Genomic DNA, 288,358 nt, shown 5'->3' on the forward strand with positions numbered 1-288,358 from the left:
TGCTTATCTCTTTCCTCTGTTTTCACTTCTTCCATGAGTAATCCGGAAATTCAAACAGGAAGGATGGACGCTCCTGTTGATAGCTCCCGCGTGGCCCAGATGGCACTGGTTCTCAGACCTTCAGGGTCTGTCCGTGGACATTCCTCTGCGGTTGCCGCTATGACCGGACCTACTGTCACAGGGTCCTTGTCTTCACCCGGACCTGACTCTGCTGTCTTTGACGGCGTGGCTGTTGAGACGGCCATGTTAAGGTCCAGGGGGTTTTCCATCTCTGTAGTACGCACTATACTGAGAGCTCGGAAATCGTCTTCGGCAAGAATATACCATTGTGTATGGCATACGTTCTTCCAATGGTGTCGACCGAGAGGTTATGCACCTCAGGAGTTCCGTCTGTCTAGAGTGCTGGCCTTCCTACAGCTGGGACTAGACCATGGGCTTCGCCTTGCTTCTTTGAAGGTGCAGGTATCTGCCCTGTCGGTCTGGTTCCATCGTAGGATTGCTACAATCCCTGATGTGCGCACCTTTATGCAGCCGCCATTTGTTCCACCGGTGGTGCCTTGGGATTTAGCTGTGGTTCTGAGGGCTCTCCAGGGACCGCCGTTTGAACCACTGGGCTCAGTGTATCTTAAATGGCTGACAGCTAAAACAATTTTCCTTCTGGCCATCGCTTCGGCCAGACGTGTTTCTGATTTAGGGGCTCTCTCTTGTAGACCCCCTTTCTTGATTTTTCATGGGAACAGGGCGGTGCTGCGCACTCATCCTGATTTTCTTCCCAAAGTTGTTTCCCGTTTTCATATCAACGAGGAAATCGTTGTGCTGGCTTTTAACTCACCTGACCTTTCAGTGGGTGAGGTCACTTTGGACTTTGTGGGGGCCTTAAGGATTTATATTGACCGCACTTCTTCGTTTAGGACGTCGGACGCCTTGTTTGCCCTCTATGGCTTCCGTAAAAAGGGTTGGCCTGCTTCAAAGCAAACTTTGGCAGGTTGGATCCGTATGGCAATTTCAGAAGCTTATCTTCATGAAGGCCTGCCGGTTCCATCCTCTGTGAGAGCTCATTCCACTAGGTCTGTGGGTCCTTCGTGGGCAGCTTGACGTGGTGTCTCTGCAGTCCAGATCTGCAAGGCTGCCACGTAGTCCTCTGTCCATACCTTTGTGAGGTATTATGCGTTTGACTCCTTTGCCTCTCAGGATGCTCCCTTCAGGCGGCGGATTCTCCTTTCAGCACAGGAGCGTCCCCACCCTTGAAGGATACTGCTTTGGGACATCCCCAAGGTATCCTGTGGATACCCTATGGACCCTGAAGTAGAAAATATGAGATATGGTAAGAACTTACCTTTGTTATCTCTATTTCTACGAAGTCCATAGGGTTCCATAGGACTCCCGCCCTGTCGCACCTGTGCTGCAGATGGGCTTTGCTCTGGTCACCGGTTTTTCCGTCTCCCTCTGGTGAGAATGTGATTCTTGTGTGTCCAGATCTTTTTTCTCTCTCTTCCTTCTCCTCCTCCGGCCTATGGCTTGGTACGTAACTGAGATGCCTTGGCTCAGGGGCGGGGTGTAGGAGGGGGACCTTAGTGCATCCTGGGAGGCTGAAAGCTTAACTCTATGGTGCCCAATGCCTGACGTCATCACCTATACCCCAAGGTATCCTGTGGAACCCTATGGACTTCGTAGAAATAGAGATAACAAAGGTAAGTTCTTACCATATCTCATATTATTTTGCTCTCTTTATATGTCTGAGGGTCAAACAATTTGATAGCTAAGTCCCTTATCTAGGCCATGTACATATATTTTTATGATATATTATGTTATTATTTTGTATACAGTGTGTATTTTCACACTATGTATATGGTGGCGGGAGACCGTACTCCTTGCCGCGTACTACCCACTGTGCTGCCATAGTCTGGCAGCCCCTTTTGGCTTCAAGTGAGGTAATTTCAGTTTTTTTTATGTATGTACTGTTTTTTTTCTTCTTCCCTTTCTTTATTGTTGTATGGGTGTCACATGTATATTGCAACAATTTTCTGTATAATGTATTTTATGTGCAGCATATGATAGGTAAGCGAATACATGCTCTTTATATTAAAAAATGGAAAATATAGTATCCATAAATGCCAAGGGTCTCAATATCCCTCATAAGAGGAGACTTGCTTTGAATTCTTTTCATAATTTGAAGGCCCATATTATTGCAGTACAAGAAACGCATTTTCATAAGTCTGCTTCCCCTGTCTTCTCTAATGATAAATTTCCTCATTGCTATACTGCTAGAGGTCCTGCTAAAAAAGCTGGTGTTGCCATCCTTATTTCTAGACAGTGCCATTTTGAACTTTTAGAGCAGCATTCAGATACCAGTGGTAGGTACCTAATTTTAGTGGGCCGTTTGGATGGGGTGGTTGCAACTTTAGTTTCTCTTTATGCTCCAAACACCCAACAATGGTCCTTTTGTAGGAAATTTTGTTCAGTTCTCCAGAAACACAGTAAGGAGCTGTGATGTTTATGGGTGATTTCAATATGGTTCCCGACCCTTTGACAGGTCTTGAGTTGCCCCTCCTCGTCTACGACAACCTGATGAGATTGCTAGAGGCTTTCGCCAACTTCTTGCAGAATACAAAATTTATGATGTGTGGAGAGTTAAACACCCTAATGAAAGAGATTATTCTTTCTTCTCACATGTGCCTAATTCATACTCCTGGAATCGATTTAGTTCATTTTGTTGTCTATTGGTAAAATCGATATTCTACCCATGTCCGACCACTCCCCTATTTTTTTTTACTTGGAATGTCGCAAATAGACGTGTGACTCCTGGCCACTTGGTAGATATGTTTTCTCAGCTGGAGGCTCGTCAGCATATTCAGCAGTCCATCTCAGGTTTTTTAAAGGACAATAGGCCTAAAGAGACTTCTGTATTTAATTTTTGGTGCTCTTTGAAGGCTGTGGCTCGAGGTTCAGCAATACAGGTAGCTGATATTCTTAAAAGGGCATATAGACTAAAATGGGGGGAATTGGAAGAAGCTGTAAACAAATTTGAAGCAGCTCACAAATCTGATCCAACTAGTAAGGCTCTATTTAAAGAATTACTTTTAGTTCGTGAAAAGTTAAATGTACTCTCTATGCAGGAAGTCCACCGTAATATAGCCTGCCTTAATCAAAAGTTTTATGTATATGGGAATCGTGTCTCTAGTTTATTAGCTCACAAATTGAGAGGAAGGAGGGCACGGGAATGTGTACAGAATATTTATAATACTAAAGGGGTTAAACCCCCGGACCCATATGACATTGCAAATACATTTGCAGACTATTACGCTATTACGCAAAACTATAAAACTTGGGGGCAGACCCATATACTTCACAACCTACAGTTGGGAGTATTAATGAATTTTTGAAGGATATGAATCTACCTTCACTTGACTCCGATAATTGTTTGGCCTTGGGTGCTCCATGGTCAGTTGAAGAGGTTGAAAAAGCTATTGATGCTATGCCAGCTGATAAGGCTCTGAGGCCTGATGGCTACCCATCCAACTTCTTTAAAGCTTTCAATGCTGATCTTGCACCGCTATTGGTGTCAGTGTTCAACGAAGCTACTGAGAAGGGAATATTTACTAATGAAATGCTGGAGGCTCAAATCAAAGTCCTTCCCAAACCAGGCATATCCACTATTGAAGTCCAGAATTATCGGCCTATCGCATTACTGAACACTGATGTCAAGTTGTTTGCCAAATTGGTTGGCTTTAGGGTTGGTCCTTTACTACCTACTCTGATTAATTCAGACCAGGTTGGGTTTGTCATGGGCCGATTAAGCACCGGATAATACCCGTCAAGTTCTTAACATCATGGAGCGATGTGAACGTACTAAGGACCTTTACTAATTCTCTCCTTAGATGTGGAGAAGGCCTTTGACAGGCTACACTGGGGCTACCTTCAGGCTGTTCTTAGTCGTTTCGGGTTTGGTGGTAAGATTTTGAATTATATTTTAGCTTTGTAGCTTAGCTCCGTCTGCCAGATTATTTGTTGACGGATGCCTTTCCTCATGTTTCAATATTACCAACTGTATGAGGCAGGGGTGTCCCCTTTCCCCATTCATTTTTGCATTGGCGATTGAGTCTCAAGCTGAGAAGATTAGGGCTATGGAGAATATACGGGGTCCTACAGTGGGTAGGATTACCCATATAATATGTTTGTTTGCGGGTGATATTTTGTTTGTTTAAACCGCTAGATTCTCTTCCTGCTCTTCAGTGCATTCTAGAGGTCTACTCCAAGGTTTCCTTTTATAAACTCAACATCAATAAAACTGAAGCCCTTCCATTAAATATTCCTAGTGATGTTTTTGAGTCGCTTAAGGTGTCTTATAAATATGCTTGGCAATCTTGTTCACCTAAATATTTGGGGGTCCATTTAGCCAGGGAAAAAGATTTAATTGAATGTAATTATCCTATCCTTAAAACGTTCATCAGTTTCACAAAGGACTGGATGTCCCACAAAGTCTCTTTGCTGGGTAGGACAGCTGCCTTTAAAATAGTACTATTGCCAAAGCTTCTATATTTATTCCAGACAATCCCCAGGCTGATACCGAAGTCGTTGCTAATTATGTTTGGAAGGGAGGCAAACCAAGGATTGCAAAGGGTACTTTGTCACTACCTAAAGTAGTTGGTGGGGTAGCCTTCCATGATTTGGAGAAATATCAATTTCCTTGTCTTTTGAGCCAAGCAAGAGATTGGTTTGAGGAGGATATTCCTAAACCGTGGGTATCATTGGAGAATGACATGGTGAAACCATTTGCCCTCTCTGATTTATTATGGTTACCTGTCTCCGTACAACCTCTAGATAACACACTGCCTCGATCAGCCCAATCCACTATTTAAGTGTAGCATACATTTGTGTCATCTGATAAGGACATGACTTTGCCAGCACCAACCCTGTCGCTATTATGTATTGCCACATTAAATGTTGTGTCTGATACTGGAGTTGTTGCCTTTTCTGACCTTCAGTGTAAGTACAATATCCCCAGGAAGGACTTTTACGTATACTGTAATTATTTACAGGTACGTCACGCAATTCAAAGTTTCTTCCCCTCCTCGACATCACATCAGACTCTGCCTGCATATATTTTAGGGCGGTTTCAGTCTCCTAACCATAAAGGTAGCATTACATGGTGGTATACTAATTATCTATCTATGGCTATCTATTTATGATTGCAGCATGGTGGATCTGATAGTTATCCACTGCGGGTCTCACACTGCCCGCTGCTGGTGTGAGACCCACAGTGTATAACTATCAGATCCATGAGGCTGCATTCATAGACGACAATAACAGCCGTAGATAGGAAGGGGCGTCAGACCCGCAGCTGAACTCTCACACTGCACATGGTAGTAAATAATAGGAAAGGGGGATTTATATACCAGTGGAGCATTTAATTACATATATATGCTACACAGTTAATGTGGAAAACGCTCAGAGGGACAAAATATAAGGGACAATATATATATATATATATATATATATATATATATATATATATATATGATATTATCCCCATAGTGTCAGAGACGCATGAATAAACAAACACAAAGAAATGTTATAAATACCTTTTATTTGTGCCACATTATTATCAATCACTTATCCACCCCTCCTTTCTAATTAACACCTTTTTAAAAACTAACCTATAAAGGCAATAGTAACACCAATATTAATTGTGGACCTCAGAAACATTGAAACAATAATTAGTTTACAATGTTACAATTGCTCTGTCACTGTATTAACAAATAAAGTAACTTGTGTTTAGAGGAGACAGTACTACATGACTATACTGATGAATTGCAATAATATACTGACAATTTCAGATGAATATCTGAGTACTAAATACCAGATGGCTCTGTAGATTGCCCTAATCAAGTGACGTACAGAAACATTAAATAATACAGAGCAATTATTATCAATAAGACTGTGTCTGTCTCAGCGGAAAGGATTTTTAATCCTAATATTAACAAACACTTTCTATTCTTTCAGCACTTTCTTTATTATCTATATTTTAATAATTGCATGTGATCTTAATTGAACATTTAATAAAGATTATATTTTAAAATACTGAATCCAAGGGTAACTATTTCCCTAAAGGCCCCGGAGTGCACCTTTGTAGCCTCACACTATTTTTCTCTCTTTTGATTTTGTTAATAATCAGTGAGCAAGGTAGCACCATTCCCATTATATTGGTCTTAAACATATCACGAAATGCATAACAAGCTTTAAAAACAATGTAATTTAAAATATTATGGGTAAAGGGGGACAATAATAATTTTGAAAATCTAAGGAAATCTGTGCGGGACTCCCACAAATCTTACAAATTCATTAGTGCAGGTTCAAGCCCAAAACTGATGACCGACAACCTTACACTGCACGTTCCAGCAGCCCACCGCACCGAGTACACACCTTACACTCTCCACCTGAAAACACCCCAGACACTGGTCTCCACGTCAAGAGTACCGACCTCATTATTTACAACAGTAATAAATAAAAAGACAATGTCATCAAAATAAAAATTGACACTGGCGCCAAGTGTAACGTCATCTCACGTGGTATTCCGTGCACAAACTACAAAACACCTACTGACTGCCATCACACTGAATCTAATTGCTTATGGTGGCCAAGTAATCAAGACCATGATCCTAATTTTGCCTGGCAGCATAAAACTGGGGTTAATAACTTTAATTGCTGTGTGTATAAATTTTGCTTTTAGTCATTTGTATTGAGCAACTCAGTCAACGAACATATTTAAAACACATTTTATTTGTAATCCTTCTGCAATAGTGGCAGATCAGTGCTATTATGTCTCCGTTGTGGTTTTAGCATGACATACAACTAATGATCTTTGCACTGCCCTGTTCAAACACTCGCTTGGTAATTTAGAGGAAAATAGACGGAGGTTGCAGTCAATGCAAACCAAAAAACCTTGTTTAACCATAAAATGAAAGTCTGACCAATATTTATTGTACATTTGAAAAAAAAAAAGAACTTTATAGTGATTATCTTACCGCGTGTTGCTGTTATTCCTCATATGTAATTTTGTATATAACCCTTGTCACTTATTAGTTTGGGCAATATTACAAAAATGTTTGACTTCTGAATTCAATTCCTATCTATGGAGAGTAACTAACTGTGACTGTAGAGCAGAGGTGGGCACCTGGGATGTGTAGGTCGCTTATTGCCCTCCCCTGCTGTAGCGGATTTAGGCCCTGATTCAGAGCCGGTCGCTCTGGCAGAGCGCTCGCTCTGGCAGAGCGCTCGCTCTGAATCAGGGCTGGTCTTTTTTTTTTGTTTTTAGAAAGGCCTCCTGGCCGCTCGCACCCACAGCTATAGTGAGCAGCCAGGAAGATGGTCGTGATGGTCAAGACCATCGCGACCATCGGGCTTGCGATGAGACCCTTGTGGGAGGGTCTCGTTGCCGCAAGCCCCAGAGAGCTTTCGGCTCAAACAGAGCCGAAAGCTCTCCCACTGACATCACTCGTGATGTCAGTGGGGCCGCCCCCAAATGGAGGCCTTCACATGGGAACGTCTTCGTTTGGGCAGCCACTCCCCCGGCCCGCCCACCAAAGGGGGCGAGCTGTCACTAAACATCAACAGCTCACCTCCTTTGTTGCAAGACCCGGAGCGACGGAGTGCCCGTCGCTGTCCGGGTCTCGCGCATGCGCACAGCGGAGCCGGCTCTGTCATGCGCATGCACACTGGCCCACCATCGACCCGGTTGCGAGCGCACAGTGCTTGCGACCGGGTCTGAATCAGGCCCTTAGACCAGAGAGTAACCAGGAGTATGGCTTTGCATTTACACATTTCAAATGTTTTAATAAACAAATGTGTTCAAATTAACAGCCTGAATTGCAAAGAAGGTTAAAAATGGCAAATCTAAGAATACTTTATTATGTACTATAGGCCTAATTCAGACCCGCTCGTGAGCGCACATTGCTCTCAAGCAGGTCGATGTTCCCCCACTGCGCATGCGCCACCTTCGGCGTGCACATGCGCGAGCCCCAGCCAGCGATGACAGCTCCGTCGCTCCAGAGCTCACTACAAGACAGGGCGGCTGTCGATATTGAGTGACAGCTCACCCCATTTTGTAGGCGGGGAGGGGGGGGTGGCTGCACAAACGCAGGCGTTCCCTTAGGAACGCCTGCCGTTTGTGGGCGGCCCTACTGACATCACTCGTGATGTCAGTAGTGGACTTCCTGCTCTATTAGAGCAGGAAGTCCACTCAGGCTTGCGGGAGTCGAGACCCTACGGCAGGGTCTCGCCGCAAGCCCGATTGTCGCGATAATCGCGACCATCGCCAGGCCGCTCGCACAACCTGTGAATGGTCACCTACAGCTGTGCGAGCAGCCTGGAGGCGGAAGAAAAAAAAAATAACGCCCTGATTCAGAGCTAGCGCTCTCAAACAGCGAGTGCCTCTGAATCAGGCCCTATGTGTATTATAGCCACACTTGGCAACCCTCCATAAATCATTGTGAAGTAGTGCAGTCTCGTTGTGTTATGCTTTCTAATTGCCTGGGCATATCCAGTCCTGGATTTTGTGTCTGGAGCTTTTCACCTATTGTACAAATATACAGTCAATTTCCAGATCATGTTTACTGTACTGAATCATACACAAAAGATCTGTGAATGTATCAGTAGCTATACAGTCATTTATGTTGAAAGTTCAAAGTCTGATACACTATGGAATATTTTTTATTAAAAAAAACCCAGTGTACTATGAATGAACCTATTTAATGTGGCTGCTGCTTTAGCTTCGGTCATGTATCTGGCATAAATTGTTTTCCATAGCTGAACAACTGTGTTGAGCAGCTGGTGCCCCTGGATGTCCATTTGCTCAATATTATACTGCAGCAGTAGCATCCAGATCTGTTGATATTTAAATGCCAGATTTCTTGGTTGGTTACTCCTCATGTTTATCTTTTGTTTGGTCTTGCTGCTGTCCTGATTGGTGCAGGCTGCCTGTACATTTGCCAATATTCTGTCTTAGGACTCCAAACATTTACTTTCAGGCAAAGTATTGCAGATGTTGCTTTTCTAGTATAATTCAGAACAGATTCACATACACTATAATGAGAGCTACTGTACACACACAATGTAAAGGTTTATATCAGGGATAAGCAAACTGCAGTTCTCTGACTGCTGTAGAACTACAAATCCTATAATGGGGCTAAATTCTCAAAGGGTCTTCACAGTTTACGATTGTTGGTGGCTTTCCTGCAGGATTAAAAATGGCAATAATATGAAATACTTTTTGCTTGGTTTACCCCCCAAAAATACTAAAGTCATTAGGAAAGTTAAATAATTTTAACTATTACAGCAAAATGTTCCCTGGCTGTTGCTCTGATGACCTCTGCACATTTTCTAGTCTCTTTTATGAAGTGTGGAAGTGGCACTTTAAGGAAAATAATACCACATGCTCTCAAATTGAGAATACAATTTTAATTGGTCATTACAGTTGGAGGGAAAGATTAAGGATATTATCAACTTACTTTCTTTTGGTACAATGGTTAAAGTTCCCATTCAATATAAAGCGAGACTAAAGGTGCATACACACACACAACGATGTTTTGAACGATTATCGATAACTATATAGTTTATCGTTCAGTCGTTGAAAAAATTGTTCACTTTCTGAGTTAAAATGATGAACGCTTATCGTTCATGCTCTTTCACGTTTGTAGTTCAGTCAGACTGGCCAACTGAACGATTTTCTATAGAAGTTGCAACATTTTTCCTTCAACACACAGAAAATCGTTTATTAAGTAAAGTAAAACCAACTACTTTGTAAAACGATTTTCGTTCACTTTTTCAAGGCAAAAACTGAACGAAAATCTACCAACAAAAATCGTTCATTACTTACATTGTTGTGTGTTTACGCGCCTTAAGGTTTGATTCCTTGATAAAGGAGGGGGGGACAATTTGTATTTATTTTTACTTTACATACTAAGGGCCTAATTCAGACCCACTCGCGAGCGGCTGTCCGCTCGCAAGTGGGTCGATGGTCTGCGCATGCGCACGACGGAGGGAGCTCCGTCGTGCGCATGCGTGAGACGCGACGAGCGAAGGACTTTCCTTCGCTCGTTGTGTCTGATCAAAGGGGGCGTGCTGTCGATGTTGATTGACAGCACGCCCCCTTTGGTGGGCGTGCCGGGGGCGTTCCCAAGGGAACGCCTACCGTCAGAAGCCGGCCCCACTGACATCACTAGTGATGTCAGTGGGAGTGATTTTGGCTCTGATAGAGCCAAAATCACTCTGGGCCTTGCGGTTGAGAAACTCAACCGCAAGCTTCGGCTCGCAGTGGCGATGGTCGCGATGGTCAAGACCATCGCGACCATCATCCTGCACGCTCGTATATGCTGTGGGTGGTGACCCACAGCTATACGAGCGTCCAGGAGGACGCTCCATAATTATGGAGGTGGGCCATGATTCAGAGCGAGCGCTCTGGTCAGAGCGTCCGGCTCTGAATCAGGGCCTGAGTTATTATTTGATAATGAAGACACGTTACTAAATAAAACACAATTGCATTTACCTTTCAAATGCAGATATATGTGTATTGGCTATTTATTGAATAGGATGTCATATGCTTTTTTTAAACAGTCGGTAGCAATCCAAATTAAGAAAACTGGAGTCAGCATTGCTAACAGCCAGTGAGTCTCGGTCGGCGATGTTTGGTAGTATTTGGGGTGGCAGTTGGCGTGGCTCCCCTATTTTGGACTGCACTGCAGCCCTATCTCTGGAGCCGCCACTGTTGTCACACACTTAGCACACGGTCATTGCAGAGAGAATTTCTGAACTCCATATATATTTGTATACTTCACTTGCTTAATATTTAGATTTTTCATTTTCTCGAAAATTGCAATTGAGCTTTTGAATGTTAAAGTAGAGATGTTGCCTCACACCATTGTCCCCATCACAGGAGACAGAGCCATCTTGTTTCGATCCCTCTCCTATCTCATGTATGACACTCAGCTAATGGCTAGGGTGGTTCGTGAACTAATTGTGAGGCACGTGGTGAACAACTGGGAGGAGTTCTCCATCATGTCCCACGACAACGAGGGGGACAACTACACTAACTCTGCTAAGTAGCTCCTTGACATGTCCCTATCCTATACTTATGGTGGTTTATGTGAAATGGTGGCCGCTGAGCAACTGTTTGAGTTTGTCTTCGAGGTTTACCGCAATGGTGAGCTGTATGAGAATTTTGGTGCAAAACATCACCCCGTGAGAAGGCTACGCTTTATGCAGGACATCTCTGGGGGTCATTGTGATGCATACCTGCCACGTGAACCTCAAAAAGTGTGCACCACAACACCCCTCCTCCAGCCCGACTCACACCTTTCACAGGCATCACCTCTTCCTGTCCCCAAAAAGGCTCCTGTCAAAAATTGTGACAGATACACCAACGCTAAAAGAAGGAATCAACTACAGGATGCGACAAGGAAATATGCACAGATTAATCCTACGGTGAACCGTGCTGCTGTGTCTAAGTACCATCAAAATATTCCCAAGGGGAATATATCAGCGGTGGCCAGGTACCAGTAAGATAAACACGTCTTTGTACAAATGTGTTTTTGTTTTATTTTGCTCTTAATGCCAATAAAAATTGTTTTATTGATCGGCCAATATATCTGTCAGTGTGTACCCAGCATTAATCAAATCATTAATTGGTGTGATAACCCTTTGCCTTCAAAACAGCATCAATTTTGCTCCGAGTTCCTTCAAAAACTTGCACACAGTTGCACACAAGGAACTTGGCAGGGAGGTTGTTACAACCATCTTGGAGAACTAACCTTAGATCTTCTGTGGATGTAGGCTTGCTCAAATCCTTTTGTCGCTTCATGTAATCCCAGACAGACTCGATGATGTTGAGATCAGGGTTCCGTGGGGGCCATATCATCACTTCCAGGACTCCTTGTTCTTTTTTACGCTGAAGATATTTCTTAATGAACTGTATGTTTGGGGTCGTTGTCCTACTGCAGAATAACTTTGAAGCCCATCAGATGCCTACCTAAAGATATTGCATGATGGATAAGTACCTGCCTGTATTTCTCAGCATTGAGTATTCCATTAATCCTGACCAAATCCCCAACTCCATTTGCTGAAATGCAGCCCCAAACTTGCAAGGAACTTCCACCATGCTTCACTTTTGCCTGTAGACACTGATTATTATACCTTGTTTCAGCCCTTCGGCTAACAAAACTGCCTTCTGTTACAGCTAAATATTTAAAATTTTGACTCATCAGTCCAGAGCACCTGCTGCCATTTTTCTACACACCTGTTCCTATGTTTTCGTGCATAGTTGAGTCACTTGGCCTTGTTTCCACGTTGAAGATATGGCTTTTGACTGCAATTCTTACATGAAGACCACTTCTGGCCAGACTTCTCTGAACAGTAGATGGGTGCACCTGGTTTCTGCCAGTTCTCAGCTGTTGGCACTGCTGTACATTTTCCGATTTCAAAGAGAATTAAGCATGATGTGTCTTTCATGCTTGGCCGACCACTGTGTCTATGGTCCTCAATGTTGCTTGTTTCTTTGTGCTACTTCACAAGAGTTTGAATAAGCACATCTTAAAACAACAGTCTGCTTTGAAATCTTTGCCTGGCAGAGACCTTGCTGATGCAGTATAACTACCTTATGTCTTGTTGCTGTGCTCAGTCTTGCCATGGTGTATGACCTGTGACATGAAACTGTCTTCCACAACCTCACCTTTGTAGCAGAGTTTGGCTGTTCCTCACCCAGTTTTAAGTATCCTACACAACTGTTTCTGTTTTAGTTTGTGACTGTTTCAACCTACATATGAAAATGATGATCATTATCACCTATTTGGTATGATTGGTTAATCATACACCTGACTATAATCCTACAAAATCCCTGACTTTGTGCCTGAAAGAATTGATGCTGTTTTGAAGGCAAAGGGTGGTAAATAATTTGATTTGATTTGACTTCTCTTCTGTTCATTCAGTTTGCATTTTGTTAATTGATAAAAATAAACATCAAAACATACTTTGCAGCATTTTTGTCACACCTGCTTAAAATCTTTGCACAGTATTGTATTATATATATATAAATTATTATTATATGTATATATATATATTTATTTATTATAAGGGCACGGTCATGCCCATGTATTAAGGCTGAATCGAACAAACCACATTCCACAATGTTAATCTTGGGAGATGGGGGGAATGGTCCCTTCCATCCTTCAGTGTCCTCCCCTCTTTCCCTTAGCACCCCTCCTTATCTCTCCCTCAGTGTCTCCCACTCAGCATCCCCCGTCCTCTGTCGCTCAGTGTCCCCCCTTCTATCTCTCAATGTCTCCTCTCTCCTACTCAGTATCCCCCCTCCTCTCTCCCTTAGTATCCACCTTCTGTCTGTGTCTCCACTCTCCCCCTCAGCATCCCCCTTCTCTCTCCTGCAGTGTCCCCCCTTCTATCCCTCAGTATCCGCCCTCTCCCCTTCAGCATCCCCCTCCTCTCTCCCTCAGTGTCCCCCCTTCTATCCCTCAGTGTCTCCCCTCTCCTACTCAGCATCTCCCTCCTCTATCCCTCAGTGTCCCCCCTCTCCTACTCAGCATCCCCCTTCTCTCTCCCTCAGTGTCCACCCTTCTATCCCTCAGTGTCTCCCCTCTCCTACTCAGCATCCCCCTTCTCTCTCCCTCAGTGTCCACCCTTATTTTAACTTTAAAAAGCTATGAAATTGCATAGACAAGCACTTTGTGGTTTAACATGCCCTACTAAGTCTTCTTACACATGAGCTGAAATGTCAGAAAACTACTGAATCTCTACCAAACTCAAAAAAAGTAATGAAATTCCCCTTAATGGACGTGTTCCTTGTGCTTACAGATATGGTATGCCATCACACCCTGGGGTTAACTGCAGATTCACCACTCTTATGGAGTGAGATTTCTGTCACTCACAAAATGATGGAGCTGCTAATTCACAGATTTGTGTGCTCACTGGAATACACACAAGTGCAGCCAAGGTAAGACTTCTTTTTTGTGGCTTTTTATTTTTGACTTTATACTCATTTCAATCCCGATAAGGACAGGGGACCCATAGGGCTCCGTCCACTACCTGACACACTGGCTGAATCAGCATTGTACTCTGTGATCCCACACGTCTACAGTTATGTGCTATTTAATAGTAAAATTAATAGCATTTATTATTTAATATTAGTGATGTTATAATAGTATAAGTTACATCACTATAGAGACATAAAAATTAGCTGATTTGCACACACGTTTAAGCTTGGAACAAAGTTCTTGAAGTTGATGTAGTGGAAGCAGGAAAAATGGGCAAGTGTGAGGATCTGAGTGACTTTGACAAGAGCCAAACTATGATGGCTAGAACACTGGGTATGCATGAAAAGACCGGCCATCCTGAGTAACCGGAGGGTTACTCAGATGGCCGATGTTCATGCAAGAAGCCACAGGAGGTGTTTATTTACATAAGACACCTCCTGCAGCTTTAGCATATTAAAAGCATTAATGCAGTGTCCAAAGAGTCTGCAACAATGCTAAAAGTGTACAACTTTATATCAGGCCCATGTTCCTTTTAATAACATACTATGGTACTCTATTGAAGAAAAAAACTTTATGGTTGCAACTTGGATTATTACCATTGCTTAATACCACATAACGGTATTATTATTTCAATTTAAATACAGGAACAGCAGCCACATTTGTGAACCTGATATATTCTTGCTTCTGGTGCTATTGTGCACTGTAATCATTGTCATATGCAGGGGCTGATGCAAGATGGTTGCAAAATAAGCATGAATAAAAGTACATATTAAAAATAGAGTATTTCCGCTCCTATGCAAGCATTTCACATATTTTGGGATGCGTACACCCCCATATTGGCAGGATATGTGCCTAGTTTACAACAAGTCATCACCAGTGTGTAATGTAATTTATCGCTATTGCAAAAGATTTGACTCCTATCATAATTGCTGATGTGCACAAGCTGCATTTGCATGAACATATTTTCTTTGTACTGTACATTCCCCCTCTCCAGCGAGTATTGATTTGTGCAAAATGCTTGCTGACCATAACAGTGACGTACCACAGAATATGCTATGTACACCAGAGTAGTACCTGCATCAGTCCCATAGTGTGTATTAAATGGTCTTGTGACGTTCTAAACAGTTCTTTTTAATATATAAAGTGTTCTTTAAACTCTATGGAAATTATTCATGTTAAGAATCCCCGATTTGCTGATCACTATCATATTTTAGTCTTAGGGTAGCTTGATGTGGATAAACATTAAGGGCCTAATTCAGACCCTCGATGTTGGCCCAGTGCACATGCGCACGACGGAGGCGGCTCCATCATGCGCATGCGCGAGCCCCAGATAGCGACGGCCAAGCCGTCGCTATGGGTCTCGTACCAAAGGGGGCGTGCTGTCGATGGTGAGTGACTGCACGCACCCTTTGGTGGGCGTGCCGGGGGCGTGGCTGCCCAAAAGGAGGCGTTCCTATGGGAACGCCTACCGTCTGGGGCTGGCCCCACTGACATCACAAGTGATGTCAGTGGGAGTGCCTTCGGCTCTGATAGAGCCGAAAGCACTCCAGGGCTTGCGGCAACGAGACCCTACCACAAGGGTCTTGTCGCAAGCCCGATGGTCGCGATGGTCTTGACCATCGCGACCATCTTTTTGGCCGCTCGCTATAGCTGTGGGTGGACACCCACAGCTATGCGAGCGGCCAGGAGGCCGCTCAAAAAAGACAGAGGGACCACCCTGATTCAGAGCGAGCGCTCTGTCAGAGCGTCCGGCTCTGAATCAGGGCCTAAGTGTGGTTAAAATCAAGTGTGCTTTCTGAACAGTTAAATAACAGTTGAAAAACATTGAACAACATCTAATACTAGGTAATTACAAACCCATTACTTTAAAAAAAATAATTTTTTTTTTCAAATACAAAAAAGACAATGTATCAAAAACTTATTTTTATAATCTCACTCCATGGAATCATCTCTAAGGCTACTACATCCTTTACTCTCCCTGCAGCTCACCCTTCTGTACATATTGCTACCTCATTAATCTACTCTCCACTTATAAACACACATGAGCTTTTAACTTATCTATACACATTGACAATAACATCTACAACCTGTCGCCATAAAAATCTTTCAGACAAATCCAACAATTATATTTATATCTCTCACCTGCTGCTTCTATTAGCTGGTGACATATCACCAAATCCAGGCCCGACCCACACCCACAACAAACTCTAAATCCAGCTAACCTCATAAACATTGCGTGCCTCCCTTCACCATCCAAGTCAGTAAAATGTGCCTTATGGAATGCGCGCTCTGTCTGCAATAAGCTAACATCCATCCATGACCTCTTTATTTCAACTAACCTCAACCTTCTGGCAATAACATAAACATGGCTTACACAATCAGACACTGTCTCCCCTGCTGCACTTTCACATGGTAACCTACACTTCTCACACACCTCCAGGCCTGGTAATTGTAAAGGAGGTGGGGTAGGAATATTACTGTCCCACTCTTTCACATACACAGTTCTTCCACAGGTACCTTCACTCACATTTACATCATTTGATGTACATTCTATCAGGACTTTCACCCCTTTCTCTCTGCGAGTTGCTGTTATCTATCACCCACCTGAGCCACCTCAACAATTTCTGGAACACTTTTCTGCCTGGCTCCATCAATTTCTATCCTCAGACATCTACACCATCATTATGGGTGATTTCAATATCCCCATTGACGGTCCACAATCTCCTCGTGCCTCCAAACTACTCTCTTTAACCTCCTCTCTTGGCCTCTCCCAATGGACTGACTCCAGACTATGCTCAGTTTCTGATTTCACTAATGCTCCTTTCCCTCTCTCAGGTCACAACCTTATCACCTGCACACTCTCCTCCATTATATCAACGTCATTGAAATCAACCAACCTAAACCTAAAACCCGCAGAAATATTAATGCTATTAACCTTCAACAACTATCTACCTCTCTACAACAACAACTTTCACCAATTTCTACATTCACTTCTCCTGAGACTGCTGCATCGCACCTAAACCAGATTCTAGAAAAAGCTCTCGATGAAGTAGCTCCAGCTACCCATCACACACACCACGTATATTTAGATGTCAACCGTGGAATTCTACCTTAACGAGGCATCTACAAAAACTCTCACGTAAAGTTGAACGTCAGTGGCGAATGTCTCATACTCCAAGTGACTTCCTCACATATAAGACTATCTACAACTCTTATCGTACTGCTCTGGACACTGCCAAACAAACATATTTCCAATCTCTGCTCAAGCCTCTAACCCCAAGCAACTTTTTAATACATTTAAACTGCTTCTTACCCCTCCATCACCCAAACCATCTGCTACTATCTGTGCGCAAGATCTTGCTTCCTATTTTAGGGCCAAGATTGAGAAGATCCGAAATGAAATGATAGGCTCTTCCTCAGCTAGTGACCTGTTCAATTCTCTACCTGAACCCTCTGGTACATTCTCTTCATTTGATCTTACAAACGAAGATGAAGTATCTACACTCTTCTTATCCTCCTACTCTATTAACTCTTCTGTAGATCCTATACCCTCACAAATCAGTAAATCTCTGTCTCCTGTGCTTATCCCAACCCTAACTAAAATCTGTAATCTCTCTCTCTACTGGCAACTTTCCATCACTGTTCAAGCATGCAGTGATTACAAAATTCTGACCCTAACACTCTCTCAAATTACTGTCCTATCTCCCAGCTCCCATGCCCCTCCAAGTTCCTCGAGAGACTTGTCTACACCAGCCTCACACACTTTCTTAACTCACACAACTTATTGGACCCATTTCAGTCCGGCTTTCGTTCCCAACACTCCACAGAGACTAAGGTAGTAAATGATCTTGTCGCTGCCAAGGCTAAAGGCCATTACTCACTCCTAATTCTTATAGATCTCTCTGCTGCTTTTGACACTATTGACCACCCTCTTCTAATACAAACTCTGCAATCACCAGGTCTTAAGGACACAGCTCTTTCTTGGTTCTCTTCCTACCTATCTGATCGCTCTTTTACTGTCCATTTTTCTGATTCTGCCTCCTCTTCGCTACCTCTATCAGTTGGAGTACCGCAAGGCTCTGTCTTAGGTCCTCTGCTATTCTAAATCTATACCACCTCTCTTTGCAAACTAATCCGCTCTTTTGGATTTCAGTACCATCTGTATGCAGATGATACTCAAATCTACCTATCTTCCCCAGATTTATCACCATCTGTATTGGTCCATGTCACTGAATGTCTTTCTGCCATTTCATCTTGGATGTCATCTCGCCACCTGAAACTTAATATTTCTAAAACAGAATTAATTATATTTCCACCAGCCAAAAACAGTTACCAACCTGATCTCTCTATCACTGTTAATAACTCGACCATTCACCCTGCCCCACAAGCTCGCTGCCTTGGTGTCATCCTTGACTCTGAACTGTCCTTTGTTTCCCAAATTCAGGGGGTCATTCAGACCCGGTCGTTAGCGCCGATGCGCTTGGACTGGGTCGATGGCCCCCACAGAGCATGCGCACAATGGCGCCGGCAACGTCGTGTGCATGCGTGAGACCCGCTACGACCGACAGCGCCGGTCGTAGTGGGTCTCGATCCAAAGGGGGCGAGCTGTAGATGTTGATTGACAGCTCGCCCCATTTGGAAGGCGGGCCGGGGGGGGTGGCAGCCCAAACGGAGGCGTTCCTATGGGAACGCCTGCCATTTGGGGGAGGCCCCACTGACATCACTAGTGATTTCAGTGGAGAGCTTCCGGCTGAGACAGAGCCAGAAGCTCTCCGGGGCTCACGACAAGGGAGACCCTACCCTAGGGTCTCGTCGTAAGCCCCGATGGTCGCGATGGTCTCCAGAGCGGTCGTTAGAGCTGTGGGTGTTAACCCACAGCCTAACGACCGCAACAGAGGCGGGCGGTCAGGATGCAAGTGGCCACCCAGTTTCTTAGCAACTGCTTGCATTCTCCGTCCGCCTCTGAATGAGGCCCTCAATCTGTCTCCAAATCCTGTTACATACATCTAAAAAACATATTCAAAATTTGACCATATCTCACACAAGACACTGCAAAAACTCTAATCCATGCACTTATTATTTCCCACATTGACTATTGCAATAGCCTCCTTACTGGTCTTCCCAAAAACAGGTTATCGCCATTACAGTCCATTATGAATGCAGCTGCGAGGCTTATCTTCCTTGTGAAATGTTCATCATCTGCTGCCCTGCTCTGTCAGTCCCTACATTAGTTGCCGGTTTTCTACTGTATTCAATACAAAATACTTTCACTTACACATAAGGCTATTAACCAAACCACACCAACATACATCTCTTCACTCATCTCAAAATATCTCCCAAACTGACCTTTCCGCTCAGCACAAGATCTGCGTCTCTCATCCCCATGCATTACTTGCTCCCATTCACGATTACAGGACTTTCTTCTGGCTGCACCTACTCTATGGAATGCCCTACCTCGCACAATAAGACTTTCCTCTAGTCTCCAATTATTCAAGCGTTCCCTGATAACTCACTTCCTCAGGCAAGCTTATCAGATTCAAGAACCTCCAACATAACCTTCATAGCTTCCATATCTAATTACATCCCCTTTTACATTTGTCGAAGCTGGATAATTGGCTGAGACAGAATCAGTTTAAAATTAGATTGGAACGACGCCATCTTGCGAATGGCCACAAAACACCATCTTAGAAATGTGATCTGCATGATACCATTTTGCGGATGGCCGCCCAGCGCCATTTTAGGGAAACTCACACTTAAGTACATACGGCGATGCTATTATTAGCATCATGCGATCGCATATTTCACCATACCCCATACACACATTAAATACACACAGTTGCGCTGTTAACATGATGCACATTAGCGAATGCATAATATCCTGCCTGCGAACACTGTTTATTAGCTTCATACTAATAACACTGCGAACACTGTTTATTACCTGCCCCAAGTTAACTAGCATCTTTTCCCAAACCCCTCATACTTACACACTGCACACTCACATAAAAGGTTCCATAGTGCTGATTGAGAATCCAGGGACGGGGGAGGAAAAGTTTGTTTTCCTTCATCGATAGGTCTTTTTCCATTTTAATTTTGTGTGTGTTAAAAAGGGGGAAGTCGCATTATTGCGTATGCAGTTGAGTTGTATTATTGCATACGCAATGAAGTCACATTTTTGCGTACGCAGCTAAGTTGTAATATAACAAGTCATAATACGGTTGTGTAGTAGTCGCATTACTGTGTATGCGACTAGTCGCACAATAGCGTATGCGTACTTCCGGTCTTGCTGCCACGTGTTTTAAACAAAGCCGTTGAGATTACATTATCAATTGTTGCCAATAACTGGGTAACGTGTATTTTTCTGCGCAGGAAAAAAGTGTGTAGCTGTGAGTATTTGTTTAGGGTGTAACATGGGACCTAAATGTTAAGGGTATCGTAGGACCCTTATGTGCTAGACGTAACAAACAGCCTAGTGACTCGGTAGCAGCTTACCGTTTACTTTACACAAGGCAGGTGTATGGGTTGTTATTTTTGTTAGGGTTCGGCTCCCAGTGTGATTATAGAATTCAGTAATCGGTTAGGCTTATTTGAGCACTATAATTGAACCGCATAGTTTTGGGCTAAACTATGATTGTGAACTGGTGAGAGGGTGGACGAAATCAACTGGAAAACAAAGGGTATATATTGCCCCCTAGCGGTTGAAACGTAGTCAAAAAGGGATTTCTGAGTGGAAGCGGCATTTCTTCCATAGGTGATTGGAGGCGTCTAGATGTCCTCCATAGAGTTCGTGGATACACCCTTTTTCCAAGACGTCCGCAGGTAAGTGAAAGTATCATGACTGTCTTTCACCAGTTTAAATCTTTATTGAAAAACGTAGGGTTCTCCCAGGATGGGAGCCACGCAAACTGTAGAGATGTTAGACAATGATGTGCTGCCAAGTGAGGCGCCACTTGGATCGGCACGCCGGATTATGCATACTAAGTACGGTGTTTATGGTAGCAGGTACTGTGATGTATGGTGTAAAATGACGACGAAGAGTGTTAGACCGTTTCCCAGAATTGGTAGCTTTGATAAGGAGGTATTGAACAATGTCCGAGATCACATCTGCCTGGTGCGTTCTTGAGTGAAAAATGTAAAATATAACGAATGTTTAAAATTGTGGCAGCATGAAAGGGATGCGTGGCTTAAAGGTGTGCAAGCAACGCCAACTAGCGTTTCGAATGCATTACCAGAGAGTACACCCGCAGTGCTAAATTGCAATACGTGCAAGCCGCGAAATGGCGCGCACATGCAGCAAGGTAGCATTGTGGAAGGTATTGCCAGTGGTTCACGTGCACCACCACCGCCCTAAGTGGTGCCGCCATCTCCATCAGTGAAAGTACAGGAAGTGTTAACATCCACTGCACCAACTGTGGAATTTGTTAACCCTATACGTTGCAGCAACAGACTAAACCCCCAGCCAGGTAATAAGGTCAAAAGTAGCAGTGCGGCCGGTCTGCATCCCATCCGGACAATAATTGTTCCGAATGGGAATGCGGATGCGAACGGAGTAGTGCCCACAAGGGAAGTAGTAATGCATTGTCCTTGGACAAGAGCAGAGCTAAATTCCATAATAAATGATTTCCCCGATCCCAAAAAGGAATTAGCCAAATGTCAAAGATTTTTGAGAAATTTGGGTACTTCTCACGAGCCAACCAATAAAGATTGGCGAGTGGTGTTAAGGGCCTGTCGACCACGCAATATCGTCGGGACAAAATTTATCACGGTTTGTGTATTGGATGGAGATGTTCCCTTAACAGACAAAATTAATCAAGGTAACATTTCCCGCATTGTAACTCAATTGGGTGTATATTTTCCAGTAGTAGTTAACTGGAACAAAATCTTCACCATAAAACAAAAAGAAAGTGAATCTGCTGCAGTTTATTGTGACTGGGCTTTGCAGGCTATCACCCAGTACACTGGGTTAGAAGATATTAAAGATAGCACTCACCACAGGGGAATGATTGTCACTGTACTCATGGATGGTCTTAAAGAGAACCTAAAGACCCGGGTTCAGACCTCACAGCCTGGCTGGAGGGGAGTCACAATAGACACCCTCATAGAATCCGCAATTGAACATGAGAAGAACATCTCTAAAAAGAGAGAGACCCAGAGAGAGAAACCAATGGCTGTCAGTATTCAAGCTCTAGAAGGAATGACGGTAACATCACAGGCAGCAGACACACCTGCATCCACACCTGCACCTGAACAGTTACACGTCCTCACTAATCCTACACCACTGCAAACACAGCCCTACCCCACTTATCACACACAGCCACAAGTCCCATACTATCCACAAACCCCATATCTCCCACAATATACCCTCCCTCAATATCCTTACCCATACCCACCACCTTTCCCTCCTGCTCAACCCACACAACAATCCTTTCATCCACTTCACCCATGAAAGTGTTTTAATTGCAACCAGCCAGGACATGTGAGTAAGAACTGTACGGCAAAGAGGGTAGGACCCCCTAACCAGGGAAGTACATGGATATACCCATAAAGGATCTAGGGGTCAGGTCATACCTGTGGTCTACAGATAGACAGGTTGACGGGAAGTACTAGGGAAAAACCGGTAATGGTAATTGATGTAACTGATACCCAATCTCTGTTCTGCTTTCTTCCCTGTGTCCTAACACCCTGACTGTCAGTATCTCTTTGCTTTCACATAGGGGGAGGTGTACACCACACATGGGTACGGGTGTCCCATGGGTTTATAGACAAGCCCAGTATCTTTTCCCAGGCCTTATATGACTGTTTATAATCTTTTTCAACCTGCCAATGGATCTGTTCTGATACAATATGTGGATGATTTATTGTTGTGCCCTGTTTCATTTATGCCATGTTTAAATGATACTAAACTGTTGTGCTTCATCTCTCACACACAGGACACAAGGTTGCTAAGGACAAATTGCAGCCATGCCAGGCTATGGTCAAGTACTTGGGAAACTGTCCAAATCCAGGGGCTAAGACACTACCTAGAGCAGTAGCTATTAATAACAGGGTTTAAATTGTACAGAAGGTTGTATGCAGATACGGTATAGGGATACTCATTTCACAGGTGATGTCTTTAAAAACAAACATGTGTAATTTGGTGGGTATTAATAATATCAAGATCACCCCAGACCGTCGTTTTCTTTTTTTTTATCTGTCCCCCTTTGAGATACTGTTTGACAGGCAGTCTCATGTGAAAATATGATAATGAGGTTACTGTGCAGTGTCTCATGTTTGATGCAAACTGTCATGATGTCAAACCTGGAGAATTTGTTATGATCCAATTTTTTTACACTCAGGTTGTTTGATCGTTGGGAGGGTCCGTATCAGGTGTTGCTGATGAGTACCACATCTTTGAAGGTGGCCGAGAGAGATACCTGTGTCCATTCCACTCTCTGCAAAAAGGTCAACCAACCGGTAGAGAAACAAGGCGGAGACAAGGCTGATAACGTGGACCTGTCGATCGCAAGCTTGTTCCAGGAGGATTAAAAGGTTGTAGTGAGATACTTGAGCTAAAGAAATTTGCAGGTCCTTGCTGAGGCAATTGGACTGGTCTGCTGTGTTCATTTTCATATTCTCTTCCAGAGTTTCCATCATCCTGGTTTGTTCGGGGATATCTGGTTTCTGTGACGGGGGACCGATAGAGGAGATGGGAGCTGATGGCAGTGCTGATGGAGTGGAGTCAAGAGAAGGAGGGCTATTCCAATCAGGGGAGTGTCTGACCAATCTTAGTACTGTAATTGTTAAGAGGTTATGACCCTCACACATGTTGAAATGCTTGGTATTCATAAAAACACACCGTCACCATATCTTCACATGCTGTATGAACACAGAGGCAAAAGAAATATGATACCTGGTGATGTGCATAAAGCCACACAGTTAATTAGTAAGACAACTGGCTTTCAAGTTTTAGTAGCATTGGATCCCACCAGGATCGATCGGGGTACACAAAATTTTAGATATATCCAAGATCTTGCTAAATTGATAGATAATATCACCGAGATGTATGATGACACCTTCAGGTATACAGGTAGGGAATTGCAAGCATACAAGAAAGAACTGGTGCAACACAGATTAGTATTAAATTATTTAACAGCTGTTACTGGGGGGTACTGCGTAACTTTGGCCACCCAATATGGAGTGAAGTGTTGAACTTATGTCACGAATGATACCAGCGACCCCAAGGAGGTGATAGGCCTGATGATGGATGAAATTCTGCAGCTAAAATGGGAATTTCGAAAGAACCATAATGCTTCAGTGGCTGAAGTAGAGGAGAAGGTAGAGGAATGGGTTTCATGGTTGAACCCAGCAAAATGATTCTCAGGTCTAGGAGAGTGGGTCCAGGAAATGATCGCAAGCATAGGTAAACTCCTGATCCTCATACTGGTTGTCATCATAGTAATTGGAATATGTGTCAGGTTTGTTTCTACTCTGTTGAAGTGTGGAAAATGTAAAGATAAGGTAAACCGGAAGAACGAAATTATGATGGTGGTTAGTAATGACAATATGAATACTGAGGTAAATGTAGAACTGCATTACAACCCTGAACTAGGAAATGCCATCGTATAATGTATTATATTTAGACATGCACAAAATGTATTATTAAAATGTTATTTTAAAACACCTCAAATAATGTAAGTCCCTAATCCCCCTCATGACTTCCTTTATAGGATAGGTGCATCCCCACACCTTTCCCATGATCTTCCAAGATCCGCGGTGTGCGTATAATGGTAGTTTTATGTTACCTCTTAGAGACCCATTATTGATGGATTAGGAACCACCTTGTGCCATCCCGTAATAACATTAAATAATATGTTAAAATGTAAGCCTAAAAATTAATGTAAGACCAGTGTATGATAGCATGTTGGTTGCTATCAAAGGGTGGACTGTCGAAGCTGGATAATTGGCTGAGTCAGAATCCGTTTAAAATTAGATTGGAACGATGCCATCTTGCGAATGGCCACAAGACACCATCTTAAAAATGTGATCTGCATGACGCCATTTTGCGAATGGCCGCCCAGCGCCATTTTAGGAAAACTCACACTTAAGTACATATGGCAATGCTATTATTAGCATCATGCGATCGCATATTTCACCATACCCCATACACACATTAAATACACACAGTTGCGCTGTTAACATGATGCACATTAGCGAATGCATAATATCCTGCATGCGAACGCTGTTTATTAGCTTCATGCATACGCACCTGCCCCAAGTTAACAAGCATCTTTTCTCAAACCCCTCATACTTACACACTGCACACTCACATAAAAGGTTCCATAGCTTCAACGTGTAATATCCAAGGTTTATTCATTTCTTACTAATGTTGTGAAATAAAGACTATTTGATATCAACAGCTTTCCGGTGTCATTGGTGAGAAGATCACAACATGCATTCTCAACTTATGGACTGTAGAGAGTTAAAACACTGAAATTTACTTTGTAATGTTAGCAGCTTAGATTTGCATGCGGCGAAAAAAAGGAGACAAAAGGCTGTCGGAGGCTGACCTATGTCCATTTGAATCAACCTGTTAAATGTCCTGTAACAGAAGCACCGTGACTGGGAACCAATGGAATCATGCTAAACTTGCCTATTGTGTTTCTTATCGCTGTAAGGGTATAAATGTGCGTACAGACTCCAATCTGGAGTCTTCTTGCTGATGCTGTTGACGGAGGTTTCTTGTTGATGCTGGTAACTGGTCCCAGTGCGCGTGCATATGTATAACTGTACCTTGGGTCTGTATGATTTCTTTGCGCTAAATTGTCTTTAGATCACATCGTGTAACCTACTGTTTTTATGTTGAATAATAACCTTTGTGCGTTGGAAACACATTTCTCAAAGTCTGAAGGCATTTATTTACTGTATGACTGCGTACGCAAATAGCGTAAATTCTAAGAGGTATAGGCAGGATTTAGAAGGTATAGGAAGGATTTAGAAGGTATAGGCAGGAGCGTATAGAGGTTTAAATCCAGTATCCTTACAGTCCACACACAATCTCACATATCGTCTTTCTCTCACATCCTCATGACATTTGGTCAACATTCCTGTGTGACTGGATCATGCAGCCAACTAAGAAACTGTGCATTCTGGCTGGACCAAAATGCAATATATAGCACCTATCCTTGTGTATCAATGCCTATTTCCCTATAGATTGTAAGCTTGCGAGCAGGGCCTTCTTACCTATATATCTGTCTGTTATTACCCAGTTTTGTTCTATTAATGTTTACAATTGCAAAGCACAATGGAATATGCTGCGCTATATAATAAATAAATAAATAATATTGTGGTCAGAATCTGCAAATCAGGGAAAAACAACATGTTGGATTTCACCGATTTCCCAACCCCGGCAACTAGGGATCGGAGAATTGTGACAGTTCATCGCTAATATATGGGGGCCTTAAAGCAAATTAATTAACTATGTAGGGTATTCTATGTTTTTTTTTAAACTTGTTTTTATTCAGAAAGGAGCAAATAGAAATAATACAGAAATCGTACCATAACAAATATAATGTGTATAGGGGGTACAATAGTTGGCAATTACACAAAATCATAAAATATATATATAAAAAAATAAAAACAAATAATAGAGAACCTGGCATTTGGGTATTCTATGTTTTAACCAGTTAATGTGTGTTTACCTTGGTTAGATGAAGGCGGCATACGTGTATATGTTCACTGGGGTTTGGTACACGATCCTGGCGCACACAATACCGGTGGTTGGATCCCATAACCAGAATCCTGTAGGTAAGTAATTCAACCCTTCCCCTACAATAACCCTAACCCTCCTCTCACACAACCTTACACTAACCCTCCCCCTAGTGCTTAACCCCTAAACCTAATACTTACCGTCGGGATCGCAGCCGCCAAGATCTCGAGCTGGGATTGTGAACACCAGCAATCTGTGAGCCGGGATTCCAACTACATCCCATTTACTGTGGTTATTATAAAATTATGGGACATATTCAATTGGGGGCGAGAAAAGCAAAAATACTGCACCTGCAAGGTTTTCCTGCAGGTGCGAGATTTTTGCTATTCAATTAGGTGCAGATTTTTTTCTTTTTTTGTACTCCGGGAGATTTTTATTCTTGCACCTCCAGAGCAAGTATGATTTTTTCCTAAAATCGTTAATTTTAGGCAAAATCAGCAGGACTTGCTCTGGGACCTCGGCGGCACCAAATCCCCAAACCCCAAGGACTAATTAAGCAATTGGAAAATTCTAATTAGCTTAATTAGTCCATAATTACTTACTTTCTGCAGCGCTGTCTTCTGCATCCAGCATCGGAAGCCGGGTCTTCTGCAGCAGGGTAAGTATGTCAGTGTGTGTGAGTGTTTGTAAGTGTGTATGAGTAAGTGTGTGTGTGTGTGTGTGTGTGTATGAGTGTTGTGTGTGTGTGACCCCCGGTGTGTGGAACCCCCCCAGTGTCTATGTGCCCCCCGGAATTGGCACTGAGAGAACTACATCTCCCACCAGCCCCTGAGCCTCCCAGCAACCCCCGGGACTCCCATCAGCCCCCTCTTCAGTGAGAGGATAGAGGGGAGGCCACCGGGAGCCGCAGAGACCACCAAAGACCCCCGGGCAAGTAAGTGCAGAATTTATTTTGTATTTTTTTACGCGGAGCGGGGTTTTCAGAGCTGAAAATCCCACAACCACTTTTTTTTAATTGGATACTGCGGGTATCTGGAGCGCACATACCCATGGTAATCCAAAATTGTACACGAGAGGCGCAAGGTTTTTCCTTGCTAAACATTTGTTTTTCTAAATTAATTTCTACATCTGTACTGTATTCATTTCTACTTAACAGATGTCAATTTACTAAGGAAATGTTAGAAAAGTTGAGATGCCCATCTCCTTATAAGAACCTCTTGAACACAAAGTGGGCTAAATTAATATTCAGGAGAGCTGGACTCTATAAATTTTGCTCCCGAAAAACTTCAGCGATATCATTAGTTCCTAAAGATTGGAAAAGCATCATTAATGTTTGCTTTCAATATTAATATGGTCATTGTTTAATGAAAAAGGTTATCTTAAAACTGTAAATGCCTAAAACAAGTTTTAAAGTAAAGACATACATAACTAACATTATACTGTATTTATATTATATATATTTTAATTATTGTATTTTAATTTAGTTATGGGCCAGTATAGTACCGTGACACTATTATAAAATGTAGGCTTTTTAGTGAAATCTGTAAAGTTTCCACAATATACATTTTCTGAATAATCCCTAGGCAAACGATCTAAAATGCACGAATGGAAGAAACCAGATTAATACAAGTCTTACATTTCCTTAAACAACTGTTGTGCATAATACCAAACATGTGACAGTGTATGTAAATGAAATCCAGCAAACCCAATGCACTGTCAGCATCATAGATAAACCAATATGATAAACAATATTAATTCAGTGATTGAACAATGAAAGCAGTTTGAAACAAAAGAGATTATAAAACATTGTACATATTCTGCTAAGCCGCAAATTGACTATATTGTTTATCTCCCAGGAACATGCTGCAAAGAGATTTAACTCAGGTTTTGAACTATTAACAAGGACATGGTTGTATAAATAGTAGTTGATGATAATATTTAAATTTTGTTTCAGAACATGGGAACTTGTCCAAGTATTCTGTTCCTACTAAAATTTACAGGAGTACAGTAACATCTTTAATTGGAAAATGTAATTAAAGTGTGGGATGAAGTCATACTGCCATTTTCGTATCCTTTCTTTATTAATTAGCATATGAGAATGCAGTTTGGCCAGTAGGGGAATGGCAGGGTATAGGGGTTAAACCATTCCTTCCGTGGCCGCCATTGTGATCTGCAATATACAATTACTGTTATTCTATTTTCCCACTTTATTCTGGGTACACACTGTACAATATAGATCGTTTTTACATAGTATATATGGACTTTTCTTTAGACTATTTTTTAGACATATTTATTTGAATTTATTTGTAGGAACTATAGAGGAGTCACTTATCTTGAGAAAGGCGTCGCAGAGCACCGAAACATGTTGAATAGTGTTTCATCACTTTTTTTCTCACCTATATCTGTGTGGCTTCCCTGCCATCTATGCTACTCCTGTGCCTTTTTGCAAACCCTGGCTCTATCTTTATGAGGACAGAGAGTTGAGCATTAGTCCATTTTGATGGTAGGGTTATACATTTTTTTAAAAATGTATTTATTTTTAATTATTTTTTTTATGCTATATCAATAAACATCCCATTGTGTGGGTTATATATGAAACTGGGTGACTCCTTTGTTTTCGTTTCTATGTTTGCACTTGTTGGCGAGCCCTATTCCTATGTGAGGAACCCACGCCAGGGATAATCAAAGATACCTTTATATGCAAGTACCACGTTAGCAGAAGTAAGCATACGTGTAAGGAATTCACTATATCGCCTTTCCCCTCACTGATGGGTGAGATTTCATCAAGGGAGTAGGAACTGAAGCTGGGAGTGGATCCGCGTTCACCTTTCTTCTTTTTGTGTTGCACTACCTTGCGGTGGAGTGTGCCCAGGAAGTGACTGTATTACCCTACTGTATTTTTCTTATCCTTTTCATGTACTGTGGATTACCTACTGTACATTGGAACATTTTGGACACATGTGACATGAACTCCTGTAGGAACAACTCATAAGCGCAAGTGAGGTTGTTGTTTTTTTTGTATACATTGTTTCCAGTTGGTAACTCTGTTGCAACCTTTGCTGCTTTGAGGTGCAGCGCCACTATGTTGTTAATTATTATTTTTACCCAACAATATCGTCAGTGCATCGGTTTGTGTGTACACACGATATATATGTATATATCTGTCAACAGCGTTGTTCACCGATATATCGTTTCAGCCTTGCAGCATGGCAGTTGCGATATATCTTGCAGATATATCACACACATCTGCTGGTGTGTTCGAGCGACCAACCCGTTATGCCGGCCGTAGGAATTACATCACAACACGGTGGGCAAATTTAAATGCCCACCCAGCTGTAATGTACATTATTAAACATTGCTGTAGAGCATTACATCTGTTGTCTTGCATTGTAAAATATATGATTAGGTAAACAAAAAAGTTGAACATTGTCATAGGTGTGAGGTATCTGGATTTGAACTTAAGTGCATTTTTATTCTATTGTTGTTAAATAGGCATAACTTCTATCTCCAGACTGTTGACTTAGTGAAGGCATGTTTTTTTTTTTTTTTATGTCATAGATGCTTGGTATGCCTTGTTTGTTTGTATAACCCATCTTTATTGCAAGGCTTCGCAGAGGGCGGACTATCATTTATACAGCACACATGCCTTACATCACAATCCTTATGCTGGAGGTGCTTATTTCGAAATGCATTTTCAAAGTGTCAAAAGATATTAAGCATAATTTTGGCTTTACACCAGCGTTAATCCGACTGAAACCAGAAGGAGAACAATCCATCAGCCATCTCTACCCCCCCCCCCTGTAGAACAGCTTTGAAGCAACAAGTGTGAGTTAACTGACTCTACAAATAAAAAACTACATATGTGTGCATAACTTGGTCACTCCACACTGAACTTCCAGCTTGGACACTGCAAGAATTTACCACCTTGCTTGAAATGATTTGATCTGGATATTTGCTTTCATATATATCAGACTTTGGGGTCTGATAAAGGTAAAGGGCCTGATTCAGCTTAGACGGAATTGCAAAGTTGCACGCAAGCAGTTTTGCAATTGCATCCTTGCAATTATGGTAATGTAGCAGGAAGCATCACGCCCCCTGCATGCATTACTTATCCAGGCTGCGTTGTACAACGCAGCATCGGATAATCTGCGAGAACATCGGTCGGCTAAGTGACTCATGGGGTCACGCAAGCTGGTCGCCACAGATGAGAGAAAGAGGCTTGGAAATCTCCGTCAGCCGTCGGAGATCCCGGCCTCTTCCCTCCACCCCAACGGCGCCCCCCTCCCACCCCCAAATGGCAGTAGACTGTCAATTACATGCGCAGTATGGATCAGGCACTGCTGAATCAGGCTCAAAGTCCCAACCAATCAGCTCATAACTGCCATGTCACAGGCTGTGTTTGAAAAATGACAGGAGCTGGTTGGCTGATACTTTATCTCCGTCCACTTTATCTCCATCCAAGGCTTAGCAAATAGACCCCTGTATATCTGTTACAATGCCGATTTGCCTTAATACCCCTGTTAGCCCTGTCTAAATTACCACTGCCTTTCAGTCTTGACTCACATTCTTTCTCTTCTAACAGTCGTCTTTAGTAGCTATTTTCTGCACCCATAAAATCTCCATAATTATCCTGCTTAATAATAATATATTTGTTGTTGTGCACACACATTCACCATCACTTTACATTTCTGCATTTACTGCACTGTCTGCCACACAAGGACCATCTTATCTTCTTATGCCCCCTCACTTTTTATTAACATTATCCTTTATTCTACTCCCTGTTTCCACCTCTATCCTACCCCCCTAGTCTCCTCCTCCTCTGTCCTGCTCTGTCTCTCTTCCACCCCCCTGCCCACCACCTGTAGTTTCCCTTTCTAACTCAGGAGCCCGCACCATCACTACACTCTCTGCATTTTTAAATTAATCTCACATCCATACTACAGCAACCCTGATAACCTCATTCACATCTCTCCCACAAACTCGGTCCCCCTCTCCTGTGCCCTCTGGAATGCCAGATCTGTCTGTAACAATTTGGTCTCCCCCTCTCCTGTGCCCTCTGGATGCCAGATCTTTCTCTAAATAACTGCCCCCCCCCAATGATCTTTTCATATCAAACTACCGCAAGCTCCTAGCCATCACAACCTGGATTTCCCCCTCTGACACCACTTCTTCTCTGGAGGCCTCACATTCTCTCACACACGCCGAACTGGAGGTTGCAATGGTGTTGGTGTTGGGGTCCTTCTGTTCTCCGGATACTCCTTCCAGCTCATACCCTCTGAACTATCCCTCTCATTCTCTACATTCGAGGTTGATGTATTTGCCTCCTCCAACCTGTTCACCTTCGAGTAGCTGTCATTGATTTTCTCAGCCCTACCCCTAAATGTTTTTACAACTTTGCTTTCTGGCTCCACCACTTCCTCTCCTCAGATCTTCCCACCCTCATTTTAGGTGACTTCAATATCCCTATCGATGCCCCCACAGAATCCTCTGCCTCTAAACTCCTTACCCTCATATCATCATTTGGTCTCTACCAATGGACCTCCTCACCCTCCCATGTGAGTGGACACTCACTTGATCTGGTCTTCACTCACCTGTGTGAATTTAGGATTACACCAATTCCCCATTCCCCCTATCTGAAAATCAACTTCTTTCTTTTAGCTTATCCTTTTCTCCTTCTCCACCTCTAAGTGTAACATTGAGACTATCAACACCTTATCCTTATCCTCCCTGCTCAACTCACTTCTCTCCCCTATTATTTCTCTCTCCTGCCCTGAGCAAGCCACTTCCCTACACAATGCCTCCCTTACTTCTGCTCTTGACTCTGTTATTCCAGCAATCACTACTCACCCTCGCAGATCTGCACCTCAACCCTGGCATTCCATATGCACCAGATACCTGCAAAAGTGTTCATGAACCGCTGATCGACAGTGGACGAAATTATGCTCAAAGGCAGACTTCCTCTATTTCAAATTTATGCTCTCATCTTACAGTGCTGCCCTTTACCTCTCTAAACAATCATATTTCAAGAACCTTATCACCTCCCAGTCCTCAACCCTCCTCTGCCCACCCCCTCCTCACTCTCTGCCCTTGACTTTGCCACATACATTACATCTAAAATTGACTCCATATGTCAGGAAATTGCATCCCACCAGACCCTCAGCACTCCACTTTCTTACCAACCCTGACATCTTTCTCCACTGTATCTGGAGAGGAATTCATGGCCCTCATCCAGTCCTCACCCCCCTTCCACTCTCCCTTTACCCTATCCCAAACCACCTGCTATGCTACCTCTCTCCTTCTGCCTGTCCCCATCCTTCCCACCTCCTCAATCTCTCCCTGTCATCTGGCACTGTCCCTTCTGATTTAAGCATGCACTTGTCTCCCCCATTCTTAAAAAACCTACCCATAATCCTAACACTCTCTCCAACTACTGACCCATATCTCTCCTACCTTTTGCCTCCAAACTCCTGGGTCATAATGTTTACAACCACCTTACCACCTTTCTTTCTTCCCAGTCCCTGCTTGACCCATTCCAGTGTGGATTCCGTCCTCTTCACTTCAATGAAACTGCCCTCAAAAAAGGGAGCAATGACCTCCTTGCTGCCAAAGCCAAGGGCCACTGAACTATGCTCATTCTCCTCTACCTCTCTGCTGCTTTTGACACTGTGGACCACCCTCTCCTCATGAAAATCCTTCACTCACTTGGTCTACGTGATACTGCCCTCTCCTGGCTGTCCTCCTACCTCTCTGATCATTCCTTCCCTGTCTCCTCTTCTCCCCTACTTCCATTAATGGTAGTTGTCCCCCAATATTCTGTTCTTGGACCTCTCCTATATATGTCATTTTTAGGTGAACGCATCAGCTCTTTTGGCCTCTAATATCACCTCTAAGCTGATGACACTTCTCACTCATATCTCCTACTGTCTCTCTGCTATCTTTTTCTGGATGTCCCAGTGCTTTTTTAAACTTAACATATCTAAGACTGAGCTGATCAGTTCCCCACCCTTGTCGCAATTGTATCTATCGATGGCACAACCATCTTTTCTAGCCCCCACGTGTGCTTTCTCGGAGTTATCCATGACTCCTACCTCTCCTTCAAACAACAAATTACCTTTCACAGTCCTGCCAATTTCATCTCAAAAATATTTCCAGGATCAGATCCTCGCTCACCCAGGATGCTACTGAGACCCTCATCCACTCAATTGTCATCTCCAGATTGAACTACTGTAACCTCCTTCTATCTGGCCTCCCTGACTCCTACCTCTCTCCACTCCAAGCTGTCCTCAGTGCTGCTCCTCTGCTCATCTTCCTCACCTTTCCGACAAGCCCTACACTTGCTCCCCCTCCACTTTAAAACCCAATTCGAGTTTCTCACACTCACTTACAAAGCCCTCACCCAATCCTTTCGCATTTACATCTCTGACCTCATCTCCCTCTACACATCTGTCCACCCACTTTGTTTCACAAATGCATGTCACCTCTCCTGCCAATTGATTATTTCCTCCCACGACTGCCTCCAAGATTTTGCACGTGCTGCTCCCTACCTCCTGGAATACTCTGCCTCTCCCTGTGAGATTCTCCACCTCTATATTAATCTTCCAACTGGCTCTCAAGACCCTCTTCTCTTCTTCATCAAAACTTTTCAGCTCCTGTCTACCGCTTCTGTGTCACCCTTGCCTATCTGCCCTTCCCATTTAAAATGTAAGCTCTCACGAGTAGGGCCCTCTTCCTTCATGTACTTTTCCTTCCCTTATTTATACTATCATTTACTCCTAACTCCCACAACAGAACCTAACACTTGGTTGCTAGCACCCTGCTGCTTATCTAAGTGTTATGATCACTAATACAGCAATGTCCTTGTCCTGCATTGTTTTGTACTGTTGAAAACAAAACAAATTTGTTTATGTTAGGTACTACGGAACCCTTGTGGCACCATAAAAATAAAGGATAATAATAATGTATGGCCAGACATATCGAGCGGCCGATTGGTAAGTGTGTCTGCTTACCAAATTGGTCGCTTGGTCTGTGGACAGTCAGCCGGCCGCTGGGTAGGTCAGATGTGTACCCCACATTAGGCACATGCCTTGTAATTACAGTATATCTCCATTACAGCAAGATAACTGTAATTAAGCTGTGTGTGACGCAAAACAATGAACACAAAGCACAAGGTGAATCTGCACCTCTCTGTTTTAGATCAACCCATTTATATTTTAACTAAAAAAATAGCACATAAAAATAGCAATAAAACTTTAACTTTTCACAAAAATGGAACCAAAGAAAAATGTTGGTCCAGCTAATAGAACATTAACCGCATATCATGTATGGACAAAAAGCTTCCAAAGTATTTGGATCACTTAGTAGTTCATTTGAGCTTTGTTGGCAGTCAGTAATGCTTGTAATCTTATGCTGCAGCTGTCAGGAGCCAGGAAGTTATATAATGTTACTCAGGAGATAATGGTAAAAAATTGATCTACTACGCTTTTTATTACTTTCTGAAGGAAATACAGTATATATATGACACAGGACATGTCTCTGGATAATTTCTATTGTGTGCCCAAAACAAAATTAATAACAGGCTTAATATGAATTCCAGGATCATGTCAGGATTTCAACATGTCTTTCAATCTGCACTTAGAATAAATGTATTATGATTTCAAAGTCCCACCACAACTCACACAACTCCATGATGTGCAACCCTTCAAATCCCTAACTGTTGTTAAAAACGAGCGCTGTGTGTGTGTTAACTATAGCAATAACATGTTAGCTTGTGGCAACATGCAATAAATCAATAAAACAATAAAATTAGCATTAATAGCGAATAAAAGCAATAAAATCAGTTGTTAATTAACAGTAATGTTATTGCACTTTTCTGTGCCTCTAAAAAGCCAGGTACGGTAAGTGCGGTAATAGGTAATTTATGGCTAGAAAGCCTCCATACAACAAATTAAAAAACAAATAGAAGTGCTAGTCAGTTGATCATTTTTATTCTAAAAATCATTAAAACATCACACATCAATTAATACATAACATTGCACCAATATATATACAAATATATATATGTAGGAAAACGTCCGGCACTCCACATCCTTAGAACAACAGCCAGGGTGCTAGCTCCATTATGGCAGGCAGAGGCGGTCAAAGCATGGATGTGTTGGTTTACTGTTTGTTATTACCAACACTTACCATTTTATATGTTTTGTTTTTCTATCTAAAACCTGTCTTTGATGTTCTCAAATAGTTTGCATGGACTCTCAATACTGCTGTGTTTTTAGTGGGCAAGTTTTCCTGGAGGATTTGTAACTTATTGGGCTGTGCTGGGCTGTTTGTTATTATGGTGCTTTATGACATTTGCTGGGACTTATTACATCCATTGCTAAAAAAAATATTTTTATGTTCTAATGCCATTGAACAGTCTAGAAGCACTTCAGCTAAATATAATAGAGGATTACTCTGTGCTAGAGGACAATATTTTCTTTTACCATCTATCTCCTGAGGCCAGTTCTGGTATATTTCACTGCTGCTGGGGTATAATTGTTTCAACAATAAAGGGATGATTGTTGGGTATCCCGCTGGATTATAATGTCTCAAAATACCATCAAGCAAGATGTGGGGGGATTTTCCCGCATTACACTACCATTGGGAGAAATCCTGAGCTTTTTGGATTCAGATGCCGATTTACTGCTGATCAAGGATACTTTCAAAGAAGCAGCAGGTGTAGACACACCGGAAGATGTCTATCACTCTCTCTTGAAATTAAAAAGGAGAGAGTTGGATTTCTACCTACATGCCATAACCCTCTCAGACTTTCATACGGATCAAAAAATCCCAAGGGGGTTCTGTATAAAGAATGCCCCCACAATAGGTCGGGGCAAGGTTGAGTTCTGCCGCCGGTGGGTGGCAGTGCTCTACAAATGCTCGTTTGACCTTATATTGTTGGTGGTGGAGGAGGTTATACTTTTAGGAAGCCTGCGGACGGAATGCTGACCTCCGGCTTCCAGACAATTTAATCCCGACGAGGAATGAATGACAGGCGTCTGTCATTTTTCTGACGCTGGGAGACCGGCACCCGGCATCCCGACCGAGTGCGGACAGCCGCGGGGGGCAAGGGTTAGGTTTAGGGCTCCCGGGGGGAACTTAGGGTCATGCACCCCCCTGGGAGGTTAGGGTTAGGCTAGGGGAAGGGAGGGTTATGGTTAGGCACCCCTGGGGGAGGTTAGGGTTAGGCACACCCCCGGGGGACTTAGGTTTAGGCGGCGGGGAAGGGGGGGTTAGGTTTAGGCACTTAGAGGGGGGATTAGAGTTAGGCACAGGGGGGGAGGTTAGGGTTAGGCACCCTAAAGGAGGGTTAGGGGGAAAAATAGTTTAGTTGATACTTACCTAGGGATGATCGGGATTTCCTCCTCTGTCAGCCAGCTGCTGTCGGGATTTGAACCGCCGGCCAGGGGTCCAGCGGTAATTCATACCGATTCCTGGAGGAGTCCTCAAGGGAATTGGCAGAAACTAGAAAGAAAATCTCTGATTTAGAATCTTCAGCTGAAACCATCCTGTCTAAAAACAGTTCCACAAAATGCTTGGATAAACTGAATACGAATATTGATAATTATCGCAAGGAACTCATTTCCTTTAAGAAAAGCAAACTAATGACCATGAACCAAGACTACCAAGAGCTGATGGTATATGCCTGGGCTACTGGCCGAAAACCATTAAGCAATCCCAGAGCATTTAGATACAGTAGAAACAAAGATATGTTTGCTTCATCTGATAACTCCTCTACTTATAACAGTCAGGCAGCAAGTGACAGCGACTGCACTTCTAGTTCTTCTGCACGAAAACCCCCTTTAGGGGTTGTTACCCACGCACACGGCATGGGAGGAGTAGAACGCAGACAAGGTGAGGTGGCCAGGGGCAGAGGCAGAGGCAAGTGAACATACAAACGCAGAACCTAGTGGTCAATCTTATGTCCTAACGGACATTGAAGAGAAAGTTCTTAATAAAGAACTATCATTTGTGCCATTCCACAATTTTAACAACTTTAATTGGAAGAAAGATTTGTGGAAACACAATAAAAACTTGAGACTGAAAGATTTTTTTTATAATAATCAAATGGTTGAAATTAGTACTCCAATAAATCATCCGTTTAAAGCACCATCCACGTTTGACCCACCTTTATCTATTATTGCAATTGAAAATTATACCAGAATTTTGGATTGCCAAGTATCAAGTGCAATAAAGAATATTAAACGACCTCACTATAATCTTACTACGGAAGAGAATGCTGCACTCAATAATTTAAGTAAATGTGATACGTATTATAGTCATCCGTGAAGCAGATAAGGGAGGAGCCATTGTCCTGCATGATAAAACAAAGTAAAAGGCAGAACTATATAACCAATTGGGTGACACTTCTGTCTATATGAAATTATCTGGCGAATCAACACCTCAATATAAGGCTGAGATTGAAGATATCCTGCTGAGAGCCCTTGAGGAATCAATTATAGATCGCCCCACTATGAAAGCACTATTAGCTGACCACCCCTTGGTACCAATGCTTTATTCCCTGCCTAAAATATACAAGGACTTATGCAATCTACCAGGGCATCAGATAATTTTCCGCTAGGAACTCCATCTATTCTATGATTGCTAAGTATCTGGATTTCTTTTTACAGCCCATTATTCAATCGCAGGAGACATTCCTGAAGGTCACCATGGATTTTTTACTTAAATTACAGGGTTTAACTAATTTACCTGCTTTGCTGTATAGACGTAACTAGTCTTTACACTAATATACTGCATAAACAGGCTCTGGGTGCAGTTTGTTCCTTATTGTCTAACAACAGTGACTTCAAGGGCCCTGATCTGTCATTCTTTCTGTGTTTATTGGAGAAAACTCTAACATGTAACTTTTTCTTCTTCGATGGGGCATTTTATTTGCAATTGCAGGGGTGCGCAATGGACTCTAATGTGGCCCCTGCTTTTGCAAATGCCTATATGTTCCAGGTTGAACAGAGGTTGTTATTTTCTGAGAAATTGGTTTTCTATACCCGCTACATTGATGACATTTTGGTCATGTGGGCTGGTGATAAGAACCAATTTCAGATAGCTATGCATGATATCAACCAGATGGATGAAACTATCAAATTTACCTATAGTTGTGACAATGTGTCAATCAACTATTTAGATGTGAACATCCGCAGAGATGAGTCGGGTTTGACCACTAGCCTTTTTACCAAAACTTCAGACAGGAATACTCTGTTACATGCCAGTAGCTACCACCCTTAGCTATGAAAAAGGGCCGCCCCTTTTCACAGTTTCTCCGCATAAGACATATAGCTAGTAATGATGATGATGCCAGGTCACAGATGGACCTAAAGCTCAATAAATTTTTGTCTAGAGGTTATTCTTACAAGTTGCTAAATCTAGGGCTCTAAATATTACACAAGAGGAGAGCTTGAAAAAGAAAGATAAATTCAGGCAAGATATCTTTCCTCTGATTACTGATTACACCAATATCCGTGCAATTGTGAAGAACACTTCAAAAAAATGTTGGCCTCTTATTCAGTCTGATAAAAACATTCCTTCTATAAAGAATACCCGTTTACTACCCTGTTTTAAAAGGGGGACCGTGTGGTCAAAAATTATGTAACTGATAAACCTGAATATTTCTAACATTTCCTTTCTAAAAAACCTGGCTCCTATTGCTGTACTGGGTGTATGACGTGCCGCTACCTAGAAGTTGGAGATTTCTTTACTCATCCCCATCTAGGCACTAAAATTCCCATCAAGCACGTATTAACTTGCTCTAGCAAATATGTAATTTATTTGATCAAATGCCATTGTGGTCTTGCCTATGTGGGCAAGACGATCTGCCCCTTTAAGGAAAGAGCAGCCCAACATAGGTCCTCAATCAACCTAGCGCTGGAGGGGAGAACTAGTGACCAACCTGTCGCCAGACACTTTGTAGTGGCAAGACATAGTCTGGCGACACGTAAATATAAGCTTATAGATCATGTACCACAATCTTTTAGAGGTGGGGATAGAGCTAAAAGTTTATTGTGGTTGGAATAATTTTGGATCCACCGGCTAAATACTGTATCTCCAGGGGGCCTAAATGAGCAATTAAACTTGGCCTGTTTCCTATAAATCCAGAGTATTGGAATTTCCTCTATATCTCTTTATTTAAACTACGATTGTCTCTCACATATACCTCTTCATGGTCTGCCATAATATGTGCCATATGTAGCTATTTAGATCCTATTTTTCCATTTTAAATTGTTGTCGTTGGTACTCGTTGCCATGGTGATGGGCTAATACACCCATATGTTTCTGTAGTGGACAGATATACTCTGGTGACACGTAAATATAAGTCTTAAGATTATGTACTACCACCTGCTAGAGGTGGACTTAGAACCAAAAGCTTTTTGCGGTTGGAATTGTTCTGGATCCACCGGCTAAAAACCATATTTCTAGGGGGCTTTAATGAGCTTCTAAGCTTGCCTTGTTTCTTAAATATATATGGACTATAGTGTAATCCTATTTATGTCCCTCTAGTTAAACTATGTCTGCCTTTTATATAAACTTATGTCTTTATGACTTGCTACAGTATGTGCTATGCATTGCTACCTTTCTTACAGCTGCGATTGAGATTCTGTCTGTCCATTTTTAATTCAAGTTGTTGTTATTTGCTGCTATGGTGACGGATTTATTCACTTACATGCTTTGCAGCGTGCGGTCACCTGATCCGACGAGCGTCGTGTGACGTATACAAATAGTACCAGCAATCCTTGGGGTATATTTACTAAAGTGCGGGTTTTTAGAAGTGGAGATGTTGCCCATAGCAGCCAATCAGATTCTACTTAACATTTATCTAGCACCTTCTAGAAGATAATAGCTAGAATCTTATTGGTTGCTATGGGCAACATCTCCACTTAAAAACCTGCACTTTAGTAAATATACCCCTTGGAGTTAATTATCTTGGTTAGTTGCAGCTTAGTAATGAAGACATATAAAGCAGTTTAAGCTTCAGTTGTCAGTAAGTTTTTGCAGGCAAAATAATACGTAGAGCTAGTATATATTATTTGCTGTTGTATTTAGTAGCAGGATAGAGGGAGAGTTTAGGCAAGTTATAATATATAAGGCATTTATATCCAGTGCATAAAGTGGCCCTAGAGAGGTGGTGCACCGGCCCTTACAGCCCCCCTCCCCCCCGTAGGGGCATAACATATATGAAGGGACAGAGCCAGCAAGGTGATCAAGTACAGTTGGAGAAGGGAGATCATATACAGGGGTGGGGGGTACAGTGGTCAATGGGTGTTCACATATAAGGGGATAGAGAGCAGGGAATTCACATACAGAGAGGGTGGAGCATATTTTGATGGTATTTTTGATGGTATATTTTCTTCTTTACCTCAGTGACTGTCTCAAAATACCATCAAATATATATATATTTTGAGGATACAGTGAAGGGGAGCATGGTAACCTTATCACCTAGGTGTGTAGTGGGGTCAGTCACCCCTTCTACATTATGCTACACAGTAATACTAATGTCCCTTATACATTATGCCTCCCTCCCCTCCCAAGCAGCCTCTTACCTAGTTCGCCGCTCTGTCAGGTCGGGCCCCCCCACACCTGCATCAGCAGGCAGCCGCTGCAGCAGTGGCACTTCATCCTAGAGCCGCTGTCATTGAAATGTGTCGGTCGCAAGCCAATCCGAGGTTGCGGACCAGCAGCCTCTGCTGATTGGCTGCCAGTCCGCAAACTCTGATTGGCTCACGACCAGTGCCTATTTCAATGAAAGGAGCGCTGGGGACCTGGACTCTTCCTAAAGGTGAGTCCCGATCACTAAATATGTGACTGGGCAAGGTGGGCGGGCAGAGGCAGGGCAGCCAGAGAGAAGCCTGAAGTGTCCTTCTTGATCCTTAATCAGGCAGCCGCAGCTGCCTGTACTTAGCTGCTGTGGCCGGGCAAGGTGGGTGTAATTGGAGGTTCCGCCTCCAATTACAAGTAACAGAACGCAGTTGCGCACCATACCGGCCCACTTTAACCCCTGTTTATAGCCAATAATATATTCCAATCCCTTGCACAATGCTTCTTTAAAGTGCATTTAAATCTCAAGGTAGGATAATGATGGCCAATGGTATGTATCACCATACAGCAGCTATGCAAGAGCTGTTTAGCCAAGTTGTTTGTCAAAGTCTGTTTACCTCATATACTGTGTATCAGTCCAGCACAAAACCAACAGGGCACTTTCCAGCTCTTCTCAGCCCCTTAATAGCCCTTCTGAGGTTTCCTTAGGAGATAGATGATAAAACAACTTGGCTAGGCAGTCCCTGCATAGCTGCTGTATGGTGATATATAAAACTGGCCATGATTGTCTTGCCCTGAGATATATGCACACTTTAAGGGAGCATTGTGAAAGGGATTGAGTGTTGGAATGGACTATTGGATATATACAAAGTGTGGTTATTAAATAACAAGACTGATGCTATAATTTATGTTTAGTTATATTAAGTACATTTTTACTTTGTTCCCCTCCTATGTACCCCCTTCTGCATCCACATACAGCTGCATTCTTATTTTCCATTGGTAAAAGCCGTGCTGTAGCTCATTATCTGTCAGCTGTCTTAACAACTCCATCATTTTCTTCTTTACCTCAGTAACTGATGCAAAATGGGTTCCCTTGAGTACAGATTTGACTTTAGGGAAAAGAAAGAAGTCACACGGTGCTAGGTAGGCGAGTATGGAGGGTGTTCTAGCACTGCAATCTGTTTCTTGGCCAAAAACTGCGTCACAGAGAGAGCTGTGTGGGCTGGTGCATTGTCCTGATGGAGGATGAAGCCATTTTTCCACAACTCTGGTCTCTTTCTTCTGATTCTTTCCTGAAAAGTTGCCAGAACATTTTTGTAGTAATGTTGAGTCACAGTTGTGCCTTCTGGTACCCAGTCTTCCAAAATAACATCCTTGATATAAAAAAAAACAATTAACATGGCTTTGAATTTGGATTTGCTTTGACCTGCTTTCTTCATTCTCGATGATGATGGTGTTTTCCAGTGCATGGACTAGTGTTTTGTGTCAGTATCATACTGGAAGATCCATGTTTAATAACTTATCTAAAAATGCAAATCTGTTGAATTTGTTCCAAAATGTCTGTACAAATTCGCTTTTGATTTTCTTACTGCTTGGCAGTGAGAAGCCTTGGAACCATCTTAGCACAAACTTTTGTCATGTTAAGATCTTCATGAAAAACTTGCCTAACAGTTTCTTTGTCGATTTCTGCTATCATTCGAATGTTGAGACGATGGTCAATTCGAACAATGGGCCTGATTCAGAGACGCTCGTAAGCGGCCGCTCGTTCGTTCCGAGCGATGTTTGCACAACTGTTCATGCGCACGGATCGTAATACACATGCGCGAACCAGTCAGTGCGGCCGAAAATCGTTTGTTCGCTAAATAGCGAATGCCTGCTATTTTGAGTGACAGGAGGAGGCGTATGTGGGTGGTAACAGGGGAAGGTGCTTGAAAACGGGGAGTGGAGATCAGAACGCAGGCGTGCTTAAAGGTCAAAACGGGCGTTTTATGGGTGTGCATAATTAATACAGCAGCGTCATTGACCACGTCACTGGGTTATTTTATAGTCAGAACTGCTCGCAAGATTGCGGTAGGAAAAACCAACCACAAGAATAGCGAGCAGTTCATACGCTGGTCGATGTACTCGATTAACCTTATAAATAGCGGACATGACGTAGGATGCGAGCGGCCAGGGGGCGTAGTTTTCCAAAAAATGACCGCAAGTTTTGTTCGCTCGTTCAGACCAAGAGGCGTGAACAGACCGCAAAGAGCGAACGGTTCATTTGAATAGCCACCCCTTTTTTCTGAACGAGCGAGCGCAAATAGCATCCGGCTCTGAATCAGGCCCAATATTCTAAATTTTTTCCACATTTTCATTTGTTTTTGATTTACAAGGCCTTCATCATCTTTGACATCCTCATGACCATCACTAAATCTTTTGTGACACTCAAACACACGTGTGCACGTGAAGCACAAGCTGCCCTGTAAGCCTCAGTTAACATACGGAAAGCTTTGGTGGGCATTTTATTCAATTTAAATAAAGTTTTTAAGTTAACACATTGCTCTTCTTTTAAACCAGTGGCCTAACGAGGGTGCTATGACAGGCCCGGCAGAGAGGGGGGCGCCACTGGCCAGGGCAATCAACAGTGTGGAGATGTGCTCCACTGTAGCAGCCAGTGCTGGGATAATGTGTGTGATCCCAGTGCCAGAAGTCCTGCAGCTCAGTGAGTTGTATCGCCTGTTTCCACGTCAAGGAGCAGCTCGCAGACCGGCAGCCAATAAACAGCAGACATGGGGATCCAATCGTGGCTCGCCATGTTGTTGATGGCCCCACCAACAGCATCTGACGTCAGACACCGCTGGGCAGAGGAACCAGTTTGATAGAAGCGGGCATAGAAGAAGGACATCGCCTGAAGAGCTCCAGCACCCACTGAAAAGGCCAGAAGACGCCGGGCTCAATAGAGAAGATTGGAGGCGCCAGAATGAGTCTGAGGACCGGAGAGTGCTGCAGTGGTGGGAAAGTAAAAAAAATCTAACAAAGCTTCCCACTGCAGCCTCTCCCACCAGACAGGTAGGATCTCTGAGGCCTTCCCATCATTCACCCCTCCCTAGACCACCAGGTTGTCGGGCACTAGGCCCATGGAGGTAATCAAGTCTTAGGTCTGTGTCACTGATAAGCAGGCATTAGATCCGTGCTCCTATAAGTGACCCTGAGCAATAGGCCTAGGTCACATAAATTGTAGGGGGATCGTTTTTCAATTTGCCCTGGGCGCCAAAAACCCTAGTTACGCCCGGTTTTGAACAAAGCATTTTTATGTCACACAGGAGAAATACAACTTCTTTGAATGCTGTGTAACAGCAAACTATCTGTGCAAGAGGGGTGAAACTTGCAAAACCCTTTTAACTCATGCAGTATGGTTTAATATAAGTACAGTCTCGTTTTTTAATAGTCACACCTCGTATGCCTTAAAATTACTTGCCTAAACTCTCTCTCCATCCTGCTACTAATTACAACAGCAAATAATATATACTACATGTTCAAATACTAACTCTACATCTATGTCTTTTTTTTGCCTGAAAAAGCTTACTAACAACTGAAGCTTAAACTGCTTCATAACATCTGCTAAAGCAAGGTAATTCACTGCAAGTGTTGCTGCTACTCTTTGTGCTAGTGCAGTGGTACTTTTACATAGACCAACACACAAAACCCTTATTTACTATAATTCGATTTGCAATCGAACACAAAATCGAACTTCAAATCCCCGAATGAATAGACCTGCTTCATGCTTTCGATTTAACACAGATACATGCAGACATCAGTGAGATGTCTGCATGTATCTGACTGCAAAAATCTAACAAATAGTTAAATGTAAAAAAAAAATGACGTGAGGTACCCCCCAAAACACAACCAGCCCCGGACTTTGCAAAAGCCAGTCCTGGTTGTTAAAGTACAGTGAAATAAATATGTAGGGTTCCACTGTACTTAATACAACCAGCACTGGGCTCTGGGAACCAGTCCTGGTTCTGGAATTACAGGAAGAAAATTGTGTAGGGTCTCCCTGTAATACCCAGAACCAGCACTGGACCCTTTCTAACGGGGAACTGATGCCACAGCCAGGGGAGCCCTATCACCGGGCCCCCCAGCTGCAGCATCAGCCCTGACCGCTAGTCAGCCCAGGGCAGGGATCCCTAGGGAGTTGGGGACCTCCTCAATAAAGGGGTCCCCTCTCCAGGGCACCCCTAGCCTAGGCTGAAAGCCCAGGGGGCTGACCACTCTCAACCAATGAATGCTCAGACACGGACCTTCATCCTTGTTAAGGATGGTTATATTACTTAGTTTGTGGTTCGCGTTTTTCATTTTTTTATTTTAAGAAGACCATGGATGCCTACTTTGGACCGAAGAGGACCGAACCATGCATAGGATATGGTGAGTATGTTTTTTTTTATCCACAGGTACCCTATGGAATTTCTACTGGAGAAGGGGACCGATGCTACAGGGATACATAGGTGAGTATGTGTACATGTGTGTGTACATGTGTACATGTGCGAGTTCATGTATGTATGTGTGTGTGTCTTGTGTTTTTTTATTCAACATTTCTTTACAGGTGAACTACAGGTCCCAATGGGCCCTTAATGCCCCACATTCTGATACTTGAGGTTCTCCAAGTACTAGCATGTGGGGGAGGCTTTCTGGGACCTGCAGTTCTACTGTAAAGACAATGTTTTACACATTCTATTATTACACTACACCTACACTAACAACCCACCACCCAGGGGTGGCGGGGATAGCCCCAGGCTATTAGCCTAGGCTAGGGGTGCCCTGGAGAGAGGGACTCCTTTATTGGAGGGGTCTCCAACTCCTCAGGGATCCCTGGCTTGGGCTGACTAGCGGTCAGGGCTGATGCTGGGGCTGGGGGGCCCAGTGATAGAGCTTCCCTGGCTGTGGCATCAGTCCCCCGCTAGATAGGGTCCAGTGCTGGTTCTGGGAATTACAGGGAGACCCTACGCAATTTTTTCCCTGTACTTAGTCAACCAGGACTGGCTATGAAAAGTTGGCAGCTGGTTCTGTTTTGGGGGGCCACCACACGTCATTTTGTTCTTAACTTTAACTATTTATAAGCTATTTGCAATCAGATACATGCAGGTATCTAACTGATGCAGGGGCAGAACTTTGGGAGACAATGGAGGCGCCTGCCACCGGGCTCCAGCTCTGAAGGGGCACCTCCTACATTGTCCACAACGTATTCACCCCACTTAGGGCTGTAACTATGTACCCGGAGTGTACCTTCATGGCCGCCCTATACATGGCTCCCATTCCTGGCACCTGAGAAGCCAATATACACTAGCGGAGAGCTCCATATCAGACCATCAGCTGCTGCCTTCGTCTATCTATAGCCTGTCTGCACGCAAATTGCTACATTTCAGTGTCAGCGGCTGTTACGGGGAGGGGGGGCACCAAATTATAACTTGCCTCCTGCATCTGAGATTAATTTACGCCACTGCACTGATATCTGCATGTATCTGTGTGAGAACGAACTGCTTATGCTGAAAGTGAAAGCATGTAGCAGTTCATGTTCAGACGGGGATTTGCAGTTCGGTTTGAAGTGTAATTTGCTGCACGATTTGTACATGAACATGTTAAATCGAACAGCAAATCACTGTTCCAAACCGAACCAAATCAAATTCGATTTAAGAAATGCTTCTCAAATCGAATCTTCGCAAATGAGAGGATTTCAGAGGGATTTCAATTTTCGATTTGAGTCGGTTTGAGGTGAGCTAAATCAAACTTCAAAACGAAAGTCAAATCGACCTTTGATAAATTTACCCCTTAGTCTTTTATAGCTAACATTGTAGCTATTTTATATATTGGTGCAATTTTCTGTATTTTTTGATATGTGATGTATTAATGTTTTTTAGAGAATAAAAATTATCAACTGATTAGCGCCTCTAGTTGGTTTTTAGCTATGTTTTGTTGAAGGGCAGGGACTGGCTGGCAACTTTTAGCCTGGGGGGCAAATGCATGCAGGCGGCCCTGGCAGAGGAGTAGCGTGTAGCCAGGGTGCCCGAAGAACGTGCGTGCCTCGGTGCCCCCCCCTCAAATGTTTCAGGGAGGAGGCGGGTCCATATGGGATTAATGTAAGGTAAAAATAAAGATTAGGGGCAGCCCCCTGTCATAGTGTCCATATGCAGTGCCCCCGTGTGCCACAGGAGAGAACACCCTTATGCAGGCCTCCAGTAGTGCCCCAGTAGTGATCCCCCCCTATGCAGTGCCCCTTGTGCCCCCAGTAGTAAGCCCCTTATATAGTGCCCCCAGTAGTGGTCCCCCCTGTGCAGTGCCCCCAGTAGTAAGCCCCTTATATAGTGCCCCCAATAGTGGTACCCCCTATGCAGTGCCTCTTATATAGTGCCCCCAGTAGCAGTCCACCCCCCATGCAGTGCCCCCAATAGTGGTAACACTTATGCAATGCCCCTTAAATAGTGGCCCCAGTTGTAGTCTCCCCCCTATGCAGTACCCCCAGTATTGCCCTTTATAAAGTCCCCCCTTGTAGTTCCCCCAGTAGTAGTAGTCCCCCCCTGGAAGTGCCCCCAGTAGTAATCCACCCCCCTGGAAGTGCCCCCAGTAGTAATCCCCCCCTGGTAGTGCCCCCATAGTAATCCCCCCTGGTAGTGCCCCCAGTAGTCCCCCCCCCCCACCCAGTAGAGAGAGACTTAATAAAAATAAAAAAAAATCACTTACCTGAAACTCCCGCTCCTGGTCCCGCCGCTAACAGCTCCTCCGGCCGCTTTGCATGGGAGAGACGTCATTACTCATGACGTCTCTCCCATTACCCACTGCGGGAGCCGGAAGATGGTTCCCGCAGTGGGAGCAGCAGCAGCCGATGAGAGTCTGACAGACTCTCAGCGGCTGCTGATTACAGCAAACACACAGCTGCCGGCTCCGGCGGCTGTGTGTTTGTGCTGTGTAGCGCTGACCAAACTCCGTCCGTTCAGCGCTACACACGCGGTGCAGTCTGTGTCACAGTGACGCAGACTGCCCGCGGCCCGTATGATGCTGCGGCCAGGGGGGCACATGGCACCCTGCCCCCTGGCCCAGCCCGCCACTGTTGAAGGGGTATCCCAGTTTCCCCTTATGTTATTAGCGACAGCTATCAGTTAATGATATAGGGCCTGATTCACTACGGATCACTATTGCAATCACAGCTGCGCTTACGCACACAGGTCTGCTGCGAAAATATGCTAATGAATGCAATCGCAAAGCCAGCATAGAGACACCATTACCACTATCTCACATCTGTAATACCTTGCAGTCCTGCAAATACATCGGGAGCATCAGCCCCTCATGCAGAATTACAGTCTGACCTTACTCAGAGATTACTAACCTCGTCGCACGCAGTGAGTACATAAGCTATGTATGCCATTGCAATGGCTAATTTATACATGCTCAAGTAACAGTGTTCAAACGGACAGGCACGCCTGTCCACTCTCCGACCACTCCCCCGTCACTAGCCCCAAATGGTGAGGTCCCATCCCTCCATCTGCGATGGCTTAGTGTCTGTGTAGGTGATCGCAGTGTGATTGCAATGCTGACTCACGCACCATCGGCCAATCTGCGTACACTGGGCCTGATTCAGACCCGGTCGCAAGCGATGAGCGCTCGCGACCGGGTCGATGGTGGCCCAGAGTGCATGCACACGACGGAGCCAGCTCCGTCGTGCGCATGCACGAGACCCAGATAGCGACGGGCAATACGTCGCTCCGGGTCTCGTACCAAAGGGGGCGTGCTGTCGATGTTGAGTGACAGTACGCCCCCTTTGGTGGGCGGGCCGGGGGAGTGGCTGCCCAAACAGAGGCGTTCCCATGTGAACGCCTCCGTTTGGGGGCAGCCCCACTGACATCACGAGTGATGTCAGTGGGAGAGATTTCGGCTCTGTTAGAGCCGAAATCTAACTGGGGCTTGCGGCAACGAGACCCTACCACAAGGGTCTCGTCACAAGCCCGCCATCGCGACCATCTTCCTGGCCACTCGCTATAGCTGTGGGTGGCCGTTCTAAAAAAAAAATAGCCCGGCCCTGATTCAGAGCGAGCGATCTGTCAGAGCGACCAGCTCTGAATCAGGGCCACTGTTTCAGTTGCGATCCGTAATGAATCAGGCCCATAGTACACATTTGTGATGAATTTGGATCAGTGTGTATATATAACCTACCCAGATGGTTAGCGCCTTATTATTTTCATTTATTATTTAAACTAAACTTGCCCTGTCACTTCTCTCCAGTTCTTATCTAGTGCCACACTTGGCAGGTATTGGGGGTATTAATTCTGCAACGCTGGTCCTTGATAAAGTACACCAAGTACGAAATGCATTGGAAATTACCACCACCACTGATTCGCCAAGCGTGGAGCATAGAGACTTGAAACATCAGCAGCGAAAAAAGACTGCTGGTGCTATAGAAGTGTCAGGGCAAGTATATCTGCACTCACCTGGATTCTTTAGAGGTGAAGAAAATTTTGGATAAGAACAAAAACATTACCGTTAGTCACCAACTAATTTTATTGCTTTCATTCACTTTTAATTACATTTTTATTGTTTTATTGCTGTATTGCTTGTTGACACAAGCTTACATGTTATTGCCTCAGGTAACAGACACATAGCTCTCATTTTTCACAACAGTTCCATTCAAAACATAGCTCTAGCACACACTATCACAATTCTTCAATACAATTTATAAATCCCTATCTGTGTTAACCAGAAGAAAGGCTCACGGACCACACAATGAGTCAGCTGCCTTTATCTCATAGGCAGGAAAAATCCATCTTGTCCCTATGCATAGCCAAGAAATCAATCCCATGGAAAAATCATCCTTTTTATGTCATGCTGATGTCACATAAGCGGTTTAGAATGCCGAAGCAAACATTCTGACACTCCCACAGCCACACACAGCAGTAAATGGGAAATGTAGATTCCCTTTTGCACAAGAAACACTTTTGAATATGTCAGTTGTCAGAGGTGCTGGGGGAATGAATTATGTTACATTTTGCAGAGTTCAACCAGCGTATTCCAGTAGCTGGAAGAAATGCCCAATCTTTAGTGCGCAAGATATGTTCTCCTCATAGGAAAGTGGGACTCAGTGGATTGCCAGGGGATAAGAATCAGCATTGCAGTTATCCATAGAGGTCCTGAGTGGGAGATGGGATGGGGACAAAGAATTGTTGTATTCCCAGGAGTGCAAGCGAGGTGTAAACATGCCCCCAACATGGTGCAACCATGCTCCCTTGGGGTGGGCCACCAAGTTAGACCAGCATGCTGCTTTTACATAAGGCCCCTGATGGGGCAGAGCCACACCGACATGAGTGGTCACACCCCACCCTAGCTCTGGAGCGCCTTACAGCTCTTCATGGTTCTGGTCATCCAGAACAAAGATAGTTAAGACCCAGAAGGGTAGTCATACAATTCCAAATGGTGAAAACACAGGTCTTAGTTCAATAGGGTTCAAAGAGATTAGTTCAATAAACTGGCAATGTGTGTTTCTCAGTGTACATAAATAGGCCTGAAACAAGCCATGTCAGAGGAGGAGATGTATCAAGCCTTAGAGAGAGAGATAAAGCAAAGCAACCTATCGGCCTCTAAAGGGGCATACACACGAGAATATATATTTGAACGATATGAACGATAACGATATCGTTCAATGATATATCATTCATATCGTTCCGTGTGTATGCAATGAACGACCAACGATGCGCGCTTCCACTGCATGATAACGATATCTTTGGTCGTCCGTACATGCAGGCCAATTTGGACAATATCATCAAGAATTGCTTGTTCAGAGATGTGGCGGGATAACTTTGCTGTAAGATATCTTGTGTGTACATCTAATATAGTTTGTCCTGCACTACAGGAAGTTCAAGGGAAATCTTTCACCAATATCGTTCATACAGCACATCGTCCCGTGTGTATGAGCCTTTACTGTCATTTATCTATCAGCCTTGAAATGACATGGTCTGATTGTTGCTTAGGGCAACTCCTTCACTTTATCTCTCTCCAAGGTGTGATACATCTCCCCCAGAGTCACTGAAGGGAAGAAGGAGAAAATTACAAAGAGCACTTGTGATAAAGCAAAGGAAGAACATGAGAGAAGAGGGCCCTGTCTGAGAGCTTACAGGACATTGTACAGGAACGGTATACAGTTGGAAGTTGACCCAGAATTGTAACAATGTAGATAGGAGTATGGAGTGAGAGAGGAGTTAAGAGGTGGGCTGGTAGGTTATAGTAAAAAGGTGTGGCTTATGTAAAAGTTTAAAGCTAAGGAGAGTGTTAGAAAGTCAGACTTGGTGAGGGAGAGCATTCCAGAGGAGGGAATAGAGCAGGAAAAATCTTGGAGGTAGGCATGGGAGGACGTGAGCAGAGTACAGGTGAGATGTCAGTTCAGAGGAGGAGGGAGGGAATGTGGGCACATAGGTGTAAGTTGTAGCTGAGGGAAGACTCATAAAGGCCTTTATAAGTAAGGTTGAATAGCTTGAACTAGATTCTGAGGTAACCAGTAGAGGTGTTGGCAGAGGGGGAGGCAGATGCTGTTTAGCAAGAGAGGAATATGAAACAATCATCAGTGTTAAGGATAGATTGTAGATTGAAGAGGTGGCATATAGGTAAGCCAGAAAGGAGAAGGTTACAATAAGCGAGGAGGGAGATAATGAGTGTATGGGTAAGGGTTATAGTTGCACCTGGGGTAAGGAAATGCAAAATCCTAGAAAAGTGGCAGTACTGAGAAATTACCTGAATGTGGAGATAGAAGGAGAGGGACAAATTGTGGATGACATTGAGACAGTAGACATGGGGGAAAGAAGAGAGGTGATGTCACAATGCCTTAATGTCTCAGTACTTAGGGGCTTATGGTATTAAACTTTGGAGTATAATAAGTTAAGTACAACAATAACTGGACTCCTACAAACAATGCCTCTCCCACCAGGTCCATGGAGATACATATATATATGGATTTCATATTGGAGTTAGATTCACCAAGCCGACTCACTTGGTTCCTCTAAAATGGCTTTATGCAGCTCAGGGCCTAATTCAGATCCGCTCGCGAGCGCTGAGCACTCGCAAGCGGGTCGATGTTGGGGCAGTGGGCATGCACGAGACCCGGATAGCGACGGGCAAGCTGTCGCTCCGGGTCTCACTACAAAGGGGGCATGCTGTCGATGGTGAGTGACAGCACGCCCCCTTTGTTGGTGAGCATGCCGGTGGCGTGGCTGCCCAGACGGAGGCGTTCCCATGGGAACGCCTAGCATCTGGGGCCAGCCCCACTGACTTTACAAGTGATGTCAGTGGGAGTGCTCTCGGCTCTGATAGAGCCGAAAGCACTACAGGGCTTGCGGCCACGATACCCTACCACAAGGGTCTCGTCGCAAGCCCGATGGTCGCGATGGTCTTGACCATCGCGACCATCTTTTTGGCCACTCACTATAGCTGTGGGTGGTCACCCACAGCTATGCGAGCGTCCAGGAGGCCGCTGTAAAAAAAGAGAAGGACGGCCCTGATTCAGAGCGAGCGCTCTGTCAGAGCGTCCGGCTCTGAATCAGGGCCTCTGTCCAGATCTACATTAAAAAACAGGAAGCTATTATGTCAGATAAGAGTGCACTGGACATTTTTGGGAGGCTTTCTTTGATATGCTCCAAATAAAGATGCATCTCTTCACTACTTATCAGTCATACTCAAATGGACAGACCAAACAAGCAAATTATACTATGGAAAAATATCTATGAACATATAAATTTTCAACAAAACAACTGGTCTCACTTATGGTGTGTACACACGGTAAGACGGTTGGATGATCAGATAATGATAATGATCGATATCTGATCATCCTGCATGTGTTGGATGATTGTTATCGAACATCCAACACATGCTGCAAGCCCCTTACAACTATATCGACACGCGATTAACGATTGCGGGTCCCTATAGTAAACAGGCTAACCTGGTCAATATCGACCAGGTATGCCTGCTTGCATGGACTACCGATGATGGTCGATAACGACCATATGTGGCCGCGCATCGACCATCGTTTGGTCATTTGCAGGGGCCAGAAGCTGTCAGATTTAAACGATAACAATAGGCTCATTATCATACAAATCTGACAGCTTATCTGACCGTGTGTACGCACCATAAGATCAGTTCACCAATCAAACATCATTATTCTTCAACTATGGTTTCCATCAACCGACATCCATTGTATTGAATCCAGTCCTGCAGATGCTGACCCCCATTTTTTCCCTTATTTCATTGTTCACAGACATATCAGGTCAGCCCTGCAGCACAGCCGATGCTGATATATCTGAAAGATATATCAGTGCACGTGTGTAAGGGGCGACTCGCCGACCAACCATACACTTTCGGCAGGGGCCGCCAACATTGACATCTCAATTGGACAGGCACATTTAAATGCCTGCCCAGTTGTGAGGTCAGCCTAGACATATCAAGTGTGTATAGCTTACCAATCGGCCGCTCTGACAGCAGTGCTGTCCACTCAACGATTCCTCATGTAAATGTGTACCCAGCCTAAGGCACCACACTCCTCATATAAACATTGCAGACTACACTGGAAATTCAAGTTTTGTTTTGGATCTTAAGGATCTAGTATTGTTGCTAGAAACTCGTGACATTTACTTTTGCAAACATAATATTACAGACTTGCCAGCATTTAAAGAAAAAACTATGAGGTATATGGGTGACAGTGAAATATTATGGAAAAACTTGTTCAGACCCTGCATTTGTACAGGCGCCAAATACATCAAGATTCAGTATGCAAAACATGATTTATTTTAATAAACAATGCTTTGTGCACTGTTTAATTATATATATGTTTCACAAGATTGATTTTTAGGGTGAAGGGATCATAGTTTTTGGAAAGTGTAGATGAGTCCAGATTTACCTTAAAAAGGGTCATTTATTGGTAACGTTACTAAATAAAATTCTATGACAAATTGTCCATCTGTGTTTTCAATCTAAATGAATGTTGTGTCTTGTATAGAAAACTGGACCTTTGACATTTACATGTTCAATGCTCTTTCTTTTACAGAAATCTTCTACTGAGATTTGCTGATTACAGGGAGGCCTCTATAAATGTTACTCAACCCAAGGTACATGTTTTGAATTTTGAATTTTTTGATAGCTCCTATATTCTGTAGTTTTCAGCACAGGATCCTGGGGGACTCGAGATTTATTGTTTCTTGGGCGTAACTAGGTATTTGAAGGCCCCATAACAAAAGATTGTAAGAGCCCCTATGTTCTACCCAATGGTGAAAAATATATATAACACATGTAACTTTGACAAGGAAGATGCCCTCCCCCCCCCCCCCTCAGCTGTGGGCCCAATAGCAGCTGCACCCCTTGCACCTATGGTAGTTACGCCACTGTTTGGTACATTGAAACAGCATTACTGCTATTAATTGTTGGCATGAAAGTGAAAGTAGTACTGCTGAGATAGGTAATGTGGTTTTGAGAGATTGCTATATCAGGACATACCTGAATCTTTCTCTTTTTTCGATATTGTTGATGTCTATTATATATACCTCAGCCCTCACACGCTCAGCCCCCACATGGACCCACTTACCCCAGCCTCGACTGTCTTCTCTCCCCACACATCGCCATGGAAGCTGCTAGTGCACGGGAAGGACACCCTTGTTCAGTTCAGAATGTGCATTTTCATTTCAGGACATGCCATTTTGTGTTATATATGAGGTGTGGCTATTAAATAAAGAGATTGATGGTATAATTTATGTTTGATTATATTAAGTACATTTTAACTCTGTTCCCCTTCTATGTACCCCCCTTCTGCATCTACACACTGCTGTATTCTTATTTTCTCATTATGTCCTTTGCTTATCTAACTTAGTAACTGATGCAAAACGGGTTCCCTTGAGTACAACTTTGACTTTAGGGAAAAGAAAGAAGTCACATGTTACTAGGTCTGGTGAGTATGGAGGCTGTTTCTAGCACTACAATCTGTTTCTCGCCAAAAAACTGCTTCACAGAGAGAGCTGTGTGGGCTGGTGCATTGTCCTGATGTAGGATGAAACCATTTTTCCACAAATCTGGCCTCTTCTGATTCTTTACCACAAACTTGCTAGAACATTTTTGTAGTAATGTTGAGTCACTTTTGCGCCTTCTGGTATCTAGTCTTCCAAAATAACACCCTTGATATCAAAGAAAACAAATAACATGACTTTGAATTTGGATTTGCTTTGACCTGCTTTCTTCATTCTTGATGATGTATCTGTGTCAGTATCATACTGGAAGATCCATATTTCATCACAGGTAATAACTATATCTGAAAAACGTGAATCTGCTTGAATTTGTTACAAAATGTCTGTACAAATTCCCTTTTGATTTTCTTTCTACTCGGCAGTGAGAAGCCTTGGAACCATCTTAGCACAATCTTTTGTCATGTTAAGACCTTGCCTAACAGTTTTCTTTGTCGATGTTTACCATTTCTGCTATCATGTAGATGGTGAGTCGATGGTCAATTTGAACAATTTGAACAATTTGTTCCACATTTTAATTTGTTTTTGATGTGCAAGGTCTTCCATGGCGTTCATCATCTTCAATATCCTCACAACCAATGCTAAATCTTTTGTGCCACTCAAACACACGTGCACATGACATGTCTCTGTAAGCCTCGGTTACTCAAAATTTTAAGTTAACACATTGCTCTACTTTTGAATTAAGCAATTTTACAAAGCACGGGAAAGAGACAACTTCTTTGAACACTGTGTGACAGCAAAATATCTATGCGAGAGGTTTGAAATTGCAAAACCATTTTGGGATAGTCCAAGATCAATTTTCCTTCACTCCCTTTTAACTAACTCAGTATTTAAGTACAGTCTCGACATTTAATAACCACACCTTGTAGATCTCCACTGTGGATGTTTACTACTGTAGCATTTTGAGTATTTTGGTATTTAATGATTGAAAAGATCGGAGATTGATTTTAAACAAAATGTTACAAGAAAAATGTTGTTCTGTTGGTGTCTTTCCATACAGGGCTTCAGTGACACCTCAAAAACATATCAGTCAATGCTCCTTTTTGTCTTTCCAGTACACTTCAAGGTGGATTTCCATGGATGAAGATAGGGATGCTGTTCATAGTTTGAGATTAAAGATAGTAAAAATAGTATATTATTTAGAGGAATATCATAGTCAGGTTATTGGGATTATAAACAACATATATCAACCTCTTTTCTTAGAAATGGTAAAAATGTCCCAGAGACAGTTTAAAGGTAAAAAAGTAGGAAGATTTGTGTTGTTTTTTTGCGTGAAAAATGCATTTGAAGTGCAGATAATTTTAATTTGTCTAGTAATCAATTAACTACTGCCCAATTTTCTGAATAAATGTCCCTACATTACATTTGCAACAACTGCTAAATATATTCTTCAGCTAAACACATGAGAAGAACAAAAGAAACCATTGCAGTTATGCTTGATAATAAAGACAAAGTGCAATAAGGCTCTAAACATTATGAGACAAGTAGTCTCACCAATAACGTGGATGGGGAAATACCTCACGTTTGATATTAATGAGGAATGCATGCCCTGTCAGAAAGACAATAATCGTATTTGAATGTACTGTAAATCACAGTTTTCACAAGCATTTTAAAATACTAATTAGATTGTTTTTAGAAAAAAAACTGGATGATCTGTAAATAAAATGACAGAAGCATTATACTAGTCTTTGTATGATTAAAGCAAGCTTTGGTAGACCTCAAATCCTTCCATCACTATTAAATTAACAGATAAATGAGGAAGTTAGTAACTCAGGACACAACAGATTGTCAAAAATGTTTTACAGCTTCATATTTGTAATCAAAATTCTATAATAATTAAATGTTAACTTACTACTGATGTTTTTTTTAATTGGTGCCCATACTGACAAGTTCATCTCCAAAAATTAGGTGGTTCTACTTTCACTCACATCCTATCTATTTTTTTAAGTTGATACTCTTTTACAGTATGGTTGCCTCTTTGAAATCTTTCCTTCATGATTCTTCTAATCTTCTAAATTTGGTCCAGAATATAATCTGGCAAGGAAAGTATAGTTTTCTCACTTTTGATGTACAGTCCCTATATACCAACAACCCACATAATGAAAGTATAAGGTCATTAGTGTTTCTTTGGGTCACGAGAAGTATTGTCTTTGATTCTATCTATATAATTTTCTAGGGAGAATAAATAATTTACAGGTGTTGGGAACAGCCATGGGGACCTGTTTTTTCTCTAGTTAACTAACATATACATTGGAGATTTTGAATACGAATACTGGGGGGCAAACCTGGTTCTCTATGGCCATTACATTGATGATTTATTTTTAATTTGGGACAAAGAAGCTAGACATGGTTTTGTTTCTTTCTTGAACACTAATAACTATAACCTTACATTTTCACACAGCTATAGTAAAATGTCTACCACCTTTCTGGATTTGTCCATGCCAGTTCAGATCTCTATGATTACTACCTCCACTTATCAAAGAAAGTGGATGCTAACAAATATTTGCACTATAAAGTGCTAAGAACAAAACCTTGGAAAAATTCTGTCCTTAAGAAATGTGCTGAATGTCAAAAACATTTATTCTTCTGTAGAGTTCTGTGAATTGCAAGATGTTTTTGATTATGGATATGGGAGAATTATTGATAAAAGCTCATGGGGAGGTATAGAATCACTGCTAACATTAAATTAGAATAAATACATTATATTAAAAGCACATTCAAATATTGCATTTATTTCCAAATATATTAGATCTTCATATGCAAAAAGTGACAGGACTTTTCGATACTTATCTTTCTGCCGGGTCCCGTTTTTGCTGATTCCTCATTGAATATGGGGAAACGCAGGCACGTGCTCGATACTTTATCCACAGGAAAAACGGCAATGACGGTGAAATGTCCGACCTCAGACTTTTCGCCTCTAATTGAATATGGCCCTTAATTTGAAGTATTTACTGCCCCACAATTTATTTCAAGCCAAACAGAAATAACTCTAATAAAATGTGAGAGAGTTTGGGTTTCCAATACAATACAATGCAGGTTGTAATAAATGTAGCAAAACAGTTTGTTTGACATTTGGGCCTATTCAAATCGGAACGACTGAAGTAATATCAGCTATTACGAAGTAAAAAAAAAGATAATTTATTCATTGCAATGCTAGTTATGTTATCTTCCTTTTACAATGTAGCTATAATCTTCAGTACATTTGAAAAACAGCTAGATAACTTAAGACTAACTAAGACTAACCTAGGCAAATAAAGTTAAAACTGGTATAGAGCAATTACATTTAAAATTAATCAGAATTATAGTTTTGTTTGGGGACCTATTTAAACATCTTTGTAAACAGGTAGGCTGCTGGATATTTAGTATCTGATGTGTTCTAGCAGAGGGTGGACTCGAGGGGACTTGATAGTTATGGTATAATTTAATATAGATTGCATGCTTCAGTCCACAATGTTATGTCATTTATGTCACTGATATCATAATCACTTTATTTGCATGGTTGCTCAATTTTATTTTTTGCAAAATATGAATTGTAATCTTTGAACATTCATAAAGTTGGATGTATATATCCTTTGACAGTAATGTAAGACCAAATTGTTGTTCGTTATATTCAGTAGTGTATTCATAGATATTCATCTTACAAACTGACAAGATGTATCTTAGTTTCTAGCAACAACTGTATACATTCAGGAGCAGTGGCGTCACAAGGAGGGTGCAGGGGGTGGGGTCCGCACCTGGGTGTTACCTCCCGAGGAGTGACACCAAGGTGCAGACTGACACTCCCCCACAGTGACAGGAGCCAGGTGCTGCACTGTAGTATAAGTGCAGCACCCGGCTCCTGACACTGTGAGGGAGCCGGCACTGCAACTCAAGCAGTGAGCACCCCCTGCACCCCCTCAAAATGCTCAAAATGTCCCTCCCCACACCGGGTGACACCACGGGGAGCGACGCCACTATTCAGGAGTCACTCAAACGTGCAAGTGCACACTCATGATGATGACTAGTAGCAAACCAAGTGTATATGCTACACATGCCGATGTGGTCACATTTCAATTAGAGATGTGTTGTTCTTGAAATATGAACACACCCAAACTTAGGGTTTCCGAGTCAAATAGAGTCCCAGTTCGAAATCACTTTGGGGTTCCAAGTGGTACAGAGTCCTGGCTCGGGTCTGCTGTCAGTTTGGATCTCGGATTTAAAAACTGAACTTGGGTTTAGATTGGATATAAACAAGTCCAAATTACATGATTTTAGCTGTTTTTACGATATTTTTAAATCGATTTTTATACATTTTTCAGGATTTCAAAACCAAATCCGAAACAAAACCATTGAGGGTGGTTTTACCAAAACCAAATCACAATGATGAATTAGAACCAAAACATTGGGGTCTGTGCACATTTCTAATTTTGATATGTGTTCAGCTCTGCTGCATATTGGTAAATATACACATTTATATTGTGCTCAGGCCCAAAGCAAAGTGCACAATAAATATCTTGATATCACTGACCATACCTTTGTTTTTTTAAATGACCAATCTATACAAAGAATTTCCACTATGTGTGACTGCAACCTCACCAGATACAGTAAATGCTCTTTAGTGACATTGTGAACTTCAATTTGTACAGATACAGTATGACTAGATTTGTTACCGAAGTGCATGGGTTTGCATAACAAAGGTCAGTGTTTATGGATAAGCAGAATTTTGCAATTGCAGTTGGAAGGAGTTGGCTAGAGTACGGAGCAGGCACACTAATGCACCAAATTTTGTTGAGCAATGCAAAAATAATTGTTTCATTTTCAGTAGTGAGGTTGATGAATTGAGTTTAATTGATGAAGTGGTACATTTTTAGGGGTATACCTAACTTTGCAAAAGGTCACAGTAATTGTTTAATCAGTTCACAGAAGTGCTCAGAAGTGGCAGTCAGATCTTGTCCTATATTTTTATTGATACACATGTTGCATATTCCAGTTGCATTGGCAGATAAACACATTTCTAGGAGGGATTTGCTCAATATAAAAACTTATTGAAACACACAAAGTGCCAGATGCAATGAAAAACATACACACTGTTGAATTCATTTAAATCTAGATAAAATAAGACTAGTTTAAACTGAAAAGCTTAATCCAATGAAAGGATTGGTTCCACAGTAGCAGGAGGTTGGACTGTGATATTTACAGAGCGCACATCTTCAGAGAATTTCCTCTCCCTTTGGAAAATGTGTAGTTTGCAGAGGTATTACAGGGGCACAGACGTGCCCTTATATTAAGGCTGAATCGGAAAAAACAGAATTCTCCCATGGTGTTTAAGGGACTACACCTCAAAAGCTTTTAGACATACCAAGCTGAAATTTGGCTTGGACGGGTAGAACTGTCACTTGGTGCTGCATACCAAATTTCAGGGCAAAAAAAATGAGAATTTGGGATTAATCTAAAGCTCCAACTGTCTTTTTTTTTTGGCTACTTTGAACTAGGACCACTTTTCTGCTGTAGTCTATGGGGGATTTTTGGGAAGGCATAAGTCAGGGTACAGGACAAATTTAGACATGGGGTTTGTTTTATTAGGTAGCTCTTGTTCCAGTGTAGGTGCTTTTGGGGTTCAGGTAATTGAGAAAGTTACAGTTTTTAAATTAGTAGCCCACAAATGCCCCATTATAGAGATAGGGAATGTAAACTTGCTGAGCAATGTCAGTTGGTGGCCTCCTGCAGGCAGGGGTGTAGCGGGTAGCCATGGCACCCAGAGCATGTGTGTGCTACTGCACCCCCACCCCCCAAGTGTGCCAGGTAGGGGGGCATATCAAGCATGTAGGAGTAAATTAAAGGGAAATAAAAATAAATATTAGGTGCAGTAGCAAACTTGGTCATGGAGGGCTAGATATATTCCTGCCCACTAAAGTAATTCCACCAATGAAAAATATGCCACACAGTAGTGCCCCTTATTCACATTATGCCACACAGTAGTGTCTTTTATTTATATTACACCACAGTAGTGTCTCTTATTCACATTATGTTACACAATAATGGCCACAGTGCACGTTATGCCACACATTAGTGCCCAATAATTTGCATTATGCCACAGTTTTGGCTATTTTTCACATTATGTTACACAGTATTCCCCACAGTTCATATTATGCCACAGTAATGTCCATAGTGCACATTATGCCACAGTAGTGCCCCTTAATCACATTATGCCTAACAATAGTGCCCATTTTTTACGTTATGCCACAGTAGTGTCCTTTTTACACATTATGCCACAGTAGTGCCCCTTATACACATGCCATAGTAGTGCCACTTATTGGCATTTGGAGTCAGACCAGTCAGGCATGACCTCACCAGACTCACCTCTCAGGCTTCTCCCAGTCATGGGTGACACATCCCAGGCTCTCAGAATCAGCACCAAGATCAGGCCTCCCCTCAGCAGCAGGGACACAGCTGTCATGTTCTCTCCTTCATGCAAACCAGGCTGGCTGACGTCTGGGTCAGGGTGGTAGATGAAGCCCACCTCAGAAGTGGAAAAGAGGATAAGATGGGGGTTAATGATGGGAGGGGACCGCCTCCTCTTTCTTTGTTATTACCCATGGATCCACCCTTTCTTCCTTCCGTTCAGTCCCAGAGCTGGATTAAGATCCCACAGGATCCTACGCAAAATACCAACTCAGGGCTACATATTAATGTATATATAAATATAAACAGTGTATACATTTCTCACACAGCTCTCCCCACTCACTCAGATCTTTCCCCTTCTCACACATATCTCCTCACGTCAAACACACACAATGATCCTCCCTCATTCAGACCCAATCACAGCTCTCCCCCTTACACAGCTCACCTCCCCTTAAACAGCTCTCCCCCCTTACTTAGCCACCCCTGAGTCCCCTCAAACACACAGCACTCCCCCCTCACTCAGATCTTATCACTCAGATCCCCACTTTACACACACCGTTCTCCCCCTCACAAAGATCTCCCCTCCTCACACAGACCACCCCCCGCACACACTTATAAACACACAGCTCTTCCACTTAACAAAGCTCCCATCCCTTCACACACACAGATATTCCCCCTTTTACTCAGATCTTCTCCCCCCTCCTTACTGTTGCAGAGCATTGGAGATCAGCCATTCAACTGGGTGGGGGGCGGGGGGGAATCACCTGCTGTTGAGCTGAGCCTGAAGCACTTTTGTGATACAATGGGACAGGGGGTGTTTTGGGGCTGGGAAGGGCACATTATCACAGTAATAGACCCTGGCACTGCTCACATTAATGAGTTTAATTCTCCATTTCGAGCTGGGCCAGAGGAGTCTGAAACAACGCGTGATCATGACATCACTAATTTATTCAGAGAAGGAAAGTCAGTAGAAAATTCAAAAGTGCTTTATTATAAGGGCATGGTCATGCCCTTATATTAAGACTGAATTGAATAAATAGAGAATTCCAGAGATGGGGGCATGGTGTTTGAGGGGCTACACCTCAAAAGCTATTGGACATACCGAGGTGAAATGAGGTTGGTTTTGTTTGGTAGCTCTTGTTAGGTAGCTTTTGTAGTTCAGGTAATTGAGAAAGTTAGTTTATAACAATTGGCCAAAATATGCCTCTTTTTAAAGATAGGGATGTTCAACTTGCCGCACATGCTCAGTAGGTGGCCTCTTGCAGGGGGTGTACAGCAGAGGTATGCGCCAACTCCCGTGTTTTGGTTTTGGATCTGTATCTCCTCTTGTTTTGGATCTGCTTTGGTTTTGACTAGGGGTGAGCGGGTTCGGATTTCTGAAATCCGAACCCCCCCGAGCCCCCCCCGATCCGAGTCCGATCCGAGTCAGGCTCGACTTTTCCCGCCTGACTCGGATCTGAAATCGAGGCAAAACGTCATCTTCCCGCCTTCCGAGTCTCGCGGGTTTTGGATCCTATATAAGGTACACACGTCGGCGCCATTTTCTCACTCGGCTGTGGACAGTGAAGAGGGAGGGTGGGAGTTAGGGCTGGCTGGGCTATTTAGTGTAGTGTAGTGTAGTGCTGCTGTTGTCCACTACTTCAAAGTCCATAGGGGCTGGCTGTGTTGTGCTGTGCTGCTGTTGTTAATAGGGGCTGTGTCCACTACTTCAAAGTCCATAGGGGCTGGCTGGACTGTGTTGTGCAGTCAGTTCTCCATAGGGGCTGTGTCCACTCCAAAGTCCTGTGCAGTGTCCCAGTCCTAAAGGAGTGCTGTAGTGTTGTCCAGGGGGTGCTCTGTCCATCAGGGGTGCTCCCCCCAAGTGCTAAAAAAATAATATATTTTCTGTGTTTGTGAATTGTGTGCGCAGTAGCCGCACGTGCATCAACAAAGTAGTGCCAAGCGTGCGCCTGTGTCATAAGTAAAGGGCCGGCTGGCTTGACCGTTAAGGGTGCTGTAACCCCCGAAAGTACACTCCAGTCCAAACCAAAAAAAAAATTATTTTCTGTGTTTGTGAATTGTGTGCGCAGTAGCCGCACGTGCATCAACAAAGTAGTGCCAAGCGTGCGCCTGTGTCATAAGTAAAGGGCCGGCTGGCTTGACCGTTAAGGGTGCTGTAACCCCCGAAAGTACACTCCAGTCCAAACCAAAAAAAAAATTATTTTCTGTGTTTGTGAATTGTGTGCGCAGTAGCCGCACGTGCATCAACAAAGTAGTGCCAAGCGTGCGCCTGTGTCATAAGTAAAGGGCCGGCTGGCTTGACCGTTAAGGGTGCTGTAACCCCCGAAAGTACACTCCAGTCCAAACCAAAAAAAAAATTATTTTCTGTGTTTGTGAATTGTGTGCGCAGTAGCCGCACGTGCATCAACAAAGTAGTGCCAAGCGTGCGCCTGTGTCATAAGTAAAGGGCCGGCTGGCTTGACCGTTAAGGGTGCTGTAACCCCCGAAAGTACACTCCAGTCCAAACCAAAAAAAAAATTATTTTCTGTGTTTGTGAATTGTGTGCGCAGTAGCCGCACGTGCATCAACAAAGTAGTGCCAAGCGTGCGCCTGTGTCATAAGTAAAGGGCCGGCTGGCTTGACCGTTAAGGGTGCTGTAACCCCCGAAAGTACACTCCAGTCCAAACCAAAAAAAAAATTATTTTCTGTGTTTGTGAATTGTGTGCGCAGTAGCCGCACGTGCATCAACAAAGTAGTGCCAAGCGTGCGCCTGTGTCATAAGTAAAGGGCCGGCTGGCTTGACCGTTAAGGGTGCTGTAACCCCCGAAAGTACACTCCAGTCCAAACCAAAAAAAAAATTATTTTCTGTGTTTGTGAATTGTGTGCGCAGTAGCCGCACGTGCATCAACAAAGTAGTGCCAAGCGTGCGCCTGTGTCATAAGTAAAGGGCCGGCTGGCTTGACCGTTAAGGGTGCTGTAACCCCCGAAAGTACACTCCAGTCCAAACCAAAAAAAAAATTATTTTCTGTGTTTGTGAATTGTGTGCGCAGTAGCCGCACGTGCATCAACAAAGTAGTGCCAAGCGTGCGCCTGTGTCATAAGTAAAGGGCCGGCTGGCTTGACCGTTAAGGGTGCTGTAACCCCCGAAAGTACACTCCAGTCCAAACCAAAAAAAAAATTATTTTCTGTGTTTGTGAATTGTGTGCGCAGTAGCCGCACGTGCATCAACAAAGTAGTGCCAAGCGTGCGCCTGTGTCATAAGTAAAGGGCCGGCTGGCTTGACCGTTAAGGGTGCTGTAACCCCCGAAAGTACACTCCAGTCCAAACCAAAAAAAAAATTATTTTCTGTGTTTGTGAATTGTGTGCGCAGTAGCCGCACGTGCATCAACAAAGTAGTGCCAAGCGTGCGCCTGTGTCATAAGTAAAGGGCCGGCTGGCTTGACCGTTAAGGGTGCTGTAACCCCCGAAAGTACACTCCAGTCCAAACCAAAAAAAAAATTATTTTCTGTGTTTGTGAATTGTGTGCGCAGTAGCCGCACGTGCATCAACAAAGTAGTGCCAAGAGTGCGCCTGTGTCATAAGTAAAGGGCCGGCTGGCTTGACCGTTAAAGGGTGCTGTAACCCCCAAAGTACACTCCAGTCCAAACCAAAAAAAAAATTATTTTCTGTGTTTAGCCGCACGTATATATCAAATCGATATAACATAAATGGAGGACCAAACTTTCTCCGATAAAAATAAAATAGAGAAAGATCAAGAACCACTTCCTCCTAGTGCTGAAGCTGCTGCCACTAGTCATGACATAGACGATAACATGCCATCAACGTCGTCTGCCAAGGCCGATGCCCAATGTCATAGTAGAGGGCACATACAATCCCAAATGGCAAAGTTCAGGAAAATGACCTTGAAAAAGACATTTAAATCAGCTGAAGAGAAACGTAAACTTGCCAATATGCCATTTACGACACGGAGTGGCAAGGAACGGCTAAGGTCGATCCCTAGTATGTTCATGACTAGTGGTTCAGCTTCACATGACGATGGAAGCCCTCCTCCCACTAAAAAAATCAAAAGAGTTAAGCTGGCAAAAGCACAGCGAAGAACTGTGCTTTCTAAGAAGATATCACAAATCCCCAAGGAGAGTCCAAGTGTGGTGGTGGTTGCGATGCCTGACCTTCCCAGCACTGGACGGGAAGAGGTGGCTCTTTCCACCATTTGCACGCCCCCTGCAAGTGCTGAAAGGAGCACCCACAGTCCACTTGCTGATATGCAAATTGAAGATGTCACTGTTGAAGTACAACAGGATGAGGATACTGGTGTAGCTGGCGCTGAGGAGGAAGTTGGCGAGGAGGATTCTGATGGTGATGTGGTTTGTTTAAATCAGGCTCCGGGGGAGACAGTTGTTGTCCGTGGGATGAAAAAGCCCATCACGGTCATGCCTGGGCAGAAGACCAAACATTCCACCTCTTTGGTCTGGCAATATTTCTATCCAAATCCGGACAACAACTGTCTTGCCATATGTACCATATGTAAAGGTGAAATAAGTAGGGGTAGGGACGTCAACCACCTAGGAACATCCTCCCTTATACGGCACCTGCAGCGCGTTCATAAAAAGTTACTGTCAAGTTCAGAAACTTTGGCTAAGACCGTAAGCAGTCCAGGGACACCTAAATCCCGTTGTCCTGTTGTATCCAAGCGCCTGCAAACCACACCGTCAACTCCCTCCTCGTCAATTTCCTCCTTAGTCAGGATCGGAAGTAGTCCTGCAGGCCATGTCACTGGCATGACTGACTCTCCTATCCGGGATTCCTCTGGAGGATCCTGCATTGCTACGCCTACTGCTGCTGCTGTTGCTGCTGCTGGGAGTCGTTCATCATCCCAGAGAGGAAGTAGGAACACCACTACTTTTACTAAACAATTGACCCTCCAACAGTCCTTAGCGAGGAGGATGAAGTACGACAGCAGTCACCCTGAAGCAAAACGTATAACTGAGGCCTTGACTGCTATGTTGGTGTTAGACGTGCGTCCGGTATCCGCCATTAGTGCAGTGGGATTTAGACAATTGATGGAGGTAGTGTGTCCCCGGTTCCAAATCCCGTCTAGATTCCACTTCACTAGGCAGGCGATACCGAGACTGTACAGAAACGTCAGAAAAAGTGTCCTCAGTGTCCTGAAAAATGCCGTTGTACACAATGTCCACTTAACCACGGACATGTGGACAAGTGGAACAGGGCAGACTAAGGACTATATGACTGTGACAGCCCACTGGGTAGATGTATCACCTTACGCAGCAACAGCAGCAGCGTCACCAGTAGCAGCATCTCAGAAACGCCAGCTCGTTACAAGGCAGGCTACGCTGTGTATCACCGGTTTCAGTAAGAGGCACACCGCCGACAACCTCTTAGAGAAACTGAGGGAAATCATCGCCCAGTGGCTTACCCCACTTAGACTCTCCTGGGGATTTGTGATATCTGACAACGCCACCAATATTGTGCGGGCATTACATCTGGGCAAATTCCAGCACGTCCCATGTTTTGCTCACACAATAAACTTGGTGGTGCAGAATTTTCTGAAAAGCGACAGGGGCGTGCAGCAGACGCTTTGGGTGGCCCAAAAAATTTCTGGCCACTTTCACCATTCAGCGACTGCGTGCCGAAGACTGGAGCGCCAGCAAACACTCTTGAACCTGCCCCGCCATCACCTGAAGCAAGAGGTTGTGACGCGGTGGAACTCAACCCTCTATATGCTTCAGAGGATGGAGGAGCAGCAAAAGGCCATTCAAGCCTATACATCCACCTATGACATAGGCAAAGGAGGGGGTATGCACCTGACTCAAGCGCAGTGGAGAATGATTTCCGTGTTGTGCAAGGTTCTCCAGCCCTTCGAACTTGCCAAACGTGAAGTCAGTTCAGACACTGCCAGCTTGAGTCAGGTCATTCCCCTCATCAGGCTTTTGCAGAAGCAGCTGGAGAAAGTGAAGGAGGAGCTAAGACGGAGCGATTCCGCTCGGCATGTGGGACTTGTGAATGAAGCCCTTCATTCGCTTTGCCAGGATTCCAGGGTGGTCAATCTGTTGAAATCAGACCACTACATTTTGGCCACCGTGCTCGATCCTAGGTTTAAAGCCTATGTGGTGTCTCTCTTTCCGGCCGACACAAGCCTGCAGAGGTGCAAAGACCTGCTGGTGAACACACTGTCAGCTGAAGCGGAACGTGACACGTCAACAGCTCCTTCTTCATTTTCTCCCGCAACTGGGGCTGCCAGGAAAAAACTTAGGTATCCTAAGCAACCCGCTGGCGGTGATGCAGGGCAGGCAGGACCAAGTTTGGACATCTGGTCCGGACTGAAGGACCTGGCAACAATTTCTGACATGTCTACTGTCACTGCATATGATACTGTCACCATTGACAGAATGGTGGAGGATTACATCGGTGACAGCATCCAAGTAGGCATGTCAGACAGTCCGTACCTGTACTGGCAGGAAAAAGAGGCAATTTGGAGGCCCCTGTACAAACTGGCTCTATTTTACCTGAGTTGCCCCCCCTCCAGTGTGTACTCCGAAAGAGTGTTTAGTGCAGCCGGGAACCTTGTCAGCGAAAGGCGTAGGAGGTTGCTTCCACAGAATGTGGAGAAGATGATGTTCATCAAAATGAATTATCAGCTCTTCCAGGGAGACCAGCCTCCAGAAAGTACAGAGGGACCTGTGGTGGTGGATTCAAGTGGGGACGAGTTAATACTTTGTGAGGATGAGGATGTACACACTGAAGAGGGTGAGGAATCGGTGGATGAGGAGGATGAGGATGACATCTTGCCTCCGTAGAGCCAGTTTGTGCAGGGACAGATTAATTGCCAGCTTGTTTTGTGGGGGCCCAAACGAACCAATCATTTCAGCCACAGTTGTGTGGCAGACACTGGCGCTGAAATGATTGGTTTGTTAAAGTGTGCATGTCCTGTTTATACAACATAAGGGTGGGTGGGAGGGCCTAAGGACAATTCCATCTTGCACCTCTTTTTTTTCTTTGCATTATGTACAGTTTGGGGCCTAGTTTTTCAAACTGCCATCCTGTCTGCCACTGCAGTATCACGCCTAGATGGGTCACGTGTTTGTGCCGCCCACTCGTGTCATTTAGCGTAGTCATCCAGCTACCTCGGTGCAACCTTTTGGACATAAAAACACTATTGTGAGGTGTGAGGTGTTCAGCATAGACTGGAAATGAGTGGAAATTAAGGTTATTGAGGTTAATAATAGCATAGGAGCAGAAAAACCTACAAATTCTGTGATTTTAGCTGTTTTTATGCTTTTTTTCAAAAAAATACAGATCCAAAACACAAAACCCAGAACCCAAAACACGGAAGGGTGGTTTTGGCAAAACCAATCCAGATCCAAAACACGAAGAAAGATCCAGATCCAAAACCAAAACACAAAACACGAAAAGTGGCCGGTGCACACCCCTAGTTTTGACAAAGCCGCCATTGAGGTTTTTTTTTTTGTTTTTTGGTTTTGGATCTGTATTATTTCTAAAAAAAAATCATAGCAGCTAAAATCACATAATTTGGGCCTGTTTTTATTTCTACAGTATTATTAACATGAATATAATTTATTTCCACTCGTTTACAGTCAATTTTGACCACTTCACAGCTCACAATAGTGTTTTCATCCAGTTTAGGCCCAAAATTTGCACCAAGCTAGCTGGCTGACTAAGCTAAACGGCAGCAGTTGGTGGCACAAACATGTGGCAGTTCAACTTCCAACATGGCACTTCAGGAAACAAATGTTTTTATTATTCAAGAGGCCTGAGAGAGTTGGAGTATGTATGTAGTTGAAGGCAGGGACAGGAAGGGTTGATTGGTAGTAAATTTAAGTTCATTTTTTGATTCCGAAGTAAATTTATGAGGGAGAGGGGAGAAGGGGAGGCATTTACAAAAAATATTTTACACATTCACATCAGTCCTTGCCCCAGAAGAATCATTGCATGGTGCCTGCTGCTGGGAGTGGATTTTCATCCCAGAAGGGGACCAGGAAGACTTTTAGTAGTGCTTTCCAAAAAAATGACTGTTAAATAATCCCTTGCAAAGATTCCACTTGAAAAGCATTTCCCAACTTGTACAGGGACATTAAAAAAAAACATAGTTAATGGCCTCCAAACTGCTGTTGTACCCACTGTCCATTTAACCAGCACAGATGGAAAAGTGGAATAGAGCAAATGCAAGATTTCAGATTTAAGGTCTTACGTTGTGTCTTTTTTGAGAATCCTGCACCAGCTTCTACTGCTAGGAGAGGATTTTCATCCAAGAAACAATTGACTGTTAAATAATCCTTTGTAAAGACTCCACTTGAAACTTTTTCCCAACCTGTACAGGGACATTAAAAAAAACATAGTTACAAGTTAGTGGCCTTCAAACTGCCATTGTACCCACTGTCCACTTAACCAACACATATGGACAAGCGAAACAGAGAAAATGCATTATTTCAGATTTAAGGTTTAGGTCTTACATTGTGTCTTTCTTGTGAATCCTTGAGCGCCATGCCTGCTGCTGGGAGTGGATTTTTATCCCAGCAGGGACAAAGACTTTGTTTCTTCTTCCCAATGGACACAGATCTGAAGAGGTGTAAAGAGCTGTTGATAAGCAAATTGTCAGCTCAAGTGGCACGTGATACAGGGATGGCTTCTCCTTCAGTTTCTCCAGCAAATGCATCTGCTGAGAGAAAACTAAACTTTCAAAACACCCATTGGTGATGCAGTCAACACAACCAAGTTTTGACATCTGGTCGGGTCAGAATTGCCTACAATTAATGACACCTTACCATAACTCCATCTGATATGGTCACCATTCCAAGTATGGTTGAGGACTAATTAAACATTTTTAATGATAGCATCCAAATAGGCATGTCAGACAGTCCATTTGACTACTGGCAGGAAAAAAAAGGTAATTTGGAGGCCCTTGCACAAACTGGCTTTGCTTTACTTGAGCTGCCCACCCTTCAGTGTGTACTCAGAAAGAGTTTTCAGCACAGCCGGGAACCTTGTCAGTGATCGGCCTATGAGACTACTTTCCCAAAATGTGAAAAGGATGATGTCCATCAAAATGAACTACAAATTCTATGAGTAAGACCTTTACCATCAATTACATGCAAAAATAACAGAGGCACCTGTAATGGTGGATTTCAGCAGGACAAATTAATATTGTGTAAAGAAGATGATGTATACATCACCCTAGATTATACCAGCACCCAAGCCTATATCGTCATCCCATCCTGTGTTGTGTATAAATTACAGCTGGACGTACTCCCTGTTAGATTGGGGATTCATTGTCCACTTTTGTGGATGTGAGCTCCATATTAGTCCATATAACCACACCCTTACACATCTTCTGACCTGGGCTACAGGGAGGAGCAGCTGCACTCTGGAATACGACTGCATGGAGTTGCCCCTTTGAGTTGCTGAAATTCAGGTAGAGGGGCCATGGGTAGGGAGTAGGGACACTATTATCAGAGAACGCAGTTTTAGATGCTTTATTCCATTTTTTAAACCATATCCTCTATTTTCACCTTTTGAAAATATGTTTATGTGAATCTCAGCTGGGGTTTTTGTCCTATGTATTCAAAAAAGAAATTTGGGTCTCGCACTGAACTTATTGATACTGATAATGAATTATCTATTCCCTTCCTTATTGATGCTTGATCAATTTATTTATATGTTATTCTATTTCACCAACCTTTATTACTTGCTTATGGGTATGGTGCCATCTCTCTCACAACGTACAATCCAAAATATTGTGTAGAAAAAGAGTGAGATTCTATGGTGCACTCGGAGTTGTTGAATACTGTTGTTTATTTACTTACTGAATTTTTTTGTATATAATGTTATTAAAACAGCTTTTATTACTTTATTTATAAAAGTTTAGAGAAATACTTCTATTTTCTCTAACACAAATAGATTAATTAAAATAGTCAAGAAGAACTGTGCTTAAAGTATAGAAACAGTGTGTATTAAAATTACTTATGCTGGGCATACACTGCAAGATAAAATGTCTGTCAGACCGTCAGACATTTTATCTGGCAGCCTGCCAGCCGCAGAGGTCGCCGGCATACAGTGTGAGAGAAATCTCACAGTGTATAGCCCGACATCCGCGCTCCGCCCCCGGGGGCGGAGACATTTCCCTGTTCCTTCCGTAGGAAGGAACACAGGAAATGTCCATCTGTCGGCTGCGCTGGACATACACTGCCCGATGCGGCCGACAGTTTCCCGGGTAAATATCGCATCGGACGGGCATGCTGGACAATCCAGCATGCCCGACCGAGCAATATTTAACCCTCGGTCGCCCGCATACACGCTGCAATTATCGCGGCGATCCGCCGATATCGGGCGGATCGTCCCGATAATTGCAGAGTGTATGGCCAGCATTAGATGTGCTGGGTCAGTATCTTGTTAGGTATTTATTGAAGAGCTGTTATTCATATATAAGGAGCTCCAATGGGAGTTATTTATTTAAAATAGTTTCTATTATGTTATTCAAATGCTACTTCTCTCCAAGAAAAAGTCTCTTCAATAGTTATTGTCTCACTAATGCTGGCCATACACTGTCAGATAAAAATATCTGTCTGACCAACAGACCAATTTAAAAGCAACAGATATCTTGCCCATACACTGACAGATATTTTAACACAACCAACAGATTTTTTCAAACAAAAATCTGCCAGGCTCTGTCATATTTTTGTTCCCTCACAGGGGAGGGACAAAAGAATTTGCACTTTAGCAACTATAAAATATGCTGACCCCCATTTTCAAGTACCCCAAATTTGCTGGGCATAGTTATTTTCGCCCCCAAAAAATTCTAAATGCTCTTCTGCATCACTTTCTTCAAAGTCGCATTTATGCACTTGCCGCGGCAATTATAAACCACGACTTCGTTCAGTAGTTATAAATGGGGGACCCATAGTGATCCCCCATGTCTACACATCTTTAGGGGGGTCCCTTGAATATTTCCCGAAAATTCCCGTTTTTGTTGAACCTGTAAAAAAAAGTAGCAAAAATTTACAAAAAAAATTACATAAGGTCCCCCCCCAAAAGGCAAACCAGCCCCAGGCTTGCCAGCCAGTGGTGGTTTCTAAAAATACGGGGAACAAAATGTGTAGGGTTCCACCGTATTTTAGAAGCCAACACCAGGCTGCAGGGACTAGTGCGTGTTTTAAATATAGGGGGCAAAAACCACGTGGGGTACCCCCTATATTTAAGACCAGCACCAGACCCAACCGACCGGGGTGTAATGCCACAGCCCGGAGACCCAATCACCGAGGCTCCAGGTCCAAAGCATTACACCCCAAGTCGGTCAGTGCAAGTCGGTGATCTCGGGGGAGTTGGGGACCCCCCCAAAAAGGGTCCCCCCTCTCCCGAGCACCACAGGTTTACGCTGAAGCCTGGGGCTCATCCCCATACCCCTGGAGCGGTGGGTATGGGGGTAATAGGGGGGCCAAATAATGTAGTACTATTGTACTTTACAGCGGAACTACAAGTGCCAGCATGCCTGCCATTTTGCACTTGTGGAACTACAAGTGCCAGCAGACATGCGGCACGTGTAATTTCACTGTAAAATAAATAGGCAAAAAAAATCCAAAACACACACCGTGACACTATAAGTTTATTACATACACCTACCCATTCACACATACTTACCTATACCAGATGTTCTGTCCCCTTCTCCACGTAGAATATCCCCAATAAATGGGCCTACAAAGAAAGATTTCATACTCACCTACATCCAGCACTGGTCTCCGCAGTAATCCATGGGTGTTTAAAAACAAAAAAACGTCCTTACCCGATCCACGGAACACAGCTATGTGTATGTGTGTTGTCACACATACACATAGCTCCCGAATGGCAGCTCTCGGCTCTTCACGGGGCATTGCAGTCCCGTGAGCCAATCAGCGGCAGCGCCCGCTGATTTGCTCCGGCAACTGACAGTTCCCACGTGGGCTGAGTCACACCACGTGGGAACTGTCAGTAGCCGGAGCCAATCAGCAGGCGCTCTAAAGTCAGCGCGACCGCTGATTGGCTCACGGGACTTCAATGTCAGAACAGCGCTGTCTTACCAAACTACTCACTGCCTAGACTTCAACTAATCTATGACGCCGGAAGTGAACAGCAGCTACCCGGAAGTTCGTCGGCTCAGCTCTGCAGTCGCTGGGGGAAAAGTTGGTCGCTCGGGCAGTGACCGCATACACTGCCCGATGCGGCCGACTACAAACTTGCAAATATCGCATCAGTCCGACATGCTGGTCGATTCGGCATGCCAGACCGATCGATATTTTGATCTTGGTCGCCCCCACACATAGTAAAATTATCGGGGCGATCCGCGGATATCAGCAGGATCGCAACGATAATTGTATAGTGTATGGCCAGCATAACTAATGTTATAATAACATTGTTGCTTCTTCAATTTTGCACATACTAAGTAGCCAGTTGTATCTCATACGTATGTTTTGCTACTTAACTGGCTTTTCTATATGTGAAAGCAAACACTGCTAGATTCCCTATTGTCCTATCTCTGACAAGGGATAGAGTTGATATATTCACAGGGCCCCCTTATTTTTGTTATATTCATTGGGATAATTATCCCTACAGTGGTAAGTATGTTATTATGTGGAGACACTTGTACTGTTTTCCTCAGTGTACCAGTGAGAGCAGATCTATACTTACACATCCATAGTGTTTCCTCCTCCTGGCACAGTAGGTTTGCCCTGCACATGGCTGAGACAGATTGTAGCTTATTTTTATATAGATTCTATGTGGTTTAAAGGTAGACCCTGTTTTCTCTGCAGACCACTATGTCTATTTTCGAAAGATTTAAATGTCAATATTTAGAGGATGCTGAGGTTCTCATTTCCATCTATACTCATCAGGGTCATCGAGAGTGGGAAAGGGGTGGATACTGGGTTGTGTGGCCAAATTAAGCTCAGGTAAGAGTAACCTCCCCTCTCTTGGCGCACCTGATACTCATATATCTCTATAACTTCTACAATGTGTTTTTATCATGCTTTTACTGTAATGTTTCCTGTTTCCATGATTCCAGACCTTCTTTCGTTGATGGATTACAGGTTATGTCTAGGCAAATATGAAATATAACATGGTATAGCTACCAGATATAGGGGTCTATTTATCAAGCAGTGAAAAGTGTGGAGAAGTGAACTAGTGGATAAGTTGTCCATAGCAACCAATCAGCTCCTACCTATTATTTTATAGACTGTACTTGATAAATGCCACTTCAAAGTAAGGATGAGCGGGTTTGGATTTCTGAAATCCGAACCCCCCGAGCCATCCCGATCCGAGTCGTATCTGAGTCAGGCTCGACTTTTCCCGCCTGACTCGGAACTGAAATCTAGGTAAAACGTCATCATCCCACCTTCCGGATCTCGCGGGTTTTGGATTCTATAAAAGGTCCCTGCGTCGGCGCCATTTCTCACTCCGGCTGTGGACAGTGAAGAGGGAGGGTGGGAGCTAGGGCTGGCTGGGCTGTGTTGTGCTGCTGTTGTCCATAGGGGCTGTGACCACTCAGTCCATAGGGGCTGACTGGGTTGTGTTGTGCTGCTGTTGTCCATAGGGTCTGGCTGGGCTGTGTTGTGCTGCTGTCATAGGGGCTGGCTGGGCTGTGTTGTGCAGTCAGTTGTCCATAGGGGCTCTGTCCACTCCAAAGTCTATAGGGGCTGGCTGGACTGTGTTGTGCAGTGTCCCATAAAGGCTGTAGTCCTAGAGGGGTGCTGTAGTGTTGTCCAGGGGGTGATCTGTGCATCAGGGGTGCTCCCTCAAAGTGCACTCCAAAAAAATATATATTTTTGTGTTTGTGAATTGTGTGCACTGTGGCCGCACGTGCATCAACAAAGTAGCGCCAAGCGTGCGCCTGTGTCATAAGTAAAGGGCCGGCTGGCTTGTCTGTTAAAGGGTGGTGTAACGCCCAAAGTGCACTCCAAACAAAATAAAAAAATATTTTCTGTGTTTGTGAATTGTGTGCACTGTGGCTGCACGCGCATCAACAAAGGAGCAGCGCCAAGCATGCGCCTGTGTCCCATAAGTCTGTTAAAGGGTGGTGTAAGTGCACTCCACAAAAAATAAACAATTCTTTTTTTTCTGTGTTTGTGTGCGAAATGTATGTGCAGTAGCCGCACGTGCATCAACACAGCAGCAGCGCCAAGCGTGCGCCTGTGTCATAAGTCAAGGGCCGGTTTGGACATCTGGTCCGGACTGAAGGACGTGCCAACAATGTCAATTTCTGACATGTCTACTGTCAATGCATATGATACTGTCACCACTGACAGAATGGTGGAGAAATTATTTTCTGTGTTTGTCAATTGTGTGCACTGTGGCTGCACGTGCATCAACAAAGGAGCACCGCCAAGCGTGCGGCTGTGTCATAAGTAAAGGGTCGGATGGCTTGTCCGTTAAAGGGTGGTGTAACCCCCAAAGTGCACTCCAACAAAAATAAAAAAATCTTTTTTTTCTGTCTTTGTGAATTGTGTGGGCTGTAGCCGCACCTGCATCCTCAAAGCAGCAGCGACAAGCGTGCATCTGTCAAAGGGTGGTGTAACCCCCAAAGTACACTCCAACAAAAAGAAAACATTTTCTTCTGTTTGTGAATTGTGTGCACTGTACGTGCATCAACAAAGGAGCAGCGCCAAGCGTGTGCCTATGTCCCATAAGTCTGTTAAAGGGTGGTGTAACCCCCAAAGTGCACTCCACAAAAATTAAACAATTTTATTTTCTGTGTTTGTGCGAAATGTATGCGCACTAGCCGCACGTGTGTCAACACAGCAGCAGCGCTAAGTGTGCACCTGTGTCATAAGTCAAGGGCCGATTTGGACATCTGGTCCGGACTGAAGGACGTGCCAACAATTTCTGACAAGTCTACTGTCACTGCATATGATACTGTCACCATTGACAGAATGGTGGAGGATTACATCGGTGACAGCATCCAAGTAGGCATGTCAGACTGTCCGTAGCTGTACTGGCAGGAAAAAGAGGCAATTTTGAGGCCCTCTGTACAAACTGGCTCTATTTTACCTGAGTTGCCCCCCCTCCAGTGTGTACTCCGAAAGAGTGTTTAGTGCAGCCGGGAACCTTGTCAGCGAAAGGCGTAGGAGGTTGCTTCCACAAAATGTGGAGAATATGATGTTCATAAAAATGAATTATCAACTCTTCCAGGGAGATCAGCCTCCAGAACGTACAGAGGGACCTGTGGTGGTGGATTCCAGCGTGGACGAATTAATACTCTGTGAGGTTGAGGATGTACACAACACTGAAGAGGGTGAGGAATCGGTGGATGAGGAGGATTAGGACGACATCTTGCCTCCGTAGAGCCAGTTTGTGCAGGGACAGATTAATTGCCAGCTTGTTTTGTGGGGGACCAAACGAACCAATCATTTTAGCTACAGTCCTGTGGCAGACCCTGGCGCTGAAATGATTGGTTTGTTAAAGTGTGCATGTCCTGTTTATACAACATAAGGGTGGGTGGGAGGGCCCAAGGACAATTCCATCTTGCACCTCTTTTTTTTCTTTGCATTATGTAATTGGGGCCTAGTTTTTCAAACTGCCATCCTGTCTGCCACTGTAGTGTCACTCCTAGATGGGCCACGTGTTTGTGCCGCCCACTCGTGTCGCTTAGCATAGTCATCCAGCTACCTCGGTGCAACCTTTTGGATATAAAAACACTATTGTGAGGTGTGAGGTGTTCAGAATAGACTAGAAATGAGTGGAAATTAAGGTTATTGAGGTTAATAATAGCATAGGAGCAGAAAAACCCACAAATACTGTGATTTTAGCTGTTTTTATGCTTTTTAAAAAAAAAATACAGGTCCAAAACACAAAACCCAGAACCCAAAACACGGAAGGGTGGCTTTGGCAAAACCAATAAAGATCCAAAACACGAAGAAAGATCCAAAACCAAAACACGAAAAGTGGCCGGTGCACACCCCTACTTCAAAGCTGTTTGGTTGCTATGGGCAACTTCTCCACTGGTTCACTACTCCACACTTTTCACTGCTTGATTACAAATATTGAAAGATTATTCCCAACCCACGAGAAGTTCTCTATATTTGGATGCTTATGAAATAAGGACAGAATAAATACTATATGTAAATAAGAAGACCTAATAATAAGCATATAGTGTGTTTTTTTTATTACAAATTTCATAACTATATATACTGTTTGATAAATAGACTCCTAAATGCAGAATGCAAACTGAATAGAGAAAGAGAAAGATCTGTATATGGCAGACACAAATTAGGATAAAATCTAACCTTTATTAATTATGTATATAAAATTATATAAATGTAGGAAATAAAATAATGAAATATAAAAAGATAGTACATAAAAAGTATATATAACAGGACATTTATTGTTTGATATTACTTCCATTTTTAATTAATAATCATATCTTTTAAGTACACAATTAAATGTTTTGGAGTGTTGAATGCTGGAGCTTGTGGTGGCTGGAGCACCACTGGAGCAGTAAAAGTCATATGACCTAGACTAGAACAATGTAAAAGCATGACTTCTCAGAAGTAAAAACACAAAGACAAAAAAATATATATGTATTAAAGGAATTGTAACATAGCAGCAATGGGAAAATTGCTAAGTTTTCCTTACCAAAGAAAATGAAAAGACACAACACAAGCACTTTACACATTTATATAAAAAAGATATCATTGTAGCAGAAAATTCAAATAATTGATTTGAACAAATATTTATGTATCAAGCAGTGACAACAGTGGAGAAGTTGCCCATAGCAACCAACCAGCTTTGATATAGCATTTATCTTGTATAGTCTATAAAATAATAGGAGCTGATTGGTTGCTATGGGCAACTTCTCCACTGGTCCAATTCTCCACTGTTTTCATTGCTTGATACATAAACCCCTATCAGGGCCGGTTCTAGACCTTGTGGAGCTCAGGGCAAAAGTTTCCTTTATGAATATAATTGCTAGAGAGAAATAATCGCTGTCCAGGCAATAATTGTGGTTCCAAAGCACAAAAATTCTTATTGCATTGAAAAAGAAAGGTACACGCTTTCATCTAACACAATTAGCGCAAAGACAATTAAATACAGAATATACGATACAGCCCAATACATACGCATGCGCACTGTTCCCAGCATACAGTCATCAGTCCAGAAGCCTGTGGTCATCCAAAGAGAATGGCTGCATACTAGAACCAGCATGCAAGCTATATACTCTCCCAGAACAAAGAGAAAAAGTTAACAGATTTCCATTGGGTCTTGCTCATGGACATTCTGGTACGATGCAGTTCATTGGACAGTTCATACAGCATCACTAGGGGTATGTCCCAGTTCCTCAGATGTTGCTTTGTGTGGTCTTCCTGCCGAAGAACTGGTTTAAACTAGTAAAAAAACACTTCATACATTTTCACATTCTAACCACTATTTTCATATAGTTCATATCTTGTGAACGCATGATGCAATTTCCATGCGGGCCGGAAATCTGCAAGTAAACAGTGGTTTAGAATGGTACCAAACATGATATGTCTACTAGCTTATATACCTTAAATATCGTATACCTTACATTTCACAAGATAAGTATTTACTAATAAAACCTCTAATATTTAGCTTTTAATGTGGAGGAACCTTTTTATATGTTTTGGTATGTGTAAGTGTGAGAATATTACGTATTGTCGCTAATATACATGGTACGTTTATGTGTAGAGTGCTTTGGTAAACAGAGCGACTGTGCGCTGGGCGTCTTGTATATTTTATGTTTTATTTAATGTGCGTATGGGGTATGGTAGGACTTTCAACAATATGTGGTAGCAATGCAGACGCACGACGCTAATAATCTCATATTGCATCGCACACAATGGTTCATGCTGACGACGCAAGATGGCGTCGCCCGATATTAATTTAAGATCTGGTTTCAGCGAATCATCTGGCTTCGACACCTTTAGTGCCTCCCCCCCAAAAAAAGAAAAACTTAGAGGACTCTCTTCTGCATGCTCCAGAAAAGCTCTCAAGACCTCTATCAATGCGTTGTATTCCCCATCTCCACCAACGCGTTTTGACCCCTGGTTCTGGGATCTTTATCACAGTTAGTTCCAGTAGTTCACTACTGGAACTCACCTTGATAAAGATCCCAGAACCAGGGGTCAAAGCGCGTCAGTGGAGACGGGGAATACCATGCTTTAACAGAGGTCTTGCAGAGCCGGATGGTTGGGGAGGTGAGCCGTGTCCAGCAGAATACCCAGGATTTCCACTGTTAACATCACACACTCATTGAGAATTGTTCATTGACAGCTCTCTCTGCCACTCGGTAATTGTAACTCCATATGTCTATGTGGGACACCCTGTCTAGGGGATGAATGCTGCAACATTATTCTGATGTTTTATTTATTCTTTTCTTATTAAATTGTACTTCACTATATGCACTTCCTTCATTTTCTTTTGAGTACTACCACGTCCTATGAGAGGATTCATTCCTAAGGACTACTACATAATGTGTACATTATAACTAAAGTGATTTGAAATTGCTGAAGGGACACACACTGATGGAAATTTTATACTAAGCGCAGGTTATGTGATTTCTGCTTTTCTATTACATGACATTTATTGGTGGAGGTTTGGGATATCCTCTTTAGGCATCATCACCTGCTGCATCAGTATTTGCGCACAAATCCACCCTCTTCATTATTTGTTTACTATGATATACAGTAGTATCACAAGCCCAGGATAAACATGAGGGACATCATCTTTCTTGATAATACATCCTGAAAGAAGGAAAAAACAGAGTGAGTCTCAATATCTAATACAACATAATACATCAGTCCTATAGATATAATTTTCTACTTAAATGTCTGTGTATTTGCCAAACAGCAAATTATACACCTTAACCCTTGTTAAATCTTACTAAACAAACAGTAAACATTTTATTTAATCAGCTGCTACTATAATAAACATCCTACTGTAATATCTAATCTACTGTATACATAACATTCAAACTTTTCAGTTCCCTAAACAAAACATTCACACATTCACACTGGCAGTTTTGTGGATAGTAAGAAATGCAAATGACCATCCAGTGTACTCTGTGCTGCATTTGCTCAAAGTTTCTCAATGTCTCAAAGATGTTTGTCTTTGTCAAACATGACAGATTTCTGCATTGTTTCTCCATGGTTTGGAATAAGGCTTTCTGGAATGTAAAAATCAGCTCCTTCATAGCAAGTCTTTGCACATTCAGTGCTGCGTCTGTGATGAATTTCACCATTCAGGCTATGGGCATGTACAATATATTAGCACGTACAGAGGGTGAGCGACAATCACCAAAGAGTAGGTGTCCATCGCAGTGCCGCAAAATTTGACTCCCCCACGTCCAGTGGGCACAGGGCCAATAAAAGCTATCTGCCACACCTGTCCTGCTAATTTTCCTCTGTATATAGAGCCCATGTCTTCGGTTTGCTTTTCCTTGTAGTTCGCCATCCGACCTGTTTTGCATTTCTCCACTATGTTTCTTGCCATCAACTGTGTCATGGGAATTTCTTTTCTCTGGGCCCAGGTATATGTGCCTTCTGCCCCTCTGCGGCCACACTGCTCATGAGCCCATGCTCCCATATTATACAGTTCTCTTCATTCTTCAGGGGTAAGCCCCACTGTTCTGCCTTGAACCAGTACATCCATAACTTCATTACCATCTAGTCCAGTGTGGGCATTGACATGGCCCAAGGACACAGGCCTACGGTTGCACAGGGCAGTGCTACCCCAGATAACTGGCTGGAATGCTTCTGCTGTCCAGGAGTGTCCTTGCATAGTCAGTGTAGCTGTTTCATCTGTGAACCACACAAGTTGCAGCTGGTCATCTTTTAATTCGGCATATGACTCTGCCACCTGAACTGGTCTTCCACCTATTTGCAGTAGGGGTAGCTCCTTTTCTTAATGTGTCTGTCTGACAGTCTGAAAAGATGGCTGCATCACTACAGAAAGAGCCCATAACAGTTCTGTATTGGTGCAAACAGCACTATAAACCAGTCCTGGTATCGTTGGCAACAATGGTTTAAACTTTACAAGCCCAGCAGACGGCTGTGATATAACTGGTACAACGTAAGGGCATTGTCGTTTCATGCGTATCCTTTCTTGTATGTACCATCGTCCATGTATCAAAGTCTGATTTTGCATCCCTCTGTTATGCACAATCCATTCATCTGCTTTGAACTCCTCAGCAATCGACATGGCAGCTCTGGTAACTGATGTTGGTGACTGTGCATCTTTCAGCTGATTTAAAACAATTGACTGATAGGGTTATATCAGGAAATACACTGGGGTCTGATCTACCTTAATACTCACAATCAGCTTTTCTCCAATGCAAAACACAGTGTGTACATCCCAAATTTGTCTCTGTTCTTCTCTGTTAACAAACAGCATTTTCCCAATTAGTTGGTATGTTGTGGGTGCAAGACCATTGTGCATTGCCATATGTGATGGCTCACTGGTTATCAGTATCAGTGTGTTTCCCACCACTGCTGTCTCATCAATAACTGATAAACCATATTCGTCATTTGCAAAGCATGCATTTCATCATTTTGAAACTTCACAGTAACTCTCTGGTAATCATGCCAAATATATGAAGTATCATTTGGGCAGTCTTCTGTCTCAGGGATATGGACTTTTAACTGCAATCCTGCCCACCCCCTGGCTCTTGGTAACTCCCATTCATCACTGGGCATCATAACCATCACTTAGCCCAACCTTTTCTAATGGGCACTTAGGCACTTCCTGAGTCTTGTTCAGTTCAGTACACATAGCAAACTGGGCAGTATGTGGTAATTCAGGTGTGCCATCATTCAACTCACAAACCAATGGCATGTTGTCAGAACCCTCATTTTCTAATACATCTTGCACACATTTGTTTCCATTCAATTCAGAATCAAACTTTTGTTCTAATAATGTATGACTAGGAAGACCTTCTGCAATATCACAGAAATCGTCAGATTCATTCAAAGTTTCTATCTGAAAACTATTTTTCTCAAAGGCAGCTGCATTTGATTTTTCTCCCTCAGTAGCTGCTAAGTAATGAACCTCCTCACTGCCCCTCCCTTGTGAATTCATGGGACAATGTGGATTCAGCTTTTCTCTCTATCTGTGAGACAGGCTTGCTTATCACTGCTACGATTTTTTGCATAGATTTTACACTCCCTCTTCCCCTCACAACAACTACGGGACTATGCAAAATTTCATAATTTTTACTCTCAACAGGCAGTGAAAAATCCATTATGCTTTCTCTGGAAATCAGCCAGCTGAATTTCCAATTTATCTTTTAGCATATTTCTTAAAAATCTTAAAATGCATTACTCCTTGTTTGTTTCAGTAACACAAAGACAGTAAACAGACAACATGCACATATACTGTGACATACAGTATACACTCTGTGACTGATCAGGTCACAGCTCCCTTATTAAAATGAGACAGAAGAACAGTCCTTCAGGACAACACTGATCAATGAAGGCAATTTACAATGGGTTTGCACAACCCTAAACCATCTACTACACATTCTAAGTAGATTTATGACTATTAACCCTTTGTATCCCAGTTCTGACACCATTAATGTTCTCAGTGGAACGAGATAAGATTCTTTGGATACAAAGACATTAATCAAGCCACACAACAAATATCAGTTAAAATGACATTTATTACAAAGTAAAAGAAAGAGAGTAAAGTATAATAAACACTTAACTTGCTTGTCAGATCATCTACTCAGAACATAAATGGTTTCATTCCCAGGAGCCTCTCCAACGGCTTGGAGCTGGATCAAAGTACATCGAGCATCGGCATAGGCTATACTGACAAATTACATCTAATATAGGCTGTTGTCTAAGAAAGAAATCCCTACATAAGTGTCACAGTTGGTGCTAGTGAGTTACCTGTATCAGGTGATGAACTGGAATCACTGGAGGCCGGCTGGACTGGAACCATGGTTAACATGAATAGCTCTTTTATTATAAGAAGTGGGTAGCAGTGAGAACTGCCTTTGGTGATGAGTGACTGGAAACTGGAGACGTTGGAATGAGACCAGAAGGAACTTGGAGGGACCGGACTGGGACCGGCAGGTAGGCTGACTGAGCTGGTCGGGGTACCAATAGATGAGCTTGCAGATGGATGGTAGCACAGAAGCTACTTGGTGCAGCTAATGAGCCTTGAGGTGAGTGGACTTGGAGGAACCGGACTGGGACCGGCAGGAAGGCTGACTGAGCTGGTCGGGTTACTAGTAGATGGGCTTGCAGATGGATGGTAGCATGGAAGCTACTTGTTGTGGCTTGGGAAGCCGTGGGTAGATGTTGGTAGCTGGGTGGCTATGTGGAGTGGCTGGATAGCTGTGGGTAGACGCTGGTATCTGGGTAGCTACATGGAGCGGCAGGATAGCCGTGGGTGGACGCTGGTATCTGGGTGGCTACGTGGACCGGCCGGTTAGCCGTGGGTAGATGCTGGTAGCTGGGTGGCTACGTGTAGCGGTTGGATAGCCATGGGTAGACGCTGGTAGCTGGGTAGCTACGTGGAGTGGCTGGATAGCCACGGGTAGACGCTGGTAGCTGGGTGGCTACTTGGAGCGGCTGGATAGCCATGGGTAGACGCTGGTAGCTGGGTAGCTACGTGGAGCTGCTGGATAGCCGTGGGTAGACGCTGGTAGCTGGGTGGCTACGTGTAGCGGCAGGATAGCCGTGGGTAGACGCTGGTAGCGTGGAAGCTACTTGGTGCGGCCTGGGAGCCGTGGGTGAGAAATGGTAGCATGGAAGATACTTGGTGTGGCCTGGGAGCCATGGGTAAGAGATGGTAGCGTGGAAGCTACTTGGTGCGGCCTGGGAGCCGTGTGAAGAAGCTGGTAGTGTGGAAGCTACTTGGAGCGGCCTGGGAGCCGTAGGTGAGAGGCTGGTAGCTTGGATAGCTACTTGGTGCGGCCTGGGTGCCGTGGGTGAGAGATGGAAGCTGCTTGATGCGGCCTGGGAGTCGTGTGGAGAAGCTGGTAGCATGGAAACTACTTGGAGCGGCCTGGGAGCCATAGGTGAGAGGCTGGTAGCGTGGATAGCTGAACGCAGCAGGCTTATGGATAGCACTGGTCTAGGAACCAGCAGGAGCCTGGGACATACTGGCACACAGAGGTACAGCTATAGCACAAGCAGTACACCACGGAACGTAACAAGATATTCAAGCACTGAGTGCTATTAGAGGAGGATCTATATACCTAGAGTCTGGCAGCGATTGGTGGATACAGACAGGTGGTCTGGCAGTGGCATTCTGAGTGGAGAAAGGCACAACATGCAGAGGGAGTAATCATCTCTGCAGCCCTTGAGAATCAGGACCACACCTGTGATTCCAATTAAGACTAGCAATGCTCACAGACAGAGCAGGGTCCAGGTGTTTAATCAGTGTGGGGGGAGAGCAGTCTGCACACACAGATGTTACAGCCAGCATGATTCAGCCAGAGCAGATGTCCCAGGAGAATTACAAACACAGATCCAAGGAGCAGCTGGAAGAGGTTAGTCACAAAAGGTAAAAACTAGCCAGGATTGTGACAGTACCCCCCTCTTCAAGGGTGGACTCATAACACCCAAATAAATACATAGGAGAACATGAAAAAATGAGACACCCAGGAAACTGAAAAACTTTCTTCTAAACATGACATTACAGGAGCTTCAAACATAGGAACACAATCACTCTAGAAACATCTCTTTAGATATCTTCTTAATTCTACATTATTGGGATACCAGGAGTGGAAATTTTTCAAAGGGGATGATTCTAGACCTTCGTCGATTCTTCTTTCTGCTGCGAGATCATTTTGTGCCAACCAACAGATATGGGATCTCTGGTAACCCTGTGGAAATACATGACTGGAAAGGACAGGGTGAAATGGCAGATGGTCTGATACCAAATGGTTGTCAAGGAAAGGAGTATTGTCATGCACAGGATCGAAATCAGAATCCATGTCCAAAGGAAGATCAGAGGAGTGAACATGACTTGAAAACCTAGAGGACTCTGAAGATGGGTAGAGGGAAACACAACCAACTCTCATGGTATCATGTTGTTGGTCTCTAAAAGTTCTTTGAGTCTTCTTCTTTCGGACTGATTGATCCTGTACCATATGATTTTGAGAAGGGAGTACAGCAGTGTATGCAAGTTTAATATCTGAAGGTGCTGAAATAACTTTAGAATAGTTACCAGAACAGGTATCTGTAGACGGACACATAGAAGCAAATTCTTTAATAACAGCTTCACTGAAAGTTTTTATACTTAGAAGCTCAGGATCTTTTGACTTGATGAAAGGGTTGGCCCAGTCCAACGCCTTACCTCTAAAAAGCGAAAAGGTATTTAGTAAAGTTGGTAGGAGTGATACCACAAGCTGGATCTGCTTCCATGATTGCAGCATAATGCTTCAGTAATGCAAAGTCCCCATCAAAATATATGCATCCTGGAGTATCCGATGAAGTTTGTATGTTGGAGGATTGTGGAGCACACTCAGGTGCAGGGCTGAAAGAGACTTGAGGATGCTCCGATTGATGAGGAGTCAAAACAACTGAAGTTGACAGCTGTTCGGTACTTGGACTTACTAAAGGAACTGGAAGGAGTCCTGCAGAGCCAGAGACAGCAGCTTCAACAATCGAGGCTGAGAACAGACTACAGGAACGGTCATCCTCTGGAACGATATTAGCAGGAGACGTTGAACAGGAACCAGGATCAGATTTTGTAGTATAAGACCCTTGGCATGAGACTTGAAACCCCCTCCTGGGGTATGAGACTTGAGATCCCCTTCTGGAATGAGGCACTTGAATTCCCCTCCTGGGGAATAGCACTAGAAACCCCATCCTGGGGTGTGCAACTTGAGACCCCCTCCTGGGGTGCACGACTTGAGACCCCCTCCTGGGGTGCACGACTTGAGACCCCTCTTGGGGTGCGAGACTTGAGACCCCCTCTTGGGGTGCAAGACTTGAAACCCCATCCTGGGGTACAAAACTTGAGATCCCCACCTGGGGCATAATTCTTGTAACCCTCTCCTGGGGTGAGAGACTTAAGGTCTCCTCCTGGAGTACAGAACTTGACACTCCCTGTTGGAGTATGGGACCCAAAATCCCCTTCTGGGGAAGCTGACTCAATTTTTCCTTTTGGGGTATGGAACATGAACCCCCTTTTGGGATGCAAGGACAGAGACTGCCTCCTGGGGTGAGTGACTCAAAACCCCTTCTTGGGTTACGAGACTTGGGGACCCTCCTGGGGTTGAGACTCTGGAGACCCCTCCTGGGGTTGACAACTGGAGTCCCCTACCAGTGCAGGGAGAATCCGGGACGGGACCGGAACCGGCAGAATCCGGGAAGGGACCGGAACCGGCAGAATCCGGGACGGGACCGGAACAGGCATTGAGACTTTGACACCTGGAACCACTGCTGGAATTGCAAAGGGAACAGTCTTTGATAAAGTGGTCAGAAGCTCCACAATAGCGACAGAGATGTAAATCTTTATGCCGCTGGCGTTCAGCCACAGAGAGCTTGGAGCGCGGGTAACTTCGATGTCTCACTTTACTTGGCATGGAAGAATCTTTGGTTCAGAGAGATTCCAAGACAGAGTTTTTAGTTGAGAGAGGTAGCTCTAAGAAATTCAGGAATGATCTGAAAAATTTTGCTGAGTAGAGCCTGTAGCTGTTCCAGCAGTTGATGGAAAGTAGTTAGGGGTTCAGGTAAGATTTGGGTATCATCTAGCCGGTTAGTCAGAATTTGCAGAAGCTGTAGTACTTGATGCTGTACCGCCTCCTGTGAATCCAAACGAGTGATTAGGTTACGGAAAGCACTTGATCCAGGATTAGGTGCTTGATCCGCCACCATCGTTAGGCTTGAACATACTGTCACAGTTGGTGCTAGTGAGTTACCTGTATCAGGTGATGAACTGGAATCACTGGAGGCCGGCTGGACTGGAACCATGGTTAACATGAATAGCTCTTTTATTATAAGAAGTGGGTAGCAGTGAGAACTGCCTTTGGTGATGAGTGACTGGAACTGGAAACTGGAGACGTTGGAATGAGACCAGAAGGAACTTGGAGGGACCGGACTGGGACCGGCAGGTAGGCTGACTGAGCTGGTCGGGGTACCAGTAGATGAGCTTGCAGATGGATGGTAGCATGGAAGCTACTTGGTGCAGCTAATGAGCCGTGAGGTGAGTGGACTTGGAGGAACCGGACTGGGACCGGCAGGAAGGCTGACTGAGCTGGTCGGGTTACTAGTAGATGGGCTTGCAGATGGATGGTAGCGTGGAAGCTACTTGTTGTGGCTTGGGAAGCCGTGGGTAGATGTTGGTAGCTGGGTGGCTACGTGGAGCGGCTGGATAGCCGTGGGTAGACGCTGGTATCTGGGTAGCTACATGGAGTAGCAGGATAGCCGTGGGTGGACGCTGGTATCTGAGTGGCTATGTGGAGCGGCTGGATAGCCGTGGGTAGGCGCTGGTAGCTGGGTGGCTACGAGGAGCGGCTGGATAGCCGTGGGTAGATGCTGGTAGCTGGGTGGCTACGTGGAGTGGCTGGATAGCCGTGGGTAGATGCTGGTAGTGTGGAAGCTACTTGGTGCGGCCTGGGAGCCGTGGGTGAGAGATGTTAGCATTGAAGATATTTGGTGCGGCCTGGGAGCCGTGGGTGAGAGATGGTAGCGTGGAAGCTACTTGGAGCGGCCTGGGAGCCGTGGGTGAGAGATGGTAGCGTGGAAGCTGCTTGGTGCTGCCTGGGAGCCGTGTGGAGAAGCTGGTAGCGTGGAAGCTACTTGGAGCGGCCTGGGAGCCGTAGGTGAGAGGCTGGTAGCGTGGATAGCTACTTGGTGCGGCCTGGGAGCCGTGGGTGAGAGATGGTAACGTGGAAGCTGATTGATGCGGTCTGGGAGCCGTGTGGAGAAGCTGGTAGCGTGGAAGCTACTTGGAGTGGCCTGGGAGCCGTAGGTGAGAGGCTGGTAGCGTGGATAGCTGAACGCAGCAGGCTTACGGATAGCACTGGTCTAGGAACCAACAGGAGCCTGGGACATACTGGCACACAGAGGTACAGCTATAGCACAAGCAGTACACCATGGAACGTAAAAAGATGTTCAAGCACTGAGTGCTATTAGAGGAGGATCTATATACCTAGAGTCTGGCAGCGATTGGTGGATACAGACAGGTGGTCTGGCAGTGGCATTCTGAGTGGAGCAAGGCACAACATGCAGAGGGAGTAATCATCTCTGCAGCCCTTGGGAATCAGGACCACACCTGTGATTCCAATTAAGACTAGCAATGCTCACAGACAGAGCAGGGTCCAGGTGTTTAATCAGTGTGGGGGGAGAGCAGTCTGCACACACAGATGTTACAGCCAGCATAATTCAGCCAGAGCAGATGTCCCAGGAGAATTACAAACACAGATCCAAGGAGCAGCTGGCAGAGGTTAGTCACAAAAGGTAAAAACTAGCCAGGATTGTGACAATAAGCATTTAGCAAGGTCATGTTTGGAAATATGCATAAATATTAATAGACAGTAGGGGGCACTGTTGCCTCAATTATGAATGTTGGAACAACTATTTATGAGGTGTGTTTATCGTGTATGTACTCAGATAAACTGAAGGTAACACCATGTTGACTCAGGATTAGTATGTCTGGCCACAGAATTTAAACAGTGACCTTTGCTTCTTTCTATCAAAAACACCTTATTCAATGTCTGACCACCTTCTAATGTCTGACCATTATCTATTGCCTGATACATTTATAAATTCATTGCACACAATATGGCTTTCAGCAACCATTTTCTGAACTTCCATTACACTGGGTAGTCAGTGGGTGAAAGGGAGAGGCAGTGAGTGACATGTATAAAAAGAAAATAACCCTATTTCTTCAGGATACTCCAGACAATTTTGCCCCAATATCATCATTTTTCATAAAGTGATAAAGAATAGCAGTATCTTCTGTATATATGTATTTACAAAAGAAATGCATTATTTTACTATTTTGTATTGTATTTTAACTTTTTCATATATTTTACATGAATAGGTGCTTACTGTACTTTAATTCTTACTCCAAGTGTTCCCCACTGCAGTCCTCCTCATGCAGGTGTATCAGGCTTTCAGCTACTTGTTCCATGTAAGGGGGAGTGGAGTTTCAGTGACTCACTGGCTGTAAAGCCAAGAAAGGGGCTGCCTGTGCTGCTGCCGGGCTTCCTTTTCATACAGCACTGCTGGCAGTTTTAGTGATACTATGTGGCTTTCAGCACTGGCAGTTTCAGTGATGCACTGGCCCCTAAGGGGGCAGGGTCATGGCGGCTTATACTCTTTTTTTCCACTGGCCGTGTCAACTCGGATAGCAAGTTATTGGAAAATGCTCCTAAGAAAAAACCCTGGGTCGATTGACCGGGCATTTTTTCCCAGGTCTTAAGTAGGGATTTACATGGGTAAAACTCTGGTCAGGCTAAGTGGAAAGGGGTAACCTGGGTCTTCCGACCTGGGACCCGTTTACAGCATGGTGATTGGGTTGTATTCGGAAGCTGTCTGCGACAGCTGTCACCGGTGGAAGGAGAGATGTCAGCCTCCCTGTACGGTCCGGACCATTCCATTTTTTACCCCATCCCCTCTTCATACGGGGAGGCTGTAATCTCTCCCTGCCCGTCTCCCCAGTGACAGCTGTGACTTCAGACAACCTCCCGAATGACCCCCCCCCCCCCCCGGAAAGGACCCGCTCCCATGGTGAGCTCTGGTCTTGCGTTCAGGGGAGAGCTAGAGTCTCCAGCGCTCAGTGATGACATCATCTCCAAGCACTGGCACTGCACCCGTGTGCAGTATGAATGGCACCGACCCGGGATATTCTTGGGTCATTGTCACTTTGGAAATGGGGTAAATCCCGGGTCTGACTCGGCTTGGAACCGTGTTCCAAATCCCGGGTCAGACCCAGGATTTTGGTGGAAAAGGGATATTATACACCATTCAAGGTCAGCACTGCATCAATAAATGCCTTAAATAAGCACCTTCAGCTGCTTCTGCTTGTTTAACGGCTGCTGGGTATATGATTCAGCCGACTACCCCAAACTGTAAAGGTGCAGCGGCCCGGGAAGCATGCACTAATGAGGTGACTGTGGTTGCTCACCCAGGCTGCAATGCCCCAGGGGACCACCAGGCTTGCTCGCCCCCAAAACCGCCACAGACCACTATTGTATAAATTTTAATAGTTCATAAATAAAATACATATAATAATACATCTGAATAAACACATATAATAAAAACATTTTCAAGAAGACAATAAATAAAAGAACAAGCAGCTGACAGCAGACGTACAGAGATTAGAAAAGGCTATCTGAAGTAAACAACCCAGACGCAAGATTTGTCTCCTACAAAACTGCTTTCCTATTTGTCATCTCCAGTCCAGAACAAATTGTGTGGTCAATGAAAAATGGGTTAATTTCCAGGGAAAAACCTTTACAGCAAGGTATGGTAATTAGGAACATTTGGCAACTATGAAAGTGTAATACGTACACCAATTTGTTTTTCTAAACTAGAGAATTGTCCCAAGATTCTACAAAAGAAAATTAAGTGCACATAGTAGTAATAACTGTATAGCTCTATTTGTGTATTAGTTTGTCAACATACTGCAAGCTGTCTCAGGAGTGAGTGAAGCAATCCTCACATAGGGGTATAGTTACTAAAGTATGGGTTTACGAAAGTGGAGATGTTGCTTATAGCAACCAAACAGATTGTACTTATCAATTATCTAGTACCTTCTAGAAAATGATATCTAGAATCAGACTGGTTGCTATGGGCAACATCTCCACTTTTGTTAACCCGCACTTTAGTAAATATACCCTATAGAGAGCAGGCCGCATAAAAGAAGGAATTTAATCTGCAATGAAAAAGAGAACATCTATTGGAATAATTCAAGCAAACATAAACCACAAGATTGTTTCTTGGATCTCTTCCAGAACATTCTTGTCAATTTCTGCCGGAATATCAAGATATTATTGAATTAGTATTAATCATTTTTGTTTTGCATAGATTGATGTACATGTGGAAAACATTGCATTGTACATTATCTGCTGGTCATTCTATAATATGACACAAATTTCCTGCCAATGCATCTTTGCTGGACGATTCAGAGCCATTTGTAAAGTAAAACTGTATCTGTATACATACTGTGATCAGCAATAGGTTGTTTTAGGCTTCATAATGTTGGAACTTTAATACCAAAGCAAAGTAGAAAAGACTGTAGCACTTGTTGTGGACAGAAGCAGACTGTAGTCTGTAGTCATTACCTTCCCCTTGTCACCAGCTCCACAAATAATAACACACACTCCATCTGTACCACAGTTCCTCCTTATACCTTACCACCAACCTCAAACCATTCAACAAGGGATGTGCTATGCAGCAACATTCAGCCTACTCTACACTGATAAAGAGAAGCCATCAGTCAGTCATATCAATTGTTGCACCCTCAAGGGTCATTGCATCTTCCCAATGTTGTCATTAGAGTATTATATGCCGCATGTCTTCAGGGTACTCCTCTCTAGTCATCTGCTTTACTCTCACCCTCATTGCATCTTTTACTGCTAATGCTTGCTACCCAGAGGCAGATCTACTATGAAACTAATGAAGCTTAAGCTTCAGGGCCCCTAACCCTGGAGAGGCCCTGAAGCAATTTTTTTAATCAGTGATTTTTTCAACAATATAAATAGAGTTTCTTACATGTGTTCTATTAAAATAAGGTTATTTTAGTGATAGAATCAGTACTTAAACCTCAGAATATGCTCTACAGTAGTGATGGTGGAGGGGGGGGGGTTGTGAGTATCCAGAATTCCCCATGATCAGTATTGGCCGGCAGACACTCTATCTACAGCTCCGACCAGAAGATGGCTCTTATGAGCAGGTCTGGCACAGAATGGAGAGCTGCGGTCAGTGTCACTGACGGATGCAGTACTGGCATGTGCTACTAGATACTCCCATCCCCATTTGTGCTGTCTCATCTGCAAGAAGTTGTCCCTGCAGTGCTGACCACAAACTGAAAACTGAGCTGACTGAGGGATGCAATGCAGCTCAGAGGCGGGAGCATGCAGCATGGGGAAGAGACCTGACTATGGGGGATTCCAGACCTGACTATGGGGGGATTCCCACTCAGGATCAATAGTTGGGATACAAAAGTGGAAGGGAGTACGTTTTAGATTTGAATGTGATCTATCTACAGTCTCTCTTACTCTCTGAGGGGTTTCTGCATCTATCTATCTACAGACTCTCACTCTCTGGGGGGGTTTCTACATCTTTCTACAGTGTTTTACTCTCTGGGGGTTTCTACATCTATCTATCTACAGTTTCTCACTCTCTGGGAGGTTTCTACATCTATCTATCTACAGACTCTCACTCTCTGGGGGGTTTCTACATCTATCTATCTACAGTGTTTTACTCTCTTGGGGCGTCTACATCTATCTATCTATCTATGTACAGTCTCACACTTTCTAGGAGGTTTCTATATCACCGCTATTTGTGCCTCAAGGCCCCTGCAAGGGCAACAAGGCCCTTTGGACCTTGTTGGATGTTGACTTATTGTTGCTGGTTGCAAAGGGCCACCATAACAGTTCAAGCTTCAGGGCCCCAAAAATGTAGATCCACCACTGCTGGTACCCCACTGCTAGTGAATGAAATTGCCAGGTAAACTGATTCTAAAAGATGCTCAGTATATTTTCAGGCTCAGGGCCCCTCATCTCATTTACATGCTATTTGTCTTTATCTGCGGCTCATTGTTCGTTAGCCCATAGAAAGCTAAATTAGTGGTTCAAGCTGCTGAGCTATGAATAGAACAGTATCTCCTGCAGTGTAATATTGCTCATTCATTTCAGAACATGCCTTCATTCTACTCATTGAAGCTGTGGCCTAAATTAGCAAATATTGTGACACTGTAGGTCATTGATACCGCAGTGTAATATTTAAATTTGGTATAAATTGACATGTGTGCTGTACCCCACTTCATTCCTGTTTGTTGATATGGAGAACGATAAGCTGAGAGGAGTGCAGGAACCACATACTAGTGCTGGAGCTGCTGCCAGTGTCATCAATCATGACAATACTAGTCCATCTACATCATCTACTAAAGCCAATGCCTAAGGGCATACATGACTTAAGCCCAGGCATCTAAAATCTTTTACAGTGACTAAGGAAAAAAAAATCAAAGGGAAAGTTAGCTTCAGAAAGACATAAAATTGGCAATGTGCCTTTCACCACACAAAGTGGCAAGGAAAGGCTAAGGCCATGGCCTTTATTTATGACTGGTGGTCCTGCCTCTTATGATGATGTAAGCCCTTCTCCCTGTAGATGTTTAAAAAAAATGAAAATCGTTAAGGCATAGGAACCAACTGTGCACTCAGAAATGTCACAAATCCCTGAGGAGAGTCTAAGTGTGTCAGTGGGTACCATGTTTGAGCCTGACCTTTCCAAAACTGTACTTGAAGAGTAGCCTCCTTCCACAACTTGTGCATCCTCTGCAAATGTGGGGATGAGCAGCACAAGTCAACATGCTGACATTGAAATTGAGGATTCTTCTGTGGAAGTGCACCAGGATGAGGAGGATATTTTTTTAGTTGACTCTAATAAGGATGTTGAGGATGTTGTTGATGAGGATGTTGTTTCTGTAAATCAGGCCCCATTGGAAACATTTGTTGCCCATGATAAGGAAGAGCCCATTGTCAAGCCTGGGCATAAAACAAAAAAATCCACTTCTTATGTATGGAATAATTTCTACCCAAATCGGGACAACAATTGTCAAGCCATCTGTACCCGTTGTCATGCCAGAGTAAGTAACCATCTAGGAACCTCTTCCCTGTTACGTCATCTACAGTGCATCCATCCAAAGTGTTTGCAAAATTCAGAAACTTAGTCTAAAAAAGTAACAACAAGCAGTCTAGCGTCGGCTAGCTCCCTTCTCACTGCTAGATCCAAGCACCTGGCATCTTCACCACCAACACCTTCATCAACAATATCCTCAATCATGATCGGACATAGTCCTGCATCCAATTTGATAAGGCTAACTCAGTCCTCCCCTATCCTGGATTCCTCAGAAGAATCCTTAAGCGCTACACCTGCTGCTGGATCTTCATCCCAGAAGGTAACCAGGAAGACTAGTAGTAGTAGTTCTAAAAAACAATTGACTGTTAACAGTCACCCAGTTGCACAGCGGATCACTGATGCCATAACATCTATGCTGGTATTAGATGTGCGTCCAATATCCGCCATTAGTACAGTGGGTTTTAGACAGTTAATTGAGGTCCTGTGTCCCTGCTACCAAATCCCATCTAGGTTCCACTTCACCAGAAAACCAATTCCCAGCCTGTACAGGGACGTTAAAAAGAACTTAATTAGTGTCCTTTAAAATGCCACTGTACCCACTGTCAACTTAACCACAGATATGTGGACAAGTGGAACAGGACAAATGCAGGATTGTGGAACAGGACAAATGCAGGCAGTAATAGCCCACTGGGTGGGTGTATTGCCTTCAGTGCTACCAACAGCAGCAGCAGCAGCAACTTCTAAGAAACAGCAGCTCATTCAAAGGCAGGCTACTCTGTGTATCACCAGTTTCACTAAAAGGCATACTGCTGACAACCTCTTAGAAAAACTCAGGGAAGTCATTGCAAAATGGCTTACCCTGCTTGGACTCTTCTCGGGATTTGTGATTTCTGACAATGCCACCAATATTGTGAGAGCATTACAGCAAGGTGAATTCCAACACATTACATGTTTTGCTCACACAATCAATTTGGTAGTGCAAATTAAAAAAAAAATTACAGGGCCATGCAGGAGATGCTCTCTGTGCAAAATTTCTGGACATTTTCTCCATTCAACAGGTGCATGTAGAAGATCACAGCACCTGCAAGAAATGTTGAATTTGCCCTGTCACCAGCTGAAGCAAGTGGTAGTTACAAGGTGGAACTCCACCCTTTATATGTTTCAGCAGATGGAGGAACAGCAAAAAACCGTCCAAAGCTACACAATGAACTATGGCATAAGAAGAGGAGGGGAGATGTACCTTACTCAAGCTCAGTAGAAAATACTTTCCAAGTTGTGCAAAGTGCTGAAACCCTTCAAAGTAGTCACCTGTGAAGTGAGTTTAGACACTGCCAGCTTGAGTCAGGTAATTCCCCTAATTAGACTATTGGAAAAGCATCTTGATAAACTGAAGGAGGAGCTAAAGCAAAGCAGTTCCGCTAAGCATGCCCCACTTGTAGAGTAGATCAAGTCCTTTACTCTATTCACCAGGATCCAAGGGTTGTCAAGATCTTACAATCAGATCAATACATTTTGGCGACCATGCTGGATCCTAGGTTTACTGTAAGTCATACGTTGTGTCTTTCTTCCCAGTAAACAAAGATCTGAAGAGATGGAAAGAGCTGTTGGTAAGGAAATTGTCAGCTCAAGCATCATGTGATGCAACAATGGCTCCTCCTTCAGTTTCTCCACCAAGTGAGGCTGCCAGGAACAAACTAAACTTTTCCAAAAAAAAGACCCACTGGTGATGCATATGAGTCAACACAACCAAGTTTTGACATCTGGTCGGGTCTAAGAGAATTGTCTACAATTAATGAGACATTTACCGTGACTCCATCTGATACGGTCACCATTCAAAGAATGGTTGAGGACTATTTTAATGTTAGCATTTCACTACTGGCAGGAAAAAAGGCAATTTGGAGGCCCTTGCACAAACTGGTTTTGCTTTACTTGAGCTGCCCACCCTCAAGTGTGTACTCAGAAAGAGTTTTCAGCAGAGCCGGGAACCTTGTCAGCTATCAGTGTAGGAGTCTACTTCCTCAACATGTGGAAAAGATAATATTCATCAAAATGAACTACAAATTTCACGAGGAAGACCTTTACCGCCAATTACATAAAAAAATTACAGAGGCAACTGAGGCTGTATTGGTGGATTCCAGTGGGGACAAATTAATATTGTGTGAAGATGATGAGGGTAAGGAATCAGATGATGATGGAGACAACATCTTGCCTCTGTAAAGCCAGTTTGTACAAGGAGAGATCATTGCAGGCAATGTCAGCTGCCCGTTGGTAACTTGTTTTGTGGGTGCCCAAACAAACCAATTGCTTCAGCCATAATTGGCAGTCCCTGTCACTGAAATGATTTGGTTTGTTAAACTATATACAACATAAAGGTGGGTGGAAGGGCCCAAGGAAAATTCCATCTTGCACCTCTTTTCTTTGCATTATGTACTGTTTGGGGCATTGCTGCCTGACATTTTTAATCTTCTAGTTTATGAAACTGCCATCCTGTCTGCCATTGCTTTGTGGAAATGTTTCATAGATGTCCTATGTCCATTGATTTATTTAAACTGCCGTGCTTTTGTGCCGCTGCTCTGATGCTTCCTTTTTTTTTGTTTCATACTGTATTTATTTAATCTAAAAGCACAAATAGGCATACTTGCAAAATACTCTTATGCCATTTTTCAAACTTGATTTTTAGATACCAACCTGGTGGGCTTGGCTTTCCTTGATCATAACAGCCGGTTTGGTCAGATGCAACTCAAACACCAAATGGAGAGTTTAGTTTGTGTTGGTATCTGGAGATGTTTCCTCTCCTTCCCTCCCAGCCTTCCCATACATAATCCCAGAAGCACAATGATAAGATATGTTTAGTACCAGACTTTAAAATATCTCTGCGCCTTTCCTGTTTAGAGCTTCTGTTTTGTGTGCTGCCACAGACATCATCTCCTGCATGCCCTTTTGATTCTTTTAAACAAATGTGGAACCACCGAGAAGCTCCACTGGTGCAAGGGCTGATGTGAATGAGTAAAATATTTTTTGTAAATGCCTCCCCTCCTCCCTCATAAATTTGAGGCTTAGCTTAGCCAGCTAGCTTGGTGCAACTTTTGGGCCTAAACTGGATGAAAACAATATTATGAGCTGTGAGGTGGTCAAAATTGACTGGAAATGAGTGGAAATTATTGTTATTGAAGATAATAATACTGTATGAACAAAAATAAAGCCCAAATTATGTGATTTTAGCAGTTTTTATCAATTTTTATAGGAAAATACAAAATCAAAACCAAAACATGCAAGGGCAGTTTTGCAAAACCAAATCCAGATCCAAAACTTTGATGGAGATACAGATCCAAAACCAAAACACGGAGGTCGGCGCACATCCCTAGTATATACGGTATATATATTAAGGGTGTGCACAGGCCACTTTTCGTGTTTTGGTTTTGGATCTGGATCTTTCTTTGTGTTTTGGGTCTGGATGGATTTTGCCAAAACCACCCTTCCGTGTTTTTGTGTTTTGTGTTTTGGATCTGTATTTTTTTGGAAAAAAGCATAAAAAGCTAAAATCACAGAAGTTTTTTTTTTTTTTGGATCCAACGCTATTATTAACCTCAATAACATTCATTTTCAGTCATTTCCAGTCTATTCTGAACACCTCACACCTCACAATATTGTTTTTAGGCCAAAATGTTGCACCGAGGTAGTTGGATGAGTATGCTAAGCGACACAAGTGGGCGGCTCAAACATGTGGCTCATCTAGGAGTGGCAGTGCAGTGGCAGACAGGATAGCACTTTGAAAAACTAGGCCCCAAAGAGTACATAATGCAAAGAACAAAAAGAGGTGCAAGATGGAATTGTCCTTGGGCCCTCCCACCCACCCTTATGTTGTATAAAAAGGTCACGCACACTTTAACAAACCAATCATTTCAGCGCCAGGGTCTGCCACAGGACTGTGGCTGAAATGATTGGTTCGTTTGGGCCCCCACAAAACAAGCTGGCAATTAATCTGTCCCTGCACAAACTGGCTTTACAGAGGCAAGATGTCGTCCTCATCCTCCTCATTCACCGATTCCTCACCCTCTTCAGTGTTGTGTACATCCTCATCCTCACAGAGTATTAATACGTCCCCACTGGAATCCACCACCACAGGTCCCTCTGTACTTTCTGGAGGCTGGTCTTCCCAGAAGAATTGATAATTCATTTTGATGAACATCATCTTCTCCACGTTTTGTGGGAGCAACCTCCTACAGCTTTTGCTGACAAGGTTCCCGGCTGCACTAAAAACTCTTTCAGAGTACACACTGGAGGGGGGGGCAACTTAGGTAAAATAGAGCCAGTTTGTACAGGGGCCCCCAAATTGCCTCTTTTTCCTGGCAGGCCATGCCTACTTGGATGCTGTCACCGATATAATTCTCCACCATTCTGTCATTGGTGACAGTATCATATGCAGTAACAGTAGACATGTCAGAAATTGTTGGCGGGTCCTTCAGTCCGGACCAGATGTCCAAACTTGGTCCTACCTGCCCTGCATCACTGCCAGCAGGTTGCTTACGATATCTAAGCTGTTTCCTGGCAGCCCCAGTTGCGGGAGAAAATGAAGAAGGAGCTGTTGACGTGTCACCTTCCACTTCAGCTGACAGTGTTTTCACCAGCAGGTCTTTGCACCTCTCATGGCTTGTGTCTGCTGGAAAGAGAGACACCATGTAGGCTTTAAACTGAGGATTGAGCACGGTGGCCAAAATGTAGTGGTCCGATTTCAACAGATTGACCACCCTCGAATCCTGGGAAAGCGAATGAAGGGCTTAATCCACAAGTCCCATATACCGAGTGGAATCTCTCCGTATAAGCTCTTCCTTCACTTTCACCAGCTGCTTCTGCAAAAGCCTGATGGGGGGGAATGACCTGACTCAAGCTGGCAGTGTCTGAACTGACTTCACGTGTGGCAAGTTTGAAGGGCTGGAGAACCTTGCACAACATGGATATCATTCTACACTGTGCTTGAGTCAGGTGCATATCCCTCGTTTACTTATGTCATAGGTGGATGTATAGGCTTGAATGACCTTTTGCTGCTCCTTCATCCTCTGAAAAATATAGAGGGTTGAGTTCCACCTCGTCATAACCTCTTGCTTCAGGTGATGGCAGGGCAGGTTCAAGAGTGTTTGTTGGCGCTCCAGTCTTCGGCACACAGTCGCTGAATGGTGAAAGTGGGCAGAATTTTTTGGGCCACCCAAATTGTCTCCTGCACACCCTTGTCTTTTTTCAGAAAATTATGCACCACCAAATTTATTGTGTGAGCAAAACATGGGACATGCTGGAATTTGCCCAGATGTAATGCCCGCACAATATTGGTGGCATTGTCAAATATCACAAATTACAGAAAAAAAGAGATTCCCTCCAGCATACTGCAGCAATATTAGCAAAAATACTTGAATTCTACATGATAATAGAAATTCAGATGTATTGGTTGCATACATTTGCAAATACTGTATATAATTAAGCGCCGGGCCAGCGTCAAGGCTCCTCTATACTGGCGTCCCTAACATTAAGGGGTTCACGTCCGAGGCACAGGGTAGCCCAAAAGAATCCAGCCAAGGACCACTCCCAGGGCATCACACGAAAAATGGAAGAAAGGTGATAGTGAAGTGTAAAGTATAGATGTGTCAAGATAATCAATAAGTGTTAATATAATAAGAAATATTTAAAATTACATAAATAATAAACAAACAAATAGAAAGGTGATGAAAAAATATCTATGTGAATTAAGTGGTGATACCCTGAAAAAGGCCCAGCCAGAGCGACTTCGGGGACCCCACGCCCAAATGCTCACCCCAAAATAATTATTGCTACAAAATAGTAGCACCCACTCTGGTCCTTGGCTGGATTCTTTTGGGCTGCCCTATGCCTCAGACATGAACCCCTTAATGTTAGGGACGCTGGTATAGAGGAGCCTTGATGCTGGCCCAGCGCAAATGAATGCAACCAATACCTCTGAATTTCTATTATCATTGTAGGATTCAAGTATTTTTGCTAATATTGCTACAGTGTGCTGGAGGGAATAACTTTTTTTCTGTGGTTCAGTGTAAACCCCACCCTTTACAAGTACCTGAGCAATATCATTAAGCTGATGTGAGCGACCACCATATTTTCTATTTGCAAATATCACAAATCCCCAGGAGTCTAAGTGGGGTAAGGCATTGGGCGATGATTTCCCTCAGTTTCTCTGAGAGGTTGTCGGCAGTGTGCCTCTTACTGAAACCGGTGATAGACAGCGTAGCCTGCCTTGGAGTGAGCTGGCGTTTCGGAGATGCTGCTACTGGTGGCACTGCTGTTGTTGCTGTGTAAGGTGATACATCTACCCAATGGGCTGCCACAGTCATATAGTCCTTAGTCTGCCCTGTTCCACTTATCCACATGTCCGTGGTTAAGTGGACATTGGGTACAACCACATTTTTTAGGACACTGAGGACACTTTTTCTGACGTCTTTGTACAGCCTCGGTATTGCCTGCCTAGTGAAGTGGAATCTAGACGGGATTTGGTACCAGGGACACACTACCTCCATCAATTGTCTAAATCCCACTGCACTAATGGCGGATACCGGATGCACGTCTAACACCAACATAGCTGTCAAGGCCTCAGTTATCCACTTTGCAACAGGATGACTGCTGTCATACTTCATCCTCCTCGCTAAGGACTGTTGGAGGGTCAATTGCTTAGTAAAAGAAGTAGTGGTGTTCCAACTTCCTCTCTGGGATGATGAACAACTCCCAGCAGCAACAGCAGCAGTGGCAGCAGTAGGTGTAGCAATGCAGGATCCTCCGGAGGAATCTTGGATCGGAGAGGAGTCAGTCATGCCAGTGACATGGCCTGCAGGACTACTTCCGATCCTGACTGAGGAGGAAATTGATGAGGAGGGAGTTGACTGTGTGGTTTGCAGGCGCTTGGATACAACAGGACAAAGGGATTTAGGTATCCCTGGACTGCTTACGGTCTTAGCCACAGTTTCTGAACTTGGCAGTAACTTTTTATGAACGCGCTGCAAGTGACGTATAAGGGAGGATGTTCCTAGGTGGTTAACGTCCTTACCCCTACTTATTACACCTTTACATATGCAACATATGGCAAGACAGTAGTTGTCCGGATTTGGACTGAAATATTTCCAGACCAAAGAGGTGGAATGTTTGGTCTTCTGCCCAGGCATGACCGTTATGGGCTTTTTCATCCCACGGACAACAACTGTCTCCCCCAGTGCCTTATTTAAACAAACCATGTCACCATCAGAACCCTCTTCATCAACTTCCTCCTCAGCGCCAGCTACACCAATATCCTCATCCTGTTGTACTTCAACAGTGACATCTTCAATTTGAATATCAGCAAGTGGACTGTGGGTGCTCCTTCCAGCACTTGCAGAGGGCGTGCAAATGGTGGAAGTAGCCACCTATTCCCGTCCAGTGTTGGGAAGGTCAGGCATCGCAACCGCAGCCACACTTGGACTCTCCTTGGGGATTTGTGATATCTTCTTAGAATTAGAACGTACAGTTCTTTGCTGTGCTTTTGCCAGCTTAACTCGTTTCTTTTTTCTATCAGGAGGAGGAGGACTTCCATTGTCATGCGAAGCTGAACCACTAGTCATGAACATAGGGAGGGACCTTAGCCGTTCCTTGCCACTCCGTGTTGTAAATGGCATATTGGCAAGTTTACGTTTCTCCTCAGACGATTTTAATTTATTTTTTAAGGTAATTTTACTGAACTTTGTCTTTTTGGATTTTACATGCCCTCTACTATGACATTGGGCATCGGCCTTGGCAGACGACATTGATGGCATTTCATTGTCTATGTCATGACTAGTGGCAGCAGCTTCAGCACTAGGAGGAAGTGGTTCTTATTCTTTCCCTATTTTATTTTTATCCTCCAATTTTTTGTTCTCCATTATTTTTATGGAGTGAAACACCCCTGTAAATATAATTTTTGGGGGGGCAGCAGCCCTCCTTGACAGACAGCAGCACAGGACCATTGCGCAGCTACGCCGATGACAGTGACAGCTACACCGAGGACAGTGACAGTGACAGCTACACCGAGGACAGTGACAGCTACACCGATGACAGAGACAGGTGTGTTTTTTGGATGACCATGACAGTGACAGCTACGCAGATGACATTGACAGCGACAGCTACACCGATGACTGTGACAGGTGTTGTTTTTTTATGACAGTGACAGTGACAGCTACATCAATGACAGTGACAGCTACACCGATGACAATGACAGCTACACCGATGACAGTGACAGGTGTTTTTTTTTATAAAAGTGACAGCTACGCAGATGACAGTGACAGGTGTGGGTTTTTTTTTGGGGGGGGGGCAGCAGCCCTTGACAGACAGCAGCAGAGCACTGGACAACAGTAGCCAGCCAGCCCCTATGGTCAGCGTCAGCAGCAACCAACAAATCCCAGCTTCCTCCCTGTGCACACTCCACAGCAGCCCTTGACAGTTGACAGGCAGCAGCACAGCACTGGACAACAGTAGCCATCCAGCCCCTATGGTCAGCGTCAGTCAGCAGCAACCAACACACAAGTCCCAGCTCCCTCCCTGTGCACACTCTACGGCCGGAATGAAAAATGGCTGCGATCGTTGGACCTTTTATAGAATCCAAAACCCGTGAAAATCCGACAGCGGGATGATGACGTTTCAGATTAGAGCCAGGTAGGAAAACCTGAGCCTGACTTTGATCCCGGCTCGGATCGTTGGGGCTCGGGGGGTTCGGATTTCCAAAATCCGAACATGCTCATCACTAATATATATAATATATATATAGTATTTAGAAAAGAAGGCACTCAAAAGGGACTTTATAATAAAACTTATCTTATGGAAACACATTTTGGCCCAGGACATTACGTCATAGTTAGTGAAAGATTCAAGAAGTGAGTTCCTGCTTGTTTCTGCTGAAAAATAGCTCTGGTCATACCTATGAAATTGCCTGCTACTGCTCTTCCATGTCTGTGATGGGCTACGAGTGTGAGTCTTGGTTATTGTGTCACAGTCAACTCCCACACCCCCTCTCAGAAGCAGAAAACCCTAAAGTAAGCAGAGATAAAGGTGAGGGTGCAATGCCCAAGGAGCATAGTGCCATTTCTGGGGGTATAGGGGCACTACTTAGATAAACACTTTCAGCTAGCACTGGCACTGGAAAACATACTTGCACAGTTCAGTAACCTGTAATAATCAGACACTTGTTTTCATGAATCTACCTTGAACTCTGTCTGATCAGTTGCAGTTACTTTTATGCACTGTGTATGTTTGCTGCTTTGTTAGACAGTAAATAAACACTCTATAATATATATCTTTGTTTTGGGCTATCATATACAACTTTATTAAGTTTGTGTAATGGGATTATTTTATTTTGAATTTAATGAGATGGAACAGACTGAAAGTGAAGTATTTTAGACAGTTTAACGGTTATCTTCTTCTTGGCTGGCAATCCATGCAGCTAACAGTGCCACATTTGAATTACTGTAACTGCACAGGGAAAGTCCAGGCGTTAAGACAGCTGTGATCCTAGTCTACTGTTGCCAGTTTGGCTTTGTGTCATGGTGATAATGGGCAGATCTATAAGCAGCATACTGACTCATAGGAAATAGACTGTGTTCTTAGAGTGACAAATGTATCTACATCATTCCATGTCTACCAGATATTTACTGTATAATATAGCTGAAATATTGCTATATATTACAGTATAGATTACTTAGTAGCTGGAGTACAGTGAACTATTTATGTAGTAGTACGTAGAAGTGTACAGAAGATAATAAATGACTGGAGAAGATGTATTATTCAGCCAAATCGCAGATCTTGAAAGGTTCATAACCACTGACTAGTTCCTCTCCATAGAGAATGCAGTTTTAAGCCAGTGGTTCCCAAACTGTGCGCCGCGGCACCCTGGGGTGCCCCGGGACACTTGCAGGGGTGCCTCAGGTTGGTAGTCCAGCACCAATTCAAATTATTTATGGCCAATGTAATGTAAATATGTGGACAAACAGAAGCGCGAACCTTCCACCATCACATAACTGAACCTATGGATGACAGGTCAGCACAATTTACTTCACTTTACTACTTTACTAAATTTTTTCTGAATTTCTCAATAACAAACTTTTGGCTTAGTGGTGCCGTGAAAACAATTCTGATGCACTAGGGGGCCGTGATTCAAATAAGTTTGGGAACCACTGGGTTAAAGTAAAGAGATGTCAGTATATGTGAGAACAAGAAACATTGTAACAAGTGTAAAACTATTTATAGTGTAGGCAGTGGATCACCATCAAAATATGACCATGATTATCAAATCGGTGAAATTTAACTTGGAGAATTTCACCAATCCTCCCACAGATAGCGGAACATTGATGGCGTTTCTGATCCCATTGCAGGAGCTGGCAATCCGTCGGTAGGTGTATACCGGCCTTTACACTAGAGAATTGCTTGTGAGAGGTGAGTAATTATGGAACTTTATACTGGTCAGTCATAACTGCAAGGTGTCTTGGTAGGGCTATCATAAGAAATTGTAAAGCCCAGTACTAATTAAAGAGGCAGGGCCCCCACCCATCCTCTATGCGTCTACCTGCCCTGACACCCAGAGTAAGTTCATGCTATGAAGCCCCCCAAAATGTTGAAGGGCATCACAAGCCCCTTAGATGCCACACAGACTTGCCCTTGAGACTTCCCTATGTGCCATCAGATGACCCACATGCCCCTTATATGCCCCTCATAACTCATCACTATTATATGTCCTTAAGACTACCCCATATGCAATCAGACATTACCAGACCTCCTCAGGTGACCCTTATGGGCCTCTCAAATCTCTTGAGCAGCCATCAGACTGTTTGTTAATGCTGTGACTGATGGTGATACACTTCATGTCACAATTATATATGTAACCAAATACGGCACCCAGCGGACTTAAAAAAAAAACTCCACACCACCTTGGTAGCAACGTTTTGGGCTTTATTGCCCTTCGTCAGGCTGCACAAATATCACGACGAAGGGCAATAAAGCCCGAAACGTTGCTACCAAGGTGGTGTGGAGTTGTTTTTTAAGTCCGCTGGGTGCCGTATTTGGATACATATTTGCTTTAATGTAACGGGCACCGCTGCAGCTATAACATAATGGAAGGAGTGTGCCGTACCTATCGATAGATTTTATATATATATATATATATATATATATATATATATATATAATGAGTGTCAGTGTGTCCAACCCCCTTAAAAGTCAGTAGATTTGTCTGTGTTAAAAATTATACTTGCAGAGATTGTTCCAGGCAGTATTTTAACTGCAAACCAGTACAGTAGGCTCTTATGCTGGGCACACACTGAGAAATATATCATCCGGTCAACTGAACGGACAATATATTCACCGCTTGCCCTCCCTCCTCTTTACCTGTCAGTGGCCGGCAGCATCACTCACTGCTTTGTGCTGGGCTGCAGAAGGACCAGGGAGGCTGCCGCCACTTATCATCAGCAGCAGTCTCCTCTGGTAGTGCGGGGGAAAAAGGAGGGGAGCAATCACATTCATCACAAACCCACCCCTTTATCCCTTACGGCACCCCCTTTGTGGTGCAGCAAAAGCAATTTTAATTTTTTTTTAAAAGGTGGCGTGGCCATGCCTATTGCCATTAGGCCACACCCCAAAGAATAACTGGGGCCTGGCCTCACTATGGCCCTGCCAGAGACCACTGGCAACTGACATCTCAAATGCCCACCCAGTTGTGATGTCAATGCAGATAAATTGAGTGGCAACTGTAAGTGTGTATTTGCTTACCAATCTTCTGCTTGGTCTGCAGGTCCGTGGGTCAGCTGATGTGTAGCCCAGGTATGTAGCCACCTTTGCATTAAACCCATAATTCATTATTTTACTTAAGCCTTTTTTTAAACACAAAAACTAAAAGAAATGCTGGTTGCATAAATATTCAATCCCTGTGCTGTGGAAGATCCAAGTTTACACAGATGCCCTAACAACTGGCTTTTAATTAGCATCTAGCAGTGAATCTTTATATAAGGTCAACCTTTTTGGACAAAAGATCCCCTAATTCAATAACTTATTGTAAATTTGATGTAATGAGGTTATAAGCATGTTTTCTTGTGTATTTATCAGAAAATAACTAAGGGGCATATATTTTATAAGAGGGGACACCCCTCTTTCAAATAAAGGTGCTTCCATTTGTGTTTGGACAACAATATGCACTCTTCCCATATATGGAAAGTGCCAGATCTCCGTAGTGAAGGGTGATCACCAGACAATAGCTACTAGGGGAATGGTATTGAAATGCCAACAGCGTCTGCCCTGCCCCCCCCCCCCCCCAACCCTCCCTTAGTGGTGCCTAACCCTAATCTCTCCCCCTGGTGCCGAACCCTAATCCTCCCTTACTGCTCCTTAAACTTAACCCTCCTGAGGGGGGGTGCCTAACCCTAACCTCTCCCTGGGAGTGTCTAACCCTAACCCTCCCCCCTAGGGGTGCCTAACCACCCCCTCAAAACCTAACGCTAACCCCGCTAACTGCCCTAAATCTAGCGGAGGTCGGTTGGCGCATGCACGGCAGCTTGTCACTGTATTTTTTCAGAAAAATACAGTGATAAGGCTACGGAGGGGAATCGCAGGGACAGAGCTTTATCGCAAGCTCTGTCCCTGCAAGGAATTTTTAATAAATCCCTGTGATATTGCCTGAACTCGCAATGAGAACGTTAATATCCCACTACAACTGCATTTTAAATGCGGATTGTAGTAAATAGGGCTCTTGGTAGTACCAACTTAGAAATTGCATAAAGTTCTATATTAGTATTATTTGAATACTTTCATTACTTAAAATTTAGATGAGAAAACAAATACACAGAAGGAGTCTCTTCAAAATCTTGACCCTAGCTGAACGCAAAGTATTGTCATTGTGACACTTACCACAGACCAAAGTTATTACATCACTCCTGAGGTGTCAGTAATCCATGTGGGCTTCATACTAATATTTTATGTAATTATGAATACAATGCCTTTAAAGCTGTGTGTGTGTCACAGATTTAACATAACATTTTTGTTTTATATTTTATTTTATTTTATTATTATTTTCTGTCAGAATTTGTTTCTTTGTAAATAGTTGTAAAATGTCTCTGGATCCTCTTTTGATATTTTCCATTCAACTAATTTTAACATTGTAGTAAAGGAGTAGAAAAGTGTGTAACAGTGAGTATAGAGTAAGAAAATGTTTTTGATTATGTAGCAACAGATGTACTTAAGAGTTTATCACCCGTATATGATATAATTATTATTGCCTTTCATGGATTTCTTAATAGACACACAAGTAAAATGCTTCCCTACTAATTCTTGACCACAGAAGCTTCCATCCATTTTCATAATTTCTCCATAAATGTCCTTATATTAAGCATCATCAAATTGTACGCCTGTGCCCATGCTCAGTACTGTATATGGCATAACGTTCATCTTTTCAGACTCTCAACTACTATACTATTTGCCATTACACACTCTGGGCTCAATGACCTTGCTAGGCTGCACAGCCTCTTCACCTTCTGATGGCTTTCATTCATAAAACAAAAAGCTCATTGAGCAAAATATATTTAAAAATAATTTATTAAGAGATTTTGCCAAAATAAAATTACACTTTTTTTACTCTGCATTACAAAATTAGGAAGTTATTGATTGGCTGGTGGCTTTTACAAGCTTGTCCTATAAGAGAACCAAGATGATCGGAACCTCATGACTCACAAAGAGTCATCCTTCAGCACTCAGGAAAAAACCCCTGTGGAGGAAACCTCTGGGGACCCTTGGCTTGAAGGATTGCCGTCCCTCTGGGCACTAGGAGGCCAGAGCCCTAACTAGACTTTTTGGTGCCCTGTGCCAGAAAGAGCATTGGTATCCCCCTCATTTTTCAAAGGGACATAATGCACCCAAAAAAGGGCCATGGCTTCATGGGGAAGGGCCAGGGAAGAGATAGGAGAGGCCAGGAGATGCTGGGGATGAAATAAGAGGAAGCTACAAGCAAGAATGATAATAAACAGAAATTTGACAGGCCCAAACAGCACCCCCTGACCTGTGGTGCCCTGTGTGATGGCACCGGCAGCATCTACCCTAGCTACGGCCCTGTTAGAGGCTATGCACAGTAGCATTACCAAACTTAATCAAATTTTAACATGTGAGATTAAAAAATATTGAACACACCATAATAATAGCTAACATTGGCTGATGTCATTAATATAGCTCCTGTCCACATCTCCTAACACTACCCAATTCACATTCCTCGCAAAGCTGTGCAATTAGCTGAAGAGGATGGACATCACCTTTTGAGAAGCACAACATTAACCCAGTGGCTGAGATATAGTGGTAGCTGCGCTGCCCTGCTAGAACCTCCAATGGTAGAAGTAAACAAGCTCAAGGTCTTATTTAAGGATAGTCAAGCTCCAAGTCTGCAGGCACATCCAAGTGAGGCATCTTTGTCTTTGACAAGATACTTACCTCACACAGGCATCTTTCCCTCAGTGGGCTGTGTGTATATGAGGAAAATATCAGGGATGTATAGTGAGTATGTTAATGACAGCAATGATAATGCTATGTCAGTGTCCTGGGTGTGTGAGAGAAGCAGTAACAGCAAACAGTTACCATTATGACATCACAGTATGAAGTCACTCATGTTCTACATTCCTTATAGGAGAAGCGCACAAAAGACTCTCTAGTGCTGTATGATATGTTTATATTACTCCATCACCAGCACTTCCAATTATACACCTGTCATTTATTACACATCTGTCCTTTTATCAACTCCATATTTTGCATAATTCTCTGTTACTGAATCTAATTGTTCAATTAATCACCGCTGATCGCCTCTTTTTTATTTCATTAATCTGCTGCTTCTGTCTACTTTCCATGTTTTAAGACTGTTACTTAGTTAAAAAAACGAACAAATATTTAAATAGTACAAAATAACACAATTAAAATATGGTTTAATGAAGTTTATACATTGAATTGACATCATCAGTGAGGGTAAGACTAGTTATTTCATTTTACTTGAGGTGAACCTTGTGGTTACATCATTGGATACAATGTCGCTGTTCCCACCATAGACTTCAATGGCTGAACCAACGGCCTTCGGTATTTCATACCGATCCCTTTAAGACATGTCTCAGCATTACTTGTGATTCCTTGGGAGAATTTACATTTAAGTTGTGATGCAATATTTTTCCTTGTCTTCTGTTTTCTTCCTACACAAGTAAATTTGGCATCATGATTAAAACTGTATCCTATAGTTTAGCTGGCAGAAGCCTACCGAGACACTGCCCCCATGATTTAAGTTATGGTGCATATACACACGTAATGATTTTTTGAACGATTTGTTGTTAACGACGTCGTTATTGTTAAGTCGTTCAAAAAATTATTCAGTTTTAAGCAGCAAACGATGAACGATAACTACCAATGCACGCTCCCGTTTGTAGTTGGTAGTTATTGTTCATCGTCCCTTCTGACTGTCCAACACAACAATTTTCGTTCAGAAAATCGTTCATGTTTGACAGAATGAACGATGAACGATGTCCATTCGCTGTATGCATGCTTAAAAAATCGTTCATTGTTCATGAAATCATTGACAAAATCGTTCACTACAAAACACCAAATCGTTTATTTATTTCAAGGGAAAAATCTGAAGGAAAATCGTTAACGAAAATAGTTGGTAACAAATCATCTTTATGTGTGTTTGCACCTTTACTCTTGTCCGAGGATACCAAGTTTCCAGGTTTTCCTTCTTAAAGGCATACATTGTATTTCTATAATGTAAAAATTGGAGATGAGCAGTTCGGTTATACTCGGTTATGTTCAGATCTGAAAAAACAACAGGTTACTGGTTATCTGAATTTCACGTGATTTGGATAGTCAATGAGATAAATCTGAAATTGTGATATTTTGGCCAAAAGAAACGTGTAGAACTGAACTGCTCATCTCAGGTTAAATACTAATTTACTGATTTTGATCTGAATGTCTCCATCTGCTGAGAGTTGTAAAAGCTCGTGCTAAAACATTACAGATTTCTCATAAATCATTTTTGCTTGCTTTCTGTCTGAAAATATGTTATAATTTTAAGTTATGTTTTTGTATCATCTGTCTCCAGCTTGCAGTCCATCCTTGCCAAAGAGCCCATGAATTTACTGGCATATATAGAAATTAGTGGGCCCTAAAGCAAAATTTGAAAAGGGTCTACAGAACCTCCACTTACAGTACCTACCTTGCCATACCGGCTGCCCATCTCCACTCTGCTATACACTTTATTGGAGCCCCAAGATGCCAACACTGTGGAGCTTCCAGTGTCTTATGGTGGATATCTTATCAGCTAGTTGAGATTCAGAATGTCGACATGGATGGTAGGTAAACAACCAATATGCCTACATGGTTAAAATGTCAACACACTCAGAATGTCAACATTTAACATTCCATGCCAGAATGTTGACATATTGTTATCTGTTGATGTTTTTGTGTTAGTGTTTGTATTGGGCTTAGGGTTAGACTAAAATTTGCAAAAATACATAGGTCAACATTCTGGTATCAGCATTCTGAATGTGTCAATATTTTATCCACGTCAACCTAATTGTGTGGCGACATATTGGTTGTCAATTTACAGTAACACTCATGTTGACATTCTGACTGTCAACTTGCATAACCTGTCAACATTCTGGTGTTGACATTCTGAATGTTGACTAGTCATACCACACCATTAGGGTGTCTGTGATCACACACACTATCTGCTGACTGCAGACACATGCTATTGTTCTCTGACACTGTCCATGTATATGTCTTTTTGTTTCACCTGCCTATGACTTTATGCAAATACCACTACAAAGTCCTTCCCTGGTGTGCATCCACATGCACGAATGTGCAAGGACTAGGACAGTCATTAGATGCTCAAATACCAATTGGTGTGTCTTTAGATGCACCATCAGATGAACCATGGAATTTTGCACCAGCCCTATGGTTGGTGCAGTCTATACATCTGAATAAATATGCCCTCATACTCGTTTGAGTATCTCTGTACCCAACCTTTTCACTGACACATCCATGATCCATCAGTTTTACTAGTGACCATGGGTCAGTGACTAACTACACTTTTCAAATAATTATTTAGTGCCTTTGCGATGGGAAACTACAAGTCCGGCATCTTTTCAAAATAATATTCACAACTGACATACTGTATCAGAGAGCAATAAAGGTTATCATCCATTTTGCTAAAAACCAGAGATGTAATGCACAGCTAATGATTTTAAATTTTACTTTCATTTGAAGAAAGAAATACCTCTGTGATACAGTACATTTTAGGTTAACAATTAAATTTTTAAAGCATTGCAATTTAACGCATTAACACCTTATTCACAGGATAAAGTTAATATCTATTTTTACAAATATTGTACGTTTAGACGTCATGTGATTAGGAGCATTCTCCAACCTTGGAAATGAAGGCCCCATTCCTATGCAATATTTAATGTTCTGAGTTTCACTTTTGAGTACGGGGTCTGGATCAGACAAAAGGTGAGTCAGCAGTTAAGCAAAACACACACACACACACACACACATGTATATGTATATGTATATATATATATATATATATATATATATATATATACATATCACATCCAATATTCGGCACCCCACTGGCTGTTTAATTAATTAATGTACTCCAGTGCCCTCCGACTCAGATAGAGAAAAATATGCTACAAAAAGCGGCACTCACGGAGGTAATAAAAACGGGTCACGCAGACCTCACTGCGTTCATTGACATCACTTTGATTTCATGGTTCAATACACAGGTGTTGGCATATGAACTTCCAGACAACATATTGGGGATGTAAATTCTGCATGGTCAGACAACCCACACTGGAAGTAAGATATAAGTGTTGTACTGTAAGATCACTTGGAATGTGTGCAGTGAAGCCCATTGCTTCCTGTGTACACACTTCTCCCACCAACCCAGTGAATATGAAACAATACTTCATACGGAATGTAGTTGGGATCCCAGCGCACAGAATGCCGGCGCTCAGTATCCCAGTGCTAGAATCCCTACAGGTGTGAGAATGCCAGCATCAGCATCCTGGTGCCTGTGATCACGGCGGGTAAGTATGAGGGTTAGGTTTAGGGTAGGGGTTAGGCACTAGAGGGAGGGTTAGGCTGCAAAGAGGAATGGTTAGGGTTAGGCTGTGAGGAGGGAGGGATAGGCTGCGGGGATGCTCCGGAAAGTGGAAGGAACATCATTTCACATTAAACTGACCACGACCATGTGCTCCTCGCAAGATTTCTGACAGATTAGTAAAGATAATAATCAGAAGAGTTGTCCATGAGCCAAGGACCACTTGTGGAGAGCTTCAGAAAGACTTGGAATTAGCAGGAACAATTGTTTAAAAGAAAACGATAAGTAATGCACTCAACCACCATGGCCTGTATGCACGCTCACCACGCAAGACTCCACTGCTGAAGAAACAGCATGTTGAAGCTCAATTAATGTTTGCTGCACAACATTTGGACAAGCCTGTGAAACACTGGGAGAATATTGTCTGGTCAGATGATACCAAATTTGAACTCTTTGGATGCCATAATACACGCCATGTTTGGAGGAGAAATGGCACTGCACATCAAAAACACCATACCAACAGTGAAGTTTGGAGGTGGGAACATCATGGTGTGGGTCTGTTTTCATGCAATTGAAGGAAGGATGAATGGAAAAATGTACCAAGACATTCTTGATAAAAATCTGCTGCCATCAACCAGGATGCTGAAGATGAAACGAGGGTGGACATTTCAGCAAGACAATGATCCCAAAGACACAGCCATACCAACAAAAACACCATACCAACAGTGAAGTTTGGAGGTGAGAACATCATGTTGTGGGGCTGTTTTTCAGCATACAGTACTGGCATACTTCATATAATTGAAGGCAGGATGAATGGAAAAATGTACAGAGACATTCCTGATAAAAATCTGCCGCCATCTATCAGGATGCTGAAGATGAAACGAGGGTGGACATTTCAGCAAGACAATGATCCCAAACACACAGCCAAGGACACTCTCAATTGGTTTCAGAGAAAGAAAATAAAGCTGCTAGAATGGTCCAGCCAATCACCTCACTTGAATCCAACTGAAAATCTATGGAAAGAACTAAAGATCAGAGTTCATAGAAGAGGCCCATGGAACCTTCAAGATTTGAAGACTGTGTGGAAGAATGGTCCAAAATCACACCTGTGCTATGCATGTGACTAGTTTCTGCATACAGGAGGCATCTTGAAGCTGTCATTACCAACAAAGGCTTTTGTGCGAAGTATTAAATATTTTTCAGTAAACATGTTCAATACTTTTTCCCTGTATCATTTCACATTATTACACATAACTTAATTTATGGACATCTATGGTTTGATTTCCTTGCATGTGTGGATTGCATGTGTTGTTGAGGACATTTGGTGAACATTTCATTACAATGGCCCTATTACAAATATATTTACTGAGAAAAATGTTGATGTGTTCAATACTTATTTTACCCGCTGTATATATAAATATATGTATATATATATATGTGTGTGTGTGTGTGTGTTTTTGTACTGCTGTAATCGCTATTTTATATTAGGATTGTCTACTGATAATACTGATTTCATACTTGGGTTTAATTAACCACAAATTCTGAGCATGAAACCAATGTATATGCAATTATTATATGCACATTAATAATATGTATGTATGCTCATTTTATAATTGTTTTCAGTGTTTATGTAACAATTGATTAATGCTCCTTAATAATTAACAGAACTGTACGCACAGAGTCAATTTATATACAATTATCATGTGCATGTTGATGGTTACATATGCTCCTCTGATTATTACTGCTAATGTTGAATTTCTTAATCTGAGCATTACCATTGGAGGCGTTTAAAACAAGCCCATTTATACTACAGTTGATCAATGCTTTTCAATAATTGAGGGCATAAACCCCAAATATTAATTGTGTGTATGAACTAGGGATGAGCGGGTTCGGTTCCCTGAGAACCGAACCCACCCGAACTTCGGGGATCCGGGGCGATCCGAGCCCAAGCTCGGATCTCCCTGTCTGCCCCGGATCCCTCTCCCGAGGCAAAACCTCGAGATCTGCTGTCGGATCTCGAGGTTTTGCCTCGAGCGGCCATTTAAAAAAAAATGCCTTTGCCTTTAATGGGCAAAGTGCTGATTGGCTGACAGAGCCGTCTGTCACGGCTCTCAGCCAATCAGCATTATGGTGCTCATTTGCATGTAGCACGGACTCGTGAGATCCGTGCTACATGCATCTGTGTGATTGACAGTGACACAGAGCACAGATGGGTCAGTGAGACCCGTCTGTGCTGCTGTGTATTTCAATGACACAGATGCACGCACGGACCAGGAGATCCGTGCTACTTGCATCTGTGTCATTGACACAGAGCACTAACGGGTCCGTGAGACCCGTCTGTGCTGCTGTGGTAAATAAAAAAAAAAAAACCTGTGTAAAAAGAGAAAAAAATGGCGTCCTCCCCCCCCAAAAAAGAGCAACCAGCCCCGGGCATTAGTGACCCAGTGCTGGGTGTGCTTAAATACAGGGGACAAACGACATAGGGGTCCCCTGTACTTAAACACAACCAGCACCGGGCTAGTCAGAACCAGAGCTGGTTGCCAAAATACGGGGGACAAACGACGTAGGGGTCCCCCGTATTCTGCGCAACCAGCTCTGGGCTCTGATCCGGTCCTGGTTCTGGAAATACAGGGGAAAAAAATGAGTAGGGTTCCCCTGTATGTTCCAGAACCAGCACTGGACTTTTTCTAGCGGGGGGCTGATGCCACAGCCAGGGGAGCCCTTTCACCGGGCCCCCCAGCCGCAGCATCAGCCCTGACCGCTAGTCAGCCCAGGCCGGGGATCCCTGGAGAGCTGGGGACCCCCCCAATAAAGGGGTCACCCTCTCCAGGGCACCCCAGGCCCAGGCTGATAGCCCGGGGCTATCCCCGCCACCCCTGGTGGCGGTGGGTGGCGGGTTGATTGTGTGGTGTGGTGTAAATAAAGAATATCAAACATTGTCTTTACAAGTAGAACTGCAAGTCCCAGCAAGCCTGCCCCGCATGCTGGTACTTGGAGAACCACAAGTACCAGCATGCAGGGCATTAAGGGCCCACTAGTACCTGTAGTTCACCTGTAAAAAAATGTTTAAAAAAAACACAGGACACACACACCGTGACAGTATAAGTTTATTAAACATACATACACACACACACACACACACACATGTACACATACTCACCTATGTAACCCTGTAGCATCGGTCCACTTGTCCGGTAAAGTATCCATAGGGGACCTGTGAAAAAAAACATACTCACCATCTCCTATGCGAGGTTCTGTCCTCTTCGTTCCAAAGTAGGCATCCCCGGACTTGGCAAAAAAAAAAAACGAAAACGCGATCCACGAACTTAGTACCGTTCTATAGAACGGTACTTCCCGAATGAGAGCTTAGCGGCGGGGTATCACCATGGAAACCCCGCTGCTAAGCGTTCATTGGCTGAGAGAGGCCATCTCCCGTCTCTCTCAGCCAATGAACGGCTCCCTCCATTGTAGTCAATGCTGGGAGCCGCAAGGTTATTAAAGTTTACCCTGCGGTTCCCACCATTGACTACAATGGAGGGAGCCGTTCATTGGCTGAGAGACGGGAGATGACCTCTCTCAGCCAATGAACGCTTAGCAGCGGGGTTTCCATGGTGATACCCCGCCGCTAAGCTCTCATTCGGGAAGTACCGTTCTATAGAACGGTACTAAGTTCGTGGATCGCGTTTTCGTTTTTTTTTTTTGCCAAGTCCGGGGATGCCTACTTTGGAACGAAGAGGACAGAACCTCGCATAGGAGATGGTGAGTATGTTTTTTTTCACAGGTCCCCTATGGATACTTTACCGGACAAGTGGACCGATGCTACAGGGTTACATAGGTGAGTATGTGTACATGTGTGTGTGTGTGTGTGTGTGTGTATGTATGTTTAATAAACTTATACTGTCACGGTGTGTGTGTCCTGTGTTTTTTTAAACATTTTTTTTACAGGTGAACTACAGGTACTAGTGGGCCCTTAATGCCCTGCATGCTGGTACTTGTGGTTCTCCAAGTACCAGCATGCGGGGCAGGCTAGCTGGGACTTGCAGTTCTACTTGTAAAGACAATGTTTGATATTCTTTATTTACACCACACCACACAATCAACCCGCCACCCACCGCCACCAGGGGTGGCGGGGATAGCCCCGGGCTATCAGCCTGGGCCTGGGGTGCCCTGGAGAGGGTGACCCCTTTATTGGGGGGGTCCCCAGCTCTCCAGGGATCCCCGGCCTGGGCTGACTAGCGGTCAGGGTTGATGCTGCGGCTGGGGGGCCCGGTGAAAGGGCTCCCCTGGCTGTGGCATCAGCCCCCCGCTAGAAAAAGTCCAGTGCTGGTTCTGGAACATACAGGGGAACCCTACTCATTTTTTGTCCCCTATATTTCCAGAACCAGGACCGGATCAGAGCCCAGAGCTGGTTGCGCAGAATACAGGGGACCCCTACGTCGTTTGTCCCCCGTATTTTGGCAACCAGCGCTGGTTCTGACTAGCCCGGTGCTGGTTGTGCTTAAGTACAGGGGACCCCTACGTCGTTTGTCCCCTGTATTTAAGCACACCCAGCACTGGGTTACTAATGCCCGGGGCTGGTTGCTCTTTTTTGGGGGGGTGCACGCCATTTTTTTCTTTTTTTACACAGGTTTTTTTTTTTTTTTTTACCACAGCAGCACAGACGGGTCTCACGGACCTGTCATTGCTCTGTGCCAATCACACAGATGCATGTAGCATGGATCTCCCGGGTTCGTGCTACATGCAAATGGGCACCATAACGCTGATTGGCTTCCTGTCTGCCACTGCAGTGCCACTCCTAGATGGGCCACGTGTTTGTGCCGCCCCCTTGTGTCGCTTAGCATAGTCATCCAGCTTCCTCGGTACAACCTTTTGGCCTAAAAACAATATTGTGAGGTGTGAGGTGTTCAGAATAGAGTGGAAATGAGTGGAAATTAATGTTATTGGGGTTATTAATAGCGTAGGAACAAAAAAAGGCCCATTTATGTGATTTTAGCGGGTTTTTTTTATTTTTTAAGAAAAAATCCAGATCCAAAACACAAAACCCAGAACCCAAAACACGGAAGGGTGGTTTTGGCAAAACCAATCCAGATCCAAAACACGAAGAAAGATCCAGATCCAAAACCAAAACACAAAACACGAAAAGTGTCCGGTGCACACCCCTAGTATGAACATCAGTCATTATTGTCTTGCGCACACTGATTATCTGTGAGTTGATACATCTAAAAATGTCCTCTTCACAAGCGATATTGGTGAAATGAACACCTTTGATTGGATGCACTTTTGATGTAGACTGGTTTCTGCTCACACAGTAATTTGCATTTATTTAGATTTTTATATTATCCAGGTGATATAGCCACATATATAGAGTACCATATAAGCACAACACCTATCAGTAGATACCTAGCAGTGATTGATTGTCTATTACTGTGATTTGAGATATTAACCTTTGCACTGTGTTCTGTTAAAATACATATTAGCCATGCAAAATTTTACTATTACTAATAAAAGCAAAGTTTTTAATCCAGTTTTCACACATTTCCTTTAGAAGTGTGCCCCACAACAGGAGTCTCCTTCCTCTCTATTAGTTCAACTCCAGGTAGCATCTTCTTTAACCTGTATAAACACAATCTTGAATACACAATTTTTTTGACCTTAATATTTCCTGTGCAATTGATCCCTCCCTCTTTTCACGATTCTCTACATTATATGGGGTTGCAAAGCTGTCAGAATTACCAGGCTCTGGACTGCAAAGCATTCAGGAGCTTGGCCCAAATAGGATAATACCATCTCCAGGTGGTGTTATCCTTGATGCAAATATGGGTATACAGTTTTGTAGGTGTAGCTGAGGTCCAGTACACACCAGCGGGATGCCCTGAGACCATGAACAGCCCAATTGCTTTACCACTAGAGTGGTTTTATTGGTATTTTATGAGATACAGCCACACTCACTGTTATACACTGGCTTGATGGAGGGGAGCAGAGTGGTATACAACTCACCAGCTGGTGAGTGTATCTGGAGATGGGTAGTGGTACAGGGATGCTGGAAGACATTGCGGGTGGCGGTCTTATCGGGGTCTCCCTGGAGCTAAGTGGGAGACTACTATCTCCCACTGTGACACTCAACACAGGAACAAGATGGCGCCACACATGTACAGTAGCTAAGTCCAGTGGCCATCTTGGAACAGGGAATGAAATGTCCCTGGTGAAAGGAAATGGAGTGTATGCAGTAGCACTCTCCACTTCAACACCTTACTTGCTACAATCTTCTCAACACAAAAATTCAATCAAAGCTTTTTTGAAGCAGACTGTAAAAGATAGAGGGTTAAGCACATCAGAAAACATCAACATATCATGTGACTCTGATCTAATCTTCATGGTACATACATCAACAAGAATTTCCTCACTGACACAGTGAGCCATAACAACAGTCTGTCGACCCACAAACTCAGAACTGTTGTCACTTGCAATTTTTGATGTTTTCCTCACTTTTGACCTTTTAAATCTTTCAAAGTCTCTTTCCCTATCTTAGATTTTCATTCATACCAATCAGACTTTAACTTTGGTATCCTTGTGTGTGTGTACTGGAATTCTGCTACACCTTCAAACCTATACACACATATTTCCAACAGGTTATGGGTCCAGGCACACACATATTAAATGTACAGGCTCCAAGCTACTCACAGCAACACAAAGACACCATTTGGGGCGCATGCAAGACACAGACTGCTCTAAGACACAGAGCGAGGACAGGATAGAAACTAGTCAGCACACACAAGCTGCACAAAACACAGAGTGAAGACAGCACATAGTGTTTCCAGCACATATTTAAGGCTTACTAAAAGCAATATTTGCAAATTCCTCATCATACTTGTTAGGTGGCTTGCTGATATTTGATCTTACAGAAGGCCATTTCTTTGGTTGAACTTCCACGCTGGTAAGCTCTGGTTCATGTACATCTCCAGCTGCTGGTATGTCCGGTGAAACACACTTGATCTGCATATCAACTTCCTACTTTTCTGTAACTTGTGCTATATCTTTGAATATAACATCTCTTGACTTGACTAGGATTCTGTTACTTGTATTCCATAATCTGTAGCCTTTGCTCTCATGGCAATTGCCAAGCATGATGCACTGTACTGATTATGAATCCAGCTTGCGTCTTCTTTCTTTTGGTTTATGTATGTAGGCTGCACTTCCAAAAGTTCTGAGATGCTTTACACTTGGTTTTCTCTTTGACCACACTTTAATAGGTGATATGTCCTTAAGAGCAACTGTTTTTTTTAGCATGCATCTTGTTCTCTAAACTAGTGTACGGTTTGCTCGTTCACTTACACCATTTTGCTCAGGAGCATAGACAACGGTCAATTGATGCTCTATTCCATATCTTCTCAAGAATAATTCCACTTCTCTGTTTAGATATTCTCCACCAGATCTCAGGGTCTTGAGTCTGTGAACGGTTTGATTTTCTACAAGTGATGTAGTCTGCAATATTCTTTACTACTTCAGATTTCGCTCTGATAAAGTACTGTATATGTGTGTTCATTCTTGTAAGTTATCTACAAACATCACAAAGTATCTGTATCCACTTACCTACTTTATTTCCATTTGACCACACACATCTGTTTGCATCTCAAGTGGTGCTGTAGCTGTTTCCTGACTTGGGAAATGGCTAATGGCATTGTTTTCCTAATATAAAGCTTTCACATATGGGTCACTGACATTCCTGGGACCTTCCCATTCTGAAGCTTTTGAACACTGTCATATCCAAGGTGACCAAATCTTTTGTGCCAGAGTTCCAATGTCTGTGACTCAGTTGTCATCATTGCATAACAGTGCAGTGTATCCAGGATGTACAATTGCTGACACCTTGGGCCAAATGTAATAGGTTGTCAGTTTTAGTAACAGTACAAACTCGCACCTTCTCGCATTTTTTTAAGGTGCGAGTTGCTGCTTGGACTCACAAATGTAATAGCCTACAAACTTTTCAGCTCGAGGCTACTACACTATGCGAATGTGTGCGAGCATTTCCCTATGTAAGCTTACACCTTTTAATGCGACTAGCATTAAAAGGTGTGAGTTATACAGAAGCCATCCCAGATCACTGAGATCCGTTTCTTTGTGTTTTTTAAAAAAAGGATGTGGTCCCCCTCCCCAGAAGCATAACCAGCCCCAGGCTCTGTACAGCCTGTCCTGGTTCTAAAAATACAGAGGTCAAAATGTACGGTACCCGTGTATATTAAGGACTTTTCTGAGCAGGTCCTGGTTGTGGAAAAACAGGGGACACAATGAGTAGGGGTCCCCTGTAATTTCCATAACGAGCACCGGACTCTTTCTAGGTAATGCCACGGTATAAAATCGGGAAGCCGGCTGCCTTAACACCGGCAGCCGGCTTCCCGACTGTCATATGCCGGCGAGGGATGAAATGCCGGGCGTCTAGATGTAGACGCCTGACATTTCCCCGATGCCGGGAGACCGGCGCCCAGCATCCCGATCGAGGGGATGCCGGGCGCCGTGAGCGGACAGCCGTGGGGGGGGGAGGATTAGGTTTAGGCCACCTGGGCGGGACATAGGGTTAGGCACCCCCCCGGGAGGGTTAGGGTTAGGCTTAGGCTAGGGGGAGGGAGGGTTAGGGTTAGGCACCCCCCAGGGGACTTAGGTTTAGGCAGCGGGGAAGGGGGGCGTTAGGGTTAGGCACTTATAGGGGAGATTATGGTTAGGCACTTGGGGGGGAGGTTAGGGTTAGGCACCCCAAAGGAGGGTTAGGGTTAAGGGGTTAGGTTAGAGAATACTTACCTATCCACGATCGGGATTTCCAGCTCTGTCGGGCTTCCGCTGCCGGGAACTCTGCTGATGTCGGCCAGGCGCTGCCGGGAATCGAACCATGCGGCCGGCGGTATTTCATACCGATTCCAGTGCCACAGCCAGGGAAAACTTTTCACCGGTTTCCCCAGCCAAAGCATTATCTGACCACTAGTCAACCCAGGCCAGGGATCCCTGGGGAGGAGGGGCTATCCCTGGCACCCCTGGTGGGTGCTGGGTTGATAATGTAAATGTGTTGTGTAAAATAGAAGTGTTAATATTGTCTTTAGCTGTGGTACTACACATCCCAGCAAGCCTCCCCCGCATGCTGGTACTTGGAGAACCACAAGTACCAGCATGCTGGGCATTACTGGCCCGTTGGTACCTGTAGTTCCACAGCCAAATAAATATTTAATTGAAGACAAGACACATGTGAAAGTATAATTTTATTTAAACACATGCACACTCACACTAACTGACACACATACTCACCTAGTATCACTGATGACATCATGTCCCCTTGTCCAGTAGGATTCCATAGGTGTACCTGTAATAAAAAAAAACATACTCACCTCTCCTATGCGATGTTTCTGTTCTCTTCGATCCCTGTAGGCATCCAGGGGGTTAAAATAAAACACGCCAAAACCCGAAACCATGCCGTACAGGAGGAAAGGTATGTTGAGCAGGGTGATATACTCACCAGCTGGTAAGAGTATCTGGTTACCGGGTAGTGGTACAGGGATGCTGGAAAATGTTGTGGGTGGTGGTAATCCTGGAGTATCTCTCGAGCTAAGTGGGAGACTACTATCTCCCATTGTGAAACTCAAAACAATGACAAGATAGCAATGCACATGTGCACTAGCTAAGTCTGGCAGCCATCTTGGAACAAGGAATGAAATGTCTCTGGAGGAAGGAAATGGAATGTGCACAGCAGCGCTCTCCACTTTCAACAATCCTATAGTAGCCTATGGGCTATTAATTTGCAAATATTACCAGGAGAGGGTTCCCCTGGAATCCACCATAGCAATGGCTGCCACACATGCATTGTCAACAGACTGCACATATGCAGAATGGCCCTGGCTCCCAAAGTGAAATGATTGCTTCTGTGATCATTTTATTTCGCAGTGATGGGCTCCTTTGGAAACCCCTATCCCTGCATGTAATTCTTAGTACATCCGGATGAATGTAAATTTCTTATTGATGCGAATAGTGGCAATAACAAAGTCTAATTATCAGGTCGAAAACACAATAATTGGTAAATATGCCCCTTAGTAATTGTCATCTATAGAAACATTTCCATACATCTATCCTTTAATACAAATTATGGAATATATTCAATTTGCTGCAAGGTTCTATTGATGTGCAAATTTTTCCTCTCACCTTTATGGGACGTGAGTAAAAACAAGTATAGTTTTCCTACTGTAGTATTCTGTGTAGTGTTAGCATGCTGCATTCTGACGGAACCTCATGGCTAATTGAATTTGAACCTTGAAACCTGCTATCTATATAACTATCTGTATATATAACATACATCCTTCTTCTATAGAGAAAGGAGATAGACAGCACTGTTGTTAATTTAGAAGTTTAGCATTTTGCAATATGGTAAAGTAAAAACATCTTGTTGGCAGTTAATATATTCTCCTATCATACATCATCACTTGCCAGCTTGTTGTTTAAGCAAATATGTGAATGGCTAATAAAAAAGGTGAAAAAAAAACTTTTGCAGCGAAGTTAAACACACTTACTACTTAGTAAATCTGTCAAAGAAACTAAAACAAAATCTATTAATATTTAGAGATTTATGAGGGGAAAAAAAACACACGATGAGATTTGGGGGAGACTTTGCCAAGAGTTTTGTATATACTTGGAGGTAGTGGCCCAGACAGGGTGATAGTAACAGGATTATGTAAATGTTAAGCATACTACTTACTATCTTTGTTACATCTTTATATTTCTTTATATTTATGTTTTCTCTCTTAAGGCAGAAGTAGACAATCGCACTGTATATTCGCTCAACTCACTTTGGCACATTAATGAGTCTTTGTTAGAGTACACTGTATTACTCATCAGTGATGACCTTGAGTGACTCGATAGTACTCATACCTCTTCTATGATGTGGCTTCTCACTGGAGGCTCCAGTATTCTCTGTAGTTGGTGTCAGGTTGCTGTCTCACTCAGTATTGTCAGCTGTGGCTTTGATCTTTCTCCACTGGGGCTCCACTCCCTTGATCCCAAGGGAGTAATATGTGCACACAATTTGCAATGGTTGAGGAAGAGTAGGAGACCAGCTGGCTTGTTGAGATAAATGAACGGAAAAGCCCTAGAAAACTAAAAAGTATGTATTACCAACTTGGGCCCAGGGAAGCTAGCTCCACATGGGGAAAGCACCAGGCTAAGCCGCAGCTGGCTACTCTGAGACGGCAACTTGAGTCATGCAGAAGGTGGCAGGTGCTACATTGATAAAAGAGATATTACGAGAGAAGTGAGCATAGGCAGATTTGAGTTTCATCTATTTATCATCATAGGCAAGTTCATATTGTTAGCTAAAAAAACTATATCTATACATAGTATAAAACAAAGTCCCTGGTAGGCATCTGTCTGTTTGTTTGAGCTAATCTCGAGAACCACTAGACGGATTTTGATGCAGTTTTCACTATTCTATAGAGCATTTATTGAGAAAGGTTTTGGTGTATGAAACATTAATGTATGACAAATAGGAGCCAAGCAGTGACGATTTTAGTGAAGCAAGTCAATGTAAAAATGGACATCCAAGCGCTTTCTTGGTTTATGCTGCCTAAACCGTTAAAGATATATATAGCGATGGACTTTATTTTATATCATGTAGAGATTGATACGTATTATCTGTTTTCTCCAGAAAAAAAATTATGTAAGCCCTGCTTACTGTTTACAACATTTTTGTTTTTCCCTTTTTTACCATTCCTATAATTTATTTATTTGAAAAATGATTCTTTAATTTCAAGCGAGTCCTTAAATCAGATGTGACATTACCTTATTTGTATATAACATAATACTGTAATGTAATAAACAGATGTTTTAATGCATTAATATGTTGTTCCATAAGAAATAACTTGTCAACAAAAATTAAAGTTACATTTATCTTATACAAAAAAATTTAATAAAATACCTCCATACCCATTCTTGATTACTTAAAAAAATGGGAATTGTCATTTTTGAAGCTGTCCACATAGAAAAGACAATAATGAATCAATAGGTCATCGCAAATTTATTTAATTAACTGATCCTGTATAGCCACAATGCCAATACTGCGTGAAGTCATACTGAAAACAACCAATCAGAAGTGATAAGTAACCTGCTACTTCAAGGGCAATATGTGTGCTCCTAGAATCTTCAAAATAGCTGCACATGTAATGTAAAAAAGGCCTGAAATGACCTTGGTACATCCAACCACTTATTCCTAAATGCTCCCAGCGGCTTCTGACTTACTCCAAAATTCCGCCACATGCCAGTGAGACATCTCACTGGCTTCCACATTCCTCCACATGCCCTCAAACTCTACTTGCCTTAAAATGAATGTAGGTCTCAGTCCTCAAAACTCCCACATACCACTCAGAACTCAACATATGTTCCCACATGCCACTGACATCAACTCACATATCATGCTGCTCACACTAACTGGCACTACCTACATGCCCCAATCTCTATCACTACATATGTCAAAAGCCTTTGGAGCCTGGCGTTATCCTACCTGCTCACCGCACTGGTCACCGCAATTGGTATCTGATCAGCAGACACCTTTCTTCAAATCTTGGAGCAGGTGCTTGGTTTTGGTCTTCTGCCTCACTGGCATCTTGCTTTGCTCTATAGGACTAGTGTGTGGCTTCTCTGGGAATTTGTAGCTGTGGTCATGTGACCACTGAAATTTAAGCTGGTGCCAAATTCCCTCAGCCTATTTAACCACTCAGGCTTACAGCATGTGCTCCAGCTACCCTTGTACTTTGCCTGTTGCATGATTGACTCCGGTCTGTTTTTGACTCACCCGGTACTGCACCTGTGACTTCTGGTTCTAGCCTGTCTGAATATTGTCCAATACCTGCACCAAACCTGAACTCTTCTCAGTTATGTCACATTAGGTATCTAAACAAAAAGCTTAAGCCTGTGTACCGGGTTTAGAGAAGCCCAAATACCCTAGCTGGGGGTTCCTGGTGACTATTGGCAGACACTACAGTGGTAGGTGGCAGCGGTGTGCAAAATGGAAGTTAGTCCACACGGCAGATGACTTAACCAGTGAATTGGTTTATTAGCCAGGTAGAAATTAGGAACAGATAACACAGGATGAACAGCAGATACCAGGTTGATATGATTGTTCAGTTGCAACCAGGATCTTTAGGGTTATGCTGGGCATTGTGGTATGCCAGGTATGTGCACTGCAAGTGGTGGCAGCGGGGTTTATGTATATACACTCAGCAGAGGTGATATAGGACCTGATTCAGACCTGCTCGCTAGCAAGCAGTCGCTCGCTGCTGGCGATGTTTGCAAATGTGCACATGCGTATAGTTCGCAGTGCACGTGCACAAACTAGTACGAGCGATCAGGATACGCTCGCTCGCCCTGCAAAGATAGCCCAGAGGAATGATGGACAGGAGAGGCCGTTTGTGGGTGGTAACAGGGGCAGGGCAGTAGTAACGGGGGTGCAGAGTTGCGGACTCAGGCGTGCCTATGTTTTTAAACGCCGTTTCAGAGTAGTGCATAATTAACAGCCAGCGTCATAGGACACGTCGCTTGCTAGAAATATACACTGAAGTGCTTGCAGTGCTTGCGGCAGGGTATAGTCAACCTCAAGCGCTGCAATCGCAACCGATAGTGCTCGATGTACCAATGGTTTCATGCACTTCCTGGAGATGACGTACGCAAGTGGGCAGCTTTAGACAGGCTGGTGGGCGTCTACAAACAAAAAGTGATCGCTCGCCAAAACAAAGTGGGACTGCTTATGACTAGCCCTGAGAGCGGCTGCCTTGACATCACTTAGCCGAGCTTCATATGCTCGGAGCGAGCAATCGCATCTAGCGAGCGGGTCTGAATGAGCTCCATAGTGTATAAAGGGATCTCTATGGCCTCTCCGTTTATTCAGCGTTATGTGCGTATATGCCTGATGCCAGAGGAAATAAAGTTTGCAGGAAGTCGCGCATGCACAAAAGCCACATGTTGGAAGTCGCGTCTCAGTGGAGAGCCGCTAGTTTCATTTGCCCGGCAACTGCAGGCTGGCAATATGAAAACAGAGGCAGTGCGGAGCACGCCTTTAACAGTGACAACCAATGTGTGTTGACTCAACAATTCTGTTCTGGGTAGCCCCAATCCTAGTTGGTAGAATTCAATCCATTTTATCCAGGAGATTTTGTGACACCCTACATACACGCGACTCATTGACATTTTCTAGATGTCCATAAATCAGCGCTCACCCCACATCAACCCCACTCACTGGCACTCTCACATGCCCCCAGTCTTTAACAGTCTAATACTTGCCTTGAAAGTCTCAGCTCAAAAAGGAAGTAGAGAAAGCACATGGTGCAGATTAACCTACACTCCCTTCTCCTCTGATTGTATAAGTTACATGTTCTTCCTGTAATAGGCAGTGAAGGTCACACTATGTGAAAGCTAGCTGATCCTATTCAAGTTATATTCTTTGCTTATAACAAAGCAGAAAATATGTCATATCAAGAGCAGTGAGCAATTTGCTTCCCACCATTGCATTGCTGATAGCGATCATCACATAAATTTGCACTAGCCCGCACAAATGATATACCTCCTGACAGACGCATCTACATCTGGGTTCCTGTCTAATTGGATTTAATGTAAACAGGTCCCTACTGTACTCTGCCTATGCTGCTTGCCTGTTTCATTTGCATACTACCTCTTTCCAGGCAGCGCAGCCATCAAAGGGGTACAGGGGGTACAAATGTAAGGGGCCAGGCTGATGTGGGGGCCTATTGGTGCTGATATTCATGGCTAAGAATAGAGAGGTCTGTCTGTAAATGAGAAGTAGTAAGCAGCCAAGATCATCGGTATGGGAAGACACAAATTAAGGGGGTAGCACATCGTACACATTCACCAAGCCTCAATTGCTCAGGGGTCCTCCAAACCAGATGTGTGCATTGTTAAAGAGAGACAATGCAGCATTAAACTTTACTTCCTCCACCATTACTTTCCCTCCTGTCCTCGTCCACTGTCTTCCTCTCCATTGACCAATCCAAGAAGAAGCTAACAATGTAGGTATTAGCAGTGCACAGGAATCTAAACCCCTGTGCCCAAAGCTATCTGTTCCCCTCCACTATTTCTATATCTGTCTTTCCCTCTGTGTTTGTCTGGCTTCAGTTTTGCAGGTGAACCTCTGTCCTGTCTCTATGTGTGCCTATACCACCATATTCACAAGTGTTCTCCCTCCTTTGTGTACCACTGCCCCCCATGTGTGCCGCTTCACCCCTCCCCATGGGTGCCTCTACCACACCTCCCAATGGGTGCTGCTGACCCCTACCCCATATATGCCTCTCTCCATTAACATGCGTGCCTCTGCCCAATGCACATGCGTGCATCTGCAAAATCAAACTGGTTTTACCTTTTAAATGACTGCTACTTTGAAACATCAGGCAGACTCGCTGGGAACCCGCCAATGCCTGTAGTCAGCATGCTATTACATTTACCCATGAATTCTTTGCTTCATTGTGACATTCCATAGTAAAAAATGAGTGTTTTTACGCATGATATATGGGTGCTGCTAACCTTTGTGATAAATTGGTGGACAAGAACAGTAATGCTGGGTACACGCTGGCAGATATATTGGCCGATCAATTGATCAGCCAATATATCTGGTGCCTGTCGTCCAGTGTGTACCAACAATATGTATGTGAATGATGTTATTCACAGACATATCATGTCGGCTCTGCTGCACAGCAGATGGGCGATATATTTGCAGATATATTGGTACATCGTGCTGTGTATATGGCTGATCCACCGACGTGCGATAGGTTGGCAGTTCAGCGTGTTTCCTGGATGGGCTGGGTTATTCAGATCTTCCTGGAGTCCACGTGGGAGCAGCAGCAGCTTCTGTAGTGCAGGCAGGGGCAGAACTATGGGAAACAACGGAGGTGCCTGCCGCTGGGCTCCAGCACTGAAGGGGCACCTCCTCCATTGCCCACAATATATTCACCCCACTTAGGGCTGTAACTATGTTCCCGGAGTGTACCGTCATGGCCACCCAATACATGGCACCTCTTCCAGGCACCTGAGAAGCCACCATACATTAGTGAAGAACTCCATGTCAGACCATCAGCTGCCGCCTTCGTCTATCTCTAGCCTGTCCCTACTCATTGGTGTTGCTGCTCCTCAGCAGCTTCTTTTATCAGTGTGACATGTCCGGTGCCCCCCTCACTCACAACTCTCTGTCTCACTCCTCCACACATGCCTACAGTATATTCTGTGTGCAACTGTGGCTGTATCTGCATGCGAAATGTTACATTACAGTGTCAGCGGCTGTGATGGGGGGCACCAAATTTTAACTTGCCTCCGGGAGTCTGGGATGAACTTACGCCACTGAGTGCAGGAGCAGCGTGTATCAGTGTGGGTCAGGATCTCGCCGTCAGAGTCCACCGGAGATCTGGAAAGTGAGTAGTTGCGGGTACTGTGACCATCATGAGGCCTGGTCAGCGGTTATGCTGGGTACACACTTAACGATGTGTACCCAGCTGATGTCATGTGTGACGGGTCCCGGCATCGGTAAGTGCATACACACTTGCCAATGCCGGCAGCTACGACAGGGGCCATGCTGCATTCAGCAACATGGCCCCCGAGGACTATATCACCCATCAGACCTGCATGCAGGTCAGACAAACGATGTCATTTATGATGCGCAGGAGCGTGCATCATCAGCGACATAGCCGGTACACACTGGCCAAAGTGGACGATGACATGGGTTTAGTATGTACCCAGTTTTAGTTCCTTTTCAAAGGCCCCCATTGTTGCAGTCTTCTAACAAATGTACTAGTGCCCCCTTCAGGTGCACCGGCATCTCAGTCCCCACTAATATCCGCAGCAATAATTAATGTAAGAGGGGATCAGAGAGGAGAAGTCATGGATGTCAGAATGGGTCAATAAAGAGAAGTGATGGATATAAGAAAGGGTCAGGGAAAAAAATAATTTATGTGAAAAGTAATATAACAGGCAAAAGAGAAGTCATGAATGTCAGAATGTGACAGGAAAGATAAATGATAGATGTTACACTACTATTCCCTCCTGGTGTAACTCAGGCACATATACTACTGCTCTATCCTGGTGTAACCCAGGCACATATACTACTGTACTCTCCTGGTATAACCCAGGCACATATACTACCATTCCCTCCTGGTGTAACCACGCACATATACTACTGCTCTCTCCTGGTGTAACCCAGGCACATATGTACTACTGTTCTCTCCTGGTGTAACGCAGGCACATATGTACTATTGTTCTCTCCTGGTGTAACCCAGGCACATATACTACTGCTCTCTCCTGGTATAATCCAGGCACATATACTACTGTTCTCTCCTGGTGTAACCCAGGCACATATACTACTATTCCCTCCTGGTGTAACCCAGGCACATATACTACTGCTCTATCTCCTGGTATAATCCAGGCACATATACTACTGCTCTCTCCTGGTGTAACCCAGGCACATATACTACTATTCCCTCCTGGTGTAACCCAGACCCTAGGGTAGGGTCCCCCTTGTCGTAAGCCACGGACAGCTTCTGGCTCTGCCTGAGCCGGAAGCTCTCCACTGACATCACTAGTGATGTCAGTGGGGCCTCCCCCAAACGGTAGGCGTTCCCATGGGAACGCCTCCGTTTGGGCTGCCAACCCCCCGGCCCGCCTTCCAAACGGGGCGAGCTGTCAATCAACATCGACAGCTCGCCCCCTTTGGATCGAGACCTGCTACGACCGGCGCTGTCGGTCGTAGCAGGTCTCACGCATGCGCACGACGGTGCCGGCACCATCGTGCGCATGCTCTGTGGGGGGCCATCGACCCGGTCCGAGCGCATCGGCGCTAACGACCGGGTCTGAATGACCCCCTATGTGTGGTGTAATGTGAATAAGATTGTGCACTGTGTAAACAAGTACTGTGACTCTGCTGGCCGTACCCCACTGGGTGGGTGGGAGGACCCAAGGACATTTCCATCTTGCACTACCTTTCATTTATGCCACTGCTGTGTGGCAATGTGTCATAGATGTGCTTTAAACTGTGGTGTCTGTGTCGCTGCTCTGTCGCTTGGTAACCAGTCAGCTCACTGCAGCCTTTGGCCAATAATGGTGAAAACAATATTATAAGCTGAGAGGATGTGGAAATTGACTCTAAATGACTGGAAATTAATGTTATTGAGGTTAATACTACCCTTGGAAGAAAAAAAAGCCCAATTCATGTGATTTTAGCTTTTTTGTAAATTTTTGTAAAAAATCCAAATCCAAAGCCAGTCACCGCAGTTTGGCATATCCAAATCCTAATCCAAAGCCGGACGACAAATTAGAACCAAATCCAAATCTGGCAAAAATGGTCCGGCGCACATCCCTACTACTCAGAGGGTCTGATTCAGCAAGGATCGTTATTGCGACTGCAGTAGCAATGACACATGCAGTTCTGCTGTGAAAGTATGCTAATAATTGCAATGGCAAAGCACCCTCACTGACAACATGTAGACGCCTACTTCCTCTCTCGCACATCCGTATTACCTTGCAATCCAGCCAAAACATCGTAACATCCAAGTACATCGGAGCCACTTGCACATTTAAGGCAGGTATGACCCTGCAACTAAATTGCTATCTTTCCTGCACGCAGTGAGAGCTCAAGCTGCGTATGCCATCGCAGTGGATAATTTATGCACGCCCCTGCAACGGCATTCAAATGCACTGGCACACCTGCATTTCTCCAACCAACCCCCCGTCACCGCAGCCAAATGGCACTTCCTGTCAATCACTCTGCGAAGTGTCTGTGTAGTCAATGTGATCGTAGACCTAATCGTAGTGGAGTGTTCGCGCCATCTGCGTAGGCTTTAGCAGTTGCCATCCTTGCTGAATCAGGCCCAGAGACCTTTGCAATTATTAGAACAATAGCTCCAATGTTTCATACAGGGCAAACTGTATGAGGTGACTGCCAACACTTTAATGCCTTAAATTGCTAGATGTAACAAATATGAAATGTATAATTAAACCACTTATATATTACCAAATACACAGTTATTAATGCATTAGCCTAAGGTTAAACTGCTGCAGAAATTCATATTCTAAATATACTCCTCAGAATAGCTGCTCATAGAGAGGGATTCAGGGGAGCTACCAAACTAAAACCAATTGAAAACAACACTAGAAGGTAGACAATGAATAGGTCAAAAAGGTTAAAAGGTCAAGAGGGTTAAAATGTTGACAGGTAAATGATCGACAGTGCATAAGGTCGACATAGTCAAAAGGTCGACATGCAAATGGGCGACACAGAACAGGTCTTTCATGATTTTTAGGAATAGGGTTAGACACTTGGCGTAGGGTTATGGTTAGGTTGCGCAAGGGGATGGTTTAGGTTAGGCACCATTTGCATGTTTACTATTTACCTGTCAACCTTTTAACCCCGTCGACCTTCTGTCCCTGTCGAACTATTCCCTGTCTAACTATTGACCGTCCATCAAGATACTGTCTATCTATCATTCCATACCCATTAGAAACGTATATCATGGTGATCATTCTGATAATGAGATGAACCTATTCTTGCATGAGGCATTATACCTACCTATGCCTTCTGAATCAACGGTCACCATTAATATACCCAGAAAAAGTATACTTAAGGCACCTTAATCTTACAGGATCTGCACATGGTTTCTTTTAACCTTTTGTTACCCATATGTCCCTCAGGCAATTTCAATAAAAATTACCCCCCCCCCCCAGGACACTTTCTTGTTACTAACAATATATCTGGGGCTAAATGTAATAGGGTGTGTGTTGTAAAAAAAATGCGCATTTAACACTTAACTCGCATTTTTTTTACAACGTGCAAATATAAAAGGTTGTGAGAACCTGCAAGCTCACATGTTTCTCATGTTCCCGCACTGCCGAAACTCGCATCCAGATGTTTTCCCATGGAAAACATACAACTCAGCCAATGTAATAGAGCGTGAGTTTATAAATCGCACAATATTACTTACCTAAAACTCGCAAAACAATAGACCTGCTTCAGGCTAGTGAGTATAGCCTAAACAGGTGCAAATAAAGCTGGGTCCATACTGGAGCGACGGGCATTCGTTCTGACATCGGAGCGAATGCCTGCGAATAGTGATTGTGCGTCCACCCTGGATGACTTTAATGAATGATGGAATGATCATCGTTACATCATTCATTAACAATGCAACGGCCGTAAGCGAAATCGCTAGGTTTGTTGTACAGTAAATCAAACCTGGCAGGGCCGGCTCCAGGTGTTCCAGCACCCTGTGCGAGGAATGTTGGAGCGCCCCCCCCCCCCTCCTAATGCCCAATACTTAACTTGCCGGCGGTTGGGATTGTGGTACTACTCTCTCCAGTCCTTGCTTGGTTATTATTACCACGCCACACTGTTCATTATTCCCAATTATCCCCCCACCCCATGATCTCTCAGCAGCAGCACCACCACCACCTGCATGCTCACTGTCTGCATGCTGCTGCTCGCTCTTCTTGTCCTCATCTAAGCGTCAACTTCTAACATACCAGCCAAGTACTGCACGTCTGCACCCACCCCGTCCGCGTCACCACCTCTATACTGTCACATAATATATCGTCTATATTATGTCTTAGATGAACAGCTGATCAAATTTTAAGCCAGACTATTGCTGGATTACATATAATTATAGAGGATTCCTCTTACAGCTAGACATATTTCTGCCTCGAAGTACCTCAGCTCAAGTGGAGAAATGCAGATATTTTGGCCAGGTCCCATAGGAATCAGCTCTGTTAGCGATTGAGCACCTCCAATATTTGTGCTCTCGCAGTTGTGTGTCTATACCTACCACACACAAGTAATAAAACAGCGCTGATCACATAGAAACATTCAGTGGAGATGGAACGGGTTTAAAAATCTTTAGGGGGTAAATTTACTAAAGTGAGAGTTTTTAGAAGTGGAGACATTGCCCATAGCAACCAGATTCTAGCTATTATCTTCTAGAAGGTGCTAGATAAATGTTAAGTAGAATCTGATTGGTTGCTATGGGCAACATCTCCACTTCTAAAAAGCCACCGTTTAGTAAATATACCCCTTAGTCTCATTTAATATAAAACATATAGCATTAAAAACAATATATATATATATATATATATATATATCTACACAGCATAAATAGTTCACTGTCTTGAAATTTAGGCAATTTGCACATAAATACTGTATGTCCAGTCTGCTAAATTATGCCCGATTGGCTATAAACACAGATATTTCTATATTCCTTAAATCTTGGTTTGTTTGTTGGAAAGGACGTATATATGTAGCTGGCTGCGACCAGCACCATCTCACTTACCACTCTTCCCAATCTCTTTCCCGGATGCTTGTCATACACTGATGCAGTATACCAATGATGATAGGTAAGGTAATGCTACCATTGCTACCCACCTCTGACTTCGGGCCTAATTCAGCAAGGATCACTGATGTGATCACAGCTGCAATCGTGTACGCAGGTGTGCTGTTTGCAATCGCAAAGCCAGTGCATGGACAACATGCAGGCGTCCACTTCTTTTACCTTACATAGCTTGCAATCCATCCAAAACATTGGGAACATTGAGTAACATTGGAGCCACTTGGACATTTACAGCAGGTCTGACCTATAAATTGCTAAAGTTTCTGCATGCAGTGAACACTCAAGCTGCATATCCCATCGTAGTGGCTAATTTATGCACACCCCTCTAATGGCGTTCAAACACACTGACACGCCTGCGTTTCTCCAACCAGCCCCTGTCATCACCACCAAACGCTCACTGTCTGTCACTCACTCTGCATTTGCTCTGCGCGGCCTCAGCGAATGCAGTGAAGCTTTTACGCACGTGCACTGCAATGCATAAGCAAGCGCTGTACGTAACAATCGCCCATCTGTGTACGCTTTAGCAATAGCAATCTGTGCTGAATCAGGCCCTTCATTCATATGTGAACTTTACTTTTTACTGTACTCCAGTACTTTTACAGTATTCCACCCACACTGGCATGCGCCTCATACACAGGAAGAGGAGCATTCCTCATTATGCCAGTCACTAACCAATCACTGTGAGCTTCTACACTAGTCTTTCTACACTAGTTTACATTGGCACAATCATGCCAGAAAGCAAAGAATATATATATATATATATATATATATATATATCTCAAAATATATATATATATATATATATATATATATATCAAAATATATATATATATATATGTATTTATATATAGATATAAAATGGTGCAGTCTCCCTGAGGTGAGGTGGCCCAGAAATGTATCTTAAGTGTTTGCAGTTATATTCAGAAAATTTATTGATTCCCATACATATTAATAATTAGCTTTAAAACTTTAGTTCCTATACTATGGGCAGTAAAGGCAGCATCAGGTCACTGTGGATCCAAGAGCTGCTGACTGATTACCTCTTGCCTTAGCGCAAGCAGCAGGGCAGCTTGACCTCAAGGAGGCGGAGCTGGTGAGCCTCAGCCTCCGAGCATGGAGCTGGCCTACTGCAGCTGATGTTATGTATCAGGGTCGACTGCCAGTAACGGCAGTGAAACAGCCGCCCCAGCAGCCCCACTAATTTTTTAAATAAAAAAAATCCCGAAAATGACAGGGGGGAGCACATGCCTTGGTGCCCCCCCTGAATCCGCCACTGCCAGCGCACCCCAGTCTGCCTGCCAGTGCCTGCTGCCAGCAGCCAGCCCATGAGTAAAAAAATAGTGAAGTGTGTGGACCACACACTTCACTGTTTTTTTTACTCATGGGCTGGCTGCTGGCAGCAGGCAGGTTGTGATTGTTGTGTGTGTGTGTGTGTGTGTGTGTGTGTGTGTGTGTGTGTGTGACGCTGCGGTGCCCCGCAGTCACTTACCGAGGGAGTCTCTCAGCATGGCTGTCCTCACCTCGTCAGTTGACGTCTCCTCTCCGGGCCCGGCGTCCTGCTCACTGGCTGCAGAGTGCAGACAGACACACTGGTCCGGTGGCCGGCCAGCCGGCCGCCGCTAGCACTGCAGCAGCAGCCGGTAGCTGCGCTGCCAGTGCCCATCCACGTCGTCGTCTTACGCTGCCCGCCAGAGACTGCGCGGGATGTTGTGGGACGTCACTCCTGGCCCGCCCAGTCTTGTAGGAGGGACTGGCTGGTGGTGGTAGGGCGGGTGTGTCCAAAGCCAAGCGCAGCTTGGTGGGTGGGCAGCCCGGCATACTGCCAGACAGAAAATCAGGGAGAAAATCGGCGCGCCCCTTGTAGGTGGCACCCTCGTGCGGCCGCTCAGGTGGAACATGCCTGGAGCCGGCCCTGAAACTTGACGATTGTTGCTAGCAACCGCGTGACTGCGCAATCGCCGGTACACACTGAGTGATGTAGGTGATATGTCATTATGAAATGGCATATCAGCCCAACATCGCTCCAGTGTGTACCCGGCTTTACACAGAAGCATGCACAGATCAGAAAAACCATGCATGCTTCTGTATGAAAAAATCTATAAACATTTTTAAATAAACAAATTACTTGGGGTCCCCGCTTAAAAGCACAACCAGCACCAGGCTCAGTGAGCCAGTCCTGGTTGTGGAAATATGGGGGACAAAATGAATAGGGGTCCCCCCTTATTCACCTCTCTCAGCCAATGAACATTCAGCCAATGCATTTCTATGGGAAATGCAGTGGCTGTCACGTCATTCGTGAAGTACCGTTATTAGAGGACAGTACTATGTCCGTGGGTCTGCATTATTAATTTTTTATTTTAAGAAGACCAAAGATGCTTACATGGAATGAAGATGACTGGAACCAAGGGGTAGGTGAGTATGTTTTATTTTTTACAGGACCCGATCAGGATTCTACTGGACAAGGCGACAGACCAGCGCTAGGGACAAGTGTAAGTATGTAGTGTGAGTGCAGGTGAGTGTGAGTGAATGAGTGAGTGCATATGTAATAAAATAATAAAACTTTGGGTGTGTGTGTCCTGTAATTTTTTTAATTGTCTTTTGAACATGAATTAGAGTTACCAGCGGGCCCTTGATGCCCCCGTATGGCATGCTGGTACTTCTGGTTCTCCAAGTGCCAGCATGCAGGGGAGGCTGTATGGCTCCTGTAAAGGACAATATTATTTATTCTATTTTTCACACAACAACCCGGCACCCACCGCCCAGGGGTGCTGGGGATAGCCCCAGACTATTAGTCAAGGCCCGAGTTGCCCTAGAGAGGGGGAACCCCTTTATTGTGGGGTCCCCACCTTCCCAGGGATCTCCAGCCTGGGCTGACTAGAATGAAGTGACAATGATTTGGATGGGGAACCTCGTGAAGCAGGTCCCACGGCTGTGAGAGAGTCCGGTGCTGGTTGTGGCTAATACGGGGGACCCCTACTCATTTTATCCCCTGTATTTCCACAACCAGGACTGGCTCACTGAGCCTGGTGGTTGATGAAAAGACCTGGGTCTTTCACCCCTCCATATTTTCACAACCAGGACTGGCTCAGAATAGCCTGGTGCTGGTTGTGCTTTTAGAGGGGGACCCCACATCATTTATTTTTCTATTTTTACACTTTTATAGCTTTTTTTCACACAGGAGCATGCATGTATCTTACTGATCTGTGCATGCTCCTGTGTAACTTGCACCTTGTAATGAAAGTTGCAATACAAGGTGAGAGCTTATCCGCAGTTTTGCTCACATGCACTCACATGCGAGTGAAACTGGGACCTTTAAACTCGCACCCTATTACATTTGCGAGTTTGAGGACAAACTTGCACCTTCCAATGTGTAAGAAGGTGCGAGAACAGAGATTTTGCCAAATGAATTAAACTAGAAGAGGTGACTCTTCCCTCCCCAGGGGAGAGGATGAGAGAGAGAGAGAATCCTTCAGACCATCACTCAGGGTGCATGTGTGGGAACGTAGGACAGTTCTAAAGGCCCATTTCTGAGTTGGACTTCAGTTGTCAATTGTTGGAGAAAGAACTGCCTTGATGGCATTGTTAAAGTCAGCCTGTACTGTTGTGACAGAACCAAAGAAGTGGCAAAAGTGTTTTGAAAGTACAGTATAATTTGTAGCATAGTCAGGGACATATTTATAATGGGTGCAGGGTGTGCGGTGCACGTGGCCCCTGGGTCCACCCTGCTCCCATACGTTTTTTTTTTTATACTTACCTTTCCAAAGTCCCATGGAGTAGCGCTACACAAAACACCTGGAAAATTGCCACCCCAGCGTTTTGCACATGTGTAGTAGGGAATCACCAGGAAAATGGCTGCCACGCCATTTTCCTAGTGACCTGCGCATGCGCAGTAGACTCTAGGCACAGACTAGCGCCCGGAGTCTACTGCTGCTGTCAGTTCGCTGACGGCAGCCGAGGATAGAGGAGGGGGCCCCCGGACGGGGAGCGAACACCAGCCCTCTCCTCTGTTAATGCGCCCCTGAGCATAGTATGTTCTTTCTTGAGGTCTGTTCAGCCCTTATTATGCACTGTTATACAGTTCAGTAGAGTCCAATAGAGTCCAACCAATGTTTGTGACATTTGAAACAACAATAATTGTATAGTTATGTTTTCTAATGGTAGGAATACTGCAATGTGACAAGTGAAGATTAGTAACAGCTGCTATGTGGTTCAAACAAGCCGTTCTTCATCCTGCATACAAGTCTATGGTGGCAGAGTAGTGGGGGTGACAATATGTATCTTGTTTCTTCATGTCACATTTTTTATTATGTTTCCATTAGCTTGCAGCAGCTGTTTGTCAGTGAAAGTTTTTTCTTTCCTACTTTATTTGTTTCAGTATATGTTCTGTGTTTCTAAGGCTGGTATGTTGGAGTACACTTGTCTTTTAGAATTAATAGAAACAAATTTATCATTTTAAATCATGGTAAAAATATTCAGTTTCTCCTGTACAGGTGGTGGTGTTGGCGTAATAGAATACTCTGGTCATGGGGTGGGCTACAATGACTGATGTGTAAACGAAATAAAATGTAATTCCCCCACTAAAATTTATACAATAGGATGTAACAGAAGAAATGGATTAGAAAAGAAAGAAATAAATTATACGGGCATTAGGGCGAGATTGAAGAACAATATTTGGCTTGATTTATTTTCAAAGTACAATAACAAATGTAGACATAGACAACTATGCTACTACTAGGCTGCTCTGGGTCACGCTAAATTTTAACATGTGCATACAGAGGAGTAGCGTGGTTCCATGGTGCCTGGAGAAAGTGCATGTCATATCGCCCCCTCCCTGTACTGAACTGTGCCAGTGGGGTATGGGCCAGTCTGTAGGGGAATACTGAAGTGAAGAGAAAAACAGCAAACAGTGGCAGTATCATGCTGGACGTAGAGGTCCAATTGGGGAAATGGAATGCCCCGGTGATCTGACATGACATGAGATAAAAGTCACATCCTAGGTGCTGTACATAGATAAAGCAGTGCCTAAGGAGCTACCCCTTTAGCTCTTTTGGCACTGCTTTATTTATGTATAGCACCTAGGATGTGACTTTTATCTCCTTAGATTCATTGTTATTAGTCAATAGAGGAGATTGCATTATATATTCTGATCATTTAACTTAAATTGACAGAGTACATGTGCTAGAGTGGAATTCCACTGGGTATACAGCTTATTACTGGAAATACTGCCCCCTGTAGCTTTCACTGGAGTGGGAGCACCTATGGGAAACTCTCTTCTTAGCTATGCTCCTACTTTCTACATTTACATTGCACCTATATTAATGTGAGTACTACTAATCATGTTCTGTCTACCACCATTATTATTATTTCAGGTCTCCTAATTTTTTAAAAAAAGACCTTTCAAATAACACTGTGTGGTCATGCCTGGGAATACCTCCATTACTTTAAATAGCAAAGCAGTGACTTTTTTTAAACTCATACCTTATAATTGAAGTTTAGGATTTTACCTCAGATGTGTAACTATTAAGTAGATTTAAGCACAGAATGAGGAGAGATGGAGGGATGGGATCAAAGAGGAGAGGGGAGAGGAAAGTGCCGATCAGAGAGGGAAGATGATAGAGGCCAATATGAAAGGAGAGGGGAGGGACAAAGGGCTGATCAGAGAGGGCCAGTGACAGAAGCCAATAAGAAAGGAATGGACAGGGGCAAAGAGCCAATCACAGGGTAGAGAAGAAAGAGAATTAATTAAAGAGGTAAGAAGTGAATGTAATGACAGTGAAGGAGAGGTGACAAAAGATGATCACAGAGGAGGGAGGGCTGGAGGGGAGGCAATCTGGGTTGCTTGAGGAAGCATAAAATGTAGAACCGGATCTCAGATCTGTAACTTATTTAGGATATAAAGCAAACAAACCAAGATAAAAATAACAGGCGGCCGTCACATTGTGCAGCGCCCCATGAATTCCAGAACCCTGGATGGCACTCTCTGTCCATTTTGGCGCCCGGAGCACATGCTCCACTGGAGCCACCTTCGCTACACCCCTGTGTGCATAACATGAGCACTTTAATATTATAGAAAATGGCCTATGGTACTGTCTCCTCAAAATCATAAGAGCAAGCCCAGGCTGACTAGTAATGGGCAGGGTCAGCCCTAGCCCAAATTTTTTGGTAAGTGAATATATTTTTTGGTGCCCCCAGGCCAATTTTTACGTGTGCCAAAAGAAATTAAGGGGCCGTGGTCTTATGGAAACAGCCATAACCATGAGCAACACTCCATTTTTGTCACACTGGATGCATGCCCAGCGCTCCGGGAGCTGCTGGGCATGCCATCAGTCCCTCTCTCCAGTGAATAGATGCAGCACGCATGCGAACGGCAGTTGTTCACCGATTGCTCAAAGCAACTAGCCGTCTTTCTTTTTTTTTTACTGATAATAGATATGGCTACTATGCAGGTGTATAGAAGTCACCCATTGTCACACGCACCAGTCAAACATTTTCTCTTGCATACCCACAGCAGTCACCCATTGTCTCACATGCACACACACAGCAGCCAGGCATTGTCACACACACAGCAGTCACCCATTCTCTCTCACACACAGCAGTCACCCATTCTCTCTCACACACAGCAGTCACTCATTTTCTCTTCTCTCACACACAGCAGCCATCCACAACAGTAAGTAAAGGGCTGACCTGGCTGCACTGCATCCTCTCCGACGGTGCCCACCTCAGTGTCAGTGGCGGCACGGACAGGTGGTGCTGCCACCTCAGCCCGCAGCAGGAAAGACTATGGGGCATATGTATCAAAGCTTGATGTGAGATAAAATTGTGAGATATATATCATCAACCAATCAGCTTCTAACTTACATTTTGCAGGCTGTGTTTAAGAAATGATAGTTTGTAGCTGATTGGTTGGTGATATATATTTCACAATTTTATCTCACATCGAGCTTTGATACATATGGGCGTGGTCACTGACAAATGGGGCGTGTCAAAGTCCTTTCCATTCCATATGCACCTTAATGCAGTCCCCCCAGTAATGCCCCTCATACAGTACCTCCAGTATGCAATGCCTCCAGTAGTGGTCCCTCTTATGCAGGCCCCCAGTGGTTCCCCTTATAACTTGCCCCCAGTAGTGGTCACCCTTATGCAGGCCCCCAGTAGTGATCCCCCTTATGCAGTGCCCCCAGTAGTGGTCTACCCTGTTCAGTGCCCATTGTGCCCCATGAGTGGTCTCCCTTATTCAGTCCCCAATAGTATCCAATATATAGTGGCCCCAGTAGTAGTCCCCCCTATGCATTGCCCCAGTAGTGGTCCACCCTATGCAGTGCCCCTTATACAGTGCCCCCTGTAGTGGTCCTCCCTATTCAGTGCCCCCAGTAGTTGTCCCCCCATTGTGCCCCATGAGTGGTCTCCCTTATTCAGTCCCCAATAGTACCCAATATATAGTGCCCCCAGTAGTAGTCCCCCTTATGCAGTGCCCCCAGTAGTGGTCCCCCCTATGCAGTGCCCCCAGTAGTGGTCCCCCTTATGCAGGCCCCCAGTAGTGCCCCTTATACAGTGCCCCCAGTACTGGTCGCCCTTATGCAGGTCCCCAGTAGAGATTCCCCCTAAGCAGTGCCCCCCTGTGCAGTGCCTCTTGTGCCCCCAGTAGTAAGCCCTTTATCTAGTGCCCCCGGGAGTAGTCCTCCCTATGCAGTGCCCCCAGTAGTGGTCCACCCTATGCAGTGCCCCTTATATAGTGCCCCCAGTAGTAGACCCGCCCTATGCAGTGGCCCCAATAGTGGTACCCCTATGCAGTGCCCTTTATATAGTGCCCCCAGTAGTGGTCCCCCTATGCAGTGCCCCCAGTGGTAGTCCCCCCTATGCAGTGCCCCCAGTAGTGGTCCCCTGATGCAGTGCCCCCAGTAGTAACACACCCTAGTAGTGCCCCCAGTAGTAGCCCCCCAGTAGTGCTCCCAGTACTAGTCCCCCCCAATAGTGCCCCACTAGTAGTCCCCCCCAGTAGTAGTCCCCCCCAGTAGTGGTCCACCCCCAGTAGTGCCCACAGTAGTTCCCCCCCCAGTAGTACTCCCAGTAGTGGTCTACCCCCAGTAGTGCCCCCCGATGCAGTGCCCCCAGTAGTATTCCCCAGTAGTGGTCCTCCCCCCAGGGGCATAGAGAACCTTGTCGGGCCCAGGTGAGGAGGGGGTGTGACCTAATCACGGGGGTATGGCCACGCCCCCTTAAGCAAATAAAAAGACACTTTTGCAGCCCTGGGGAGGGGGTGCTGTGAACCCCTCATCCCAGCACAAAGCCAGGGGGGCACGATCAGTGTGATTGCTCCCCCCAAAGGCATAGGAGACTGCTATGGCAGTCTCCCACTGCAGCCCTCTAGGAAGCCTGGGCCCGGTAAATAGTACCTGCTCCCGCTCCTCTCAGCGCCCCTGCCCCCCCTGAATGCAGTACCTCCAGTAGTAGTCCCCATTAGTGGTCCCACCCTGATGCAGTGCCCCCAGTAGTAGTCCCACCCTCCAGTAGTAGTCCCACCCCTCCGCAGTAGTGGTCCCCCCGATGCAGTGCCCCCAGTAGTGGTGTCCCCCACTCCAGTAGACACACATGTAAAAAAACACACAACTGAATCCCGGCTCTTGCTGCCGCCATCTGCTCCTCCATCCGTCCTCACGGGCCAGCCCGCTCGGCATTATGGGAGAGACGTCATGACGTCTCTCCCATTATCCACTGTAGGAGCCGGAAGATGGAGCTCACTCGCTGCAGCCCGGCTCCGGCAGTGGGCGCAGCAGTCAATGAGAGTCTGTCTGACTCTAATTGGCTGCTAATTAAAACAAACACACAGCCGCCAGCTCGTGTGTTTGTAACTGTGTAGTGCTTACCGAATTCTGTCCGTCACAGAGACACAGTCTGTCCGCGGCCCGCTGCCCTTAACTATGTGGCACCCTACTCAGCTGCGTACCATGCAAATGCATAGAACTGGCCCTGGTAATGGGCCAGTTCAAGGAAATGTTAATGGAGGCGCAGTGGTTAGCATTCCTGCCTTACAGTGCTAGGTTTATTAGGTCAAGACAGAGCAGGGCTGTACCTGTGTGCAGGCTTGGCCGTTCAAGGGAGAAACTGAGCTTGTGTTCACAGAATCCAGAGGGAATATATGGTAAACATTTACCCATTGCACATATGTATTCTGTGCATGCTTTTTATACCTGTGTCAGCTAGAGAGTGCTTGTGTTCATAGTTATTAACTGAGCACAGGGTTGACACAGAGGGCTGACACAGAGGAAATCCATCCCAGCCTGGACTCAAACGTTGTGTGGCCCTGTCACTAATAGAAGTCAGTGGGAGGCCATAGAGGCAGGGACTGGAAGCAGGAAGACATGGAGGTGGGGCAGCTGGTCCCGATGATCCACCAATCTTTAACATTAAAAGAAAGTTAAAATAGTATATGAACATTAAAAATAAAAAAAACTTGGTGCTGCTTCAACTCAACTTATACCTCTCCATGCTTCTGGCCCTACCCCAATTACCTATTCTCTAGCTTCAGGATATTGGCATGTATAAGCTGTGCGGCAGTAAGCATTTTAAATTATTTATCTACAACTGACTGCCTGGGTGTCATCTCAGTGGTGTCCCCAAATCCCGGTACCATAGGCAGCTACCTTAAGCTGCCTAATAGTAATACCAAAGCTGACTGTGTGGACTTTATACCTACCTGTGTTTGCACCTAACACTAACCCCGCTAGACTTCCTAATACTAACCCCCCGCAGCTAACGCTAAGGGCACCTCGGACTTACCTTTGTTTGGGCTGGCGTCTTTGGCATTCCGACATCGGGATTAACATAGGCGTTAATCCCGATGTCGGAACATACGCCTATGTTACATCCCTTGCTGGGATTCCACTGTTGGCATTGAGAGACGCCGGTCTCATCACTACATCCCCTTTTATCAATAGCTTGTATTAGCCTTGACCTCCTCATGAGATATAGGAACCCCAGATAATGGACCTCTCCCTAACTGCTCCTCAAAACACTTACATGGAAGGCTGATTTCTCTTTACTGACTCTCACTCTACAAGTGTATTTAACAATCCTAATATACATAAAAGGATTTGGTTTTCTCTCTCATGTATTCCTCTGAAGGGTTATGGATAGATTCATTATGCCACCTACTCCAGTAAAATCTTATTGCCCAAAACCGCTGTTCTATAAACACCTTCTACTGCATCAGTTACTGCAGCTTTGTCATTCTGACCTATACCTCAATTAACCTCTATATCACTTGCTTTCCTGTTGGCATATGATGACACAGTGTATGCTATTAAAGGGGATGTAGTGATGAGACCGGCGGCCGCATGGCAAGGGCATTCCGGCGTTGGGATGAACATAGGCAGTGCCGTAACTAGGGTAGCTTCCTCTTCTTTTACCCCCAGCATCTCCCGGCTGCCCCAGGAGTACCCCTATCTCTTCCCTGGTCCTTCCCCTTTTTACAGGTGCACTATCTTATATCCCTATTTAAAAAATGGGGGGGGGGGTTTGCCAATGCTCTCTCTGGCATAGGGTGCCAAAAAGTTTAGTTATGGCTCTGAACATAGGCGGCGGTATTTCTACGCCTATGTTACATCCCGTCGGGATTCCACTGTCGGCATTGAGACCGTCTCATCACTACCTCCCATACAAATATGCCTCCAGATAAAACAATTTGTTTACATACAAACAAAAAGGTTCACAGTGTTTTATTAGCTTTGTATCCCCTTTTATTACTATTCTTTGGAATTTGATGTTTGATCTGAGTGCTAGGCTGGCTTTGGAGTAACAACTATGGCCCTCATTCAGAGCCACTCGCTAGCGGCAGTACGCTCGTTCCGAGCGATGTTCGCACTTCTGCGCATGCGTACGGATCGTTATACGCATGCGCGAACCAGTCAGTGCGGCCGAAATTCATGTGCTCGCAATATAGCGAATGCCTGCTATTTTGAGTGACAGAATGAGGCGTATGTGGGTGGTAACAGGGGAAGGTGCTTGAAAATGGGGAGTGGAGATCCGAACGCAGGCGTGCTTAAAGGTCAAAACGGGCGTTTTAAGGGTGTGCATAATTAATACAGCAGCGTCATTGACCACGTCACTGGGTTATTTTATAGCCAGAACTGCTCGCAAGATTGTGGTAGCAAAAACCAACCACAAGAATAGTGAGCAGTTCATACGCTGGTCGATGTACTCGATTAATCTAATAAATAGCGGACATGACGTATGGTGAGAGCGGCCAGGGGGCGTTTTTAACAAATAAACGAGCGTATGTTTTGCACGCTCGTTCAGACTTAGAGGTGTGAACAGACTGCAATTTGCGAACGGATCATTTGAATAGCCACCCCTTGCTTTTGAACGAACGACCGCAAATAGCGAACGGCTCTGAATCAGGCCCTATGTATCTGTATGAAAGGGTTAGAGGAAATGTTCTCCTCCTTAATGAATTTAGGGGAAAAATAGACCTAAGAGGATGGAGACCCTAACTTCCATATCATTTTTATTTTACTCATGCCGCATGATAAACGGATTTGTTTAGGATGGTTACACAGTGACAATGCATATACCAGTTACCATACCAGTGTTAGCTATAGTCTTATCCATTTACTTTCTGGATATCTTTGTGTGACTGCTGCCTGTACTGTATGTCTGGAAGTTCTCAGGAGCAGTCTGTGTCTCCCCTCCCTGTAATCTTTGTCTCTTTCCCCCTTCCCTCACTCTCCACCTTCCCCCACCCCGCCTCCACCAGGGGGGCTAGAGGGGGACAGCAGCGCTTCATCCACAGCCCATCCCCGAGCTGCAGACCCGGAGGAAGGATCTCAGTGCGGTGGTGCCCCCGGAGCTGGTACCTCTGCTCATGGCGAATATGCTGCCCCTGCTGCTGGCTCTCCGTGTGCTGCTACTGCTGGCAGGTAAGTAGCACCCTGGGCTGGATGGCACTGTGCAGGAAAAGTTGCCCACAGTTTCCAACAAAATGACAAAAGTATAAAAGCAATAATAATAATAAGACCGCGGTCAGGTAGAAGCAGCACAGGGCACCGCACAGTAGTGCATGGGCTACATGTGAGGATGCAGAGCATCTGTGTGTCACTGTCAGGGCTCTCACATCACAATGACAATGACTGTAAATCTGCTGTTGACAGACAGCCGGGACTGCACTGTAGCATGTACTAGATGAGAAGAGGAGATATCACTGACCAGGGCAGAAGAAGAGATGGTGGGGTACAGAAAGGCTGGTGCCACATTCAAACTGCCAAGTTGAGCGCTGAACGCTTCTTGTTGCTCAGCCCACTGGCTGCAGATGGACAAATACTGTAGATAAAACTCAGCCCAATGTCACTGTCCCGGTTGCTGTCTGTGGAAAGATGCTCCTTGATGGACACTATTATATGTGACTGTAGTGTCTTCCGCAGAGTGAGTGGTTACTGTTAGCTGGTGCTGATGGGGGTCATTTACTAACCTCCATACATTTGTGCAGTCACCTATTTACTTTTTTCTCTTAAAATAGTTCGTCAAAATCATTTCAATGGCATTTCCTTACACGGAACCACGTTGCTTTACCAATACAATGTTTAATATTATTAAAGGCTATCTTAAATATATTTTAATATGCTGGTTAACATCATTTGTATCTGAGTGTTGTAATATCAACCCCACAAGAATGAATAAAAAGATTGTTCCAAGTATATTGAGTAATGTTATAATCTGAAGATGACAGTTGCTATATCTGGTTTGGAAGTGATGATAAAAGCCTTTATACACTGGAATAGAAAAGAGGGCTGGTTTCCCTTTAAGTGAGTAGAACAGTTGTGCTAGCAGCAGCATATACCGCAGCATGGAATTTACCACAAAATCAGCTGGGTAAGATGATCACATTATTGGAACAGTTTAAGACAGGTGTTGTTTTAGAAAGAGACATCTATAGCAGTCTGGTACCTCTGCTAAATAACTATACATGTTCAATGTGCTCCAGTTATTAGTTTATTATTCAACTAATCCAAGACACAATGATAGCAAGCTGTTGTATTCTCACATTACATACAGTAGCATTCTGCTATGTGGGATTAGGTGGGCAGAGGGCACATATTATTTTAAGTGCAAGTACTTTAATGTTTCTATGTAGAAAAAAGTTTCATAGAGAAACAAGCAGAGAATAATAGATCCATGCACTGGGGGAGATGTAAGTCTTGGAGAGAGATAAAGTGGAGAGATAAAGTACCAACCAATCGGCTCCTAACTGTCAATTTTCAAACACAGCCTGTAAAATGACAGTTAAAAGCTGATTGAATGGTACTTTATCTCTCTACAAGGTTTGATACATCTCCTCCATTATACTAGTTTGCCTGCAATTGTTTGACTGATGCAGGGTTCTTAGTATGATCTAACTTGATATGGTACATGATGGTTATGTATTGTATGTGCCCATATTCAATATATTGCAGCAGTTCTCAACCCCAATCCTCAAGTTTTTTCTACAGGTCATGTTGTGAACATTTCTGTCTGTGGCAGCAGGTGGGATAATTAAATACAAACACAGCAAAACTTGCCGGTACGTGATTATAGATATCCACACAGTGGCGGATTAACTACAGGGCAGGAGGGACCTTTTCCCAAGGCCCCCACACATAGCAATATCACCAGCGTGGGGCGCACTGTGGCATATGTGAACAGGCACGGTTTCTGTATGGCATAATGTGAACTGGGGGCACTACAACAACACATTTATGGTGCTGGGAGTATTTACAGACTATACTTTTGAATAGCATCACCGACACAAGCATATCGTTTTGACAATTTTATTGGTAGGATCCCCCACAAGTTAGTTTCCCTGGGGTTCCCACAAGCCTTATTCTGACCCTGAGTAGACAAAACATGACCTGTTGGTGGTACTTGAGGCCTGGAGTTGGAAACCACTGGTAAATTGGATACTCTTTGAATTGTGGTTTTGAAATGGCATCAGATTTTACTGAAATGTCTGGTACTTTCCTTGCATGTCTCTGTCTTTCCCTGCCCACAAGTACGAGCAGTCACTCTCTAATATGTTTGTGCCCCCATGTAGCACCCACCACATATGGCTAGCAGATACTGGACACAGGGTTGGAATCAGCAACTTTTGATGGTGTGGCTTGATTAGTGTTGCTGTATTTTCAATATACAAATAATCAATTGAAGGGCAAATACAGTATATACACTGCACAGTATACTAATCTATGGGTGTGGTACAAAATCTCTACATTTTCTGAATGTCGACCCTAACCTTAACCGCAGCCTAACCCTAATCCTGAGCATAGCTGTACCCTAAAATGGACTTTCAACATTCTCCCTGTCGACATTGTGAATATCTTTGTTGACATTTTGTCTTACGTCAACATTTTGAATGTCAGCATTCAGACCATATCGACATTAGTGTTGGCATTCTGTATATGGACATAAAGACTGCATACTCTAATCTGCAATATTATACTGCCCTTATTACCTGTATATTTTGTAGCTCAAATATCCATCAAACTTTGAAAAAAAAAATATAGTAATACCAATCTGCCAGCAAAAGAAAGCACTGTCTCTCCCAAGAGAATAATATGCACTTGATTAATCTAAGTACAAACAAAATAGAGAGACCACAATCTTAAAAATTGGCTCGGCCATAAAGGTGGAGATCTCCTTATCATGAAGTGGATAAAGGGCATTTAAAGCCACTGCATTACATAAATATACTGTATATTGATGGCTATAATTTGAATCATTAATATTAAAACTTGCCAAAAAGTACCAATATTGTGTAATGTGTGGACAATAACAAACATCTGACACTATTTCCTCAGATTTTTAATGTTTTCCTCATCATCCTTGTGGGCGGACATATGCAAATCAATCCATGTGACTGCCAATTGTCAGGATTTAAACAAAAATTGTATCGAGTGTACAACCGATATCGGGACCTTCCACTGGCAGAATTGCGCACTGTTTGTTGGTTCAATCGCTCTAGTGTGTAGACGTGGGATAAGCTCTAGCAGTCTATTATGGACTTTGGAGGTAATACTTTACTTTAAAACAGCGCCCCAGTGGAATGTCACTGTGCAATGTATACTACTATTATTATGTGTAATATATGTAATAGTCAATCTGGCCCTTTAAGATAACAAAACATTTTCTGAAAAACATACAGTATTATAAATTAATCTTAATTGTATGAAACATAGGTTTGATTTCTTATTTTAGGATAGAATGGCCAGTAAAGCATATTAAGTTTTCTGCATTATTTAACAAGTCTGGAATTTATGGAAATGATGCATCAACTACCAGATGATTATAATTGTACTTTTAAGATACAAAAGGAACAGAATAACCCTGAAACTTCACAGTTTGTTTCTTTCTATAAACTTTTCTGGAACAGGTTCCATGTTTGTCTCCATAGCTGCCTATTTTGTAATACAATCTTGTGCTTTAACCACTGTCTCCTAAATTATTTTATAATACAAGGGTTATCCAATAAATTACCTCTGCTAATTACCTCGCCCGGGGCTATCTAATTAGCCCCGAAGTCGGCCTGATGTCGGCACTTATTTGGGGGGGTTGTTTCGGGACCTGATGTGTCCCGAAAAAGAATCCATGATAATTGCCGTTTTTTCACCTGAAAAAAGGCAAAAAACATATAGGCTGTGAGCTTATCACGCACATATGTGTTTTTGGGAGAACTCTCCTATTATTTTCACCGAAATAATAGGATAGGGTGAAAAAAAAACAGCAAAAATCGGGGATAATCGGCGAAAAATTCCCATTTTTCGCCGATCGCGGAGGTCAATTAGCCACTAATTCAGCCACTCCTGGTTTGTCAAACAGTTAACAAACCAGGAGCGGCTGAATAAGACACCATATATTCAATTATGTAATTGTAATTTATTACAAAATCTATGTAGAAATAATAATTCAGATGTTTTGTATAATTTTATGCCATACCTTTTTCATTGATTGTATATTGTATGGGAAAATTTACAGGAATATATTATTATTATTATTATTATTATTATTATTATTATTATTATTATTATTATTTTCTCTCCTTTCCATTCAGTCATTAGTCCATTAAGTTGACATTTACTTCAGCCTTTAAGGTTTTGTAAACACTGTTTCATAACAGCTTTCATATTTGGCTTATATGTAACAAGTTTCACTCAACATTAAACAATTGTACACTTTCATGTGAAATTGTTATATACTGTTTATAGCTTAGCAGGACCACCACTACCTCAGATCTATAAAATGGTGGCTGCTACAAAGACCTCTCTAAAAGAGATCAAGTACAATGCTGTGTGTACCAAGAAGATCAAAATCTACCTTCTTAATATAATTTTCTAAACTTCACAACTATAAGTAAATGGGTGTCTGTTAGGGGTGGAGAGAGAGGGGGGAGGGGTCTGGCAAATTTACAGCCATGCATCCAAGAGAGGTTCATCATGTCCCTGTCAGAGGTACAGCACAGGGTGCTTATATTCAAAACAGGGCTTGGCCATGCCCCCACATGTTTGCCCACGCCCACTGTAGAACTGCAACCTGACTTTCCTGTTTTTATAATGACTCTGTCCGTTCTCACAGCATCACACTGACCCTTTCCATGCAAATAATCTGCTCCAATTTGAATTATTTATACATATATACACACTTGTGTGCTTGTGCAGACACACACGTACAGACAGCAGACATACTCAGTTACCACCCAGTAAGCCCTATCACGTGACCATGACAGATAACCAGAAGCAAGCCAGATATTCCAAGCAGGGTTCTAGCTGTGCAGTATCATTGAAATTGATATAAGGCCAGGTGAGGGTCAGGAAAGTACTGTAGCATCCTACTATAGGTTGGTCTGAGTGGGAACTGTGATTTGATAGGATACATTTTACCCAACCCATGCAACAATAATGTGCTTGTACTTTTGTATACAAATATGTTTTATGATATATATTACTAAACCACTGTTATTGTCGTATGCAGTTCATCATACTACTTTCAATTACATATTTTTCTCTCACATTTGTGAGAGACAAGTACATTGGCCCTATTGTACAATTGAATTCATCTTTGTATTCTGCTACATAACCTCTACCTGAAGCCTAAGTATACTTGGTATAAATCTCAATTGGGATTTCACTTTTTCCCATTGCTCCAGCATTTGGCAGCTCTTGTATTCACTTCATTAAAGTATTCTCGTTGCACACAGTAATTTCCATGCTGTTCAACCGCTGTGGAGAACTGAGTTTTCTTATTATTGGCAGGTTTGCAGCTTGCTGAGGGGGCCGCTGTCTCTGACGGATCCTGCACCTTTGAAAACAGCACATGTGACTACAAATCTGCCTATGCATTTCTTCCATGGATTGTAAATGCAGAAGGTAATGTAAATACAGACTGTCCCACCATTTCTTTTTACAAATCATGATTAAGCATAGGTTCATTGCTGGGGGACGACAATCATGTTTCAGGTCACATACACAGTAACACACAAGCACACTAAGTGGCTGGTCAGTATTCAGAAATCTGAAGGAATAGTAGTGCCAGTATAAGTAATTCAGAGTGTAGATACATTTGCTTAGCTATGCAGTTATGCTTTAATGTGGCAGTTCCAGCTCTGTATAGTAAATTGAAGTATGATACATACGGCCTGATTCAGAGTTAGGAGCAAATAACAAAAGGAGCAATTTGCTGCTGGAACAAACCATGTTGCAATCCAAGGGATGCAAATGCATTTATTTATTTTTGCATGCAGGGAACATATGACAGTGTTGCATGTAGCAAACAAATACTGAGCAGCTTGTTTTTTCGATGAAGTTTAGAATTAAGCTAGGACACATCCCTTCCTAACTATAAGTCTCTATGCTTATTTTCAACCTGCCCTATGTGCTGTGCAACATGGTTTTGCCAAGGTGTAAAAAAATTGGTCCTAACTAATTACTCCTATTATTAGTAGTATAGTAGTAATAATAGAAGCATTCAGGGTTCCTGCCTACTGACACCACAGCAGAAATGCCTCTAAAATATGATCTGTTATTGACGCTAACAACTGCTGTTCAAACATAGGATTCCCAGAGCTAAATAAAAGCAGCTATTTATAAATACACACTCATTTATTCCCAAATGTGCGTTTTCCTTAGTCAGCTATAAATTCAGTGGGTATTCTGCCACATAATTGTACTTTCCAGCAGGGATCCAGACCACAAATTACTGGCTCAGTTGTAAAGTGCTGATGTGATACATGTGTACAGTACAAGTTTGCAATAACTTTGCTAAACAATGTTCTCATGTAACTTGATTCTGATAATATATGTCCCATAAGACTACACTCACATAAACAATCTACAGCGTGGTGCTACAATATGCCTGAGGAGGGCATTCACCAATCCAAAAAACAAGTGTATAGATTTATTACCACATCTGCATGTCAGGTTGACATTTTGGTACTTAAGCGAACCTTGGTGAAGACATATATATTATATACACCATACTCCTATGGCGTATTTAAAGTATTTTCCCTACCACTATTTTTATGTAGTTACCGCAGTATAGAATTAATTAAATCAGCAAATAGTCTTGCAGGTGCCGTCATTATTTGAATACAAGTTATAGAATAGCATAGTATTGTTTTGTTCATTTTATTTAGTCAGGTATTAATACATAAGTGAATGCTGTATGTATGTATCTTTAGAAATTAATATGAAGCTGCCCAGCTGACGATCTGGAAACTCCCTGTGTAGAGATGTGCAGCTCCTAGGAGGAGGCGCCGAGGCAGGGAAGCAGCTAGAGACACACTTCTCTTTCCTAAGGAGCTTGTAAAAGGAGATTGAGTAGTGATGGATGATTCCATGGTCAAAGAGTTGGAGAGATTAGAATAGTACAATCATTGTAGTAATAGCAGAGGCCAAAAACAAGTCAATACAGTGCTAATCTCTAAATATGGTAACACTAATCCAGACTTTTTTTTACTTTAAATCTAGCCTGAGAGTAGATCTAAATAGGGGCAACAATCAGATGCAACCCGATTGCTGTTACCAATAAGTTTTGAGAATGACACAAGTATTGATTTTCACAAAGTTTGATTCCTCAGTATTTTTAGATCTCTTTGTCAGATGTTACTATGGTATACTGAAGTAAAATTACAAGCATTTCATAAGTGTCGAAGGCTTTTATTCACAATTACATTAAGTTTATGCAAAGAGTGAATATATGCAGTGTTGCCCCTTAATAGTAACTAGTAATAGAAGGTAAACCAGGGAAATGGATGTAAAAGTTTTGATAAAAAAGATATGTTCAGTCAGTGATGTGTAAGGAGGAAAGAAATGAAGGAAACATAGTTGCAGTTTTAAAGTAAAATTGCCCCCAGTAGTGGCCTCCCCTATAGAGTGCCTCATGGTGTACCACCCCTATACATAGCCCCCTGTAGTGGGCACCCCCCCATAAATTGCCCCCAGTAGCGGCCACCCCCTATTTCAGTGCCCCCCCTTACACACACACACAAAGAAAACAAGAAAAAATTACCTGACCCTCGCTCCTGATGCGACCGCCGCTGTCCACTCAGTCCCGGCCGCTCTTCTCCTGCATGGGAGAGACATCATACGTCATGACGTCTCTCCCATCACATGCTGCAGAGGGAGCCGGAAGACGGAGATCATTAGTGAGCTCCAGCCGGCTCCCTCCGCAGACGATGCAGCAGCAAATGAGAGTCTGTCTGACTCTCATTAGCTGGCTGCTATTACAAACACACAGCCGCCGCTGGCAGCTGCGTGTTTGTAAACTGTGTAGGGCAGACCGCTCTCACTGCGGTCTGCCCTACACTTGTGGGGCCGAGGGACTTGTCCACCCCTTGGCTACTGGTGGCACTTGCCGGGTGGCGCCCCCCCTTTGGTCGGCGCCCCTGGTGAGTGCCATCCTGGCCAATGGGTAGATACGCCCCTGTACAGTACTTAGGCTGTAGTTACTGCATGTTTGACTGCTCAGATTTTTTTTCCACTCTCAATTTAAGCGGTAGAGTTAATCTGTCACGACAAGCTGCCAGCATGCATATTATGGAACAGGTTGAGGATATACACAGCAGGATCCCCAATGAAAGCGTTTTTAACTGGCGATGCCTGTTCTTAATTGTCTGGCACTAGCTATAGTCAGAGGAAAATTCTGAATAAATACATAATACAGTACTTAAAAATTTGCCTTCAAGCCACTTCCATGTGTTGGTACTTATTATTTTTTAATGTTACATGCAAATTTTTAAGAAAGGCAATATTGTATGGCACTTGTAATGTATGGTTTAGTCAAAGTGCAGGGGTGTAGCCAGAACTTTATGGGCTCCATAGAGGGCCGGATTAAAAGGGGGCGGTTGAGTAGGGGCCCCCACACATTTGGGGGGCCCCACACTGCTGCCCATATTGCCCCAACCTGGCCAGCTCCCGGGAAAGCCAGTCTGTGCAAAAGCAACAACATTAGTGAAGGCCACTCTGCGCCACGGCCTATCTCCCTCACAGCTGGCTGCAGTGCAAGGTCGCATTGGCCACTGACAGGCTCCTGTGACTCGGCGACACCTCCCGTCATCGCGTGGGCCCGGCAGCACGTTCCATCAAACAGCCGTAGGCAGTAATATAGTGCCAGTACCCAGCATGTGGTCCAGGACATCCGTCACAGTGGGAGCTGTGGACCTTCACGACGGGCTTGCAGGAGGGAACCAATGAACAGAGCTCTAGGATTTTCAAGGTAAGTAAGGGGCATACTAGTAGAGAGGGTGAGCAGGCTGTCAATTTTATTGGTGGGGGGGCCCACATCTCAGTTGCCCTGTGGCCCCCACAAGCCTTAATCTAGCCCTAGCCCCATAGGTTCAAACTGTGCAACATTACAGTGCTCAGTACATATTCTGCCATATTACACTGCCTCCAGTTCATATTATGTTACATTACAGTGTCTCCAGTTCAAAGTGTGCAACATTAGTGCCCCAGCTCATATTATGGGGGAGATGTCTATACTTGTCTACTTTCCTGAACGGCCGGGAGCCTCCTGAAAATCGGGTGGTGCTCCCAGCTACTCCGGAGGGGTGGGCAAGTATCCCAGCCGGCGCCATCCATTCGCACACCCCCTGCCGGTTTCCATCCCCCCCCAGCCATTATCTGCTCCCCCTTGTAAGCGGGCGGTCCAAGGGGGGAGCTGTTGATGCAATTCGTGCAGAATCACCTCATCGTGGCCCAGCCCCCGACTGCACAATGCCAGTAATCTCAGCATTGTGTAGCAAGTGTGTGGCTGCGATCACGCAGTCACACCCCCAAATTTCCGTTACACCTCCTGCTGTGCCGATCTGGCAGCAAGTCTATATTAAAACTTTGTGAGAGATAAAGTGGGGAAGCTGCCCATAGCAACAAATCAACTTCTAGCTATCATTTATCTTCTAGCACAATCTTTAAAATGACAGAAGCTGGGGAACCAAACAGCTGGAAATTCCACATTATTTGGAGATCTTCTTAATCTCAATCCCCACCCCAGCTCATTTCACATAGGCTGTAATCAATGAGAACAGCTAATTTGAATGAACAACTAAAGATAACAGACAAGCGGAGACATTCCCCAGCGCTCACCGCCACTTTGCGGCGCTGCAACTCAGGTTTATTTTTTTTAAAAGGGGCCTGACCACGCCTCCTGTGATTAGGCCACGTCTCCTTAGTCTTGGCCCAGCCCGGCTCTTGGCAGCCCTGCTTGTGTTTGTATATTTTCCACTGTGTTGACGTGGAAACACACAAAAATGAAACTATATGTTCTAAAAAATGCTAAAGCAACAGAACACAATGCAAATAAAAACACAACTAGATACAGTGACACTAGCAACAATGATTTCTAAGTATCGGATCCATTTCCATATGTTTTACAATCATTAAACAATAGATGTAAAGCAGTTTCATGTAAAGCCAATGGTTATGTCCACTTAGAGTGCTATGTAATGTGCAGGTTTTTTTGTCACATTTCAACCTACTGTATCATATGCCACATATGTGCTCCAGTGTAGAAGCAATGGTAGGGTAATCCTATCTTAGATAGTTTACTCTGTTTTATTTAGTCTTTGTAAATTTGTAAAATGATTCATATTTATCCAATATCAGTAAGCATGTTATATATTATGCTATCATCATATTTTGTTATGATATTCTATTTTGTTATACTATAATGCTATTTGTCTCTTGTGTGACTGTGCAGGATCGCAAGAAATAATGTGATATTTTTTGTATTACTCTTCTCAATTACAATGAAACACAAACTAAATTTAGTGCACATAAAGTTCTATTGTTTCCACATAAATGTAATGTTTTACAATTTATCTTATGTATTTTGTCTAGGGCCTATTCATGAACACTAAAATATCGATGGAGGTAATTAGGTTTAGAACTCGCATGGAGTTCTACCTAATTACCGGAGGAATTCATCATTCCTCCTCTCCATAAGTATCTATTCCAAAAAGCTGTCATTTTTGCTATGACAGCTTTTCGGGAAATAGATACATTTCCCTCTCTGCACTACCTTACCGCAGCTGTAATCAGTGCTGCTCATGCGCCATTACATTCACAAAAGCGGCGCATTCGCAGCACTGATTAACAGCTGCTGTAACTCTGTCCGCCCCCCCTCCTCCGCTTCCCTCCACCACCTACCTGGCTGCCTGGGACCTCGACAGGCTGCAGCCGCAGACCCTCACCTACCGCCTTGTCTTGCTGAAGATTTGAATTTTTCAATTGTTTTAACTTTTTTTTTTTACTTTACTGTGTTCTGCCGGGAGAACACAGTGTCAGAGGAGCAGCCAGAGCCGGAGTAGGGACAAAGGGAGCCGGAGGAGGACCTGCCCAGCTGAAAGCAGGTAAGTGTAACCCGCTATACGCCACCTGTGAGTGGCGGATAGTAACACCATCAAATTCTGAAAATACATAATTTTCGAAATTTGATGAATAGCCTAATTTCTACATCCCCATACTAATGTATGGGGAGAGTGGAAATTAACGCAGGGGGACTTAACCAGGAGATATTAGTGATATCTTCTGTGTTAATGAATACTAAAAAAGGTACTGTAATTAAGGAAAATGTCCTTAAAACTGTTATTTTAGTGTTGTTGAATAGGCCCCTAAATCTCTTTCCACTTTAGAGTTTTATTGGCTGGAAAGTGCAGTGTGTTGTGTAAAACCAGGAAAGTTTCCCTATTAAGCAGAACACTGTCAGGTTCTCCATGAGTCACACTATGTGAGCTTGTCTCTAGTCTAGTCCAAAATATGGATTCTAAACACTTTAGCAGTGTCAAGAAATCACCTATGACATTACTATAACTGTATTTATATGCACTTTTAGGGCCGGATTCAGACACAATGGTGGTTGCATATTTTGGCAGTCACACCTCACTATACCAGCCCTATAGCAGGTGCAGTTTGTCCATCTGTCTGTGGCCTCCTATGTGAGTGGTTGAGCGTCTGTGTTTGTAACCGCTGTCACCAACACGCCTGCGTCACTCCTAAACTATACCTATAAGACAGACCTGTATAGTCACCGCCCAGGAACTCCCTGACAAGACATTACTGATACTGTACATGTCAATCACAACAGCAACTTGTGTGTACACTCTGTGTAACGCATGCACTGTAGGAGATTTTAGGGATTTCTGTGCACACACAGTAGCAAAATGTAGCTCAACTCACTGGACATCGGCATAGCCTGCGGCTCTGAATCAGGCCCTTAATGTACAGTTAGCAGGCAGAATTTGGCCTAACATTTCCTGCATGGAATTCCCCTATCATTTTTGTTCCATAAAGATTTCCCCTATCATTTTTCTTCTGCCTGGTCTTCTCCTGTACCGCATCTACAGTAGGCTGAATTGCTCAAATCTCAGTTATTTATATATATATATATATATATATATATATATATATATACGTTATACATTTAAAAACATAGTACAAAATGTAATTCATGGCAGGGTGCCCAAAATCAGCCCTGTATTATGGCAGCACCGGAATGTCACACCTCTGCCAAATGCGCTGTTTCACCGAAAACTGAATTTGTGTGAAATTTCCCCACTCTGCTAGAATTGCAGGTATGGCTGTTTCTGCTTAAATTTTTACTATTCTTTAGGAAAATCACCGTAACCCCTATTTTCACACAATGGGGCTCATTTACTAACTGGAGAAAATGCGTGTCTGCAGCACTTGTCATTCTGTGCCAGTTTATTCATCTCGCACATGTATAGGTGCGCAGCCATAATCCAGGTTCTGACCATATGCTTATTGTTGGAAATAGTGAAATTATTAAGTTGTTCCCTGGTAGCCCTGTAGGGTCATCCCCTTAAATGTTTGACATTTTTCTTGTAAAGCACTTGTTAGTTACGCCTACTGTGTTGTATGTCTCAAATTAACCACAAGGGTGAGAGGGCATAAGGGCTGTCATTGTATGCACCACTATCATACATTTACATTTTTTTATTAGCTTGGTATAAATGTGTCATTGAAATGATAAAATGAGGCATGACTTCCACCAACCCCAGGCTATTTAAAAACCCCTTGTTACCCAGATAATTCTGCCATAAATGCACCTCATCCGCCATTGAACTAATTTAAATACACTGTCCTGCGAGTCTCTGTGTGCTCATATACAATACACCCCCAATCTGTCCAGATACTCAGAGGATGTAATATATTGACAACACACAAAAAAGCAGTGTGCTCCTTCATTTACTGTAACTTGTTTGCATTGTGGCTTCCTCACTGTAATATAAATATTTTACCTGATTTTCTGGCTGGGAATGCATGGTCCAGTGGCGGAACTCCCGGAGACAATAGAGTCAGTTGCCGCCGGGCGCCAGCCCTGAAGGGGGCATCTGGCTCCATAGTCTCCAAGGTCCCGGCCATTCCACCTACACCTACTGCTGGCTTCGTTCTAACTATGCTAAATAGAAAGCCAGAGGAGCCGCTGAGCTGAGCGCCAATCAGCATCAGCGGCGCTCCTCCTTCGGCTCCAGTGCACTCTGTGGTCTCGGCCCGGCGGGCCGCGGACCTCACCTATCATGTGACCACCCGCGACCTCACCCTGTGCCTGCCCCTTCTGTCTGAGGAGCCTTCGACACTGCACCTGCGGCTGAGTCCGGACCGTAGTGGAGAGTGGCCGAGAACCGGGAGAGAGAGGATGCCGCTAGCCAAGAGCAGCGGTACTCACGCAGCAATGCAGCTTCTCAACTCACACTGCCAGGGATCTCATAGCCTGGGTGAAGCTGTTCCAATGATAGGCGGGGCTGGACCTGGGGAAGGTCCTCTTTCTGCCCCCCCCCGGCCAAAGGTTTCTTGATTGCGCCCGACCAGAACAGCTGTTATCTGAACAGCCACATACAGGTGAGCCACCTCTCTCTAAATGCTGTGTGTGCGCTACTGCACTTGCCACCCTGGCCTCCCTGTGTCTGTATGTCACTCCTTGTGTGTGATCCTTTCCTGCTGCCATGTGTGGGGTGCTGTATGTAGTGTGTGTGATCCTTCCCTGCTGCCATGTGTGGGGTGCTGTATGTAGTGTGTGTGATCCTTCCCTGCTGCCTTGTGTGTGCTGTGCTGTATGTAGTGTGTGCGCTCCCTGCTGCCTTGTGTGTGCTGTGCTGTATGTAGTGTGTGCGCTCCCTGCTGCCTTGTGTGTGCTGTGCTGTATGTAGTGTGTACGCTGCCTGCTGCCTTGTGTGTGCTGTGCTGTGGGGTTCTGGCTAGAGAGAAACTCATGGATGGCTGGAGCTAGATACACACGGGGGCTGGAGCAAGCCGTAGCCTATGGGGGAGGGAGGGCACCACCACCTATTTTGCCTCCGGGCACCTGGCATAAACTTATGCCACTGGCATGGTCAGTGGCTCATTCCATGTGAGGTGAGCCAGGGGTCACCACCTGGCCATCTCCAATTTTATTAAAATTTTACATGAAGATTGTCATACATGTCAGACTAACGTTGGGAAAATTGTAGTTCACAATCCTCACAGTGGGGTTGTGTGCAACTGTCACAGTCAGTGACACTCAGCAGTTGGGGAGGATCTTCAATATTGGTCCACTTGACATGGAATGACCCCACTTTAAATGATTACAGATGCCCTGGTGCTGGATTAGAGTCTGGCCAGGGCCATATCTGTGTGGAATTTGTATGTTCTCCAAATGTTTGTCTGTTTTCTTTATTCCAAACACCAAAACAGAATTGTAGTGTATCTTGGTGTGATAGGGACTATAGATTGTACATTCTACTGGGGCTTGAGCTAATGTGAATGATTAAATAGTGACTGTAATGTGCTGTGTTATATGGTGGCACTATATAAATGAAGTTTAATAAATAAAGTAATACATAATATTTTCCCTGTTCTTTTGGAAAACTCATTTGTTCTAGATATTATTTGTCATGACTAATTTGATCCCTAACTATTGACAATCTGCACACATATACGCTAAACCCCCTATGTTGGATGATTGCAGTGATCTCTCAGCAGAGATAAAGTACAGTTTAAGAGACTGTCTGGGGTACTTACCTGCCCTATCGGGATCTTCTCCCTTTGGGCTGCCGGCGGGACTTCATACCCATTTCATGCGCAGCTGCTTCTTGCGCTGCAAGGGGACACTGGGAGGAGTACAATTGGATCATTTTCAGTGAACATAGACTTCTAATAGACAACATCATCTATAGATGGCATTGCCTAACGGGTCCAAGCTCTGGAAAGTATCGCATTCCGGAGCTTGGAACATATGGGGAATTAGGTCCAATCTCCAAATTTGCAGTTTTCTGAGTTTTGCCCGCATTTTGGCCTTCGTACATCCCACCCAGGGTCACTGTCGACATTTCGTATGTATCCCCAAGTATGTTCCCAATATTCAGAGAAATATGAAAGTGAGCTAAGTAATAATGAATTGCTCACTTGTATTCAGGGTTTCTTTCTGTGTATAGAGCACAATTCTAGTACGGGAGTAACAGGAACACGGAGAAGGCTGCCCAGCAACATCCCGTAATCACCAAGCATTGATTATACAGTATGGCACTGGTGACAGGACTTGAGTCCAAACAAGACCCCTCATGCACTTGCACACCTCTCTACCAACTTCCACCCAGTCCTGCAATACTGGCTTGTGGCCGCCAATGCATAATGCAGAGCCACCCAAGAGATAAAGAGACACGGAACCTGAAAGGAACCTACCACTGCAGGAACCAATGCAGCTTACACCGGTATAGATGCAGTGGCATGTGACAATCTTCCACAAATCACGAGAAGTTGAACAAATAAATATGACATTGAAGTCAGAGATGTTAAGCTCCATCATACTCACCCCACCATACCCAGACAAACAAGAACACACATATAAATCTTGTGATATTTTGGGATGTATTGCCAGATGTCACTTACAGTATTCATCACATTTTAAATAAATGTGGAGCCAAAAGAGACTGCCAGTTTCAGAAACATAAATTGAAGATAAAGCTTACAAGCTATTTATATACTTTCCTAATTAATAGGAAATGTGTGATTTATTTCAGTTAACAGACTGAGAACTGAGGTATCATGACATGAAATATCACATTTATATGTACTGTATCTGCTTTTGTAGAAAACCTAGCTCAAGCCAAGAAAATACTTATCTCGCTCCTATTTCTTCAAACCTGTATATTTACAACCTCCTTTTTCTTTAATCTAAACCAATAATTGGTTCTCTATTTGTAACAATTTATTGGCACATGCTCTTGTTGACAAAGTGTTTGTGTTGAAGTTTCTCAAGTGCAGCTTCTTAAATTCCAAGTTTTCCATGCCGTGGACATACACTTGGCGAATCCATTGACAGTTTTACAAAGTGAATTATTTGAAACATAAAATACTCATGAATTTAAAATACATTCCCTATCTTGACAATCTGTTGTCCAACATGTGCAACAAAAATGTACCTATTGCATAAATAGAAACACCCGGTCACAAAGAGTGGAGATATTTCATAGTTCAAGACTCACCATTTTTTTTATTTCAGGCAGAAGTGGAGCACGTAGACATCTACACATGGTCCCTGTCCTATTTTAAAAAATCCCTGCACCTATAATACATTTTCTCACAGTGAAATAGCTTGGGAGTGAGACTAGTGGCCGTGGATGGATATGACATCATTGAGGGTTGGGTATGATATCACTGGCTAGGATGCAGGACAGAAAATGTTAAGAGTGATAATCTAAAACTATGAACAGCATGTTCATTCCTTTGTACTAGGTACAGTTAAAGAGGAAGTAACAGAATAGCTCAATTGTGCTCTAATGATAAATAACTTCCAGTTATATTTTTACTAAGAATTTTCTTTGGCCAGATGAAAGGGTTCCAAAATCCTCCATATTCAAGGTAGTTCAGCTGCATCGCTCTTCAGTCTCCCAAAAGCATCCACATGTGACTCTCATACTGTATGTAAGCAAGTACAGGAGAGCACTAGACAAAGAGCCTGATTCAGAGACGGATGCAAAGTCGATTACGCACACAATTGAGCGATTGTTTGCATCACACATGCGTATTATCCACATTGCGTGTGCGCAGCGGCCACAAATGCACATAGGAATCCATCGCAGAGTGAGTGACAGGTTGTCAGCGTTTGGGGATGGTCAGAGCAACGCAGGCAAGTCTTTAAATGCTGTTAAATGGGTGTGCATAAATTAGCCACTGCTAGTGCATATACAGCTCTGCGTGTCTGAGGATCTCCCAAAGGCTGCAGCAGGTCAGACCGCCGATGTGCGGCGATGTTACTGATATTTATGCTGGTATGCGTCGTCACACACAGGTAAGAAGGCAGCAGTGGGCATCTTTATCCTTGGGTGATCTTTGCTAACATTATCATATTTTCGCAGCTGCGTTGCGTACGAAATCGCAGCTGCGATCACATTAGCGTCCATCACTGAATCTGGGCCAAAGTTAGAAAAGTTAGCTATAGATAAAGCAATTTTAATTTAACAGAGAACAATGAAAAACAGGATGAGGGGCATTTAAACACACATGTGGGGACTAGGCCTCCCCACCATAGGTAGCAGATTCAGGTCAGCCAATAGCTTCAAAAGGTTACAACAGAAATCAGATTAGTCTTTACTCTGGCTCTTCTGGTTTAGATTGTTCTCTCTCCTTGGCAGTACTATCATATTTGGAAACTGTCCCTAGTTTTCAGGGACAGTCCCTTCTTTTACAGATTTGTCTCAGAAATGTTTCATAGAAATGTTCCTAGCCTTAGTAATGACCAACTTCACAAAACAATTCCTTTTATCTGCCTCACTACACTTCTTTCTATGTATTTGATGTATTTGATGTTTCTTGAAAATGACTATTTAAAATGTAACAAATTGTGTTGTAATCACATTGCAGATTCATAATGTAGATTGCAGTGCTCCAGCTTCTACAGAGCTTCTGCTTATTTTCAGAAGCTAAGGGTACCTGGAAAATATTTTATCATTTTGGTCGCCATATACTACCTATTACGGCTTTGGGGTCTATTTGGTAATAATTGCTGTACTGCCACGATTATGTATGTATCCATCTCACAGGGGATATTTGTCGCTGTCCCTGCAAGTTATATCCCCGGCAAATTAAAGAAGTCTTTCATAGAAGTGAAAGTCTCCTCCTGTGGAAGCTGAAACTGCGCACGCACACAGTGTCAGCTTCTGGAGGCGGCCGGAGACTATGGGGGGAGAGATCGAAAAATCTCTCTCCTACTTCTGGAACCCCCATAGACTTAAAACAGATTACATTCACTGAAGATGGTGCACATAGGGGTCAGATCATAGTCCCCATTGATAATAATGGGGACTGCGATCTGGAGTGCTAATTAGCACTTTGTCAGAGATATAAGTGAAATCTCCTGTATTGTACTTTTTAGTAAACAGGAACAATACATACAATTATGCAGAAACTGCATCATTTTATGTAACAAACAGCTTCATACATAGGCCCCTTTGTCTGTCCAATCTGTTCTACAGGTACAGGATAGACTGACAGGAAATTTGAGCAGGTTTTAATTGTGTCAAATAAAGAATTCATTCACATTGTATGCAATCTATAAGTTAAAAGAAAGCTACTATTTATCATGTACCTCTTAAGTATTTGTGTTTACAGTAAATCACTTTTATTTACATTTAGCTCAGGTGAATGTCATACAGTAACTGCACCTAAACATAACTTCTTCCCCTGCAATCCACCAGAGCCAATAGGTCCCCAATGTCTCCTGCAGAGAGGGGAAACAGATTCTGGTAAAAGCATTGCCTGAATGAGAATAGGTTGCCTTTTCAGGACTGACAATAGTCCCTGATGGCTTCCGTCATATGGGGTTCCTCTATTAGCTCCTGCCTAGGTGGGCTTTACTGGGCAAAGCTTTACATGCTTCCAGCAGGAGTAAGGACAGCCCATATAGTGGCAGTTGTCAGGGGACTCACCTGATCAAATGGAACGCAAGTACATATTTTGCATTAATGTTAACATCATTTTATTTAGTTTATGGTGGACCTTTAGTTACCCTTTAGGATTGAATTAAACTAAAATAATATCAGTGTCAGAAGATTGTATAAACTCAAAGTTATGTTATGTGTGTCCATGAATGTCTAACAGTATTTTAAAACGTTGATTATATATTGCAGTGTTGCATTATATTTTCCTTTCAGTCTCACACGTGTATGCCAACTGTAGTGCAGATGTAATATATTTTATCCACGTGCAATATTAGAACTCAAGCAGACATTTAGAACAGATGTCATATACTTCAGAGTGTGTATACAACAAAATCACAGTTAATAAAAAAAAAAAAATTGCGCTAGGTATACTGGACAGTAAATAAGCAATAACAACAGTATAAAAGTCTGCTCCCTAATTTACTGATGCATAATTTCTAATATAAACATTCATTAAAATATCATAGGTTAGTAGTAAGGGGTCATGACATTACACACGCTGCACTGTTGAAAAGCAGAAAAGCCATGGCATGAAGAGAGACCCTGTGGATCTAGAAAGACAGAAGGGAGCTGGAGAGACACTGGGGAACTGGAGAGATATAGAAATGTTGGCTGAAGGTAGAGAGACACTGGGGGCTGGAGAGACACTGGGGGACTGGAGCTGCAGAAACATGGGAGAATGAAAATTAAGAGACACAAAGGGGATGAGGCTGAAGAATAACTGCGGGGAAGTGGATGGGCATTATCCACAGCTGGCAGGATTACTGGCACATTACTTCCTCCATTGCCACCCACCCCCAGCTGTGCTACTGCGCTAGCCAGAGCCATGGTGGGGAGGCACTCCATGAACCTGGTATGAACTTACTTATGTACCTGATTATCACTTGCAATTAGTCAAACGAACAGAGTTTACATTTCTACTGTCATCAAAGGAGAATGAGAACAATCTGATGTCCTAACATTTTTAATAAAATAAATGGAATTAAAATGAATTTTTATCCGGTGATAGCAGACATACACTCCCTGATAACTGGTATACAGCAGCCTTAAAAGTGGGAATAGACTATTTTTCCAAAAGAACAGAAAATATAAAATATAAATTTATATGGAGCTAATAGAGCCATAAAGAATATACAAATTCAACCACAATATATGCTTCAAATATATTTTACTAAATAAAACTTGCATAGAAAAATACAATAATCATAAACCACATAAAATAAAGGATAGAGATATCCTTAAAAACCAAGACTCAGAAGTAGATATATATTAATTAGATCAGTGCAGGGCCGTTACAGCACCCTGTGCCGCCCATGCACTCTTTGCCCATGATGTTGCACATATGGGACGGGGCTGCCAGCACATAGAAGTGCAGCTGTGGGCAGCTGTACACAAGGCAGGGTGCCTGCCTGTTGCGTCCAAATGACTCTACAGACAGCACTGATGCAGCAATAGTGGCTGCAGGTTGCCATTCCAGACACCCTGCTAGCAGAAGCGAGGGTCGTGTGGCAGTGACTTTACCAACCACATAGCCCTGCTCACACCCCTAGTTACTGCCCTGGATCAGTGTTTCTCAAACATGGTTTTCACAGTACCCTAACTACATATTTTCCAGATCATCTAGCAAGAGCACAGATGTGTTAATTGAGTGACACAATAGATCTACAGGTGGCAGTGGCGTATCTATAATGGGTGTTGGTTGTGTGGTGAACATAGACCCCTGGGTCTAGGGGTGCCCACACCGCACACCCTGCACCAATTACCCCTTTGGAGCCCCATGCTGTAGGTAGCAGTGCTGTACAAGTCACCAGCAAAATCTCACGGCAGCTATTTTCCTGGCATTTTGGCATTCACTTTAGGAAAATCACTGGGAAAATGGCTGCTGGGTCATTTCCGTAGTGACCTGTGCATGTGCCCAGAGTCTACTGCTGCGCTCAGTGTACTGCCAGCCACTGGGTAGAGAAGAAAGGGGACCCAGACATAGACTGCACACGAGCCCGCTCCTCTCCTAATACGCCCCTGACAGGTGGTACTAATTATTCCTGAGGATACCATGAAAACATGCACTGTTAGGTTTCCATGAGAAACATGACATACTTATTTCCAAATATTTCTAGAGAGAAAGTCTCCAGTGCTTTGAATAATTAGACTGAATTAGATTGTGTTGTTACTTTAAACTGTTATGCTTATATAGAGTAGCATGTGGGTAGTGTTCACTCATAAATCAAAAAATAGTTATTTCTCACCGCTCCCATAGAGGTATTATACCGCAGTCACAAACAATCTTGTCCAGCAGCAGGTAGTGTGTCTTGTGAGTGTAGCTGTCTCTGAATGTCAGTGGTGGTGCACTCACACAGCCCCACCGTAAGTAATTGCTTCTTCTATCAGCAGCAGGTAGTGTGTCTTGTGAGTGTATCTGTCTCTTAATGCCAGTGGTGGTGCACTCACACAGCCCCACCATAAGTAATTGCTTCTTCTATCAGCAGCAGGTAGTGTGTCTTGTGAGTGTATCTGTCTCTTAATGCCAGTGGTGGTGCACTCACACAGCCCCACCATAAGTAATTGCTTCTTCTATCAGCAGCAGGTAGTGTGTCTTGTGAGTGTAGCTGTCTCTGAATGTCAGTGGTGGTGCACTCACATAGCCCCACCGTAAGTAATTGCTTCTTATATCAGCAGCTGGTATCCTGCTCTGCTGGCACTTGCTGGTATAGGAGGATATCTCCTCCTTGGTGTTACAAGTTTAGCGTGCGTTCCATAAAGCAAAGGTACAGTAAGTATTACAGCTGGAATCATACAGCTCAAGGAGTCCTAATGTATAACAAGAGATTACACAGTATATCTCTCCTGACTCCTTGACTTGTTTCTCCAGTCATCTGGTTTCACCAGGCCTCAAACATGGCTGTTTGGGGAAGTCATTGACTAAAATGTAAGCAAAGAGATGCAGCTGCTGCACTGGTATCTTGAATAACAGAAGCCCATCTAGCCATGATGAAATTGGTCATGCAGAAATGTGTCATACAATCCACTTCTGAGTTGCAAGCTGCATTCCATAACATGCTTGCCAACATCCTGAAGAGTCTACCAATCTCCCTGAGTCTTAAGGTGGGTATACACGGTACGATGTGTACCCACCGATGCGACCAACGATCCGAGAGCAGACATATCAGGCGGTCCCTACACACAAGGTGATCCGGTGCCTGACCGCCCGATATGCCACCCCCCCTCCATAGTGCTGCATGGGATCGTCAGTCGATTCACCTGATCTTTTGAACATGCAGAAAGATCAGGTGAAGTGACGGACGACCCCATGGGAGCGTGCAATGCACGATATCGTGCACACACACGGAACGATATTGATGAATTATCGTTCCAATCTGCCGGATCATTGGCAATATCGTTTTGTGTGTAGGGGCCTTTGCCCCCATTATGAAGCTGTTATATATAAAAAAAAACAGAGATATATACATTCAAATGGGATCATTAGTATCATTTCCCTGCATCGGTTATAAGGCACAATGGTCCCTATGGCTACATGCAGTTTCTGAAACATATCAGTTTGCTTTCATCAACAAATAGATCTTACTAACTGCGTTGGGGCTCATTTACATTTAGATGTAAGTCAATTTTATGACGCACCTCTCCAGGGGATTTCAAGAGAGGAGGGGGCCCGTGTGCAGTCTCCATCTAGGACTTCCTCCTCTCTCTAGCAGTGCACTTAGCCCAGCGCCGCAGCGGTAGACTCTGGGCACTAACCTGTGCCCAGACTCTACAGTACATGTGCAGGTAATTTTTTACAGTGTTGACACCAGCGCCGACGTGGGACTCCAGAGAAGTAAGTATAATATGGGTGCAGGGTCTGCGGTGTGTGCCCCCCTGCACCCATTATAAATACGTCCCTGCACCCCTCAGATGTAGCAGTACACATCCACTTTACCACCTAGCTCATAGGTGTTGCTTTCACAATCCCTGAATGCGGTTTCAAAAGAAGGCAAGTATGTTATAATAATGGAGGCCTTAGATTAGAAGATATAAGCAGAACCTAGAAATCAGAAGGATTTAATGCCCTGTGTAGTGTTCCTGTTGACAATGATAAACCTGCATCATAACAGTTTGAATTTAAACTGAATTAACCCTCCATGAACCTAAATAAGCATTTGGTTTTCATTTGGTTTTCAGTAATGAAGATATTTGACTGGAGTTAGTTTGTATGAAAAAAATAAATTAATAAATCTTATTTAGAAAATGTAAGTTATCTAAAGCTCACTATCAAGTTAGGCAACTTCAAGCAATATATGTGAAGCTTTATAAAACACTCAGTTGCATGGCTAGTCAAAATAATGTCACGTTTGTTCTGTACAAAGCATGATAAACTCAAACAAACGTGGAAAGCAGAAGGAAATATATCCCTATGAGAAACACATGTGGATCTGTTGGGGAATATTCTGTTAGGTCATTTTCTACTGCATATATTTTATAGTCAGAAATATACTTCAATACAAAATGAATAATTGATTGAACACATTTCTTTACATATTCGAAAGGTAAAAATATATAAATATTCCAGACGTTTAAGGAGCTTCACATTCAGAGAACTTACATTTTTTTCATTAGTACATATCGTACAACAACTTTTACTGTGTTTATGGTTTTATTGTTCTTTACTTCTATTTTTTGACATTTCACCCACGTGAGCCCCCTGCTCTGCTTCTCTGGGTATACACAGGGGACAGGGCATGTGCTGTAAAGCCCCAAAGGGCGCATGCTCTGAGCAGGAATTTGGCAAGAGCGGACCACCAACCATTGCCACCTCCTGGCCTTGAGTAGTTTCGCCACTGAACATGAGGTTTTTTTTTTATTTCATTGGCTTGAATCCACAGGTCAGCTTTGTGTAATAAACATGGAACACCAGTGTCTATATGACTTAAAATACACTGGGGGAGAATTATTAAAGCTTGGAGACAGATAAAGCGGAGAGAGAGATAAAGAACCAACCAACCAGCTTCTGTCTTTTTACAGGCTGTGCTTGGAGCTGATTGGTTGGTAACTTGTCTCTCAGTAGTGCACACAGGGGGGGTTTCTGAGTACCCAGAACCCCCCCCCTGACAGACTGGAGTGCAGGCAATGTGTTTTTAAGCCCCACCCCCTCGATGCAATTTTGCCGCGATTCGCGGGTCATTATGGAGGAGGCGGAGCCAATATGATGGATGTAATTAGATTTGAGTCATTTGCCCCGCCCCCTCCTGATTGACCCGTAAATTGCGGCAATTTGCCACGAGGAGACGGGGCTTAAGAACATGGTGCCAGCCTGCTAGATCCTGTCTCTATCAGATCTGCTGCAAGGTAAGTTTTTTTGTAATGACATATGTTTGTGTGTGCAAGGTATGTGTGACATATGTATGTGTCTATGTATATATGTGTATGTATATATGTGTGTATGTACAGTATATATATTATATATATATATACGGAAACTCCCCCATAAATATGGAAAGCCCCCCATAAAAATCCTGCATTTGCCCCTGTCTCTCTCTACTTTATCTCTCTCCAAGCTTTGAGAAATCTCCCCCAGTATATGTTAAAATACACAGATGAAGCAAAACAATTAAAGTAATATATTTAGTAATCCAATATATTAAAAGTGTCTAAATATGTAAGACTCGTTTTCTTCTGACATGTCTTCTTATTAAGGGTTGGAATTGTAAACTGCTATGGAAGAGCATTCTCTCTCTCTTTGCAAGATGGGCATAGTATGCAGAAATGCATTCATGTAGCCCAGAGGTTCCCAAACGCAGTCCTTAAGGCTCCCCAACAGTTCAGGTTTTATTATTACTTGCCATATTTGATGTGGTATTTATCCTTTTTTTTATCCTCTAACTCCTATCTGATGTTTCCTGCAAGCGCAGTAGCTTTTCTCCTCACATGTATGTTATTGGCTAGCAACCATAAATACTGCAGCTAAGGAAATTGTTAGGAGTATAAAGAAAATACATTTTGGAATTAGAGTCTACCACACTCTATATCTGTATTCCACTTTTAAGTGCCGAGGCTATAGATTCTTGTTTCAGGTTTTATATGTATCCATGGTTAAGCACATGTGATTAAATCAAATTGACTGAGGTACTAATTAAGTCACCTGTGCTCAACCATGGATATCTGTAAAACCTGAACTGTTGGGGAGTCTTGAAGACCGCGTTTGGGAACCTCTGGTGTAGGCCAATATCATAGATTGATCACAGTAGGTTTCATTTATGCAGTCAAGTAACTATTTGCTCTATACTTCTGCACAATTCTATTGACAAGCAGACAGGAACATTAATTTAGTAATTGGCTTGTGGTGGCATTCTAAATGCTTAATCATGATATTAATATGTAGTCCCGTTGATTAGATATAAATTTACTCTGTACTTGTTTGGTGCTGAAAAAGTCACTACAGGAACACCCTGCTACTGATGATAAATACAGACACTGGGTGGTGGGGAACTGATGCACAGTCCTGTATCCAATATACAAAGGTACAAATAAACCACTGGGCCTGATTCAGAGTATAACATAATGCCAATATTCACGGAAATGGTCAATATTTTTCAACTCCGCATGGAGTGAGCTCCGGCTGTCGCGGCCGGGGTGCTGGGGGGGAGTGTGGTGGTGGCGGCGGTGACGGGGGCGTGGGGAGAGGAGGAGAAGTGTGGCGGCGGGGGCGCTAGGGTGCGGGAAGGACTGTGGCACTGGGGACCGCTGCCCACAGCGCCCTCTGCTGGCTGGCGCTCTACGCAGCTGCGTAGTTCGCGTAACGGGCGGGCCGGCCCTGCAAACAACTGAATTTACAACAGGTAGACTCCAATTAAGCTGTAGGAACATCTCAAGGATGATTAGTGGAAACAGGATGCACCTGAGCACAAATTTTGAGCTTCATGGCAAAGGCTGTGAATACTTATGTGCATGTGATTTCTTTTTTTTTTTTGTCTTTATTAAATTTGCAAAAATCTCAAAAAAACATTTTACACGTCATTATGGGGTATTGTGTGTAGAATATTGAGGACAAAACTTAATTTATTCCATTTTGAAATAATTTTGTAACATAACAAAATTTGGAAAATGTGAAGCGCTGTGAATACTATCCGGATGCACTGTATCCCCACAGTGTGTAGACACAGAGCTGCAATACCAATTGAGCCATACAGTCTCAGAAATATATTGGGCATTCCTGGGTGGACCTGAGAGATGCATTGTCTTATGTATTGTACAGTGTGTGTTAGCTGTTTTGTTTGGCCTTGTCCTCTATCTCCCTCTGAGATAGGAAGCTTTGTATAGCTGGAGGGCAGGGAAAGACTGGGACTAAAAATAAGCCCTGGTATTTAAAGAACACACAGGCTCACCTCGGCGTTAGCATCTAGCTCCTGGCATAGACTCCTCCCCTTACTATTCCTGACTCCTCCTACTTGTTAGACTATGCTCATACATATATAATTAATATTAGAACAACATACAAGTGTACATCATTCTCTATTAAAATACACTCAACAGAGCTCATCCTGCAGGGATTCAAACATGTGCCATAACCAGAAATTTGGTATTTGGTTGGTTCTGTTAGGTAAAGCTGGCACTTCATTGGTGTAGGTTAAACTCAAAGAAAAAGAAAGGCATTTACCCAGTTGACCAAGCCCTAGCTAATCCGTTGTAGAGGATTAGATAGTGTTCAGTGGCAGCTCAAGGCACGGGCTAGCAGGGCCATCGCTTGGAGCACCATAGCCTACAGGGTGCAGCCCTGCCTGAACTCACCATATTCCGGATCCAGAAAATCCTGCCCCCCGCCCAGCCGCTAGCGGTATTGGATATACGCTCAGGGGGAAGGAGCGGGGGAGGGAGGGGATGCGGCAGTGCAACACAGAACAGCACTGCAGAGAAGCCTAGCACCAGCCCTGATAGTGTTCACTGTAGGAACTTTGTAGGGAAGGGGTGCACAGAGGAGGACACATCTTTGTACACCAAAGCAGAGCCATTACAACACATTTTGGTGCTCTGTGTACATAAAGAGCACAATGGACGCACGTTGAAAGATAAAGGGTGTGGTCTCACTGGGAAGGGCGGGACCACACAATAGTATCCTCAATTTAAATTATGCTACACAATAGTGTCTCTTAGTCATGTTATATCACACAGTAGTGCCCCTTACACATTATGCTACACACTGTAATGCCCCTAACACATTATGCCACACACAGAAATGCCCCTCACACATTATTCCACACTCCATAATGCCCATTATACCACTCACAGTAAAGCCCCTTAAACATTATGCCACATAGTGTCCTGTGGTGAGGTAAATTGCTGGGGAGGCACTGGCTAGTATCAGAGCCAGATTTGCAGTTACATATATGAACCTGAGGGTTAATGTGGGCAACATACAAAGGTGCAGCAGTATATAGTGCTGCAAATTTGGTGTGTTTTGATCAGGGATGTGTGAAAAGGGTAGATAGGGGAGGCAGTGCCTCACATGCCATACACTTTTTACTCCAGAGTTTTGATTATAAAAATGATTAGAATAATACAAAAAAGATATTTATAAAGTATAGCATATCCATCCAACGTCACCGAGTAGTGTAAACAGAAGTAACATCAGAGCAGAATGGAAAGCCGTGCTGCCATGTTGACTGGGACATGAAGGACCCACCAGGAGAATGCAAAGTTAGGGGTCTGCTGAAAAACTGCCAACCCTCCACAGAACACATTTTACTGTCTCCTCAAAGGAACCTCTAAGTACCAGCGGCATGAGCCAGGGACTCGGGGAATGTAGTTAATACAGACACTGGGTATGGAACACAGGCAGGACAGGCAAACATACAGTATGATATGGAACACAGACAGGACAAGCATACACAGGATATAGAATACAGACAGGAAATATATGCTTAGGGCACGAGCCCTGGCTGACCCCTCGTAGTTACACCACTGCCGGGAGGGCAGGCAGACACATACATGCCAGAGTTGCCTACCTTTGCAGATCTCTTCCCGGGAGAAGCCCGGGTAAGAGAAGCAGGAGGGGGGTGATGGGGGCGGGGCTTAGTGTTTTGCATCATTTAGCCCCACCCCCTCATGGCGCGTTTGGCTAGAATTTGCATAGGGGGCGGGGCCAAATGACGTGATTCATGTAGAATCATGTTTTAAGCCCCGCCCCCTACACGGAGACCCGCGACCGCCGCAGGTATCCTCCTCATTCTGCCCACTTCACTAGGAAGTGGGCAGAATGCGGGAGAAATGCCTACACTTCCGGGGGTGCGGGGAGTTACCCGAAAAATCGGGAGCCTCCCGCGAAAAACGGGAGGGTTGGCATGTATGATACATGCAGGGGCGGATTGGGATGGAAAAATAGATTTCTGGAAATTATCTAGATTACTAGATTTAAAGCAGCAATAATTTAAAAGGAAAATACAAACCTGGTTTTGCCTTTTAAAATAATGCAGATATATTATAAATTTAGTGGCTTACCTTAATTGCTGGAATCCTGAGGCTTCCTGCAACTCGTAGGCTATTAGATTTACCCTGGTATGCTTTACTGTAAGATCATAGATACCTCTTGTAGTGCAAGAGACAGTGGGATCAAGGCATCACAAAAAATATATATATGCGCTATGAGTACAAGTACATGAAAACATGTTGGTGAATGTTTAAAATAACACAACCACCATAAAATACATTGACCACCATGCAGCACATTCATCATAACAATAACCACCATGCAACCCAGTCACTATCATATATACAGTCAGGTGCATAAATATTGGGACATTGACAGAATTTTCATATTTTGGACTCTATTCACCACCACAAAGGCTTTGAAATTAAACAAACAAGATGTGCTTTAACTGCAGACTTTCAGATTTAATTTGAGGGTAATTACATCCAAATCAGGTGAATGGTGTAGGAATTACAACGGTTTCTATATGTGCCTCCCACTTTTTAAGAGGATAAAAGTAATGGGACTATCAACTCAAAAGCTATGAAAAATCAAAAACAAACCCATCAGAGAGATGGCAAAAACATTAGGTGTGGCCAAATCAACTGTTTGGAACATTCTTAAAATGAAAGAACGCACCGGAGAGCTCAGCAACACCAAAGGACTCGGAAGACCACGGAAAACAACTGTGGTGGATGACAGAACAATTATTTCCCTGGTGAAGAAAACCCCTTCACAACAGTTGGCCAAATGAAGAACACTCTCCAGGAGGTAGGTGTATATGAGTCAAAGTCAACAATCAAGAGAAGACTTCACAAAAGTGAATATAGAGGGTTCACCACAAGATGTAAACCATTGGTGAGCCTCAAAAACAGGAAGACCAGATTAGAGTTTGCCAAACAACATCTAAAAAAGCTATTACAGTTCTGGAACAACATCCTATGGACAGATGAGACAAAGATCAACTTGTACCAGAGTGATGGGAAGAGAAGAGTATGGAGAAGGAAAGGAACTGCTCATGATCCAAAACATACCACCTCATCAGTGAAGCATGGTGGTGGTAGTGTCATGGCGTGGGCATGTATGGCTGCCAATGGAACTGGTTCCCTTGTATTTATTGATGATGTGACTACTGACAAAAGCAGCAGAATTAATTCTGAAGTGTTTCGGGCAATATTATATGCTCATATTCAGTCAAATGCTTCAGAACTCATTGGGCGGCGCTTCACAGTGCAGATGGACAATGACCCGAAGCATACTGCAAAAGCAACCAAAGAGTTTTTTAAGGCTAAAAAGTGGAATGTTATGCAATGGCAAAGTCAATCCCCTGACCTGAATCCGATTGAGCATGCATTTCACTTGATGAAGGCAAAACTGAAGGGAAAATGCCATAAAAACAAGCTGGAACTGAAGACATTTGCAGTATAGGCCTGGCAGAGCATCACCAGGGATGAAACCCAGCGTCTTGTGACGTCTATGCGTTCCAGACTTCAGGCTGTAATTGCCTGCAAAGGATTTGCAGCAAAGTATTAAAAAGTGAAAGTTAGATTTAGGATTGTTTAGTTTGTCCCATTACTTTTGGCCCCTTAAAAAGTCCGAGGCACATATATAAACCGTTGTAATTCCTACACCGTTCACCTGATTTGGATGTAATTACCCTCAAATTAAATCTGAAAGTCTGCAGTTAAAGCACATCTTGTTTGTTTAATTTCAAAGCCATTGTGGTGGTGAATAGAGGCCAAAATATGAAAATACTGTCAATGTCCCAATATTTATGCCCCTGACTGTATTCCCATAGGAAGCAGCAGGGCTTTGAGAATGGACACCATTTTAGTGTAGACCCTGCAAAGAAATGGGGTCTCGTGATGTGGGCAGCCGTTTTAAATGCATTTATCAATCAATGACCCAAAACCCCATTATTTATGTATTATGGTAAGTGATTTTATGATGGTGGGTGCTGAGTTTTGTGGTTTTATTTACTTAAGCAATGTGGTAACAAGCCACCGTGCACCCCAGGTATATATATATTAGGGATATGCAGGCTCGGATAGGTTCGAGTTTGAAGGCCGAGTTCGGATTTTTCCCTCCAAAAAAACGGAACTCAGAAAGAGGCAATACCTCATCTTGCATGGACGAACATCATCATTCCTGGACTTTGTCCAGAAACCTATCTGAGCCTGCACATCCCTAATATATATATTATATGATCACTGCTTATTATCGCGGTATTAGAAAGTTGCGCACTAGACTCAATAATGGTGATTCCGGAAATACCAAAAATGGGCATTCAATTAGGAACATTAAAGTATAAATATCGACCAGAAACACCTAGGGATACTCTCCTGAGGAAGCCCAGCCGGAAAAGCGTAAGAGGTGAAACGCGTAGAGAGGAAGGGACGTGGTGACGCAGATACCTGACCTGGCTAAGTACAGCCATTTGAGATAAGCCCTTAAGAACTTTTAATATTGTAATTGTGTTTTCTATATGTTTATTGTGTGTGGTGTGTGGAATAAAACTTTTAATAGTACTACACCATGAAAGTTTCTTTTTTCCCCACTATATTGATCTGACTATAAATCAATTAATACGAGAAACCTGAAGGGTATTAAATAAGAGGGACCCCGTTGAGACGGATGAGGAGATCCAAGAAACCTTCTATATGCTTTTGCATATAATTCTAAGGGTACACATATATATGTAGCTTCTTTGAAAAAATCCTGTAGTTCAATACTATTACACTATAAGGTGCTTTTGTTCTCATTCTTGTTTTCCATAAATCGTTTGGACATCACAACAACGGTCCACCTTGGGGAACATCCAGCTGCCACCTTTATGTGGGGAAGTGTATTTGAAGAGGAACTGATAGACTGATAGAAATTTGTGGACATTCAGAAAACTTTGGGTGTAGCGCTGTGTATAGTATTTGGTTATATATATATATATATATATATATATATTATATACCTGGGGTGCACGGTGGCTTGTTACCACATATATATTATATATATATATATAATATGTATATATATATATATATAAAAAGAATAGCATATAGTCCGGCACAGAGCCGTAACTTGACTTTTTGGTGCCCTGTGCCAGAAAGATCATTGACGCCCCCTAATTTTTCCAAGGGACATAATGCACCCAAAAAAGGGCCATGGCTTCATGGGGAAGGGCCAGGGAAGAGATAGGAGAGGCCAGGAGATGCTGGGGTTGAAATAAGAGGAAGCTACAAGCAAGAATGATAATAAACAGAAATTTGACAGGCCCAAACAGCGCCCCCTGACCTGTGGTGCCCTGTGCGATGGCACTGGCCGCACTACCCTAGCTACGGCCCTGGTCTGGCACTCCTTGTAATGAGTTACTTAGCTGGCTGCCTGCACACGATCACTTACATGTATCCCTCATAGATGTGGCACTCCATGCATGAAAAAACACAGTATTCACGGATGTAGTGTCAACATTTCAATGCCTATAATTCTGGCATTTTCATCAGGACATATGTAGCCCATGAAGTACTTCACGTGCCGTGCACTGGCCCGGTGGCTTGGTGTCAGGGATACCACAGCGCCATAACAGTCAGTGCAGAGGCCTGGCCCCCGGAAGCAAAGTAAAAGCGGACCAGGTAGCGAAACTCTAGATCCTTTGGCTCCCTTGTGCTCTTCCCTGAGATAGGAAGGGTGGGGCACATCTGAGCTGGGTCAGCGGGAACTGTCTCATGTTTCCAGCGGCCCCCACCAGCGCGGCCCACTAATCTCTACTCCCTCTCAGAAAGAGCATGGCCTGCCTGAAATCAGTGGGGCCCACCAGGGAATTACCCATCTCCCTGGCTGCCCAGTCAGATCCTGTATACAGTATATGCTTCAAGCCTGACCTGTCTCAAACACAGCGTCTCTCCTGACACGCAGCGAGCTCTCATGCTGCGAAGGAGATCGAAACAGCTAATTTATGCAGGTCCATGAATCAGCATTTATACGGTCAGACATGCCTGTGTTTGCTTAGTCCAAGCCCCCCCCCCATCCCGTTATCTCCCCCAAACTCTGACTTCCTGTCACTCACTTTGCGAAAGACTGCTGGTCAGACATGCCTGCTTTTGCTTAGCCACTCCCCATTATATCCCCCAAACACTGACTCCCTGTCACTCACTTTGCGAATGACTCCTCTGTGCAAGCATAGTCGCAAAACAATCACAGCACGTGCACAGTGTGGCTTAGACGGAAGCGCAATTAAGGTATTTCACATAAACAATTATCTCCCCTCTACACAATTCATGTTTTTGTTCTCCTCCTACACTCATACAACCACTAACCCCAGATCCACATCACTGTGTGACTGGATTATATAGCTCACCAAACCCTTTTTACAGTTGTAATCTGGCGGGACCAATATGCAATATGTAGCCATCATCCTTAAATTCCTGATATCCTACAAATTGTAAGCTTGTGAGCAGGGCCCTCCTGTGTGTGTGTGTGTATATATATATTTTTTATTAATAATAACTATTTTACAAATTACTGTTACCAATTTTATAGCTGTATCCAAATATGAGATTTTCAGAGCTTTTATATAAATAGTAAACCACAAAACTAAATAAATATTTATGAACTGGTCCTTCTATTTCATTGTGTGTCACTTTTACTCACTCTCCAAAACTTATGACGTATAACGTGTAGCCTGAGTACATGTTTGCAGTCAGTAGGAATGGTGTGGTCCTGGCTTTTTTGAAAGTGCACTTACAAAACATTATGATTATTATTATGACTAACGATAATAACTACCCAAATATATTGTCATTTTAACCAGAGACTCCACCGCTGAGCCCCAGACATAAGGAAAATATGCGAGGTTGATTTCTATAATGTATGTTTTTATTTATCTCATTATATAAATAATTTCTAATATCTCAGTTTTAAATATATAAATGTATATCTGTATATACTGTATATTTCTATATATAGTTGAAATTTAAAATAAGATCTATTTTTTTCTTTCCTGCTACAGAACCACTACTTCATACATCTGTTATATGACTGTACAGCTGATAAAAAGCCTGTCTGTTCTGCATCCTTTCTCACCAAAACTTTCTTTTGATTTATCTACAATGCCTCCCAGCACACGGTTTTGTCTTCAAAGCCATTTCTTTTATGAAATATTCTGTTTTGTGCTTTTTAGTTTTTACATGGTTGTCAGAACAAGGGCATCCAACCTTACTGACCTTTCCATGGGATACCTCTATGAACTTTCAGTAACCTCTTCTTTTTAACTTGAGCTTTGAAATTATAAAGTGTAGAGTCCACTGAGACATCCAGATAGGATACAGTAATGTACTGTACTGTATATTAGTAGTTATCTTCTTCTACAGAAGACCATAAGAATTAACACATCACTTAGCAGTCATTATATTGGGGTGTTATTAATGAAATGATGTGCAGTATCCTTTTGTTTCAAGTTTCAACATATGTGTTAGGATCTGCGGTTAGCAGATCATCTTAGTTGCAATTCCGAGTCTTAGCTGCTACTAGAACTTTACATTTAATCCTGTCTGTCTGTCTGCTGATCACATGTGTTCAGTAAATAACTGTCTGCCTGTGTGCAGTATCAGCTGCACAATAATTGTCTTGTCAGTGTGCACAGGCCAGCTGCACACTGGTCTGTCATTAGGGAGGCTTGCAGGGCTTCCTCTGATTGGACCCTGTATCTGTTAAATTACAGCCATCCCTTTGCGGTACTGGGTTAGTCTCCTGTCACTCAGTCGATCTCCAGTTCTCCTGTCTATTGTATTGTGTTATTCTGCCGTTTGTGTCATCCAGGCAGCACGGTTCGTTTATCATCTACCTGCGTTAGTGTCAACTTGGCGGCACGGTTCACATACCTGTCCTCTGCCATTCATATCATCCAGGCGGCATGGACAGTACTCTGTGTCCAGAGTACGCAGGCCAGCGTGCGTTGCTTGTGTCAACCTGGCGGCATAGGCCGCCCTACAGCATCAGCTGCTTGTGTCAACCCGGCAGCACAGGCCACACTCCAGTGTGTTCAGTGCGCCATCTGGCGTACCAATGCCAGTGACTTTATTATTGCACAGATCTTCATCTGCCACATCTTGCCAAGCTTATTCAGCTCACAAGGCTGATCCACGGCGCAAAGGCCGCACCATATCCTACGGCCCACCAACCACAGCAAGCCAAGATATACCAGCCCTCAAGGCTGCTGCATGGCCCAAAGGCCGCTTCATATGCCATGGCCCACCAGCCACAGCTAGCCAAGTAATTCCAGTCTCAAAGCAGCTTCACGGCCGCATCTTGCCAAGAAATTCCAGCCCCCAAGGCCGTAGCGGGACTATACCCTAAAGGGTCACATACGTGGCATAACATTATCACTATAATATTATTGTTACTGATTTAAAAAGCACTTAGGCACTTCGTACTTGCATTTAAAGTAGGGACTGCAATGATGAAATCATTTTGCAGAGCTGAAACAAGGAAACTACTGGCTGGCAAATTCCATTCTTTATACTGTATTGGATATTTGTGGTAGAATGATGAAATGGAAGCAGTATAGCTTTATTGTTATGCCATGTCATGATGTTATGGGGGAGGTTTGATGGTCTGCAATCAGGGACGTGCAGTCAGGGGAGGCAGATCCCTGTCATAATGAGTAAAATAATACAAAGAAGATATTTATAACACAGATTCTGTGTCATAAATATCTGCTTTGCATTATTATATCTCTGTAGACTAGAGTCTACAGTTAAAATCATTCAGGAGGTATTGAGAGCGCTGCCTCCCGCTGACAATAGGAAAGCAGGGGAAGCTGGATCCATGTTATGGGCTGTAAAAGCCCAATGACAATAAAAGTGCAAAGCGGCACCTATAAAAATGCCTCATTGACAGGGATGTGCTTTCAGCCCACATGAAATCATGCCTCTGTCAGTCAGATTGAGATTGGACACCGAATCCATCACTGGGTGGGTAGCGGGCATATGCGGCGGGAACATGGCAGAGGTGTGGGTGTCAGTGGCAGCGGGACCCGGTGGTGATACCCGGCATGGCGGCAGGCCTGAGTCCAAGAGGATCTAGTCCCTGCCATCCATTCTGCAGAGTTCAGCAGCGGTTCCAATTTAAAAAAGTGTAATTTTTGAAAATCAAGAAGGCCACCTCGAGCCACTCATGGCTCGCGACATTATCGCCCCGTCCCCTCTAGCTGGCTTATATAAGCCAGCGTGAGACAGCGGCTGGCAGTCCACTGGTGGAGAAGGAGCGTGCAAGAGCTTCTGAAGATAGAAGACGCCGAAAGCCCTGGAGAGGCGTCGGCCATGCAAAAGAGTTTAAAGGCCACAGCCCCCCAGGTAAAGATGTTGAAAGCCCTGAGGAGATAGCGGCCATGCAAAAGAGCTTAAAGGCCATTGCCCCCCAGGTGAAGATACCGGAGGGCCTGGGGAGGTGGGGGCCATGAAATAAATCTTAAAGGCCGCCGCCCCCCAGGTGAAGACGCTGTATAATAAACTTTTATTAAAAAAGTGTTGTGTATTATATTTTCTTTAAGGCAGACTACAGGTGCCAGCGGGCCCTTAATGTCCTGGCTTGTAGGCACTTGTGGTTCTCCAAGTGCCGGCATGCTGGGGCAGGCTTGCTGGAACCTGTAGGCCACCTGTAAAGAACAATATTATCATACCATGAACCCCACACATACCGTCATCAGGGGTGCAGGATCTCCCCTTTCTGAGGAATTCTATCCCTGGGCTGACTAGTTCAGGGGTGGTTAATGTGATGGCAGGGGGACCCCAACCTGAGTGTACCCACTGCTATGGCATTATCCCCCTGTCTGGTTCATCCTGGTGCTGGTTACTTATAAATAGGGGGAACTTTACGCTGTTTTTTATTAAAGGGGGGGTGTTAATCATCCAGTGCCTCACCAGCCATTGACCTCATCACACGTCAATGCAATATACTGACACCAAATGGGCCAGAGGAACAAACAAAAGTTACGAAATGTATTTGTGACTCTTCTCAGTCTAAAATCCTGCTACTGTAGACATCCTGACCCAAAAAGTCACAGACATGTAAATAAAAAGAAAAGGAAAAGCTCTTTAATTGCAAATTCTGTAATACAAATCATTATATGCATTTCAATTTACCTCTTTTTGCTCACACCTCCATGGTAGGATATGTTTTACCAATGATTAATTTTTATCTGTAAAGTATAGTAAAATGTTTTAGTTTTTTTTAAATAGTAAGATGAGGTCATAATGTTTGTCCCCCCACTCCCAATTACTAAAAGCAGATTGTGTTTTAAATGGGTTAGGCATGTTACGGAGTTGCACAGTTCATTTTGATTGTTTTTTGTTGCATAGAAGAGGGTAGATGAAAGGTTGTAATTTACTGCTTGTAAAAGACAGATATAAATTATTATTATTTTTTTTTTTCAGTATTTCAAATAAGTATAAGAATATTATCACAAAACTCGCACCTAAGTGAATTCCCTGATTCATGGTAGAGGTTTCAAATCTTCATGATGGACCAAATTTAAATAAATGCCTTTAAAAAAGATAAGAGATGCAGAAGAAAGATAAGAATGAGAATGAAATAAAATAGCATACAACAAATTACAGGAGATGTATGTATTTGTATTACCTTTCCTTTGCATATGTATATTTTAAAGACATGCGCACATCATACCCTATAATATTTCAAAAGGGATCACATTATTATCTGGATATAAATGGTAACATGGATATCATTAAATATTTTGCTTACATCAGATGAAGAGCTGGTGCGTTTATTTATAGCTCTTCTCTAAACAGTTCTTCAGTTTGAAGTATGTAAGTTCTGGCATGGTTTATTGAGCTTCTACCTAGGATGTTTTACAGCAAATAAAGACTTGTACAGACAGCCAGCCTGGGCCTGCGCTACCATTAGGTCTACCTAGTGCCAATGATAAGGTAGAGTCTAAAACACTGAGGGGTCTATTTACTAAGCCTTAGATGGAGATAAAGTGAACAGAGATAAAACACCAACCAACCAGCTCCTGTCATTTTTCACACACAGTCTGTGATATGGCAGTTAGGAGCTAATTGGCTGGTACTTTATCTTTGTTCACTTTATCTTCACCCAAGGCTTAGTAAATAGACCCCTTAATCATACATACAAATAGAGCACCAATCCCGCACCAGCCATCTATTATGTAATTTACAGTTTACAGTTTTGTTTCTCCTCTCTCCAATTAGCTGTTACTCAGTTCATCTGTATCTACACAATAAATATAAAGCTTGCTGAGGTGCTTCCCACTACTTAAACATTATAGAAATCACATATACAAAGAAGAAAAGTAAGTAGTTTTAATGGGTGCACTGGGACCCACGTTGGTAATTTAAAATGTAATATTTTTAATAGGTATGCATTAAAATCTCACTGTATTAAATTTGTTAAGATGGTGAAATATAAAAAGTTAGAATTGTGCAAAAGAGATGAAAATTAACGTGTACAATAAAATATGCAAAACAAAACCATTGTCAATTTGTCATTCTTTCAATATTCTCAAGGTCTTGAGAAAGCCTGACTGGTGAAACAGCCGTAGGCTATCTGTAACCGATTGTTAATGTCATGTAACTAAATTCAATGTTTACAGAGAAGATCTGGCCATTCACATCAGTCCCTGCCCCAGTGGAGCTTACAATCTACTGTATATTCCTAGGAGCTGATGAAGGCATTTAGCTTTAAGAAATAATTATTTGCAACATAAATAACAGAATAAACTATAATAAGTAATGAACCACTGTGTTACTAAACACTGATCATATTGAAAGAATGACAAATTGACAATGGTTTTGTTTTGCATATTTTATTGTACACGTTAATTTTCATCTCTTTTGCACAATTCTATCTTTTTATATTTCACCATTTTAACAAATTTAATACAGTGAGATTTTAATGCATACCTGTTAAAAATATAAAATTTTAAATTACCAACATGGGTTCCAGTGCACCCATTTAAACTACTTACTTTTCTTCTTTGTATATGTGATCCCTTAATCATACTTGCCTATTCTTCTGGACCCTGCAGAAGCCGCCTATATTTTTTGAGTGCCTCCTGTGTCCTGGGAAAGTGGTCAATTCTCTTGTAACCAACCCGGCAACAGTAGGGGGGCCAATAGTGCATGATGATGTTATTCGCTGTAAATCGTGCCATCACGATTCACAGCAAATTAGCAGCTTTAGGGGTCTATTTATCAAGCAGTGAAAAGCGTGGAGAAGGGGACCAATGGAGAAGATGTCCATAGCAACCAATCAGCTCCTACGTACTATTTTATAAACTGTACTTGATAAATGCTACTTCAAAGCTGATTGGTTGCTATTGGCAATTTCTCCACTGGTTCACTTCTCCACACTTTTCACTGCATTATAAATAGACCCATTAATGACACAAGGCCAGAAATCTAAGCAAAACTGTTTCTGGGGTAGGGGTACGATGATGGAATTTACAGTTCTCCACCTACATCCCGCCTACCTGGATCATCCTCTCTAGGGGACTCCCAGAGAGGAACTTGCTGGGTGTGATATGATACGGCACCACACCCAGAAATGTATTGTTGTTGCTCCATATGCACATTTAGCTTTTTCCCACTTACTTACCTTATCTCCTTGAAGAGTCCTTCCTCCTGGCTTCTTCTCTTCTGGCAGACTCTGCTCCTAACAAGCTGCGGCTCCTCCGACCTCTCCCTCCAGCGGTGCGGCGTGACTTCATGACATCACACACGCCGACTACAAAATAAACTTTAATGATCACAGCGCATCCTGTAGGTTGGTGGAGCGACCCGAGAAGGCCCTCCTCCTTTAATGGGGACCGGGTAGTACGGTTTGGCGGCAGTGGGCAGTAGCAGTGGTCCTCCCTCTTTTACTCAAGGAGGCAGTGTAGGGTTGCGAGCTGTGCAGCAGCGGCGGGAGGAGCGGACGGGCCCCAGTGAGCCCTCCCCGTTCTGCCAGTGTCCGGGCCCGGGACTCCAGTTCCGGCATTTCCCCCCTGATGGCGGCCCTGTGTGTCAGTGCTCTGTGTGATAGACGGATCTCAATATTCTATATAATAAAGGGATCTCAGTGTGCCCTATGTGACAGAGTGACCTGAATGTTCCATGTGTCAAAGGGATCTCAGTGCAGTATGGGGGAAATTCAATTCTATGCAATGATGAATACCCGCGGGAGGGAGCTCCCATAGCTATTCAATACACCGCGCTGTTTGCCTGGTCGGGAATTGGTTAAGTTAGAGAAAGCTGGTTCTCGCGACTTAAGCTTGGTGTTTAGTCGCGAGAACCGGCATTCTCTGACTAAAGTGCCGTCCGCACTTTAGTCGGAGATCTTTTTGAACCTTATAATCTTAAAAAAATAATTTTCTTTTTTCAATTTAAACAAACATCAAATAAACAATTTGAGCAGCACAGCAAAATAAATACAACAAATAAAACAAAATAGTGCAAGATGAGTACAAGATAAAAAAACAAAATTAACCTGCAGCTTAAGGTATACCTGTTCAACAATCAGTACACATAACATAAGAAATACATTTTTTAAAAATCCATAATCTATAACACGTTTACAATGTTTTTGTTTTTTTGCATTAAAATGTAAGTACAATTGTAATTTGTTTTTTTCTGAGAAAAGAATCCTTTCTAAAATCTGCATTCCAAAGGCAACAAAGGATGATTTTTTAGAAAACATACTTTTCATGTATCTGTTTGGTAGATAGACAATGTAACATGTACTAAGGGTGACCTTGCAGAGCTGCCTGTTTTCACAGTAGGAAGTGAAGCAGAATACATAAACGTATTTGAATTGGGACTGTCTCTCTGGAATCGTGTAAAACAGTGTTACTGACAGTTTGTGTATGAGGGTTAGGGTGGGGGCTAACTCTGCTAACTATTATCCTTTCTGACCCAACTTTAGTTATTCCCATTACTATCTATTTCAGGCATCCTAACCCAGGCAGCTAGAAGAAAACACAGGTGATTGTTTTCCTTACTGCCCCTTCTTTGAAGTACGAATGAGGGTCTCAATGCAATAGGGATGGGACTGGGGGTTATGTACACCTGATGGGGAATGCCTCCTCCAATTGAGGGGTTGCCCACAGAGTTCTGCCAGCCCTGGGATCCTCTTCCTTAAAAAATTGTAGAGCAACAGTTGTTTGATCATATTTTACACACAGTCCATAAAGTGGGTTAGGTACGGGATTCCGACACTCAGGATCCCGGCGGTCAAAATCCCGACAGGGTTAGGATACCGACATTTATCATTATTATCCTAACCCTCCCCCTCTCCATACCCTAACCCTCCCTCCCTGATGCCTAAACTTAACCTCCCCCCTAGTGCCTAAACCTTACCTCCCCCTCCCCACACCCTATACCTAACCCTCCCCCTTAGTGCCTATCCTAACCCTCTCCCTAGTGCTTAACCCTAAAGCTAACCCCAGTGCTTACCGTCAGGATGACAGCGGTCGGGATGTCAAATGACAGGTGGCGGGATTCCAGCGCAGGCATTCTATGCGCCGGCATCCCGACTGTCGGGATTTTGACCCAATCCCCATTAGGCTATACTGGTCTAGTGGACAGTTTCAATACATCTGTAATCTCCTTGCAGGGGCATTTCTAGAGAGGAGGGGTCCCGTGTGCGGTCTCCGACAATGCCCCCCCCCTCTCTGCCCGGCGGCCGGCAGTGCACTGAGCGGTGCGCGGCCAGAGTTATAGACTCTGGGCACTAGAGTACGCCCAGAGTCTATAATGTATGCACAGGTCACCGGGAAAATGTACTGCGCATGCGCCAACGACGGGAAAATGGCCGTGGCGGCTATTTTCCAGTCATTTTACAGCGCCAGACCCCGTGCCGATGTGGGACCCCGGAGAGGTAAGTAATATTATGGGTGCAGGGTGTGAGGTGCGGGGCCTTTGCTCCCCGCACACCCTGCACTCATTATAGATACGCCCCTGTCTCCTTGCATTATACACAGTCTTACTTGGAGATTATAATACGATCAAGAGGGTAGGTGAGATATTAGGTAAAACATAAATACACTTTAAGTGTGGCTGTGTTTTTAGCTATACAGTAATTGTTATATTCCCAGAAACAAAAACAATTATAGAGTAAAAGATAAATGAACAAGAGGTTACCATAGCTATTTATATCATTTTTAAAGTAGGTCCAGTTTACTATACTTACATCTGTTTTTTGCCATCTCAGTAAAATCAGTTCTTCAAATTTGATGCTAGTGGTTGCGTGTGTTCACCACTTGATATCAGGCTGTGTTTTTCAGAAAGTAAAATTACTGAGGAGTATTTTGAGCCCATATTTAATTGTGTGTTCATGAGTCTATTTATATAATTTCAGCTGGAAAAGTTGGCAGGTACCATCAGAAGTGACTTTTTATAGTACGCCTCTAAATATTATATGGCTGCATCCAATTTACTGTAATACAGCATTCCTTAGGTTGACTATAAACTGACTAGCATTTCTTTCATAATGTACACTATAATGGTACACAAGTGCTATTATACTGGGCCACAGAATTCCAAGGTGACTTTTAATATTCTTGTAAATCACAGAAGAAAGTATATTATTCCTTATAAGCAGGGCTCGGCAACAGAAATCTTGGAGCCACACTGATCTATCTGGGGGGCCCCACCTCCTCATCATTACCCCCAAACCCTCCACCTTCACCCCCACACCCATATGTGATGTATGATAATGTTAATTGAAAGATATGCCAGACTTGAAATAAATAAAAATATACTATGACTTACCACACGGTCAATGATGATGCAGGCGGTAGTTCTTGTCTGCTGTCTCTTCCAATGTCTTGTTGACAGTGCTGTGGATGCCTCAGGTGTAGGAGGGAGAGTATCTGCAGCCAGCCAGCCACAGACCTAAACCCCTCATCACCTTTGTCAGCCCTCAGTCCCATCACCTTTGTTAGTCCTCAGCCTCTCATCACCAACCTCAGCCCCATAATCTTTGTCAGCCCTCAGCCTCTCTTCACCAACCTCAGCCCCATCATCTTTGTCAGCCCTCAGCCTCTCATCACCAATCTATGCCCCATCATCTTTGTCAGCCCTTAGCCTCTCATGAACAACCACAGCCCCATCATCTTTGTCAGCCCTCATCCTCTCTTCACCATCTTCAGCCCCATCATCTTTGTCAGCCCTCAGCTTCTCATTACCTTCCTCAGCCCTCATCACCTTCCTCAGCCCTCATCACCTTCCTCAGCCCTCAGCACCATCCTCAGCCCCCATCACCATCCTCAGGACACATCACCTTCCTCATCCCCATCATCTTTCTCAGCCCTCATCACCATCCTCAGCCCCCATCACCATTCTCAACCCCTATCATCATTCTCAGCCCTCATCACCATCCTCAGCCCCATCACCTTCCTCAGACCTCATCACCATCCTCAGCCCCCATCACCATCCTCAGTCCCCATCGCCATCCTCAGCCCTTATCATCATTCTCAACCCTCATCACCATCCTCAGGACCCATCATCTTTCTCAGCCTCCATCATCATCCTCAACCCCCATCACCATCCTCAGGACCTATCACCTTCCACAGCCCCCAGCCCCTTAAAAGGTAGATGCGCAGCGGTCAGTATGCTTAAGCAATATAGGGGAAAGAATTACATGTAATAAAGGACACTAGTTCTCAATCTAACTGAAAACAGTAAAATATTAAAACAGACAAATAACAAGAAGTGAAGATATTATTTGTCTGTTTTAATATTTTTCCGTTTTCAGTTAGATTGGCACCTAGTGTCCCTTATTACATGTAAATCTTTCCCCTCTTTATCAAGCACTTGCACTTTATTCTCTCTTTGTGAAAGTTGTTTTTACGAGTCTATTTTAACATTGCATTGTTTATGATAAAAGTTATGTTTTAGTATAGATTTGTAGATACATACTACTAAGAGTGCACACGATATAGAGTTTCTTTTTCCTCATTTGTAAAATATGGTTACTTTACTCAAGTGAGTACCACCACAACCTATTATAGGGCAAGGAGATTAGCCCTTAATTCTAGGAATAGTGGCTATATATAGTACTTACCTGTGTGACAATATTCCTATACCCCATTCTCCTTTATTGCATACATCTCTTCTTGTGCCACTGCCAGTAGCTTTTGATCCTTATTGCACCAGTGGTTCGTAACTCTTTCTATTCCTTTGACCTTCCTGTCTCTGATAGAACATTGATGATGGGTTTCAAAATAATTTGAGACAGAATGTGTTTGTAACCCTTTTTTTTAATTGTTTCTACGGTGTTCACTCATTCTTGTTTTCATAGACCTAGAAGTATGTCCAAAATAGAACACTGCACAACTGCATTCCAAAAGATAAATAATATAGCTAGTATTGCATGTAATAAATTGGTTTTATACATTTGACCCTTAACTGTAAAATCTGTAAATTTATTGGTGGTGGGAATGGCACACTCTGGCACATGGTGCACGTCCCACTTAGTCCAGAGCATACCTAGTTTATTTCAAGAAGAACACTTTTTAACTACCCTGTTCCTATGATTATAGCTTTTTCTATATATGAGGCATGGACGAGATAGTGAGGTAGGACCTAAAATGGAGTCTTTAAGTAGCGCCTCTCAATATTTATTTATTTATAATATTTATGTCTTTGTAGGTGGCTACAATGACAGATAAAAGCTAGTTTGTAGTCATTATTACCTTTAGCCATATTTTTTTCTGATACTTAGTGGGTAATCCCTGTTAACACTGGATACAGTTAATTTAACATTGCAACCAGTATTCATGCAATAATCTTTAGGGATGAACTGTTCCATTTCACTTAGTTAATCCTCATAGATCTGAGGGTTAGAGCAACTCCAATTAATTTTATTAAATTGGCCCATGGGTATATTGTTGAATCATTTATCTAGATGTTTTAATCGTCACATGTATGTACAAACTGCAGTCTGTTTTTTTCTTTTATGTTTTAGTATGTATGGTACAATATTCTATCTAAACAGTAAGGTCTAAAAAGCTCACAAAATTGGCATCAGATGTAAGCTGGATGTTGTCTAAGAGCCTGATTCAGTAAGAATCACTATTCTGCTTAAACGCACGTAACACAGTTGCTAATATCAACGATGATATGCAAATGTTTCCGTTCGCATTGCAATCGCAGTCTAACATAAGGATGCCCACTTCACATAGATTAATAATCGGTAACATCGAGTAACATCGGACCCATATGCACAGTTAAGGCAGGTCAGACCTCACTCAGGAATTGCTTACTTTAGCGCACGCTATGAGGCCTCAGACTGCGTATGGTATCGCAGTGGATAAATTATGCACACTCATGCAACAGCGTTGAATGCACTGGCACACCTGCATTCGCCCGACCACCCTCCGTCACCACCCACAAATGGCACTTCCTGTCAATCTGCATAGCCTCTGCGATTGCAGTCCCGATTGCAATAGCTAGTTCACGCACTGCGATGCATACGCATGCACAGTATTCAACAATCAGCCGATTGCATGCATATAAGTAACTGCGATCCTTGCTGAATCAGGCCCTAAGTGTCTTCAGAAACATACAGTTTATCTTGATCAACTTCCCATATGAAAAACATGTCACCTATAATCCTGTGCCAGGACACTAGATTTGCCCTATATTAATGGCCATTACAAACTGCCAGGTCTTCCCAGAAGGCCATAAAGAGATTAGTGTAACTGGGGGTGAATCTGGTGCCCATGGCTGTGTTGACATTCAACATAATATTTTCCATTTTTCAAAATGAGTTCAATACTTTCCAATACTTTAAAAATTGTATCACAAAAGGATTATAGCTGAATTTTCAGAAGAAAGGATTTGGTGACATTATGTATGGTCTGATTCTGTAATTGTGTATAGTGAGTGACCATACATCACCTGCCACAAGCCAAACGTTATTAATTTAGCCAAAATGGCAGTTTTATCTTTCAATTAAGATCTTGTGTCTGTAACTAGGGCTTAGAGTTGGAAATCTATAATCTCAAAAATTTTAGATGTACCTGTGTTTAAACCCACCTACCCAGTGGACTCATGGGGTCTTTACAGACCTTGAGGAGAAGATAGATAATGCTTACAGAGGAGTTGTCCATATATATATTGCACCATATTCTCCTATAAGACACCTTCTTTATATTTATTGATTAGTATTTAACACTTAGATTAAAAGTGTTTATATAATGCCCCCTAATATGGGTGGGAATGAAGGTTGACTTTTTATAACACTATCTGGTGTGGAATAATTTTTTTTTCTTCACTTCTGTGTTGCTTTGTGGTCATTGTACTCTACCCAATCACAAATATTTTTATAACTGATAGCTTGCAGATAATCTATTGTAGATCTACCAGCAATTCAAAAGAGTTGATATGAGATGTTGGATTAAAGGTAAAACCATTCAAAAGCACCAACTTGTCTGCTCCTGTGAGTGTAATGGTAGCTCAAATTAAATATCTTCATTAAATTTCATGGGTGGGTCTCATGGGTACAGGTGATTGTTTTGGCTGTTTGAGGGTTTTCTATTTAGATGTTGTTTTTTATGGATTATGCCCACCTATTTTGGTTCCTGTGTGAGGGAACTGTATTAGAATGATGGATCTTATCATATAGTGATTGTGGTGACATCTGTACTAGGATATCTGTCAACTAACTGATTGTAATGTTTGATATATCCTTTAATAGTTCTCTCAGCATGTCTATGTTGGTAGCTACAATGGGAAATAAAACCATAAACTGATGATATGTACTGTATATATTCCTCTATAATGTGTACAGGATTAAGACTCATAGGTCTTTATATGCATTCTTTTATGTGTTGGAAAACGTGGCCATTGTTGAGGTTGTGTAAGATCTTCAGGAGTGGTTTGTGGGGTGTATCTAGGGATTACCACTGGGCCTTTTCTAGTATTAGTTCTGTTTTTTCCTGTTTATTTTTTTCTGTTTTTTTTTTGTACTGAACTAGCTAGCGTATTCTTGTTTATGTTGGTTGTGATTTCCCTGTGCAATCACAAAGGTATCTAACTGTCCATAATTCTTCTATTTGTTGATCTAAAACTGAGAGACGAAGAACTTTGATCTAGAATGCTGTGCCTTTTTTAAATTCATTCCTGGCCATAGAGAAGGATGCAGTTTTAGAATTTTGTATTGGGCCTTTAGGGACCAATTGGTCTGCATGAAATTTCTGTAAGGTTTCTGTCTCCCACCAAATTCAATTTTGTATTTTATCAATTTTGTAGTTTTCTCATAATACACTGACAATCTCATCTATTATCTCCACATTTTCTATGTTAGAGGTAGGATTAAATAGATTCTCTAATATTTTGTGCTGTGTGTCATAATGAAGAAATATAGTGCAGCTCAACAGGAGGTGATTATAATGAAATTAATGATTTTTTATTTTAATTTCTTGGTTTCACTGCAGTTAACCTTTGCAAGTGGTTAAAGATAATATGGGATATAAATATTAAATGATCATTAGTATATTTGCCTCACTATTAACACATACCCTACTGTTTAACATGAATCAATATTTCTTTATTTGCTTTAGTTAATTAACATTATTCCTGAAAGGAATTTAAAATAATAACATTTGGACTCTGCAACTTATCAGGTTTTCTAGTTTGCTTGATCTACCGTTAGGTGACCTTGGCTATTGTGACTTTTTAACCCAGAGCGGTCTGACTTTCCTTTTCTTTTTTTTCTCTTCTTTTCTTCTATTTTCTTTTATCTCTCTCCTTTACTTTCCATGTTTTATAATCCTCTTTTTGTATTTTGCTTTTTCTTGAACTTACTGAAATTTTTTTACATACGTACTAACGATTGTTGCTATTTAAGTATGCCAGAATGATATTTGCTGTCTATACTGTACTAATATATCCTGGCTATTTACCATTGACTGATGCTTATATAGTATTTGTTTATTGGTTTATATTTTATTTGAATATCAATAAAAATAGAATAAAAATAAATAATAATAAAAGTATAATGAACTATGACAGACTTTTTCAATGTTAAGCTGTACTTTTTGTTTTCAGGTCATTATATCTCAGTGGATACGTCTCGAGGGCTCCATGGGCAAAAAGCACTTCTTGTGAGTCCTGATCTCCAATTTGATGATTGGAGCTGCCTTAGACTGGTTTACCAAATGACTGGTTTAGAATCCTCACCCAAACCAAGTATGTTAAGTGTTTTTGTCAGGCCTGATGGAGAAAGCTTCGATTACCTTCTATGGTCAACCCAGGAACAGTCAGATGGCTGGTTAATTGCAAGCATTGATTTGAGAAATTCATCAAAACTATACAAGGTAAACAAATAATACTTTACTAATATATTTTATTTCCTTTGGGAAACAAATTCATATGCTGTAAGGTGCTGTTTCTATAGTATGGTGTTTGTGATCCTTTATAAAAAGATGAGCAGAGTGCAACTGTTCTTGCAGCTGCGTATACGCTTTGCCCAGGGTTGTCTGTCATCGAGATGTGATCACGCGGTAGATTTGCTAAAGCTTAAAAAATTGAAGAGTGGTGGTATTACCCATAGGAACAAATCAGATTCTAGCTATCATTTCTCTATTGCTTTATAGAAAATGATAGTCATAATCTGATTGGTTGCTATAAGCAGTGCTACCACTTGTCTGTTTTTAGAACCTTTAATAAATCTACCACCATGACTGTTTTGCATGTTTTACCTACAGTATGTACTACACACAGCGCCGGCCCAACCATTACTCATGGTACGCGGGCGTGTAGGGCGTCGGGCACTGTGGATGGCACCGAGCATAAAACCACGCCCACCCGCCTTACCTCTGGCTCAAAATTAAGTAAGGTGAGATAGAGGGGAAAGGGAGGAGAGCGGGAGGCACATGGAGGTGCTCGGAGATGCACAAGAAATGTGCTGCTTCCCAGCTCAAGTAAGGTCTGTCCATCCCTGACTACATATATATGCAGATGCAAACACATGTAAGCACCCCCTGTCTGTGTTCCTATGGGCCACCTTCTTCATTAAAGCAATGTAAGCCAATAGATGTACATTCACCTGTTTTATTTACCACTGTGAGTCGAATGCAGATGCAGGTTTGTGAATATAATATATACAGTAGATCCAGCTTACTAATCTCATGTATGTTTGATTTTTAACAATTTCAAACATTGTATAACATTTCTTTCCAGTGTACACAACTTGTTTGTACCTTAGATGCACTTTACTTTCATGTGAAAATTAAAATTTACACCACACCTGAGTAGGCAGGAAAACCCAGGCAATGTGTGCTCTAGAAGCAGTCTGCATATCTTTCTTTCCATTTGCTCAGTTAGGAAGGCATTTAGGATGCAAAGCCCATTTCTAAGCACAAAAAAAAACACTTTTTTGTTCAATTTAGGTGCAAATGCATATCCTTGTGTCCACTATTTGTGTATCCATAGCTTGCACCATCTTGATTTTGGAGCGGTGGAAAGGTGGAATGAAGGTTACACGTAGGTTTAGTACAGTATATGCATGTTCACATAATTGACCACTACTGTACATAGAGGCTGACATAGCCAGAGATACGCTTGCCAGAAGCCGTATCTTTTGTGGGCTCTCTACCGCTAGAGGAATGATTCCCTACCAGGTGAAACATACTTTTATTACTCCACGTATTTTGCTTCTGTGCTTTTGATGAAAATGCATCAAACGCTAAATGAGCCTCTAAATCACCTTTTAGTGAACACCCACTAGGCAAAATAAAAATAATTATGCTTACTGACCACTGCAGGTAGAGGCTGGTTGGCCAATTGCTCATCCCCCTGTGTCTCTCCCAGCTTATCCCTGTCTGAATCAGCCTTACCCAACCCAGTGTCTCTCATCCTCATCCCCGTGTCTCTCAGCATCTCCCCCCAGAGTCTTTCAGCCCCATCCCCCACCTGTGTCTGTCCAGCACATCACCCTATGTTTCTACAGCCTCATGTCTTCAGTACCATCCCCCTGTGTCTCTGCATCTCCTACCCCCAGCCTCGTGTCTTTCTACCTCCAGCCCACATTTATTTACTGCTGCCTGCTGTTCCTCTACGCAGCTCCTTTGCCATACAGGGGAAAAAAATTACTTAATTGCGCCAACCGCCCTCTTTCTGTTTGTTCCCTGCTGAATGCTGCAGTGGCACAGGCAACCGGTAACAACCTGATTTGTCCAGGAGGCAGATTAACCCAACTCCCAAGGTTCCTGAGGGACTGGGGCCCCTCAGAATCTTTCAGAATCCTCAGTCTGATCCCTCTTGTACTCCCCTGACACCGGGACTGGATGCAATGATGCTACATACATGTAGCAGTGGTTTCTGCACTGTGCTGCTCGTTGGCAGATACTGCCCCTCATAAATGCCCTTCATTTTCAAAATCCCCTCTGGGAGGTCCCAAAGTGGAGGTCTAAAAAGCAAGTGGAAGGAGCAATTGAGTCATTGCGCTGCAGGGGATGTGGACATGATGACACTTTTCCCAGCAAGGCCTTGTTTAATTCCCTAGTGAAGTGGATAAGATATGCTCCCATCTCTGAAATGTCTTGATCATAGCTTGTTGAACCTATCAGATTCTGGGGGAGATCTACTAAGCTCTGGAAAGTGATAATTTGTAGAGTGGTAAACTACCAACCACTCAGCTCCCAACTGTCATGTTACAGGCTGTGTTTGAAAACTGACAGTTAGAATCGGATTGGTTGGTACTTTATCACTCTCCAATTTATCACTTTCCAGAGCTTAGTACATCTGCCCCTCTGTGTGATGTGAATATATCTTCAGAATAGATTTTTGCAGTATACTGTATACTGTGTGTGTTATATTCTATGTGTTATACCACGGAGATGGTAGTTGGGTTGATAAGCTAGTTGCTGCCTTCGTTGGTTCTATTATTCATAAGACATGCACCCTGAGGAGGCCATTAAGTAATAAGTGGTATCAGTTTACTGCTGTACTGCAAGTGGCAGAGTTTATATATAATTGCTACAGTACTTGAGACAAAAATTAGGAAATAGCATTTTAGCTTGACTCTGAATAAGGTTGTGGTGTCAATTTCTTTCTGTTGATTTTAGATTATATTAGAAGGCATACTTGGAGCAGATGATAATAGCAGCATTGCAATTTATGAATTAAAAAGGACCACTGGATATTGCATTGGTATGTATAATAACCCTTACATAAATTTTCAATTATTATTGCTGGCTCGGGATACATGACATTTTAAAATGTGAAAGGAGAGGCTAATGTCTTTGTTAAAACACTGTAATGTTATATTATAAATGCTTGTATTTCTCCATTTCTGGATCACTTACGTTGCCTGGATTCTGCACTGGATACAAATACAGGATGTAGGAAATGCAGGAAAGCAGATAAGCTAGGATTCATTTTGTGGGGCAATGTAACAACACCAGGGTCAATTATGAAGCAAAAAATATAGTGTAGCACATTTATTTATTTTAGCATCATTGATCCCATTTTAGTATCATCAATATGCTTTCCGCAAAAAAGGCTGATTCAGAATCCATTTTGTGGACATTATCTTGCAAATGTTAGCACTGCACCTACTCTGTAGCAGAACATATGCATCTATGAGCAATTTAAGTGCTTACACATATCAGTCATTTCACCACTTGTAGCAACAGGGCATTTGCTTGGATATGCACTTATGCCAAGTGCCCGGAGGGGGTGTTGTGGGCATGTGTTTGTAGGCTATGCTGATTTGGGAATACACAAAGATCTGTCTAATTTTGGACGGGATGTACTCTGGAAGCCGACGGTCTAAATGCCAACCACCGGCTTCCAGACTACTTAATCTCGGCAAGGGTTGAATGACAGGCGTCTAAATGTAGATGCCTGTCATTTTACTGACGCCGGGAGACAGGTACCCGGCATCCTGATCGAAGTGATGCCGGGCGCCGCAGGGGGTCTAGGGGGAGGGAGGGTTAGGGTTAGGCACCCCCGGGTGGAGGTTAGGGTTAGGCACCCCCCGGGGGACTTAGGTTTAGGCAGCGGGGAAGGGTGTTAGATTTAGGCACTTAGAGGAGGGGTTAGGGTTAGGCACAGGGGGGAGGTTAGGGTTAGGCACCCTAAAGGAGGGTTAGGGTTAGGGGGGTTAGGTTAGTTGACCTTTAGGACAATCGGGATTTCCTCCTTGGTCAGGCAGCCGCTGTCGGGAATTGAACCGCCAGCCATGCGCCGAGAGGGGGGGGGGAGCGGGTACAGATTACCGGGGCCCGGGCTTCCTGAGGCCCGGGTCCGGGTCCGGCGCCACTCCCCCTCCCTCACAGCAGCCCAGCACATAGCGTGAAATCTCAGTTATATGAACCCTTCCTTTTTTTGACCCAAAATGCTGCTAATCTAAAACTCCTTTATCTATTATGTCTAGCTCTGCATAATAAGGGACATAGGGTTGTATTCGCCAAATATTTACGGACTCCCTCTGTTTTAGGTACATTAGCTACTTTAGGTTGTAGTGTGGCAACCTGAGATTTGCTTTACATTATGGACAGTGATGCACATAGTGGTGACAACAGATGTAGCTGTGTACTTTGTGGGCACAACAGGGGAAATATGTGTATCATCTGCGTGAAAATCGGTCGTCTGAGCAATCCTTAGGTTACTTAGGATGGGCATGTATTTTATGCCTCTAAGACAGTGAGGCTGCATCCCGCTCACCTCGGCACACCCAAAAATCGGGGCCGCAGTGCTCATGTTTTTCTGTACTGCTGGTCATTGCTGTCCCTTCCCCACAACTGCGATATCTGTCATAGTACAGATCCTGCACATGCCTAGTACCGATCCTGCACATGCATATTACCGATCCTGCACATGCATAGTACCGATCCTGCACATGCATATTACTGATCCTGCACATGCCTAGTACCGATCCTGCACATGCGTAGTACAGATCCTGCACATGCGTAGTACAGATCCTGCACATGCGTAGTACAGATCATGCACATGTGTAGTACAGATCCTGCACATGCGTAGTACAGATCCTGCACATGCGTAGTACCGATCCTGCACATGCGTAGTACAGATCCTGCACATGTGTAGTACAGATCCTGCACATGCGTAGTACCGATCCTGCACATGCCTAGTACAGATCCTGCACATGCGTAGTACAGATCCTGCACATGCTTAGTACAGATCCTGCACATGCGTAGTACAGATCATGCACATGCCTAGTACAGATCCTGCACATGCGTAGTACAGATCCTGCACATGCGTAGTACAGATCCTGCACATGGGTAGTACAGATCCTGCACATGCGTAGTACCGATCCTGCACATGCCTAGTACAGATCCTGCACATGCGTAGTACAGATCCTACACATGCTTAGTACAGATCCTGCACATGCCTAGTACAGATCCTGCACATGCGTAGTACAGATCCTGCACATGCGTAGTACAGATCCTGCACATGGGTAGTACAGATCCTGCACATGCGTAGTACCGATCCTGCACATGCCTAGTACAGATCCTGCACATGCATAGTACAGATCCTGCACATGCGTAGTACCGATCCTGCACATGCCTAGTACAGATCATGCACATGTGTAGCACAGATCATTGGAGTTGTATGTAGACCAGGGAGTTTGTGTACAACTCTGAATCAGGCCCTAAGTAGGCACAATAGGATAAGCTGTGCACCTAGCAGGGCCGCCATCAGGGGGTGTCTGCCAGGCCTGTAGTCCCTGGCCCGGAGAGAGAGTGGGCCCGGTGACGGCAGAGCAGAAGATATGAATCAGGCTTCGACAGCCTGAGAGAAAACACTCTGCCGACGGTATTTGAAATATGGCACCATCCACGAGCCATTACAGCTCGCGGACCGGCAGCCAATCAGTAGTGGCCACGATGGCCGCTCCTGAATGTCTGCTGGTACGTGTGCTGTGATTGGTTAGCAGCCAACGCCATATTTGAAATACCGCCGCCAGCGCTGGTTCTCCCGGCTGCCATTGTATATCTGCACCGCTGTCTCCTGGGCCTGCTGAAGAAACAAGGTAGGACTCGGAGTCCCTGCCCTATCCCCCTCCACCTAGTGCAGCTAGCCTTCCATACCCTAACCCCCTACTCCAGCCAGCCTTCCCTGCACTGTGCTCCCCTTGTCCAGTCAGCCTTCTCTGCCCTGTGTCCCCCCCAGACTAGCCAGCCTTCCCTTCCCTGCGCTCCCCCTAATCAAGCCAGCCTTCCCTGCCTCCCTAATCCAGCCAGTCTTCTCTGCCCTTTCCCCCCTTCCCAGTCCAGCCTCCCCTGCCATGTGCCTCCCCCCTAATCCAGCCAGCTTTCCCTGAATGTGCCCCCCAATTAAGGTCCAGCCTTCCCTGCCCTGTGCACCCCTTTTCCAGCCTTCTCTGTGCCCTCCCAGTCCAGGCTTCCCAGCCCTGTGTCCCCATGTTCATCCTTCCTTCCCGACCCCAAACTTTGAGAATTTTTAAGTTGGTTTACTCACCAATTGACGTCCCACCCTCACCATTGGGCCCTGAATATTTTGTCAGTATTGGGCCCCACGATTTCTGATGGCAGCCCTGGTACCTAGAGGGCACAACATGGTAACGGGGTACACTGTGGGCACAACAGGGATAGCTGTGTTCATAAGAGGTCAGGCTGTGTATATAGTGAACATAACAAAGCAAGCTATGTACAAAGTGGTCTTAAGAGGGGGAACCAGGTACTATGTGGACACAAGAGGAAAAGTGGTGTACTTATTAGGCACAACAGGGGGATCTGCAATCTAAGGACCTGATTCAGATCCCCAATGCAAATGCTATTGCATCTCTTATGGATGGCAATTGCAAAAATTGCAAAATATGGAAATGACTCGAGTCGAGTACTTAGAGATGCACACTAAAAGCATCTCCCATCTGCCACTCACGCACAAAATTGAAAACAATCGCTGCACGTGCACAGTGCAAACTTCGTACATGCACAAAGACTAACAATCACTCAATGTGCAAAAACATCGGCATTTGTTTGCGGATCTGGATCAGGCCCTAAATGGGATCTTAACATGTGTATATCCTAAATTACAGCACATTGATGCATCTGGAGCAAATATATGTCTGCCATGATTATCAACATGTCTGATGTATAACTGCATCTGGAAATAGGGTAAGCAAGGCATCCTGAACGAAAACCTAAATTTGCACCAGGCTTATACACATGTATATTATACACCTCCTAAAAGTCACATCTAAGGATACTTTCAACTATAGATTTTAATGCATTTCAAAGGGGTGTGTCTAATGGATGTGGTCCACTTCTGTGTAGACACACTTTTACTGTACTGCATGCTTCAGGGCCTGGAATATCAATATAACTTTAAAGTCAGTGCAAATAATGCATACAAGCAGTGTGACCATTTTTACACAAGATACAAAGTTCTCACCAAGGTCATATTTTAATTGTTTAATTTCCAAATGACTAAACTTAAAAAGAAAACATTGGTGAGTGCACATAAATCAAATGTCAGCTAACATGCATTTAGTTTAGGAACGATCATGTCTGTTATAAAAACATAATTATTAAGCTTGTGTGTCATTGCAGAGTGTGACTTTGAGGAAAACCATCTTTGTGGTTACGTGAACAGCTGGAACCCAAATGTAAACTGGTTTGTGGGAGGAGGTAACATCAGAAATTCGCAGGCCATCATGCCTAGCGACCACACACTTCAAAGTGAATTAGGTAAGTAATGCATCAAATTATAATGTATAGTGGCCTGAGGGCAGTAGTTTTCAGGGTTATCATTATATGTACTCTATTTAATTTGAAGTTCTAATATTTACAGTCATTTTAAAACCGTTTCATGACATAATTTTTTTCCATTTATAGGGCACTACATGTATGTTGATTCTGTTTATGCCAAACAGTTCCAAGAAGTAGCACAGTTAGTTTCCCCAATGATTGTTACCCCTATATCTGGTTGCCTTTCCTTTTATTATCGAATTCAGCGTGAAAGCAGTAATGTTTTTATGATATATACACGAGACTTGCACGGCTCCTATGATGAAATCTGGAAAATGAACAATGTGAGGCAAGGTGAATGGAATCTGGCTGAGGTTGAATTGAATGCTTTGTTCCCAGTCGAGGTAAGACTGATGGTTAATGTACATTTTTAAACAAACTGTATGAGGAATTCCTTATATCACCATGTTTTGCTCTGAGTTACTTTAATTTAGTGTTTTGTATTCCATCACTAAACACCTTCAAATGAGTTCTGTCACAAACAAATTATGTTTTTGAGTACATGCAGCCCCTGGGTCCAGGGAAGCCACCACACACCACACACCCTGCACCCAGCAGCAAAAATCACAGGAGAAATGGCGGAGGCCATGTGTAGTAGAGATGTCCCTGGGAATAAGACACAGGTGCCATTTTCCCGAAGACTCACGCATGCGCAGTACATTCTTGCACCAAGCTAGAATCTCAACCTCTTACAACCCTCCCTGGACCCTAAGCTATCACTAAAAGAAACTATTAAATAATACTGTAATTACCTACTGCCATTACTAGTCTCAAAATCCAGATCTATAATATAAGGAATAAGTTTTCTTTTAGTTTAGTTCTACAAGTTGTTTGTAAATGTGCAACTGAAGGTAATGTTGGAATTATGGATTAACACATTATTGCATAATTAATTATCTTTTTAATTGTTTAAACAGCATAGCGGAGATTTGTCATATTACAAAGACAGACGTAATGGTTATTAGAACAAGTTTCATTGGTGCATTGTGCTTTTGGAAGTAGGAAACATATAAGTCCCTGTGCCGCCCATAAGTCTTTATTAGAGTTGTTATTGACAAAGTGAAAGAACCATGGCTATAGACCAACCATTTTATGCCAGCATTCATAAGAACTGTCTTTTCATTTGGACCTAAGCCATTACACATTGAATGGCCTTTCCTGGTAAGAGTGCCGGTGCCTCTTGCCAAAGTCAAGAACTTTCCACTCAGTCGAAAGTCTGGCCACAAATGTTTCTGAACTGTTCAGCAATTAGGCAGAGTATTGCTGTGAGGACAACCTTTATAGCCTATACCCATCACACCATCACACTGCGCCTCATACTGCTTGGGACTGGGAAAGCTGGAATTAATATAATGGATTTAATGGAACCCAGGGATTCCAAGCTTACAGATATAATAATAAAATCTTTTCATACATTTTCCATTTTCAATTATATTTCATAAATATAAATTATGCTTTCTATTAGGTTGAAAGTAACTAGGATATCCTGGATTTAACTGGATTTTTTTTGAAGAAACAGATTGTATAAATTTCCATATAAAACCACGGTTATAATAGTCTTATTACATAAATCGTAGTCTGAAGCTTTCTACAAAATGGGACATCCTTCATTAATGGATGATGACTTTAGTGTGTATAATTGTGTGGTAACAGATGATATTAGCAATTGTTGCAAATGATGGTATTTTGTATATGTTTTATTTAATTAAAATGAAAATGTATTAAACCATTTATTTTCTTAAATAGATAATGTTACTGTGTTTATTTTATTTAAATATTTCAGGTTGTCTTTGAAGTTGCTTTCAATGGAATCCAAGCAGGATATGTTGCTGTAGATGATATCTCATTTTCGGCTGAATCCTGTAGTGGTGAAAGAGGTATAACATTTTATTTTTATCAGTTTCTCGTAATACATTCATTGGTATATAGCTCTCTTCCAAGAAGTTGACAATTCACAATCAGCCACGCACTTTTCTTCTTAAAGGTTTTTCTTCTGATGTGGTTTCTGCTGCACATATGATGTGCATAACTTATATCAATTAGAAATAAAAGCAGTGTACATATTATTTGACAGATTCATATTTTCACATACTCATCCTGTCTCTTTACACCAGGGGTGGGGAACCTTTTTTCTGCCGAGGGCCATTTTGATATATATAACATTATTCACGGGCCCAGTGCAGGCCACACCCCTCCACGTGATGTCATATGGGGGCAGGGCCACAATCGCCAGTGATTACAGCAATGCCAACAGCATCCTGAGGATGCTCCAGGGAGCTGTAAGGGCAGTGGTGTGACCATCTGAAGCTTCCTAAGGATGCTCCATGTGGCACTGTTGCATAGATTCTGGCTGCAGGGTGCCATTCTAGGCACATTGCTAGCCAGATGAGGCTAGCAGAAAAAAGCTCAGAGGGCCAGACCAAATGATTCCGAGGGCCTTATACGGCCCCCGGGCCTGAGGTTCCCCATACCTGCTTCATAGTACCCACCCCAAAAACATTCAATGAGACTGATGTCTGCTCTCTCCAGTTATTTATTCCCATGTCATGTCTCTCCTTTGGCTCTTCTTACCCTGTTCAGTGGTGGGAAGCATACCAGTGATCCAATAAGGGAGACGCTGCATTCGCAATCTTCTAGGTCAATCCAAGGCAATGTATTGACCCAGAAGGAGTTCATATTTTTGACTTGCTTGTGACTTTAACAAAATCAAGCAGAAGTGACCAGACATGATCATCATGCAACAAGTCAGGAGTACTATTATGTATATAGAAAACATCTTGAGACACTTGCCTTGTGCATGATTAAAACGTTTTTCCTTTTGGGACTTTGGCAAGTGCTTTTGCATTTGGCAAGTAAAGCAGCTGATCTCATTGTTTGTTAATGGTGACAGTAGATTTCATTAATGCATGTCTTTTCCATAACAACTTGGTGTGACTGAGTCCTGGAAACGTATCATTTATAATATAAGCAGATCTTCTTTATTCACTTTCATACTTTATATGCTGAGACATCATGTAAATCACAAAGAATAGTGCAACTGAATCTGACTGTTATTGTATTTGTTTTTTTTTGTAAAGAGATTAGATACTAAACGTATCCTCAGATATGGTCCTACTTGCCGACATTTAGATTCCTCCCTCCAGGATAGTCCTGGAGAGGACATTCATGTCCGATGTGACAATAACGTCACCGTAGCCCTACCCTGCACTGCTCAAAGCTGCGATTTGTGCGGTAGTTTGTTACATTTCAATGCGAAGCAAGTCAGCCAACACCTATATATTATAGATTGCCATTATTTTGAGGTGCTGCAATATTTAACTGTCTCTAAGGCTAATCCAGCTCTTTCTCTCTAATGACTCCTGCTGGCTATGCCCCCTCCACTTACTTTGGTGGGGTGTCCTTTTCCTCTCCCGTTCAGAGCTAAAAGTCCACTGTATCAGTCTCTCACCAGGCTCAATGCAAGGGTGACTGAATCTGGATCTCTCTCTCTCTTCCGGAAGCTCAAGCAGTGGTTTTCCCTTCCACACCTGGATACAGCTCTTCAGTGACATACTGATCACTAGCAGATGACAGGTTCTCTTGGGGCCGTCCCTCACGGATCCATAGGCAACAATGGTAACATGTCTCTAAGATTCGGCATCAATTAGCAATCTTTTAAAAAGATTGTTTTCCATACCTGATGCATCCCTTGGACACCCTAAATAGGCACCCTCCCCAGTGTTACAGACTAATCCATGCTCTCATGCCCTGGTGAGGACACAGCCATTTTGATGTTTTCTAGGCCCTAATTCAGTCCCTGCTGTACTCCCAGGCGTACCTTTTAAGTTGGAGATAAAAGTGACTACACTTACATACAAAAATAGTATCACATGGTCAGCCTAACCTAGATGATATTTCACAAACATATGCTATTTCAATTGAGATGGTGATATTGTGGCTCTTAATGGCAAATATTGTAATATGTATCCAATATCTCAAAGCAGCTTTGATGAAAATGTCTCAAATAATAGAGATATTTCTATTTGCCAATGTGGTATGCAATACTCCAAAGGAAATGTATTTGATAAGTTCCTTCCAATGAGATGCTTTCAATAAAGTTGCAAGAGTGATTGTAATCCACAGTTGTTCACAGAGCAGTATGTAAGTGCCGTTGCTCCAAATACTAAATTAAATATTTGGGAAAAAAAGGAAAGGTTGCATTTTCTTATACATCTTTATATAACTAGGCTCAATGAAACCTATAAATAGAAGTAGGTCTGTGATGTATAGGTGTATTTATAAGCCAATAATGTACAGTTTATCCCTCCAATTTATATCTCAGATGGAATTAAGGATGGTAATACTGGGCCTGAGTCTGAGTTGGATGCAGTGGCGATTATGTGAGCAGCAATTGTCGATTGCACATCTGTAACTTTCCTCTACAAGCTCTTCCCCTAGTGTACATCCATGTGTCTGCATGTGCAAGCACTGAGATGCCCACATTGAGGGCCTCATTCAGAGGCGGTCGGAGGATGCAAGCGGTCGCTCAGAAACTGGTCGGCCACTTGCATCCTGACTGCCCACCTCTGTTGCGGTCGTTAGGCTGTGGGTTAACACCCACAGCTCTAACGACTGCTCCGGTGATGGTCGCGATGGTCAGAGACCATCGCGACCATCGGGGCTTACGACGAGACCCTAGGGTAGGGTCTCACTTGTCGTAAGCCCTGGAGAGCTTCTGGCTAGTGATGTCAGTGGGGCCTCCCCTAAACGGTAGGCATGCCCATGGGAACGCCTCCGTTTGGGCTGCCACCCCCCGGCCCGCCTTCCAAACGGGGCGAGCTGTCAATCAACATCAACATCGACCCGGTCCGAGCGCATCAGCACTAACAACCGGGTCTGAATGACCCCCTGAGTGTCGTAAGATGCTCAAATACCGCTTGGTGCATCTTTAAATGTTACCATCGGATGCACCATCGAATCTTGCACCAGCCCTATGGTAGGAGCAGATTTTCCATCTAAGTATGGCCTACTATGTAAGCATCTGTGTATTCAACCACTTCATAACACACCCATAAAACGCAGCATCTTCGTGCATCTGAATAGCCACCTGCCTGTCTCATCTAGGAACGCCCAATACATTTTCAATGCACTTCTGCGTGCAAGCTTCTGAAATCACTACTACATCTCTGTACGATCACAGTCAGGACACATGAGCAGTGCCACTTAGATGCATGTGCAGTAAGAAAATATGACTGAACTGCGTCCAACATCGACATATCGTACGACTCAGAGTCAGATCTATTGTGTGAAATGAACAGTAATTCAAGGTGCTAACTGTCAATCAGCAACAGCCAAAGAAATATAAAAAGGGGGGGTTTGGACGCGCTGGTGATAAAAAATATAAATTAAATTTAAATATGGATAGATAAATGTTAGTAAAAAATGAACAAAAATGAAAATGATAATAACATGTAAATAAGATGTAAATAGGACCGGCAATTGCTGACGGCGCAGGGTGAGACAGGGTGAGTAACCAGACCGCTGCTCCGTTCTCAGTGTAAAAGATACGGGACCGCCGCAACTCACTTACCATTTTCCTAACACAACATATTTTTCAATGAAAGAGATATAAACATCCTTGTGTTTCAATGTATCATATTTAGCCCACTGTTTACTCAGCAATTGCCGGTCCTATTTACATCTTATGTACATGTTATTATCATTTTCATTTTTGTTCATTTTTTACTAACATTTATCTATCCATATTTAAATTTCATTTATATTTTTTATCACCAGCGCGTCCAAACCCCCCTTTTTCTATTAACAGAGTGGTAATCAGTTATCTGATTACACTCAACGGGACAGCTGCTAACTTACCTATTAAGCGCGCATGATTTATCTGTAACAAGCCAAAGAAATATGTCAAAATACAGCATAAATGTAGAGGTAATAAATCAGGAAGCATGCTGGGTAATCTGCTCTCACCTCCGTATCGTAATGATCCAATGAGGATTTCTATTCACCACTTTGGAGAGTAGTAGTATGTCTGGAGAAACTCCAAAAAGCTTCCTCTCGATCCAGCTAAATGTAAAACCAGATAAAGCTAAGCTTGAAGGCATGTTGCTAAATGAGTAACCACATCGACTGAGTTTGCAGCAGGTTGCCAAAGTGGGGCCTGATGCAGAGTTGTGCGGTATTAAACTTCTGCAGGGAAGCACCTATGCATTGCCAAACAACTAATATGTTAATGCAGAAGTAGGTCTCTGGTGTACATAGAGGCCTCCTGACCCCAACACAGATCAGAGTGCTGCATCCTAAGACGCAGCATCAGATCTTCTGTGAGACCATTGGAAATCTGAGTAACCCTGAGGTACTCAGATTGTCCTTGCAAGTGGGAAGAAGTAGACCCTGGCAATGCCTACAAAACAGGGGCACCACGCCTCGGATTTGTAAAATGGTCCCAGTCACCGCCCCCGCTCCACCCCCCAAACACCACAGAATGTCACTCATGCTGCTGCTAGAGAGAACTGCGAGTGATCTCGCAGAGGGAGACCTGCACATGTGCAGTACAGATCCTGTGCATGTGTAGGACTCTCACAATCGCAGTAGTACGCAAACCTGTCTTGCGTCCAAATTCAGTAACCATCGAGACGCATGCGCAGTGCGGCTCGGATGCTTCAGCAGACTAAAACATTGGCTGTTGGCGAGTGGCATCTGAGATGCACGCAAAAGCGCACACAGCAGCATCTATTGGTGGATTCCCATCTGCAAGTCTATGTAAATGACCTGCAACCTCCTTCCCTTGTGTGCATTGTTGTGACCGATTGTGCAAGGACTGAGGTGCTCACTTTTAACGCCCATGCACGATATAATACCGATTGCTGCGTCCTTATACACTACCATCAGTCACTGCACCAAAGCTTGCACCAGTCCTATAGCAGGTGCAATTTCTCTGTCTGGCCCTGGCCTCCTATGCTAGCAGGTGTGCATCTAGGAACGCAGCAGATTGCATTGACACACCTGCGACACTCCCATAGTACGCCCACCGAGCACACCATTTATCCGTGCACTAGTAGCACCGTCCCAGTCACCACCCAAGAACACCTATAACTTTTCCACCACCTTTCTGATACTGTCTGCCCTGATCTCACCAGCACCTTTGTGTGTGCGCTCTGTGTTAAGGCCCCCATACACGGCATGATATACGTGCCGATCCGACGGATCGGCACGGTATAGGTGCTATATTGTGCCGTGTATGGGCACGATATCATACCTGATATCGTGATGCACGCTTCCGCAGGGTCGTACATCGCATCTCCAGATCTTCCTGCATGTTCATCTTATCTGGGATGCAATGTACGATCCCATTCAGATGGAGGAGGGGGGAGCCGGCATATCGTGCGGTCAGCGGGGATGGATCGGCAGTCGCCCTCCACAGTGCATCGCACCGTGTATGGGCACCTTCATGCATGTGCCGTGGGGATTTTCAGAAATTTTTCCCCATGTGCAGTTACAAATAATTGCTCAACTACATGAACATCGACATTGCATGTGGATTGCGCCCACAGAATTTACAAGAATCTTTAAGAAGTGTGATAAATCTCCCAGGACAAAGAGGAGACCGGTTATTACTTAAATTGCAGATAATGTATTACACTATTATACAGAATGATGTCATGACAGATGATGACTAATCTGTTGGGAATGTTTCTTTTTATTAATAGAAATTAGATCCTGATGGTTATTGCACTTATTTTCCTTTTGATGTCTGTTCCTTTTTGTTTTATCGTATACTGAAAGCTATTTTTCTCCTTTGTATGAGCAAAAATTAACCAGGAACATATGCAATACTGAAAAAAGGAATGACTTCAACCTTCATTTATTTGCCTGTGTACATTCTTCTGTTAGATGCTGCACTCATGTGTTGAATAGACACAAAGGGCCTGATTTATAGTTGGACATAAAATTGTGACTGCATACACACAAAAATGTGTCCATTCATAGGTGTCTATGGCAGTATTTTAGTTTACATCTCTAAATAAAGGGGCTGATTCAGAGTTGGGAGCAAAACAAAAAAGAGCAAGTAACATTACACCTCGGCAAAGCCATGTTGCACTGCAGGGAATCGGTATGGAATGCCGGCAGTCAGGATCCCGACAGGACTAGCATACCGACACTTATTGTTCTGTATGCTAACCCTCCCCCTCTCCCTACTCTAACCCTAACTCTCCCTCTTTGGTGCCTAACCCTAACCTCAACCTCTACACCCCCAGTGTCTGAACATAACCTCCCCTCCCCGCACCCTAAACCTAAGCCTCCACCCTTAGTACATAACCCTAATCCTTCTCCTAGTGCCTAAGCCTAACCCCGCACCTTAATCCTATGCTATAGGGGGCATGGCATTAGGGGCGGAGCGGGGACGTGACCACACAGCTGCGTCCTCGTGGCCCTGCCACCGCTACACAATGCCGAGATTACCAGTATTGCGAAGCAGGGGACAGGTCCATGATGACGCAATTTAGTGCAAATCACGTCATTGGCCCCCCATGCTGCAGGGGTGTGTGGGGAGAGTTGCATGGGGGGGAGGGCAGGGGGTAAGTGGCCGGCCGGGAGATTTGCCTGCTTTTCCGGGCGGCCAGGAGTGCCACCCGATTTTCGGGAGTATCCCGGCCATTCCAGGAGAGTAAGCAAGTGTGCCCTATGGCCTTACTGTCCTGGAATTACAAATGAACACTTCCAGTGCGCCATTCCAAGCACAAGGACCCGTATGTATAAGATATGTTCAGTTCAAAACACAGATTCAAGTTGTGTGTATTGTCAGTGTGACAAATTTTATGTAAGTCTCATTTTTGCATGGCGCAAATAGATTTAAATCCAACTATAAATCAGGCCCGAAGAAGAGGACTAGCGATATGTCTGTTTTTGTATATGATACTTTGTTCCATGACAGATGTTAAAGATATATATATATATATATATTTTTTTTTTTGTAGGGACGATATTCAGTGCACATGAAGCTGGCTGTGACTTTGAAAATGGTCTGTGCAAGTTTCTCCTGGATGATAAAGATGCTTCTGGTTGGAGCAGAGTGAAAGTGAAGCCAAATATCTACAGAATTGGAGACCACACAACAGGACTGGGTACATTATGAGAGCCCCACTCAGTGAGAAAATGTCATCCACTCATTAGGATTTATCACCACAATGAACATTTCAGCTGTTTTGCTTACCCGGCACTAGTCTTCTTTTCATTATGAGGAAATACTATACGTGCATTTACAAATTAGATTTAAAAGTTTAGATGTTATAGAGATCTAATAATCTATTTACTAAAGTGTGACCCTTTAATATTGAAGCTAAATATACCAAAATTACCAAGCACATCTGCTGACAACACATATCACCTTGGATATGTACCAATATGCCCAGATGGTCTGTCCAGTGCATTTCATGTTCCATTTTTTCTTTACACTGGGAATGATTCACTAGGGAACGCAACTGCAAATGCAATAGCAATTACACACGCAGTTCAACTGCGATAGTATGCTTATTTATTGGGATCGCTATGCCGCCGCTGCACTACATAAGGACGCCCACTTTACCTTACACACATCTGTAATGTTTAGCAAGACTATGAAATCATCGGTAAGATCGAGTACCATCACAGCCTCACACACACTTACACAAGCCCTGACCTTACTCAGACATTGCTAACTTCATTGCACGCTATGAGACCTCAGGCTGCGTAGGGAATCACAGTGGTTAATATATGCACGCCCCCACAACGCCGTTCTTCAAACACACTGGCACGCCTGCGTTCAGCTGACCACCCCCCCATTACCTACCACAAACGGCACTTCCTGTCAATCACTCTGCGATGGGTCTGCGTAGCCTGATCGCAGTGGCTAGTTCACGCACTGCGATGCATGCGCAGTAAGCAACAATTGACCGATTGTGTGTGTATTAACAACATCCTTCCTTGCTGAATCAGGCCCTCTGTTGGGAAACGAGGAGTGCTCTGGTGCAATATGTAAACGTCATGCTGTACTCTAACCGCCTACCGATTTATAACAGCCCTGAGAAGGTACCAGATTATGGTGAGAGAGGCAAAGGAACTCCAACCAAAGATGCTCATTAACAACCACATCTGAGCCACATAAAAATCAGTGAAAAGCGAGGGTGCGCACCAGTAGCTTGCTGCTGTTCCATGTAGTCACACCCCTCCTATGCGATGCAATGAGCAGCATGTGCAACACCCGCTTTTGCTGAAACCGCATGTGGAGCTTCGGGAGGGAGATTGAAGTTGCATAGTCACATATGCACACACAGCCTGGGGGAAGGGAAGGCCCTAGGAGCAGTCAGATGAGGATCTTGGTGGCCCTGGAACCACCTCATTCATTAAGAATTGCTTAACTTTGCCTCATTAAAGGCTTAAATTAGTAATTAGAGTAAATGGAGATTTTAACTCTCTTTACTAAATGTGTGGCTTTTATGTGTTTGAAACTTTTATACAGTAAAGTGCATTTAGAAATGTGCTTCCCAATTGGAGGTGGATAATGTGTCCTATTAAAGTACAAGCAGACACCCCTTTCTTATTTTTGCTTCCTGGAAGTGACTGTAAGGTTGTATGCACAGCGAGGAGTATCCCTAAAATGTGACCTTTCCACTTCATTTTATTTCAATAAACTTGCTCAGCAAAATGCTTCTTTCACTTCTCTATAACACAAGGTGCTCTGATAGTCCATGCTCAGCAAGGATCGCTCACGCTATTCAACTGCTTCCATCAACCAATGGTTCTCCCATGCTGAGCAACAAACCCATGACTTTTGAGCCTAAATCAGAGATCCATGCAATGTCGATGTCGGACGTAGTGGAGCGATGTTTTGCTACTGCTAATACGCCAAAGCCACACAATGCACGCACAGCTATTGCTTATTGATGACAGTCACAGAGAGGATTTATTTCAGGCTTGCCTACCCTCCCGATTTGGTCGGGAGCCTCCCGAATATCGGGTGCCGCTCCCAACCCCCTGGAAAGGCAGGCAAGCCTACCGGCTGCCGCCTACCCCCCCAACTACTACTAAAAAACCCTGCAGCGGGGGGGGGCCCGATGACGCGATTCATGCTGAATTGCATCATCGTGGCTCCGCCCCCTGCTTCACAATGCCTTTTTCCCGGCATTGTGAAGAGGGGGCAGGGCCACGATGACGCGATCGTGCAGTCACGCCCTGGCCCCGCCCCCAAAACGGCATCATAGCCCGGCCACGCCCCCCGCAGAATGCAGGCATTCAGCTCCCTCCCGGAAGGAGGGAGCTGAATGTCGGCAAGTATGATTTATTTGCAATAAGTGAGTGACAGGTAGTCAGCATTTGGGGAGGTAATGGAGGGTGGCTAGAATAACGCAGGCGCACCGGGTCCGTGAGACGCTGGAGGTGTGCACAAGACAGCGACTGAGTCATTACCATATTTTCGCAATCCGCTGTGTACGGGATAGCAGCAGCAGTGGGCATTGCATGCATCGTTGAATTAGGCTGAAATTTAGGTGCATTTGTGTAGATTGCTATGATCTACTTCATAAGTGACCCAAAGACTTTGCCTCAATGAATGTATTCATGGCTTATGCAGAAGGCTGTTTATTATCTGACTGACTGTATTATTTTCAGGTTATTTCATGCTGGCTCACTCAAGATTTACCTCCCAGTCTGGCTATTTCGGACGCCTCTATGGTCCTTCTTTGCCAGGAAACATGCAATATTGTCTACGGTTTTTTTATGCACTTTATGGATTTTCAAAAATGAGCGACGCTTTGGCTGTTTACATTTTTGAGGAGAACCACGTTGTTACAGAAAAAATTTGGTCTGTTCATGAGTCACCCAAAGGAGTCTGGTTACAAGCAGAAATCAATATAAATAAACCTATGCCCTGCAAGGTACGGAACGTCAGCTAACAATTCAACTTCCGTTTCTAGTTCATATGTTAGAGACACAAATCTGAAAATACAATAAACAATTAACAGTGATATGCAACTATTTACAGGTGAATGCCATATAGATGTACTGCAGCTCATCGAGGTGCCTTAGTAGTGCGTAGTTAGTTTTGGTTGTTGTCTGATTTTTGTAGTAGATATATAGGATAATGTATTTCCTACTGTTTTTATTCTTTCATTTCTATTTAATACTGTTTTATGTTATTTATATGTATCATTATTCCCTCAATGTTATATGCTCTGTGATATTTTATGTTACTACTTTTAAAAGAAAGGATAATATTATACTTGCCTACAGTCCAGGAATGGCCGGGAGGCTCCCGAAAATCGTGTGGTGCTTCTGGCCACCCAGAAACATAGGAAAGTCTCCCACACCTCCCTTCATCGCAGCCCCCCTACACCACTCGCGCATCCTGCGGCCACCCACTTATAGAGCACAAGTGGGTGGTCCGGGGAGGGGGCAATGATGCATCATTGTAGCCCCGCCATCTGCTATACAATGCCTGTTTTCTCGGCGCACTGTAGCGGGGAGGGGGCCACGATGATGCGATCATGTCACCATGCCCCCAGCACCACCCACTTTCCCGGCAATCACACCCAGTTTCTGCCGACCTGGCTGCCCCTCCCAGAGAACGGGACAGCGAAGTGGGTAAATATGGATAATAGCATTGTAAATTATATGGATATTAGAAGTCACTGAGGTAGTCATATAAAAACACAAGGCTAGTATTGATTGAGTGCTTTTATGCAATTTGTAATGGCAGCTATGGTTGTCTATATATGCTATTTCAGTTCCTGGAGGGGAGATGCAGGTGACCACTATGGGGATCAGGATGAATTGCATCATTTTGGCCCTGCTAAATTGCGGCATGATACAGAATCTCATGTCATCACACCTCCTGTCCCACCCATTTCACTATGAAGTGGGTGGGATACAGAAGTAGGACCTACTCTCCCAGGTGTCTGTGTGAACACCACAAACTTCGGGAACCTCCCAGACGTTTTGTGAGAGTAAACAAGTATACCTGGGCAGCGCAGATGGTGTAATGGTTAGCATTACTGCCTCACAGTACTGATTTTGTGGGTTTGATTCCCATCATGGCCCTAACTGTGTGGAGTTTGTATATTCCCCCTGTGCTTGTGTGGGTTACCTCCGGGTACTCTGGTTTCCTCCCACAAACCAAAAATATACTGGTAGGTTAATTGGCTCCCAACAAAAAATTAACCCTAGTGTGTATGTAGGTGTGCATGTGATAGGGAACATAGACTGTAAGCTCCGCTGGGGCAGGGACTGATGTGAATGGCCAAATATTCTCTGTAGAGTGCTGCGGAATGTGTGTGCACTATATAAATAACAGGTAATAAATAAATACCTCCAAACCACTCTAAGATCTTTGTAACACCCATTTCCTGTAAGACCACATCCCTTCTGGCAGGGAATCATAAGGCCTTATGCTGAGATAAATGTACGCAGGTTTGCAGAGTGTGTTTTTTCATTGCACATGCTCAGCAACCATGTGTACACAGTATGGGTGTTATAGAGTTGTACACATCTCAGGGTCATCTCTACTTATGGCTGAAGAGGAGTAACTGGGCTATGAAGGGTGTTCTCACGTACAGTACTGTAAGTGAGGGTGTTTAGATGCAACTCTAGGCTATGCAGTGTTTCCATGTGTATCATGTGCAGCGCTGTAACTAGTGCTTCCAGTGCAAGCCAAGTCTCCTCCGCGTGGCGTCATGTGGAGGGGGCAGGGCCACAATTTCTGGAGATTAAAGCAAAGCCCGGAGCATCCTCAGGATGCTCCTTGGGGGCTGTAAGGGCAGTGGTGGGAACGTCTGAAGCGTACTAAGTACACTGCTGCAGAGTGCCATACTAGGCACCCTGCTAGCCAGACGCAGGGAGCCGTGGCCGTGGGTGAGTGGCGGTGGCGCCCTCAGAGCGCTGCGCTCTGCGTGGTCACCCCTAGTTACGACCCTGATCATTTGTACGAAATAGGCTGGTGCGAGTGCACACTGACGATGATGAGATTTGTACATTTGTGTGCATGCAGATGTTGCACTAAATGGACTTGAAGATACCTACTTTGTTAGTGTATATAAACTTTGGCTGGACAACTGGCAGATTGGGGTTTTGTGTAATATTTCAAATATTTTATTCAACAAGGACAGTGCAAAAAGAGGTATACTTATGTGCAACAAGGTCTTGGCATGTGTGCATTGGATACTAATGTAATAAATATTACATTCACAAACATGAAACATTTATGTAGCACAGCTCCTTCTTCTCTTTCTTTGCTATGTTGTTCCATAATAACAAGAGAATGAAACCATCAGTTAAGTGATCGTATTTTAGGAAAGCTGTATACATAAGAGCCAGATCTGTGGGCACCTGGGCACCACACCACAATATTTGTGCTGCCCATAATCATTTCTTTGCATAGCACTTCTGAAGAATATAGGGGCCTACGTATCAATTAATAGTTGAGGGATATGCTCCACAGAAACACCCATTTTCAGGGGGTAACTGCAAATATTATGTATCCCTTAACTGTATATACAGGAGACGGCAGCAGATATTGGAGATGTGTCTTATTTATCAATCCAGGGATCCGCTTCGAAAATGTAGCCTATAGGCTATTATGACAGTAACTAACATGGAGACTGACTTAAGGGCCTGATTCAGGTTGGATCGCAAGGCTGCGTTCGCACACAGCCAGCCAATGTTTGCATTCCGCGCATGCGTATAAGATACAGTGCACGTGCGCAAACCGGCCACTGTGATTGGGAAGCGTTCGCAGTGAGCACCCAGAGTCCTCACACAGTGATTGACAGGAAGTGACCGCTTGAGGGTGGTGACGGGGAGTGGTCAGAGAAATGCAGGCGTGCCTTGGCGTTTAAATGCCATTACAGGGGGGTGCATAATTAAGCCCCTGCGATAGCATACACTGGCAGAAGTCTAGATGGCGACAGGAAGTTTACCAGTTTGTACAGTAGGGTCAGGTCAACCACAACTGTGCGGATGCTTCCAAAGTTACCGATGTTTTTGCTGACTTGCGGATGCATGTCATGGGAAGTGAGCGGCTTTATACAGTGGTGGGCGTCTTGGTATAGAGCTGCGGCTGCTGTGCGATTGCATTCATTAGCATATTTTCGCAGCGAGCGGGGTGCGTGCAAACACAACCTTGCAAACCAACCTGAATCAGGCCCTAAGTATCTTGTGTTAGTTTGCCTAACGCAGGAGATATCTGATGCTCAGTTGTGGCCGTACTAAAAACGGCTGTTTCTGCATGATTTTCAGGTGCGTTTACAGTACTTACAATAACAACTAAATATAATAAATAGCCTCTTGTGCATTTTATACATTATCCTGGGAGTTTGAAGGAGGAGCTGAATGGGGGAGACCTAGCGCTCCCAAACATTTATATATTTTGGCCACACCTCTTTATACACTGGTCATTCCCCCATTTTCCACAGCATTATGCACACTGTCATACCAACAGGGATGGGTGGGGACACATGGACTGCCCTGCCACACTGAGCACATGTAAGCAGTGGAAATATAATTCCTTGTACAGGCAAGTCAAGAAGACTCCTTTTTGGGGAACTCTTGTATTCTGTTATATGTGACATATACAAATTTTGTGTTAAAATGTGTTCTTTCTAAAACATCAATTTTATTGACATACTCATTAAAATAACAACACCAACATTCTAAACATAGAGGGGAGGGTTCACTCCCTATAACCATTATTCACAATTGGTCTATAGAAACAGATTTGTTGTTTCTTGTGCGGAATCTTTCCCAGGTACCCTTATCCCCCATTTTTTCACATGTAGGCAGTGCAAAGGAGTGGTAGGGCTTGAAGGACGGCATTCCAACAGTCAGGATGCCGATGGTCACAATATCGACAGATAGCGGAGTTAAGTATTAGGGTTATGGGAGGCTTAGGGTTAGGAGGAGAGTTAAAATGTGTATCCACTACTAGATATTAATGGACGACTGAATGATAACGACACCGTTATCATTCAGTCGTCCATTAATCGTGCACAATAATGTCGGAAACGACCAGCGATGAGTGCTCCCACTGGTCGTGTCCGACATCAATCATCGGCTGAACATGCCGGTCAATCTGCCGATAATGACAGATTGACCATGTTCAGGGATGACGGTGGGTGCCTGCACTGAATGACTAATCGTTCAGTGTAGGCACTGCAGGGGATAGGGAACGACTGGTAATCGTACTATCTTCCCTGGGTCGCGTAGTGGATACGCACCATTAGGCACTAGGGGAGGGCAAGGGTTAGACTGCTGGAGGGGAGGGTTAGGCTGCAAGACGGGAGGGTTAGGAATAGGCTGCAAACGGGACGGTTGAGCTGCAGGATGGGAGGGTTAGGATTAGGCACCAGGGAAAGGGTTAGGTTGCGGGAGGGGAAGGTTAGGGTTAGGCTGTGGGATGGGAGAGTCAGAGTTGGGCTGCAGGACAGGAAGGTTAGAGGGAGTGTTAGGGTAAGAGTTAGAATAGTTACAGAAAAGTGTCGGGATTCTGACTGTTGGGATGCCGCTGTCTGTATTCTGACTATTGACATCCTGACCATCGGGATCCCTTACCCAACCCCTTGAAGAAGCATCTCGGTAGAAATGCAGACTTTTCAGCATACCTCTCAATAGTTTCAATTCGCAGACCCCAAAAATGATTCAGGTTTTCCAGAAAGTGGTTGTGACTTTGAATTAATAAGTGTATGGTTGGGGCAGCTGTTGGGTTGACTGGGGACACATTTTTGGAGATTTGTCCTGCCCACATTTTGGAGGTTAAGTATTGATGATGAATAAAATGCACATTTTCTTGACAGTGTGTTACTTTTTGTCTTTCCAGGTGGTATTTGTGAGTTGGTGTAAAAGTTTTTGGGATTGTGGTTTGGCAGCACTTGATGATGTTTCAGTGAGCATTGGAAGCTGCCAGGTAGTCGGTAAGGCACAAGTATTGTATAAAATGGAAATTTTTATTGTTTTTGGCATCTTTTTTATATCATTATAGAGAGTAACAGATATAATCATACACATATACTTGTCATGTCCACCTATTAGCATATACAGTAGATCAGTACACAAAATCATCTATCACAAATATAAAAATTATTGAAATATTTAGAAAAATAGACAAAGCACCTAATTGCTGCAGTGACACCGCAAGAGTTATTTGATGCAAATTTGCATCGGATATATGGACCATAAATGGTGGTACTTTGGTCTATTCAATAGACCACCATTAGAGATTAATCCCCGTTTTGAGTTTCTGCGCAAGGTTTATCCCGTTTGTCTATACTTGTCTACTTTAGGGTGTTTTGTGGGTGTACACCTTACTAACCTTCTGCAGCATTGTCTCAATTTTTTGAAGCGCTTGAACTGTAAATTACTACTTTCATTGTATAATTTGTAAACTCCCTCTGGAGAATTCTTGGGTGCACCGATTTGTGCAAAGTCTGCGAGTTTCATGAAACAAACTCACAACTCCTACCTAATTGGATTGACCTCTATATACAGTATATTTATTTATTTTACTTTATGTTTATTTTATTGTTTTTAAAGTTAATTACACATATAAACATCATACACTATAAACACAGAAAAAAATAAACATTAGCATAAACTTTAGCACAAAGAAAAACAATATAAAGTTCATCACAGTTACACTATTATGGAGCGTACACACGGTCAGATTTGTCAGACTTGGCAGATTTGTCAGATGAACGATTGAACGATTAAACGATTTGAACGATTTGAACGATTTTACCAAAGTTTTGAACGATTTGAACGATTTTTGACTGCATTAAAATGAATGGAATCGTCCAAGTCTGACTGCAAACCCATCAGATGTCAGATATCGTTATCTGACAAACGGGAACGCGCATCGTTGATTGTCCATCGTTCAGGCATGTCAGATATGAACGATTTTCCTTCAGATATGAACGACTGAACGATTTTTAAATCGTTATCGTTCATATCTGAAGGAAAAATCTGATCGTGTGTATGCACCATTAAACAATTAAAACTATTAAATTATCATCTTCCATTTACAATTTAAATTAAACAAATACTTGCCATGAAAGGTTATTAATTATTATTTAACAATACCAATAACGTAAATAAAAAATGTAGTGCTAAGGAGAATTAGCCCTAGAATCTACCTCACTTGAACCATATTCTTAAATATTTCACTTACTGTTTTATTTACTAATCTCACTGAAACTTTAAAGTTAGGACCTATCAGAGCTATCGAGGTCCTAGCTTTGCATACTTTGGGTAAGGTCAATAAGTTGTCACAATTACACAAGCACAGCTGCATGCCACAGGACTTGATCATAGAACCTTTTGAACGGTGGCGATTAAGCCACAGCAGCTATTGCTAATCTAGGCTCCTGCTCAGTAATACCTGATTATACAGTATGTGTTTACCATCTGCCCACTTCCTGGCCACAGCAAATCCCCTGCAGCTTGTATGTATATAAAGCAGGAAGTCAGGATCACCTCTAACTGATTATTGTAGTTTAACCCCTAATCTAGGTGCTCCTGTTCCTGTTTTCTTTTATATTACATGGACTTTGACACTGGCTCTCTTTGACTACCCTTCCCGCTCTAATTCTCCTGCCTATCATACTGACTACAGCCATTTTTAACATTTTAATTATCCCTTGCAAACTGGTTTGTTTATCTGTATACCGGATCTGTGTTTTGGGATTTTGGCTCAGTTTTGCTCATAGCTCCAGGAAACTGGGATTCAACCTCTGAAACTTCATTGCTGCAGCAGTCCTGTTGTAGCTGCCTGTGACAAAATAATCATACTGTAGCTTGGAATTCTCTGGGGCTACACCTGTTTCCACTCTTTCAATTATTACGGTGCTACAATCTATTCAGATTGAGAGATGATTCATCTGTTTTCTATCAGTAAGCATAAGTGTAAGTTTTATTCCTGTTTCCAGATTTATTTAAATTACTCTTCACATTTCTTTCTCAGTGTTGTGCTCATAGAGACTCATTCCTTCCAGGAACCAATTGAATTGGCAGCTCTGATTCTAGTCATTATAGGGCCTCAGACACCAGTCATCCCTGCAACTCTAGCACCAATTACAATAGCTGACTAAAATTAGTGGCGGCCCATGTGGTTCTCGCTCACAGGAAGAACATAGTTGTGCTTAATCCTGGAACTTTCTATTGTGTCAGTGCTGAACACGTCATACAGCTTTGTACACAGCCAAACCAAGTTGTCCAGTTGAACCTTGTGCAGCCTGTTTGGCTCCCATGAAAAGTTACCCTGTAATTTCCTCTGGTATGTACCTCAAAGAGGTTTTTGGATCTTCGGCTCAATCCACGATGAGTTCAGGTTTATATTGAGAGTCTGCACCTAGTCCTGAGAATCTAATTACTGCATCCAGTAATTAGAGTTTAGTCTCTGCTTCACACACTCAGGGTCCTGTTTCAGTCTCTTTGCCTTAGATATCCAAAGAAATTACTACCCAGTTTTGTGACCTTGAGATGACTGCCTTGTCCAGTTCCCTTGAGATGACTGCCTTGTCCAGTTCCCTTGAGATGACTGCCTTGTCCAGTTCCCTTGAGATGACTGCCCAGTCCAGTTCCCTTGAGATGTTTGCCCAGTCCAGTTCCCTTGAGTTGACTGCCCAGTTTGGTGCTCTAGAGATGACTTCCCAATCAGATGACCTTCAGAGAACTTCCCAGTATGTTGCCCTTGAGACAACTTCCCAGTATGGTACCCTTATGATGATTTCCCAGTCCAGTGCTCTTAAGACTTCCTTGTCTGGTGCCTTTGAGACAACTTTCCAATCTAGTGCATTTTAGATGACTGCCCAGTCCGATGCCTTTGAGATGACTGCCCAGTCCGATGCCCTTGCGATAACTCAAACTAACCTGCTACAAAAGCTCTCTGAGACTACTGTGTCACAACAACATTGTGGTTTTGTAGATTTGGATCGGTACCCTTGGGGCTAGCTGCACTTGTAGGACAGTAGATGAAGCTTTAGGCCTTGATAATGCTTCTCCTCATGCGAACCAGTGCTACTAGTAGGTATTTGGGACAACTGGATACAGGACAGATATGGATAACTGGATACCCTGAGATAGCGATAGAGTACACTGGAACAGTCTATGTATAATGATGTGAGTGCCGGTAGCAGAGTGGAGAAACTCTGTGAGAAATGCTGGAGTGAAACTGTAGTACAGCAGAAGCAGGCTGCAGGTGATATTGAACTGAGTGCTATGCACAATACAAGTAGGCTGCAGGTGATGTTGCAATAGAAGCAATACTAGGGCAGGATTGCTGGATAGCACTGAACAGAATGTTGATAAGCAAAGTTGGTACAACTTTTCTGGATAGCACTGAAGCTGAATGCTGTGAAGCAATTACTGGAACAGGTGTACAGGAACACACTGAGGCTGAATTCTTAGGTAGCAAATACTGGAGCCTGGTAACTGGAACAAGCACAGAATTATGTAAACAATACTGGAGACTGATCACTGGAACAGATGCAGGATGAAAACACAACCAGGAGCAAGGGTACTGGAGGCTGGTTTGACAGAGCAGATCATGTGATACTGTCAAAGATGGCGGCACTCATGATGTAGAACGGCAGGAACTGCTTGTTACAAATGAGTGACCACAAGTCTCAGGGATGCCCCAAGTGGGCAGTGAGGACACAGATGATAGTAAATTGACAGCGTTGGTAATGGGGACTTGGACCCCAATGTGTGACATACTCCTCCAGCTTCAAAATACCCAAAATCTACACCTCTTTACTTTGATGTGGACCTAATGTAATTTCATGATTTGTTACTTATTTTAAAGGAGAAGAATTGGCATGGGTAACACACTTCAACGAGTCCAATCATTCTTTGTTACTGCTTTTTGTACTGCTGTTTTTAAGAAAGTTGATTCATTTTCATCTACACTCAGCAGTTCTTATTTCTCCACCAGAGTTCAAACCCGCTGGTGCCTAGAATGCACCTGTGAAGAATATGTAGTATCACAAAAAACACTGATGCATACTGCAGGACTTGATCTTGGGGCTTTTTGTACTGTGGATCTGTGTTATTATCGCATGAGTCACAGCAGCTCTTGTTACCCTAGGTTCCTGCTTAGTGATACCTGATTATTCAGAATGTGTTTACCATACACCCACTTCCTGGCCACAGCCAATCCCCTGCAGTTTGTAGGTACAGTATATAAAACAGGAAGTCAGGATTCCTTTTGTCTGATTATTGTTGTCTAACCCTTAATCTAGCGGCTCTTGTTCCTGTTTCCTTTGGGGATTTTCTGGACTGTGACCTTGCCTCTGTTTGACTACACTTCCTGCACGGATTCTCCCAGCTACAATGCTGACTATGGCTCTGCTTAACCTTTCACTATCTTTTGTAACCCAGCCTGTTTACCTGTGTACAAAACCTCTGCCATGGACATGGATTTTGGCTCTGTTTTTTACCTATAGCTTCCAGCTATTTAGATCTAACTTCTGAAACGTCATTGATGCAGCACTCCTGCTCTAGCTGCCTGTGATATAGGTTAAGAAACTATTGCCTAGATTATTTATCTAGGAGTCTGTACAATGCAGTTGTAAATATTGATACTGTTGGATCTTGAGTATGTATAGAACTCACAGTCTTATATATCAAACACTTACAAATCCAACAGTGAAATATAAAAAAAATTATTAACAGGCATTCGCAAATGCCAGAATGTACCTATCATCTTTCTGCACATGGGGCAGCTAGTTCCAGCTGCTCTACTAAACTTTGCTAAGCTGGCAAATAGAATAGCCTCTCAATCATGATCAAAGACATACAACCATTTTCCATCTGAGAGACCTCTAGATCACCTTCCCATTTTAAACATAGTAATAATAGGATAAATTATGAATTTTTCAATTTTCAGTTTTTAATCCAATTGTACTTTAAATATAATTGAACAGTATCAGACAAGCTCCAGAAGGTGTTTATTGTCTTAGACAGGACACACATTTAAAAAGGATATATTATATATACAGACAGCTGCATAATATATGTACATATAAACATATAGCTATGGGAGGAGTTAATAGTTCGTTAGGCACTTACTCTAACTGTGCTTATAGTCAATTTTGTTTAAAAAGTGTACCTTATTTATTTTATCCATAGCTTCACTTTCCAGTAATAGAAAGCTGAGTATATGTAACTAACCAGGGTTGGACTGGCCCACAGGGGTACAGGGGAAATCCCTGGTGGGCCCCACTACCTGAGGGCCCACCCTCTCATCTAGGTGTCAGGTTCCAGACCTCAGTTGTACATTGTTACTCTATTAGACTGTCGGTTACCTGGTAAAGCAGGACCACTGATCAGCATGGGGGCTTGGTTTCCTTCTATAGAAACTACACTAAGATTTGACTTTTGATTAGCGTCTGTGGTGGCTGGCCACACCCTCCCGGTGAATGACCACACCTTTTAAGCATGGGCACCTACCACTTCATTCCCCCGGTGGGCCCTTCATGTCCCAGTCCGACACTGTAACTAACCATAAATTACATAAAGATGTGAAATTTGTTTAAACATCTGTCATTTCAAATATATTCTATATGTTATTCTCTATTTCTCAGATATTGAGTGTGATCTGTTAATTTCCAATTTTAACTTCCAACAATGGTACCATATGAGCAATAACCATGGGATTTATTTATTTTGGCTGATTGCAGATAGGATGCCTCCGTTGCCTGGCAAATGTACTTTTGAAAAAGATGATTGTGGATTTCAACAAGAGCACCAAAGAAGAGGAATTTGGCACAGGAAACGTGGCACAACTCCTACATCTTATACAGGACCAATGGGAGATCACACTTCTGGGGTAGGTGAGTTCTGCTGTATTAATACACTAGCAGTTTAGTCACATGATAGCAACTAAGTCATCATTTTAAAAAACATTTTAATGTAATACACATCAGCACTGTTACAATTTACTGTTCATTTAAATTAGTGAGTAAATAATGTTAAAGGTTAGAATAGGAAAACTGACTTTTGCAATATAACTAGAGTATTCAAAGCGCATTTACAGCTGATATATGACAATGATTAACATTCTTGCTAATGTAGATTAACCTTGTCAGTTTGTCCATTGTAAATCTATTTTGCCGTGCTAGTCCATACCATAACAGAATAAAGATTGTATCTTCTGTGTTTGTAGTACCAGCACTTTCCTGCTCACAGGCCAGACCTAGGCAGTATTGTCACTGTTCGATGTGAACACTGTGTTTCTCCATATCAAGTACTTGCCCACTCACCCTAGCTGATCTTTCTAAGCAGCCTTATGCAGGGCTGCCAAGAGCCTGGCTGGGCAATTGTACCCGCTCCCCCCCTCAGCACCCCTGGCCTTATGTGCTAGCTGAGGCGCAGGGTCGGACTGGCCCACAGGGGTGCAGGGAAACCCGCTCCTCTAGGAATCTGGTTCCAGACAGTGCATTTGAATTATACATTGTTACTGTATTAGAGTGAGAGTTACCTGGTGGAGCAGGACCATGGATGAACATGGGTGCTTGGTTCACTTCTATAGAAAGTCTTGCCCTCCTGCCTATCAAAGAAAACAGTCACTAGACACCCCTGTCTCCTCCTCTTTTTGTCTGTGGGCTTTAGCATAATGAATACATTATGGGCTTCAGCATAATGAATACAGGGCCTGTTTCAGTCCCGGTCGCAAGCGCTGAGCGCTCGCAACCGGGTTGATGGTGGCCCAGAGTGCATGCACACGACGGAGCCGGCTCCGTCATGCGCATGCTCGAGACCCGGATAGCGACGGGCAATCCGTCGCTCCGGGACTCGCACCAAAGGGGGCGTGCTGTCGATGTTGAGTGACAGCACGCCCCCTTTGGTGGGCGGGCCAGGGGGGTGGCTGCCCAGACGGAGGCATTCCCATGAGAACGCCTACCATTTGGGGGCGGCCCCACTGACATCACAAGTGATGTCAGTGGGAGAGCTTTCGGCTCTGTTTGAGCCGAAAGCTCTCTGGGTCTTGCGGCCACGAGACCCTACCACAAGGATCTCGTCGCAAGCCCGATGGTCGCAATGGTCTTGACCATCGCGACCATCATCCTGGCCACTCGCATTAGCTGTGGGTGGCAACCCACAGCAATGCGAGTGGCCAAGAGGCCGCTCCATAAAAAAAAAAGACGCCCTGGTTCAGAGCGAGCGCTCTGTCAGAGCGTCCGGCTCTGAATCAGGGCCACAGTTCCTGCCAGTGATTGTATATTCACTAACCTATAATGAAATTATCCCAATGGTAATATAGTTGCATTTTTTTCTACAGAGGCATGTATAGTATTTCGCCTGTGCAAGACCTAGTGCAGCTCTCATTGCATTTTATGCAGTGGCCGGTCAGTACCAGGGTCCCTATCACGTGTATACTGCATTAATGTGGTATATATAGACAAAATCACCATCATCTGCTCAAATATTATACGTATGGTACATTATATAGACTACAGTGCATTGATGTTAACAATCTGGTACATTATCATGCATCAGAATTTACTATATATATATATATATATTTATAAACAAGTCAAGCCTCTGTAGTGACTGGCCCCACCCCCTCTGGAGGCTGGCTGAACCCCTAAAGCATAGGCCCCTACCACTGCATACCCCTGGTGGGCCCTTCATGTCTCAGTCAGGCACTGGCTGAGGGTACCCGGTATGACCGTGGGTTCAGAATTACATAGGCAAAGACTACTATAAAGATGCAAAAACACCTTTGTTTTATATTATAAAATATGCTCTGTATAAGTACAAAGCATACATAAATATGAATGCAGGTAATAACAGCCAGGGTATTCACAACACACTGATAGTCTACAATTTACTCTTAAGCATCTATAGTCATGGCTCCTCTGGAGGTGTTGAAACACAACTTTCAATATCCTCCCACTTTTGGACTGTTTATAAAAAGACAAGGGGCCTAATACTGAGGTGGGAGCAATCAAAAAAATCAAGTAACTGTGCACCATGGTAGAACCATGCTGCACTGCACGTGCGGCAGATATAAAATGTGCGATTTACATTTGGGAGGGGGGTGTCCAAGATCAGATCTAAGTTGCAGTGTAAAAATAAAGCTGCCCAGCATTTATGTGCTACATGCAGAAGCAGACACTATTTACCATGCATGCAAATATAATAAATGAAGAGGTGAGTGGATGAAGGTGTTATGTTACGTTTAGAAGAAACTGAGATATTAACAGTTTAAGATAAATTTGACATTTTACATGAATTGGACATAGCACTTTCATCCACAAAATATACTATACCAGTAAATAGACGACCAACATTTAAAATTACATTGTTACTATGATCCCTGGGTCAGAACACCTTCACCCATTAAAAAAAAGTAATTTTTTAGAAAATTGTTAAATAACACCTTCATTCACTTGCCTCTTCAAATAAATTTGCACCCCTTGCATTGCAACTTAGTTTGTTCCAGATACAAAGTGACTTGTTTTTTTTTGCTTGCTCCCAACTGATTTTAGTCTTGGGATTGCTGTAATTAAGATATTTAAAAAAGGCACTTGTCATTTAGACATTAAACTTTAACCAAATATACAGGGGTAGAGTTTATTATATTGAAAACATGGGGATTGGGGGGTCTCTGATACAAGCAGTCACCAACTTGAAAACTGCACTTGTGATGTGTGGCCTTCAAGTCACTGCAGGTGCTATCATTGGTGCACAAGCTGTGAATCTCTAAAAAATTCACGTTGGATGGTAAAGTAAAAGGGGATGTAGTCGGCATTCCGGCGTGTGGGATGCCGACGGTCTGAATATCGGCGCCGAAATCCCAACAGGTCGGGATCCCGGCACCAGTATCCCGACCGCCGGCATCCCGAAGGTAAGTATCGAGGTGTTAGAGGGGACGTTATAGTTAGCAGGGTTAGGGATTAGGGGGAGGGTTAGGCACCGGGTAGGGAGTTTTATGATTAGGGTGCGGGGAGGGGGCGATTAGGTTTAGGCACTAGGGGGGAGGTTAGGTTTAGGCACCGGGAGGGGTTGTTAGGTTTAGGGTGCGGGGAGGTTAGGTTTAGGCACATGGGGGGGAGGTTAGGGTAGGCATTGGGGAGGGGGTGTTAGGTTTAGGGTGCGGGGAGGGGAGGTTAGGTTTAGACACATGGGGGGGACTTTAGGGTTAGGCACCGAGGAGGGAGGGTTAGGGTAGGGGTTAGAAAAACACCTGTCTTCCCTATGGGTACCTGCTGGTATTCTGACCTGTGGCATCCCAACAGTTGGGATTTCATATCCAACCCAGTAAAAGCACTTACAGTATGGGCTAATCTCTGTAGTACGGAAAATTGTGGAGTTTATTCCAGAATCAGGATTTACACAACCTACTCAATAGTAGTGTATTGTGGACATACACAGAGCATAACCAATACACTAAGATATCAAAGATATGAAAATAAAATGGTATACTATGGTTTCTACAACTAAAATACTATGGTTCCTATTTAAAAGTTTTCTTTGCAGCATATTCTTTTATTTTGTGCCTTGAAATGAATTGTTCAACATTTGTAATTCACTCTTGCAAAGAAGAAACTAGGGGGTAAATTTACTAAAGTGAGAGTTTTTAGAAGTGAAGATGTTGCCCATAGCAACCAATCAGATGCTACTTATCATTTAACTAGCACCTTCTAGAAGATGATAGCTAGAAACTGATTGGTTACTATAGGCAACATCTCCCCTTCTAAAAACTCTCACTTTAGTAAATTGACCCCAAAGTGTCACGTGCAGTGTAGCACAGCATTTCCAAATGATCAAAGTGATTTTTGTTATTTGTTTCCTTTAAGGATACTACATGTACATTGAAGCCACCAACATGGTTTTTGGGCAAAAAGCATTACTTATCTCCAGGCAACTTCGAGCCATTCATGGAAAGCAGTGCTTAACTTTTTTTTACCATATGTATGGAGCTGGTATTGGATTGCTTAATGTATATTTGAGAGAAGAAGGTGGTAGACGTCATCAAACTGTTCTATGGACTAGGAGAGGTGAACAGAGCATTAGCTGGTTGAGAGCACAGATAGAATATGAGAGCAGCAAGCAACATCAGGTAAGTTGCACAAACATCTGGAGAACATTACAGAGTACAATCTTTTTAATCTGTGGATTTACATATTTATCGATCATCTAGTCATCACCAGCTACTATAACTTGATCAAATTTATCATCTCACAAAAAACACAACCATTTTCACTGAAGATCTACAAAGGAAAGTATACGAGCAGGTATAAATAAGTTTAGGCTATTTTCTGAGACTTCAAAATATTCTGTAAAAAAAAAAAGGAATTATTTTTTTCTGGGAACTGCATAAACAAATTACTGATATTGATGTTGTAATCTGACCAGTACAAAACAAAAACAAAAAATCCCCACTCAGCGCAGGGATAAAAAAACCTCAGTGTTAAAAGGAGTTATTTATGTAATTTTTAAATTATTTTATTAAAATACTGCTACATTTTTGTCTTAAATTAGCTTGTGGCATCCATCGGTAATGGAGGGAGTAATTTTGCATTCCCATGTACTATTTTTTTTTTTTTATTGGAACACAAAAATAAAATGACCATATGCTTATCAGAAAATTCCGCAATAAGAATTAAATGAATCAAATATAGCAGAATGTTTGCAGCAACAGTAAATAATATAGTGGCTCATAATGAAGAACCAGATGCCAGATTCCCCGGCATGGGAAACTCTCAGACTCCGGGGTGGGGGCGAGTCCTCTGAAACAATTCTCAATTTGTGCCAAGCGGTATCATGCAAACATGTATACATTTTGGGCTAATCGTGAGAGGTAAAGAATTAATAAAACTTTACCAGATGTCAAAGAGCTGCCTAACAAAGTTATCCGTGTGTAAAGAGACCTCCACCCAGTCCTCTGAAACAGAAACAAAGGACAACCAATGGAAGTTTCCTATAAACCTTTAGTCACATTCAGTGTAGGGTCAGGGATGCCCAATATCATCAACTCCACAGAGTAAGAAACATCATGTGTGGAGTTTGTATATTCTCCCTGTGCTTTGCATGGGTTTCCACCGGGTACTCCGGTTTCCTCCCACACTCCAAAAATATACTGGTAGGCTAATTGGCTACTGACAAAAAAAATGACCCCTAGTGTGTGTGTGTATGTAGTAGATTATATAGGGGGCTATTTACTAAGCCTTAGAGAGAGATAAAGATAAACCAATCAGCTCCTAACTGTCATTTTTCAAACACAGCCTGTAAAGTGACAGGAACTGATTGGTTGATACTTTATCTCCATCCACTTTAACTCTCTCCATGGCTTAGTACATAGACCTCACAGATTGTGAGCTCCACTGGGGTATGGATTGATGTGAATGGACAAATATTCTCTGTAAAGTGCTGTGTGCGCTATATAAATAATACTAATTAAATAAATGATCAGAAGTATGCATTTATGACACACCTTCAAAATGTAAAGGAGTCAGGAGAACCACAGTTAGGACAAACCCCGAAGTCTTAGAGTCCAGTAGTGCACTGTTGATGAGTAAAAAAGTATCCCCCATGGCAGCTGATGGTTAGGGATTGATGTATCAAACATTGAAAATAGTGGAGTTACTTTGACACGTACCCTCTACTTAAACATTGTTGTAGAACAAGTACACCTCTTCATGGCAACGGTATTCCCTGATGACAGTGGCCCCTTTAGCAGGATAATGCACCCTGTCACACTGCAAATATTGGTCAGGAATGGTTTGAGGAACATGACAACGAATTCAGAGTTATTAAGGTGCCTACACACAATACGATGTTGTTAACGATCCAATCTCATTAACGATCTACCTTAAACTCTCCCCGGCAGCTCCAGTGCACGATGTGCAGCAGAAGCTGTAGCTCCAGTGCACAATCTAGTGATTTGCATATTCATTAGATCGTCTGCGATAGCAGACAGATGCATGCACAGATCAGGGAGATCAGTCTGTGCTTCTGTGTTAAAAACAAAATGAAAACCTGTGTAAAATTTAAAAAAAAAACAGTGTGGCCCCCCAAAAAAGAACAACCAGAACAGGGCTTTGGAGACCCAGTACTGGTTGTGCTACATACAGGGGAAAAATTACGTAGGTGTCCCCTGTATTAAGCACAACCAGCACCAGGCTATTCAGAACCAGCCCTGGTTGCCAAAATACAGTGGACAATTAACTTAGGGGTCCCCTGTATTTAGGGCACCCAACACTGGGCTCTGATCCGGTTCTTGAAATACAGGGAATAAAAAGTGTAGGGGTCCCCTCTAATTCCATAACCAACACCAAACTTTTTCACAGCCAGGGGAAGCTTTTCACTGGGTTCCCCAGCCAAAACATTACCCCTGACCGCTACTCCAAGCCTGGGGTAATAGCCCGGGGCCTATCCCCGGGACACCTGGATCGGTGGGTGCTGGGTTGATTATGTAAAGTGTGGTGCACTTGAAAGAGTTAAAAATATTGTCTTTTGCAGTGGAACTACAGGTCTCATCAAGCCTCCCCTGCATGCTGGTACTTGGAATACCACAACTAACAGCATTCGGGACATTATGGGTCCGCTGGTACCTGTAGTTCCACTGCAAAATAAATATTTAAAAAACCACACAACACACACACTGTGAAAGTAAAAGTTTATTAAAACTTACATGCACACTCACTATCTCACATACTCACCTAAGTATCCCTGAAGCCATTTCGCATCTTCTCTTATGCATGGATCACGTCCTCTTCGTTCCAAAGTAGGCATCCATAGGGCTTAGCAAAACAACAAACCGGACTTTAGTACTGTCCTCTAAGCAGGGCCGGATTAAGGCCCACATGGGCCTGGAGCTGAAAATGTTCAAGGGCCTATACTGAGAAGGGGAAGAGCTGTGAACGGTGCTGTGTGGCTGTGGTTAGAGTCAACTTGGTGTATACACCACCTAAACTATGGGCCTGATTCAACTTTGGGAATAGAGTGAGAATTAGCACTTATCTGTGTACCTGAATAAACCATGTTGCAATACAAGGGATATAAATGCCACAATGTCTCCCTAACTACATAGAAATAGAAAAATTGCATAATTTGGTTTTTTTGCAATACAAGGGGTGTAAATACATACATTCATACCTTTTTTTGCATTTAGTGTAAATACTGGCTGCTTTTGTATGTAGCTCACAAATAGTGCACAGCTTTATTATTATACTGCACAGCTTTATTATTATACTGCACTTTAAATGTCAGTTTGGACACCTCCCTCCCACATCTAAATCTCTCTGCACATTTTTAATCTGCCCCACCTGCAGTGCAGCATGGTTTTACCAAGATGATCAGTTAAGCGCTAAATCTGTTTCTATTTCCAAAGCTGAATCAGGACCAATGACCACAATGTCTCCCTAACTACATAGAAGTAGAAAAATTGCATAATTTTGTTTTTTTGGGGGGGACGGGGGACTAGAAAAACTATTCAAATACTTAAAATTTATGGCCAGTTAGGCAGCTGGTAATGATTCTGTCATGTTGATGGGTCTATTTTTATTTGGAGGCCTGGAGCTGTAGCTCCATCTGCCCCATTGTTAATCTGGCCCTGCCTCTAAGGGCAGTACTACCCAAATGATGGCTCAGCAGCAGGATTTCACTATAGAAATCCCGGTGCTGAGCACTCATTGGCTGATAGAGGTGAGCCTTCCGTTTCTCAGCCAATGATCGGTTCCCATCATTGACTTCAATGGTGAGAACCGCAAAGGTAACTTAAAATCAACCTGGCACCCACCGCTCCAGGGGTGCCGGGGATAGCCCCGGACTGTCTGCCTAGGCCTGGGGTGCCCTGGATAGGTGTCCCCTTTATTGGGGCGTCCCCATCTCTCCAGGGATCCCCAGCCTGGGCTGACTAGCAGTTAGGGGTAATGCTTTGGCCGGGGGACCCGGAGAAAAGGGTTCCCTTGGCTGTGGCATTACCCCCTCACTATAAATAGTACGGTGCTGGTTGCGCTAAATACAGGGGACCCCTACGATGTTTGTCCACTGTATTTTGGCAACCAGGGCTGGTTCTGAATAGCCTGGTGCTGGTTGTGCTTAATACAGGGGACCCCTACATCGTTTGTCCTGTTTTTAGCACAACCAGTACTGGGTCTCCAAAGACCGGTGCCCCGCCATTTATTTTTTACATTTTACACAGGCTTTCATTTTTTTTAAACACAGAAGCACAGATGGATCTCACTGATCCGTCCGTGCATCTGTGTCATTATTTTTTTACACACAGATGCATGCATCACGTACTGTATGTTCCTGATCCGTGCGTGCATCTGTGTTGGTCATCACATTGTTCACTGCGCATACACACAGAATGATGTGTGGCATCATCGCTGATATTTCTACATGTAGAAGAGATCAGTGACCACGACCAACAACCCACAGGAGCACGCATCGCATCCTTGTCAGCCCCACAAATGGATCCCAGGTCAAGCATTTGTAGGTTGTGCTGAAAAATCAAGTCTGAGCCATGGAGGCCCCACCTCACAACTTAGAAGATCTTAAAGGACCTGCTGCTAAGGTCTTGGTACCAGATACCACAGGACAGCTTCAGAGATCTTGTGAAGTCCATGCCTTGACAAGTCAGAGCTGTTTTGGTAGCACGAAGGGTACCTACACAGTATGAGACACGTGGTTTTAATAGTATGGCTGATGGGTGTATATTTGTACTTTAAAGTCCAATATTACAACTACTCTGTAGGATGAGGGAAGGTCAGTTCAGATCTTATTATGTTTTCATGTACATTTGGAAATTTTAGATATGTGATCTAGATGACGGGCTTTAGCATGCTGTAGTGTTTTCGGTTGGTGCACAACTGTTACCAATGAAATCAATATTGCATCCAAATATTGATAAAGACTACTTAGTTCTGTAAGATAGTGAATCCAAAGTGCAGAGTGGATATGGAATATTAAAACTAAATCACTGATGCGTTTCTTCACCAATTCACCAATTTCCTCAGTGTCAATATTGGGCCAGTTGGATACAGGCCCAAAAGCATTCAAATGGGGTCTGACCCAGAGGACATATGCTCCCCTGCTGCCTGGCCCAGAACGCACCTGCATAACATCACTCATTAAGCGTTATATCCTATTACTTTTAGTAACTTTACACATTTCTGAAAAATGCATTTTTAGTGCCACTGTTCCTACTCTGTTAGAGATTCACATAAATGATTCCGTACTTTACTAGTCTTTTTAAAATCTAGTACAATAAGGGAGTGCTCACGTAAATGTGAAGTGAAGCATATATACCCATCAGTAGCCATATCATTTGGGGTGCCTAATAATTAAACCAAACCTAATAGTGCATGCTTTGTTGCTATGAAAACAAATGTTAAAAAAAAAAATCTTTGCACTCATGAGCGGGTCGAATTATTATATAAATATATATGAGGTGTGCCTGACATATACCTGGTGCCCATGCTACTGGTGCACAGCTAGATGCATCTTGAGATGAGTCTGATTTAGCATATGGGCATGAATAGTTTTGTTTTTCACCATATGAAGAGAGATGAGGCAGCTCAGGGACAAAGGGATCTACCATTTTTTTACCCACCCCTAGATTAAATAACTGACAACAACCTCTGTTCTCCTAGTAACCCAATACAAGCGCTGCCTTTGGAACAAGGTATTACCCTTCCGAATTCTATTATCATGACTTGCACTATTTATTTAATCAGCTGTCTCCATCTTGAGAATTATTAATACAGGTACATACATAATAGCATAAATAGACACTTATGTGTCCTTTTAAAAGGCCTTGTTCTCTTTTTCAGATTGTGTTTGAAGGTATACGTGGTGTTTCAATAAGAAGTGATGTTGCAATTGATGATATCACATTTCAGAATGGACCTTGTAAAGGTAACCTGTTTATTGCTCTATATATATATATATATATATATATATATATATATATAAAATCAATATCAGGCTACACTCAGACAAAAAAATAGAGAAAATGATACAGACGGCTTGATTCAGACCCGGTCTCAAGCGCTGAGCGCTCGCAAACGGGTCAATGGTGGCCCACAGCGCATGTGCACGACGAAGCCGGCTCCGTCGTGCGCATGCGCGAGACTCAGCTAGCGATGGGCAATTCGTCGCTCCAGGTCTCGCACCAAAGGGGGCGAGCTGTCGATATTGAGTGACAGCTCGCCCCCTTTGGTGGGTGGGCCAGGGGCGTGGCTGCCCAAATGAGGGCGTTCCCATGAGAACGCCTGCCGTTTGAGGGCAGCCCCACTGACATCACGAGTGATGTCAGTGGAGATATTCCGGCTCTGTTAGAGCCGAAATCTCTCTGGGGCTTGCGGCCACGAGACCCTACCACAAGGGTCTCGTTGCAAGCCCGATGGTTGCGATGGTCTTGACCATCGCGACCATCATCATGGCCGCTCGCAATAGCTGTGGGTCACCCACAGCTATGCGAGCGGCCAAGAGACTGATCCAAAAAAAGAAAGCCCGGCCCTGATTCAGAGCGAGCAGCTCTGAATCAGGCCCAGAGACCCCACTGTCTAAGTCAAGTCAACGTTTCAATTCAAATACAGAATTTTCATCAGGACGATGTATTTGAATTGAAACGATGACTTGATTTAGACCGTGGGGTCTCTGTGTAATTTTTTCTATTTTTTTTGTCTGTGCTGCCTGATATTGATCGTTTTACCTAGTGGAGGAGGGCACCGACATAAGTTGATACCTTGTTAAGTTTAGTGCCGAGTACCTGAATTTCTTATATATATAAATATATATATATATATATATAATTTTTTTTCTATGAATTACCAAAATTGTTGTTAAATAAAAACACACTTTCTTGCAACCTTTGCGCTGGCCAGACATAGTGCACTTCACTAGTCACCGGCCAACTAGTTTACCAACAGTTGCCCCATCCACAAGAAACAGAAAGCCTACATAGCCCTAAGCTCCACCCCAACTCTAACTAGAATCAAACCCCTGTTTTCCTAACAGCTTTCTTGTTTCCTACATGAGGTTGATTAGACCAGGTGCTCTGGTTGTTTGCCTGCTAGAGACACAGCCAGCCCCACAATATGGCCTGCTAGCAGAGATGCAATAATCTTATATTGTAAGTCCTTTACTTTGTTACATATCCCTTCCACTGGTGAAAACAAATAAGGTGATGCACACTTTGTGGACAGGGTATCACCCTTTTTTTGTTTCACTGTGAATCGGAAAGGTTGTGATGCCAGGAACCAAAGTGTCACCTTGTCATTTACCTCCCGATTCATATGCATCGAACGCAAAAGAGCATGGTTCGTTTCCTAGGAGAACTCCCTGCCCAGTAATCCATACCATAGAGCCTCAGTGGCCCATTTTATAGTGAGGCACTCTTTCTCAGCCATTGCTTCTTTTTGCTTGCTCGGAAGTAAATTCCAACTTAAGTAAAGCACCTGTGTTTCTACCTTTGCCTGTGTAAGAACTGCCCCCAAACCCACACTGGAAAAACTTTTGAATGAAGTTGGGTGCTTGGAGCCCCAGGTTGAGCAGAGGGATGTCTATCCAGGTAACCTCTGCAGAATCCATCAAAAACAACCGACCTGGACAAGCCTCAGCAATTCCACAATGGGATCAGCTCTAGTAGCAACGTGTTTTATGAATCGCTTGTAATACCCTGCTAGACCCAAGAATGTTTGGAACTGCGATTTGGACTAGGGTCATGGTCAGTTATTTACTGTTCCATTTTTTCCAGCTGTGGTTGTACTCAACCCTGTTCTATTATGTACCCCAAGTACTTGGATTCCCTCATAGCTGTGGCACACTTTTCTGGGTTTGCAGTTAACCCATTAGATCCCAGAGAAGTGAAGGATTATTGTGTTATTGGAGTGGCGAAATGGAAACCGTAAGATGGAAATGGAAACAGTAAATATCTAAGTTCTAAAATCAGCTAATTATGTGACTGCAATTCAATGCATAGCAGCATACTGACATGGTCAAGAGGTTCAGTTGTTGTTCAGACCAAATACCCGAATGGGGGGGGGGCATGTAATAATCCAAGTAGAAAATAACAATAACATTCATAAATACTACAAACACAGAATAACTATGCAACATGATGTATAACGTATTTTATTTTAAACAAAAAATTTAATTTCCTATGCACATGAGCACTTTCTATTGGTAGAACAACTGAAGAACAATTCTGGCGTAATATTACTAAATACATACATATGTTTCTATTTTACCATCAAAAGCTATTGTGTAACTAATAGCAATACTTTCTTGTTATATCTGCAGATCTGGAGGATTACGGGACACTACAGTCATCCGGATATTCAGATGACTTCAATGAAGTTGACTTTTAAGTCAAGACTTTGCCACATACAGGCCTAGTATCATAGACATTAGTCACTTCAGAAACTGCACAGAAAATATTATTTGATAGAGCAATCTGAAGAATGTTTATAAAATAACAGAAACATAGCACAAACTCAGAGCACTTGTGTTCGCAGAAAAGAAAATCTACTCAGGGCTATATTTTACAGAAATAATTTAGCATGTATTGTCAATAACTATATGTGTGCAGCCATCCTGTTTGCCACTGTTGTCACTGTATTCATATTGTATATGTATTCTTAGTGTGTGTATTTTCTTACCACAGACAGGAACCAACACAAATCAACATTCACAATAAAAAAATATCATTTGTTTCTCTCCCTATTCTTGTTCAAAGGTTTCACTATTTATTTCCCCCAAAAGAACAACAACAACAAAATAAAACAGTCACTTACATGTAAATACATTGCTACAATTTTTAGGGTGAGTCTGCCTATTTCGGTGTTGGTCACACATGGAGTCAGATTTTCTAGCACTGCTAATCATTTTATCACTACAATTCATGAATTACATATCGCCAGAGTGCCCGGCAATGCAGAGGTAAGAACATACTTGCTAACTCTCCCTCATTGTCAGGGAGACTCCCTGAAATAGTAGCAGTCTCCCTGAAGAGTCTAGCAATCTCCCTCATTTCATCCTTACACCCATTATGAAGCTGTTATATAAAAAAACAGAGATATATACATTCAAATGGGATCATTGGTGTCATTTCCTTGCATTGGTTATTATAAGGCACAATGGCCCTCATTCAGAGCCGCTCGTTAGCGGCAGTACGCTCGTTCCGAGCGATGTTTGCACATCTGCGCATGCGTACGGTTTTTAGTACGCATGCGCGAACCAGTCAGTGCGGCCGAAAATCGTTGGTACGCAATATAGCGAGTGCCTGCTATTTTGAGTGACAGAATGAGGCGTATGTGGGTGGTAACAGGGGAAGGTGCTTGAAAATGGGGAGTGGAGATCCGAACGCAGGCGTGCTTAAAGGTCAAAACGGGCGTTTTATGGGTGTGTATATTTAAAACAGCAGCGTCAGTGACCACGTCACTGGGTTATTTTATAGCCAGAACTGCTCGCAAATTTGTGGTAGCAAACACCAACCACAAGAATAGCGAGCAGTTCATACGCTGGTCGATGTACTCGATTAATCTAATAAATAGCGGACATGACGTAGGATGCGAGCGGCCAGGGGGCGTTTTTAACAAATAAACGAGCGTATGTTTTGCTCGCTCGTTCAGACTTAGAGGTGTGAACAGACTGCAATGTGCGTACGGATCATTTGAATAGCCACCCCTTGTTTTTAAACGAGCGACCACAAATAGCGAACGGCTCTGAATGAGGGCCAATGATCCCTATGAATTTCTGAAAAGTATTAGCGTGTTTTCATCAACAAACAGATCTTACTAACTGCTTTTGGGCTGGTTTACATTTGGATGTAAGTCAGGTTTAGGACACGCCTCTCAGATTTATCAGTACACGCCCACTGTAATGCGCTCATAGGTGCTGCTTTCACAATCTCCCTGAAATGCTTTTTCAAAAGTAGGCAAGTATGGGTAAGAATAGCCTTAATGTATCTGTGCAAGCATGACCTGGCCTTGTCAGTTTACACATTTGCAACAGAACTGGAAGCTCATCCGGTTGACATGAAAATGTCATCATGTCTACTTGGATGACATGTCGACAAGGTCTACTTTAGCCTGGTGGGGCTCCTCAAAGCCTGGAAGGCTTCACAATGGGGATGGTAATTCATGGCGTTAGCAATACAGTGAGAAATGGCGGTAAGCTAAATTTACTGCTGTTTGTTAAATACTCCATGCACTAAAGGGATTATGTTATACATACCGCTTTCACACTGCCAGCAAATAACCTTGTTTATTGCACATGAACACGCAGCAACCTGGGTTACTGTGCAGTGTGAAAGGGTAACGAGCAGGGTTGAACACAGGTTCAACCCAGCTCGCGGTGCAGTGTGAACGGGTAATCCCGGGTCGAGGCAACCCGGGTCCCATTCACTGCATAGGAAGAGCCGGCACTTGGAGATGATCTCTTCTCCGAGCGCCGGCTCAGCAGTGAGTGCTGGCGGTGATGTCATCGACCCGGCACTATTGCCGAGTTGGGCCGCCAGTCTGAAAGGGGTCTCAACTGGGTCGCACACGGGATGGATACGTGTACAAATCCCGGGTGCGACCCGGCATTTGCGATGTGAAAGTGGTATAAATGGAGCACCAAGTGTGTCAGGGGACTTTTGCGAACACTGCTCTTTTAGGGATTGAAGGGTGGAGTTAAGTAACTAACAAGTTACTGTCATATATATGCATTGTATGTGAATAATATTTTCATTAAGTTGTCATGATTGTATTCATTATAGGAAAAACAAAATAAACCTTTTGTACAACACTTCACATTGAAAAATTAATATAATCCAATCACACCAGAGCATACTGGCAGTAGCTATAGTGCAGATGGGTCACAATAAAAGAAAACTAAAACAAAAGTTTGTGGTTCAAACAATGGTTACAGAGATATACTGTCCCATATGCATCTGTTAAATGAAATTAGGCACATTAACCGATGACTACTAATTATTTTTACGTATGACTGACACGGGATGTAATCGGGAAACCGGCTGACGTGATCCTGACAGCCGGCTTCCCGACTGCTTTATCCTGGCGTGGGTTAAATGACAGGCGTCTATATCTAGATACCTGTCATTTTCCTGAAGCTGGGTGACAGGCGCCCGGCATCCCGATCGAAGGGATGCCGGGCGCCGCGAGCGGACAGCCGCAGGGGGGGAGGGTTAGGTTTAGGGCACCCGGGGGGGACTTAGGGTAAGGCACCCCCCGGGAGGGTTAGGCTAGGGGGAGGGAGGGTTAGGCACCCTCGGGGGGGACTTGGGGTTAGGCACCCCCTGGGTGACTTAGGTTTAGGCAGCGGGGAAGGGAGGGGTTAGGGTTAGGCACTTACAGGGGAGATTAGGGTTAGGCACTTGGGGGGGAGGTTAGGGTTAGGCACCCCTAAGGAGGGTTAGGGGGGGTTAGGTTAGTGTATACTTACCTGAGGACGATCGGGATTTCCAGCGCTGTCAGGCTGCCGGGATCTGTCCATCTATCGGGCTGCCGCTGCCGGGAATTGGTATTTCATACCGATTCCGACTGACACAACTAGTATTTACAGTGGAACAAAAATATAAGAATGTATTTCAACTAGGGGTGTGCACCGGCCACTTTTCGTGTTTTGTGTTTTGGTTTTGGATCTGGATCTTTCTTCGTGTTTTGGATCTGGATTGGTTTTGCCAAAACCACCCTTCCGTGTTTTGGGTTCTGGGTTTTGTGTTTTGGATCTGTATTTTTTTGAAAAAAAGCATAAAAACAGCTAAAATCACAGAATTTGTAGGTTTTTCTGCTCCTATGCTATTATTAACCTCAATAACCTTAATTTCCACTCATTTCCAGTCTATTCTGAATACCTCACACCTCACAATAGTGTTTTTATGTCCAAAAGGTTGCACCGAGGTAGCTGGATGACTATGCTAAGCGACACGAGTGGGCGGCACAAACATGTGACCCATCTAGGCGTGAAACTGCAGTGGCAGACAGGATGGCATTGAAAAACTAGGCCCCAAACTGTACATAATGCAAAGAAAAAAAAGAGGTGCAAGATGGAATTGTCCTTGGGTCCTCCCACCCACCCTTATGTTGTATAAACAGGACATGCACACTTTAACAAACCAATCATTTCAGCGCCAGGGTCTGCCACACAACTGTGGCTGAAATGATTGGTTCGTTTGGGCCCCCACAAAACAAGCTGGCAATTAATCTGTCCCTGCACAAACTGGCTCTACGGAGGCAAGATGTCATCCTCATCCTCCTCATCCACCGATTCCTCACCCTCTTCAGTGTGTACATCCTCATCCTCACAGAGTATTAATTCGTCCCTGCTGGAACCACAGGTCCCTCTGTACGTTCTGGAGGCTGGTCTTCCTGGAAGAGTTGATAATTCATTTTATGAACATCATCTTCTCCACATTTTGTGGAAGCAACCTCCTACGCCTTTCGCTGACAAGGTTCCCGGCTGCACTAAACACTCTTTCGGAGTACACACTGGAGGGGGGGCAACTCAGGTAAAATAGAGCCAGCTTGTACAGGGACCTCCAAATTGCTTCTTTTTCCTGCCAGTACAGGTACGGACTGTCTGACATGCCTACTTGGATGCTGTCACCGATGTAATCCTTTAACAGACAGACGCACGCTTGTCGCTGCTGCTTTGAGGATTCAAGTGCGGCTACAGCCCACACAATTCACAAAGACAGAAAAAAAAAAAGAATATTTTTATTGTTTGTGGAGCACACTTTGAGGGTTACACCACCCTTTAACAGACAGACGCACGCTTGTCGCTGCTGCTTTGAGGATGCAAGTGCGGCTACAGCCCACACAATTCACAAAGACAGAAAAAAGAAGAATATTTTTATTGTTTGTGTAGCACACTTTGAGGGTGTCACCACCCTTTAACAGACAGACGCACGCTTGTCGCTGCTGCTTTAAGGATGCAGGTGCGGCTACAGCCCACACATTTCACAAAGACCGAAAAAAAAGAACAATATTTTAATTCTTTGTGTAGCACACTTTGAGGGTGTCACCACCCTTTAACAGACAGACGCACGCTTGTCGCTGCTGCTTTAAGGATGCAGGTGCGGCTACAGCCCACACAATTCACAAAGACAAAAAAAAGAAGAACAATATTTTAATTGTTTGTGTAGCACACTTTGAGGGTGTCACCACCGTTTAACAGACAGACGCACGCTTGTCGCTGCTGCTTTAAGGATGCAGGTGCGGCTACATCGCACACAAGTCGCAAACACATTAAAAAAATAGTTTTTTATTTTTTGGAGCACTTTGAGAGTTACACCACCCTTTAACAGACAGACGCACGCTTGTCGCTGCTGCTTTAAGGATGCAGGTGCGGCTACAGCCCACACATTTCACAAAGACCGAAAAAAAAAGAACAATATTTTAATTGTTTGTGTAGCACACTTTGAGGGTGTCACCACCCTTTAACAGACAGACGCACGCTTGTCGCTGCTGCTTTAAGGATGCAGGTGCGGCTACAGCCCACACAATTCACAAAGACAAAAAAAAGAAGAATATTTTTATTGTTTGTGTAGCACACTTTGAGGGTGTCACCACCCTTTAACAGACAGACGCACGCTTGTCGCTGCTGCTTTGAGGATGCAAGTGTGGCTACATCGCACACAAGTCACAAACACATTAAAAAAATTTTTTTCATTTTTTGGAGCACTTTGAGAGTTACAACACCCTTTAACAGACAGACGCACGCTTGTCGCTGCTGCTTTGAGGATGCAAGTGCGGCTACAGCCCACACAATTCACAAAGACAGAAAAAAAAAGAACAATATTTTAATTGTTTGTGTAGCACACTTTGAGGGTGTCACCACCCTTTAACAGACAGACGCACGCTTGTCGCTGCTGCTTTGAGGATGCAAGTGTGGCTACATCGCACACAAGTCACAAACACATTAAAAAATTTTTTTGATTTTTTGGAGCACTTTGAGAGTTACAACACCCTTTAACAGACAGACGCACGCTTGTCGCTGCTGCTTTGAGGATGCAAGTGCGGCTTCAGCCCACACAATTCACAAAGACAGAAAAAAAAAAGAACAATGGCCCTCATTCAGAGCCGTTCGCTATTTGCGGTCGTTCGTTTAAAAACAAGGGGTGGCTATTCAAATGATCCGTACGCACATTGCAGTCTGTTCACACCTCTAAGTCTGAACGAACGAGCAAAACATACGCTCGTTTATTTGTTAAAAACGCCCCCTGGCCGCTCGCATCCTACGTCATGTCCGCTATTTATTAGATTAATCGAGTACATCGACAAGGGTATGAACTGCTCGCTATTCTTGTGGTTGGTGTTTGCTACCACAAATTTGCGAGCAGTTCTGGCTCTAAAATAACCCAGTGACGTGATCAATGACGCTGCTGTTTTAAATATACACACCCATAAAACGCCCGTTTTGACCTTTAAGCACGCCTGCGTTCGGATCTCCACTCCCCATTTTCAAGCACCTTCCCCTGTTACCACCCACATACGCCTCATTCTGTCACTCAAAATAGCAGGCACTCGCTATATAGCGTACAAACGATTTTCGGCCGCACTGACTGGTTCGCGCATGCGTACTAAAAAGCGTACGCATGCGCAGATGTGCAAACATCGCTCGGAACGAGCGTACTGCCGCTAACGAGCGGCTCTGAATGAGGGCCAATATTTTAATTGTTTGTGTAGCACACTTTGAGGGTGTCACCACCCTTTAACAGACAGACGCACGCTTGTCGCTGCTGCTTTGAGGATGCAAGTGTGGCTACATCGCACACAAGTCACAAACACATTAAAAAAAATTTTTGATTTTTTTTGGAGCACTTTGAGAGTTACAACACCCTTTAACAGACAGACGCACGCTTGTCGCTGCTGCTTTGAGGATGCAGGTGGAATCTAGACGGGATTTGGAACCGAGGACACACTACCTCCATCAATTGTCTAAATCCCACTGCACTAATGTCGGATACCGGACGCACGTCTAACACCAACATAGCAGTCAAGGCCTCAGTTATACGTTTTGCTTCAGGATGACTGCTGTCGTACTTCTTCCTCATCGCTAGGGACTGTTGGAGGGTCAATTGTTTAGTAAAAGTAGTGATGTTCCTACTTCCTCTCTGGGATGATGAACAACTCTCAGCAGCAGCAACAGCACTAGGAGGAAGTGGTTCTTGATCTTTCCCTATTTTATTTTTATCGGAGAAAGTTTGGTCCTCCATTTATGTTATATTGATATATAATATACGTGCGGCTAAAGCGCACACAAACACAGAAAATATTTTTTTATTTTTGCTGGAGAGTAGTGCACTTTGTGGGTTACACCACCCTTTAAGAAATGAGCCAGCCGGCTCTTCACTTATGGGACACAGGCGCACGCTTGGCGCTGCTCCTTTGTTGATGCACGTGCAGCCACAGTGCACACAAGTCACAAACACAGAAAATATATATTTTTTTGGTTTGGAGTGTACTTTGGGGGTTACAGAACCCTTTAACGGTCAAGCCAGCCGGCCCTTTACTTATGACACAGGCGCACGCTTGGCACTACTTTGTTGATGCACGTGCGGCTACTGCACACACAATTCACAAACACAGAAAATAATTTTTTTTTGGTTTGGACTGGAGTGTACTTTCGGGGGTTACAGCACCCTTAACGGTCAAGCCAGCCGGCCCTTTACTTATGACACAGGCGCACGCTTGGCACTACTTTGTTGATGCACGTGCGGCTACTGCGCACACAATTCACAAACAAAATAATTTTTTTTTGGTTTGGACTGGAGTGTACTTTCGGGGGTTACAGCACCCTTAACGGTCAAGCCAGCCGGCCCTTTACTTATGACACAGGCGCACGCTTGGCACTACTTTGTTGATGCACGTGCGGCTACTGCGCACACAATTCACAAACACAGAAAATAATTTTTTTTTGGTTTGGACTGGAGTGTACTTTCGGGGGTTACAGCACCCTTTAACGGTCAAGCCAGCCGGCCCTTTACTTATGACACAGGCGCACGCTTGGCACTACTTTGTTGATGCACGTGCGGCTACTGCGCACACAATTCACAAACACAGAAAATAATTTTTTTTTGGTTTGGACTGGAGTGTACTTTCGGGGGTTACAGCACCCTTTAACGGTCAAGCCAGCCGGCCCTTTACTTATGACACAGGCGCACGCTTGGCACTACTTTGTTGATGCACGTGCGGCTACTGCGCACACAATTCACAAACACAGAAAATAATTTTTTTTTGGTTTGGACTGGAGTGTACTTTCGGGGGTTACAGCACCCTTTAACGGTCAAGCCAGCCGGCCCTTTACTTATGACACAGGCGCACGCTTGGCACTACTTTGTTGATGCACGTGCGGCTACTGCGCACACAATTCACAAACACAGAAAATAATTTTTTTTTGGTTTGGACTGGAGTGTACTTTCGGGGGTTACAGCACCCTTTAACGGTCAAGCCAGCCGGCCCTTTACTTATGACACAGGCGCACGCTTGGCACTACTTTGTTGATGCACGTGCGGCTACTGCGCACACAATTCACAAACACAGAAAATAATTTTTTTTTGGTTTGGACTGGAGTGTACTTTCGGGGGTTACAGCACCCTTTAACGGTCAAGCCAGCCGGCCCTTTACTTATGACACAGGCGCACGCTTGGCACTACTTTGTTGATGCACGTGCGGCTACTGCGCACACAATTCACAAACACAGAAAATAATTTTTTTTTTGGTTTGGACTGGAGTGTACTTTGGGGGTTACAGCACCCTTTAACGGTCAAGCCAGCCGGCCCTTTACTTATGACACAGGCGCACGCTTGGCACTACTTTGTTGATGCACGTGCGGCTACTGCGCACACAATTCACAAACACAGAAAATAATTTTTTTTTGGTTTGGACTGGAGTGTACTTTCGGGGGTTACAGCACCCTTTAACGGTCAAGCCAGCCGGCCCTTTACTTATGACACAGGCGCACGCTTGGCACTACTTTGTTGATGCACGTGCGGCTACTGCGCACACAATTCACAAACACAGAAAATAATTTTTTTTTTGGTTTGGACTGGAGTGTACTTTCGGGGGTTACAGCACCCTTAACGGTCAAGCCAGCCGGCCCTTTACTTATGACACAGGCGCACGCTTGGCACTACTTTGTTGATGCACGTGCGGCTACTGCGCACACAATTCACAAACACAGAAAATAATTTTTTTTTGGTTTGGACTGGAGTGTACTTTCGGGGGTTATAGCACCCTTTAACGGTCAAGCCAGCCGGCCCTTTACTTATGACACAGGCGCACGCTTGGCACTACTTTGTTGATGCACGTGCGGCTACTGCGCACACAATTCACAAACACAGAAAATATATTATTTTTTTAGCACTTGGGGGGAGCACCCCTGATGGACAGAGCACCCCCTGGACAACACTACAGCACTCCTTTAGGACTGGGACACTGCACAGGACTTTGGAGTGGACACAGCCCCTATGGAGAACTGACTGCACAACACAGTCCAGCCAGCCCCTATGGACTTTGAAGTAGTGGACACAGCCCCTATTAACAACAGCAGCACAGCACAGCCAGCCCCTATGGACTTTGAAGTAGTGGACAACAGCAGCACTACACTACACTACACTACACAGCCCTAACTCCCACCCTCCCTCTTCACTGTCCACAGCCGAGTGAGAAAATGGCGCCGACGCGGGTACCTTATACCCGCGAGACTCGGAAGGCGGGATGATGACGTTTTGCCTCGATTTCAGATCCGAGTCAGGCGGGAAAAGTCGAGCCTGACTCGGATCGGACTCGGATCGGGGGGGCTCGGGGGGGTTCGGATTTCAGAAATCCGAACCCGCTCACCCCTAATTTCAACCAAGACTTGTGGCTACTTTGAGATTTTGGCCACAGAATGGTCATTTGAAGATCTCAAATTTTCAACACCTATATCTGCACAAGCCTTAGGACTCATCATTCCTGAAATGTGTGATGCCATCATTCAAGTGCCATCTGGCGAATACATGAAGGTAAGTAATATTTTTACCAACCACTTTTTGCAAACCAGACTTTATTCATATAATCAAACTGTACTGTGACTACAACTCACCCAAATAGAAACATCTTCAAAACATAATTGTAACATGTCAGTAATAGAAAGAACAATGTAACATTTCTACTGTAAATGATGAGAAATTATTAACATTCCGGGATTGATGTGAGTAATACCTTGTATAGGTGTGCGAGTAAGCCTGTCTTTATGGAAGTCATAGCTACTGGCATGTGTAAGGGGCACTGCTGTTTAGTGTGAAGGCTGCATAGCTATTGTACATCATTGGTTCATATGGTCAAGCTGAGACCTTTAAAAACTGAGAGGCTATGGCCTATCACAATACGGAATTTCCATTATAACACTATTTTCTTGCAGTTGCCCTTTTTGACTTGTATGAAGCTTTTTAGTTAAATATTGATGTTGCTCTGGTATTCAGCTCGTCCTCACAGCCCAGGTCATACTAATGGTATCATATTCATCTATAGGTTTATTTAGTAATCTTGAGACTTTATCTAGTAGTGTTTCTGTTTTTTCTTCAAATTCATCTGCTCTATGGGTTTCATTTTTTGTAAGTTTTTTTTTAAATGGATGATAGTGAATATTAGTATTGTATAGCTTGCCTCTCTATGGGGATGACAGGTGTTGAAGTTGTTCTTTCACTCAAATATGTCTACAAAAACATTATTCAAATTAGGTAAAAATATTTATTTATCTATGATCTGTCCAGCGCTCCTAGTATTGTGTGTGAGCAGCTTTCAATATCTTTGCTGTCCTGTAGTTGCTCAGAATAAGTTAATGGAGAACAAGTTACAGCCTTTGGTTGTAACACAAAGGAGTTATATAAAAGACACTACTGCAGTTTTGCAATTTCTGGATAAAGTCGAATGGGAAGAAACCTACTTTGTAGTGACGTCAAGTCCATATATACTTACAAACGCCATGCGGATGGCTGCTCACATACTTACCATTACCTGAATAAATGATATAATCTTCTAAATCATCAAATCAACTTCATCATGAGCAGCATATAATATATTTTAGACTACAACTATTTTTGGTATCAAAATTATTTCTTCAAACAAGTGACCGGGACAGCGATGGGAAGTTGCTTTTTGTGCCCAGTTACGCAAATCTCATCGTCGCCAAGTTGGAGGATGGCCATATATGGCAGAACAATCTCTTTAAAGATCATCTGAAACATTGGATTAGATTTATAGATTATGTGCTTTTTATTTGGAATGATTATGATGAAACCTTGAATTAATTCTTGAGCTACATCAACCACAATCAACTGAATCTGGAATTCACACACACATGCAGCCAAACCAATGTACAGTTTCTGGATCTGGAAATGTACATTGAACACAATATGGTCACAACCAAAACATTTTTCAAACAAGTAGACTGCAACAACTACCTACTTTCGTCAAGCAACCAGCATCCTAAATGGATTGAAAATATCCCAGGTGGACAATTCCAGCGACTGAAAATGAATTGCACAAATAATGAGGTGTTTGAGGAGCAGAGCAATAAAACGATTCCAGGAAAGAGATTATCCAGAAGTACTGATTGAGTCTAACGTAAACCAGGAACTTGGAAAGAGAAGACCTTATATGCTACAAAGAGAAACAAAAGAAAAAAAAGTCAGCCTCAAACACTTTTTATTTCACAGTACAATAGCTATACAGAAGGTCTGGAATCTAGCCTCAAAAAACATTGGCATTTACTTTTATTAGATCAAGATTTGAAGGAGGAATTAACATTGAAACTAAAAGTCATGTACAGGAGAGCACAAACTCTTCAGGACATCCTCAAAGCAAGTTGCATCCCACCTGAACCAGAAAAATTAGAACAATGTCGAAAAGGACTCCACTATTGTTTGAATTGTAAAGGCTGCAGAAATTTGGAAAGTAGCACCACGAGACCATTTACCAAGTTTCGTTCCAACCACAAGAAGACAAATTTTGGAATAAAACACCATTTAAGTTGCAATACGGAAGGGGTCATATACCTTTTAGAATGTGCCTGCGGCCTACAGTACATTGGACGCATGTTCAGAAAACTTAAAGTAAGAATTGGTGAACACATTAATAATACTAAGAAAGGAGTATAATCTCATAGTGTGTCCAATCATGTTTTAACGCAGGGCTTGACAACATTTTCTAAAACTTAGGAGCCAGGATGAAAGTGTAGGAGCCAGACCCCCCCTTCCCCCCAGGAAGCATTACTAAGCACCTACGCCCCTGACAACCAACTCCCATGGCCTCACCACTAATGGGGTGCCCCAGTAATAATCCCCCCTCTGCAGTGCCCCCAGTAATAATCCCCCCTCTGCAGTGCCCCCAGTAGTAATCCTCCCTCTGCAGTGCCCCCAGTAGTAATCCTCCCTCTGCAGTGCCCCCAGTAATAATCTCCCCTATGCAGTGCCCCCAGTAGTAATCCTCCCTCTGCAGTGCCTCCAGTAGTAATCCCCCCTCTGCAGTGCCCCCAGTAATAATCTCCCCTATGCAGTGCCCCCAGTAGTAATCCTCCCTCTGCAGTGCCTCCAGTAGTAATCCCCCCTCTGCAGTACGCCCAGTAATAATCCCCCCTCTGCAGTGCCCCAAGTAATAATCCCCCCTCTGCAGTGCCCCCAGTAATAATCCCCCCTCTGCAGTGCCCCCAGTAGTAATCCCCCCTCTGCAGTACTCCTCCTGGCCACTCTGCACTATGGGATAGACGTCATGACGTGACGTCTCTCCCAACCTGCTGTGGGGTGAGCCGGAAGGTGGAGCGCAATGAGTAACGACGTGAATGACGCAGCAGCCAATGAGAGTCTGACAGACTCTCATCGGCTGCTATTACAAACATACAGCCGCCGCTGGTGGCTGTGTGTTTGTTACTCTGTAGTGTGGACCGCGCTTGCTGTCTGCACTGCAGAGCCCGGGGGTTGCTGAAAACCTTGTCACCAGGCAGCCAAATCTGGTCGCCATGGTGACCTGGCCCCCGGGTTTTGTCGAGCCCTGTTTTAACGTTTCATCAAAAAAACCCAGAAGGGACTGCGTTTTGTGGCCATCAAAAAAACTGAACCAGATTGATGAGGAGGAGCATTAATTGGAGAAATAGCAAAAGCAAAAACAGACTGGATTTTAAAATTGGGACATTACACCCAAATGGACTAAACCTGGATTTTGACCTGGGAGCCTTTCTCAAAATATAATATCTGATTTATACATACATTTTAAATCATATATTAGCTTTTAACCATTTGCACCCATTCTTAACCATAAATATTTCTATGTTAGAATAAATCTTACACATATTGTACATGTAGAAGCATATAACTTTTAACCGTTCATTATAACCATATATTTGTTTTTAGTCTTATCTTTGTCAGCCTATTTATTCAATAAACTTCGTACCCATTACTAGTATAAATATATATTTGTTTTAGTCTTATCACCGTCAGCTAAATATTTAACCAATATTTAAAAATAGTGACCGGACAATGGGTAGCTGGGATACTTTGTCTCTACTGATGTCTGTATTACAACATGAAATCGTAGCCACTTTTTGTCTTTTAATTACACTTTGTCTAGCGATACTTTCTTTTTAATATGTACAGTAGCAGTATGACAATTCAGCCCGTTTTGGCTTTTAAGGACATTTTAAATACAATAGCACACCACCAAAGTTTCTCCTGATTTTTATTAACTACAACGGCAGGATATGCACTTAAGTATCCCAATCCCGGCAGCCAATAGAAATGAGGCTAACAGGAGTAAATGAACACCACTTTTACAAGCATAACACCTTGATAAAGTCATGGCTGTGACGAAACTGGATGCAGTCAGGATACCGGCGGGCGCTATTCCGCCCACCATTATCAAAACACTGATAGCCCGACAGGGGACTAAAGATAGGCATCGAAATCATGATGCCTATCATTAGCCCAACTACAAAATACTGACACCTGGCATACCGAACGAAGGTAAGCCGGGTGTCTTAGCGTCTGACCGCGGGGGGGAGAGGGTTAGGTTTAGGACCCCGGGGGGACTTAGGATCAGGCACCCTCCGGGAGGGTTAGGGTAGGGAGGGTTAGGCACCACTAGGGGGATTAGACACCCCCACGGGAGGGTTAGGGTGCGGGGTGGGGGGTTAGGTTTAGGCATTAACGGAGGGGAGGTTAGGGTTAGGCACCACTAAGGGAGGGTTAGGCGGGATTGGGGAGGGTTAGGTTACTTACCAGCCCCAGTCAGGAATTAGGTCCATCGGGGTTCCGCTGTATTTCATCCGGCATTAAATACCAATTCCGATGAAACGTGTTGGTTTTGGTAACGTTCACACATCTCCTGAGGTTTGAGAGCTCCACAGCACAGGTTTTTTTGGTGAGAAGCGGCTGCATGGCTATTAGCCACTCAAACAGCTTCACCTTCAGTAGCACTAAGGGAGGCTGCACAGCTGATGCACCAAATGAGACCTAACGGATACGGCACCCTCCTAGAAGTGACCTGCCACTCAGGAAAATCGCACTGAGGAGAAGACAGCTGCAACCGATTAGGGTAAGGTAGGGAGAGATCTTATTTGTAGCCTGATGTTTTATTATTTTTTATTATTCACAGCGATCACACCACACCTAATTTTTCAGCAAAAGGACTATAAACATGTTGTATTGGTCTATGTATTGAGCACTTTGTATTTACACAGCACTTTAGGTTCAATAAGTGTTAGCATATAATCACCTTCATATAATTACATTCATTTAGACATTTTGTTTCATTTAATCTCATTCCATATTCGAACATCCTCATTTTTGCACCACCAAGCTCTTTAATTTTCCACAAAATGTTTACTACCAATAGCAATGTACATAATTATGCTGTGTCCCTATACAATTTCTCTCCAACATCTGAAGAATGGCAAGCTATCAAGCATACGTTTGGAGGATAAATGGCATTTTCCAAATTGCGGGGAAGCTAAATATGGCAAACATATAAGGATAACCCACAGCTAATTGTGGCTCATATTAATATAATGATAAAGGATGTATTAACAATTGTCAAAGCTAGTTATAAATTTATATACATAGGGGTATATTCAGTTGGGTGCGAGAAAAGCCAAAAACCCGCACCTGCAAGGTATTTCCTGCAGGTGCGGGCTTTTCGCTATTCTATTAGGTGCGTGTTCTTTTTAAAAACACGCGCCGGGAGGTTTTTTTTTGCGCACCTCCTGAGCAAGCGTGATTTTTCCAGAAATCAATGTTCTTAGGAAAAATCACGTGTACTTGCTCTGACAACCCCCCCCCCCCCCAAAGGTCTAATTAAGCAATTGGAAGTATCCAATTAGCTTAATTAGTCCTTAATTACTCACCTTCCGAAGCGCTGTCTTCTCATCTTCTTCTGCATCCAGCGTCGGGAGGCGGCTCTTCTGCAGCAGCGGTGAGTATGTCAGTGTGTGTGCTGCATGTAAGTGTGTATGAGTGACTGTGTGCTGTGTGTGTGTATGAGTGCATGAGTGTGTGTGTGACACCCGATGCGGTCCGTGTGGCCCCCCAGGAATGAGCGCTGGAAAAACTACATCTCCCAGCAGCCCTTGCTCCTCCCATCAGCCACCGGGACTCCCAACAGCCCCCTCTCCAGTAAGAAGAGAGAGGGGAGGCCGCCGGGAGCCGCGGAGACCCGGACAGGTAAGTGACTTTTTTTTTTTTTTTAATTTCAGTGATGAAAACCCAGCACCCACTGTTTTTTTAATTGAATCCCACGGGTATCGGGAGCACGCATACCCGCGGGATTTAGAAATTGGCTGCGAGGGGCGCGAGGTTTTTTCCTCGCAAAACCTCGCGGCCAATTGAATATACCCCATAGACGTAGAAAAAAAAGGCAAACTAGATAGTGGGTCTTTACAGCTACAGAAACAAAAGTTGGCCTAGCTTTTGTATTTATTGCAGACATAGGCCCTCATTCAGAGCCACTCGCTAGCGACAGTACGCTCGTTCCGAGCGATGTTCGCACATCTGCGCATGCGTACGGTTTTTAGTACGCATGCGCGAACCAGTCAGTGCGGCCGAAAATTATTTGTACGCAATATAGCGAGTGCCTGCTATTTTGAGTGACAGAATGAGGCGTATGTGGGTGGTAACAGGGGAAGGTGCTTGAAAACGGGGAGTGGAGATCCGATCGCAGGCGTGCTTAAAGGTCAAAACGGGCGTTTTATGGGTGTGCATAATTAATACAGCAGCGTCAATGACCACATCACTTGGTTTTTTTTAACTCAGAACTGCTCGCAAAATAGCGGTTGAAAAAACCAACCACAAGAATAGCGAGCAGTTCATATCCTGTTCGATGTACTCGATTAATCTAATAAATAGCGGACATGACGTATGGTGCGAGCGGCCAGGGGGCGTTTTTAACAAATAAACGAGCATATGTTTTGCTCGCTCGTTCAGACTTAGAGGTGTGAACAGACTGCAATGTGCGAACGGATCATTTGCATAGCCACCCCTTGTTTTTGAATGAACGAACGCAAATAGCGAACGGCTCTGAATGAGGGCCATAGGACCTGATTCAGCTTAGGACGGAATTGCAAATTGCATGCAAGCAGCTTTGCAATTCCGTCCTTGCAATTATGGTAATGCAGCAGGAGGCATCACGCCCCCTGCATGCATTACTTATCCTAGCTGCATTGTATAGCGCAGCATCGGATAATCTGTGGGAACATCGGCCGGCTAAGTGACCCATGGGGTCACGCAAGCTGTCCACCGCAGATGAGAGAAAGAGACTAGGAAATGTTACGGCAGCCAACAGAGATCCTGGCCTCTTTTCCCCAATGGTGCAACATGACACCATTTCAAGAAAGGGAGGCTGTCGTCACCCCCTCCCGCCCACAAATGGCAGCAGACTGTCAATCGCTAGCGATGCATTACACCTCACTATACTAAAACCTTATCCTTAAAGAGTGTTTACAAAAGAAAGGAGGCTTTTTAACTAAAGGGAGACCTTGGGGTGTAGGTGATGGGAACCAATCCGAGCACCACGCAGTTAAAGCTTTCAGCTCCCAGGATGCATTGGGTCCACTCTCCCTAGCCAGAGTCACCTCAGTTGGTAAAAAGCCAAAGGCCGGAGGAGGATAAGAGAGAAGGAAGACTGAAAAACTCAAGAATCACACTCAAAGAAGGAGAAGGGAAACCGGTGACCAGTATAATAGCCCATATGAAGCCAGGTGCATCAGGGCAGGTGCCCTGTGGACCCTATGGACTTCGAAGAAAGAGAGTTAACAAAGGTAAGTTCTTACCATAACTCCCATTTTCTTCAGAGTCCACAGGCTCCACAGGGAGACCTTGGGGATGTCCCAAACCAGTCCTTTTAAGAATGGGGACGCTCCTGTGCTAAGAGGAGAATCCGACACCCAAAGGAAGCATCCTGAGAGGGGAAGTTATCAAAGGCATAGAACCTTAGAAAGGTCTGGACAGAAGACCACGTGGCCGCCTTACACAGTTGAACTGCTGAGGCACTACAGTGAGCTGCCCACGAGGGACCCACAGACCGAGGAGAATGAGCATTAACAGAAGCCAGAACAGGAAGGCCTGTCTGTGTGTAAGCCTCTGAGATAGTCATACGAAGCCATCTAGCCAATGTTTGCTTATTGGCTGGCCATCCATTCTTGTGAAAACCATAGTGCATGAACAAGGAGTCTGATTTCCAAAGGGAACTGGTATGGTCCACATCAATTCTGAGGGCGCGTACCACATCTAAGGAGGCCTCGCCTGTCAGAGGTCTGGTGACTGAAAGGCCGGGACTATAATTTCCTCATTAATGTGGAAACTAGAAACAACTTTAGGAAGGAACTCATGGCGAGTATGAAGCACAGCCCTATCCTGGTGAAATATCAGGAAGGGGGAGCGGCACGAGAGCGCTCCCAACTCTGACACTCTCCTGGCAGATGCTATTGCAGAAGAGAGTTTTAGCTGTTAACCACTTAAGGTCTATTGAAGCTAGTGGTTCAAATGGCGGACCCTGGAGGGCCCGAAGAGCTATTGCCAAATCCCAAGGAGCCACTGAGGGTACAAAGGGAGGTTGAATCCGGAGGATACCCTGGAGGAATGTGCGAATATTCAAAAGTGGAGCAATTCTACATTGGAACCATACAGACAGTGCAGAGACATTCACTTTCAACGAGGCCAGGCGTAGTCCAAGGTCCAACCCAGCCTCAAGGAATGCCAGGATTCTGGAAATCCGAAACACCTGAGGGTCATAATTTCTAGTACGACACCACTGGAAATATGTATGCCATACTCTGTGGTAGATCCTTGCGGAGGCAGGCTTACGCATTCTAAGCAACATGTTTATAACCGAGCTAGAGAATCCTTTGGACCTTAGGAGGGATGTCTCAAGAGCCACGCCATCAAAGACGGACGATCCAGGTCCGGGTAAAGGCAAGGACCCTGAGACAACAGGTGTGGACGTTGAGGCAGCAGGAATGCAGTGTTGATGCAGACATTCCGATGATCTGAGTACCAATGACGTCTGGGCCAAGCTGGAGCCTCCAGCAGGACGGTGCCTCTGTCTTGCTTGAACTTCCAAAGAACCCGAGGAAACAGCGAGACTGGAGGAAATAGGGACGCAAACTGAAAGGTCCATTTCACAGAGCGTCCACCAAGCTTGCTTCAGCATCTCTTGTTCTGGACCCATACACTGGCAACTTGTAATTGTTTCAGGAGGCCATGAGGTCCACCTCTGGGAGACCCCATTTGTCGACTAGGAGTTGAAACACCTCTTGGTGAAGAGACCATTCCCCTGGATGCACGTCGTAACAGCTGAGGAAGTCCGCTTCCCAAATGAGAACTCCCGGAATGAACACCACCGAAATGGCTGGGAGATGAGATTCTGCCCATGTCAGAATGCGTGACACTTCTGCCATTGCTGCTGGACTTCGAGTGCCTCCTTGATGGTTGATGTAAGCCACTGTGGTGGCGTTGTCAGACTGAACCTGCACGGGCTTTCTGTGCAGAATGTGCTTTGCCATCATGAGGGCCCTGTACACAGCACCAAGTTCCAATATGTTGATGGGCAGGGATGCCTCTACCATTGTCCACCAGCCCTGAAAGAAGTGTGGACCAGTCACCATGCCCCATCCCCGGAGACTGGCATCCGTTGGTGGGAGTATCCAGTCTGGAATCCAAAAGGGGTGACCCCAGGTTAGATGAAACGTCAATAGCCACCAAGACAGAGACAGGCGCACCTCTGGAGAGAGTACCAGCGCCTGAGCCCTGATCCGGTGGGGTAATCCATTCCACCTGGAGAGGATCAGTCCCTGCAGGGGCCTGGAATGGAACTGAGCATATTCCACCATGTTGAATGTGGACACCATGGATCCCAGCACTTGCATTGCTGAGTGGACTGACACCTGACAACTGCGGAGATATCTGAGTACTTGCCGCTGCAGCATGGAGATCTTCTCTGGAGTTAGAAAGATTCTCTGCTGGTGAGAATCCAGAAGGGCTCCCAGATGAACCATCCTCTGCGAAGGAATTAGGGAGGACTTTTTCCATTTGATTAACCACCCGTGCGCTTGCAGACAAGCAACTGTCAGTCACAGGTGGTTGTGAAGCACTTCTGGAGAACTCGCCAATAAGAGGAGGTCATCCAGATATGGTAGGAGTTGGATACCCTGACTCCGCAGGTGGGCTGCCATGACAGCCATCATTTTGGTAATACCCTTGGAGCTGTGGATAGGCCAAAGGGCAGCGCCCAAAACTGGAAGTAATGTTGCAGTGTAGCAAATCGCAGATAACACTGGTGAGAAGGCATTATGGGAACATGTAGGTATGCATCCTGAATGTCCAGTGATACCATGTAATCCCCAGATTCCATAGCCAGTATGATGGATCGTAAGGTTTCCATCCTGAATCCTGGCACCCTGAGGAACTTGTTCAGAGCTTTGAGGTTGAGGATAGACCGATGAGACCCATTCGGTTTCTGAACCAGAAAGAGAGTAGAATAATAACCAGTCCCTCATTGAGATAGTGGAACTGGTACAAATACCCCTGCTTGTAGCAAGGACTGTATGGCTTTCTGAATCTGCAAGGCCTTGGTTTTTTCTGAAGGAGGGCCTGTGCAGAAAAACTGGTGGAGAGGCCTTTGAAGGAATGAGAGGGCGTACCCCTGAGAGACCACTTCTCTTACCCAAGCATTCTTGTTGGTTTGACACCAGCACTGGGTGAACTGAAATCGGCCTCCCACTCTGGGGTCCCTCAGAGGGAGACCCGCCCCGTCAGGCTGCAGGTTTATCCTCCTGTTTGTCTTGTGCTCCAGGCATGTTTCTTAGGCTTGGCAGTTTTCTTGAAAGCAGACTGCCTAGGAAAGGATTGCCCTTTGGCTTTTCCTTGAGGATGAAAGGACCTAAAGGAGGAGCTTCAAGACTTTGCAGGAGCAGATGCTGAGGGCAGAAATGCAGATTTTGATTTGGCTAATGTGTCAACAATCTTGTTCAGGTCTGGACCAAACAAAATCTCCCCATTACAGGGTAAGGCCTCCAGGCCTTTTGTAGAATCGGCATCTGCGCTCCAATAGCTCAACCACAGGGAATGGGGAGCAGACACAGCCGTGGCCGAGACCCTGGACATCAGTAAACTAGCATCCAGAGTGGACTCACCGATATATGCAGTCGCATCCCTAATATGGCCAACCAGTGACACCTGATCCTCTGGAATTTCCAAGGTGCCCTCTGGAATTTCCAAGGTGTCGGCCCAACTCTCTATAGCCTTAGCTACCCAGGAGATAGACATGGATGTGCGGGCAACAGCTCCTGAAAGAGAGTATATAGACTTTAGGCAAGTTTCCACCTTCCTATCCGTAGGATCTTTTAAGGAAGAAATGGAAGGCATAGGTAACATTGCAATTTTAATTAACCGTGTAACGTGTGAATCCACTGCAGGGGGAGATTCCCACTTCTTACAATGAGCCTCTGGAAACGGGTAACAGAAGGTCAAACGTTTCTGAGGTAGATACCTCTTACCAGGTGATTGTTAGGCATCAGCCATGTGATCCACCAGCTGATCTGACAGAGGGAATACTACCGAAGTCACCTTCAACTGTTTGGATTTAGGGGCTGGCTCGTCATCCTCTATAACCAGATCGCATTCACCAAGGCAGGAATATTAGTCCTTGACTTAGGCTCCGCCTCTTGCCAAGGGGAGTCAGGGTTAGAGGCATCAGCCACCTCTCCATCATCAGAAGACATCTCATACTCTGATAGCTGTGTGGATTGAGATGACAACACAGAACGCTTAGCTGGTCTAATGGGCTTCTCACTCTGCAACATGGTCTGAAGAGCAGTAGAGTTGCTGCCAGACTCTGTACTGAGTTAAAGAAAATATCCACCCATGGTGGAGGTCCACCCTATGGTAATCCTATAAAGGGGATTAACGGCTACTGAGGTACAGGAGGGGTCTGCAATAACCAGTGGTAGTCCCTTTGAGGGAGGGACGAGCTGCTGTAAAACCCCCATAGGAGGAAAAACAGCTGGGACCGCCAGGCGGTTCACAATAGAGGCCAGCATATGTGAAAACGTCACCCAAGGTAGCTCTTGTACTGATGTCGGGGGGTTCGAGGAACCTGGCGGGTTATAACACCTCACACATATCCCCTCCCGAATCACATCCTCCTCACTGAAAACTGCAGCACATAATCTGCAAGATTGCGGCATGGGTACAGGAATGTGGACCTGATTCAGACCCGCTAGCTAGGATGGGTTCACATGCAGCCAGCCGATTGTTTGCATTCTGTGCATGCGTACTCATCGCAATGCACGTGCGCGAACCAGTGAGAGCGATTGGGAAGCGTATGTTCGCTGCTCATAGACAGCCCTGTAGAATGAGTGACAGGAGAAGCCGTTTGTCGGTGGTGACAGGGGCTGGCCACTACAAACGGGGGAGTGGAGGTTCGAACTCAGGTGTGCCTGAGCGTCTTAACGCCATTTCAGAGGCATGCATAATTAAGAGGCAGCATCATAGTACACATCACTTGGATATATTTCACACTGAAGCACTCACAGTGCTTGCGGTAGGGTATGGTCAGCCACAAGCACTGCGATCGCTTCTGATGGTACTTGATGTACCAATGGTTGCATACACTTCCTGGAAAAGACGTGACCAAGGTGGCGTCTTAAGACAGGCTCGAAGGCGTCTGCATACAGAGCGATTGCATGTCTCGACATAGTGGGTGTGCGAATACCTTGCCATGCGATCACTTGCCTTCCCGAAATTTGCATACACATCTAGCGTGCTAACGCATCTAGCGAGTGGGTCTGAATTGAGCCCTGTGTTCGTTGCCCTTGTCAGACATGTCTGCAAGGTAAATGATGCACAATATGGTACTTAGGCCACGATTCAGACCCGCTCACTAGGCTGCATTCACACACAGCCGGACGATTTTTGCAATGCATGCATATGCATCGTGTGTGTGCGAACTAGTCCATGTGATTGGGAAGCTAGAGTGACAGGTCAAGCCATTTGTGGGTGGTGACAGGGGATGGTCCATGAAACGGGGGAGTGGTGGTGCGAACGCAGGCGTGCCTGATCATCTTAAGTCCATTTAAGAGTACATAATTAAGATGCAGTGTCATAGTACACGTCACATGGTTGTATTTCACACTGAAGCACTGGCAGTGCTTGCGGAAGGGTATGGTCAACCACAAGTTCTGCAATCGCATCCGATGGTACTCGATGTTACTGATGGTTGCATACACTTCCTAGAGATGATGTGGGACAGTGGACATCTTAAGACAGGCTGGTGGGCGTCTGCATACACAAAGCGATCACATGCTAAGACATAGTGGGCGTGCTAATGCCTTGTCGTGCGATCGTGGATTTGCATACTTGTGCTGCGTGTGATCGCATCTAGTGAGTGGGTCTGGATCGAGCCCTGAGTACAAAGCAACCATGAGTATGTATAAATACTAAGAGGGAGCAATATACTGCTCCTGTCTTATGCTTAGGCAAGCTGCAGGAACCTGCTGCCTAAATATGGCATAGTGCAGTACACAACAGTATGTGACAGACCTCACAAATATTGTATTGCATATGTATATATATTGTGACACAGTCGGGATAGGGGGTCCCTCTCCTGGGTAGATGGGCTCCCTCTTTCACACACAGCAGCCAGAGAAACAGGACACAATTCTGGGATTCTCGTACAAGCTGGTCGGAGCCAGTCTTTATTGTACAGGGCACATAAATAAAACAAAACACCAACAAAATCCTAGCCCGTCTGGGCTCTAACTAGACAGTAGATCCCTCACTATCAGGAGACTAAATGAGTTCACGTCCACAGTACTTACAGGTTGTATCAAACAGTGTCTCAGAGCAAGCTAGCCTGCGGGCCTGCTCTCCCAGGCGTGAGACACTCAGCCACAACTAAACCTAGTTTATCACAGCCATTTCCAGGTGCAAGCCCTGCATTGGCCAGCTGGCTTCCTGGCCTGTGTTCTACCAAAAAATTTAAAGTTTTGTAATGCCAAGAACCACCTTGTCATTCTCCCATTGGTCTCCTTGTTCTCTGACACTTGAACGGGGCATGGTCAGTGATCAGCCTGAATTTCCTTCCCACCAAATAGTACCTGAGAGTTTCCAACGCCCATTTTATGACCAACGCTTCCTTCTCAACTGTAGCATAGTTTCTCTCATGTACATTTTATTTCCTGCTTAGGTAAGAATTAGGGTGTTCCTCACCTTCCTTGCTCTGGGACAGGACCGCTCCTATACCTACTTGTGACGCATCAGTTTGCACAACAAACTCCCTGTCAAAATCGGGAGTCATCAAAACTGGTTGGGAACACAATGCTATTTTCAACTCCTAAAAAGCCTTCTCTGCTTCAGGAGTCCATTCCACCATGACTTTCTGTTTGCCTTTGGTAAGGTCAGTCAGTGGGACTGCATTGGTGGCAAAATTGGGTATAAACCTCCTATAATACCCAGTAATCCCTAAGAAGGCTCTCACCTGCTTCTTATTCAGGGGTCGTGGACAGTTTTGTATTGCCTCAATTTTATTAAGCTGTGGCTTTATCAAACCCCTGCCAATAGTGTATCCAAGATACTTTACTTCTTCCATCCCTAGACATTTTTTGGGGTTGGCTGTCAAACCTGCCTTATAAATAGACTGCCAATCAGGACTATGAATGACCACATCATCCAGATAAGCAGCAGCATACTGTCTGTGGGGCCTTAGAATCCTATCCATCATTCTCTGAAAGGTAGCAGGTGCCCCATGTAGCCCAAAGGGCAACATCTTGTATTGAAACAACCCCTCCGGTGTAAAAAAAGCTGTCTTTTCTTTGGCATTCTCAGTTAACAGCACCTGCCAATACCCTTTAGTTAAGTCATCAGTGGTTAAATATCTGGCTGTCCCTAGCCTTTCAATTAGTTCGTCCACCCTAGGCATCGAACTTTGACACACTGTTCAATTTTCGGAAGTCATTGCAGAAACGCACACTCCCGTCGGGCTTTGGAATAAGCACAATGGGACTTGACCGCTCACAATGCGATTCTTCAATTACATCCAACTCTAATATGTTTTTAATTTATTTCGATACTGATTCTGTTTGGGCTTCTGGTAACCTGTAGGGCTTTAGGTTAACCTTAACCCCTGGGTCAGTGATTATGTCATGTTTAATGACCGTAGTTTTTCCTGGTATGTCAGAAAACAGCACCCTATTTCTGATCAGAAATTCCTTAACTTCCTGCTGTTGAACTGCTGACAGGGTTTTTGCCACTGTCACTTCGAAAACAAAGGGTCCTGGGTTTACTGGAGGGGCCCGGACGGCTGACAGGGCTGCTCTATCCTTCCAGGGTTTTATAAGGTTTACATGTTATATCTGTTCTGGCTTTCTTTTCCCTGGCTGGTAAACTTTATAATTAATCTACCCCACTTTTTCTAAAATTTCAAAGGTCCTTGCCATTTAGCCAAAAGTTTACTTTCTACTGTGGGAACCAACACCAACACTCTGTCCCCAGGAGCAAAGATGCATAACCGAGCATTGCGGTTGTATACCCTCTGCTGTGCCTGTGCTCTCACTAATGGCACCACAGCAGCAATTCTTTCTTGAATTTGGGAAACATGCTCAATAACGGTTTTATACGGACTGGACTGCCCCTCCCATGTCTCTGTGGCAATGTCTAGTAACCCCCTTGGGTGTCTCCCATATAACAAATCGAAAGGTGAAAACCCGGTGGAGTATTGAGGAACCTCTCTTATGGCCAACAACAAATACCACAGCAAGTAATCCCAATCTCTACCATCTTTGTTGACTACTTTCTTAGCATATGTTTTAACGTCTTGTTAAACCTCTCCACCAACCCATCGGTTTGGGGGTGATAGACCGAAGTTCTTAAATTTTAAATTTTGAACAGGCAGCATGACTTTCATGACTTTTGATATAAATGGGGTACCTTGGTCAATCAGTATTTATTTAGGTATTCACAACCTACTAAAGACATGGACTAACTCTCTAGCAATGAACTCGGTTGACGTATTGCGCAATGGTATTGCTTCTGGGTACCTGGTAGCGTAATCCATTATCACCAGAATATATTGATGGCCCCAGGCAGACTTCTTTAAGGGTCCAACCAAAACCACAGCTATTCTTTCAAATGGCACCTCAATAATGGGTAATGGGACTAGGGGACTTTTAAAATGTGGTCTTGGAGCATGATAATGACATTCAGGGCAGGATGCACAAAAGTCAGATACCTCTTTATGGACCCCGGGCCAGAAAAATGTCTGCTAAATTCGTTATATGACCATGAGCCAGATCTGACACAGGGCCTGATTCAGAGCCGGATGCTATTTGCGGACGGTCGTTCGAAAAAAGGGGCCGGCTATTTAAATTGAGCGCTCGCTCTTTGTGGTTTGCTGACGCCTCTATGTCTGAGCGAGCGAACGAAAAATGTGCTCGCTATTTTGTAAAGACGCCCCTTTGCTGTTCGCATCACACGTCATCTCCGGTATTTATTAATCGGGTACATCGAAAGGCATCTGAACTGCTCGCAGTGCTTGTGGTAAGTTTTTCCTACCGCAATCACTGCGAGCAGTTCAGGCTAAAAGACAACCAAGTGACATGGTCGATGACGCTCCTTTACTAATTATGCACTCCCATTAAACGCCCTTTTGACCGTTAGGCATGCCTGCGTTCGGATCTTCACCCCCCCGTTTTCAAGCACCTTCCCGTTACCACCCACAAACTGTATATTCTGTCAATCAAATTAGCAGCCCCTCGCTGTTTTGCGAGCGCACAATTTCCGACTGCAATGACTGGATTGCGCATGCGCATTACAACCCATACGCATGCGCAGTTGTGCGAACATCGCTCAGAGCGAACGAGCGGCCGCTTACGAGCGGCTCTGAATCAGGCCCACTGTTCTTCTGTATGCTTTGGGAACTATTTATTGTTCCACAATATCTTCCCCTTTCTTAGTCACCTGATACAAAAAATCCCGACATACTGCCATGTGAGGATATGACAAAGAACTATCAGGGTCTATGAGTTTACCATCGATCACTTTGACATTTTCCCTGGCTTTTATCAGGGTAGGGTCATTTAACTGCTCCACGGCAAAGACCTCTCTTCTGACCTCTAAATCAGGCAGACGGTCAACTGGCTCAATAACACTTCCCACCTCAGTGGGAGGCACATCACTTGGCGAGCCACCATCACGCTCCGCATTCTCTAGTTCACCAATCATACTAGAAAAAGGGAGCATCTCTGACCCTGAAGAGACTTCCTCTGCTACTATATCAGTAACCTTCTCAAATGGGTCAGGGTGATTTACCTCTGTAAAAAAATCAGCTTTCCCACAATTTCCAGAAGTGAGTAAAGTCTCTCCCCAATATTGCATCATACATTAAGCCATGTACCAAACCCACAGAGACCACCGCAGAACCACATGGTGTTTCTATGTTCACTTCCACAGTAACATAATAGGGAGTGTCCCCATGTATGCAGGTCACACCAACAGTTTTCCCCTTACGCTTCAAGGGGTTTACCAGTTCAGCCTTTCATAAGTGTAACCAGGCTACCAGAATCTAACATAGCCTCTACTCGGTTGTCTTCTACAGTGAGTACAAACATGTGCTTATCTGTCTCAGCCTGCTGGTCAGCAGTACAGGCTGGCTGTGCAAAGAAAGACCCCCTGTGGTTGACATGAGCAGTATCACATTGCCTTACCACACACAATAAGACTTACCTCTACTCTTCAATCCTTCAAGCGTTCCCTGAAAACTCACCTCTTCAGACAAGCTTATCAAATTCCAGAACCGACCACATAACCTTCATAGCTTCCATGTCTTATTACATCCCCTCTCACAGTCCACACATAACCTCACATATTGTCTTTCTTTCACATACTCATGACATTTTGCCGACATTCCTGTGTGACTGGATCATGCAGCCCACCAAGAAACTCTGCATTCTGGCCGGACCAAATTGCAATATATATAGCACCTATCCTTGTGTATCAATGTCTATTTCCCTATAGATTGTAAGCTTGCAAGCAGGGCCCTCTTACCTCTATGTCTGTCTGTTATTACTGTTTTGTTCTATCAATGTTTCCAATTGTAAAGTGCAACGGAATATGCTGCGCTATATAAGAAACTGTTAATAAATAATAAATAAATAATACGTTGAGAGGTAAGTGAACAATTAGCCACAATATGGTTAAAACCACCACATCGGAAACACTGAATCACATTAATATCTAGTCTTTTACGGGGTAGGAACCTTCTTGGCCTGGCTGGTCTGTGTCCGGGTTCCACACCCTCAGTCTTAAGTACATTCCATCGCCCAGCACCCTTCTCCCCTGGTACAGTCTTACCAGTGTCGATGGGAGTTTGCCGATGTGCCATTGGGGCTTGATGGGGCAGACTCAACAGCTCCTCAGCCACCACGTACCTCTCCACCAGTTCGACTAACTGGTCTGCGGACTTAGGGTATGCATGGCTCACCCACTTGCGCAGAGATGCAGGTAGCGATCGCAGATATCGGTCCATCATGACTCTTTCCATGATCTGTGGTCCTGTCAGCGTCTTGGGCTGTAGCCATTTTGTGGTTAGATGGATGAGGTCATGCATCTGTGAGCATGGAGGCTTTTCCATTTGGAACTCCCAGTGGTGGACTCGTTGGGCCCGAACAAATGAGGTGACTCCCAAGCGAGTTAAGATCTCCCGTTTTAGCTTTGCATAGTCCTTGGCATCAGCCAGGCACAAATCATAGTAGGCCTTTTGTGGTTCTCCAGACAGGAAGGGTGCCACAAAACTTGCCCACTGGTCCTTGGGCCAACTCTCCCTTTCTGCGGTTCTCTCAAAGGCCGTAAGATAAGCCTCTGCGTCATCACTCGGGGTCATCTTCTGCAAAAAATTACTGGCGTGTATGGAGCGAGTGTGGGTTGGAGGGTCAGTGGAAGCATCTCCAGTCCGGGCTACTAGGTGTTGTACCACCTCTTTTATGGCCTGGCTGTTCTCCGCTAAGGCCTGGCGGGTTTCCTCGATGGTAACTTGTTGTTGCCTATGTCCTGTCTCCAAGGCCAATAGTTGCACCTAGGTGGATTCCTGCAGAGCTCTGGTAGCTTCTTGCTGAGCGGACGTAGCCTGAAGAAAGGCCTTTATAATGTCCTCCATATTGTCCTTAGGGGTAGGCGGGAAGCAGAACCTGGCCTCTCGGAGCATCTGCTAACGCCACCTTCATGGATTCCACAATTTCATGCCTGTCCCTTTAAATTTTTAAAGGACAAATTTTTCCTTGCTGCAGTTTCAGTGTGTGCATCCCCGCATTCTCCACCACTTGTGACACAGTCGGGATAGGGGTCCCTTTCCTGGGTAGATGGGCACCCTCCTTCACTCACAGCAGCCAGAGAAACAGGACACAATTCTGGGGTTCTCGTAAAAGCTGGTCGGAGCCAGTCTTTATTGTACAGGGCACATAAATAAAACAAAACACCAACAAAATCCTAGCCCGTCTGGGCTCTAACTAGACAGTAGATTCCCTATCAGGAGACTAAATAAGTTCACGTCCACAGTACTTACAGGTTGTATCAAACAGTGTCTCAAAGCAAGCTAACCTCTGGGCCTGCTCTCCCAGGTGTGAGACACTCAGCCACAACTAAACCTAGCTTATCACAGCTATTTTCAGGCGCAAGCCCTAATGAGCCTGCTACCAGGCTGAAAGGCCCAACACCCAGAGTGGCCTGTGGATGGAGCCCTAACTCTCCTCACATCCATACCCCCAGGACCCATTACGGCTTTTCACCAAAGCCAACAATTCTAGTCTGATTTCCAAACAGACTGCTCCTGGGGGAATGTAGGACACACATAGTAGCCATACCAAACTTTTCCAGTGCTTCTATCACAATATATATATATATATATATATAAGGTCAGGTATGAACCACCCTAACAACACTGGTATTAGTGCAGTATAAAAGAGAAAGGGTATAGTTATAAGCTGACAGATAGATAAAGGACACAGATAGACAGCGCTAGCACAAGACACATACAATGCAGGAAGGCGCTGCAAAGCGGCACTATACTCAACTACACAGACGCAGTGTCTGGTAGGAAATAGCGCTACATATGCTCAGAGCCGTAAATATACTTTTTGGTGCCCTGTTCCAGAGAGAGCATTGGCGCCCCCCCCCCCCATTTTTTAAATAGGGATTCTGAAAAAGGGAAAGATTTTTATACACAATCGATTGCAAATTGCCACAATTGATTGCTGATGTGTGGGGGCCTTAACCTGTAACTTGATGTGTAAAGGCCCCCATACTTCAGCAATGGATTGTGGCAATTCTGCAATTTGCAGATGATTGTATAAAAAAAATCTGCAATGTATGGGCTTCACAGATCGCAGATTGCAACCAAAAAGTGATTGGAATTGTTAAATCAGATTGTCCAACATGTAATTATTAGATTTCACAGATCGATTGGGGCTGTAGATTGCTAGTGTATGGACATGATCAGCAGATTTGCAGACCGTTACTAGATGGGCCTTTCAAGATTGACAGATCTGTGTTTGCTGAAAATGATCTGCAAATCACTGAAAAGATCTGTAATGTATGGGCGCAGATTGCTAGATTGGGAAATACTAAGATCGGGCAATAAATCTTCAAATTGTTCAATTGTGGTTTTCAGATTGCTGATGTATGGGGGCCTTAAGGTGGGTTAACTATCCCAATTTGATTGACAGCTGTTTTAGGGGTAAATTTACTAAAGTTCGATTTTGATTTTTGAGTGATTTGGCATTCGATTTTCAGTCAATTTTGCATTTGGGTATTTACTAAAGGCCAAATCGAACTTAGGCCCTGATTCAGACCTGCTCGCTAAGCCGCGATCGCTCGTTTCCAAAAGGGGCCGGGTATGCAAATTCCGCGATCGCACTGTGTGGCTTAAGGACACCCTTTATGTCTTAGAGAGTGACGGCAGTGAGCGTACGCAGGTGTATCAAGCTGCCCACCTTTCTCTCGTAGCACAAGTCATCTTCAGGAAGTGTCTGATTAATCTGTAACATCGAGAGCCATCGGAGCTGCTTGCAGACCTTGAGGTAGCCCCTAGCAGTGCAATCAGTTCAGGCTCAAATACAACCAAGTGACGTGTTCAATGACGCTACTTTGCTAATTATGCACACCCATTAAACTCCGTTTTGACGCCCAGACACGCCTGCGTTTGCACAACCACTCCATTCACAAGAACCTTCTCATCACCCCCACAAACAGTGCTGTCACTCAAAAGTAGTATCCAGTCTGTGTACTGCGAGCGCATGATTCTCGGCCTCAGTGACTGGTTCGCGCATGCATACTTTGATGCATACACATGCGCAGATGTGCGATAATCGCCCCTAGCGAGCGAGCGCAGCTTAGTGACCGGGTCTGAATCAGGCCCTTAAAACCGGATTTTACTCAAATCGAACATCGGAAAAACATCGGTACTTTTACATAGACCAACACACAAAACCCTTATTTACTATTATTCGATTTGAAATCCAACACAAAATCGAACTTCAAATCCCCAAATGAATAGACCTGCTTCATGCTTTCGATTTGAGCATGAGCAGGTCGGATTGGCACAGATACATGCATACATCAGTGAGATGCATGCATGTATCTTCCTGAAAGCTTAGAAAGAGTTAAATTTAGAAAAAAAATGATGTGGGGTCCCCGCCTAAAACAGAACCACCCCGGACTTTTCATAGCCAGTCCTGGTTGCCTAAGTACAGGGGAAAAATTGCGTAGGGTTCCACTGTACTTAGCACAACCAGCAATGGGCTCTGATCCAGTCCTGGTTCTGGAATTACAGTGGAAAAAATTGTGTAGGGTCCCCCTGTAATCTCCAGCACCGGACCCTTTCTAGTGGGGGGCTGTTGCCACAGCCAGGGGAGCCCTATCACCGGGCCCCCCAGCCGCAGCATCAGCCCTGACCGCTAGTCAGCTCAGGGATCCCCTCCAATAAAGGGGTCCCCCTCTCCAGGGCACCCCTAGCCTAAGCCGATAGCCTTGGGCTATCCCCGCCACCCCTGGGCGGTGGGTTGATAGTGTCGGTGTAGTATAAAAAAGATTGTCTTTACAGTAGAACTGCAGGTCCCAGCAAGCCTCCCCCGCCTGCTGGTACTTGGGGAACCACAAGTACCAGTATGCGGGGCATTAAGGGCCCGCTGTTACCTGTAGTTCACCTGTAAAGAAATGTTTAAATAAACACAAAACACACCCAGTGAAATTAAAGTTTTAATACATACATACACACTCACACATATTTAACTACATTACCTGAAGTGGTCCACTTGTCCCTGTAGGCATCCATGGTCTCTTAAAATAAATAAAACTGAGCCACGCTCTAAGTAACAACCACGATGGTTGTTACTTCCCAAATGAAGCACTCAGATGCGGCTTCTGCCTTTGTAGAGCCATATCTGAGCATTCATTGGCTGAGAGAGGTCAGCCCCCGCCTCTCTCAGCCAATGAGCGGCTCCCTCTCCATTGAAGTCAATGGTGGGAACCGCAAAATAAACTTTAACTATCCTGCGGAGGGAGCTGTTCATTGACTGAGAGAGGCGGGGGCTGACCTCTCTCAGCCAATGAACGCTCAGCTACGGCTCTACAAAGGCTACAGCCGCGTCTGAGCTCTTCATTTGGGAGATAACAACCATCGTGGTCATTATCTGTTGCGTGGCTCGATTTTATTTATTTTTTTATTTTAAGAAGACCATGGATGCCTACTTTGGACTGAAGAGGACCGAGCCACGAATAGGAGAAGGTATGTTTTTTTTCCACAGGTACCCTATGGATAATATACTGGACAAGGGGACCGATGCTACAGGGATACATAGGTATGTGTGTGTACATGTGAGTGCATGTAAGTTTAATAAACTTATACTTTGTACGGTGTTTGTGTCCTGTATTTTGTTAATATTGCTTTTGCAGTGGAACTACAGGTACCAGCGGGCCCGTAATGCCCCGAATGCTGGTACTTGTGGTTCTCCAAGTACGAGCATGTGGGGGAGGTTTGCTGGGACCTGCAGTTCCACAGCAAAAGACAATATTTAGTACTTTTCAAATGCACTATACAGACACTATCAACCCGCCACCCATTGGTGGCGGGGATAGCCCCGGTCTATCAGCCTAGGAGTGCCCTGGAGAGGGGGACCCCTTTATTGGAGGGGTCCCCAACTCCCCAGGGATCCTTGGCCTGGGCTGACTAGCAGTCAGGGCTGATGTTGTGGCTGGGGGGCACGGTGATAGGGCTCCCCTGGCTGTGGCATCAGCCCCCCGCTTTAAAGGGTCCAGTGCTGGTTCTGGAGATTACAGGGGGACCCTACGCAATTTTTTCCCCTGCAATTCCAGAACCAGGACTGGATCAGAGCTCAGTGCTGGTTGTGCTAAGTACAGGGGGAACCCTACACAATTTTTCACTTGTAGTTAGGCAACCAGGACTGGCTATGAAAAGTCCGAGGCTGGTTCTGTTTTAGGGGGGGACCCCACGTAATTTTTTTCTAAAAAAATTAACTGTTTCTAATCTTGTTACAGTCAGATACATTCGTGCATCGCACTGATGTATGCATGTATCTGTGTGAAAACGAACTGCTCATGCTGAAAGTGAAAGCATGAAGCAGTTCTATTCAGTTGGGGATTTGCAGTTCGTTTTGAAGTGGGATTTGCTGTTCGATTTGTACATGAACATGCCAAATCGAACAGCAAATCACTTTTCAAAACCGTTAGTAAATGATGGTTTTGAAGAGGGATTTGAAGTTTCGATTTGATTCGGTTTGAGGTGAGCTAAATCGCACATCAAAACGAAAGTAAAATCGAATTTTGATAAATATACCCCTTAGTCTTTTTTTATGTGATACTACCAAGTATTTTGTTTTGATCATTGGCAAGAATAACTTAATACATCTCAAATAAAGTAAAATGTGAAAAATGTAAATGGGGTAAATAAATTTTGAAGTCACTGTATATAATAGTCAAATTACCTTATTTATTTATTTTTTTTTAAACACGTCCGGCTACACAATAAATTGTCCTCTTCACGTTACATTATTTTAAGTATACATAAACAAATATATATATATATGTATGGAAAAGGAGTATTTCAAATGCAAATATGTTACAGTATAATAAAACTAGAATAGTATGTACAGTACAAACACCTAAACATATGGAACTGCAACAGGTAAGTGGGTAAGGTTTAATTGATAAACAAGTTAATTAAGCCATATAACTTGACCATTGCTACTGTGTGCTAAGATTAAGCAAACTAGAATATTATTTGCTATGGTCTGTTTGCGCCATCTACTGGCTGTTCAGAGTAAGAGTTTTATTTACTTTTTTCGTGTAGCGAATATTATGCAAGTTAAAGATGGTATTCCCTATATTTGTGACTGTATGTGGTGTATTTGCTTGTTAAGCATTTATTTGTGCTTGTAAGTGTTGATGGTATTAAAAAGTATATGTATTATTACTTTTTGATTTTGATATTTATTTTTTTGTTATTTACTTTTCAAGCTATAGTTGATTTGTTTTTGGTTTATTTTTTATTGTGGATTTACCATGGATTATTTTCTGTAAAGTCATTGGGCTAATACAATAAGCATATTATATCATTGAGTGACAGTTGCTTTAACTGGACCACATAGAAATATTTTGACCAATGCCCAGCGATAGGGTGTACAAGGGGAGCACTTAGGAATCTCAGCAGTCAGGTTTATACTGTATGTCCCCCTTGCTTGCAGTATTTGCAGGGCACATGCAGAAAGAGGGAGCCCGGCTGTCAGCACAATTAATTTTTCCTTTGTGCTGGCGCAGCTCGCTTGACATCATGACGTTGCACCAGTGGATCGGAGAAGAGCCACACGTGAAGAGAAGCAGCAGGATGTGTGGGTTGGGTGGCAGTTGGGGAGGCTGGAAATGAAGTGACACTGGGCATGGAGCTGAAAACACGTGGCTGGGGAGACACAGGATGATGAGGCGGAGACACGGGGGGATGATGCGGCGGAGACACGTGGGGATGATGCTTACATGGGGGTGAGCTGAGCGATACAGAAGGGGAATGAGGCTGAAAGACACTAGGGGCTAAGGCTGAGAGACACAGGAGAGATAATGTTAAGAGACACAGGGGAGATGAACTGATGGCTGGAGATTGAGAGACACAGGGGGGGATGAACCTGGAGACATGGCTGGGATGGTGCTGGAGGGACACAGGCGATGAGGCTAGAAATACAAAGGGGGATAAGGCTGAGACAAGAGCATGTGTGAGGCTGGAGAGATGGGGGAATGAAGCTGGAGATACACAGGGGGATGAGCCAATGACCGACTGGCCTGTACTTAACTGGGAGGGATGGGGTTCCCCAAAAACATGTGTGCCAGCCCTAAGATTTCTGTTGCCAGACCTTTTTTGACCTTGCCAACAAAAGTCAACTCATAGAAGTATTAAATTCATGACACTCAAATCAAAACCCATCAGTCCTCATGGTATGGGTCCCTCAAAGAATGCTCCAGTGCAAAACAGACTTGTTTTTAATCAGCAAGTTTTGCACCTTTTTAACATGCAGCTAAAACACAATGTTACAAAAAGGTACTCCATTAATTCAGTGTTCCCTTTGCAACAATCGTCATTCCCACAGTGCCTCACCATCTCTGGAACGCACTCTTTAGCCACGTCTGACTTCTAGTCTCCCCAGCTTTCAACGTTCCCTTAAGACAAAGCTTTTCACTGAAGCTTACTAGCCCACCTCCTAACTTCTCTCGCACTCCCTCCTCATACCCGCCTTGCCTCCTTCACAGTTCACCCTCCAAATGGGTACATCATTCCTGTAGAATGTAAACTCCTGGCAGGGTCCTCTTCCCTCTTGTTCTTCCCCTGCACTATCCTTACCACCAGTGCTTCTCATTTATTGGGCCAAATGTAATAGGGTGAGAGTTTAGAAAATGTGAACGTAAGCTCTCACACCTTTTAAACTTGCCCAATGTAATAGAGTTCGAGATCATGCAAACTCACGTTTTTCAGACTAAAAAACTCACGATTTCAACTCTCATCCAGATATTTTCCCATTTTAAAAAATAAAACTCGATCAATGTAATAGTGTGAGTTTACTGCTAAACTCTCACATTTTCTAAACTCTCACCCACTATTACATTTGTCCCATTGTCTCTATCTGTGACTCTGACAATTGTAAAACAGTATACAATTATAGAGTTTAGAATGGCAGTTCTGTCAGAAATAAAGTTATTTATATGACTTTAAATTCTACTTAAAGAAACCTTGATTGTAGTAGACTTGTAGGGAAAGTGGCTTTATGCCTTGATTTCAAATTTCCAATGGTTAGATTCAAATGGCTCTTCTGATGATGATGATGATGATGGGTGTATAAAGACGTCTTTATTGTATATTCTCATGAGTGTTCCTTTGACCAACTACTTCATGCACCTGCATAATCTATGCCCTGACCTGACACTATCTGTTCTCCCATACTTTAAGTACAGTATCATTGAGAGCTGTTGTGCCTTCTACTGTGACTCAAAATTGCCTGACTCCAGCTTTAGGGCGGTATGTACTAAGATGAAAATGCGTCCAAACCCCCCAAAACTGCAGTTTTCAGAGTTTTGACCACAGTCCCCAAAAGCTCCGGAAAGCGAAACTATAGTACCCGGTAGGCAAGGCCATCTATAGATGCTGCTGCCTATGGGCTTTTCTTCACAATAATCCCTGGGAGGGACCCAATAGGGTCCACTGTGGCTCGCACGTCAGCATGCGCAGACAGACTACAAAGTCATAAACCCGGAACTCCCCTCTTCACAAAAGGCAGTTATCTTCAGAAGAGCTGTCCTTTACTATTTTAATCACTTTGTAAATGCACACTGCATGCGGCAGGTGGCGGGATTTATCCCATTAATCCCGCCCATAGTGAGTTGGTCTAAGCTTCCCCTTGTACTTGCCACTCCCCAGTCATGGTTTTAATGGAAACATTTATATTCATACATTGTACTCACTGTTGTGCATTATATTTATTATTTATTTTTATGTCTACCACTTGTACAGGGCTGAATACATCTTGTGGCGCCTGACAAATAAATAATAGAAATATGCGAGTGCTGAGTAGCATCTCTGCTCACTACATTATGTCATGTGGCTGTGGTTACCATGGTAAATACATGACCCTAAACAAAGTATAAATCATTAGCAGTAATATGAATCCAAACACTTAGGGATAAATTTACTAAGCTTACCCGAATTTGCATTAACGTGAGTATTTTGTTATTTTTATAAACACAGGAATTTACTATGGCAAAAACGGGCATTTGCTGTACATTTAGAGGTGAACACGGGCGAATTAGAAGTTAAACTGCACCCGTAAATACTGTACAACTAGAAATGAATACACCATCATCTGAACACGGCAGTACTTTCCATAGGCAGGAATACAACACGGGAATTTAACAAAAATTGTGATTATAATCACGGGTGTAATAAAAGCAAACAGTGTAATTATAGAACTTACAAATAGACCCCCTCCTGAGCAGCCTGTCTAGCAGAAACATACATGACATGCCCCCCCCCTCCCCCCAAAGCATAACCAGCTCTGGGATCCTGAGCCAGTCCTGGTTCTAATAATACAGGGGAAAAAACAAGTAGGGTTCCCCCGTATTTTAGAAATCAGCACTGGGCTCTGAGAGCCATTTCTGGTTTCAAAAATAGGGGAAAAAATTATGTGGAGTTTCCCTTATTTTTAAAACCAGCACTGGACTCAAATCCAGCCGGTGTGTAATGCCACAGCCAGGGGGATCCTTTCACCAGGTCTCCCCAGCCAAAGCATTAACACCCCAAGCTAGTCAGCCCAAGCCAGGGATCTCAGGGGTGGTGGGGACCCCTCCAATATAGGGGTCCCACCTCTGAGCACCCCAGGCTTACACTGAAGCCCGGAGCTCTTCCCTGCACCCCTGGCCGGTGGGTGCAGTGGGAATAGTGTCAAAAAAAGATTTATACTATTGTTTTTTACAGTGGAACTACAGGTGCCAGTGTGCCTGCCCTTTGGCACTTGTGGAACTACAAGTGCCAACAGGCGGCCTGCACCCGTACTCCCACTGTAAAAAAAATAATATAACAACAGTACACACACACACTGTAGAAAGTATAATTTTATTACATACATTACACAGTTACACATACTTACCTTCTGGCAGATGTTCGGTCCACTTCTCATGTAGAATTTCCACAGTTTATCTGTGAAAAAAAAAAAGAGATATGGTAAGAACTTACCCTTGTTATCTCTATTTCTACGAAGTCCATAGGGTTCCACAGGATACCTTGGGGTATAGGTGATGACGTCAGTCTTCAGGCACCACAAAGTTAAAGTTTTCAGCCTCCCAGGATGCATCTGGGTCCCTCTACTATACCCCGCCCCCGGGCCAAGGCATCTCAGTTACGTCACAAGCCATAGGCCGGAGGAGAAGAGAGAGAAGAAAGATCTGGACACTCACAAGCATCACATTCTCACCATAGGGAGACGGAAAAACCGGTGACCAGAATAAAGCCCATCTGCAGTACAGGTGCGACAGGGCGGGAGTCCTGTGGAACCCTATGGACTTCGTAGAAATAGAGATAACAAAGGTAAGTTCTTACCATATCTCTTATTTTCTACTGCAGGGTCCATAGGGTATCCACAGGATACCTTGGGGATGTCCCAAAGCAGTATCCTTCAAGGGTGGGGATGCTCCTGTGCTGAGAGGAGAATCCGCCGCCTGAAGGAAGCATCCTGAGAGGCAAATGTGTCAAAAGCGTAATACCTCACAAAGGTATGGACAGAAAACCACGTAGCAGCCTTGCAGATCTGAACTGCAGAGGCACCACGTCTAGCTGCCCATGAAGGACCCACAGACCTAGTGGAATGAGCCCTCACAGAGGAGGGAACTGAAAGACTTTCATGAAGTTAAGCTTTTGAAATTGCCATACGAATCCAGCCTACCAAAGTCTGCTTTGAAGCAGGCCAACCCTTTTTACGGAAGCCATAGAGGACAAACAAGGCGTCCGACTTCCTAAACGAAGAAGTGCGGTCCACATAAATCTTTAAGGCCCGCACAACATCCAAAGTGGCTTCACCCACTGAAAGTCCAGGTGAATTGAAAGCCGGCACAACAATTTCTTAATTGATGTGAAAACTGGATACCACTTTGGGAAGGAATCCCGGACGAGTGCGAAGCACCGCCCTATTCCTATGAAAAATCATAAAAAGGGGTCTACAAGAGAGAGCCCCTAAATCCGAAACCCTTCTGGCCGAGGCAATGGCCAGAAGGAATATGGTTTTAGCTGTAAGCCATTTAAAGTCCACTGAGCCCAGTGTTTCAAACGGCGGTCCCTGGAGAACTCTGAGGACCACAGCCAAATCCTAAGGCGCCACCGGTGAACAAAAGGTGGCTGAATGCGAAGAACACCTTGCATAAAGGTGCGCACATCAGAGAGCGCAGCAATCCTACGATGAAACCAGACTGACAGGGCAGATACCTGCACTTTCAGAGAAGCCAGGCGAAGCCCATGATCCAGTCCAGCCTGTAGGAAAGCCAACACCCTAGACAGGCGGAACTCCCTAGGGGAATACCCTCTAGGTCTACACCACCGGAAGAAAGTATGCCACACATGATGGTAGATTCTTGCCGAGGAAGGTTTACGAGCTCTTAGCATGGTTTGCACCACAGAGCCAGAAAACCCTCTGGACTTTAGCATGACCGTTTGAACAGCCACGCCGTCAAAGACAGCCGAGTCAGGTCCGGGTGAAGACAAGGACCCTGAGACAGCAGATCCGGTCGTAATGGTAACTTCAGAGGAACGTCTACTGACAGACTCTGGGGGTCGGAAAACCAGTGCCGTCTGGGCCATTCGGGAGCTATCAACAGTAGCGTACCTCCTTCTTGTTTGAACGGAGGGAAAAGGTAGGCAAACTGGAACGTCCACTGGACAGACAGAGCATCCAACAGAGACGCCTTTTCGTCTCTTGTTCGAGACCCGTACACTGGCAACTTGTTGTTGTGCTGGGACGCCATGAGGTCTATCTCTGGAAGACTCCATTTGTCCACCAGACTCTGAAAGAAGTCCTGGTGTAAAGACCACTCTCCCGGATGCACGTCCTGCCTGCTGAGAATATCCGCTTCCCAGTTGAGGACTCCCGGGATGAACACTGCTGATATTGCTGGGAGATTGCGCTCCACCCAGACCAGAATACGGGACACTTCTGCGAGTGCTGCCCGACTTCGGGTTCCTCCTTGTTGGTTTAAGTAGGCCACCGTGGTGGCGTTGTCCGCCTGGACCTGCACAGGGTGACCCTGGAGAACCGGCTGTGCCAGCTGGAGAGCTCTGAACACCGCACGGAGTTCCAAAATGTGTATTGGAAGCTCCGCTTCCGCCCGAGTCCACCTGCCCTGAAACAAGTGTGGACCCGTGACAGCTCCCCAGCCCCGGAGACTGGCGTCCGTTGTTAACAGGACCCAGTTCGCCACCCAGAACAGGCGACCCTTGTTGAGGTGGGTCGTCTGCAACCACCAGGTTAGAGACAGGCGAACCTCCAGAGTGAGCACCATCTCTGGGACTTGCGACACTGAGGCAATCCATTCCATCTGGACAGGATCTTTTCCTCTGTCACAAAGATCCGCTGCTGCCTGGAGTCCAATAAGGCCCCGAGGTGCAGGATCCTCTGAGATGGGGTGAGAGTGGACTACTGCCAGTTTATCAACCAGCCGCGACGTTGCAGTACCGCAATCGTCAGATCCAGATGGTGTAAAAGAAGCTCTGGAGACCCCGCTATCAACAGGAGGTCGTCCAGATAAGGCAACAGTCGGACTCCCTGCGTCCGCAGGAGAGCCGCCATGACCTTGGTGAATACCCGTGGAGCAGTCACCAGGCCAAAAGGCAGCGCCCGGAACTGGAAATGTTCGTTGCAGATTGCAAATCTGAGGAACTGCTGATGGCGCAAAAGAATATGGACATGCAGGTAAGCGTCCTGGATGTCCAATGACACCATGTAGTCCCCAGGTTCCAGTGCCAGAATAATGGACCGCAGGGTCTCCATCCGAAACAGAGGCACCCTCAAGGACTTGTTGAGGGCCTTTAGGTTTAGTATTGGACGTTAAGACCCATTGGGTTTCTGCACCAAAAATAGATTGGAACAGAAACCCAGGCCCCTCTGGGAAATTGGAACATGCACTATAACTCCAGCCTGGAGCATTGTGTGCAAAACCTTCTGCAGTTCCGAGGCTTTGTTCCGGTCTAGCGGAAGGCCTGTTGTAAAGAACCGGGATGGAGGCCTGTGCCGAAAGGAGAGGCATACCCGTGAGAGACCACCTCCTGAACCCAAGTGTCTGTCGTAGTCCTCGACCAGCACTGGGCAAACTGAAGCAGGCGGCCCCCCACTTTGGGATCCCCCAATAGGAGGCCCAGACCGTCAGGCCGCAGGTTTGTCATCTGACCTAGGAGCCGGACGTCTGGTACTCCAGACCTGTTTCTTGGGCTTGGACAATTTCTTGGTCCCAGCCTGCCGTGGAAAGGACTGTGCTTTAGGCCTACCTTGGGCCCTGTGAGGCCGAAAGGACGACCCACCAGCACTAGAAGGAATCGTAGCAGACGGAAGACATGCAGATTTTGCTGCTGCCAACGTAGCTATTATTTTGTCCAGATCTGGACCAAATAGTACCTCTCCATTGAAAGGCAGACCTTCTAATCCCTTTTTGGAATCCGCGTCCGCTTTCCAAGAACGCAACCATAAGGTGCGACGAGCAGGCACGGCTGCAGAGATCCTAGAGGTGAGCATACAAATATCTAAGGCTGCTTCATTAATGTGAGTGGCCGAGTCTCGGAGATTGCCCACCAACTTGGTCTGTTTAGCCGAACAGTCAGAGTCCAAATACGCCTCCAAATTATCCGCCCAACGCTCCATAGCTCTGGCTACCCAACACACGGCCATAGCCGGTCTGGATGCTCCCCCTGCAAGGGAATAAACGGATTTGAGGCAGATCTCCACCTTGCGGTCAGTGACATCCTTCAAGGATGACATCGAAGGCATAGGCAACGTGGGACTTCTGACTAGGCGTGTGACCTGTGAATCCACTTGCGGAGGGGATTCCCACTTAGAAAAAATAATTGTCCGCAAACGCATAAGCCACGGCTAAGCGCCTCTGAGGCTGAAACCGTTTACCTGGATTTTTCCACGCCTCCTCTAAATGATCCACTAATTGATCAGAAAGAGGGAACACCGTAGCCTCACCCTTAATATCCTTAAAAAAGGCATATTTGAAATTGGCCACCGAAGGATCAATATCCTCAATAACTAAAGCCGTGCGGACCGCACGAATAAGACCAGGGATATACACCCTGGACTTCGCGTCCGGCTCTTTGGTACGGAGAGGTTCTTGGTCAGATAGATCCAGAATCTCCCCATCATCTGACGTCTCATCGTCATCTCCAGAAGCAGCAGATAAAGACGCCACCGGCCGTTTATGAGGCCGCAACACAGACTCCCCCTGTAAAACATCAGACAAATGCTGAACCGATGTAGTTAGAGTATTAAACCACGCAGGCTCCGGAGAAACCTGGGAAGGGACAGGGAGACTGTGGGGTACCATCAATTGTCTCAGGAACTCCCGCATGGGTGACGACACCACTGACCGCTGGGACAAACCCGTCTGGGTAAACGCAGGTGGCGGAGCTAGCTGGCCCACAAGGGTTGTAAGCGCCTTAGCGAAACAAGCCCAGGGAGGTTCCTTTACCGGGACCGTGACCATAATCGGCCGTGACAGTGCCAGGCACTGGGGACATAACCCCTCCGCGTTACCCTCCCCCTCCGCTATTGGTACCTTACATTTAGTACACATGAGCTGGAGAGGAAAATCAGTCTCAGACATGATGGTAAGTATGTGACACTCACACCTATACTTATTGGTATAGTGTGAATGCACACCGCGCACCGCAAGGGCTTTGAGCAGAGCAAGATCAGGGACAGTAATATGGCTGACAGTAGAAAGTGAAAGTACAAACAGCAGGGCTAGCAGATTAGTCACATACAATGCAGACGAAACAAATCCCTGCACTATTAGCGCTGATTCTCAACTACTCAGACCCTCAGGCTGGTAGGACTGCATACACTGACCTCTGATAAACGGAGGAGAGGTATGTTGGGGGACCCAGACCGCAATGCTACCGCTCACAGGCTTCCAGCAGCGTTCACCATGCTTTAAAGATGGCCACCGAGGAGCAGAGGATGAAGGAGGCCGGCCAGGGGGAGGAGCGCTGACACACTATGGCCAATCAGGCAGAGCAGAGAGGCTGTGTGCAGCAGGGGAGGCGCCAGCTGAGAGACAGGGAAAGCGCGCTCCCATGGCCTGCATTTAACACCTGGGACGCCGCAGCGCATGCTGCTCAGCAGCTGCCCGCTGTCCCAGGGGGTAGTGGAAGCGCAGGTTGGTCGCCTGGCTCCACGCTGCAGCCAGTCCCCAGGGAGCCCCCTGCTTGGGGACTCAGGACCATGTGACCAGCGGGGACCCACCGCGGGACCCCGCTGCTTACCTGCAATCCCCTTGGATCCGGCCATGGTCCAAAACATCTGGGGCAACCGCTAGCCGTGACCCCAGATGTCTACCAGCATCCCCGGATCAGTACCGGCGTTCTGGTACCGGCGGGGTGTAGGGGAGACAGCATGGACGTCAGTACTGACTGTCCATGCTGTACTCCCAGATGTGCAGCCAGCGCTGCCTTTAAAACATACTTCAGGGGCTCTTCATAGCCCCCCTCTGCACAGTGCCTCCGACTCCGAGCCAGGCACCGTCGAAACTGGGATGTCTTGGCCCGGGGGCGGGGTATAGGAGCGGGACCCAGATGCATCCTGGGAGGCTGAAAACTTTAACTCTGTGGTGCCTGAAGACTGACGTCATCACCTATGCCCCAAGGTATCCTGTGGATACCCTATGGACCCTGCAGTAGAAAATGCAATACTCACCTACATCCTGGCGTAGCATCTGTTCCCTTCTCCAGTAGACTCCCCGGAACTTGGCAAAACAAAAAAACGAGTTGCCTGTACCAATTTGTAGAGTTCACAGCCACATGAATGGCTAACTTCAGCCTAAGAGTAGGTTACCCTGAGTGGGATTATACCATGTTTGGGTCTAAAATCACTCACCTTTCTAGCAGTGTATGAGATCTATTGCTTTTCTCATAGAAAATGTTTGGTCTGCAGAAAAATGATTGCACCAAGTCTGCCAGGAACTAGAGGGAGAAATCTATCAAGCAGCGAATTTGTCAAGTTGCTGGTATTCTGATGGATTTATAAAAGTTAAAATTTACTTATTTGTTTTCAATTTATTTAAAACCAAAGAAAACTCTTGAACAAAATGTAACCTCAGTGATGTCATGTTATAATATATCTTCAGGTGCAGTCATAATTAGCTAAGCACTAGTGGTCTACTAGTGCTGACCACAGTCATCCTCATCATCATGCAGTTACACATGCCCCTTATCCAGTGGCGTCTCTCCACGCCGTGTCACCCGGTGTGGGGAGGGACGCTGTGTGCGCGGGGCCCCCGAAAAGGGGGCGTGGCCTCGTGCTGAGGGGCATGGCCTGTCGGGATGGCGGCATGGCCTCACTGCCCGATCCCCCGTTCCTAATAATACTGGGGGGGAGGGGGAGGGGGGAAGTGCAGACTGCCTTGTGTTGCAGTGCCGGCTCCCTCAGTGTTAGGAGCCGGGTGCTGCACTTTATACTACAGTGCAGCACCCGTCTCCTGTCACTGTGGGTGAGTGCCAGTCTGCACCTTGATGTCACCCCTCGGCAGGTGATACCCGGATGCGGCCCGCACCCCCTGCACCATCCTTGTGACGCCACTGCCCTTACCACCCGCAAGTAATGATTTCTGAGACCAATATGCATCTGTGTCCTGTTCACAATTGCACAAACACGTCCCTTACTGTAATCAGGTCCAGGTGTAATAGCCAATATCATGCAAGTCTGCATATTACCGTTTTTCCACCTAAAAGCACCATACATCAGAGACTGAAATGCCGACCGGCGACATCGAAGTTTCACGATCCGTCGCAGGATCTGTGAATTTCTACATGTTAAATTTCATCCATCTGCCAATCACGATAATTTTTTGATCGTGATCGGCAAATCTGTGAAATCCAGCATGTTGGATTTCACCGATCCGGCATCTGTGCGATGCGGGCGTTCCGTCTCTGATGTAAGTCCCGAATCTGCCCAGAGATTCGGAAAACACAGTTCTAAACTGGGACAGATCCCTTTTCCACTGAATAACCCGGATCGGTGCCGTTCACACTGCACACAGGTGCAGTGAAACACTTTTCCCGGCACTTGGAGATTACATCATCTCCAAGTGCTGATAAACCCAGAAGTACCCATGCTGTAAACGGGACCTGGGTCGGATGACCCAGGTTACCCGTTTACCCTGCAGAGTTTCACGGATCGTTCCCATGTTAATCCCTGCAAACTACCTGGGTTGGATTGCTGGATTACTCGACCCGGAAATACAACCCATGCCTTTTACACCTAGCAGCAACCCTGGTTAATCCTGCAATAACCAGGGTTTTAGCTGTGGTAAAAAAGGAGTGTAAGTGGACATGTGCAGAGCAATTGCACACAAGATATGCTACACAAACTGGCACAGTGCTTACTCTCCATCAGCCCTATAATTTACACTTGTTAATGTACAGTAATACAGCAATAATAGGTACACTACAAGGATCACTCTTTAACAAAAACGATTTTTGTAAACGATCATTAAAATACAGTATCAGTCAAAAGTTTGGACACACCTTCTCATTCAATGGTTTTTGTTTATTTAAATTATTTTCAACATAGTAGATTAATACTGAAGACATCAAAACTAGGAAAGAACACATATGGAATTATGTTGTAAACAAAAAAGTGGTAAACAAATCAAAATATATTTTATATTTTAGATTCCTCAAAGTAGCCCCCTTTTGCTTGGATGACAGCTTTGCACACTCTTGGCATTCTCTCAATTAGCTTCATGAACCACAAGTACCAGCATGGTACCTGTAGTTCCACAGCAAAAGAAAAATTAAAATAAACACAGGACACACACCGTTGAAAGTAAAAGTTTATAAAACACATACATGCACACACACACACATGTTCATACTATCTCACATACTGTACTCACCTAGATTCCCTGAAGCCAATCACGTCCACTTGTCCAAGTAGATAATCCATAGGGTACCTGTGATAAAAAAAATCCATACTCACCTCCTCCTATGCGGGGATCACGTTCTCTTCGTTCCAAAGCAGGTAATCCAGGGCTTGGCAAAAAAAATAAATACATGAGCCACGAACTTAGTACTGTCCTCTAAGGACGGTACTACCCGAATGATGGCTTCACAGCGGAATTTCACAATAGAAATCCCAGTGCGGAGCGCTCATTGGCTGAGAGAGGTGAGCCTTCCGCCTCAGCCAATGAACAGTTCCCACCATTGACTTCAATGGTGAGAACCACGAAAGTAACTTAAGGTTACTTCTGTGCCCATTTCAAAAATGGCGCCTCAGCGCCATTTTTTAAATTTAAAGATGGCCACCGCGACCCAATCAAGGATCGTGACGTCATCAGCCCGCCCCCTCAGCTGGCTTATACTGTATAAGCTAGGGTGAGAACACGGCACGGCAGTCTGACAGCGCGGAGGCAGCAGATAAGAGCTGCCGAAGAAAGAAGACACCGGGGAAGTACTGGATAGGCGGCGCCCTCCACGTGAAGACACCGTGGAAGTCCTGGGGAAGGCTGAAGCCATGAAAAAGAGCTTAAAGGCTGCCGCCCTCCAGGTGAAGGTACAGGAAAAAAAAATTATTAAAACAATCGGTGTTCTTGTTTTAATATTTCTTTTACAGGGGTACTATAGGTACCAGCAGGCCCTTAATCCCCCGCTTGCTGGTACTTGTGGTTCTCCAAGTACCAGCATGCGGGGGAGGCTTGCTGGGACCTGTAGTCCTACTGCAAAAGACAATATTAACTTTCATATACACCGCACTACCAACCCGGCACCCACTGGCCAGGGGTGCCAGGGATAGCTCCCGGGCTATCAGTCCAGGCCTGGGGAGCCCTGGAGAGGGGGGACCCCTTTATGGGGGTCCTCAACTCCCCAGAGATCCCCGGCCTGGGCTGACTAGTGGTCCGGGGTGATGCTTTGGCTGGAGGACGCAGTGACTGGGCTTCCCCAGCTTTGGCATTAACCCCCTGCTAGAAAAAGTTTGGTGATGGTACTGGTAAATACAGGGGGACCCTATGCATATTTTTCCCCTGTATTTCCAGAACCAGCAAAAAAAGCCTGGTGCTGGTTGGGCATCATACGGGGGATCCCTACGTTGTTTGTCCCCTGTATTTAGCACAACCAGTACTGGGTCTGGTCTGTGTTCATATTAACACAGATGAAGGAACGGACCTCACTAATCTTATTGATTTTTTTTTTTTCAGATGCAAGCCACACGGATCACACTGATCATCTGAGCATGCATCTCTGAATCATTTATTTTACACAGATGCCTGCATCACGGATCTCACTGATCCGTGTATGTAGTCAGCTATCTTTAGATCTTGCACGATAGTTCTTAAGTCAAAATGTGCTATTTAAGCACCATATCGTGTCCTGGTGAGTGTTCAAGGGAAAACGGTTCTCCAAGTACCAGCATGCGGGGGAGGCTTGCTGGGACCTGTAGTCCAACTGCAAAAGACAATATAAACTTTCATATACACCACACTACCAACCCGGCACCCACCGGCCAGGGGTGCCGGGGATAGCTCCCGGGCTATGGGCTGACTAGCGGTACGGGGTGATGCTTTGGCTGGGGGATGCGGTGACTGGGCTTCCCCAGCTGTGGCATTAACCCCCCGCTAGAAAAAGTTTGGTGATGGTACTGGTAAATACAGGGGGACCCTACGCATATTTTTCCCCTGTATTTCCAGAACCAGCGAAAAAAGCCTGGTGCTGGTTGTGCATCATACGGGGGATCCCTATGTCGTTTGTCCCCTGTATTTAGCACAACCAGTACTGGGTCTGGTCTGTGTTGATATTAACACAGATGAAGGAACGGATCTCACTAATCTTATTGATTTTTTTTTTTTTCAGATGCAAGCCACACGGATCACACTGATCATCTGAGCATGCATCTATGAATCATTTATTTTACACAAATGCCTGCATCATGGATCTCACTGATCCGTGTATGCAGTCAGCTATCTTTAGATCTTGCACAATAGTTCTTCAGTCAAAATGTGCTATTTACCATATCGTGTCCTGGTGAGTGTTCAAGGGAAATCGTTCACGATATAGCATTGTGAGCACATCGTTCCGTGTGTAGGGGCCTTAAGAAGCAGTTCAGGGCTGGGACCATCAGCGCCAGTGAGCCATTCTGTCCCCCTGCTGAACCTCTGCACTGCTCCACACCCCCGCTGCTGCCCATGCATTTCCCCACTGCCCCACATGCCTGCTCCCTTAGTTGTCTCTCCCTTCGCACCCCCGAAACACCTCCTGTGTGCTGTCTCCTCCACCATAAGCGATAGTGTACCATTTTGTTGCCCTTCTCCATTGCAGGTGGCCTGGTTTTCTGCTCCCGTCCCTGATGGTTAATAAATTATAAAAAAGCAGTGAAATTCCATAGACAAAAAAACCTTACGGTTTCACATGTCCCAATAAGGCTTCTTAGACATGATCTGAAATTTCACAAAACCTACTGAATTTCTGACACTCAGAGGGGTATTCAATATGAAACGTTAACTTCACTGTCCTTTTCATATCGGAGTTTTTTCCTGCGTTAAAGTATGGTGCGCGCTCCCGCTTATACTCCGAAGTTGGATTTGCGTAAAGTTACAAATTTTTCCTTAAAATAATTGTAAGACCCCCCTAAAGTTGTAAAAACATGGGGGATTACTATGTGTACCCCCGTTTTAGCCTTTATTTGAAAGTCGGGGATTTAAATAGCCGCAGCAGGTGTTTTTTTCCTGACATTGAAGAAGTGATGCAGAAGAGCACTTAGGTTATTTTTTTTGTTTTTTTAAGTGGTCCCATCAAATTTGGGGTACATGAAAATGGGTACTAGCATATTTTGATGTCCCTAAAGTAAGTTTTTAAAAATTCTTCATTTGTGCACCTGCCGCTATAATTCTATTCTTCAAAACACCTGCCGCATATTTGCAGAATAGCCCTGAACCTATTAACCTATTGTTAAACAATTTTTTCCCATTTTTTTTTTTCACCCCAATTTTTAAATTAAGTTTTTTGGGGTGTCCCTATTTTTTTTAAAACTTTTTTTGACACAGTTCTTTTTTAAATGTCAGTCCCAGGGGTGCAGGCTATTTTTTTTAAGCCTGCACCCCTAAACCCCAATTCTGCACTTTTTTTCGACACCTATTCAATGGTGAAAAGTTATCCCCGTTTTTTATCAAAGGCTTTTCAAAACTGCGATAAGTCTTTGATATTGAATACAGTGTAAAACTAAAACCTGCGATAATGACGTCATAGCTCCGATATTAACGCAAAAACTATGTTATCGCACCCATATTGAATACCCCTGTCAAACTTAAAAAAGCAATGAAATTCCAATCATTAAGGCTGACGCCTTAATGGACGTGTTCCTTGCGCAATACAGATATGGTATTCCATCACACCCTGTGGTTAATGGCCGATTCAGAACTCTCACAGAGTGAGATTGCTGTCACTCACAAAATGGTGGAGCTGCTAATTCACAGAATTGTGTGCTCATTGGAATACACACATGCAGTCTATGTAACTGAGGTCTCAGCAGAAGATAGAGCTGCGCAGATGAGATAAGAGTGGGGTGGATGGGGAAGAGACAGAGCGGTGTGGATGGGGAGACAGAAAGGCGTGGAGAGGGGAGGGGGATTAAGCAGCAAAGATGGGGGAGAGCCAAAGTGATGCAGATGGGAGGAAAACAGTGGTGCGGATGCGGGGGAGACAGAGTGGCACAGTTTTGGAGAACAGAGAGACGTGGATGGGAGGTACAGAGTGGCATAGACACGGGATGACAGAGCAATGCAGATGGGTAAAGACAGAATGGTACAGATGAGGGAATACAGACTAGCACAATGGGAGAACACACATCAGTAGGGACTGGGGAAAACAGATTGGTGCGGATGGGGGGAAGACAGAGTGGTGCAAATGGAGGAAGAAAGACTGGCACAGATGAGGGAAAAGCTGAGTGGCGTGGCTGGGGGGAAGGTAGTGGTGCAGACAGGGCCGGCCCGAGCCTAATATTTTTGGTAAGTGTTGATACATTTTGGCGCCCCCTGGTGGAATTTGCACACGCCGAAGGTGCGTGCACCCGACAAAGGAAAGGGGTGTGATTTCATAGGAAAAACCATAATCACGAGCGCCGCCCCGTAATTCCAATCATGCTGGGTACATGCACAGTGCCCTTTGAGCTTTTGGGCATGCTCCCAGTCCTTTTCTCCAGTTAATAGATGCCGCATGCATGTGCATGGCATCTATTCAACATTCCCCCCCCCCCCATCTGGGACACTTTGTCACCAAAATAGGGATGGTTGAGAGGTATGTTAAAAGAGAGGTCTCAAAAGAAAAAGGCGTGGTCACACAATAGCATTCCCAATTCAAAAATAAGAGATATGGTAAGAACTTACCCTTGTTATCTCTTTTTCTACGAAGTCCATAGGGTTCCACAGGATACCTTGGGGTATAGGTGATGACGTCAGTCTTCAGGCACCACAGAGTTAAAGTTTTCAGCCTCCCAGGATGCATCTGGGTCCCTCTACTATACCCTGCCCCCGGGCCAAGGCATCTCAGTTACGTCACAAGCCATAGGCTGGAAGAGGAGAAGAAAGAGAGAGAAGAAAGATGTGGACACTCACGAGAATCACATTCTCACCATAGGGAGATGGAAAAACCGGTGACCAGAATAAAGCCCATCTGCAGTACAGGTGCGACAGGGCGGGAGTCCTGTGGAACCCTATGGACTTCGTAGAAATAGAAATAACAAGGGTAAGTTCTTACCATATCTCTTATTTTCTACTGCAGGGTCCATAGGGTATCCACAGGATACCTTGGGGATGTCCCAAAGCAGTATCCTTCAAGGGTGGGGACGCTCCTTTGCTGAGAGGAGAATCCGCCACCCGAAGGAAGCATCCTGAGAGGCAAAGGTGTCAAAAGCGTAATACCTCACAAAGGTATGGACAGAAGACCACGTATCAGCCTTGCAGTATCTGAACTGCAAAGGCACCACGTCTAGCTGCCCACGAAGGACCCATAGACCTAGTGGAATGAGCCCTCATAGAGGGGGGAACTGAAAGACCTTCATGGAGATAAGCTTCTGAAATTGCCATACGAATCTAGCCTGCCAAAGTCTGCTTTGAAGCAGGCCAACCATTTTTACGGAAGCCACAGAGGACAAACAAAGCGTCCGACTTCCTAAACGAAGAAGTGCGGTCCACATAAATCTTTAAGGCCCGCACAACATCCAAAGTGGCTTCACCCACTGAAAGTCCAGGTAAATTGAAAGCCGGCACAACAATTTCTTCATTGATGTGAAAACTGGATACCACTTTGGGAAGGAATCCCGGACGAGTGCGAAGCACCGCCCTATTCCTATGAAAAATCAGAAAAGGAGGGTCTACAAGAGAGAGCCCCTAAATCTGAAACCCTTCTGGCCGAGGCAATGGCCAGAAGGAATATGGTTTTAGCTGTAAGCCATTTAAAGTCCACTGAGTCCAGTGGTTCAAACGGCGGTCCCTGGTCTCAGGACCACAGCCCAATTCCTAGGCGCCACCGGTGGAACAAAAGGTGGCTGAATGCGAAGAACACCTCGCATAAAGGTGTGCACATCAGAGAGCGCAGCAATCCTACGATGAAACCAGACTGACAGGGCAGATACCTGCACTTTCAGAGAAGCCAGGCGAAGCCCATGATCCAGTCCAGCCTGTAGGAAAGCCAACACCCTAGATAGGCGGAACTCCCTAGGGGAATACCCTCTAGGTCTACACCACCGGAAGAAAGTATGCCACACACGATGGTAGATTCTTGCCGAGGAAGGTTTACGAGCTCTGGACCTTAGCATGACCGTTTCAACAGCCACACCGAGTCAGGTCCGGGTGAAGAACAAGGACCCTGTGACAGCAGATTTGGTCGTATTGGTATCCTCAGAGGAACGTCTACTGACAGACTCTGGAGGTCGGAGAACCAGTGCCGTCTGGGCCACTCGGGAGCTATCAACAGTAGCGTACCTCCTTCTTGATTTGAATTTCCGTATTACCCGTGGAAGAAGGGAAAACGGAAGGAAAAGTTAGGCAAACTGGAACGTCTACTGGACGGACAGGGCATACACCAGAGATGCCTTTTCGTCTCTTGTTCGAGACCCGTACCCCGGCAACTTGTTGTTGTGCCGGGACGCCATGAGGTCTATCTCTGGAAGACCCCACTTGTCCACCCGACTCTGAAAGATGTTCTGGTGTAAAGACCACTCTCCCGGATGCACGTCCTGCCTGCTGAGAAAATCCGCTTCCCAGTTGAGGACTCCCGGGATGAACACTGCTGATAATACTGGGAGATTGTGCTCCGCCCAGACCAGAATACGGGACACTTCTGCGAGTGCTGCCCGACTTTGGGTTCCTCCTTGCTGGATTAAATAGGCCACCGTGGTAGCGTTGTCCGATGGGACCTGCACAGGGTGACCCTGGAGAACCGGCTGTGCCAGCTGGAAAAGCTCTTAACACCGCATGGAGCTCCAAAATGTATATTGGAAGCTCCGCTTCCGCCCGAGTCCACCTGCCCTGAAACAAGTGTGGACCCGTGACAGCTCCTCAGCCCCGGAGACTGGCATCGATTGTTAACAGGACCCAGTTCGCCACCCAGAACGGGCGACCCTTGTTAAGGTGGGTCGTCTGCAACCACCAGGTTAGAGACAGGCGAACGTCCGGAGTGAGCCCCATCATCTGGGACTTGAGACACTGAGGCAATCCATTCCATCTGGACCGGATCAATAGCAGCAGAGGTCTGGAGTGAAATTGGGCGTACTCCACCATGTCGAATACCGACACCCTTGAGCACAATAACCTCATTGCCGAGTGTATCGACACTCAACGACACTGCAGACAACTGCGCACCCGCAACTACAAAGCGTCACAAAGATACACTGCTGCCTGGAGTCCAATAAGGCCCCGAGGTGCAGGATCCTCTGAGACGGGGTGAGAGT

The 288,358-nt window shown here is 44.0% G+C and overlaps 1 protein-coding gene across 4 annotated transcripts; it reads left to right on the plus strand.

Moving 5' to 3' along the window:
- Positions 1-104,856: 104,856 nt before the first annotated feature.
- On the plus strand, positions 104,857-236,290 carry MAMDC2 (MAM domain containing 2). Of its 4 annotated transcripts, XM_088475717.1 has the most exons (15): positions 104,857-104,902; positions 106,254-106,282; positions 151,234-151,347; positions 192,930-193,198; positions 195,950-196,034; positions 200,423-200,560; positions 200,708-200,964; positions 202,404-202,497; positions 209,593-209,739; positions 212,261-212,526; positions 217,458-217,551; positions 223,315-223,467; positions 227,440-227,702; positions 233,422-233,506; positions 235,895-236,290. In XM_088475717.1, exons 2-15 carry the CDS (start codon positions 106,270-106,272, stop codon positions 235,960-235,962), a joined length of 2,046 nt encoding a protein of 681 aa, XP_088331843.1. In that variant the 5' UTR covers positions 104,857-104,902; positions 106,254-106,269; the 3' UTR covers positions 235,963-236,290. The 4 variants fall into 4 exon arrangements, with proteins under 4 accessions (XP_088331843.1, XP_088331842.1, XP_088331844.1 ...); XM_088475716.1 differs by lacking the exons at positions 104,857-104,902; positions 106,254-106,282 and adding an exon at positions 145,775-145,875; XM_088475718.1 differs by lacking the exons at positions 104,857-104,902; positions 106,254-106,282; positions 233,422-233,506 and adding an exon at positions 145,775-145,875.
- Positions 236,291-288,358: the final 52,068 nt, after the last annotated feature.

Source organism: Taudactylus pleione, unplaced genomic scaffold (assembly GCF_031769625.1).
Source record: "Taudactylus pleione unplaced genomic scaffold, aTauple2 ptg000177l, whole genome shotgun sequence".
NCBI classification, from domain to species: domain Eukaryota; kingdom Metazoa; phylum Chordata; class Amphibia; order Anura; family Myobatrachidae; genus Taudactylus; species Taudactylus pleione.

Coding starts and splice junctions, on each gene's coding strand:
- MAMDC2 (XM_088475716.1), top strand. CDS start 145,821: ATGGCGAATATGCTGCCCCTGCTGCTGGCTCTCCGTGTGCTGCTACTG. Junction 209,740..212,260: donor AGACCACACAACAGGACTGG/GTACATTATGAG, acceptor TATTATTTTCAG/GTTATTTCATGCTGGCTCAC. Junction 217,552..223,314: donor TGGAAGCTGCCAGGTAGTCG/GTAAGGCACAAG, acceptor GGCTGATTGCAG/ATAGGATGCCTCCGTTGCCT.